Source organism: Aythya fuligula, chromosome Z (genome assembly GCF_009819795.1).
Source record: "Aythya fuligula isolate bAytFul2 chromosome Z, bAytFul2.pri, whole genome shotgun sequence".
Lineage (NCBI taxonomy): Eukaryota > Metazoa > Chordata > Aves > Anseriformes > Anatidae > Aythya > Aythya fuligula.
In genome coordinates this window covers 19,562,978-19,851,335 of record NC_045593.1, presented here as the reverse complement: position 1 = coordinate 19,851,335, position 288,358 = coordinate 19,562,978, and the positions used below count along the sequence as shown (strand labels likewise).

Below are 288,358 nucleotides of genomic sequence, written 5' to 3'. Positions count from 1 at the left end.
TTTCTATATGCATGATCTTTGACACCCACAAGAACTTTAGATTTCTCATTTACTTTTTCTTCCTGTCTGTGTACTAGAAATTTAGTATTGGACAAATATATCCAGAATAATAATTATAAAAACAGTGAAAAAAAAAAAATGCTGTGTTAGAAAGGAGGAACAGATGGTTCAGAATATACAGACCATTGCTTTTTCTTACTTGGCTATCATGCTTAATTTCCAAAAAGACAAAAACAGGAGTGGGATGAACAAAGTGAAGTTCAACCCTGAAGACACAGAAAAAAAAGTAAAATACAGACAATATTTTAAATCAAGGGATCAGTCTCTTCTTACTAGAGGTACAAATCCAAATATAAATATTGTATATAATTTAAGAGTAATTTTGTACTTCTTGCAACACCATGCATTTGCAAGTAATGCCTGTTTGCCTGATGAAGTGAGCCTGTTCCCTACTGGCAAATCACAGGCAAGCATTTGTACCTCTAAGCCCCTCTCAAAAACAGCAATGTCATATACCCAGTGCATGAAAACATTAGAGACAAAACACATTTTCTCACCCCAGTGTTCCCATAGCATCACTGGCCATCAGTAGCACATCAAGCCCATCCTCTGCTCTCTTCCATGACGTCAGAGAGCTGTGTATCAGATTCAAAAGTCTCAACTATCAAGATGCAAATAGTGTAGGCAAGGACATTGAAAAGCCTATAGCTGTCAGTTTTGCTTCTGATAATCTCTCATGGCAGGGGGGCTGGACTTGATGATCTTTAAGGGTCCCTTCCAACCCAAGCTATTCTGTGATTCTATTAGCCTGAGCTCCTGTCTACTGTATAAAACCATGTACATAATTGTGGGAAAGGAATTTGCAGGTGGCTTCATGTTGTTTCACACATCCCTGAATCAGAGATGATGAGGAAACAAGTGGTAGAAACAAAAAATTGAGCAAGGTTGAGATAAAGTAAATTGGCTACCGTGCTAAAGATGAGCTTTGGGCAGTGGCCAATTGCTGGCTGGCTCCAGGCGCGTGTCGGAGGGTCTCTAACCAGTTGTATGACAGATTCGGGTGTGTGGACAGCATGTGGGGCTACAGGGAAAGTCTATGTAATAGTGAAAAAGGGCAATAAACATCTCCTGTTAAAGAGCCATCAGGAATCTGTGTCTTGCATACCTTCACATAATAAATCCACTATACTTCACTTAAGAAATAAGGATAACCTATGTATTACTGTTAACAGACAAAGACCCTGATCAGACTAAGGCAATGCTTATTCCCCAGCTGGAGACACAACTGCAGCACTTACACTTAAGCTATCATCAGTGGAGTAAGAAGCACAGACACACTCCTACATACATTTCAATACTGTGTAATCTGTCAGGTTCCCTGGAGGATGTCTATAGCTCAGAGTACAATTTTGTAGCTATTAATATCCAGGTTAGTTAAATTAAAGCAAGCTCACGTACAACTGCACATGCTGCAATCACACTTTCAATTACAGGACAAAAAATATCACAAAGCTGAAAAGCAGATTTAGCTACAAACCCCAGGATTTTTCTGGGAACACCTGCCTACACAGGCAAGCAGGCTTCAGTGGTGATCTGGAGGACAGCCAAGACGTGGCCACACACCATGTGGGGACAAGGAAGCTGTACCCTAGCAAAGTTATCTCTCAGATCTCACCAATGGAGCCCTATAGGCAGAGAAGAAGCTTATGTCCACCAGCACAAACATAGACCCTGATTCCCTATTCTTCCAGCATATACTTTTTTTTTTTTTTTTTTTTTTTTTTCCCCCGGACAGGACAGCTTCCTCTGATTGCTTGAAGTACCCATGGTTTCCCAGGGCGTTACAGGGAAAAGGCATCCTGACATCCCACATTTCCCATGCATTGCTGAAGAAGGTCCTGGTACAGGAACAGAGCCCTTGCCCACAGGAGAAGTTGCTGCTTACTTGAGAAACCTTTGTTACAGCACTGGTTTGTTCAGGTGAATGTGAAATTTGTCTCAGTTTCCCCATCTGTAGAATTCACGTATTGACCTGACAGAAGGACAGTGTAAAACCTACACAGCACTTAGCAGAAAAAAGGCTCTAGACAGGTTTTATTAAATATGTAAGAACAGGTAGAAGTGCACAGAGCAATCCCATTCATCATCACAAGTCTCATCATCATCACAACTAAGCATTATTTCTGTGTGTATTCTGTGGATTCATCTTTTGTCTTTTTAAAACAGGCACATAGAATTATGCAATCATGCAATCATTTAGGTTGGAAAAGACCTCTAAGATCATCAGGTCCAATCATTAAAATATACCTTGGTTTCAGCAGTTGCATAGAGACACGTAACAGCTTTAAAGAGTAGGGATTTATCCGAATTAATCAGCAACTCTAGGGCTGGGTATGAACCTGTCTGCTAGTTTTGTAATTTACTTTTTTTTTCTTTTGTCATTGATGAGATCCTTATCTGTGTCTGTGCTGCCAAATAACTACTGGTTTCAGTCTTCTTGGCTTTTTCTCCTGCTAACACTGGGCAGGTGGGACACAGGCACCCATGCCACTGGCAGGCTCAGCTGCTCCTTAAAGTGCTGGTCCACAAGTGGCTGGAGCTGAAAGCAGCAGAAAATGACTGAAAAGGAGATTCATGTTTCTTTTCCCTATTCTGTCCAAGCAAAGGCCATCCAGCCTGGTTGCACATTAACCCCCACAGGCACCTTGAACCAGGCTACCCATTTGGGTAGCAAGTACATTGCCCCACATCTGCACCCAAACACAGGGCCATGGTCCTATGGGTACCATGGTCCCATGGTACCATGGTCCCAGCTGTGCTGTGAGCATGCTGTCAAGAGCAGGTGGCATTGTGCTGCCACTGTGATAGATGTAGAGAGATGCAAGTATGTTCGAATGGTATCAAGCACCAATATCTTCATGAAGGCCCCAGTATGGAAGAAGTGAGCAACTGAGCTCTGTATTGGGTTTGCAAGGCAAGGTTTTCTAGTGGGGGGGCTGCAGTCGTGGCCTCTGTGAGCAGAGCCCAGCAACTGCCCCGTGTCAGATCAGAGCCAGCTCCAGCTGCTCAAAAAGGGACCCACCACTGGCCAGAGATGAGCCAGGGAACGAGGCTGGTTGGGCCACTGGGAGAGCAGACTGAAGAAAAGGAAAAAAAAAAAAAAAAAAGCTGCTGTGCTCCAGCAGCTGGGAGAGAGTGGTGAGAAGCAGCACTGCAGCCCCCAGGTGAGCGCAGGAGGAGGGCAGGAGGTGCTGCAGGCAGGCAGCAGCAGTACCCCTGTGGCCTGTGCAGGGAGAGGCCCCTGGTGGAGCAGGCTGTCCCCCTGCAGCCCATGGGTCCCACATGGAGCAGATCTCCACGCTGCAGCCCCCCCATGGGTGGAGGAGCCCCCGGTGGAGTAGGTGGATGTGGCCTGGAGGAGGCTGCGGCCCATGGAGAGCCCCCGCAGGAGCAGGCCCCAGGCAGGAGCTGCAGCCCGTGGAGAGGAGCCCACGCAGGAGCATGTCATTAAAATGTATTTAATATGCAGGTCTTGTCAGTGAATAAAAGTTCACAAGCTATTGGACTGACATGCCTTATGAAGGCCATTGTTCAGTGCCAGGACAAGAGGCAATGGACACAAACTGGAACACAAAACCATTTGTCTGAAGAAAGCATTTCTCTACTGAGTGTGTGATGGAGCATCCTCAGAAGCTGTCTGGACATGGTTTAAGTGTCCCTGCTTGGGCAGGGGGTTGGAACAGGTGGCTGCCAGATGTCTCTGCCAACTTTAACCATTCCCATAAGTCTGTGATTCTGTTAACAGGACCAGAACAGCTCTTCCCCAGAAACACCTTTCAGATTGTGGTGTTACAGAAGTTTTCAAGAATAACACACCTTCTAGAAACAACATCCTGCTGCCCAAAGCTGCTTGTGGGACATGTCAAACAGCATCTTTGTCTTCTCTCCACACCTTGTGAAGTTAAAGGCCTCCAAATACAAGTTTAGCTACATGAAATGAGACTCCAAAACATCACAAGAGCTGGTTAAATCTGGTGTGAAGTTATATGAACAGTACAAGGGATTGCAGTGAACTATCACTGATTTGCTTTATATTACCATACCTATTTTGAAATCTATTCTCCTGATTTGCTGTTGGGTTTGACATAAATAAGATGTCTTTTCTGAAAGTAGTGTTAACATTTCAGCTAAAACAGACAAAATTCTCAAGAGAAGTCACATAAAGATAGCCAGACTCACTGTCAGATCTCAAACATTTTCATTTCAGCCACCCTCATGTTTGAAAAACTTGTATCAACTCATTGATCTTGTCAAAAATCAACAGTTTTAAAAGCAAACCTAATCTGTCATGTTACCAGGATGTTTCTGTTTTCTAGAAAGCCACCAAGACTTTGAATTCATACTTAAAACCAATGTAATTTATCTTTTGTTTGGATTATAGGGGATCTGTCTTTCCATTTTATTTGAACATGAATAGTAATTCCCAGTTATTTTATATGCTAGCTACATTATTTTGAATGCTAAGTTCACACGGTACTTTTCTATTTCACATGCATTTGCAAATACAACATTCACATTAAAATATCCATAACCTGAATAGCTGAGCTTCATGACAGGAGAGGCACAGATACACAGATGCAAGAACTGAAGTAGATAGCACTCCAAGTTGTCATCTGTTAATATTTACTGGTGAGGGAGGAATTATGTAAATCCTAGGTGACATCAAAGTCCTTCATTCCATTTTGTCTTATCAGGAGAAGGAAAACAAAAATCCCTTCAAACACAAGCTTTTTCCAGGTTCCTGTGCTAACAACAACAACAACAAATCCTCCAGCTAGCAGAAAGTAATATTTGAACAATTATCTGCTCTAGGATTTATGTTTTACAGAAACACACAGCAAACAACATTTCATGAATATTGCATCTGCTTAAGAAACCCATTCCCAGTATTTCAAACCTACTCACCAAACAGGACAACATGTCACAATAGCGTTCAGCAAGAAGTGGCATGGTCTCCTTTGCAAAGCACTGAGCCACAGCTATAAATTAATGAATCTCATTCCAGCTTGCCACTTAATTTCTTCATGGCCTTCAGCAAGTCATTTTACATCTTTTATTTCTGCTCACATACTTCTTTAAATTCATCTACTCTAGAGGTGGAAGGGTAGGCAGGTAAAGGGTTTGAAACATAATAGTAACTAATTTTTCTACTAGGAATAATGATTTACTTCTCCTTAGAAATAAAAACTGTCAAAGTGTAGCTATAGTACAAGTGTTGTAAAGTGCTTCAACATTAACACACACCAGCAGCATGCTTTGCAGCTTTATGGTGATGGTAAGGTGTTTATTCACAGTACTCTTCTTTCCCTCAAATTCAGTAAGAACCAGATCTAGGGTTTTTACTGTTGCCCATCTTGGATACACAATTTTAACATAAACTGAGGATAATAAGCTTGTTCTTGTTAAGATAAATTGTCCTGAAAACAGAAGCAGCACAAGAACTGTGTAAAATAAAAATAAATAAATAAATAAAAATAAAAATAAACTAACTCCTACCAGATTTCAAAGCTTCTTCTCTGAAACACGGAAACCTTAAAAATGCTTCAAAATAAAAATTGCCATACTGTCAAGGACAGCTTTTCATACTTTGAAATAGCTTATTTTCATTTCAAAACTGTCCATTTGACAATCCCTGGCAAAAAAATAATAAAAAAAAAAAAAAAGCAGACAGTGTGTTTCAGCACATAGAGTTAAATATCATGCAGTAATGAACATTGCTAGTAAAGTGGCCTGAAAGACCCTGAAAAATAGATGTGCTGTCATCCACACTATAACACAAGCATTGGTGTTCACGGGAAAAAAAAAAAAATCCCTAGCACAAAACAGATTTTAATATTTTTAGCGCCTAGATTAGAATTTATCTGAAAACTTTTTAAGGCACATTTTATTTGATAAGGAAGCAAAGAAACAGTCTATCTATTTATCTTGTATTTTATTCACAGTTGTATACCGAAGCCAACAGCAGAAAAACCAACTGTAAAACTGTTAATTAGTTGGGCATGTGTTTTTCACTTGATCTTGAATTTAGAGAAGAATGCATCATTTTCTTTTCTTATGTGAGGGTACATTTTGTCCATATTGTTGTGGTGCCAAACACATTCTTAAGTATCACTTAAGAGGGAAATTATGTGCCACTTTAATTTTCTTATATCTCTCAAAACCACAACTAAAGCAAAACAGAAAACACCACAGACACCTGGGAAATAAAAAACCCTACATGCAAATGCAGATTCAAGCTGAAATCACAGAACGTCCGTGTACAGAAATATCAACATAATTTTTCATCAGACAGTAGTAAATAAATGTCTAAAAAAATGTCTAAAAATGTCTAATCTTCCTGCAATCTTCTATTTTCTAGGTCAACACAGCCAAAACAGTCTCTGTATCTCAGCTTCACACTTTTTCAATTGGTCAGGCTTTCAAGGGAGAGAATAAAACATTTTAAGTGACAAAAGGTCAGGAACTGCAGGGCTACCTGCCTCCTGTCATTAGGTAATCACCACACACAGCTTGGGGCAATAAACTGTGTTCAGGAAAGGAGAGAAATTGGTTGTTGTAGGAGTTTGGTTGCCCTTGCTGGTTTCTATCAGAGATGCTCTAAATAGCCTGTTGAATTTAGTGGTCAAGGTCCACTTTGCCTCTAAGTATGTGATATTTGGATGTACTTACTCTCTCTAGAGCTGCAGAGTCGCTTGCTTACTTCCTCGTCTTTATTTATTTATTGCAGATAGGTACTTCTGTCTCTTTTCTGAGCCCTCTCCAAAGCTTCTGTATGTCCCACTGGAAGTATCTGTAATTCTGGGGAGCAGATTAAATCATCCTGCTGGGGCCAATACTTCTGTCATTACTGCATAGCTGACAGTGGAACAGCAGCATAGGCAAGGAGACTACTTATAGGACAAAAAAGCAAAGGTGTGGTTTCACAAGAAAGTCACTTGTGGAACAAGCACACATTGGAAGCTCATGTTATTTTTCAGTGTCTGAAGTTCATCAAGATGGTGTTCTTGTTTCTTTCAGCACCAGTATTCTGGGGATCTTGTAAATGCAGGACCCACCCCCTTGGTGCTTTTCCTCTGCTCTGGAGCACAACAGGCACCATTTTGTCAAAACAGATAAACTGAGACAAGATTTAAAAGTTGAAGTGTCCTGAGTCTGAAGTATCTCTTTGGACATAATAAGCACCTTGGAGTGTGATGGGCTCTGGTGATAGGGTCAGTTTCACAGTCCTTTAGGTTTCCCCATGTTTTTCTTTCATTATCTTGTGAAAATGCTGGTTGAAAATTGTTACAGTTCTGCCCCAGCACATGAGGTAGAGACTAGTATGTGATACCATAAACTGCTATGTTGTGCTAGATCCAATCAAGAAAAAGCCACTTCTGCCATTGCCAACATCCAGCAGTACAGGGTTCCTCACAGAAATGAACAGAGTCTGCAGCCCAGAGGCTTGCTCTCACCATTGAGCCCTGTAGCAGCCACGAGACCAACCATGATTTCACCATAATGTGCAGCACAAGCACCTGCAGGTACTCACCTGTGAGCAAAGCGCTGTCTGGGAGCAGTACCAATTCCACCAGGCCTGTAGACTTCACAGATTCTGCCTCTGACAACAATTGTCAAAAGAATCCAAGTAATTTTCCTGCCTTGGCACAAATATTTGATCTAGATTGGCATCTTCATTCTAGCATCTCTTCTGCTTTCCTCCAGACTGGATTAGCAAATTACAGTATGTATGATAAACCTGGCTCCTCTGTTGCCCATGAAAATAAACAAATAATAATAGTAGTAATAAAATCTGAAAGGACTTTCATTTTAATTACTCTATTATTAAAGTACCCAGCATATCAAACTACATTTAGCTTCTCAAGAACAATGTTTATCCTGATAGAAAAGTGATAATTACTTTGATAAGACTCACTTTCTTTGCTTTTCCTCCTCATGCAATGTCCTGACCAGTGGTATGCAAAATCTCTTCCTGCAAATCTAAGGCCTGTGACCTGTATATTTGGTTTACAAACAACTTCAAATTACTGCCTTCTCCAGGCAAACTTCAAAATATATCTGATGACAAGATATAACTTCTAAAATTCAGCAAACATCTTCTGAGAGACTGGTTCTGGGACTCTAGAATGTCTGCCAGATGCAAGTACAAACTGGAAGACAAGAGGCTGGGGAGCAGCTCGGCAGAAAGGGACCTGAGGATGCTGGTCAACAGCAGGCTCCATGTGAGCCAGCAGCATGCCCTGACAGACAAACTGCGTTTTGGGGTGCATTAACCACAGTATAACCAGCCAGTCAGAAGAGATGATTCTCCCAGTTTATTTGGTGCTGGTGCAGCCTCACCTTGAATATTCTGTGCAGCTCTGGGCTCCACAATACAAAAAGGATGTTAAGGTCCTTGAAAGCATCCAGAGGAAGGTAACAAAGGTGGTAGCAGGGCTGGAAGGCATGTCCTGTGAGGAGAGGCTGAGGACTCTGGGGAATATCTGGGAAAATCAAGGGAGAAATGCTAGTGTAAGTTCATCCCCATGAAACTCCACTCACTAGCAGCATGAATAGACCAGGTTTGACAAGTGTCAGTATCCCTTTTAGCTGCTTGTCTATTTTGGAAACTTCATCTGTTAATGTTGCAAGGGTATTTTGGTCCTGAAAAGTAGTAACTTATTGTAAATTAGCCATTTACAGTGAGTTTGGGTTCATGTTTTCAATAAAGTAAAAAAGACACAGTCAATTAAATCATTCTGTTCTAATGCTAGTATCCCTTATCGTGTAGTACTCATTAAACACTCACTGCATAAATGTGTAGCTGTAAGCTTAAGATGACAGATTAAAATAGCTTTCAAATTTATTTAAGAATACCAGGCAGCCCTCCTGTCATAAAGTTTTGATCTACTTAAGGACTAGCATGTTCTTTCTTATACAAGTAACATTCTTCTAAATCAGAGCTCCTTTTAAAGCAATCAAAGAGCTCAAATTTAATCAGAGTTCCTCTTCTGCAGGGTTGGTGGAAAACAGTCCATCAGAGCCCTGCTTTATTGGAACATAAAACAGCCTGGGCTAGCTTTGCGCTATATGAAACCCCATTTGGGCTGAAATGAAACTCTGCAAAAAAAGTAGAAAACATTCCACTACCATTAAATGTAGTTCCTATGCTATCCATACCAGACAGTACTCAAACTTTCTGTATTTCACATCCAGAAAGAGCACTTTTCTACATGCAGATTTGGTGCAGCACATCTGAAGCAAGCTTTCTTCTGCAGTATATAGGAATACACTTCAAGAAGCTCTTGAAAGTCTGAAAGGCAGGTGACTGTGATGACTTCAACTGCAATTAGCTATTTACATAATTAGCCTTACTGATCCTAATTCACTTATGCAAAGATGTAGTGTCCTAAACATCACAGTTGTTCCAGGGACAGTCTATGTGGTCACTAAATAGTTGAGCATACATTTCTGCTTCCAGGAAAAGACTAAACTGAGGACTAGTCTTCAGGGTGATGTTCACATCTTAACCTCAAAAATAACTTCAGGTCTGTTCACCCACCAGTCTGATGTGATTAGTGCTCTTCTATCTGCAGCATTGCATGGGGTTCTGGCATATCATTTGTGACACTGTTACTGTGCAAGGTGACTGCCTCCTCCAGCTTCATGGCCTGAAGACACCAGCCTAGATAAAGCACCAGCTGCCCGTCACAATAACTCATATTTTTTGTCTGCTTCCTAGCTACTCCACTAACTTTAGGTATCTGCATGGACCACATTGTTTATAGAAGGCCATGTTTCACTCAGGACAGCTGACACAGGCCTGATAAGCCAAATAAAAATGTCCTAATGAGATCAAACCCCACTGGGATCTAGTGGGATGAAAGTTCATGAGTCAATGACCAGCACCCTCCACAATGGGCCAGAGAGCATGACTTGGCTCCCATTATCTCTTTGCTAAGTAAGGCCCACGATCCATGTCCATCTTCCCAAATTTACCAGTCTCTCTCACACCAGTGGTGGTGAGGAAGGAAATGATGTCTCCGGCATGGAGTGAGGCCCCTCTCCCTTTCCCCCTGGCCAGGAGGAGCACAGAGGACAGCCCACCTCCAGCTGCCCTTCACCCTCATTTGGAGGCAGCACAGAAATCCACTCAGACACCAAATGCAGGAGTTTTGCTCAGTGCCATACCAACTGGAGATTTGGAGTGAGGTGATGTTTCCCCAGGCCACCTGGGAGGGAGCATAAAGAGGATGAGTAGCATGGTGTGGCTAAGATATTGCACCACGTTTTGCCCTAGAGGGAAGAGATACATAATACCTGTGGTATACTAGGCTGCCCTGGTTCTGCACCAGGCTCACCCTACAGTATCCCGAGGAATGAAATACCTTATTCCCACTGCAGTCTTCTGTTTTGGAACAGGGCACATGGACAAAAGTTCACAGGGTGCACAGGGCAAGGAGTTGCTCTTACAGTTCCTTACAGTGCTCACATTGATGGCAATCCCTTGACTCTTCAGATGCCATGAGTCATTTTAGCATTAAGTCACCAAAGACAACAAATAAGGGAGGTCAGAGTTTCTGGGGCTTGTTTGGGTTGGTATTCTCACAGCAAACAGTTGAAGAGAAGAGGAGTAGCTTGATTCAGGAATTAGTTACATTCTTAATAATCAGAAACAACCCTTTTACCGGGCTGTTTTTCCACTTTCTGTATGATTTTAACCCTGATATCCCTTGCATTAATGGCCAACATTGACTCATGAGCAAACCTATCAGCTCCAAGAGAAGAGAACAACACCACATTATCTATCTTAGGAAAGCACCAGTCTCTTATATTTGCTTGAATAGAGGCAAATACTTCTCTTTATTTAACATAGATCTCATCTTACAGCCCAATTGAGAATGCCTTCCTGTGGAACACTACATGCTATTTAGGAGAACAGAGCTGCTTAAAAGTTTAACAAAAAGCTTTTTCATGGATTTTTTCTTTGATTGAAAACTCCCTGCTGGGGGGCATAAGTGTCTGAGGGGTGGGTAAGACACTCGATGCAAAAAAAAATGTTAAACATGTAAGAGCAAGGGATAGATACATTTCCAATTTGTCTCACAAAATTTTCAAAATGTCACCCATTTAACCTCCAAAATGCTTGCATAGATTTGCCTTTTCACAGTCCCCATGCTTTTCTACAGCTCTTTTTGTGTTGGCACTGATTTAACTTGTGAATTTAAATACTGAGCTCCTCCCTGCATGCACAAACAGTTCACAAAGGAGTAAAGCAATACATTTCTTCTGGGGTGAAACAAAACACAGTGTGAAGAACTGACCTAACACAACTAACCAGACATACTGCTGCAATTTCCTCCAGTCTGAGGTCTTGTTGCACCTCTCAATAGCACAACTAAACTTAATACTTTCGCAGAAATCTAATCTACCCAAAACAGTCACAATTTTTTCACTCGGTGAATTGATGCCTGGGAGGACGTTCGGGGAGAGCTAGCTCTGTACGGTTTACGTCAAGGCTTGGAGGGACAAGGGAAGGAAGATTCTCCACCCTTTCTAGGGCAAAGCAGTTAGGCTGCCTGTCTGGTAGAACTGCACTGTCCCCGTGTGGATACAGATGTAAGCAGCTTTGTGTCATACACTGCAGTTACTTATCTCTTGTTGTTTTTCCCATATTATCTGTGTCCATAAGAACGTGTCTGCCAGCATCACATACCTCCATAACACTATAAGTGAATCTACATAAGATACTGGACAGAAAATCAGTATAACACATTATCCACGCTCTTATAATTATGATAATATAGTCTGTGTGAGTACAAGCCCTCACTTGCTGGGATTAGCAAATTGCAAAGAGAAAGTTATTGTTATAATTGCACAATCATTCCTATATGTGTCGCTGAAAATGAGATCCAACATTCCTTTGTGGAGTGCTTTGAGGCCTTCTGAAAGGCTTTGGACACTTATTACCTGGTACATTCAGCTCTGCAAAAGCTAAACTGCAAGAGTGTAAGAACAATAGTGAAACAGCTAAGGAAAATATGCACACATGTTGCTGTTAGGAGGAATGACTCACTGTGCACACCCTTGCCTGCCCTTCTGGTGAGGATGCTGCCCCCTCCCTCTTTCTAACTGTTTATTGTTTCCTCTCTTTTGCTCAAAAGCTAACATACTTTGGTTATATGCTCGGAGATACAAGTACTCACAATTGAATTTTAGCCAAATATGTTTGTCCAGTGAGCCCAAAGACAAGCATTTTGATCCTGAAAAGGTCAAAACCTATTACAGTTTTGTTTTTTTTGGTTTTTTATGTTGCATTTAGAAGAGTATCCATCTCTGCTCTGCACAACGCCCATAGAGTGGTTGTGCTCAGCAGAGGTGATGACAAGCCAAACAGCTCTGCTCTGATTCAACACAATCTGCCATGATGTGTTTTTTTTCATTTCCATATCTAGAATATTAAAGAGGAAGGAGAGGGAAATGTGTGTTTCTTGTGGCTTTGTTGCTTCAAATACCCCACACTATGTCATCTCAAATTATGCTTGTTTCTAACATGCTGACATTTCACAACCTACAGTGAACAGGAAATAACTAAGAATTATTTTGTTTACTTTTAGATGCAGAACATTCATTGCTCATAATTGAATGTGGGTATCATAAAAAACATGTGGTAGCTACAAAGTGAGACTGCACTGTATGAAAATCATCCCTGACTTTTTAAATCTGGGCTTATGCGCTACCACCTGCATGTAACTAGTCTGATTTTCTGCTCCCAGCATTTAGGCAGGATGAATTACTAAATGAATGGGGTCAGGAGGAGGAGAGTGGAGAGAATCATATCTCCTGACATGTCCAAGGTAGTATTGTTATCCACGTCTCCTGAGATAAAATACAGCTCAAAAGTGGTGGATTTTGAGGTGCAGAATGAAAGTGGAGAAATGAAGCACAAAAGTGAAAATTAACATAGAGTATGTATATGATTAAATGACTGGCTCTTGCATTGCAAAGTCTCTGTTACCTCTGTTACTAAATGGATGGCTGTTAGTCATAAAACTGTTATTAGTCAGTATTATAACGGTCTATTTCCTCTGCTCTTCTAACTGAAGCACAGCTGAAGAAGAAACAACACAAAACACTGTCTTTGTATTGGGGAGGATGTGGCTGCTTTGTATCTTTCCTCATTGTGCAGAAGAAATCCACATCTGAGAAGTAATTCTGGAGGTTTGTAATTGCATACAGATTATCACTAGCTGGAGCCTGATCTTTCCTGTCTCCATATTACACAGTACTTCAGTCATTCCCTATGATTAAAGTTCTGACGTTTGCAGTCAAAGCCTAAGCATCTACAAACTGTATTAAAACTGAACTCAGGAGTAGATCTGCAAAAGTATGAATTTCACATAGAGCAACAAGCACCAAAATCCCAAATTTGGTTCCTAACTATCTTTAATCTCTACTTAGATTTTTCAGCCATAAGCCTGGAGCTGTAACACATAACACTGCTCACCCTGGTTTTCTACCCAAGTTGGTGGGCCCTACTGAATAAAACACTAGGTCCAAGTTCCTACTTCAAATGAAGTGGAACAAGGATTTGATTGCAAGGTGTGTTCAGTTTGAGAGCATCGCCTGTTCAAAGACTAATATATCTTCACCTTTTTCCTTGGCTGCAATGATCTCAGATATACAGATGCTACCTGGGAGCAGATCCATGGTGTCACAGTAATGGGGATTGTCTCTAAAACCTAGTGCCACTGTTTTGCAATTCACTCTGTGCTTAGGCTTACCAAAGGTATACAAATTGGCCAGATCTATGCTCAAGAATATGGATAGGTATTAAAAAAACTGAACTTTGTGTCAGGATTTCAAACCAACCAACTTTATTTCTGAGCAAAATCGTCACTTTACTTTCCAAATTAAACAAGCAAAATGGAAATGCCACCACATCTATAATGAAATATTCTGTTCCTATGGCTGTATGGCTCTATAATTATGTTAAAAGTCATAACCTCAACTAAGATAAATGAACCTACAAGATTCATGGTCTCTCTGAGGAAGTTGTACTCTTTCCTTCTGAGTTTGGACAGGGTAATTGATATCTGGTACATGCTAACCATAAATGACGACACAGTTTGTAAATGAAAAAGTGGAACTATAAATACATAGAACAATTTTTAGTCAAATTTAAAACAAGATATTCCTGAATTGTAGTCCTACTAGATATTTAATCACACAACCTTTGCAGGGGACTTTGTGATTTCAGTCTGAGATCATTCAGGAAGCCAAGATCTTGGCTGTGTGCTGCCAGATACACAGAAGTTGAAGGTGAAGAGGGTGAAGAAAAGCCTGTGAGCTGGCACTGCCAAATCCAGCCCACAGTCTCAGTCTGCAGGGCATCCTGCTTCAGGTGCTGCACTGGCCTTGCTAAGTCAACATTGTGCTAAAGAGCCCCTCCACTTGTACAAAAGAAAGGTTGTATTCCTTTAAAAACTACTTAAAAGACATCTAATACACCATGGCTTGTTTTTCTTACTTGCAGTGCATTAACTTCAATTGAATGACAGCAAAATACTCACTAAGGGTAAGACTGGCTGCTGCTGATTCAGATAATAAATTAGGACCACTAGTGTGTTAATTTACCATATTTTACTAGTGGCTTTTGGTGTGATCACAGGTGACTTCCTTAAGCCTTCCTTTCCTGCATTTTGATAAACTCGTGTGATGACATTTACATGTATATACTATGAGTACTCGCTTTCCATCCTTCCCTAAGAACACATAAACTGGTAAATGAGCGCTCAAATACTACCATAGTGGTGGCTGTTGAAGAACTCACTTAAAAGTTAGATAAACTTGATGTAAACAAGAAGAAAGAGAAGGTTCCTTCTGTCCTTGACAAAATTCTTGTCAGACCCTACCTGGAGTCCTGCACTCAGCTCTGGGGACCCCAGCACAAGAAAGACATGGAAATACTAGAGCAAGTCCAGAAGAGAGTCACAAAGATGGTCAGAGGGCTGGAGCACCTCATCTACAAAGACAGGGTGAGGGAATTGGGTTTGTTCAGCCTGGTGAAGAGAAGGTTCTGGGGAGACCTTATAGAGGTCTTCCAGTACCTAAAAGGGGCCTATAGAACAGCAGGGGAGAGAGTCTTCATCAGGGAGTGTGGTGACAGAACAGGGGGAAAAAGCTTTAAACTAAAAGAGGGCAGATTTAGGTTAGATATAAAGAGGAAATTCTTCACTCAGAGGCTGGTGAGGCACTGGCACAGGTTACCCAGAGCAGCTATGGATGCCCCATCCCTGGAGGTGTTCAAGACCAGGCTGGATGGGGCTTTGGGCAACCTGGTCTGGTGGGAGGTGTCCCTGCCCATGGCAAGGGGTTGGAACTGGGTGGTCCTTAAGGTCCCTTCTAAACCAAACCATTCTGCGATACTATTATTCTATGATTCCATGATTCTATGATTCTATGATAATGGACATCCCTGCAGTATGGAAAGCACTGTCAGAAAAGGTATTATTATTTTGCCTTCAGTTGTATAATTAATTTAAATATGAGCAACCTGAAGATAATTTGCTGGTGAGGGAATTATTTTTCATTGGCACAATGGTTGCAATATTAGAGTATTAATCTAGGCTCTGGACTAATATTGTTTGTGTACATAATGGGAAGATGTACCTCACACAAATCTGAAATATTAGACTGCTGGCATGCACAGCTGTTTCACTATTGAGGTGTTTATGAAGTGCAAACTAATAACAAGTCACTAAAACAATGTGTTTAGTTCAAAAGGAAAAGAAAAACACACACACAATATTTTGCAGCACAGAAAAAAAATGCTTCTATATAGGACAGCTGGTTCATTGCATTCCCTGGGAACTTAAGCCTCATGGCTGAAGAGTTTCAAGAGAAACAGGTGTGGGAGTAATTAAAGAAAAATATTTTTTAAATACTTCCAAAGAAGTTTGATTCCAAAAATTGAACTGGAAAATGTCCAAAATCAATCACCTACAACTGCAGAGTAAAGTAAACAAGAGAGGGTAGCAGGGGATTAGGTTACATACCCAAATCTGAAGTGGCACAGTCTCTGCTATGCATTTAAATGTGCTGCCTCTCCCTGCCTTTTCATTGCATCCCTTTCTCTTTTTTGGTCATATGTAAAATGTTAAGAAGAAATATGTAACATCAATGGAGTGATGAGTCTGTCCCTCTACATTTCTCCTGTAAGGTCACAATGGAAATGTCTTCCTGGAGAGAAACTGAGTATGTGGTAGTTTTCTTCTCCTCTTCACAACTGACTATGACTGAAGATTTAAGTTAAAGGGAAAGGAAAAAAAAATGCTACACCCTGCTGATGTGAGCAGAGGAAATAAAAATAAGAACAAAAAAGGCAAGAGACCTTTTTGGTTATACAAGCATACATGCTGAAGCACAGCCAGGAAAATAAATGAGCAGACAGGACTCAGACTGAGAAGGCAAGGTCAAAGTGAAATAATGAAACTACATGAGACAGTCATTCAAGAATTCTGGAGCATGTTTAGAAAGGAAAGAGAAGGAGAAGGAGAAAGGAGAAGGAGAAGGAGAAGGAGAAGGAGAAGGAGAAGGAGAAGGAGAAGGAGAAGGAGAAGGAGAAGGAGAAGGAGAAGGAGAAGGAGAAGGAGAAGGAGAAGGAGAAGGAGAAGGAGAAGGAGAAGGAGAAGGAGAAGGAGAAGGAGAAGGAGAAGAAAGAAGAGGAAGAAAGCTCCTTTCAAGGAGCTATTAATTTCTTTCTAAGAGGCTTTGTGTTGAAATGTCACCCTCTTCTTTGCCATTAATTTCAGCCTTTACACTGTTTCTGCAGCATCCAATGAAAACTGAGAAAACATATGTGACAGAAGAACATGGGTGGAAAAAGGAGAGCAAATTTTGAATGCAACCTTTTTAACCCTGCTCAGAAGTTGTTCAGTAACCTTCAATATCATCTCAACCCAACCTGCTATTGTTGCATCAGTACAAGGGAGAAATCACTGTGTTTATTTCATCTCTAAGTCTGAATCACTGTAAAAGAATTTTAAATGGTTTTCCTTTTGAAGCATGTATTAACACTTTGGGAAATAGCAAATCCCCTACATTGTCTCAGTAAAACATCTAATTTGTCAAGTAGACAGTCTCAAAAATGCTGTTCAATTTTTTGGCATTATTTGGGGCTTAGGAGCCCCAATAACAAATGAGCATGAAACTGTGCTACTGCTACAGTAACACCAATACAAAGCCAAAAAAACAGCATCTTTTCATTAAAACTTAGCTACAGGGATTGCAGGCATTGGGCAATATGCCTGCAATATGGCTGTTTCTTTCTATTTTTCCAATAATCTGGAAGAAAATTTTAATTAAGCTCTCAGGCCCTGCCATTTTGCAATGCATACTCTCCAGAGCAGAGGGCTGTAGCTGTCCAGAGCATCCAGCATACCAGATCTTTGTCTCTCAGCCAAAAAGTATGGTGCTATTTTGAGCTCCTCTGTATTATTTTCATGTGGCACAGGACAATTCATCTAGTGTGCAGCAATATGCAATTCATGTGACAATTCATCTACCTGATCCTAAGCCATTGGACATGCCAGTCCACTGCGGGTCGAAGTTTACTTTTTGCATGGGGAGGCAGTGAGAACAGCTAGCTATTGTGGTCTGCAAGATGGCCTGTTCTCTCACAAATATCTTTCCCTGTTTCAACGTAGTTTATCTTCTCTGTTCCTCTCTTCTTCTGTAGAGCAACCATGGATCAGTATATTCTCCACATGTTGCTGAAGACATAGAGCATTCAGTTTTCTTGTCTCTGCACTTCTGTTTTAGTTGCTACCAGAAGTAGAAAGGCCAAAATGCCATGAGAAAAATTACTCTCAAAACATTTCAAGCATTGCTGAAACAAAAATGTATTCATGTTTTGGAAAATGCTTGTCCTCATAACAGCTCTAGTCCAATTTTGGGGCCAAAGTTGTGTGAATCAGGGATATTTTTGTCCATTCTCTTCTAATATTGGCATAGAACACAACTTTCTTTTGCTGTGTACCGAGTTTATCTTGTCAATATGAGTGTGAAATGGGGCAAAACTGAATGAGACTGACTACATTTTCTACAGCTTTCAAAAAGGTCTTAAAGCAAGACAGCCACCAAAAGACAGTGCAAAGTCAGATACATGGGAATCTGTTCCTACCTGCTCATTCCTACTGTTGCATGTCCTGGTTTACCTTGAAGGTCCAAATAAAATATAAAAGTTAGATACATAAGCTTACAATTGCTTTTGTAAAATACTTGTACAAACAGGCTTTAATACTTGCAAATACAATATAAAAGACAAAGGAAGTGAGGGAGACTGTCACAGGGAAAGAAAAAACAAGAGTTCTGGTCACAGTTCTGCTTCCAACTCACTACAAATCTGACCCCATCACTATATAATTTGCTTAAGGCACTATCAAAGAGCAATATGTTATTCATTATCAACCCCATGATCTCCTGTCATGTCCTCTAGAACCCCCTTTAACAAGAAAGCTTTCAGTAAATGAGCAATTTAATTTTCTAAAGCTGTTTATTTCTGTTACACTCCCTAAAATGAAGCATGTTGTTTTAGGCACATTGGTGAAAAGTCTGAATCTGCTTATTAGACTGAAATGAAACATTTCAAGTCTCCACAAATACAACTATTTCAAGATTTGGCAATGAATATAAGTGAATAGGAAGGGGTTTTCTAACCACAAAAAATGTCCAAGCAGTTACTTTAATCTTCAATAAAGTCAGAAGCAGTTGGTGTGTTGTAAGAAAAGCCACTGCTGGCAGATGAACAATTGTTTAGTTTCCTCATCTGTAGAGTAACCAGCATGATTCAAACATAATGTGACCATGTCTGAAAGCCCAAAATGTAATAACTGACAATCTTTCCAAAAGCTCACGTTTGTTCAGTTTTGAAGCCTGCAAGTTTCTGTGAGAGAATAATCCTTGAAAGCACATAGGTAGGGTAGGTGTCACCTGTGCCAAGAAGGTGACACCTGTGGGCTTCCCAGGGATGCAGCAACCTCAGCAACCATGAGCCATACCAGATGCCTCATCTGGGCAGGAAGGAGCAGCTGAGTGTGCGTGGAGACTTCTTGGGAGTAAACTGGAACCAGACGAGTGGCACAGAAGAGACTAGGAAGCCCTTTGAACCAATAAGATAATGGCAGAGATAATGGCCACATAGACAGGCCACCCACTCCTCCTTGGGTGCTAAAGAATGGAGGAGCTGGAGGAGGTTTTTCTCCATCCCCAGTGAATGGTGTCCAGGACTGCACTGAAGGCAGAAATGGGGACACTGCATTTGGGCAAGTCAGGACTCTGGCTGCAGGTGCTGGGATACCTCTAAGACATCTTTGTGGAGAGGATAAGAAAGCGGGCAGATATTTAATGTTAAGGCTTAGATAAAATTTTTAGTTCGCATTTTATTTTACCTGATTTCAGTCCTATACCTAAGTCTGACTTTGAATCTCACTGAAGAAAATTTTCCTTTTTTGACTTTCAGGAAATGTCTTGGTGCTGCAGGGAGATCCAGATAAAGCAGTCTGTGGGTTGCCTTCTCCTAAGGGAGCTACGTGCAGGAGATGTGTTGTGGGAGGCTTAGGACATTACCTACCAGCCTGCCACGGACCACTGTGCTGCATTCTACACACTGCAAGAGGCTGAATCTAGAAACAAGCAATGCCTGGCCAGCAGCAGGGACAGGTTTTTTTCTGTAAGGAGTAAAGAGAGAGATCCTAAGGCCCTCAGGGAGCCCCAGCACCAGAGGCACTCTCATTTTCTCTCGTTAAAGAGAAGTACAGCCCCATGGATTTAGCTCAGAATATGCATTACAGAAAGCTGTGGCTGTGCATTTATCCCCTTCATGTTTTTCCTGACCCATTGCCTACAGGACTGGGTTTTGATGAGGCTAAAGCTTTTAGCTGGTCATTGGGATGGAAAACATAGGAAGACCTACAGGAACTCGGGGTGGTTTTCATTTCCACCAAACCTACAGGATGCCGTAAAAGATGGGGATTAGGCTTGAATTTGGAGAGAGAAATCCCAGCACCATGAGCCCTTTCTGAATTGTACATGTATGTGAAGAGCTGCTTACTCCATGTAAATACAGCACCTCTCTCTGCGGGTCCCAAACGAAAGGAAAGAGAATTACTTCTGTTGCATGCCTGTTCCCCTCAGGTGTAAGCCCTAAACCTCTCCGAGCACTGCGCAAAGGCAAATAAATAAATAGGCACATAGATAGACAAATATTTTATTAAATAAATAAATAAATAAATCAGACTGTAAAGCCTGTTGAGGTTCTGTTTTACAGAAAAACTCTTTCTCTAAACGTGAGGCTTGGACAACATCAGAGTTGTACTTCCAGGCTAAGCAAAAAATACCAAGAATTCAGTGTGAAAAAGGCTTTCATTTAGGGTACATTCAAATACATACAGGTTCAAAAATGGTGATTTAATTGTTCTGGATTATCTTTCTTCTTTACACATTATTCTGTCCCCTTCTCAATCTTCCTGAATTGTAGTATGGATAAGCACAAGTATGGGTAAGCAAAATTTGTCCATTGCTGATTTGAGACCTATAAAGTCTATGTGCTTTTCCCCAAACATTTTGGAACAGCAAAGTCTTCCCACTTACTAACTATTAAACTGCATTTCTGTATTTTGCATTAACACCTTTGCTCAGCAAGAAACACTGAAAATAAATAAACAAATAAATAACTAAATTAAAAATCTTCCAACATAAAACAAAAAACTTCTGTTACTTCTCTGTTCTCCACTCCTCCCACCCCTTCTCAAACCCCCTCTCCTTCAGCAAAAATTTCTAGCCATGTTCCACTGACTTGATTTGCCTGCTGAGTAAAGTGGTTTTCACTAATCTCCTACTTAGTAGGTAATTGTAAAAACAATTTGTCCAAATTCATCAGTGGTGTAACATCATTGATTTCATTTGGAGTCGCACCAGGAATTAATGTGGGCTATTAATTTCACAGAAAGCCTTCCATATGCAAGTAGGTTTGTTGCATAATTGCCAGGAGTGTTGATGACTGATCCAGCTCCTGGGGGGCAGATATCAGTTGATGTAGGGAGCTCTGCACTGTCTTGTCATAAGAAGATTGAGTTCCCTCCAGGTGAAAGCTTTTGGAAAGCTGTTGGAAAGCCGTTTTTATAGAACAAAGATGCCAGTACATAGTGCAAAACACTCCTAAAAAATACACGCTACCACTGCTGACCCAATATTCAGGAAAAGGATGCATCAAGCTTGCATATATACTGAACCTAAGTTCTCTTTAATAACAGATCGTTAAACCCTTTTTAATAAGGGACTGCTATACCATGCATGAAGGCTGATCTAAGACTTGGAGCAACCAGCTTTCCTTGCAGCATCTTTTCTCACAAACTTTGGTGACCTCATATAAGAGAAAATTTGGTCATTTATTTTAAATAAATTATATGAATGACTCACTGAAGTTATGCTCATTAGTCTTCATTATTTTAAGGGGCTGGAAGATTTTTGATGGTAAATCATGAATACTGCTGCTGTAGAAATCATGAAGGACTGGGGAGGAGAGGAAGACTAGCAGACAGCAGATATTTCAAGTTTCTGTCATCTGGCAAGTGTAACAGCCATGGAGGGACTACAGAGTGTTCATACTAGGTGGATATTTTGGTGGAGAGAACTATTAGTTTTAATCAAATACATGGCACCTCTGTTAGTACTAGGTTTTAATTAAAATACATTATTTATATGCATGATCACACCTCCTGTAGCTGTTGTTTTAGAGCTGTATTGTGTATTGATAGAATCATAGAATCATAGAATCATAGAATATCCTGAGTTGGAAGGGACCCTTAAGGATCATCAAGTCCAACTCTCGACACCGCACAGGTCTACCCAAAAGTTCAGACCATGTGCCTAAGTTCACAGTCCAATCTCTTCTTAAATTCAGACAGGCTCGGTGCAGTGACCACTTCCCTGGGGAGCCTGTTCCATAGGTCATGTTGTTTTCACAACCCAAAAGGCCAGATGGTTTGAAAATCTGAACAACTCTGAGGCTAAGAAGTGACCATGAAACAGTAGAATAATTACATTATTGGAGGATGTGCAAATACCTGAAGATTTAACAAAAGCCTCTCAAATTCCCTGGACTCTGCATGCATCTATCACACCAGCCCAACCAGGAACAAGGAATTTAGGAATGAGTAACTGCAATTTGTAATTTTTCCTTTTGGAACACAAGCTTTTAAGGAAGGACTTTTGAATGACCATATGCATATGCAAAAAAGAAGTACATCTTTCATCCCAGCATGCCCTAGCTTTATACATTTAAGAGTATCCCTTTATTTAAGAGTCCGAGGGATAGAGATGTTAAGAAATCTAGTTCTATAAATAACCCAAGGGCAAGCTTTCTCAGCAAAGTGTGGTTGACCTGACTATGAAGACTATCCTTTGCTATATATAGATAAAGAATGAGTATTTTTTAAAGATTGGAGAAAGAATAAAAATATTCAAAGTATATACAAGCATATTTTTGTAGTGCAGGTTTGAAATGCAGCACTAAATGGATCTATGGACAATAATCCAGCTACTTGAGTCTCTAAAAATCCCCCTGAGTCTTTCCAAAAACCCTGGGCTTTGTGGAGACTATCCAAGGTTAGGAGCAAGTCTCCAGGGAGCCAGCCGCAGGCAACAGTGGACAAGGCGTCTGCTAAGGGCAGCAGATTGTATGGTCAGCAAGAAGCCATGACTGAGCATTCGCTTTGTTGTCAGCATCATCTGTGCCAGGTGAGATGAGGACAGTGTAACTTGAAAGGGCAACTGAGGTCCTCCAACTCCTTCGCAGGACCAGCAGCTGAGTACGGACATACTGCATCCCTGGAAGCAGGTCTACAAATGAAAGGGTAATCCAAGCCCATCAGCAAGACTGGGATTCTGTTTCTTACCCAGCGACTTGAGTGAGTCCCAGTGCAGTAGCTGTAGGTGAGGTCTTACCTTCATAAGTCTCTTGGAGGCAGGTCACAAAAGCTGCTCAGGGAAAGCCCATCGGTGTTCCCAGTAGAGGCACGGGAAGGGACTTGTGGCACCCTCAGGTGTTGGGACATGCTGGCATGACTGTCAACAGCACCACCTCATACTAACACCACACGCATAAAACATGCCTGAGTACACTGGGGGAGAAAACAGAGTAGAAAAGGAGGAGGGAAAAGGAAAAATATCAACAAATCCAATGCAGTTGATAACAAGAATGCAGAACAGTGGAACTAAAAAGGATATTTAGAAAGATTAAAAACAAAACAACAACAACAAAAAAAAACAATCATGGGAAAAAATAAATACTTTGTCAGATCTCTCTAGAATGAGGTGTATCTTAGACTTTTTGATTTATTAAAGACTGCTTTCTAAGCAACATCCAGAGGGCTCTGTAGTATGTGTCTGAAATAACAATCAGACACAAAACAGGAACACACAAATAAAACCTGGCCAGACCTCCAGGGAGATTAGCAAGTTCCCAAGAGTGCTTTCAAGTGAAGGATTGTCGTGCTTGCTTTGAATACACCAATTAACCTCGCACCAAGAAAGCGCTGAGGGAGCAAAGTCAATCTAATGTAAAACCAGTGTCAGAACAAAACTAGGGGAGATAAATGATTTTTTCATTTCTCTTGCAGGTTATACAAGTGAGAAGCCCAGCCCCTTGGACAAAGTAACCCCACATTCTGGAGCATTCTGGAGCTGTACCAGGGGACAGAAAAGCAAAACAGTTTTATTTCAGCAATAGGTGATGGCTGAGGCTTTGGGGTAGGGAGGAACAGTGCATAATTTCATGTCACCAATCGGGGGTCTTTACAGACTGTCAACTGGGAGCTCAGCAGTGGGAAATGGGTGGGAGAAGGGTACGGAGGAGAAGGAAGGAGAGCTGCCAACCAAAGGAAAGGGGCTGTGATGTTCACCTGCTGCTGTGTTATGTACACAGGCTGAGAAGTGTGAGCCAGACATCAAGCAGTCGATCAGACTAATCAGTTATTTCAGTTGGGCACCACCTGGCTCCTGTTTCAGCATGCTCTGTTTTTCACATTCTGCCTTTTATGCTTACCATGGCAGACCACAGGCTCTGTACTCAAAACCTCAAACCTGTTGTCTGTCACAGTGAGAGTTAGGGCTATATCATCACCTCTGGACTCTGAAAGCCCAGTTAGTCCCCTAAAAATCAACACAGTAGCATCAACCAACACTATTTTTTCCTAATAACAACAACATGAGAATCCAGCGGTGTCCCATGGGGATGACACTGCACAGGACAGGTGGACTGACCTGGCTGTGAGTTAGGTGGAGGGTCGCACAACCATGACTGCCAGGCTCAACAAGGCTGTGAGGAACAGGGATGGATGAGTAAAAGAGCTGGAGCCAGGCTAGAGTTAGGCAGAGCACAGAGATTTTAACCTGTGTAGCTGCAGCCATGGGGAGCTTGCTCAGCAGCATATGGTTGTGTTTTCCTCTTCAGCCACTTGATCAGCTGAAAATCCTTTCTGTTCCAAGGGAAGGTCTTGAAATCACGTACAGCTCAAAGCACAGAGCTCAGCAACAGGAGGGAGGGTGGGAACCAGCCACATTCAGAGCCCTGTGTCCCACAGAGGGACAGGGCACTGGGATGGAGGAGCTCAGCCATCATGTGTGGGATGGATAGCCTGAAGACATGGGAGCAGCAGAGAAGCTGGAGAAGAGGCAGCTGCAGGCAGAGCCATCAGCAGAGGCTAATTTTACAAATTGAAGCAACAATACTAATGGTATAGGCGTTGCAAGCCATGTCGCAGCTGTTTTGGGATTCAGCCGGCTTGATGTTGTTTTGATTAGCCTGACATTCAGCTGGCAGGATGCTTGCATGGGCACACGTGTGGGTGGGAGGGTAAACACAGCTGAGCAAATCTGGTCCCAGGTCTTGCTTCTCCACAAGCAAATGGGGAAGCTTATCCTTAGCTCAGATAAGAGCTGTCCTCCCTCCCACACCAAAAAGGTACAAATGTGTTTAATAACATGTATCACAGGAGTTTTTGCTGTAGTTTTGCTGATGTGTACTGCTTTAGACAACATGCAAATGCTTTTAATGCCAAGTGAAGCTGGTGAAAATCAGGCAGCTGTGAAGGAGAAAAATATGGTTGGGGAGAGAAAAAAGGAAAAGGAGCAACATCCTGAAGGATAACACATGACAATTTAAGTAGGATTCTTCCTTGTTAATACACTTCTCTAAAAAGCTCACTTTCAACCAGTTCTTTGCTGCAGAAGCTAAACAGAACTTGTTCAAAACCCTTATTTTCTTTCCTACGGTATGATAATGGCAACTGGTTGTAAACACACAAACTGCTTCTGAGCTGGCACTGAAGGACTGGGAAGGGGAGAAATTGAAAATATAAAGCCAATAGAAGGTGGAAAGCAATTGTATAAATGGAGTGAGAAACTAAAAACATCATCAGCCTACCATCTTTTGAGGTTCTCAGGGCTCTGCAGATAAACTCTGTATCTGGTATCCCCTACCCCTGTTTCAAATAGATGGCTTGGGTTTCTTCAGTTCCACAACCCTTAAAGAAGATGACATATCTTACCAATAACTAAAAGAATAACAGAAAATGATCTTAAACTGACACCAGTATAATCTATGTTTTCCACATTCCTCTATAACATCTGAAAATTGGTATTTTTTCATGAGTAATAGTAAAATAAATTCTAGCAGCCACAAGCCTCTCAGGGGTTAATAAACAAGCAATGCCCACACAGATGGCTGGAAAACAGAGCCAAGACTTTGTGCTTCACAGCAGATCTGAGGCTGTAAGCTCAGGCATACAGCTTGTCCGCCGACAGAACCTCAGTGCCCTGTGAAATCTTCATTATCCAGGAACATGAAGAAATTCCTCTTCATAGCACCTAACTATTTCAAAATAATGCACTTGGATAAAACAAACACTCAGAAGTCTAAATGTCAGGATTTAGGATAAAAAGCAAGCTCCAGATGCAGAAATGTGGACGCTAGAGAATATAGGTGTACAACCACCACCAGAAAAAAAGGACAAGGCTGGAGATTCCCATTGTTCAGTGAATGTGAGAAAGCAGCAGAGGCCCAGAGGCAGCAATTCCCATGGCCCCATCAGCCATAACCAGAAGACACAAACTGAGGCCCTGTTTAGTCCTAGAGGCTGTTCTAAAGGACATGGAGTGCTTGTGTGGGGGGATGCTTCCACATCAGCATTTTTCTTTGTTTCCTAGAGTATTCCTGCAGACAACCTCCAGACTGTCCCCACATAAGAGCCAAGGAGGGATGGTAACCACCAGATTAACACTACAGCACGTGCCAGATTTCCTTCTCTTTTCCTACTTCTGCCATTTAAAGTGTGTGTGTAAATACTCCCTAACTCATTTTGTATCAACCAAGGGACATCAAGGTGCATAAGCTACCTAAAATGATTGGATGGACAGGTAACAACTCCATGAGGAGAGAAATAGCAAGCCTTTCAACAGCACAACAGTTTGATAAATATTTATCTATTTACACCCATTAACAGTTTGATGCCTCTGCAAAAGACTACTGCTCCAGTTCAGCTATCTGTCCTACTGCCAGTGACATCCCCATTAATTAGAGTGCAATGAGGATAACACTCTCAAGCATTTGCAAAGCAGGAGGTGGAAAGCTGAGATTCTTTATGACCATCTGTAAGCAGAAAGGGAACCAAGGGATTTCAAAAAGTAAGCATAAAAGAAACCAAGGGATACAGATGTTCAAAAGGGTGAAGAAAATAGTTTGCCTCATACTGTTTGCCTCAAACTTGCCTGAATAAGAAAAATCCCCCATATTCATGTGAGTGGGAGGTGAGTCAAGACTATTGATATGAATTTACTTAAGCAAAGGGTGCAATATGTCCAGTATAATTTATCTTGGCTTTTTGACTCTCTTATGCTGTATAAGCAGTGTGTTACAGACTGCCACTCAGGTGATGGATTTTTTCATCTATTGGACATTTTGTAGAAGGAAATAATGAAAATATATATATATTCCTTGTGTATTGCTCAGACATTTTGAAATGAGCTTAATAATAATAATAATTATTATTATTATTATTTTAAAAAACACTTTAGTAAAATAAACCAAAACTCTTTGGAGAAGACAGCTTGTAATTCAACCAGCCCAAAATGCTTGATCCATCAGCAACATAGTTTGAAACTTGTATCTTTGCAGAGAAGTAACATTTAAAAATTTTTTGTATGGATACAAAGACTGTTAGAATTTTTACAATTCTAACATGCCTCAGTCTTAATCCTGGTATTCCAGCAATGGAGAGCCTTTTCCTTGTCATATGAGGAGCTTTTTCTGCATGGAGGGTGATATTCTCTGTCTAACATCAGTATATCACTCTAAGGCACAGGAAGTATCAAAATCTGAGTGTGGTTCTGTGTGGGTCAGGCCAGCACAATGTGCAACCCAGAATGTGTTTAAATCCTGTCCTTTATCATTTCAAAACCCACTTTTGCATTGCCATCAAGACAATTGCAAAATCAATGGCAATCTAAGGTTTGGCACTATTGTCTTCCACATGGGAGGATGGTCCAGAAGTGGCCACAACAGTGGGCTTCTCTGCCAAATCAACAGAGGCTGGCTAGCTGTCCTTGGGTTGAATTCAACCAAGTCTGTGTGCATTACTGATGAAATACATCTAATTTTACCATGACTTCAGGAAGTTTAAAACAGCAATTCTCTTTGTCTTTTCCCTTGTCCAGGAATTTCACACAAGGAAGGAATTTCAGTTTTTCACCATGTTATGATGTACAGCAGTAAGAGCAACCATGCTTCAATTAATGTTATACCTCAGCACCACTGACTGTGTAGTTCTGCTGACAAGCTACAGCTGTATACAAGCTGGTTGCCCAGTTCATCCAGAAACTATCTGATCAGAGATAAAAGAAATTGGTTATTTCCATATAAAACAGGTTCAGTTAATCTATCACCTTTAACCAAATACACTTCTTCCTTGAATATACACATATATACATACATCAAAAAGCAATTACCACATTTTCAGGATTTTCCAGGACACAAAGAACAAAACACAGAGGCACTACAGTAAAGGCAGAAACTTGCTGACATGGGAAAGGCAAACCAAAGGTTAAGTGAAGAAATTTAGTATAAAAAAGTGTAATATATATTCTACTCTTCTATCTGTTGATTTATTCTACTGTTTACAAATGCACTGATCTGTGCAAGACTTTGCCTCAAGAATTCAATATCTGTGGGACACAAGTAAAGTTTTATAAATATAAAGTTGGTGTAAGGAAAACTGAATTTGATCTCCTCTTCAATCCATTCCTGATTATAGGGTGGGCCCCTGTGCTTTCTTTTCACTGTATCTTGGAGCATTTATCTGAGGGTTTGCAAGCCAAACCCAATAGTTGGTGATCTAAAGTTAGGAAGCAGAGCAACTAAATGCTTATAAGAGCTAGTTTAGTATGTATCTATACCATAATAAAGAAATCATGCCAGATATGATCTTATAGCACTATTGGCAGTGGGTGAACAAAGCAGGCAATACCTAAGACAGAAAATTGCCAGGCTGAAGGAAGTGAGCATTTTTCCCATGCCAGAATGGTGGCCACCCCAGCCATGATCTCGAGGTCAAGTTAGGAGGAAACATGGTCCCATGTGAGGAGCAACATCTCTTGCATCCCCACCCCAGCACCCCAACCCCAGGAGCACAACATGGGTAAGCAGAGCTTCTCCTTTCCTTGCTGTATAGAGTTGGCCACTCTGCATACATTGGGACAGCAAAATCTAACTTTTCCTGATTTGCTCTGTGTTTAAGAAAGGGGAAATAGAAATGAATTGGAGATTTCAAGTGTCCCCAGAGAAACATAAGAGCAGTGACAGAGCACAACCACCACAAAATGGTGTGGTGATAGCTATGACAACAGGTAGAGCTTTATTCTTGCTCTCCATGCCAAAGACAAGTCAGACGTATTGAGCCAGACCATCTTTGATACAGCAATTTCATTTTTCCAATAACAATTATTGTTTGTATCCTGCCATTTTAAACAAAGTTTTAAAGGATCTCTGATTTTAATTTTCTTTGTAATATTTCATTTTCAGATGTATTGCCAAAACCACCAGCACAAAACCAAAATAATATAAATAATGAATGTATGTGTTCTATCTCTGAATTAAGAGTATACTTTTTCCATCTGTATTTGGAAACGAGTTGTTTTATATGTTATATTTATTTGAGAAAGTATGTAAAACCTCTTGTCGTTGCTAAACTAAAATAATCATAATAATCATAATAATCATAATTTATGTTTAATCATAATAATCATAATTTATGCTTAACATAAAAATCCTTGCTTCTGGACTGAACAGGCAAACCTTAATTCTATCAAGCTGCTATCTCAAGCTATTCCATAAGTGACTATCTTGACTGAATTATAGCTTTTCAGTTACTTTCCATTATTTATTTCAACAAAGATACCTCTAAAAAGAAAATCTTGTTTTAATCCCAATATCAGTCTGGCTGAAAACAACTCCATAGTTCCCTTCTACTTCACTAAAAAATAATAAAAAAAATATATATATATATATATAAAAAACAAAATGGAAGCAGCTGCCCAACACAATAACGACTAAACAAAGCACAATATTTTTTATCATTACGGTTTTTATTACCACCTCACCAAAGTCCTTCAGAGATTTGGATTCTGAGATCAGGACAGAGTGCAACACATACATGTACAATAGATGCAATACTTTGCAAAAGTATTCTTTTTTTATCTAGAAAAAGAACTTTCTGGGTGAAAGGTATTACAGAAAAATTAGTAATTATAGAAAATCTTCACAATCTATATTTTCATAAATGCTTGAAGAATTGGCTTGGCAGTCCTCAGTAGGTCTAAATCTAGAGGCCAAATTTGACTATCATTTGCATGAGAGAAGTCTGGATTTATTCTACCAGTCCCAACCAGCAGTCTTCAGGATGACATCTGTGCTGGGGACACAAGCCAAGCAAGTGCACCTTAGTGCTGCAGCAAGGGACCACCCATGGTGTGAAAGCCAATCACTGCGGAAGCTTCTTTGATTCATGGACTCACTGAACCATCAATACAGGTTCAGACACCAATCCTCAAATAAAGTCATTGCACATCACTGATTCTTTTATTTCCATCCTGTAAGCAGAACCAAAATCTGACCTTGTTTCTATTTTGTTTTAAAGTGCTTCACAGACCATGAAACATCACAAGTATGTGATTTCTGTCACAGGTAGTCCTTCTGAAACCTGGCAGGTAAGTAGGAGCCCTGTGCCTTCCAACAGAAATCAACATGGCAGGAATCAAGGCCTAAATATGAGGAAGCTGGCTCATATAAATCAGTTTGTCAAATTTTCAGCATGGGAAGAGATATAAAATTCCAACATAACAAAATAGTGAGGGTATCAGTATGAGAAAGCTGTTATGTAGCTTCACTGTCTCTTTATTGGTGAGCTACTGCCAGTTGTTGAAGGAGGAGATGGGTTGGCCAATCTCCACAACATAGTAGCACTACTCCCCTCTGCTCCCCAGGAAGAGACATGTTCTCCAGCATCCTAAACTACCTCTTGGGATGCAGAACACAGTCAGTCGCAGTCAGCAGTTATACAGTTTTATTATTGTAATAAATTACTATTTATTTTCATATGCCTTTGATTTGGGACTTTCAAGACAGTGCTTAGAGAAAACCACTTAACAGAGTCATTCAAACCTAACCAGAAATTATTGGAAACATTAATTTATTCTTGCAATATTATCTAAGCTAATTTTGTAGCCCTAAGAAGTTCAGAGTAGATTTGGACTAACCCAAAATGTTGACCGCTTCTCCAAAACAAATAAGAGAACAAAGTACTGCTTTTGCTAGGCACTAGTTACAACTACATGGGAAGAGATCATGCAATCCAAATGTTACATTGCTCATTCATCCCATATCAGAATGATCTTTTAGAATATCAAGAGGCCACAAAGCTTTTTGCAGTCTGGAAGAGTTGGGGGAGGATCTCAAATCTGAGCATGAAAATGTTAATCCACCCTTGGGAGATATATCAAGCTTGGCCAAAGGGATCAAAGCAATATTGGTGGTTTTTTAGGCTGGCAACTTCTATGCCAAGTTTCAATATGATATTGTTTCAAACAGCTGAGATGATAACATACAGATCTTTGCAAACCAACCGGTTTAGTAGAAAGTACAGTAAAAATTACAGTGTAAAAGTAGGTCCTACAGATCCAAAGCAGATGTATCACATATGAAATAGGTAGTGAGGTATGAATGAGACAGCTTTGCTTTGTTGCATGAAGATGTAAGATGTGGATGTGTCTTTTATGCTGCCTCCTCACTTGTGCTAAAGAAAAGCCAAATACTCAGCTAGCATAAGTGCAACCTCACTGCTTAAGTAAGAACTGTACGGGCTTCTGGCAGCTGCAGCTAAAAGCTGCAAGCAAAGGGGAGATAAAATAACCTCTACAAATGCATGTAAAAGAACAGCAAAGCACCACATTCTCAAATAGACAAAGACGGCAACAACAAAAAATGTTCATGGCAACTAAGTGCAATTTAAATGTTAGGACCTCTGCCTTCAGAAGATGAGGATTACAAGTTTCTGTAACACTGATAGAGCAGTAGCATCTACACTCTCCACACTGCTCCACAATGATAATTGTTTAGCACAGGCATCAGTATGGTACAACCATAATATTCACATCATACTCATCCTAATGAGATAAAGTTATTTTTTTGCTATGTAGCACTGCCTATGAAGTCAGACTGGGAAATCTGACACATGACTCAGGACTGGAGGACCTACTCCAGAAAGCTCACAGAAGCTTTTAAGCTTCACCACTTCTTTGACGTCCAGGGACAGCTGCTTGGCTGGTCAAACTGATCAACACAGAGTTGTGTTTACTGCTTTCCAGGGTGAGACAGTGACATTTTTAGCAATGACAGTGTTCCAGGTTCCTGTAGGGCAGAGGAGCTCCTTTCTGCAGCATCAGGCTGGCATCTGCAGACAAGGTAGCAGGCCACCATACAACATATACAAATTATGCTTGGTCATTGCAGCTCCATTTCTCATCACATTAATCTGAAGTGAACATCTACAAAGCTATGGGTGAAGGTTTGAGCCCAGGCCACCAGGAAAACTCACCCACCCAATCCACATCACCTCTTTCCAAAAAAACCCAAAGCCCTGCCCCCAGAACATCAGCTAACATATGCACTGTAATAAGGGTACATTTCCAACCCCATGACAGGCAGGAGAGCTCTGGGACTGGAAGCCACAGCCATAGCCCCTCATGTAGCCCACTGTGTGTCATCAACAGGGGCAACAAGACAGTCAAGAGAGGCAGCATAGAAATAGGGTTGGATCTTGCTGCTCTACACTTCACAGGGAATCACTGGATAAACAGTAAACAGAAAAATCAGTGTTTTACTCTTCTGCAAGTGTTTTCAGACTCAAAGCTTTTGCAAGACTGATTTGAATTAAACCGATTGACCCATGTCCCCCTCATCAAATCCAGATGTCATAACAACGTCTTGTATTTATTCCCAATGCTGCAGTATACCAAGTTCATGACCAGGATCTGCGAAGTCTAGCAAGAGGGCACAACTAACATAAGCACACAATTAGCTATCATAAATAAACTAATGCTAGCAGATCTCATCATCATGCATCTTCCACTGCATCTGAGAGGAAGCTATTGTGACATCTTTCAGTACTCAGCTAATAACCATAATCATGAACAGAAAGGGGGAAGAAACAATTGTTGAATGTCTCCATCTTTAGGTTTTCAGCCACACTCAGTAACAGCATGTATTGCATAAGTTCTGCTCTGAAAAGAAACTGAACTACTTTCATTCCCAAATCTTCACTTCAAGCCATTAAATTGCTTAGAGCTAGGAAGCAGAAGTACTATTCAAGTATGTTCATTGCATGGGCTTAGGCATCTTCCACCACCTAAAATCAGCAAAGAAAAACCTTTCTCATTACTGAAGCATAGCTAGTGCATCCCAATTTTGGTGGTAATAATGAATAGCAATTAGATGGTTACTGGTGTGTGGGGGAGTTACAACAAAAGCATTCCAAATGATGCTTAGCAAAGCCTCGTACTGCTCATTGCTACATCAACTTAAAATCTAATTAATGGCCCATATAATAATCAAATTAACTTGCTATGGATTGTCATTATGTCCTATCCTCAGGAAATGCCTTAAATAAACACTTGGAGCTGAAGGAAGTATTCATTGCTAACCCTGTTAGCTCATGAGTAATAATAACATGCCAAGTTATAAATCATGGTTGATTCAGAAACAGCAATATCCTTGAGATTTGCTGTATAGGGGGACCTAATAAAAAAGCATTTCCATGACTGATGGGAAAACAAGTAGATAGGAAATGTGAGCAGTGTAGCTATCTTTCAGCAACCAGCAAGCTCCTAAGGAAAAAGAGTTTTGATGTGAATTAGTGTGTTAGTGTCCTATGAATGAATGAAGCTCCCAGCAGCAGTTCATGGAGAGAGATGGCATACTCTAATGAAAGTCTGGGGCACTGCAGTGGTAGCAGCATTACCACAGGTGAATGAAAGCAAAGGAACCAGCAGCTCCACTGTGAAACAAAGAAAATGAATGTTCACATTTTAAGGGATATGGACTTGTTTCCAGAAAACTGCAAGTGCACATAAACAGACTTTGAGTAGTAAGTGAAGTTTAGCTTTGAGAAGCGATTAGATATTAATAAAACCTACCCATTCAACTGACTTTCTGCATGTACACACATTAAGTCCTGATTACATTATTGTCTAAAAATCATTGCTAACAATTTTTATTTGGAATAGCATTATGAAACCAAATGCCTGGCAGAAACTATTGAAAATGGTGAGGTCAGTAAAGACCTAATTCTGTGGTTCAAGTATACATTAAGTGTTTCTGAGTTCTTTCAATGACTTCCAAGTATTGATGAGAGAAGATAGAATAAACTTTGCTGTTCACATTTTTGTCTTACAGATGGCAAAACGAGGTCAAGGAGCTGAAATATGTTGCTGTCAGCTGCAAAGAAAACTTGGTAATAGAGCCTAGAAGACAACTCAAATTTCTCACCATCATCCCCTGCATTTATTCGTGCCACATTACTTCAATTTTCTTTCCCAACTGCTTAACAATTCCCATAGTATAGTAGTTTCAAAACTCCTCTCAGGTCTATGACTTGAGGCTCATGCAGCAAAACAAGGAAAAATTGTTTAACTACCACCAAACAGAGCCAACATGAACAAAACCCAGCACTGATGCAAAATTTGTCTTTGTGATCAGGAACCATTAAAGGCTGGTGAAACTCAATCTGGAAACCCATATGTAGGAATAAAAAAGCAGTCCAAATTGGTGCAACACATAAAGAGAGAGGGGAAGCCAACACATTCTTTTTTCAATAAATGATAAAAAATCTATGAGCATTCATTTCTCCTTGGACTGTGAAAGCGACAGCAGCCACAACACCAGAAGAGCAGGCAGACCTCAGACCTCAGTCACTGAAAAAAAATTTATAAACAAATCTGAATTTGCTTTTCAAAGGCTGCTAAGCTTTTGCCAAACCAGACAAATGTACATTGGTTTGTGAAAAACTATATATATATAACAATAATAACCTACTGTTATAGTGCAGCGGCTAAAATACAAACAAAAGAGGCCTGCTAGATGTGGCATGACATTAGGACAATGGCCACCACAAGCACCCTAGTGCAACTGCTACCAAGAGAAGTAAGAATGTGGTTTTCACTCAACTAAAAGCACTGAAAGGCTAGGAGGTGGAGATGGAGTTGATGGCTAGCAAGAAAAGAGGAGCTGTAATCTAATTTCATTCACTTGCAGTCTGAGGGTTTATAAAGTAAGGTTTCCTCCAAAAACAGAATTGAGAGTAGACAAGCTAACCCAAGCAAGGCATGGTTCCTGAGCTTATTGATGTCAGTTGAGTTGGAAAATGACCCTTTTCTCCCTGAGGCCACTCTCCAGAACAAAGACCCAGAAGCTCTCCTTTGTGCTGTTTTAATATAGAAGTATCTCATGAAGCTTAATATGTGGTGGAACTGTACAGAAATGTAGCGGATACTACCGGCTCCTCCTTTTACCTCAGCATATACATAGTGTACAAAGATGATGAATTACCTTTCCAGTACTTCATTTTGGCATGTGAAGGAGGAATTTAGTGCCTGTAAAGATGCTGGTTGTCCTCAAGAGCAACATGGATTCAGCCATGCTCAAGACCACCACTGTGTAAACATGACTATCTGTTCCCAAGGCCAGCTGAGTGCAGGAAGCAGACAAGGTCCCTTGGTGGAAATACAAGCCATGATCCTCACATCTTGTGGTACTCTGCAAGCCCAACTTTTACTCCATTTCCATCACCAGAGATGCAGAGGAGTGCAGTGGACACAGCAGCCTTTCAACATGGCTTATTAGTTATTAAGCAGGGCTGGTGCCTCCATGCTTCATCAGCTCCAGAACCACACTGTGCTCTCCTGGCATCCCCCATCCCATGGCACAAACAGTGCTGCATGAATGCTCAGCATCACTCAGGTCCAGCACCACAGAGCACTGCACAGAGACTGAGCATGGCTCACATTTGACCTGGTGAGTTTATCCATTCCAGATGAGCTTGTCCAGGACTGTCATGTTCTGGTGTTGGGGGGGCGGGGGAGACACGACAATGACAACAGTACTTAAACTACTTTTTCTTTTTTTATTTTCTTGTAAAATGTCTCAACTAGCTTATTACAAGATCATCTCATCATCTCATCGTGAGAAAGGTTAAGCTAAAGTCAGCTAGAAAGCAGCTAGTGTAAATGCAAGGTTGCGCCCAGTTTCTGAGGTTTTCAGTTTGAAGTCTCTGTGAAACACTGTGAAGCTCCTAAGGGGAAACATTCTGCATTCACAAGACATGAAATAAGGCTTTCTATGGGAGCTGTTTATAGAATTAGCTGTCACTTACTATAAAGCTCCCAGAACCTTTCCAGGGTTTGAAAATAGCCACAGAAGTAAAATACTGAGCTGTATGTGTGGTAGGTTTGTTTGTTTTCTGTTCAGGGTGACAGCAGTCCTGGGGAGGAACACCTTGTGGGGCATGTCTGCTTTTTTGCTCCATGTGCCCATAAGGAACCACTCACAGGTGTACAGGCAAAGCAGAGATGTGTGAAAAAAGCTGGGCCAGCCTCTTCTGCATCCACAGAGCTTACTGGTGTGTTCCCATGCAGAGGTCCAAGTGCCTGGGTAGGGGAAGGTCTTGGTACTGGCTGGGTAACTCCAACACCACTGGTACCCAAAACTGAGGCAAGGAGAGGCAGTGGAAACATTGTAATCCCTCTTAGAGCCAGAACAGTGACCAGAGTGCATTTGCTGTAACAGCATGCTCTTTTTCCCATGTTTTCCCTGAAGGCATCAATGGATATTGTTGTATTGTATTAACGATAACAGAGGAAAACATTGGCTTAACAGAGGTACCTGACATAGCTTTGCCCCTGTGATACCATTAACTTGGAAAAGCAGCTCCTGAACACCAGCAATGTTTTAAAACCCATGCTGACATACCAAACTTAGTTCCAATTTTTTACAAATTGCAGCCACACATCACAGTTTGAATCAGACAATCCCATGCTGCATGCCTGAGGACAGCAGTGAAGAATGGGACTTCTCCCTCCAGCAGTACCAGCATTTATCTAGCAAATGTACCTCTAATACACAGTAAAGACTGCTCTGTAACATTCATGTCTTGGAAGTATTTCAACACGTGTCATTAGAAGGCAGTGTATTGTTCCTGGGGCAATTTTAGCCCTACTAAAGTAAGGAAGAGTTGTCAGGGCATCGCACCAGTTTAAATCCTGAACCTGGAAAAAAAAAAAAAAAAAAAAAATGAGGAGCAATCACCAGAGCCAAGTCTCACTGCAGTGGGAATTTATTCCCCAAAATAATGATGCTCTTTTGAAGCCAGAGCAGAGAGCTTGTAAATCCCAGAACAGCAACCACCCTACTACTACAAAAGACTTCCAGATTGCTGGTGCTCTGCACATAGACACACCAAGGGGTGCATACCTGCCCCTGGGGCTGTCTGAGGTGCGTGTCCATGGTAGCATGGGGTAAGTAAAGGACTCAGCAAGATCCTACATCCTTTTTCTCTCTTTTTTTTTTTTTTATTTCATTATGTTTTTAAAACAATCATATATAGGCATATAGGAGAAGCATTTATATTCAAGACTAAATAAAAAACTGCTGTGTTTATTCTACGCTTTCAAAGAAATGCACATAATATTTTTCTAGACATGAAAGTTTAACAATGCTTTTATTGAAGCCAGCTGACTGCTGAACATGTGATTGTTTATACTGAATTAACAACACATGATAATTTGTTTCTCCAAAAGTTCATCACTTCGAACATGCAAATGAACTGGATGTTTTCTGTTCATTCAATGAATTAAATGCTTTAAAAATTTTAAAACCTGGGTGACTTAAATCAAAACAAATGGTACCCATTTTAAGTTAGCTGGGTTCAATCCTACCTTCCCACATAAAAACAGGCTCCCTTTCCCTTGATCTGAAACAGAATTGTGGCTGATGACAGCAAATCTGAATATGAAAAATATGGATGTGCTACTGACTCCAGGGGAAAGAGTCTCTAATAGTTTATTGGATTTCCTGTGGCAGCTCTTTGATCAGGAAAAAAAATAATTAAGTGATTTTAAAAAATCTGTCATCAAGTGAATGGTGCTGTTGTGATATATTGTATTAAAATACAAATTTAAAAGGGCTTGATAAAAGGAAGAAATGAAAACAGAAATACAGGAAACTACTCTGCAGCTTTTTATCATGTGGGAGTTAAGTAGTAAGCAAAAATGAATCTAAGCTGTGCTATCTGAACATAACTGCTATCTTTCTGAATGTCTGGGGGTGTTATATCTTTGGGGGTGGTCTGTATTCACCACCTTGTGCTAAAGCTGATTTCAGTGTTACATTTCCGTTCTCTTTTGTTTGACAGATGAACAGGCTGACTCCTCTCCAACAGAAGACAAAAGAAGGAAATGTACACGCACTTTTTGGGTAGTTCAGGGTATAAGAGGGGTTTATTCCCTTCTTAACAGGGAGAAATTTCTGTCCTTCAGCAACCACCTTTTGTATTGTTCACTACATATGTCTTGGTTACTCTGAGAAATATACTGAAAATGTAAATGCCCAGATGTTTGGTGTTTATTTGTTGGTGTGTTGGTTTTTTTCAATAGTAAGTAATAGTAAGCCAGTCTATTCCCACATATTTTATTTCCATGCTATACATTCTCCCAGCTGCACTTTAATGTACAGAATCGCCTTATGAAAAGTGGAGTTACAGGACCCACCCCAGAAGAAGGGTTGACCCATAACATACTCCATGTCACAGCCACCTCATTCTGCACTGAAAAACTGCAGTAGCCTAATACGGTCAGTGAAAGCATGAAGTTTTAGCCATACAACTAATAGGTAGACAAGCCCTGCTGTGGACACTGTAGTATCAGCAAAGGCCAGGAGCCCAAACTATTCCCTGCTGTCAAAGAGCTGTACCACCACAGCCGCTTTAGGGTTAGACAAGTTGTAACTTCCTTACAATTGACATGTGTTATGCAAGACCAGGTCTGCTCTACAGATTTATGCTGGCAGTTACACCTAGAGGGGAAAAGAAAAGTTGCATCTCGTATTGAAATGACTGTACTGCCATGCAGATGATACAAAGCCACAAAAGGTCTTCCCATACAGGAAATGTCTAACCACCTCCAGCAAAACACCACCATAGGCAATATAAACTATCTGCTCTCAGCAACATTAATGTCCTCTGAAATAAGGACCAAAGGCCGGATACCTTGAAGTTCCTCTTTCAGTCCGCTGTCTTGCATGGAAGCTGAAGCTTTTCAGCTCAAGCCTAGGCACGTGGCTGACCTCCAACAATGGGTGATGGGAATCCTACCTTTGGATAAATTGTATTTCAGGAGAAAAAAAAGATCTTTGCTCAAGAGGGTGCCCAACAACGCACATGTGTCAAGAAGAGAATTTTAACTACTGTTATGGCCATTAGGAAAAAAAAAAAAAAAAAGAGAGAGAGAGATGGTATGTGTAATATGTGCCCTCCTTATAAACAGCACATCAGCAGTATATGTGCATTTACACAGCTTCAGCATATATGCATACTCGTTATCAGTACAACATTTTCAGATCTCAGACATTAATTATAGGAAAGCCAGCCCTATTTGATGATAAAAGAAGCTGTTCTTATTCCCACTGTGACACAGTGACAAAATTCCTAATGAATTCAAAAGGAAGCAAGAATAAGTTAAGCAAGCAGGTGACCTTTCCCCGACCCCCTTACAGTTTTAGCTTCTTAGATCTAATATTTATGCATGAAGACCAGCATCATGAAATAATAATACCTTCAGCTTCTGACTAACCATGAGTTTGAAGAAGTGAACGGAAAATAAAACACAAAGAATCCTTATCATAAGTTTGGAGCAGTGAGAAGTGGCATAGCACAAAACTCCTGTGCTGGAGGTCAGATTGGAGGCAAGCCTCCTGCTCCAGTACTGGGCTGAAACCAAAGGGATGTGCCTGCAGATGCACACGTGGGAGCCTGGCATCTGAAGAAACCAAATAAAATTATTGCTTATGCAAGCCTGATTATCCAGTCTTAATAAAGAAACTGTGTTCCCCATGTATTTCAGGATGCTTTTGTTCCTTTAAGTTTGTCTTTTTTTTAATGTTTTAGGATGATAAGTTTGGCTTAGATTATGGGAAAAAGAAATGATGAAAAATATCGTAAGAATTTCTGTCAAGCTGTCCAGAGAAAATGCAATTTTTAATAGTTCTGTGCCTATTTTTTTTTTCACAGAGATGAGCCTAATGTTGGGGGAGGGGGCAGGGCAGAACAGGAAGGGAGCTCAGTAAAATTAAATCAAAGCCAAAGCAGTCAACACTGCATGCTTTCCTTTCAACACCACTGAAGACAGTGGCTCTGGTCTTGTGGGAAGCCTAAGATCCTTAAAATGCACTATAAATGCAACCTGAGAAGTGGTGCTAGCAGGTTTTTAGGATGTGTGATAAACACCACGAGCCCTGAGGCAGTTGCAGATGGCTTTGGAGCCAGGCAGTGGCAGCATTGCAAGCACTGCCTGGGGTGCGTGCACAAAGCGCAGCCTTGCAGCAGGAGGTGAGTGCATCCCCCACCCACCCTTCTGAAGGCACCATGCTGTCCCCACCGTGCTGTCCCCACCAGAGTCTCTGTGGGAGCAGCTCCTCACTCAGCACAGAGAGTTTCTTTACGACTGGTGGAAAGAACACACTCAGGAAAAGCACAGCTATTAGTTTATAGACACAGGAAGTCTTACCAGCAAAGGAAAGAGAACAAGACCCTGGGTGTCTGGGATTGGGTTGCAGAGACCTCCAGCTCTTTGCGTGCAAGAAAGCAAAGACAAGACATGACCATCCCCAAATCACAAAGAGTAGGTGTAGACTGAAGAACATGCACTTTGCAAGTACAGATTTCTAATGAGTTATATCCTGCAAAGGACCACAGAGAGACAAAGGGAAAATACAATGTGCAGTGTGGTATTTCCTCCTCTGAGATCTCAAAGGATCAACACCTCTTATATGTACTGTATGCACATATATGTAATCTGTTTCCTCTTTAGTTCACAAATATGTTGGTGGTACCTTCCACTACTCTGCAATTACGTCTAGAGACCAGCCCAACTCCCTGGCAGTTAAACTCACATTAAAGAAGTAAAGAATACTACCTTAGAAGTAGTCCAAATGCAGGCATCCATTTTCTTCTTATTATTATTTATTTTAGAAATCATAGTTTGAAAACTGCCTCAAGTATCACTTCTCTTGCATCTTTATGCCAGAGACAAGCTTAGTGAAACCCCACTGACATCAAACGAATTGCATCAGGAACAAACATAGCCCATTAAAATGCTACTATTCCCATTCTTCCTTTTTAAGAAGGAAAAACCTGCCCTTAGGCTAAAATTTTTATATAGCAGAAGTTAGTCCCAGACTTCAAATAGCTGAATGGGGATCTGCTGCAAGAAGGGATTATAATGGAAACAGCCTCAGAGCTCTTAATGTTGCAGGCTGGAGAGGAAAGGCTTCAAAGCCATATGCCGAACTTCTGTGCTCAAAACTACTATTAAACAAAACCCAGTTCTGAAAATATGATATTCTGTACAACCACACTTAAGAAAACAGTATTTTAACAAATGTTTCCCCTAACCACTGTGTGGCCTATTGGGACACGATTTCCCAAAGAGCCACATAAATGGCACAGACCAACCTTTACTCTTGGATTTGATATTCACAGCTGCTGGCATAAGTCAGTTCCTAACCCACTATTACTCCTCGCATCCTTCAGGACCTTTCCTCATATATTATTTGAGATATCACCCACACAAAGTTTGTAACCCCACTGAGTTTACTACTCTTGAGTAGGGGCAGGGAGAGAGATGCCATCAGACTGATCAGACTACCCCTGCCCCAGGTTACAACCATGCTTGAATTTTGCATCAGCTGCCGGCTGAAGCAGAGGAACATACACATCCCTGCAACAGCATCTTGTGGTGGGGCAGGGAAGACAGCTGAGGACAATATGCTTTTAAGCCACTTCAACAGCAGACGCCTACGTGCAGGCCACAGGGTGTTTTCTGAATGCTCTAAGGGGATTGCTTTTGATGGGCCACCAGTGGAAACAGGATGCATGACTTCCAAAACCATGCAAAAATTCTTTTCCGATCACATTTGATGCCTGGCTCTGACCCAGCACTTGTACCTTCTTGTACATCCATATGTTTGCCATAATCAACTCTCTCACGTCAGCTAGGAGCAGAATGTCACAGCATAAAAGTTAATGCTGATGGGACATTATCTCCTACTGCAGTTGCCTTGGGCGACAGGGGAAAAAAAAAAAAAATATATGAGCTAGCAATGTGCTTCTGCCTCTAATACCTATGAGTCCAACCAGAAAGGATAAACAGTCAGAATTTTCCACTAAAATAAACAGTACTGACATTTAAATATCATTGTTAAAGTTAGAGATGACTAACTAAAAGAGCAGAAAGATATTGGCTGTAAGTTTTTCAGTAGTACTCTAAACAAAATGTGCTCTAAGCCTCCTGGTCAGTAAGGAGAAATAACACCCAGATTGGGCAAAATGCTGCAAACTGTGAGCAAGAACAGCGGGTCTTTTACAAATGAAATAAAATTAAATGCTATTGATTGAATGCCATATTAAAAAGTTTATTTTTTTTCTTAATGTATTTACTGCCCAAACACCAAGTAGCTGATATATTTATTCAGGAAATCAGCTCTCTGTTCACCTCAGGATGAATACCTGGCAACAGAAAGTCAGGGGCGAGGTAGCAGAGCTTCACCCCTGGGCCCTAGAGATGCGACGCACAGTGCATCGGCTCTCAGCATAACACAATCCTTGCACAACTGTGCAGGCAAAACAGCCAAACCACTGCTAGAAAGAGAAGTTATTTTAAAAGAAGGTTACTTTCCTGATTCATGTTTCCAAGCAAAAGGTAGATCAAGCAGAACCACCTCAAAAACAGCAGCCCTTTTCATTATGATTTTGCTAAATCAACATCAAAGTGCTAAGCTCATTTCTGGTATGAGGGGCAAAGTCCTCCACTACAAAGACCAGCACCTAAGGAGGGCAGTGGTCCCTTTTCAGGCATATTTGGGAAAGCTTCCTGCTGACTTCAGGGGCAAAAGGATCAATAAAGCTTTTAACCACAAAAGCCAGATCATTCACCTGAAAATCTCAGGCATGTTGGCTTGTGGGCTGTCAGCTCTTATTCTCACTGTCAGCAATTTGGCTTACAGCCGCCTTCAAAATTCTAGTTTGAATATTTCATGTAGACTAACAACAAAATATCTGATAGTGTGGGAGCAGAATACAGGATTTTAATGAACCAAGTATGACATCTGAGACGGCACAGTGGAAATGATAGAAACTGAGTCACTGAGCATATGGTGCGTCATATTCCAAACAACGAACACCTCAGGATGAATCAATTTCTCTGTAAATAATAACACAACCTCCTGATTACGGGATCAGAGCTGTGGGCAACTCATCACCTCTGAATTTTGTCTGTTATCTCCAGGCTTATTACACTGCTGAGCAGAGATGGTGCAATAAGTTCCCAAGAAACTATATTATATTAGGAATAACCATATGGTAAGAGCTAACTGCAAGTGAGCAGGCTGCTTGCCAGCTTGAAGTCCAGTGCTTTCAGCCTACTGGCTCTTCCTTGTCTTAATGGAAAATAATTTCTAAATATTTATTTTCACATTCCTTGTTGGAGCACACATAAGCCTGTCCTAGACCTTTGTTCCAAAATCTCAACTGCCTTATGGTCATGGCCACACTGTGAGAGTTTTGTGCTTCTTCAGGCTGGTGCCTTCACTCTGCTTGTCCCACACAGCTCCTGGACAGACAGGTTGAGACAGACTCTGTACAAATGGCCACAGTGGCAAGAAAGGGAGACCTCACAAACCTTTCCAAAGTTTAACCATCACTGCCAGAAGCCTCTGTGGTGGACAGGCCATCCCACAGCCTGCAAGCTGTGCTGGGGAGCAAGTTACAGCTGGCTGGGTGTCTCAGAAAAGTGCCATTATTTCCTGACCCCATGGCACTGTGTTCCCACAGTCCGCTGCTCAGGATGGTTAAAACCCTACTCTGTCCCCAGCTATGTCTTTCCATTTCTGACTTTCCATCCTTCTCCTCACTCCTTGCTCAACTTCTCAACTCACTCTTGAAGTCCCCTCCAGCATCTTCCCATTTGCACTCCTGCCTTCCACTTGGCTTGCATGAGCATCCTGAAGCCCCTCTTTGCACCCTGCTTTCACACTGAACCAAATCCTTACGCTGCCACCATGATCCTCCTTCAGTCAAACCTTTCTGCCCATTGCCCCCTGGCTGGAAGAACCTCATCTGTGGTTCTTGAGCTTTCAGAGCTGACTCCAAAGCTTTATCCAAAGCATTACCATAACAACCCAGACCCAACTACCTGTCAATTAGTTTTGTGAAGACAAATTCTTTCATCAAAGATCTTTACAGACTGTCATCATTCTTGTTTCTTCATTACAGGGATGAGAGAAAGAAAATGAGAAATTCAAACTATGTTCAGCCCTATTTTTTGGTATCTCAGATAAAACTGAAACTTCACCATCTCTGTTTATATTACTATTATTTTTTATAAAACCCAGCTTTCTGGTTCAATCCTTAAAATTGTATGTATCTTTGCCTTTACCCTGACTTTTTTTTTTAATGATGGGTTATAGGCCAGATCAGATATTCATACCTTTATGACACATGGTAAATAAAAAACACAGTTTCTTTTCCCACCAGATTTTTGCCAGAAATAAAGCATCACACAGATACTTTGTGGGGAAAACATACACAAACACACACACACACACACACACACACACACACACACACACACACACAAAGCAAACAAAACAAAACAACAACAACAACAAACACCTGTTTAGCTGAAGCTCCACTAATGTATGATGTTAATGCACAACTAATCCTGGTTTTGACTTTTTAAACAGTAGAAATGAAAAATATTGTGTAGGCTCATTTTCAGGACTTATTTTGTAAATAATAACTTGACAGTTTTCAAATGTTTCCTATAACGTAGTTGACATGACCTCCTTATCATCAGCACCAAAACTGTTATAAAATGATACACAGCAGCCATCATTACACAATTGTTGCAAAGCAGTATACAACAGACTCATTACAAATTAAATCTTGGAAACAAGTGAATGGTTTCTAATGGCTCTTTATTCATCAGAGATTCCCTCATGTCTGAAAGAAGCATGTTTAATTCATGAATTCCCTATTTATCCGCAAAAAGGAGAAATACAAAGTCAGCCTTGACCGACTGGACAAAAATCTACCTTCTCAACCAAAAATCTCTAAATGGAAATATTTAATCTAGACAGAATTACAAAATCTCATGTACAGCCCAGTTTTCTGGTATCTCTAGAAGTCTGGGTCCTCCATCTCTACCCAACATTTAATTTGCAATGCACTTGCATTGCCCTAACAAGTATTGTTTGCATGGCAAAGAAAGATCATAGACTTGAACCATTTTGGAGGAAAATGCTGCTCCAACAGGAGAAGCTGCAGCCTATCAATAGCCAAAATTGCTCAATACTAGGAGGAAACACAAGGCCATTGGGAAAAACAAATGAATAAATAATTAAATAAATAAATAAAATAAAAACATAGAACATTCAGTAGATGTTTCACTCATTTAATTAAACCTTTACCAACACAAACTTGACCACGATCAAAAGCATTGCACTCCTCTACCTAGTAGATTACTTGTCCTCTGAATTCTCAAAGACAGGTAAGAAATATTAACCTGAAGAGAAAATCAAGACTTAGATACAAAATGCACATGCTCAGAACTTCTAAGACTTATAAAAAAATCATAAAAATATTTTTTTTTTTGCTTACAGTATTCTTTGCAACAGAAGAAATATTCCTTGGAAGAGAGAGAAGTGTTTATGAAGCATAAACAATTACTGTCTACTAGCATGGAGTTCAAGAAGAACTACATCAGCTAGAAAGAAGAGAAAAGAAAAAGTAAGTGTGGATTCTTATCTTAAGATTTTTCAGCCATCTTTTGAGGTCCTGCTCATCTAAACTGTGAGGTAAGCTCGCCTGCAGGGTACATGGAAAAGAAAGGATGATACCAGCTTTAGAGAATTGTGTCCAGAAGACTTAGGATCCATTTCTGATACCTCTCCTGACATTCTTTATAGCCTTGGGCAAGTTACATAATTTTTCAGTGTAATTTCTGATGAAGCATATAACGTGGATTAGCTACGTGTTTCACACACCTATTTCAATAACATCAGTATCCACGGAGAGATAATTTCCTCATTTGTTTGGATGGCAACATCGTTAATCTTTATTTATTGCCTATGAAACATAGTTTTCCATGGCCCTAAGCATTTGCAACTCCTCCTGATCCCAGCCCAGCACTTCTAAAACAAACCTTACACACAGTTAGAAAAGTCTGACATCACACAAAAAGTTCAAAAGCAATGCGAAAGGCTAATTAGTTCTTCAGAAGTCACTTCAAAGCTTGTGTGTCATAGAAAGCCAGGACAACAAAGGGCTGGGTTTCACCAAATTAAGCTAAGGATTAGAAGCAAAACAGAATTGGCATAGCCAGAAAGGAAGAACTCAAATCCTGCTTTCATGGCCCAATCCTGCTTTCATTGTGCTGTGTAGTACCGAGCTGCAGCAAAAGTTAGTGGGAACAGAGCAACACTAGGTCAAACTAAAAATCCATCTATTTTAGTAACTTACTTTGAGCAATGTTAGTGATATACGTCTAAAAAACAGGACAAATAGTGATCTCTCTTGCTCTGGTCTAGCCTGAGATCTCTAAGCATGAGGAGATCTCTCTCAGGGTTCCTAACTTCTTGAACCACTTTTGCAACCCTGAATTCGATTCATGAAAAACTGAACTGATTCTGAAAATCCTAGTGTCTTTTGGCAGTCTTTGCAGAATACATTTTCTAGATACTGTTAATGGGGGTACAAAAATGAGAAGCAAAGACATGTCAGTATTGTAAAAGCTGACACAGCTGGAGAACAGGCCTGAAGAGTAACTAAGGCTTCTGAAAAGGCATGAGGGTGAGTTCCTAAAAAAATCATTAGACATACTGACAATTTTTCTGAGCTTTTTATATAAAACACTAGTGGGTTCTATTTCTTCCAAAACAAAGTATTCTCTTTCTCTCTCGCTTCCTCCATTTCTCTTTTGTCTGATGCTTAAAAATCCTCTCATTTTCCAAAATAAGACTTTTTTCCTCACAGCAGTAAGTGATAGATGGGGAAAATTGCATGTAATTAAATCTTATTACAAAGATAAAAACCTTTTCTCTTTAAAGGAAAATACAAGGTATATCAACTGAATTCAGTAAGGAAGAAAAAAAAAAGAAAAAAAAACAGCATTACAAAAATTATCCTTTTTTCAAAAATCTCATGGAAAACTTGATATTTACAATACAATAGTAATTGTAAAATTTACAATACCAAAAAAAAGATAGCGAAGAGTGAAGAGATATGAAAATGGCTATCAGACAGTGTTCTCCAACACTGCCTGTGTTCTCATATGAAGGTACCTTTTAATAAGCACTTTGTATTTTTGATTTGCATGCAGAAAGCTCAAAAATATTTTATGATTGTATGGATCACTTTTGAATAGAGTACAAGAGTCATAAGTTTATTTCTAAAGACAGCATGTCTGGGTACACTGGGTTCCACCCTGAGCTCTTGTATGCTGATTAAATTACTACATAATAATGTACAATTTTCTTCTTATCTGCATTCAGCAGCCAAAATGTTGTCCTTGTTTATACTTGTGTTTATGTTAAGCTTACAGCTATGTCACTTCCAGCATCACTTTGTTATATGTATACTACTTGTCCTCTAAGTCCAGTATCTTCCATTCTCTAAATACACAGCCTTTCTGATTAGAAGAATAAGCATTTTTAAATTCCAAAACTGTATTTTTTAAAATATAAAAAATATAGGGAAAAACTATAAATACCTTTTTTTTTTTTTTCTTTCTCTGAGATTTATTCACAACAGTTTGATAACTACATGTTCGTGTTGTTATTTACACAAACTCAGCTGGCACCGAGGCACTGGAGGTTCTCCAGAGGCCAACACAGGGAAGGCTGCAACTTCTGTTATTCTGGAATAATCCATGTGTTCGAGGACAGACACACCACATGACACAATACTCATTAAGATAATCAAAATCTCTGGTTTTCTTCTAGTCCTTTGTGAGAAAGCCGGTCAGTTCCCTGAAGGGTGATTTAGGGGAAGAACATGAGAGGACAAAGCAGGCAATGTTACCTTCATCCCCTGGAAAATAGGTACATTCCAGTCTGGACACAGACCAGGATTTGGCTTCATCCAATTACTTCTGACAAAGAAAACTGCAGATTTGCTTCACATGGAGTCTGTACGTGGAGACTTTTATCAAAACTACCACTTAGACAGCCTGAGAGTGAGCAACTGTTGAAAATATCTGTGCCTATGAAATAAGATCTTTTGTTCAAAGCACACTATTTCCACTTCTTGCGGATTAAAGTATCTCAAAATCTGCCACAAACCTTCTTGACCCTTTGCTTCTCACAGATGACGAAATACTATACAATTTAAGTGAGCACGTACCGATAATCTGCTTTGGAAATATGTGCTCTTACCCTGGGAATTCTGAGAGACATCTAGTTCATTTAGTTCCTAAAATATTTAGGATAGATCACAAATTTTATTTCCTGGTAGTCAGATGAAATACATCAGCCATCATTCTGATTTCTTGAAATAGAAAACAGATGAAATCTCCCACGTTCAAAATTGTATATTAAATCAATTTATCTGAAAACTACATATCTTACTGTGCAAAAGCATAAAAGGGAAAATGTGGAACAGTCCTAATTATCATAAATCAAATGGGACTGTCTTTTTATCTTTGCTGTAGTCTAAATACCGAAGAGATAGATAATTATAGCTGTAGAGCACTCTACATTATCATATCTATAGATATTATGTAAATAGGAAAAAATGAATTTCAACTATTATTTTCCATATATTATAAGAGATATAATAGGAGGCAATGTAGAAATGTAAGATATAAAGATTACTGTACATGAAACGTACTCCTCTCCTCTACAGAAAGCACAAAATAATAGGTACAAGTTAGTGTGTGTTTTTCAGCGATATGCAAAGAGCAGAATCATTCGTCCTTCAAGTCACGCTCAGCTGAGCAACACACAGTGATCAGTCATTATCAGGGAGAGCTATGGACCAACGATGTTTTAGGTGGCATTCATTTCACCCAAATTTGGTCATCTAGAAAAGCAGGTGTTCTGTCAAACAGGGTTACCTAGGTTACCTCCATAGTTATTGAAGAGTGATATGGACCCCCAAAGGACAGTTCAGTCTGTGTATCTTAAGAGGAACAAATTAACATTTAGAATTGGTTTTATCTGTGCACTGGCAACAAAGGGAACCGAAGGTGATCTACATATGCTAAAATCCTAACTTTCAGTTGATCCCTGTTCGTTTTGCCTTCATCTTTGTGAATCCCTTGCCACTTGGCTTCCTCCACAATCATGGGACACACACATCCTTCTGGCACACCCTAAAGCCCACCAGGCATCAGTTTATGCTTTGTTACTATTTTCATGCATGCTGTGCAGACAAGAATGCTACATAAAGATCTCCCAGCTCTAATATACATGTAGAATGACCTTCAGATTCTTTGGACCCTATGCAACCCCCGCTCCTGCAACAATGGAGAGACTCCCATTGGCACCATCTGGTGCAGAATGAGCCCAGATAAGAAGGAAAGCCTGAAAGTTATCCTACCCCCTAACCAAGAGGAATATCTGGTTTACAAAATTAAACATTTCATTTTTAAACCTATTTTGTCAAGTTTGCTTAAAGGTATTAACATTATAAGAACACTTTAGAGAAAACAAAAATAAATAATCACCTGAAAAAAATTACAATCCTTCTGAGTATAATTACATCACATTCCAGGGACTGGAGACATATGTAGGAGTTGGGGATAGTTGAAAGGTTGAAAAACACCCTTAACAGCATCCTTTTCTTTTGCAGAAAAGCACTACAGAATGAAACAATAATGTGAGCCACCAGTGGTTTAAAAACTAAGTTCTGCTTTTGGAAGTTCAAAATGAGAAAGTGATTATTCAGACATCATCTTTAAATGAGAACTTAATGTATCCCAAAACAGATGGTTCACAGTTAATGTTTCTTGTATCTAAAATAATTTATTCAGTATCACAAAACAACAACTTTCAACAGCTGCTGAAAACAAACACTAATTATAGCAGGGGCATATAACCATTCATTGTGCCCCAAAATCATTAATAAATCAACATGCACATTCAGAGATGACAGCAACAGTCACAATAAATGGTACCCTGTTTTGTGTATGTGTGTTTTTAAACTAAACAGACTTCACCATCTGTGGTTAATTATTCTGGGATCATTGCCATTATTTTATTCAAGATTTGTTATCTGGTTTTAATAAATTAATAAGGTGTTAGAAGAATCCTTATTCAAATGGAAAGAATGCATCACTACTGTTTATACACCGATCCTGATATTCTATCAGCTTCCATTCTTCCTTTCAGAAGACATCAGACATGACTCTTAACATGCCATGTGCTTAATTACCTTACTAACATTTGTCTAGAAAAGCATTTATGCTACTGCAACTAAACCCTTACACTTCCTATTTCAGCTTCCTCTGACAGACTTCTCTGGTTGAAGTCCTATTCAAGAAAGAAGCCAAGAAGACAGAAGAAGACAGAAGTCACTTAAAATCTGGGAATCCTTCTTAGAACACATCTAGGATCAGAGACAAATATGAGACGGGCTAAAGGAAGGGAAGCTCACCTTTAGTCATCTAAAAAGCCTTTGCAATTCCTGTAAAAATCTGTCAAACTAGGGTAATTTGCCTATCAGGGGCTTGCTGCATAAGCTTAAGCTGCTCACAGCTCCAGCTGGTGCCCCAGTTGCACATGTTCCAGATGCAGCTGAGATCCTCTGCAGCCTTCAGCATCATGTCTTTGTCTGGGCTGGTCCATGAATTGGGCTCTTGGCTTTAGCAGGAACAGCAGGAGGCAGGCACTGAGAGCCACGTGGGAGTCACCAATGGTCTATGACCACCCTGTTGATCTTTGTGTGGCATGGAAGTAGGGTTTGTGCTGGCCAGTAGGAAGGGTAAGAGCCTCAACTGTAAACAGCAAAGAGACAGCAAAAAGAACTGACTGGGACAGGTACTCTGCTCTGCTTCACAAGAACTCTTCCCTGGCTTGCTTCCTATGCACCTCCAAATAGCACATAAATAAAGCTATTCTTATCAATAATAATAATAACAACAGATTAAGAGAAAAAAGAAAAGAAAAAAAAAAAAAAGCATCACCTGCTCTGCTCTTCAGCTTCAGAAGTCAAGCTGCTCAAAACATCTTTCTGGCATTCCTTAAGTTACATGTTCTTAACCTTGCAACCCTAATATTTCCTAGTACTTCATTTTTACATAGTTGTTTTTTTGTGGAGTGCACTATCATATATAAATAAATCAGAAAAATAGTCAATGCATTAATATTTAAGTAGTAATGGATCGGGTCAGGGGCACTCCCTGGAGAATTAATAATGGGGAAGGAGAGATGGGGCCCAAGAAGCTGAGGACTATTAGCAGAGCATTAATTACCTGAGAAATGTCATGGGATGAGGTTGTCATTTGTCTAGCAGGGATGACTGTGTACATTAACTCTGGGGGGTTAAAATCTGTAAAGCATGCATAGAGGAGAATGTGTTCTGCTCCTAAGCTTGGCAGTACAAGAGTACAGGCACCTTCACTGCTACACAAAAGCAGAAGGGATTAGACCTTCCTGTCTGAAAGTAAGCAGATTGCCCCCGAGCAAAACTGAGCATCCCCTGCACTGAACTGAAGCAGCAGTTTGAAAACATTGACTCTGGCTGATTTAATTTGGTATAATCCCCTGAATCTATTAAATTAATACCAGCTGTCAGACGTTTTTCTCTGTGTTCTGTTCTCTGCTTGCACTTTTTATGCCTGAGTCTGAACATTGTACCAGTTTGGCTATTGCTTACATCAGATAATTTTGTCTTGTATCTTAAATTAGCCTGGGGCAAGAGATCTCAAATCAGTATCTTCTCTGATGTCATGCACAGATTTATATAATCCAATGGGGGAAATAAAAATAATTACTTTATTTTATTTTATTTTATTTTATTTTATTTTATTTTATTTTATTTTATTTTATTTTATTTTATTTTTTAGTTTGTGACAGAGAAATTAACTCAAATTCTTGGACTTTCTTAATGATTCTATTTTAATACTAATAAATGCAACATATGTGTTGGATCTAGAAGGAAATACAGTATTGTATACAATGCTCAAAATGATCCCATCTGGAGCAATGTGCCACAACAACACTTCTGAGAATACGAGGAGTAGATATTTATTTATACTCACACATACACATACACACCATTTTTCATACATTGCTTGCCGAGTGAACAGATGTTATGCTAACATTTTTAGATTTCAAGAAGATCTATACGCAGTCATGATTTAGAATAACATTCAATTAAGCAAACATCAAGAAAATCTTAAAAGGAAAGGCTTGGGAGGGTAGGAGGAAAGGGTATGCAATCCCCAGTGACCTTTGCGATGTAATCTTTGGGGTGAAGCCTGGATGCTGCTGATGTCAACAGGAGCTTTACCTTTTGCATTTTGGTGGGCTCCAGGTACCACTGGAGAGAGGTGGAGGTGACACACATCACTGTAGGTACTTAGCCCTAACCTATGCTCTGGCATGAACATAAAGCCCAAATTACTGGGGAAAAAAATAACAATAAAAATAATAATAATAATAAGTAAAAATAATAAAAAATAATAAATAAGTAAAAAGCACCACACATAGTTAAGCAGATCTATTCTGTGTTTAAAACCAATAATAATATCTCTTAAGTCTTGAATAAGTGAAAGTACAGCAATCTTTTCTCAATCCGTGGCAGTACTTATCTCAGAGACTGCCATGCAATGTTATGACACCTGTGTAGCTCTGAGACCAAGGCTTTCTGCAGCAGACATCAACAGTGCTTTGCTTGTGTACAGCTGCAAGGAAGGGTTGCAACCTTGCCTGGCTCCTATCATCACAGAGAAGATAACACTGCTCAAAATTAAAACTTTACTTGAGCCCCCACACTCACAGCAGCCAGCATGCTGAGTCTCTGAGCTGCTTTTGTTTTATCCAAGCAGCAGAAAGAGCATTCCCATAGCAAACTGTTGCTCTCTCCGCGTGTTAATCAGCAGCAAAAACAGAAAGGAAGCTCAGTGAGGAGTTGTTTTCTGCTACTGAAGCACCAGGTAACACTGCCAGCCAAGTGTATACAGACATTCCTGTAAGCCTGCTCATATCAGATGAAAAGAACAAGGAGAAATTTTATCTTGGTTCCTTTAAGACCTATGCAAAATCTAAGTCATCGTAGAGGAAAGTGCAAAAACACATGTCTTCTGTGTAATTTCATCATCTTCCAGAACTACTTATAGAGTTACACTGAAGGTAAATATTTACGTACTCCAAAGTCTGAGTAAATTACTCAGATTACTCAAGGCTGAACATCTATAAATTAGCCAGATGCATGACCAAATACAAAATTATTACTGGACCAAATTAACGCATATTAGATTACTGAATGGGAGTCAGCATATGTCCAAACAGCCACTTGCCTGTACAAAATAATGAGATATGTATCCATAATTCCAGTCAAAGAAGCTGGCAAGAAAGAGAAATGAAGACTGAAGAGGAAGCAATAAGCACAGCAATGATGTGAAAACTTTGGAGATTAAGATGAGTGTGACTCTGTAACAAAAATTAAACAATTGGCAACGTGCAGCTACATAAATCAGAATGGTTCTAGTACCTCAAGGATAGATAGACAAGAACTAAAACTAATTGAAATCACAAGTATTCATTAAAGAAGATGTTAATACAGGAGACAATGAGAGGTTGGCAGCAAGGGTATAAAAAATAAAAACTATCTCAAATAAAGTGGAAGAAACACTGCAAAATTTCATGCATGTTTGATTAAAGCAGCCAGGCAAACTCCATCTCAAAATTTCTAAGGTTCTCCTCTAAGAAATCTCAGCTTTGGTAACAAACATTTTCCATAAACCTCTCTAATTAATGGAAGCACAATATGAGTGAATAATAAGAAATTAATATCCATATTCAAAGAACAGAGAGATAAAGTGAAATAGACAAGATGATATACGTTAGCCAAACCTCAGTGGCTTTTAAGGTTTTAGAGTGAATTAAAAAAGGCAGCCTAATGAAAGACAGAATGAAACAGAAACTGGAGGAGAACACAATACAAGCATATCAAAGGCAAAGCCAGGCCAAATCTATTATCATTCCTTAGGAGAAAAGCTAGCTTCCTAAAAAACAAGCAAAGGAAACAAACATTGATGAACAGACCCAGTACAACCAGTTAACATCTTGTGGAAGATTATTTGTTTAATCAGAGAAAGGACTGCTGTTAAGGCCTTCTTATTGCTGTTAAGAAGGCCTGCAAGAAGCTACAGGAGAGTTGACCACAAGCTGTGCTGTAAGGAGATGTGTCACTGCAGGGAGAGTTCCCTCACATTTGTCTTAGAGCATCCATGTTATTTAATATTCTCATTAATGATCTTGGGATATAGGAGTCCACTGAGTAAATCTATCAGTGCAGACCTGAGGAGCAGGAAGGGAAAAGCTGCAGAATGCTCTTCATGAAGCAGGAGGCCTCAGAATCTGATTAACGAAAGCACTGAGCCCTCCAGGTCAGTGTTTCCTTATCCCCACAGTGATAGGCACACCTTCCTCTTTTGTGAATCAGGAAAATATCACAAAGAAGGATCCCATGCCCCTTGGCAGAAAGCATTAGGACACCAGTATTGTTGCTGGCTTTACAGAAACACAGATGCATGGGAAGACTCCACATTCTGGGTTAGAGCGGGACTGTGCCTTATACCTTGACCCTGAGCAACTCAGATGACAGAAGCAGTCAGAACAGAGCATCAAGTTCAGTAGTTCAAAGTATAAGGCAGTGTGCTCTTGTGCTGGAAGCCAAAGAGCTGGAATCAAGAGGAATGTGGGTACACTAGCTGAACATGGGAAGAGAGGCCTCCTAGGAGAGTGTCAGCACAGTTTTGTGAAGGAAGGCAAGTCTTCCTCTGCAAACCTGCTTCGGTTCTCTGGATGGATCAGTAAGCGTGTGAATGAGGGTGTCTGGCTGATATATAGTCTGTCTGGATTTCTAGTGCTTTAAGCAAGGTTTTAAAACAAGCACTTCTAAGGAAACTTAGTGACCACAACATCAGAGGCAAATGCTCAGGTTATGCTGGAAAGAGGTGACAAGCAGTGTTCAGCACAGGTCTGCCCTGGGACTTGGGCTGTTCAACCAATTCAAAGTGACCTGGAAAAAGCAATGCAGTGACAAAGTTTGCTGATACTTATTTATTCAGAGTAGTTGAAAAGGCCAATCCTCAACAATCTCAGGAGGACCTCATGAAACTGAATGACTGGATAATAAAACACAGACTAAATCCAGGGCAAACAAACATAAAGTCAGCCCCACAGAAAATAATAATAATAATAAAAATAAAATCCTAATTTCAGATGTCAGTTGATGGTTTCCAGGCTGACCATTACCATTCAAGAGCAAATTTTTGAGGTTATGATAAATTGTTACATAAATATATCAGCTTAGTGCTTGATAGCAGGATAGCAGACAAAAGAGCAACATATTAAGATTTATTGGAAAAGGAACAGAGAATGAAACCAAGAGCATCATTATGCCTCTGTACGAATCCAGGGTTTATCCACAAATTGAATACTGTGTACAGTTACACTACTCTCATCTTCAAAAGAACATAATAAAATTTGGAAGGGTTCAAAGAACAGACAACAATGATGCTCAAAGTTATGGATTGTTTCCCACTAGGAAATAAAAAAGTCAAAATTCCTCAGTCTGAAAAAGAGACAGCCAGAGAAGGGTACGGTATTGGTCTAAAAATTCATGAGTGCCAAGAAAAAGCAAGCAGGCACATATTATTCACTGCTTCTTCCAACTCAAAAATTAGAGATGTCAAATGAAACATTAAGTTATGGCCAGAGCAAAGGGAGTTGTTTCATCCTGCACTGTGGTTGACTGTGAGAAAGCTTTGCCAGGTATGTTGCAGCTATCAGAAGTCCACTGTCTTCAAGGGGAAAACGGATACATTAATGGAAAATAAATTTGCTGATGACTATCAAGCACATAGAAAAGTCATTTAGAAGTCTCTGAGATGCAAACAGCTGAAAAGATAAAGCATTAAGCGTCAAGCATTAAGCATAAAGCATTAAGCATTAAAGCATCAGCTTGTCCTTATAGCCATTTCTGGACACATCTTTAACTATCAAGAAACACACTGTGGTCAAAAAGATATTTCTCCTGGCTAAATCTTATTGCCCAGGTATGCCAAACCACACATTTAGCCACAGCTGGAGACAAGGCATCATCCATTTCAAACTGTGAGCTACCTACACAACGTAGCTGTGAAAAGCCAAATGCAGGTTTAAGATGCATTAGAATTATTTCCAGCAGTTACTGAAATAATTGTCATCATATACAGAAGAGAGAATTCTAAGTTTTAAATATAGGTTTTTTCAAGGCTTCATGTAGTGGCATTTTATCTCCCAAGTGGTAGCGCAAAGCTTTTCAGTGTGTATAAAGCTCAAACACAGACTGGCTTCTAGGATGAAGAAGACAATGGAGAACGTATCCTACACTAAAGGAATTCTGTTTCATATGGGAAGCACAGATAGAGATGGTATGTTGATCCCTATGAGGATATGTTTTCTCTGAACACATTAGGAGAGCAGATACTGTGGAGGGAAAAGAGAAGTGTAGATAACAATCATCAGTTAATACAGACTGCAGAGAGAACAAAAATTCTAATCTGCTCATGAGTAGGATCATATGACGTAATTCCTGTGACATTAGAAAACACGTATAAATCTTAACATCCTACAAGTCTTGCACCCCTAGGGTGCAGCTTACTCATCTAGCAGATTGGGTTTTCCTGTTTTTCCCTTTATTTACGCAGTGTTTACTGCAGCAAAGCTCTTCTCAACACCAATGTTCTCTGAGGCTAGAGCAATGCAAGCACGCAGCAGTGAGTGTCACTGTGGTGGTTTTATCCAGCTGGGAGGCTGAATTCCACCACAACCGCCCTCTCACTTCCCTTCTTAAAGGGGGAGAAAATCATAGAATCGTAGAATCATTAAGGTTGGAAAAGATTTCCAAGATCATCTGGTCCAACCATCCCCCTACTACCAATGTTGCCACTAAACCATATCCCTCAGCACCAGAGCCAACCTTTCCTTGAACACCCCCCAGCGACGGTGACTCCACCACCTCCCTGGACAACCCGTCCCAGTGTCTGACTGCTCTTTCTGAGAAGAAATGTCTCCTAGTTTCCAACCTGAACCTACCCTGGCACAACTTGAGGCCATTCCCTCTTGTCCTATCATTAATTATCTGCTAGTAAAATAAGATGGAAAGGGATTAACGGTTGAAATAAGGACAGGGAGATCACTCAACAGTTATTGTCATGGGCAAAACAGACTCAGCATAGCGAGATTAATTTAATTTATTCCCTATGACTAGTGAGTAGAACAGTGAGAAACTAAAAGCAAACCAAAAACACCTATCCCCAACAACTCTTTCCTACCTCCTCACCTCTAAGCAGCACAGAGGAACAGGGAATGGGGGCCACAGTCAGTCCCTAATGCTTCGTCTCTGCCGCTCCTTCCCGGTCCCTCTCTGCCCCTGCTCCCCATGGGGTCCCTCCCATGGATGCCGTCCTTCCCCAACTGAGCCTGCGGGGGCTGCCCACAGGCAGCAGCTCTTCAAGACCTGCTTCCACACGGCTCCATCCCACGGGGTCCATCCCCCAGGAGCAAACTGCTCCAGCACGGGTCCCCCACGGGTGGGTGGCAGCTCCTCCCAGACCCCCTGCTCCTGCGTGGGCTCCTCTCCACGGGCTGCAGCTCCGGCCCGGGGCCTGCTCCTGCGGGGGCTCTCCATGGGCCGCAGCCTCCTCCAGGTCACATCCACCTGCTCCACCGGGGGCTCCTCCACCCATGGGGGGGCTGCAGCGTGGAGATCTGCTCCATGTGGGACCCATGGGCTGCAGGGGGACAGCCTGCTCCACCAGGGGCCTCTCCCTGCACAGGCCACAGGGGAACTGCTGCTGCCTGCCTGCAGCACCTCCTGCCCTCCTCCTGCACTCACCTGGGGGCTGCAGGGCTGCTTCTCACTCACCTCTCCCAAATGCTGTGTAGCAGCAGTTGTTTTTTTTCCCCTTTATTCAACATGCCCTCACAGAGGCCCAACTAATGCTGCTCCCTTGCTGGTCTCTGGCCATCAGTGGGTCCCTTTTGCAGCTGGCTGGAGCTGGCTCTGATCTGACATGGGGCAGCTGCTGGACTTTGCTCACAGAGGCCACACCAAGCATTTTGCTATCAAAAGAGAGAATTCAAAAGGAACACCCTTGTGGAACGTACCCTCAGCTTGAAATAGGAGTCAACAGCATGTACATATCTGCCCTGAACAGAGGCAATTTAACTAGCAAAATTAATCTTCCTACACACACTTTTGTAAAAACCTCAGGCAACTGCCACCATATACCTTTCTAGGATTTATCAGTCAGGAGTAGCTGGGAAGTGCTGAGCAGCCCTCCTAGGAGACCGGGCTAGGCAGCCTGCAAGGAGGGGAACAGACATGGCACCATTGAAGGCTGACTCACTGCCTCCCAGTACAAGGTCCCGTACAAGGCCCCTACACTGTTTTGTTGCCTTGGGTCTGATGGCAAGAAACATAATACCACCAACCTGTCCACAATCAGACAGTTGCCTTGGGTAGCCAGTGTAGTTCACAAAATGCTCATGATTTCCTTCAGAAATAATATGGTGTTTTCCATTCTGCATGTTGTCCTGCAGATAAGCCTTTGGTAGAAGCAGCATGGAGACCCCATGGGGCAGAAGCACACCACCTGGCAGACCACTCACAAAAGGCAGTGGCTGGGGGCTTATTGTCCAGGAAGGGCACTGCAGTATCAATCACAGGTAGTGTAATTTAGCCAACCAGGGTCTGCAGGGAGAGATAATGCCTCATTAAATCAAACAATGTAGCTGGGAAGAAGAGATGACAAAGTTCTGGACATGCCAGTACTGCTTCAGGTTATTTGGCACCTACCAGACTACATCTGGAGTGAAAATGTCTCTCTCAAGGCCTGTATTGAAATGTCATACTTTTCTAATTTCCTGATGACTTGCTTATGTTTTTGTACACAAAACACAACAGCCAGTTGTCGTACCATCCTCACAGTGTCCATAAACTGGCTGAAGCCCAGAGGATTCAGCGGAGGTAGGTAGGCTCCTAGTAACGGGAGCACCAAGAAATATGTCTCTGCCTGCATGGCATCAGTTCTTTCAGACATAATCCTATCCCATGAGCACAAGAATTTCTGGCTTTTTGGAGTGTTTAACATATGGAAGTGCAGAAAGAAAATCACTGCAGTCCCTAACAGACAAAACCGAAAATATAAATACACCTTTGTAGTGTGGTTTATTCATTTGTTTGCTCTCAAAAAAGCAAAAAAGCCCTCTACTAAAACACTTACATACCTCATGCGTACACAAAAGCTAACCGTTCCCACGAGTTCTGGGTTCTCATCCAAAAATACAGATGCAGATATATACAAGCTGCGAACACGTTTCTCCTTCTAATTGAGACTCACTTCACTTTTAGCTACGTATCATGACTTCTTCCTAAGACACAACATACATATACAGTGACTCCCCCTGCACACCCTCTCCAGGTAAGTGGACCTGGAGCCCATACCTCAACACTTTGTACTCCTGAGGCACCTACATTAACATGAACACTGGTCAGTGCAGAAAATCCTTAGTCACTTCCCATCGAGACTCAGTTTACCACTTAAAGATTAAATTTTAATAAAATAAAATAAAAATAAAAAACACTTTTGACTGAAACAGAAATCCTTGATAGTATAAAGATAACAGTATAGTTTTGTTGGTGGCAGTGGTGGTGTTTTTTGTTGTTGTTTTTTGTTTTTTTTTTTTGGTTCTGTTTTATGTGTGTATGTGTAAGCAAGACTTGTATATAAGTAATATTACTCACTGACTACAGCAGTGTCTGTGCATCTATTCATACCACTGTGTTACAGTCTGATAAGGAAGCAACGTAGCCTGCCTGATCTGTAAGTGCTGTAGCTCTCATCTGAACCATACACACTGATGGTATCTTCTCTGATTTACAGCCCGGCATATTCAGTTCTTATTACATACAGTCTAGAAGCACTCTGCGTTTTCCTTCCTCTGCAGTCATCCAGTGAAACAAGTGCATTTTGTCTTACCATGTCTCCCACTGTCTCTCCAGGAAAATAAATAAATGAATAAATACATCTTTAAAATAACACAATGACAGAGTATCTGTTAAATGGAAGGCTACTGGGTAAGAGTCATTTGTTCTCATGCCTGTTATTCTGTTACCAAAAATTAAATAAATTTGCCACCTGTTACCTCAAAGACCTACAGAACATGTCACTGTAGTGCTCTGTCCTTGTTGGCAGTACCAGTGATCACCGTGGAAGATTTTTTCAGACACAGCTTCAGAAAGACAAACAAATAATTAAAAAAAAAAAAAAGCTCTGATAGAATTATTGGAGTTGCCAGAATGTGCACTGGGGACACAGTCATTAAGATGTTACAGAATTAATTTCAGTCTGGAAATTATCTGTGACCTAAATGGCTTTTATAGATTACCAATTCTAATGACTTCTTTCCTAATGGCACATTAAAAGTAGTTTTCCATCATTTTTAATTAATTGTTGAAAGCAAATAAACACCCAAACATCTGATATCATAGCCTCAATTCTGTAAACCAAAGTATGTGTTTAATTTTACTCACATGAGCAACTCTTTTAACTTCATAGATACAAAAACCCCAGGAAACTAACTGCATTTGTATGTGCTTGCAAAAATCAGAGCCAAGACTCATCACCAACCTTCTCTTCTCACAAAGAAAAATATGTCCTTTCTTTTTGTTCCAGAGTGCTTGTGGTGGAGACTAGATTCATCTCTTTGTTGTTAGGTCAGGGTGGGGGAGACAGGGTTTGGAAGGAATGTGTGGAAAGAAGGCGAAAGAGTGAATTTAACATTTCACAACAATCTCCAACGAAAGCCACCACAAGACATGCCAGCACTGCCAGATGGATTGGGTAAATATGAATTTCAACAGATTTTCTCAAAGATGTGGTCCTGGTTTGAAAAGTGACTCCATAAATGTGATTGTTTATGGTTGTGGTTTATTGCTTCTCAGCAGCTTCAGCCTAGATGTGCTCTGTTTAATAGAAAAACCACAAAGCAAACAAAATCCCTTTCTTAACTAAAAATGACTTGCCAGGAGGCATTAGAATGACACAAGAAACAAATTTATCATATCCTGCCTGAGAAGTGTTTCTGAAGTTTTATTACTTTTCTTCCTTTCAGATACTTTAATTTTAGATTTAGTGTTACTTTAGGAGGTTAACTACCCGCTGTGCACAATTACAGGAATGACTACTTATCAGCAAGGTGCTGTAATTTTTATGCATATTATATACAAGTATCTGTATGGCACTACCACAAGACTTATGTGAAACCAAGCAGGTAGAGTACATCTTAGTCAAGCAGAAATCAATCGTTTTACATAACTAAGTCTGCTCAGGTTTTCCTGGGATTGGGCTTGTAGCCCAGCAGATGAAAGTATATAAACCAAAGTATTATCTGAGCCAGAATAAACCATAGCAAGTTTCTGAAAGCAAATATTTACTAGATACATCTAAAGATCTGACGTATCCTTACAACCTGCAAGCCTTTATTCTGGGTTCTTACCACTAATTAAATATGTCAAAACTAGGCCCTTTCAGGAGAACAAATATAAACACAGGCTTACAAAATAAGCCACAGACCTCTTTATTGCTTTAGACCTTATTAATGAAGGGTAACAATTTGGCAGCCAGAGAAGTTATTTCTCAAAAATACCCAGCACAAGATGAACATTGGGCTGCACACAGTTACTGGCCTCTACTCAGCTGAAACTGGTCTAGTTACCAATTACTGCAGTATAGCAATGATGGCAACATTAAAGACCTCAGATAACCCTGCCTGCAGCCTTCTGCCATCTGGCTCAGGCTGCAAGGGGTCTCACGTGTCCCTCTGACCTTTCCAGTTGTTGCTTTGCAGCCAAGCAGCTGTGTGAAGTCCTTTTTATCTACCACCTGCCCAAGCAGCATTTTCCCATGCAGCATTTTCCATCTCTACTCCATATTTCCATCCTCTTTATCTCTTCTACAGACAGAGAAGATACATAGACGTTCACTGTGGGATGCTCATGGCAGCCAAGGCATGGCAAAGCACTGAAAAAAAAAAACAGCAAAACAGAGGTCTCAGCAATTACAGCACATAAATAATTACAGCCCCCAGACCTCCACATGAACACTTTGGGCTCACACTCATGCACAAACAGCAGCAAAAGAGTATTATTAAGGCTGAAAAGCCAGTATGTGCGTGGTGAAGAACACCAGGATTAGAGCTGCATTTGCAATGTAGGTGGGAATTGAATGTTTTTTTTCTAACCAAAATAAGTCCAATGTTTTGGAACTGCTTCTCAGCTTGATTTCAGGTAACAGGCTGACATTCTGAAAATTACCACTGTGTTAATAATCATCTTTGATATTTTCAGAATGTTTTGTTCTGATTTTACCTTTTTCATTTCATGAATTCTTTCACACTGTAAAAATCTTTAGAGCAAAAAAATGTTATGCAGTAAACCCTAAATGTTATGCAGTTTCTCCAAAGGAAAGGAATCAAGAGTTGACAATTTTGGACAACTTTGAAGGTAGTCTTTGAAGACTACCTGATTGGGTAATGCTATTAAACCAACCCTTTTCCTACAAATGTTTTTGCTCAAATTATTTCTGATTGTTCCTGGCTGGGGACATGTTCTCATGCTTTATGTATTGCCCACTATTCAAACTGCACTCAACATTACTATTACTCTCCCACTGAGATTTCCTGGGGCACACTTCACTGTAACCTGAGTGCAGCTGTGCATGGATGGATGTATTTCCATGCTGCCCCTTCCCAAGCTCCCCAGCAGAGAGGGCACTGGTAACCCAGACCCTTCTGCCCAACCTAGCCCAGGTGTGACACCTTCTTCTCCACCACACTCAACATGACCTTGTCACAGCTGTGTCTTTCCCTTTTGCACCATTAAATAGCCACTACTCCACTTCTCTCCTCATCCCAAGGATAATTTTATTCTCCAGACTGGGCTAAGTGACACTCTCTGGGTTTGCTGTCCCCATCCACTCACAACTCTTCCAACCCAATAGCCCCTGCCTGAAACCCCCAGGAAGCTGTGGGCAAAACAAAAATAAATAAAAAATATTTAAAAATAAATAAATACACAAGTCAGCTCGAGGCAGACTCCCAGTACCCCTAATTACAAGCCCATGCAATTGAAGCCTGGCAATGTAATAACAAACTAAAAGGTCTTCTGATAAGTGCTTCTGATAAGAAGCACTAAGCAGCCTTAATAAATAATGTATTTTTTGCAGCCAAAGGAGATGGGTTTCCTACAACATGAACCTGGCTACACAACTTAGAGGTCGTTTTCCTGTGTTTTACCCTTTACTGCCTCTTTCCATTCCTTTAGTCTCTCCTGTCCACATTTAGGTAAATGCTGCAGCTTATTAAAGAAGAGGCAGAAAAGGGAGTCAGTGAGCCATTGCAAAAGTAAGGGTAGTTATTTGAGAAGCTGTGGCAGGTAAGTCAACAATTCTATTTGGTATTGGATTTTAAAGATGTAATTAACTTGTGCTTTACCCCAGCAATACAGAGATTTCCCTGTCACTCAAAACAAGGCCATAAAACAAATAAGAATTGTAGGGAGAGGTTAACGGTGATATTGACTGGATAGATGCACTGTTTGATGTAATGGCTGTGGCAGGTCAAAGGCTTCATGTTCCAAATCCTACCCGGAAAATTCCAGCTGCGGGAAATTGTATTGGGAACAGGACAAGCATCAGGTAGGACTGGACAGAGAGGCCATTTGCTCTCCACCAGCATCGGTATATGCTGAATTGGCTTTGAACAAGGAAAAAGAGATCAAAGGCAAAATAGATCAACCTCTTCTGGTGCATGATGCAGGCAAAAGAGTATTACTGTCTTCCCAGGGTGGCATAGTTTTTGTTTCAATGACAAGCAAAAAGGAAGGGGAAGAACATAAATAAGATTATAAATTTGCTACCAAGTCATCTAGTGCCCTGTCACTATGGTTAGGTGATTTTTAGTGTATGTTTCTAATAGAAGCATGTCAGAAGTAGCATGTGCTAGACCAAGGTGAATAAAAGCTGCTGCTCACATTGGAGGTTCCTGATTTCCCAGCTGATGCCACTGGAGCTACAGCAGTGCCAGAAGGGACTCTGAGGGTCCCCTCTGCTGAACACCAGAGGAGCAGAGACCGAGAGGGCTTCACTGACATTCTGCAGGCACAGAGTCTGGGCTGGAGAGGCAGAAAGCTGGTGAAGAGCTGTCAGACAGCAGCAGCCATGCAGCCTCACTATTACAAGCAGCTCATGGAAGCAAAAGGCAGTGCTGGCAGCACACGAGTATCAGGAGGAATCTCTGCAACCTGGCAAGGGCTAAACCACACTCATTTGTCCTCCTCTGGGAATACAGCAGCACACACCTTTCAGCACTCTGATCCAGCATTAGCTGTGAGGCAAGACTGCACCAGCAGCTTCAAAACTCACTGTTATGTTCATTAAAAGGTGTCCTTGGGGATGATAGACAAGAAAAATAACTATTCTGGGCTATTAGCTGTTATCTGATTTAATTAAAGAGCTGTGTGGTTGTATGCTGATAAATATGCAGACAATGCTGAGCACCCACAGAAGCTTCTCATTCCCACACCTCCTCCCCCTCCATCAGCAGGGTATTAGAAGTGTACTTGAACCAAACTGTTCACAGCTCCCAAGTGGAGAAAACCTACTTTGCTTCATGAACCGGGTCAATGATTGAGAAATAAAAGTGTGCCAAGGAAGAACGGGACACCAATAAATCCACCAAAATTAGAAAGAGTCTATTTTCTTTGAATTAGGCTTGAAAACAATTTTCAGTGTATAGTTGCGTAGTAAAGTTCATCTAGTAGTGGTGGAAGTTATTGTTGTGAAAGTAAGGGTTCAGATGCTGTATGTTAAGAAGAAAATGTAACTAAGACTGCAGGATTATACCATTACAAAAAAAAAAAAAAAAAAAAAAAAAAAGGGTAGAATTGCAGCTTCTTTACATGCATCAAAATAATTTTTAGTGCACACTGACGTAAAAACAATGCAGATTTTTTGATAGGTAGTTTGTACTCTAAATAATTAAAATGCCTAACACATGACACACTGCTTTCCTTCAAACCAAGAGATCTGGGAACTGATACCAGTGGGACAAACACTTAGTAGCATTGTCATACAGCACTATCATGTGTCTCCTAAAGGATAAAGGATGGAACAGGCAAGTAAGAGCTTCATACAGGGAAAAAGATGCCGTTTATTGTGTTGTTCTGTAAGTATGTCCCTATCTGTGTAAGTAACTATTTAAACACTATATAGTAGTGATATCTAGAAGCATTCAGAGAGTGGACAAAAAGAGAGAAGCATGACTTTTACATCTAAACACATTGGGAACAGGGGAGGGAAGGGGTGGTGACTTGTTAACAGGAATTATTTCTCAAAATGCCTAAATAAGTGGTAGCCCTGGGAACGGTTTGTTTTCAGGAACCTGAAGAAGATGTAACTTTGAAGTGATCGGTGTTACCTCCCAGCAAAATGTAAGTGGATGCCAACCCAAAACCAGCCCTGTGGCACTCAGGAGTTTGGGCTGCTCCCCATGGGATAAACTTTCCAGTGCCATGGTGGGCACTTTTAGGAAACATTGTTTTTAATGCTTCATTTTCATTACTAACCCTGAGGACCTGCAGGACAATTTTCTCCTTTATGGAAGACCAGTCTCCAGGGTATCAAGGCTCAGGTTCCCTACCCAGAGAAGAGCCTGTTGCCAGCACCAGCTCCTGAGAAGCTTCCACCATCCCACTCCCATCCCACCGAGCACAGCTCTGGGGTCAGTCCCAGGTGCTGGGAGGCTTAATCAGCAGCCAAAAGGGTTGAAACAAGCACTGGCACCCCTGAACAAGAGAATGAACTAGGCAACTGAGAAGGAAGAGAAATAAAATGAAAGGCTGAACAAAATTTAGCAAGCATGGAAGTTGTCCCAATCCATTCCCCTGGCCGAAGGCAAGCTCTTATATACATTTCCTCCCCCTTCTCAAACAACTGTTACAGTTAAGAAATTCCTCTTTGCTGTCTCCCACCTGTCCACCACATGCTTTTTTCAATCATCCTGTTTGCATGAGTTGCAAGGAACTCTAACTGTTATAGAGGAAAGGCAGAGCATATTAAAAGTTAAATTGTCTTTGTTCTGTTTAATATTTCTGCACTACTTCATTGCGTAATATTAAAAAGTCTGGGTTTGAACCCATTAGTTCAAAACATCAGAAAACAAACAGGCCACGAGCTTTGTCAGGATAAGATACACACTAAGGCCATTTCTTTTCCATCAGCCACGCAGTTTTCAAACAGCACGCAATTTGTATGCACTCAGCGTGCTTCCTTTTGGATCAGCTGGTTTCAGATCACGTTGGTGATTTATGAGATGCTGCACTTACGGGTCATGCTAATGAGAATGTGTATGGAAGAATCTCAGCTGCAGATCTACACAAATAATTTCTTTTCCTAAAAAGAAGGAAAAAAAAAAAAAAAAAAAAAAAGTGCAACAGGGATTGCATCCAAGCAGATTGGTTCTGCCTGAAAACGAGGGTGACATTTTACAAGGCTAGGCAAGCAAACAGCTCACAGTCACTAGAAAACAAATGTCGACTTTGTTTTCAGGAATATATATATATACATACACATATATATATTATAAATAAATAAATAAATAAAAACTTTATTTCCACACTTTTTAAAGAGCTGAGGCAGCCCCGCTGAGGGGTCAGGAAAATCTGAGCCAACTCAAGTGTGATTGCAGGATGGAAGACCACAGAACCAGCAGGCAACCAGCCAGAAGTAAAGCCATTCCTCAGTAACAATGACCTGGTAAATTGGCTCTGCCATTACTGTGAAACTTTGCTGCAGTTTGTTTCTTAAACCCAGGTTAGGAGATAAAGATGGGCAGTGGATGGATGAAAGAGAAGGAATTTTCTTCTTCCAGTCATCCTAGCTGGTCCAGGATGATGCTTGCTGACGCTTGAAGCACCAGAAGTTACCAGTCAGAAGAATCAGAGTAAAACTAAGACTCCCCAGCAAGATTTGACACAGGTAACTCCAAAGCTGATACAAAAAAGTAACAGCATACACCAACAAGTAATACACTTGCTGCCTCTCAGCAAAATATCACTTCTAAGAAAAAATTGTGAAGTAAGAAAACTAAATAGACAGTAAATTCTTGAAGGTGCTTGTGGTGTGTGTGCTTACTGGCATCAGATTGCAAATTCTTATGACCTTTGCTGTTTTCTGGTAAGAAAAAGCCTGAGGTAAAGCAACAGGTATCCCAATGGCACAAACTAGCATTGGATGTGCACCTCAGGACCTGATTGGGGAAACATTACATTATGAATACTCAAACTGATGCAACAGAAAAAAGATCACTTTGCAACTGCAATTGAATTGATATTTGTAGTTGCATAAAGTGAAACTCTCCTTCCCCAGTTCTAACAGCTGCAGAAATTTGGACTCACTGACCATGCTTTCAGAATGATGTAACATCAAACATTTCAAATCCAAAACTAGAAGATTATTCTTTTATTGCTATATGAGAGTTGACCTTAGCTTTTTGTGGTCCAGTTGTGCTTCCTAATTGAAAATTATAAGTCATTTCACGAGCCTTTTGGGGACGTTATTCTCTCACTCATGAATGACAAATGCATCACTTGCTAACAGGGTTCTACAGCATGTATATGTTCACATGAACATGTAAACTTTGAACATTGTAATGTGGAAAGAAAAAAAGCCCTAATTTGAGTGATTCAGTCTTCAGATTCTTGCTTGGCATACTGGAGATAGTAAACAAGGCTCAGAAAAAGCTCCCCACCACCATCCCAGGAAGAAAATGCCCACGTGCCTGCCCCTGCTCCCATGTTTTCTGTCTCCTGAGCAAGTGACCACTCTATGGCCAGGATTTCTTGCTGTTTACATCCATTCCAGGACAGCTTTAGAGTCCAGATAGCTTTAGTGTGTCTGCTGAAAGAACCAAACTGAGGTCCATAACTAAACAAATACACACACGATCAGGCATGAGGGAGAAGGACTCATCAGCACGTGTAATTGGCTCACATGAGCTGACCTAATGTTGTGGTCCAAACCAGAATCATTTCAGGCTCCTGTATGCAGTTCCTTCTATTCTGTTTAACTCTGTGTTTGTGTTGTAAATTATGGTCCTTTTCCACTGTAGATGTTTTTATTTCCAAGGAGGAAAGTCAAGAAACAAACTCGACCATCCAAAAGCACTATCCCCAGGATTATTCTGCTTTTATCCTGTTTTAGCTCTGGGTAGCATTGCTCCTTGGGCAGCAAAGGAGAATGGATGAAACCGTGGAGAGTGCTGCTCAGAAACTTCTTCTGGACAACTGAGAGCAGCTTTGCTGATGCTGCCTCAGATATCCCAACCCCTCCTTCACACCAGAGGAGAGAGTGAACTGGGAGCAAAAGGCACAGAGACTCACAGGAGTTACTACAGCTGAAACTGAGAATCCAGTTTTTGCAAACGTCAGTGTATCATTGCACTCTTTTACTCCTCATTCCCCAAAGCATCTCTATCCATGGACTTCTCTACCCACTCTCCTGTTTCTCTTCACCCTGTATGACAGTTTTGCTACGTATTGATGCTGGTTTTCATATCAAACAAACAATCTTAAGAACCTCAGACTTTGAAATAGTGGCAGGATGCCCAGACCATAAGACAGTGTCTTCTTTTAAAGTCCATTAATCTTAATCACAAGCACAATAAAGTTCACTGAGTACAGAAAAATGAAGTTATTGCTATGAATCCAAGCTTCACTAGATCTCCCTGTAAGAATAATTTCAAGTTGAGACTAGAGACAACACAGGAGAGACAAGACTCTCCCAAGCAGCCAGGCACAGAAGTGTGGGTACAAGAAGACTTGAAGCACAGTGATAATTCCTCAGGACATTGCTTCAGATTCCTAAATTTTGTACGTACAGAGGCAAAGGTTGTGTATTTGGTATATTTCCATTAGTTTGCCTAAGATCTTCCTGAACCATTTGGCTGAACTACAATACACTTTGCTTCAGTCCACCATCAGGTTTTCAGGTTGCTTTCCCATTGCTATCATGATTGTAGAAGACAGAGGACAAAGTTGGATTTCCATGGTTTCACCCACAACCAAGCAAGAAAAAACAGAAAGCACAGGGAAACATAGGGGAGACACAAACAACTTGCATGGCTGCGAACCAGACCAACATAGGTATATTGGCTCCCCGATTTCGTATTCTTTGAACCTTTAGGACTTACTTTGTCATCTTGCTGTCATTCTTTCATGTGGGTAAAAAATCTGGCAGGAGAAGAGAGAGACAACCACTCTCATTTTGCTGTGAGACTTGGTTGAGCTCTGTGGTTCCAGGTGAAACCTGAACAGAAGGAAGAGTCCCACATCACAGACTCTGTGCACTTCACACATTACTGCTAACTTTTATGCTAACCACTCTCAAAATAAAACTATTCAGACCTGGCAGAAGAGGTTGAAAACTCCTCCAGCTTCAGTGTGTGCTTGGAGAAAAGGGGTGGGGAAGGAGAGCAACACCCCCTCCCACAACTCTGGCCCTGGATCCCTGTGTTGCTACAAACTGCTGTTGTCACCTAATTTAATATCATTGCAGTTCAGCTGAGCACATGTTGGTAAACAAAGCTGCAATGGAAGGGCAGCATCCTGTTTACATTTCACTGCAGGATGATTCATTTATGGCTCTTCAGCAGGACAGAGGCTGTAATCATGCAAAAGGTCAGCAGTTTCTGCTAGGGCTTTTGCATTTAGCCAGATACTGTTTAGGTTAAAAAAAATCCAGTGTTGATATAATCCTGCAGAGTAGTCTTCGTCTTTCCTGGAAATCAAGAGTTTGACGTAGATGGAACGTTAATTTAAGGTATGGAAAACTTTCTTTTGAAACCTGTGATTGTCTTTGAGCACAACAAATGTTCTCCTTCTGCAAAACTCTGATGGATGCCAGGAATACATCATCTTCCACATGTCCTCAGAAGACACAGCATTGCCAGACTTGCAAGGTGAAGGAAAAATAAATCATCACAAAATTTAATGGCCTCTGTTAAATGAGCCTGGGGGAGGCTCTGCCATTGTTTGGGTAAATAAGTGCAGATGAGAAAAGTAATCTAAACCATTTTCCCTTCTACCATAAGGTGGAAGTCCTGCAGGATCAGCCATTTAACTTCAGCATTAAGATACCAACCACGACATCCAGCACAAGAGGAGCTAATCTCTTTCTGATGAGGTATGAATTCTTCACAATTACTGTTTGCCTGAAATCCCATCTTCCAAACTAAACACTGAGTTTTGCCTTTTACTTGCATTAATTACAGCTTCTTATGGTGTGGTTTCTCTGCAAGCAAAGCCCTGAGTGACACCACACATGCAGGAGGAGCTTGTTCCATGTCTCCACAGGAGCATGCTTTATGAAATTGGTGCACGTGCTTCTAGATAAGCTATCAGTTTAGGAGCTGATGCCAACACCTAAATATAGCAAACCTTCCCAAGGTGTATCCTCTTCAAACACTAAACATAGCTCACGTATACCAGGATACACATGAGGAATAGCTTTTCCCAGCTGTTGGAAGTGCTGATTTTACAGTGCTGCATGATTTATATTACAATCAAATAAACATGCCCTCTGAAAAGGTTAGAGCTACTTACTGCTTTCCAAATACTCCCTCATATACGTACTTCCAAGCCAAAGATGTCCTTAAATCAGTAACTACTTCACATGCCCTCAAGGAACTGTAGTTATTACAGCACCAGCTCCTGATTAAGGACTTGTTTTTTGTTTTTTAAAGGGTTCATTAATTTGCATGCACATCTCATTGACTGTGATGGAAGGGAGCTGGCAGAGAGTTACACAGGGCACCAGTTCCCCTACGCAGATCTCATGGCATTAGACACATTTCCACTAGAAGAACTGTAGCCCACTTGTTTTCCATCTCTTCTAGACCACAATCTTAACCCTTAAAAACCCAGATATCTCTTTTCTCACAGGCAAAATTAATACTAACAATTGCATGCAGTTCTACACAGATTGTAAAGATATTCCCCAAAAACTAAGTGATTCAGGAAATTCTGACCTTCAAAGAATGCATGACAGGAGAGGAAGGCCAGCCTAGATCAGGAAATACCTTGCTGCCTGTTATCCACTCCATTGAACAACCACATGAAATAGATCCGTTTTATAGCATCATTAAAAGTAGCATTGTACAACCATTAACATTATATTAAGGGCTGCTGAGTAAAATGTGAAAATAGCTCAATTCTGTGAGATGGTTTTTAACAAGTATAAAGAATTAATCACAATTTTACTTGCCCTCTGAAGAGGAAGTTTATAAGCTTTGCAAGCCAGGAGGATACAATGGAGTCATCACAGGGCATTTGGCCAGAGTGATGGTTAAAAACATGAGGAAGCCAGCTAAAACTGCAGCTCTACCTATGACAGAGGCTATCAGAACAGGGCCGATAGGAATAATCAACATGTTGCCGTACAGAGGCTGGCTTACCTGGCAACATTGCCCAGTACCACGAATGGAGTCACAAACCTGCAGCCAAGATGGAGCCCTGCCTGCAGAGAAGCCCAGGCACCAGCAGAAAAGCCTCTGTCTCCACCTCTGCCACCAGCTCCATCAGTTGTGGCTCAGGCTGCAGTTTCCAATGTTTGCCCACAAACCCATTTTGAAGGCCATATGGGACACCCTGAGGCTGATTAGTTTCAACAGAGCAATCTATGAAGAGAGGAAGAAATTGAAGTAGCTGTGTGGGGATGACAGGAAAATATATTTTTTCCATGCCTTGACACAGCAAAAGACCAGAGCTAGTGTCTTTGTCCTCCAGGTTACTTTCACACTTCCTCCAGTTGTTTGCAGTTCCCAATGTTTTCAGGTCACACACTTGTGCTTTGGAACAAGCAGCGCATCTTGCACACAAAATCCTTCATGTTCCTAAACACAGGGAGACAAGACCTGAACAAATGTTTGCAAGCTCTTTGAGGGCACTAGCTGTACCTTCTCCACTCTTAGAGGTATTTTATACCACCAGGTCTTTAGGTACCAGCACCACTCTAATGCAAAGATTAGGCCCGCAACATAAATGTTTCACTGTCTGCCAATTCCAGCTATTCACAAACTTTTTCCCAAACTGTGGTAATTTTGTTTTATTTGGGGGTTGGGCTTGGGGGAAAGAGGGTTGGTTTATTTTTGGATGTCCTTTTTCATCTTAGCAAAACCATCCCTGTGTCTACAGTCAAACTTTCAAGAACCTCAGAAGTAATCTAAGACATTCATCTTTTTTTCCATCATCTCAAGGTTATCACCTCCACAGCTGGTATCACCCTTTGGGATGGGGGTAAGAATTTCCTTCCAAAAATCATTTCTCAGTCCCCACCCCCCACAGGATGAGTTATCATACAGCTAACAACAGAGCGCTATTGGATATCTAAACCCTGGAGAGCAGCTTCATCTGGAAAAGGACCACCTCTGAGGGGGACAAATGCCAGGCATTCAGGCCTTTTAAACATTTTTCCTACAAACTTTTCAGAGACAAAGAAAAGCCTGTTCCTCTGCCTTTGTTTGCTTCCCCTGCTTTGTTCTGCAGCCCAGTGGTAAGCACGGAGGGGAGCTGGCAGCAGTGAACATGCAGCTCCCTGCTCTGGGTGTTTGTCCAGTACCTTGCAAGTACCAGGGGCTCAGCAGATACAAGCCAGTATTAGGGCCAAACTATTCTCTGGCTCCACTTGTGGCAGAGCAACAGCCAAAAACAGACACCCCATAACTGCCAGGGTGGCTTTTTAGGCTTTTGCATATGCAACAATAATTGGGGCACTTCAACTAAACTGCTGCAGTGAAGTCAACAGGAGTTTAAGCCTTTTGGAAAGATTTGGCTCCAGTCTTCTCTTCTGATCGCAGACGGGATGCTGTTCTTTGCCACACTCAATGTACAACAGCACAGCACAGTGATGCAGGGCCATGCATGGCTCCACCACAGCCAAGTAAATTGACTGCACCCACACCACAGTGGCACACGGCCCCAAATCCATCTCCAGCTTCAGGTGCCTGGTACCACTGCAGAAGGAAGCCATGGATCATGGACCAGAAGATGGCACTCCTGGGAATGTGGGAGCCCAGGAACACATTAACTCAGCAGGAAAAAGTCATTGTGAAAAGTTCTAATCCATTGCTCACCTTTGGAGATCTCCCTCTTTGAGGACATTCAAAAGCTGTGCGGACATGGTCCTGGGCATCCTGCTGTCCTGCTGGCCCTGCTACAGCAGGGGGCTTGGGCCAGATGGCCTCCAGTGGTCCCTGCCAACTTCATCCATTCTGGGAGTCTGTGAAATCTGAAGGTCTGGACCCAGTCAGTTCCTGTTGAAGACAATGGGATAACTTCAGTTCTGCTGTACTATAAAATTCAGAAAAATTAAAATGTGACCATCTCTATCTACCCAATACCGCTGGTGAGGGGTGTAAAACCAGAATACAGTCAGAGATTTAAAACTCATAAAAAGTAAATCATCATACTCAGATTAATACTGCCAGCTGGTGTCAGGTCCAAGAAAACCTTGTCTTTGTATGTAAATATGGTTTTAGTGAGAAAATATTTCCATTCATACTAGGTTCTTGAGAAGCAGGAAAGAAAAATGTTTTAGTCAAGCTGCCTGTGCATGGCTGAAGATCAAGTATTACTCTCGTGCATGGGAACTGTGCAGTTTATGTAACCTGCCTGAAGGAATACCAGAAAGACACAGGAAGACAAATGAAAATTGCTTAGGTCAATACGAACACGAAAATGCTCAAAATCAATAAGAAGCAAAGTGACTTATTTTCATTGCTCAATAAACAGGGAACAAAATGAGGCTTTAACACCTGCATGTAATGAGTTACAGCAAAACAAGCTAAAAAATGGTCTCATCTCCCCATCCTCCCACTCCCTTTTTTTTTTTTTTTTTTTTGTGTGTGTGTGTGTGTGTGATGGGTAGGAAAGAATACAATAATATCAACAAAAACCTAAATATGACACAAATGTTTTTGCATTCCATTTAGTAAAAATCTAATGCATGAAGGCCAAGAGCTGCTGATTGCTACTTCTGTTCATGAACATAAACCCGCGTCCACAGTAGCATCTATAAAGTCAACAAACAAACAGAATGAGTTCATTGAACTAAGCAGTCACTTTAACCCCAGAATATATTAATCTGTATGTACAAATACGGCAAGAGGAGCTCTCCGTTTCTAAATTACACAATGTGGCTTTTACACATATGGTAAATAACCTTTAGAAAGTCTGTTTCTGATTTCCCTGCATAGTAAGCCAGCTCACTACTCAAACACAAATAGAAATCACATGCTTCAGGAAAAAGGAACTGGCTTTCTTGGGAAAAATCCTGAAAAGTGGAACTGCTTGTCATGCACTCAGTGCACGCACTGGGCAGCAGTGACTTCCAGCAGCAGCCTCATGCCCTACAATGCTTCCCAAGCTGGGGCAGAACATGGTGGTGGGACAGACAGACCCGACCCTCCTCACTTTGCAAAGAATGGCTTGACATTTTCGGAAGTTTCTGTGTAACCTGATATCCTGGGAAGAAAAAAAAAAAAAAAAAAAAAAAAAAGATGATGGCCATCACTAGAAGCATCTCCTGAAGAGAAGTTTGTAGAAAGATCTGTAGGTGTCACTTGTGGGCTATTAAACAGGTCCCACAACTGCTCCTAATCTGCTCTTCCAGGTCCTCACTCAGACTTCTTCAGTCTTTTGTTTCACCAATACACAGTTTTAACCACTAACAAGCATGTTCATCTCTGACTAGTTGTTATGTCTCGTCTGAGGAAGCCCCAGCATGGAGGGAGGGTGGGTGTTTGTATCTGGATGTTCTGCCTACATAAGATAGCACGTGCCACAGCTGGGCACTGCTCATGTTTCTTCACATCAGGTGTCTTCAGCAGAGGCTGAGGCTCTGCCAGCTGCAGCAGCCTCCATAACTTCAGATACCTGTGTCTCGGTGACTGCAATGGTGGTTATAAAAATCTGAGCAATATGTTCTTTAACAGGGAACGCAGAAGCGAATGAAGCACCCCAAGGAAAATGAGATGGTTCAAGCAATTTAAGAACCGAAACAGAACCAGGTGTTGGAGTCTTCATAGAGCTTAAAAATATGTTCACATATACACATAAATGCACACAGTTGTGCATTGGCTTTAAAGAGTTTTCCGTAGGGTTAAAAGCCAGCAAAATCACAGTGTATATTTTAAGTATTTTTAAATAGATTTCCATCTCCAACAGAAGGTTACAAAAGGTTTAACAAGAAAAAAAACCTCAAGTCTTCAGTAGAAGAAAGGTACATTTCCTACTTCAAAACTCTCATCTGCAGAACATACTGCATCCTACACCACATCTCACAGTGACAGTTATAGCATGATTGTTAAATTCTCCTGTGTTACACCTTGCTCTATTGTCCATTTTCTCTGGAAAAGAGAGAATTGGAAGCACGCCCAGAAGAAATGCCTTCACACAACCACCCTGGCAGCCTGACCCCTCACATTTTGGTCTGCTCTTCGTATTCTGCTTTTACCTGTAAAGTGAATGAGGCTACAAAATGTTCCTTTTGGAGGAAGGGAAAAATTATTTGGGCCTGTCTTAAAGTGTCTGAAAACAATTTTGTGGGAGCGGTGCTCTAGGACTTCCTTCAGGCACTGCTGCACAGTGATTCTGCCTGGTTACAACAGTGGGATGCATGCATCATCCATCCAGTGTGGTACCCCTTGGGCAGCACCTCTGTAACAGCCAACGTGCAAAAGACGCAAGCTGCTCTGCCTCTGGCATAATCAGAAGAAATCCTTAGATTCAAAACAGTGCATGATATCATTGCTGAAGCAAGGTGAGAACAGAAAAACCCAGTCTCTTCTTACAGGGGAAAGAAACCATTGAATAAGTGATGGAGGATGAAGGCAGAGGGCTTGTTATAAGTGACTATTCACAGGTGAGTTGTTGTGGGTTTTTTGTTTGTTTGTTTAGTGTTTAAAGAAGTGAAAGTCAATGCTCTGATTTAAGTGGTGTATTTTAGATGAGCAACATGAAGGTTTTGCTTCAGACATCTGGCAAAAACTGTTGAGTATCATCTATAACTCAAGTTAGAAGTGGGCAGATAGGGGAGTAACTCTTTCACCACAGTGGTAACAAGAATGGTACCTGGAGATTTATTTCTCCCCTCTTCCCAAGGAGCTGCAGACAGCAGCATGAAGATTTATTGCACTTGGACCTATCCCAGAACAAAACCCAGCCTCTCCTCTTTCAGTTGCAGGCTCCGCGACTCCCCAGGTCTCACCATAAAATACCTTTGTACTGTGGAAGTGTACAACTTCCTTTACACTTGTAGCCTTCAATTTTTATTTATGGTTGTGCTTACACAGCTTTCCAGCTCCACACGTCCCCACTCCCAACAGCAGGAGTGGCTCACAGCTGCAGACAAACATGAGCTGGGAATGTGAGGGCATTTAACCCAGGACAGAAACACCTGCATCTCTTACCTAACTTGTGTGAAAACAGAAGTCCCATCCTCCTCCCCCCTCACCTCACATCCTGGCCACAGGCTGGCATTTTAATGTATCTTACTCCTTAGCTCCCTTATGCCTAGATAGTTAAAATAAACCACTTTGATTTAAAAGTCTAAAATGAAGTTGTGAAGTCTTGTTCTCAACAGTGCTAAGTATCTGTTACTCCTTGTGATTAGCGGGAACAGGGTAACTCTATCTTTGAAAACAGAGACAATTGTATGTCTAAATAAAGGTGCTTCATGCTAGCCACACAGATCTGAAAGTTTTGGCCAAAAGCCACAAAAGCTTGTTATAACTGTTGATGGCTCACTTCAACAAGCTTGCATTAGCATCAGAACTGCTGTGTGAGAGAGATTAAAAGAAATAAAAAGTAAAAAACAAACAAAAAAAACCCTTAAGTGAGCTGCAAATTGCAGTTGTTGACTGTAGAAAGCCATCTCATAATGACAAAATTTCTATCTGTAAATAGACAAATAGGAGCATGTTTCACGTACTTCTTTGCTGTCCTCTAGTGTCAGCTTTTTGTGCAGAGCAGTTAGAATAAAAATCAAAATGAAAAACAGGTTTCTTTTTTATTTTTTTTAAATGAAGAAATGCCTATTCTGTTGTGAACTCTGTTAGAGACAACAAAACCTCTCTGAAAAGAGGCCAAGTTTGGATCTAAAAACACCAGCCTTCCCCTAGACTCGAGTGTGAAGTTTGGAACACTGCTGCCACAACACATGAATGTTACTGGCAATTTTTAAACAGTGGATGTACTGCAGGGGGGAATCATGGCAGAATAAAGAATACACATGATTTTCTTTTCTTTTCAAAATCATGTATGTGGAGAGTTTGTGTAGCTAGCAATATAACAGAACGGTGTTTCCCTCCTTGATTTACTACCATAAAAATCTCCTATGCATCCAGAGTGTTCTGCTTACAGCCAAACTCCATAATTAAACAAAAATAAAGCAGCTCTACGAACAGTACAGTTGTCTCTACCTATTAAAGTGTTAAAAAAAAAAAAAAAAAAAAAAAAAAGTCTAGTTACACTAGTTTACAAAACAACATTAACCGAAATAGTAATAGCTGCACAAAACCCGAGAGTGGACCCGCCGCAAAGGTCGGAGCCAGCCGAAGATCTTCAGCACCCTCTTCTGGTGCCGGGAGGCCAGAGGCACGACGCCTGCCCCGTGCTCTGGGGACACCCGCAGGACCCGGCACCCAGACGCCAGAGCAGGCAGCGGCAGGGAAGTGTTGGGCACGGGACGTCCTGGTGTTGCTGCAGGTTTCCAAAAGAAATTTCAGCCATTGCAATATCGTTCTCATCAGTCTGAGCAATGCTACTGCACTAGTTTGAAGCTGTGCATCCAATCCAGGGAGATAATCTTAATATACCAGGCAATAAACACACGGACACAGGGAAGAACTGCTTTTACAGGAGAAGTAGGGATTGGAAAGCAGAGGGCATCAACGTGCAGCGGGGTCTGAGAGACAGCCAGAGATCAGAGCAGCCTGACTTGTCAAGGCTCCTCATTTTGCTTCATTTCCTTCTGGAAGGTTTGTGGAGAGGTTGTCAGATAACATCCCTAGGACAGAAGATGATGTAATTTTGTTGACCTCCAGAGAAACAGCACAGAGGAAAGCATGAGGATGCCCTTTTCAAAGCTGAGTGCACGGATGACACAATCTGACATCACTGGCCAAAGGCAGATGCTATCCTCTCAAAGCCAAGTGAAAAGTGACACAGTGGATGGGAGTGGTGACATTGCAGGGGGCTTTAAAGCATGTTTAAAATAACCAGGGGATAAATGGAAGGAGAAAGAGAGGATCAAAACCAGGACAAGAACCTGTGCAGTGTAAGAGACCCAAGGTAAGTTAACAATTAGGAATAGAGAGTGAGAAGTGAAATAGACAGAAGATGCTATTTAAAAGTAAGAAAATGGAAACCAGACCAATGGTTGGTAATGGTTGCTCTCTTGGCTAAGCAGTACCACCTCTGCAGCATGTGGAGTCATTCACTTGTCTTCCCATCACTCTGGTATTTCACATCCTTGGTGACATTTGCTATGAGGTCTGGCCTACAAAACATTGAGCAACACCTTCCTCTTGGGGACCAGATACCCCAGAAACAAGCAGCAGCAGCTCACCTCTGCTCTCTTTGACCAACCCAGGCCCTTTTCTCTCTAAAGGTCCTCCACAGCCATCACTCTGCAGAGCTAAGGTTCAGAAATGACACCATGCAGAGGTGCAGACTGAGCACCTGGTAGGAGAAGGTCACCAGCACAGCCTTCATTTGGCCAGGGACAGACTGACCCTAGGACTTTGCCAAAGTAAGCCAAAGATGAAATGAGTAGCCTATTCCTGAGTGGTCAGGCATTCTTGCACAGAATAAAATATCACCATGAGCACAACCATCAGCTCCACGCCAGTTGATACCTGATGTTGACAGCACTCAGCACATTGCTGCTGCTGGGCACTGCCAACCATGGCAGCGCTTGCTCAAGTACCCTTCTTCGGTCCACTCCTGCTCCCCACGCAGCACTCCCTGTGTGCCCAGCAAGCCAAGGGCTCCTGACTGCTGACCACCAGCTCACTGCTCAGCAAGAAATCAAAAACTATTTCACCACTTCCCCTACCTGCTTCTGCTTTGGCCCTTTGAGAGCTTTAGTGTTGTTCAAGCCCCATCAGACATAGACTCAGTTCCTGTCCTCCCCAGCTGGCAGGAGGCACACACAGCGTGGGTCTTCACTGCTCATGCCAAGTGGCTGTGCCACAAAAGCCTCCAGCTCCACCACCACTCCTCATCAGCTACTGACTCATTGCTTCTTTGCTTCTGCACCACAAAGTCTGCTGAAAATCCAAGTGTGAGACCATCCATGTACCTTTAGGAAGTTTAATAGCAGCAAAGCAGATGAAAAAATTCCAGAGAAAAAAAACGTAGATTTAACCTAAACTGCTGCTGCCCAGTTTTGCCCAAGTGAATTAGGCCAATCTGTGCATATTCAGAAACCCAGCTCTATTTTTTAATTTGTTTTCAGTCTCAGTTTTCCTCTTTACACAACAGGAAACTAATTTATCTTCAGGACCAGCCCTGTAAAGCAGAAAGAGAAAGGTATTCGGGGAAAATTAAGGTCAAACACTTGCACAGTAAGAAATACAGAACCTGACCGAAGGCCAGACTTGAACACAGGACTGTGCAGCCTCCAAGCTCTTGCAAGCATGTTACTGGCTGGACTTAATAGCAAGAGCACATACCACTCACCCTGGTAGGACATCTGCCTTACTCAGCTTTTTGCTTTTACCTACTTGACACTTCGCCCAAGCCATGCACAAAACACAAAACTACTCCCCTCCTTGGAAGCGTGTCTCTGGTACCCTTCACCGATATTAATTTATTTTCATGCCCTTGAGGTTAGGCCACAGTATTATGCATTGTTATCAAGATTAATTCTAAAATATTCAGAAACTATTCAGAAGCAATCATTTAAATCAACACCCTTCTTGCCTTTTTTTTTTTTTTTTTTTTTTTAAATACAGCATTTGTAGAACAATGTGTTCAAGGTAGTTTTCACAGTTCTGGATTACAGCTGTCAATACAGAGTTGCTCCAAAAATGTCTCACAGTCAACAGTTAAATTGATCTGATTTGAGCAGAGCAGCTGCACACGTCAATTCTCTTGCAAAGGCAAGGACAGAATCAATCCACATCTTCAGGAGAATTAAAGTGCACAGTACCTTTAATCCAAGAACTACCATCTTCACTCTCCTACAGGTTTATCTGTCTTGTTAGAATAAAAAAAAAAAAAAGTGTTAAAATGTACATAGGTAATTTTAAAACTGACGTGTCCTGATGGACAGCAACCAGATGTTCTCTTAACATAGAGCAAAAACATGAAGAAAAGAAAAGAAAAGAAAAGAAAAGAAAAGAAAAGAAAAGAAAAGAAAAGAAAAGAAAAGAAAAGAAAAGAAAAGAAAAGAAAAGAAAAGAAAAGAAAAGAAAAGAAAAGAAAAGAAAAGAAAAGAAAAGAAAAGAAAAGAAAAGAAAAGAAAAGAAAAGAAAAGAAAAGAAAAGAAAAGAAAAGAAAAAGAAAAAGAAAAAGAAAAAGAAAAAGAAAAAGAAAGAAATTAGAACCACACAAAGCCATTATTTGAGCCAACTGAGATTTTGGTTTTCTCACAACACAACTAGAGATTATCACATACAGCAAAAATTGGCTGTGATCTTCTAACACAATATTAGCCATTAAAAGCAGCGAGGAACACTTTACTGGCACCACCAGAAAATAAGATTCTTGCTTGCAGCTACAAAATCTGGATGGAAACTTATTGCAGACCTTTTATTTCCCTAAGTGATCAGCTTGTGCCTGCTCTTGGTTGTCCCCGTTTATTCTTGCCACAGACATTTCTTTTCCCTCTTTTGCCATTGAGCTCTTTCCAGCCCCAGCTGCCCTCACCCTGCCTGCTGGGCTCTGCCACCCTACAGCTGCGTCCCTGGTGACCTAGCCAGAGGGGAGCACTGATCCCACAAGGCTGAGTATTTCACATCTAAGTGAATGAAAACAGACCCCTGCAGTGGGAGCACCAGGTAACCATAAACACAGACGGTGTCACCAGTTCTGCCTGCAACAATGGGTTCATTTTTCATCAGTTTCCTTGAACAAAAGACTGGAAATTATACTCATTTACAGCTTAACAGGAACACAGGTATATTTCCAAGTTGTAGTTTCAGAATAACTAATTCGTTAACCTCATCTAAGCAAACGTTTTTCTTCTGTACAAAGATTACTTGTGCACATCCACCTTTTTTTCTTTTGATGGAGGGGACAAAAAAAATAAATTGAAGCAAAAAAAAACACTCATGAGAACTCAGTAAAACATCTGTGTGCTTTATATTCACACTCAAGCTTCTTTTTGGAATAGTTTCCAATGCAGACAGAAGTATTTCCCAGATATTTTGGTAATGAAGATTAGCATAAACAGCAGCTTGATTCAGTGGCTGCCTACAGTAAATGTCTATTCCTTGCAGTCCAGCTCATTTCAAACACTATCCATTCAAACAGTCTCTCTTGTTACCTAAAACAATGTTACAGGATAATAAGCAAACCTTGTAACTGATGCTCTTCAGTGGAGACATAAGTATTGTATATCCTGGGTGGGAAAGAAAACCAACGACACTAATACGTACAAACCATAATGATAGAAATTATTGTGAACAGTTCTAGTGTCCCTTTCTATTACACTCAAACTGCATGCGTACATGCATATTTGTGCATATTTATGCCAGAGCACTCAATGCTAGGTCATTTTTCATCTGTACATAGGGCAAGACTACAACCCAGACATCTCCAGCTGTCTCCCCAAACACAGGATCCTAAATGAATGGCTAGCTGCAGACACTGAAGAACAGGAGAAAAAAGGTGGGAGGTGAACATTCATGCAGACGACGCTTCTTAAAAAAAAAAAAAAAAAATACACTACTGTATAGCCACAGCTAGAGAAGCAATGCAGAACCCTTCACACAAATGGCAGTTGAAGGGTTTCTCGGTCATGTGTTTGACTCTAAAAATCGCTCCAGTAGCATAGCATTTGGTGAAGGTGTAAATTAAGCTGGAGACAGTGATAGTGCAGACACTCATGCTCAGACAGGACACTCCACAGCTTGTGAAAGACAGCTCCGTTTCACCAGCCTTGCAACAGGAAGCGACATGAGATGGAAGGTGCAAAGATTAGGGTAGCATAGAGCTCCCAGATACCAAGATGTGCATTAAACTTAAGAACCAAAAGAAAGCCACTGTACCAAAGCTGCCACACCAGGATAAGCAGGATCAAAGATGCACATCATTCCTTGTTATTGGCTATGCTGAGTAACAGGCCTGAGGAAAATCATACAAGTACATCACCTCCCTTGACCCCAGCTGAAGCACACCAAAGCAATAAAGGAGGATACTGGCTGGCTTCAGAGCTGGTGTTCAGGAGGTGCCTTTTGGTACTGAAGCAAAGGGGTCTCTGTAGACTTAGACTGTAACTCATGACAGCACACCAACAGCCCAGTAATCTAGTAAAATGCAATAGCTCAGGCAACCAGGATGATCCAAGTCCATCTTTTAAGCATTTGGAACTTGTTCCATCAGTTCTCAAGTTTGCCTGCTTCCTGGCAGAGTGGACAGAGTTCAGACTTCTTTACTTCCCGGGCTGAAGCTCTGCAGTCCTTGCTGACCACCAGCCAAACCATGTACCTCCCCACACCTCCTAGGGTGCACTCCAACTCTTCCACGGAGCCAGGTTCCATCAGCCTGACATGGAGATGCTTCTCCAGACATCAGTAGTCACACTAGTTACTGAAAAATATTCCCCTCCACTTCAAAGCTGTATCTTTGACCTGTGCAGGATAAAAGAGTTGATGCCCCGCAGGACGTGGAAGGAATGCCATTACTCCGTAACAGCCATGTCATTGCCAGGGCAGTAAGTCGCTATGCACAAAGAGGACGTCCAAGGAAGAAGCATACAGAAACAAGCAAGCATGCTCTCAGGTGTCTTTGAAGTGATTTTAGAAACACAACACTACAGGCCCTGTGAGATCTCAAATCTCCACCAAGCAATGGGAACAGACATTGGTAAGCACTGAATTAAGCAGCAGAAAAATACAATAGCAGAACAATACTGGCAAACTGTTTGAAGGTAGATGTTAAGTGTTTTTTTCCAGTCTTCGAAGGTGTTTCCTGGATGGCAACACGCTGAGAGACAGACCCCCAAAGTTGCTTTCAAATCTTTAAGAAGCACAAACTTCCTGATAGCAGAAAGCTGTCAATACCCACCAATGTTTCTCCCAGAACATCTCACAAATTGCTGCCAGCGCCTGCCTAGCAAATACATTGCTAGCTACCTCTGGGGAAGGCCGAACAAGATCCAGGGATCAAAAACATGACTCAAGCTGCAGTACAGCTCACCAGTGACTATGCGCAATAGCATGCGGAAACTGACCAGATAGTCAGCACAGTTACCATGCCAGTGAGCCAACATTTCTTGGTGCACAACAGCCATAATCCGTAATGAGACCAAAAGTTCTGTGCTGCTGAGTAAACCACCTCAATCACTGCCTAGCAGCAAACAGGCCAGGAAAAACAGACAGCCTACACTAAACCTCCTTCCAGTTTCTAGTAGCCAGCAGTTTAAAAGTAATTGCTGAAGAACAGAGGGCATTCTTTAAGGAATCACTAAAGTCCCCATCATAAATAAGAGGCTTTTTTCCCCCAGAGGTGATTGCACAGGAGCACAAAATTTGATTTCCTTCATACCTGCTAATAATATCCAAAGACTGGGAATATAAGCAGCAAAAATCTACCCAGATTCTTGAGTGGGTCCGATACCCATCTATGAACTACTTCATTGTAATCAATGCTCTGTTCAGGAGTGGCAGCTTCTTTTACCACCTGAGAAACAGAAAGGCCCTGCACAAATAGGTGAAGAAGGCCTCCAGTCATTGCAGATGAGGTAAAGGAGCCCCAGCACCCTCCTGTAAAAGGTACCCTTCAGAGCAGCAGACACAGCAAACATCCATCACTAACAGGTCAGCAGAAGTGATTCAGTCTTCTCTCCTTTTAAAGAGGGATGGAAAGGCAGTGTCAAAAGGAAATGGTTTTCTGTCAATAAAGACAGGATTAGGAAGAGAAACAGAAGCAATTACTGCAAATCCTACAGCACTGCCCTGACTGCATGAAGTACTCAGTGATTACATCCATTGATATCAAGCTCTCCAGGACCAATACTATCAAATTATCTCCAGCAGACAGTCTTTAATACTCAAAGCTTGAGAGAATATGCTAAAGGAATGGACAAACTTAGCCCCAACAACTTTTTAAGCTGTTAGCGCAGACATCCTTGCTGGTGTTGAGCTGCTCAGGCATAAGAAACAAGCATGTATCCTGGGAATGGAACATGGTTCGGGTGCAACAGAAGAGAAGGGCTAACTACTAAAATTGCCCTGGGAAAGGAACAAAGGTGAAGAGGGAGGTTACATTGTTACACATTAGAGAATTGTATTTCATTCTGCTTTACATCCTCATGCACAAAAGGGAGGGATGCAGTGTAAACAAGTGCCTTCATGCATGTCATGAAACTAATACATGAAAAACTTTCTTTAGTTGGGAAGTGTCACTCAAAACAAAGTGCTTTTTATTAAGGGGAAAAAAAAAAAAAAGAGGACTTACGTGTTACTCAGCATTGCTCTAAGTAAACATACCATAAAGCAATCCAATTCCTCAGCAGAAACATAAAACTTCCCCACTACCACCTCTTACAGCAGAGAGGGACAAACTAAGTGACAGAGCAGACTGATAACTATTTAAGATAAGAGCTATGCAGACCTTTGATACCAGCTTCTGAGCCAGCATGCAAGGTCAAAACAACTTCTTCCGCAAAGGGTTAATTATAGAGATGACACTTATCATTAAACTAAAGACAGAAACAAGTTAATGTACTGTTGAGATATCAAGGCTTACTTAGTAGTAAAATTAGTGTATTTATATGCAATTAAGTAGCTAGGATAGGCAGAAGATACTGTTGAACAGATGCAACAACCAAAAATGAAAAAATGGTACAAAGGTGTGAAATGTTAGTTTAAAAAAAAAAAAAAAAAAAGCAGAAAGGAAAGAAGGTGTTTAAGGCATACAAGTAGGAATGACTTCATTATTGATACAGCACTTTTCTCTTCAGAAAAAACATTTATCCTCTGAAATACAGAAAAGAAACCGCCATAGTTCTTTCTAAACATTGTGCCAAAATTACCTAAAACATTTGCATCTGTTCAAAGGAAAAAATCTTGAATAGAAACCTTTATTTAAGCTAAACCAAAAAAAAAAAAAAAAAAAAAGCTATGTCTTTGGCCCAAAATTTTTAGATGCCACATTATAAAAAGTCCTTTCCTAAAAAAAAAAGATTAAACATGGACAAAACCTCATCTTCACAACTACTTACGCTTTAGAGTTTAAAATTGTGAGCTACTTACTATAAAATAGTGCAATTCAAAAATATCTTGAAAGAGGAATGTCTACACATATGCTGTGTTATAAATGTCTGTGACACCATGGAGTGCAGTTGTGCTTATGGATTAATGCTATGTAGTTTGTACAACCTTGCAGAACACATTTAAAGCACTAAGATGATCCAAATAAAACTGGATATAATACACTCTTAGCTTTAAAATGTGTAAGGAGTTTGACACAAAGCAAGCAAAACAGGTGCTTATTGCATAGTTACACTTCTCCATTGCTGTGAAAGCAGGATCTGGTGATGGAAGTATTTTTACCTCACTCTGAAACGCAGTGACCGCTGCCAGAGTACATTTAACATGAATGCAAGCAAAATTTACTAGTTTTTAAAACAATACCCTTGATGCTATGCACTGAGACAATACTCTGCAAATCAGTTTATTTTCCATGTAGTGGACAAATCCAGTCAGTGTAATTATTTTTCCGCATGTGAATGGTAAATTCAAAGTGCTTATTTTCCCACAAGTGTGGGTTCATTGTGAGAATACTGGGCCTTGCAATACTCTATAAAGCTCTCAATTTAAAGGTTAGTTGTAAAAATTTGGAACTGTAACATCGAGGTTCTTTTTCTTTTCCATTAATAACAATGACTACACTACAATGGCTAAAGAGCAATTATGTGTGGAAGAAGTAGAACAGCACAACAGCTCAATTAAGGAAAAGAGTTTTAGTGCACTTTGCTCATTTTAGCCAACATGCTACATTGCCCTTTTTGCATACAAAGTGGACTCAAGGATTTCCATTGTAAGAAAGAAATGACCTGGCAAGCAAAACACAGTGTCAAGCTGCCCTTTTTTCCCCCTTTTATATGTGGACATTTTAAGACAGAAGCTTTGCAAGACATTACACAATTCTTTTTGTTTTTATTATTAAATGAGAAAGTCTGATTTGTTACATTGTCACATTGCTAGTCAGAAATGCTGCAGTGATGAAGAAAGTCAATGCTGGGGCAACCCAAGTCCTCATTCTACAACATTCGTTAACAAAGAAATATAGTAATGTTCGACACACCCAACACAACATTCCTTGCTTTCTTCAGAGAGAAGTCCCATCACTCTTCTTCTAATCGGGTATGTTACTACATAACTTAATTTTTTTTATTTTTTTTTTTGATAATACATCCCCATATTCTCATGAGATCAAAAGAAGCTTCTACAGATGGTACAGAAATCTTCACACATCGTCATCATCTGATGTATCAGTGCTGCTCGTCTCAGAATCATCATTCTCCAGAGCAGGTTTGAAAGTGCTGTTTTTCCAGGGGCTAAATTTAAAATCACAGATGAGGCCATTTTTCAAAATGCCATTTTTCCGGAGGCCGTTTTTCTGTAACTGAAACAAGAAAACATGATGCATTTAGAGAAAAAAAAGCTAAGCACAATAATCTGCTGCATTTCAGTGTTCTCTACATCTTTGTCTATGGACTACGTTAGATCCACAGCACTACCTGTTACATACACGCACAAAGGAAAATTCACCTGAGACCCTTCGGTTTTGGACCTGAACCCAAAAGCCTGCAATCAGACCAAGCTAAGCTTCTGTACTGTGCAAGAGTTTACCCTCTTCTCATCTACCTCCTCAGATATTTTGCCCCAGTGATCCCCCACACACAGTCTCTTCTGTGATGCAGTCCCTTTTTCCAGTCTGCTACAAAAAAAAAAAAAATCAAGTCTAGATTGCCCATTCAGACTACATTACTAGTAAATTTTGTGTTCCTCAATTTACAGCAAAGGTAGACAAGGAAGCCATAATGAAATATTGAAAGAAAATTCCCTTTCCTCAGGCTGAGCTGAGGAACTGGAAAGCTTGTACAATTCTGCAACCAGCAATGCTGAAACTACTCAGAAGCCCTCCCTTCCTCTTTCCTTGATATTTTCAGCATAGGCGCTCTCTAAAATAAGCACTGCTCCCCATATCTTTTTTAAGCCACTGTTCTTCTGAAAGGGCAACGGAGGAAAGAAGATAGAGGAAAGAAAAATGGCACTAAAATGGCACCAACCCTAATCATCAAAATTACTGGAGATCCTACTCAAAGGTAAGTATTTAGGGCATCCATCTATAAGTTCATCACAGAATATTAACTTAGCATTACCTGTTCACTGATGACTTGGAATTCCCTCATCTCATCCTCTGTTAGTGGAGCACACGTTTCATCATTTTCTGCATCTTCCTGCCAGCCCATCTCCTTTAACAGCCTTTAAAATAAAGAGGACAACATTAAAGAATTTCTGCACACACTCAGACATTTGAAGCTCTGCCTATACAGATATGTAAAGAAGTGTAATAAATACATTAGCTCATAAATCTTTTTTAAACAGCCTTTTAACCCACTTTCATATAAGAGTTTAAGAAGAGATATATAAAGCACAGAAGTTCAGAAGTCATAAGGTCCTTCACAGCTGACCCTGTTCTGACACACTTGATTTTAAAAGCTGCCAAAACTAAACAGTAATACTTAAATCTACAGAACACATAAGCAAACTTTCACTCCATGGCTTGTACATATTAAGTATTACATTTCCTGCCATCATGTTTCACATACAAAATAGACCCCGCCACCTCTGCCAATCCAGTGAACATACCAACACAAACACCAAACTTTCTATTATCTTACTCCAGCATCTTTGTTAATCTACTGACAGTGTTCCCAGATATGGAGGCTCTTAGGATAAGCTGCCCAATATCTGGAGTAAAGCCTTATGGAACGCAGCCTAGAAAAACCCTCACTTTCTCCTAGTCTGTCTCAATTGGATGGCTGCTGTCCAGAACTGCAGCAATAAAGCTAGCAGAAGAGAAAATAATTTGGACCATATGCAAGTTCAGCTTTTGATGCATGGAGATTCTCTTGAAAGCTTATCTGGTGTTGTCACACCACAGCCTTTCCAGCCCATTAAGCTGCATTGTCGGGTTATTTATCTAAGAAGTCATTCAAGGTAAATGAGTACAACAAAGAGACCTTGGCTACGCAGTGGCATCTGTCATATTCCTAAGGTTGAAGCTGCAAGAAAGCAGAATGCAAGTCAACTTTTTTTTTAAGGCAAGAAATCTACGTAAGATGGAAAAGTAAGAATATATTTCCTTTGCATAAGTATGCAAAAGGTTCGATGGAACCGTAGCATGCCTCCTCAAAAATGGTGTGGAGAGGCAAAGATGGATACTGAGGAAATGGGCAGGTTTTTTCCTGTATAACAGAGCAACCATGACAATGCTAGCACAGTCCCTCCACAGGAGCTAAAAGAAGAGATGTTTTTTCATCTCAAATCCACAGTATCTTCTGCATCAAGTCACAGAGACAGTGCACCTGGGAGAAGCTGCATTGCTGCTCAATAACAGGCATGATTCAGAATGCAATGGCCTCCTAGAGTTTCTACTTTTCTAACATACGCTAGTGTCAGAGATAGACAGGATACCCTGTCTCACCTGACAGATGTTGCTATTACAGCACAGACAGACCACAACAAAGAGTGAGTTTTAGGATACAGGGAGGGAAAGAAACAAACACATTCCTCTGGTGATTTAGCTTGAGATATCCAAAACTGCAATAATCAAAGTGTTTTGACTGGTGCCAGAAGTGTGACAGCAGTATCTGCACATGATGCCAGTGGTTTTAGATGTGAAGACACTGTGGTACCACGGTTATCTGATGAAGACATTGTGGTATTTAATGAAGATGGTATGTTTTCTTGCTGCAAAGTTTTTGCCAAAAGAATTAGCATCTTCCCCTGGCAAACCATTTGCTTGTTGACCTGAAATCTTAAGGAAGTAAAAGCTATTTCACAACAAAAATATAGAGGCTCCTAAAAGTATATGCTAGAACTGGTGCAGGAAACTGACAGAAATGAAGAACACTGAATATATTAAAAGTTAGTTAGCACAGAAGTAGTTAGATGAACTCAAGGTGATGAAGCCTACCTGATACTTCATTTGGCCAGATGTCAGCAAGAAATGCCATTCAATGGAACCCTCCCTTCCTAAAATTCTAGGTCCCAATACAAAAGGTTGTATTGCAACATCATCTGAAGTTAGCAGGACTGCTGTGTCTTTACAGCAGCATTAGTTTCTAGGACTGTTATGAGGGTGAACTATACTAAAAAAAAAAAATTACACTTCAAATTAGGAAACTCACCAACAGGACAAGTACATAATCACTGCACAGTGGAAACTCCCCTAGTGGAAGGAAACCCAAGAAGTATTCTGTGCAACGTGTGCCAATTCAGTTATTAGGCATCCACAAGCATCCTGTGAGTTAAGCTGGTCACTTCAAGTCCATTTTTCTACTAAACACCTACCAAAAGCACTGTATATACACTAGAGGTCAAAGCTAAAGGACTAGCATGGTAGAGACACACAATGTCTCCAGGATACCACAGAGAGAAGCTTGCCGAGAAACCCTATGAAGGCCTATCAAAGTCATTTGAGTTGACAAGTGACAGATCTGACTCCAACCTTACAGTCAAAAATCAGGGTCAGCAGCTACCAGCAGTCCAAGATTTCTGTCTCCACAGTCAATAGGGGGTGTGTAGGGGGCAGGGGAAATGGGAGAACAGGCCAGACTGCATTTCACTTCCGACACTCATATCAAAGAGATCAAGAAAGTCTCCTCTACAGGTACTACAAAAGAAGTTGTCTAGTCCAATGTATACATACTGTCTATCACTGGAAAAAGATGCTGGGTTTCTTCAGTTACCAGAAACAGTAATAATTTATCAGAACTCAAACAAGCTCACCTCCAGATGGAGTTATGATTTCTCAGCAGCACCATTCTCATCTCTACCAGCTGCTACTGCAATTACTTCTTATGAGATAACAGAATTATGTTTCGAACCTTTTTGAAGTTACTTTCTCCCTTTCCATTGAATTGTCTTGCAATATCACTATGTCACATGGTCAGTTATAAAAATAATCCATTTATTTAACAACAAGAAAAAACTCAGAGTTGTACATAAGATGCATCATTTAAAGTATTGTTAATACTCATAGCAATTACATGCATTGTTCCTCCTAGATACGCAGACCAGTTTGCTTTATTTGTTTATATGGAAATATATCAAATATTTAATAAAGCAAGTTAAAGATGCCAGTACATGACTCAAACAGAAATTCTACGTTAGTACACGTCAGTAAGTTAAACTTTCTATGGTACTAGTATTTTGTGTTCTCAGTTTTCAGATTCTGAATAAGCTGGTAAAAATATGACACATGCTCACTTACCATGAATTAGCATTTTGTATAAGAAGTACATACCTATGCTCTGCCTCAAGCGAGCTTGAAAGAACATCTGCCTGAGGTAAAGTTGAAGATCGAGTGATCTGTTGAGATGTAATTGAAGCATTGCCATTCTCTTGAGGAATTTCATTTTCAAAGTTTCGGTTTATATCTCTCTCATGATGAGGACTGTTGCTGTTACACAAGTTAAAGGAGTCATCATCCTGTCAAAATAATTACATATTACAGAGTTTACATGTAAATTCCACTCACAAGTAAAATGCTGCAATTCACTGATTGTTTAATTTAATTTTAAATGGAGATGTCCTATACTACAGAGGGTAATTCTGCTCCTTTTTTTCAAGGGTTTACAATACATTGATGTTACAGAAATCTGAAGTTATACCACTGATTGAGTAAAGTAGAAAGCAGCTCCCATGCTCTGCCTGAAAATTGTAGAAAAATTTCTAAATTATCTTAAAAATTCAAGCTTATATAAGCTGTCTTTTATAATTTGTTCTTTGTAAAAATATCTGTTGAACTTACAAACAAGGTTCCTTATTAAATAAATACCCTGTGTCAGGCAAAGTTTGAAAATGTGAGAACTCTTATGCTTATTTGGTTTAAGGGGCAGGTCACAGTCACCTATCTCAACCAGCAAATTCACCTGCCACAAGTTCAGAAAAACTCCTTAAATTCAGACAACAGCTTACCCTTCACACAGGCACACACCACAGAATTTCACAAGCTGTTGTTTCAGCTATTGTAACTTACTAGCAATGATATTAGAACTAGAGAGAGACAGCTTAATTAGAAAGCAGACTTTGCAGATTCACTCAAATATTAAAAGTTCTTTTATCCTATAAACCTGAGATGTTTATTTTTATTCTACTTTTTCAGCAGCTTGCAATTCTTACTCGGTAATTAGCCAAACAGACTCAGAAGTCTTAGCAACTATAGAAATAAAGAAGACCATGATCATTATCTAGCTAGAACATTTTTTTTAAAAAACAAAACCCCTAGGTTTGGCACACAATAGTATTATCCATAGTAGAAGTCAATCACTCAATCGGCCAGTTCTGCACTTACAAGAAATCATCCATCACCACCTTTCTGCTCCCATTCAGAGTTATCAGCTTCCAGAAATTTTAGAATGTTCACCAAAAATTTCTTTAAAAAAAAGTATCGCAGTAAATCTATGTTCATCTGTTAAATCATTAACCTGGAGAAGGTATCTCAGACTATCAGAGAAGAATCATAAAAATATCAAAGGATTTTACCGTATTAGGGTAAAACAGTTTCCTCAAAGCCTGTCTCAACTGCTGATCACAATTTGCCTCATTATTTCAGAGGTGAAATCTGTCACTGGAGGCCCTCTAATTCTATCATGTTACACAACACTGTTGTGCACTTATCTACCTAATAACTCAGTTGCACAGTACATTGCCTACTGATGATCATTTAAATGAATGTTGAAAGTAGACAACTATTACAGTTACACGCCTTGTTAAACTTTAACTTCTTTTCACACCTGTTAGTTAGTGAAACAAGGTGCATGCAATCACTAATAAATATTCCAAGCTACATGTTACATACACCTGTCCAAAGATATTATGGCTTCCACATCTAAACACCTTTTTTTCCTCCCAAAATACACTGGTTCAGAAAATGAGCTGTGTACAGCGGTACAATCATATGCATCTGACATAAGCACCATGAAGACAAAGAACGCAAGACAATTTCATGAACAGGAAGTCCCATCGTGTTCATATATTTTGAGAATTCTAAGCTCATGGCAAATGTTTCCCAAGACCTTTCAACCTTAACATTTCTTAAACAACATTGCACTCAACATCCATCTCAGGGTGCTTGGCAACAGAATGCCTAAGAAAAAGGTGAAGACCTTTCCTAACTGATACGTAGTTAAATTGTACAATCCCATTACAGCAAGTTTTATTTTGCCTGAAATAGAAACAGGGTCAGAAGAGTCAGTCTTACTTTTACAATCAATGCACAGTTGCACTTTTTTTTTTTTTTCATCTCTCTGAATCTGCGTAATACTTCAAGACTTTTTTTTCAATACTTTTACCACTCAGATGTGTAATCACCTCATCCTAAGGTAACACATCACTTAACTACATGAGGTAATTATGCTTATGGCTTACTGGTGGCAGGTAGCACAAACATTAACGTTCTCAGGTGCCAGCCAGGCACTACATACACAGACTGCGAATGAAAGAAACTTGACGCATTAACAATATATACAGTGCAGCAAGTTCTCAGTTCAGAAGCAGAAACAGGTTCTTTATATACACATAAATCAAACTATTGTTCCTACAGTAAGGCCAAGAATAGAGATGTTCTTGGCATCTAAGACTCCAATTTAAATTCTGAAAACAATTTGAGAAACAGAACCAAGTTTTTCCATTAATTGTTTTGCAATGTAACTAACAGCTGAGGTGCAAAATGCTGCCCTCCAGAAAGATTACACTGACGTACAGGGATTCTTTATTCTTTTTATTGTTGCTAAAGACAAGGTATGCACGAGTTATTGATATGCAGCAACATATCCTTTAGAAATAAAAACTACATGTACTGGAGAAACAGTAGTATTTGGAGCAACTTTTAAAATTAATCAAAAGGTAATTCCTTTCCTACATTCAAACATCCAAGAACGTGTCTTAAAAGCTGGCTACAGACAAATGTGATGTATTTTACGTTCAGTCTGAAACGTGTTACTGTGGGACCTACAACAGGTATGAAGAAAATTACCTTCTCTTGCCCAGCATGATTCCCATCTTCATGTTCTTCTTCTACTCGATCTCGTTTCAATGCTTTCAAAAATTCACTCTTCTTATCAGTTCGCATTCTTGTCAATTTTGTTAAACGAGGCTGACCAACTTTGTCAACAGGGGATGAAGAATTTGACCGATTACACTAACACAAGGGGTTAGAAAAAAAAGTAAGACTATCAGAAGCTCATTCATTTAGGAAAGTTTGAAAAAAAGACAAAGTTTCTCAGGAACTTGTAGTCTGGGGTTGTGCACATAACCCAGTCAAAAGCAGAGGGAAAAATATTTGTCTTTTAATATACACAATTCTTGCATCTAAACAAAGAGATACAGATTTATAGAGTACTGCTAACAAACAAACCTTCTGACATTTATTAGCAGTTTTAAAAGTTTAAATTTATCAAGGTTATGCACCCTAGTGCACCATTTTTACTACATATCAAACCTACAAAGCAAATTGTGCAGGACTTAATGGCTGGTGAGGTAGCTTCTGTTTCCCCCTCTCATATAAGCTTCCAAAATATAACTTTAGTTATAACTTATATAGTTATAACTTTAGATAACTTATCTAATCAAGCAAATTAAAAAATTGATCTATTAAATTAAGAATACAAACACTGCTTTACCTCTTTCACTGAATTTTGTGATACAGGAAATGCCTTGGCAGTTGATTTGAAAGGAATGAAATTGCCAGTACCATATGCAGATTCATGAGGAAACGCATTTCCAACTTTATTTTCTTTTGCTTGGCTTTTCCACTGTGAAGGCTAAATAAAAATGTAAAGAATCATTAACAACATTATTTCCATCAATCTTCAGAAAAACAACTAAGCAAAATGAAATCATAACTACAACCATTTAGAGCAAACACCTGTTTTCTTGTAGGATAGAGACTGTTTATGAGCAACTCATCCTCTCACAAATACTGTTTACGCTTTCTATATAATGAGTTAAATGCAAAAACAATTATCACTCTCTTATTTTGGTTCTTAATACATCAGATTAGAGTCTTCAGCAGCTGCATGTGATGTTTTTAATGCAGCGAATTCTAGAGTTAAGAACAGCTCTGTCAGATGCTCTCAGTAGCACAGAAAAAATCTCCCCAAAAAGATTAACATAGGAAGTTGCATATGGAAAGGGACCAGAACAGTTCTAGTGGGTTGCAACATTATCTGTATCAATAGCTGGGATAAATTCTGAAGGTATTTTTATGCCAGCTGTAGTTCTCTGCTTGGTACTTTTTTTTGTTGTTGTTAAAAAATAAACACAAAAAGCATTGCTATTTCCTAAGTTCAAAACATCCTTTTAATTTGGACATTTCTCACTTTTCTCAAAAACGGGAATGCAATAAATTGAGATTCAATTACAGCTGGTTTTTGTTGTCATAGTTGGTTTTTTTAAGTGAAAAAGTGTTTCCACTTCTGAAGTATGTGGCAATTGAAGTGTTCAAGATCTGAAAGCATACTCTGGAAACAGAATTCCCAAGGGTGAAATCAGGACATTTTGAATCAGAGCACGTTTCATTTTCCCAGCACGTCATTCATGCCATGAGTATCCAAAACTCACCTTTGTGGGTGGAGTGGCAGGTTTAGGGATTAATCCTTTATAAACACTTGTGCCAGTTCCATTTTTTACTGGCTGTGAATGAAGACTTCCTACTACAGGAAATCCAGATATCTGCAGTTCTTTTGTATTGCCCTTTTTAATGACCAGCATTCTGGGAGATCTAGATTTAGGGTTCAAAGGATATTCTGGAGAAAAAAAAAAAAAAGAAAAAGCATGCATGTGTATAAAGTCTTAAGTTTCTATTTCATAAGGTACTGTATAGCCATGTGGTCTAGAACAAACAGGCATAAGGCAGGAGATCAGTCTGGTGATATTTCCACAAATACCACGCTGTACAAATCTGGCTAAACAGAAGTTCTTTTCCATTTTCTACAACCATCATTTATAAAATAATTCCACTTGGCAATGCAGGAGTTTTATTTTCAGAAAAGATATTCTTCAAAGAAACTAGTTATACAGTTCTTGTTTGGAAATCTAAAACCAAATACTATCACTTGATACTAGAATAGTCAGTTTGAAGAGACCTCTAGTCCAATTGCTCAGGTACTTGGGGCTAACCAAATGATAAAACACTACTGAGGGCATTGTCCTAATATCTCTTGAACACAGACAAGTGTGGGGCATGACCACCTCCCTGTGAAGCCTGTTCCAGTGTTTGACCACCCTCACAAGAAATAATTTTTTCCTAATGTCCATTCTGAACCTCCTCTGCTGCAGCTTTGCACCATTTCTGCACATCCTGTCATCAGCTCCCACGGAGCGCAGACCAGCAGGTCCCTCTCTGCTTCCTCTCCTCAGAAAAATGTAGAAAGCAATGGGTTTACCTCTGAAACTTTTCTTTCCTAAACTGGACAACCCAGGTATCCTCAGCCTATCATCACAAGACACGCCTTCCAGCCCTGTTCCCAGCTTCGTTGTCCCCCTCTGGATGCTTTCAAGGATCTTAACATCCTCTACATTGTGGAGCCCAGAGCTGCACACCATATTTAAGGTGAGGCCACACCAACACTGAACATAACAGGAGAATCACCTCTTTTGACCAGCTGTCTGTACTGTATTCAGTGCACCCCAAAATGCAACTTACCATCTTGGCTGCATCTTCAAAAGATAATATGCCTTTCATATTTCCCTTCAATGTTACCAAAGAATTATTACTTGCATATTAACCACTCAATTTATAGCCAAATATAATTTACATTTATAGCCACACTGATGTCTTTATAACCATGAGAGAAGAGATGACTACTATTCCAGACCATCGCAATGACCATTTTATCTCCATGGCATGGTTTCTCTCCAAGCTCTCTAACAGCTGTAATCAGTCAGAAGCATTCTTTCACCAAGTCTTCAGCTAGCAATCACATCACTAGTTTAGGTGATCCACCTGCAGTATATTTCCTCTTGGGAGATAAATTCTTGACATCTTTCCAAAAAGATGCATGGTTTTTGAGGAACAAGAACCCTAGTTGTGGCTACATCTAAAGATCAACAGATTGACATCCAAACAGAAGTGTTACCTCTCTTACAAAAAAATACATCGTAATGACACTGAAATTTCCACAATTTTCCTCGATCTCTATCTGTATCCTTATATTCTAAAAGAGATACTTATGTTCCTAATAAAACAACTTAAGATCTGTGCTGTATTTTTTCTACTTAAGAAGATCAGAAATACTCACCCCACACACCTGCAGCTAATGATTTATTCTGGTTTGGTTCCCTCTCATATTCAGGATTCAAAGATGGCTGAAAGGAAATTTTATCATTAAAAACTTTAGAAGTCTTGAATTATAGAACTAATGAAATAAAGAATCATAGCAATATCAGAAGTATAACCTCTGCTGTCCAAGATTTTTAAATGAAGACAGACTAGAAACCTCCCCCTGCAACCCAAGTATATCAATGCTCACTTGTTTCTCTTCTCCCACAAAACATCTTAAGCACCAGTCAATACCACTGCATGAACTGTCCACAGAAAGGAAAAAAAAAAAAAAAAAACACACAGTAATGTATGGTTCTTGGAAGAGTAAGCTCACCCTTCCTCTTACATCCTAAAACTCTAGGTTTAAACCTGGGACCTCAGATGGCTGGTAGCAGAAAAACCACTTTGTTAGTACTTCAGATTTCCAGTAAGATAACTGTGTAGAATTTAATACATACATGTCACAGTAAACTGTGGTAAAATACTATAAACTTAACTGTAGCTGCACTTAATCATTTAAGTGACAGTAAATAAAAATACAATGATAAAAATGGAGATTAAAAGAGAAACAGGTGAGTGGAGAAATGACTAACACCCCCTTAAGGGAAGTGGAGAAATTTCTCTTAGTGGAGAAATGACTAACACCACCCTTTAGGTGAGGGTGATCCCTTATATGGTGATCTGTAACTGGTGAAATCTCATGAAGTAGCCTGTAATGGACAAAATGGCACTTGCAGAAACAATGAAACCCTGTTTATTAAAATTAACTTACAAAATCCTCAGCCTCAAACTGTTTAGGTACTGCTTTGTCTTCCTTCTTCCCAGTTTCATTAACATGTACATTGTTTTCATGCAGTCCTTGGCCTTTTCCACAGTGGAAAGCGCTGGTACGAGCGCGGGAACCTCCGCCATGGTATCCCCCACGATGGTTTATATTTTCTGTACCACTTCTGCCTTGTGAACGCCAACCATTCTTCTCTTTTCTCCCAAAATGCCCTTATATTTTTAAATATTAAATAAATTAAATTACAAGCAATATTGAAGGAACGTTCTAGTTTTGCAAAATTGTTAGAAGAGTTAAGCAAGCAGCTCTATTCTCTGGGATATAATAGCACAGTGAACATAAGTTTTCATTCACATAAGCAGCAGGGAAGAATCTCACAGAACTGTCAGAATCAGTTCCCTTTCCTGATTGCTCGTAAGTCACTGGCTAGAGAATTAACACAATATTCTTACCCTTCTTAAGAGAGAAATACACCCGGAATCACTACTCTAACCAGCCCTTACTCACCACATCCTCTCCCAGAAGATCTGACTTTCCATTACATATATTTTACAACAGAACACAACATTTAGCAAAGAACAGCTATTATGATAAGATTATTTTCCTAGTTAGAGGGCTACAGTGCAGTGATATAGATGTATTTAAAATATTTCATGAAAGGTAAGTTATACCTCCATTAGGCCGTCCAATGTTAGGATCAAATCCATCTGAAGAGTTGTGTCTTCTGCGATTTGCTTCATAACGATTCTCTGTCCATGAAAAATTTTCAGAATGTTTCTCAAAGTTCAGTGATGACTGTAAAAGAACACAAATAGTAGACCTGAGATACCTGATTAATAACAAAACTGATTTATCAGAACTGTAACACGTAGTATGGCAGACAATACAGCAATTGTCAAGTATGCATATGTTCAGAGTTATGTCAACCACCTTCATGCCAGTAGAACTGGAAGCTCTATATTCCACTCCAAGGACGCTGAAACAATGCTGAGGACCATGCTTGTGACACAGGACAAAAAAAGCCAAGTTTTTATTTTGTTCTGGCAGCAGGATGAAGACAAGTGGTATGTGTTGCAGCACAGGAAAAATAAAAAGTTAAGAAAGGACAATAAATCATAGTTTAGAAGACTGGAAGGCAAACAACACAACTTTTAACCTGGAGCCTAAGGACCTAAGAATAGATTGAGCACCTTAGAAGAGGTTTGAAAGGCTGGAGCTGAAGAGATAAAGGACACATGGAGGAGAGGAAAAATAAAAAGATAGGCTAAGCATAATCTGCAAGGCTACAAAAAAGGCAAGAGGTTCTCACCATGATAAGCAACTTCCCAAACTCCATAGATTTTATCTTTAAACAAAAATACCCTAAGTTTGTCATATGCTAAATGCCAAGTGAAACTTAGTTTTAGACACCTGATCATCTCAAAGGTAAGGCTCAGATGATAATCTACTGAAAGGTTTGAAATCTGCACAGCCCAGAACCAAGTACCATTAACATTGACACTGCAAAATTTAGATTAATAGCAACTACAGCTCTTCAATTTGGGGTTTGATTCTGGCCAGTTTATCAGTCAGAATGCTTTTTGGCATTGATATGTATTCAGGTAGATACTTCGCATATATTTATTTGTTGTGTTTGTTGCTATTAACCCACAAATTTTCCCAAGCTAATGCACCATATAGAGATGGTATGTAACTTTAACTATTAATTTTTCAAACCTTGAAAACATCATTCTAATGTAAGCATGAATGATGCATGCCTGAAAATGAAAGCCCCAAGTTTAATTACAATGGTTATTATCCATTAACATCTTAACAAGCTATATTAACTTTTGATTCCAATTAGAGTGAGTACAAAAAGAAAAGGTAAGTCATGGTAAGAGACTTAACTACTTTGGAAAATACATTGAAGAAAATCAGTCTTCCACCACCAACCCCATCAATAGGCAAGCACGCAAAAAACAATCCCTAGATTCTTATGACAATCTTAATAATCATCATAATAATGCCTTCAGCAGTGCTCAAGGTGCTGTTCAAAATCCACTGCTTTTGTGTAATTCGAGTAAGCAAGACATGCTTTTTATTTTAAACACATACTATCAAATTGTACAGAATCCAAACGACAAGGGATTTCCCTCTCAATCAGAGACCTGGGAAGAGAACTATTCCCTTGAGAACTTGGAGAGGACGGAAAAAACAGAAAGCTATAAGAAACTGTCAAAAGATTTGAGATTTAAAGATTTGAGATTTAAATATTTGAGATATCCATATAAGGAACCTCAATATCAATTCCTTACAAACAGGCTTTGATTAAGCCACCAAAAATTTAAGAACACTTCAGATTTGCTGATTATAGTTGTAATTTTAGAAGACAGCTTTGTGTGTTCATTTACATATGACAACTTTCTAATATTGCCTTTGGAGATTCATTTTTTGAGTAACTTTGAAGAACAATCATACTTTCACAAAATGGAAGTTGTACTTGATATATCTGAAGTTACTAAGTCATTTTCAAGGATCATGCAGTTTGTTCTTTCCCCACATGATGGAGGTATCAGTCTATCAAGCCTCTCACGGCAAAGATGACAGTAAGCTTTGTAATCAACAGGAAATCTATTGGCAATTTCTAGAAGTTGAAAAGTTATCTGACTTTATTCAGCCAGCCAAGAAACAAACCAAAACAGATTTCTGAAGTATAAGAATCCTTATTGCATAACATGAAGTGACAGTAACCTTGCAAAAACTATTGACTTTAGCATTGTCTGCAATTGCTCCATATACATTTTACAGAAATCCTTTTAGAAATCATATGTCCATATCCCAAGATGGCTTCACATCTGCCCAATTACAGTACTGCACTGATGCAAATATACTAATTCCAGACCTGAACTAAGGCTGCTCAACAGCGGCTACCCAGCTAAGTGGACTTTGCTATGTAAGTAACAGGGAGATGATATAAAAGCTTGTTCTTAAACGGAAATCAGCAGCAACAGATGAGCTGGATTTCAGTCAAGGTATCATCTAGTCAAGGTATCATTAGGTATCATTAAGAAAGCTCATTCCTGTTCCATCAGGTTTTTCTAATGCTATCCTTTACTTGTGTGAGGGAAAGCCTCAGCTATCCAGCATGGAGAGGAAATCAAACTCCTGAAGATACAGTTCCTCAAAGTGCCTCCTCAGTGAAACAAGTTCAGTTTCTCCTCAGTTCTAAATGCTGTTCATAGCACAGCCTTATCCCAGCTTCATCCTGAATGAAACATGAGACTCCTTCCCTCCTTCATCCTATCCTTCCTCTTCACCTCCATCCCTCTTATCTGTTCTTCCCTTCAACTGCCTCATTCAGGTAACATGAAGCAGAAACGAACACTTATTCTAAAAACTGCAGTGTGAGGAGGGAAGGCTAGGCAGGGGGCCACAATATTTGAGATCTTTCTTGCAGACGAATGACAGAACAAGCCTTATGATGTAAGTTAAGAATTATTACCCATCAGTAGGGCCAAAAAGACTGTTCAAATGTTTAATGGGTCGTGTATCACAAAGCGCTCATCACTGAAGGAAGAGGTAATGGAAGCAAATAAGCTGCAATACAGACAACAAAGCACACAGACTATAATAGCTACAACCTTCTTGGAAGAGATAGAAGAAAGCTTATCTAAACTCCTTCAGGCAAAAACTCATGGAAGAGAACAGAATCCACAACAGATGCTTCCAATGAAACTTCCTACTATTCAGGAAGGAGGTGACAAAAAACAACCCACACCTCAAATACATTTGAATATTGCTGGAACTTACTTTTATCCTGCTGTACTGACATTTTAAGTACGCAGGCAAATCTCTTCCAGCAGATTCTTGGAATATGTGGAGCAAAATTGTTTTGTAATTCTGACACTATATTAAACTAAGCTCCAATTATTATTCCTGTTGAAAACATTAAATTGGAAAGAGCAGGTCACAAAAAAAAATGAGTATTTCAGAAATCAAGCATAATAAAATCAAACAGATCTCAGGAGCTGCCTGGAATCAGATAAGGCTGTCTCTTAACAGCAACTGACAGTTGCTGATAGACTATCCTAAACAAAGAAGCTAGCTAGTTCAGCATAAAAGAAAGATAAAAAGGTCATAAGATTAATCAGGACATTAAATGAGCTCAATAAAAAATGCATGCATGCATCTGTGTGTAGATACATAAGTAAAACAATGTAGACTACTCATACTGACTGCTGACTGTGCACTGAACAATCGCACAAGCCTATTTCCAAATTTTATAAAGGCTAAGTATTTTCCATGGACATGAAAGACAGCAAGAAGCTTAAGTACATGAAAGCAACATCACTCTCATAGTTGTAGACAAGGACATTGCATTCAAAAATACTAGAACAAAGAAGGTAAACAGGTAAATTGGGAAATGATATGCATTTGAAATGTCCAGTGCTGCCTCTACATTTCTATATTCACGTAAAGAAAGAGTAGGAGAATATGACAGAAAAAGAAACATTTATAAGATAGTCAAGTTCAAGAATCCCTAGAATCCCTAGAAATCACAATGGGTTCAACTGTCACCAGTGGTATTCCCCAGGGGTCACTGTTGAGGTCCATCCTCTTTAATATCTATATTGAGAATATGGATGAGGGAACTGAGTGCACCTTCATTAAGTCTGCATACGGCACCAAGTAGGGAAGAAGTGTCAGTCTGCTGGAGGGTAGGAAGGCCCTGCAGAGGGACCAGGACAGGATGGGTAAATAGGCAGAGGCCAGTGGGATGAGGTTCAGCATGGCAAAGTGCCGGGTCCTGCACTTTAGTCACAACAACCCCATGTAGTGCTACAGGCTTGGGGCAGAGTGTCTGGAAAGCTGTGCAGAGGAAAGGACCTGGGGGTGCTGATTGATGCTCGCCTGAACATTAGCCAGCAGCGTGCCCAGGTGGCCAAGAAGGCCAGCGGCATCCTGGCTTGTGTCAGGAATAGTGCAGCCAGCAGGAGCAGGGAGGTGATCGTGCCCCTGTACTCTGCTCTGGTGAGGCCGCACCTCGAGCGCTGTGTCCAGCTTTGGGCCCCTCACTACCAGAAGCACATCGAGGCCCTGGAGTGTGTCCAGAGCAGGGCTACAAAGCTGGTGAGGGGCCTGGAGCACAGGTCCTATGGGGAGTGGCTGAGGGCACCACGGTTGTTTAGTCTGGAGAAGGGGAGGCTCGGGGAGACCTTATTGCTCTCTACAGCTACCTGAAAGGAAGGTGTGGGGAGCTGGGGGTCGGCCTCTTCTCGCAGGTAACTAGTGATAGGACCAGAGGGAAAGGCCTCAGGTTGTGCTAGGGGAAAAGTTCATGTTGGAAATGAGGAGATATTTCTTCTCAGAAAGAGCAGTCTGGCACTGGAATGGGTTGCTCAGGGATGCGGAAGAGTAACTGCCCCTGGGATGTTTAAGGAAAGTTTGGACTTGGTACTTAGGGACGTGGTTTAGTGGGTGATATTGGTGTTAGGGGGATGGTTGAACCAGATGGTCTTGAAGGTCTTTTCCAACCCTAATGATTCTATGATTCTGTGCTACTTCTTGTTCTTAAGAAAACTATTCCATTTCATAAACTGAGTATTTGCAGTCTCGATTGAACAGCCACAGAGAGGATGCACAACTATTTGAAAGCACCACATATTACCACCACCAACCAAGGAGACATTTCAGAAAGTCTATTTCACAAGCACGTTTTTTCTATCACTTGGATGATGCAGTAAGAAAAAGCATTCTCTAAAACGTATAGGACACAAAGCAAAATCAGAAGCAAGAACACCATCAAGCACACACCTCAGTCTCAGTTCCTTATTTTAAACTACCTATGAAGGAAGTTTTAATCCAACAACAGCTCTGACGATGTGTCCAGGTGCTTCCTTCCTTCAACCCAGCTTTTAAAGCAGAAATCCCTACTGAAGATATAAGCGTGAGATTCGAGGTTCAACTACTTACATTGTGACAGCAAGACTTGGTAGGTGTCTTCTTATCACCCTTCCCACATTCAAAAACATACGTGTATTTTTACTGTGATTGAGGTTATGACATTTAGACTTATCTAATAATGAAACTGACTGACCAGAAGAAAAGCAAAGAACATACCTTTGTTGACGATGGCGGAGTAGGAAAATTAAGCCAGGCTGGAGCAAAGTCATGCTGCGCCATTTAGGTCCAGTCTCTCCGAATCAATGAAACAAGGCTTCAGCACCTCATGGCAAGTCCCTGCAATTGGAAAAATGAGAAATGAGTACTTTTCAGATGTTTAACTTACAAAAGTATTACATTTGTGGTGTTGTCATCATTACTTCCCTTCTGTTTTCTGGTACTGTCTTCTCAAACAGATCTGGTTTGAAATCTAACCAGCCTTATCTCATTACAGCATCACATTTGTCCTTTTATTACCAGTGTCACACTAATCAAGTATTTCACAAGGATCATGAAAATAAAAATGTAACATTAATTCCTCCATTTCCTTTTACAGATGGAATGAAGCATCTTGTGTAAGGTCTGATCAGAAAGCTGAGAATTACGGAGTTGAAATATTTTCTGGTACTGTTCAGAATTGACTGCAGAAACCATTTAATTAGCTTCCTAAAAATTGATTTTTCAAATTAGCCCCTCAAAGTTAACCTCAGAGGCCGTATTAGGGTTCCTCATGAAAAGACTGGATGGTTAGAGCCAGCAAAACTCCCTAATTTTCTCCAGATTGAATGTAAACAGAGCCAAAGTATCCAGAATACTGCCAAAATCCAGTAAAATTTTCTAGTTTGAAAATGGGCAAGAGAAGGTAAAGGCTTAAGGCAAAGCCCAAGAGTACTTTTTCTGCCCCTTGTTCTCCTCACAAGCAGGCAAACATCTTTCAGTAAGCAAGAGAATGCAAGATAATACAAGCTATATTACCTAAAGTTGAACTATAGCTCTAAAAGGAAAGAAACGGATGAAACACTGCACGGCCTATAAGGTTATGTGAATCATGCTCTGCAGCTAGATACTGCAAAACTCTCAGTGATTCAAATATATTTTAAGCAGGATAATACACATTATTAGAAGTTCAGCTGGCAAAAATATAAACATCCAAGTGCATGTCATAGGGAAGCAAACACAAGTATCCCACATCTCCGAACAAGAGAATGCAGATTTGTTAGTCAGTGAGCACAGATGTGGGTCTCTAATCTACAGATGCTGTAATTTGAGTAAGTTTTAGTAAGAGCTGTGGAATCTGAACTTCATAACTAATAATTATTGTTGCATTCTGGCCCGAATTGAGGTATTGCAAACTTCCAGTGAAAGAAGAGAACATTCCAACAACTAAAATGAAGCTTAGCAGATTTCTAAGTGTTAATCTGCACTACTTAATTGAGTTGCTGCTTCTTTTTTATTCCAGGAGTTCACACAAAAGGTTTTGTAGCTACATATGATACCAGAGTTAAGTTATAAGGTAAGATGCACCTAATCAGATGGAATCCAATGAAGACAACTTTAGAAGTACGTGTCACCCAACTAATTTGTTGTAAGTTAGTGTGCCAACATCATCTAATGTGCTTTTCTGAATTAACCTCAACAGAAATTCCAGAAAAAAAAAAAATCTAAAGAATCCAATTATGACAGCCTAGAATATAACAAAGGAAGTTCTAGAATCATAGAACCACAACAAAAATAGATTCTCGTAAAAAAAAAAAAAAAAAAAAAAAGGAACCAAGTTCCTGTTAGGAACTTTTGCTGATTAATCATGCTCAGTATTGATAAACAGAAAATGGTGTTTTACCATATGAGCCACCAAGAGATGCTAAATTAAGTAACAGCAAGTTAAATGTGAACTGACTAAGAAAGAAATAATAAAAAAAAAAAAAGATTCCCCTCCTTCTCTCAGATACAGTTCCCCACTCCACAATGGAGAATCATGAAATCTTTAGAAAGGAGCGGAGAGGTATCAATACTGGAAAATCAACACAACAACAAAATCTTCAGACCAAAGCACTTACAGTCTAAAAACCAGACAAGATTCAGTACGAACCTGATAAGAACATATGAGAGGATCCACAAAGTATTACCATTGTGCTTTAATTCACTAGCATTCCCAGCTTTTAGCTTTTGCACATCAATCGCACAGGCTTGAGTTGAGACTTGGTGTTCACCAACTACCCCAGGACTAGAAAATATTTTTAAACCACAATGGTAGTATTGGAAAACTGTGGGCAAAGCTGTTTCTTCCCACAAAAAAAAATGTTCTGGAAGCAGATTCAAATCTTACCAATGTTCTCAGTTAAAGCTCTAAATAGACTTTTGTTAGTGCCACTAAGTCAGATGAGCCAGTCCCTTTCTCCCAGAGTACAGCAAAATGACAGAAAAACAAATTTACTCACAATTTTCCAATAGGCACAAATACCCTATCCATAACTAAACTGGCAAAACAAACAGCAGATCAGGAAAGGATAGATATTAATATATTTCCTTTAAACCACATTGGAGAGTGCACAGCCTGCCCATCTTTGAGTTGCCAATCCCCATGTTTAACCACACGTCATCAAATTCTTACAGTTGCTGCCTTTCTAATGTTGCCAACAAACTTGTCCTAGAATGTGTTTTAATACCAAAAAAAAAAAAAAAAAAAAACATAATTACAAGTGTGAGCTCTGTTTTGATGATCTGGCAGATACACAACAGTTCTACAATACTTGTCATTCTCAGGAATATACTTTCGTTAAACTGAAAAGATCACAAAGGGAGAATGGAAGACTACTCTGTTTGCAGGCAGGATTAGTACACTTTAACCATTTATGCTCCATTTGATTGCTGAACATGAGTTTGATTTTTGACTGCTTTCAAATCAAGTTACACCAACAACCAAGACTACTACTTTCTTCTGCAACTTGTCCCAGTTTTAAGCTGTTCTTGGATTATTTTTGAAAGGTCAGAGTTTCTACAAGATTTGTCCTAAGGTATTTTTTTCTTTCCCCTTCTATTCAAGCCCATTACTTCTTCAGCTATCCAGTGTTCAGAGCCATTTCTCCATTCTGTATCTTCCAAAGCAATTGGAGCCTCTATTCAGTTTGTACTACCTTCAAATTTAATAGCCATATGCTCTATTTCATTATTGCCAATATTAATAAAAATACTGAAGACATCTATTTAGGAAGTCACTTGATATATCCCTCCAGCTTAACATCCAACAAGATCTGTCTCTGCAGAGACTGAACAGCCTCTAAGGCAAATAGGTAGCACGTATAATCAACTCATTTTAGAATAATACTTCTGCCTTTCAGAAATATATGACTGTCCCAGTTTCAAGTGAGAATTCACATTAAGAATCTGAAGAGAATGAAAATAAACAGTAGGCACTCATACAAGCATTAACAAGAACCTGCTCTAATTGCACCAACAGACCTTGAAGAACTCATTTGTCTGCTAGCAAGCCTTCTCTTATTACATACACATGACAACAGATCAACCACTGTTCATTAACACAGATAAAACAGCTTTGTAGTCAACATTAAGACAGCTATCAGAAGTTAAGTGTATTGAAGTAAGCTCCATGGATCTGAACACAGCGATTCCACTGCCTTCAGAAGCTCTCTTGGTAACGGGATGATTAGGCCCAAAATTTATCACAATGATGAATTCATCGTTCTGTCATAGCACAAACTCAAAACACACCTGCCATTAATAGAAGTATCATAAATGCTAACTTTGCTTGTGTTGTCTGTCACTGATACAGAGCTGTGCAGTTCTAAAAAGGCTAGAGAAAGACAATGACATACTGCTATCCTCTTACTATTACTATTCAAATGCATTTAGGTTTTTTTAATCAGACTGCTCACAATACTCAGTCTCACATCAGCAACATTTTTGATGTCTCGTTCAAGTAGTGAATAGTGACTTCAGGAAAAAAAGCCTTCCTTTGTCAGCCCATAAATTTAGATACAAGTCTTCACAAGATTTGTTTTGCTGTGTATGTGGACAGCAGAACAGATAGCAGAAAGAATTCTATTTTGCTTCTTGTGGATCCATCTGGGAAAAGTCTGTTTTAGGTAACATGCAACAATTATTCCAGTATTCAATTGCATCAAATATAATTCTATTGTGTTGTGTTGTGTTTTTTTTCAGAAGCCTGATCACCAAAGATAAGGCAGCGAATTCCAAGCAATAATGAGCAGCTAGTCCAAAGAAGGTATAGTGAATACAGTGAAGAGATTTGTCATAAAGCTAACACAGTCACCCACTTTGAGCCACGTTAGCAGATGAAATAAGAAAACTGTATCAAGTACAATCAACAAATACTCAAAAGTTGTAGTGGACTTGATTTTGTTTGTTTGTGGTTTGTTTTTGTTTATTTACAGTTGAGTTGATAGGGTCCTTTGTGACAACCTATTTTACTCCAGTTTTAAAGGAGCTAGAAAAACTCATTTTTTATACAAACTGATTTGTCCTATCTCAGGAGTATTCAGGAAAGCTTCGTATATTACCTCTGTTTTAGAAAAGAAGTTGCAGATTGAGAAAAGGGAAGCTAAAAGCAGCTGCATGAACCAGAATTCAAGACTTCTGTGAAAAGGCTAAAAAAACCATCAACTCCCAAAATTCTGTATTAGAAAAAAATTAAAAGATGGAACTAAAAGAGATATCATTACATCAGTTTCTGCTTACTGCATTAAATGGAAGAATCAAATCTTAACCAGTATAGTCAGCCTTCTCTGTACTATCATTTTTTTCTTTTTTAAATCATCACAGGACAAGATGCAAGTAGGACTACATTTGGAATACCATCACAGGAATTCAAAACTTTACTGAGTACAAATCACTTCAGTATTCATGGACAAGTCTCTAAGAAAACTTCTTGACTTGCCTTGCCTCACAAAATGAGGACCTAAAACTGGTCATAACACTGGGTATATATATCTGAAGAGTTAATTCCACTGAGAAAAAAAAAGGCATTTTAATCCCAAACACCATGAGAATACAAGAAGATATCAATCACGATAGACTGAAGCTGGAAAAAAAAGTTCTGAAGGTCAGAAGAACGGGGTTCTGGAACATCTTTAAGACTTCAGACAAATATTTGAACCTGCCATTTCCCATTATGCTTACAAGTCAGAAACTGCTGTATGTTAAACTGTTTAATTACACAATGTGTGTACACAAATATAACACTGTAATAATTAAGCCATTTTTTTCCTCCTTAGGTGGTAACCACATGAGACTACAGATCACCCAGAAAGAATTTTCCTCTTTCCCCTCTGAAAATTCTACTTTGAATCAATGGTGTTTAAGAAAAAATAAACTTTCTACATGTGAAAACCACAGTGGGACCAATGTATGAAAAGAATCTGCATTTTTTTTTTCCTGCAATAAAACAGAAATCATCATGGTACAAAAGGAAAAGACAGCCTGTATTCATGAACTTTCAGATTAATATACAAAGTTCTTCAAGTTTCATTCTATATTACAATTTTCATATTATATACAACCTTTAATTTATTGTTACTGGGAAAAATTACGCAATAGCCAAAACGTCTAACTTTTAAGTTTTGTCTGCAATGCTTGTTAGTTAAAAACCTCCAGGCAATCAGCACATAAAACATGGACACAAAAGGTCTCCCTGGGAACAGCAACAGGACCCAAGGGAACGGCATGGAGCTGGGACAGGGGAGGGTCAGGCTGGGGGTTAGGGAAAGGGTCTGCACCCAGAGGGTGGTCGGGCACTGGGACAGGCTGCCCAGGGCAGCAGTCACAGCACTGGAGTTCAAGAAGTGCTTGGACAACACTCTCAGACATCTGGTCTGATTTTTGGGTGGTCCTATGTATGCCATGAGTTGGACTCAATTATCCTTGTGGGTCTTCTCCAACTCCGGATATTCTGTGATTATATGAAAACACACAGACCAAGGAGATCAGAATGAACAAACAACCCAAAACAGTGCTACGGAATATATCTCAGGTTTAATATTGACTCCTGTTCTAAGGAAGTTTGCATAGTTTCTTGCAATTCTTAAAAAAACAATACATATCTCCTCCCCGGGCTTACCAGGAAATGGAAAAAAAAATATATTGGATGCTCACTCATTCTCAAACCCTTTGTCCTAAATTAGAGACTCCTGCTAAGAGAGCTATGCAGGTTAGAGATTTTGCCCTCCTTTACTCCTGAAGGATTTCACTAAACAAGCAGGCAGACTGGCAATACATGGCAGTTGCTTCTAACTGTGAAGCATAAGAATATTATAGGCTAAGCATGGCGCTCAGCCCTGGCAAGTATCTGTTAGTCCAGCTCCCATCTCTGCACAGCACGTCAAAAAAGGGCATACAGTGCAGACACATAGCTGACTCATTACGAAGTAACTGTAGTCACTACAGGCATAATCAGGTGAATTTACAGATAACTTAGCTGCAGGGATAAACCAGGAAGCAGTTGTGCTAACAAAAGCCATGGAGCAAAAGGGTCAGGCATGCAATCAGACCTAGTAAAGGCTAAAAGCAATTAAAAGTAACAAAACTTTAAAGTAAAAATACAAGTCTCTGAAACAAATACTCTAGTATTTGATTCCACAATTTACGATCTAGTCTGACTTCCTCCATGTATTAGAAACCCATACAAAAACATATAGCACTTCACCTGCTAATACAGTTGAGAGAAAGTTATTTTCTTTACAATCACCTCCAATCTGGCATTAAAAATATTAGGAAAACAAAGGAAAACGGAGTCTGGAGTAAATTAATGGTTATAGTTAGATAAAAATTAAAGTGATCACTCCCACTCTACAGATGATCTTTTATCCAGGATTTCTTCTAGCTTCACTTCCATCATCAGCTCTTTGTAGCAACAGAAATGTTTCTTCCCTGTCTGTCTACTTATAACACACCCCAAACAGCATCTCTGAAGGCTTTGGAAAAGTGACTCCCGTGAAAACTCCTCTCAGGTGTTTTGTACTGGCTGCTTATGTGGACGTGAGAGCTTGCAAACAGTGAGGCATGAGGACTGAGGGAGAAATGATCCTCTGGGACACTGCAGGCGTGAAGAGCAGGGCAAGCAGTTGTAATCGAAGCATTCTTCAACTGCTTCAACTTACAAAGATACCATGCTTCTATCTTTTTTTCTACGAACAGGCCAAAACAGAAAAAATAAGCATGATTTTTAAACTACAAAATTCTGAAAAGCCAGTAGAAAATAACATAGTATCTACTCACTTCGCTGCTACTAGTTTTTGAAGCTATTTTCATTTTTTTAAATGGTTTAAGTAGCTCATAAGAGAGCAAGACAAACTACATAGTATCTCATTTTAAATGTATGAAGCCATAACAGTTTTGTGACTCACTGGAACAAAGCTTTAAAACATGTAATGCTACCTTTTGTTTTCCCAGGTCCACACCCCTTATGCACTAGAGGTGTTCTAGCAATGAAAAACAACTCTTCAGTTTATCAGACACAGGTACAAATTTCAAGCACCATCCTGTAATGAAACAGTGCTAAACAACCTTTTGAGTGTATGCTGTCTTAACACCTGTCTCAGCAGTCTCCAGTCTTTTCAGTAGCATTAACAAAGATAAAGTTTTCCTCCTTGTTTGCATCCTCACAAATTTTACATGGAAGAACAAGAGTTTGATGGCTTACTAGTTGTGAATCCGGGAAGTATCTTCTGAAAAAGATAAATCATCATTCAGAGTTCTGAAGGACTGATCAAGTTGTATTTCCTTAGAATATCAAAATATTTTATCCTGCAACTTCAGTTTACACACATCATCAAAAACAGAACCACGTCCAGTCAGGTTTTGAATATATCCACAGACTGGGTCTATGCTACCTCTTTGTACAACCTGTTCCAGTGTTTGACCACCCTCAAAGCTTTTTCTTCTGTTCAGACTGAATTCCAATAAGTGTTTTACTTCTTTTTGCCTCTTTTTCTGTCATAGTACAGCTGAGATGAACCTGGCTCCCCTTTCTTCATCTGCTCCCATCAGTTGTTACACACATGGATAAGATCCCCCCCAGAGCCTCTCTCCTCCAGGCCGAACTGTCCCAGCTCTGTCAGCATCTCCCCATATGGAAGACGCTGCAGTCCCTTCATCATCCTTGTGGCACTTTTCTAGATTCCCTCCAGTCAGTGCATGTCCTTCTTGTACCAGGGAGCCATAAAGTGGACACAGTGCTCCACATGTGGCCTCACCAGCTAGCACAGTGTCAAGGGAAACGATCACCTCCCTTGACTTGCTGGCAGTGCTCCTCCTAAAACAGCCCTGCACGCTGTTGGCCTTTGCTGTTGCAAGGACCCACTGATGGGTCAGCTTGCTGTGCACCACTGTCCACACATCCTTCTCTACAAAACTTACCAACTCCCCAGCACATACCAGCGTGCATGGTTACTCCTCCCCACATGCAGCACTTCGCATTTTCCATTTGCTGAACTTCACCAGGATCCTCTCTGTCTCTCTCCAGTTCTCCAGCTTGCCCGAACACCTAGTGTAACAGCCACTCCTCCCAGTTTTATATCATCTGGGAATTTGCTGAGGATAAACTCTACCTCATCACCCACATCATTAGTAATGTTAAGTATTACTGGCTCCCTGGATCCTCTTTCTGATGAGAGAAATTAACATTCGATCTCTTCCAGGATCTCTCATGATCACAATGACTTTTCAAAGATGATCGCTGAAGGGCCTTGTAATGACATCTGCCAGCTCTCTCAGCACTTGTGGGTGCACCTGGTCAGGCCCCAAGCATTTCGGTGAATCTTGTTAAAATGTTCCCTAAACCAATCCTCCTCTACTGAAGGCAGAGAAAAAAGCACAGCAGAACTTTAAAATGACAACGACATGAGATCAGAGGCTGTCCCCACCCATGCCCCATAAGAGCATGTTGTTTAACTTGTCTAACCAGTACTTAGCAGGCAGAGGAAAGACAGTCCCACTGGTGCTGCGGAGGTCCAGCTTGAGGGAGGTCTTTCCAGTCAATATGTGAAACATTTGCGCCCATAACAACACTGTCTCAACTACCAGAACCAATAAAACCAACTTTGCTTTTTCATCATGTCCTAGCAGGAATCACACACAGAATTTTCTAGGTTGGAAGAGACCTCAAGGTCATCGAGTCCAACCTCCAACCTAACGCTAACAGCCCTCCACTAAACCATATCCCTAAGCTCTACATCTAAACGTCTTTTGAAGACTTCCAGGGATGGTGACTCCACCACTTCCCTGGGCAGCCTGTTCCAATGCCTCACAACCCTTTCAGTGAAGAAGTTCTTCCTAACATCTAACCTAAAACTCCCCTGGCTCAAAAAAAGGAAGAGACAGATAAAACCAGTGGTGTCACTAAAGTAAGAAAAAAGCTGTTCAGAATGACAGCAAAATTGCTCAAACCCCAGAACCTAAAAATTTGACTTACTGAAAGATTTTAATACAATAAATCCTTGGTGGTTAACAGCATAAATACGGCCTACTAAAACAGAGCCATCTAAAACTTTATAGGAAAAGAATTTGTTACAATAATGCTAAAAACTAGGAAAAAAACTGACAGATGAAACCATCTCACCAGAAACTAGATGCAAGGAGAAAATAGTTAAGTATTCTAGCTTCTATACTTCTCATGCTACAAGGATAGCAAAAATTACTTTACCTAAAACAATTTCTATGACACAGCGTATTGCAGAGATTGCTAGAAGATTATAACAAAATGAAATTATAAACTCAAATAAGTAAAAATGGTTCAAGCTTGTGAGAGGAATAATAAAGCCAGTAACAACAACAAAAAAAATTCAGCCATGAATTCCCAAAGTTAGATTATAAAGAAAGAAACAAGTTCAAGTTTCTTGATGCTCCCTGAAGACCAGTTTAGAATTTCAGTCTGCTGATTTGCATAGAGAAATCCACAAATAGAATAAATGTTAAGTGTGTGTATATATACACATAGTTTTCAGAAAAATTTAAATTAACATGTACACATATCTAAGTAGCACGTGCCCTATGATCTTTTACCTACTGCCTCACAAATTATTATTACCTTAAGTAGAGCACACCACAAACCATGTGTGGGAACGTTAACTCCACCCCTCTGCTATAAATTTGTTTTATAATCCACTCTCATCTTGTCATAGTAATTTTAATATATTTATAAATGGGGTAAAAGAAGGTTGTAAGCCACCAGCACTAAAGTGTACTACAGTGTCATTATGACAGTGTAAAAAAAAAAAAAATTTTATTCACTGCCTCAGCTTTGTCGCTACTGCTGCCTTGCTTCCTTGGTAATGACCTACAGCATGTATATTAAATCTTTCTTACTAAGTGAAGAAGGCAAAATCAAGTGTATATGAGTTTCACAGGGGCTTAATAAGCAAGTCTGCATGACATCTTAGAAGAGACTGATCATCAACAGGAGGAGGGCAGAGGGAGGCACACTATTTTCGGTGATGGAATTAAAGTAACGTTTGTACTATCTGCTGTGGCTTAACCCAGCCAGCAGCACAACTATTTGAACAAAACATTATTTATTTTCCCCCATTTTCTCTCCATGCAGATGTATAGACACAGACAAAACAGGGTAAGCAAGGTTTGCTGCATTGGGAATAGGATGAAATCCTCTGTCAGACTTAAACACCTCCAGAAGTCTCAGGACACACCAGGGTATTAGAATTGTATGGCGTCAAACTGTATCCGACAATTTTTTTCATCATGTAAGCTAACACATTCTCTAGTAAAAATACAGCCCCCTAAGACCTAACATGACAGTGACTTAGCAAAAACAAATAAAACAAGAAAAACGTTTCTTCATGTTGACTTAGGGCTCAAGTTCCTTATGTGAGAATGACTCAAGTGAAGAGTGCTTACTGCTCTTGTTTGGCATAAGGACCTAGAATGTTAGTAGACAACAACTAGCAGATGTTCTGAAAATCCCAACTACTGCTCTGTATTGTCTTCCTTCTCTACATAGATATGGTTTATGAGTAACAGGGCTTAGGCCACTCCTGTGAATGAAGTATTAGCGTCCCAGGATTCAAAATATCTTTTAGGAGATATTTTAGAAAGAGACAAAGTTCAGAAGAAGGTTTAGAAGAAAAGGTTAGAAGAAAGGTTAGAATGTCTTGATCACTACTTCTAATTAAAAAAAAAAAAAAAAAAAAAAAAAAAAGGCTTTTCCTTCTCAGACTGAACCAAAACCTAAATCTAAAAACAAACAAAAAAATAATAAATTGTTTTGAAGCATAGAATAACTGCTTATTTGAAGGTAAACTACAAGGTTCTTTCTGCTCGAAATCCTACACCTGCAGTATCATTTAGTGGAACTCTAGATAGACATTGACCTTCTTGCCCTCTGCAAGGTTCAAAGTCCAAAAGCTGAAGTGTCACTGCAGTACCATTGCCCTTCAGTTCAGAATACACTATAACAAAGTCACTGGGAATGTTTTCACACTTCGGAGTCTTCATGAGCAATCTGAAGAAAAAGCTGTTATAAAAGATGGCAGTTTTGAAATATCCCTAGCATATAAAGCAGAAAAAAGAAATCTATGTATTTCAGCTCTTTCGCAGAGTATGCTTACCTCAAAAAAAAAAAAAAAAAAAAGTGATCAGGGAGGAGTTGGTAGCACAACACACAGCATTGTCTTCAGTCACTGTGTATCACTTCTGCTCAAAAACAGTTACAAAAACCAAAACAGAAAGTGTGCCAAGTCTCATTCAAGTTTGTCTTTAATCAGTTCTGCATGTAGCTCCCCTTGCAGAAGAAATTTTACTCCTAGTACTAAAAGAAATATGAGCAACTTCCCCAGAAGTCCTCGATGAAGTATCACTGTCAAACGGCATTATCCACACATTTTAAACAGAGGAAACGCACTAGAAGGGAGGCAAAAAGGAACCTAAAGTACACTACCTTGTGAAGTACTAAGAAAGCTAAGTATCTGCACAATTTCCCTATATTATTTTACATATTTAACTCCACTTCAGCGTTGCTGCAAGTTTCAACTCTGCTTACACTGAAAAGCTTCCACTAGTAGGTTTTTGGGTTATTTTTTGTTTTCCCACACAGAGCAACCTACTCCATCCACAACCATTTTTTAACACAAACTACCCATTTTAGGATTCCACCAGAAGAAATTTAACCATGGAAGAGCCATTCTGCTGACAGTTATTCCAGTACAAAAACTATGTTTACATCAAGGCTTAACGTATAAGCTCTCTGGGGCAAGGACCTTATCTTCATACTTGTCTGCAAACCACTTACCAGACTGTCAGCACTATAGAAATAAAAGCCCAAAGAAGGTATACATGTGGACCAACACACTACGCATTTTATTCTCAGTGTGCCTCACCCAGCTATCAATTCTGCTCAGGATACAAGGGCATAGCCATAAAGCGCACACACAAATCTACACCAAATACATATGCACACAAATCAGACAGGCAACTGCACTTACCAAGTGCAAACGTTTTGAAAAGGAAAAAAAAAATCCTAACAGCAGCAAGAAAAATGTAAGAAAGAGCTAATTTAATAAAGCTGGAAGGAAATTTTTTTTTAAAACATCCAGAAGAGGGAGTAGAGATAAAGATGTGATTCCAAGAGTAGGTGGGGGGATGCAGCTCCTCAATTTCAGTGAGAGCTCCCCAACAAGAGGTAAGTTTCTCACTGAAAGTAAACAGCTTGAAAAATAACATAAGCATCTCTTTTTCTATTACTTATGAAAAAGTACTTGTATTACTACATTTGTGGGCACGTAACAGACAAAATCTAATGAAATGGCCACTTATGCATGAATTCTTTCCATTCACCAAACGGTTTTCAAGCAAAATACAGACTACTTGACCTAAAAGAATGAAGATAACTCTTTTGTGTTGCTCTGGTTCCTTTAGATGTGGTTCAGTTCATTCACTCAATCCCCAGCCACACTAAGCAGAAAAGCCCCAAGCCACAGCCACAGGAGATTACAGAAAGACTCCTATTCATCAGCTACAGTTTCCATGTTTTCGTAACAGCAAAACTGAAATAGAAGTTAAAATAACAAAACAGCAAGGCCATTCACAGACAGCAAAATACTGGAGCTAGACCAACCTTTAGATAACTGACAACACACAGAGTAGAACTATTTCAGTGATCATGAGAAGTCCTGTAAAAAATACTTATTTAGATGACAGTCTTCCATTTGTAACTTTCAATAGAAAAGTTACAAATAGTTCAATAGAAAGTTACAGGGGAAAAAATGCACTGTAGCAATTCTGAGATAGTTTCCCAAAGCTCAAAATTACTTTTTACCAGGCTTTTTCCCAAATATCTTGGCAATGCTGTTATAGAGACCAGTTTTCCTTATCAGCTCCGTGTTACTAACATTTCAATATTGCAGAAGCTTTGAAAAAATTTTGAAAAGGTGGTGGCCATGGTAAATGTATCCTCCTTACCAGACACTCTGTTTATAATCTGCCCAATAATGTTTTAATTATTTAAAGCTTTATGAGTAACCCAAGGGAGGGGAGAGGATTGCATTTAGTAAAATTACCACTGACTTTTGAATTAAGTTGTTCTGTCCATCTTGATTTTCTTTGAGGCAGTAGCAATTCAGCTGAAAGTACACCTGCAAAGAAAATATTGTAAATGTATATTAATTACCAGATTTAAATTTTATCTGCATTGAGAAACATTTACCTACTACAAGGGAAGAAGGCAGCAATACATCCAAAAATGACATGTAAAATCGGTTAGCTGGCCAACATATTTTGGATTTGAACTTTTCCCTAGCACATTTCTTATTGCAATATGGTTTCAAACCAGTCTCATTCCCACTATAGAACATGTAATTACTCTGAACACAGCTTTAAAATATCGATGCATTAAAACACCAGTTTGTAAATTGACTTTTAGTAGTAAATAACTGACTTCCTTACATGACAAAGAAAGTGGAAAGAAACAAAAGAGCAAGGCTACACTCTCAGAACCCTCATGCTGCAAACACGCCTAACAAAAATGGAAAGACAAACCATCCAGCAGTCTTGTTCAAGAAGCATAACAGCTCATTGTTGAGTTTACAACATTAACACAAGGGGTAAGTTACTTATGGATTCAGTCTACAGATACGTTGGGTGTTTTTTTTTTTTTTTTTGGGGGGGGGGGGGGGAGGGGAGAAGAGGGTTGGTTTTTTTTTAAGTCTCCCAGAAAAACCACACTCCTGCTTAGAAATTGCTCTTTGTAGAACTGCATGCATTCTTCAAATCATTGCAGATATACTATTTATTATTTAAAGCAACAAATTAGTTGTTTTTAATTTAACAAAAAAGTTAGATTCTGCAAGCTCATTTCAACACTAAAAAAAAAAACAACTAATTTAAACATTCTAATGACAAAATGTTCAGGTGTAAATTGACTTACGAACACACTTCGATACTTACCTAATCCAAGAGGACTGCACAAGGCGTTAGCACTGCGTGATTTGTATTTTTCCAGTTTGTCTTCCTTGAGATAATATCCCAAGTTCTTGTTGATACTACATTCGTAGCTGTTTGACATAGATTTGACCTCACAGGAATCAGCTACCCATCCTTCTTGCTTACAGATTCTGCAAGGCTATTTCCAAAATTTTCCAAGTCTCTGACTTAAAAGTCTTGTTTTTTCTCTGAAAGATTCTTCTCTTGTCTATTCCATGTACATATCGCTATTGAAATCATCAGCTCCAGGTGAAATAAATACACTGTTTATGCCACCAACTGTAAAGCTGAAAATCCGAATTTCACATCTGAGCTGAGGAACATTTCCTAGCTTCAGGTAGCAGAGGCATTTGTAAACAACAGCTATCTGGATACCGCCATATTGCTTATTGGCAACAACATTTTCCAACAAAAATATTAAATAAAATATAAAAGAAAAAATGATAAACAAACTTCTGTTAGACTCTTCATTTAGAAAATATGTCTCAATGTAAAATGACAAAAGGCTACGTCAGAAAACCTAAAAAATAAAATAAGGGTAAAAATATATGCCATGAAACTTTTCAGTAACGTCTACGCAGTGACTCAGGCTACATTTAACCTGGAGCCAGTCCACAAAACCAGTTACACCTGTGACTCAGACAGAACGTTGCTCGGAAGAAAAAAGGTAACTAAAAACCTAAAAGCACTTTATTTGACAGCTGAAGCATTCCAAACTCGACGAATTCAGCTGTGTATCCATGCCATGAGGACAAAAGCGTCCGAGGGCGAGGTGCTGTGCACTTCTAGAAAGCTCACGACTTCGGATTTCCAATTCACTTTCCCGGCTGCCTACTGATGGCTTCAGAAGCCCGTGCAGGAGGAAGCACTTGGACAAATAATCCCCGAGCGGCGTCCGGTATTTCTCCGCTTTCACGGGAAGGTCGCCGTCCACCGTTCTTCCTCCCTACCAGCAGAAGGGCTGCGAAGATCCCGGGCTCTCGCTGCGATCCAGGTTGCCTAGGGGGGAAAAAAAAAAAAAAAAAAAAAAAAAGAGTCAGAGCCGGCGTGAGGCGGAGAGCTTGAAGCTGAGCGCTGTGAAGCGAGCACGCCTGCAGCCAGCCGGGGCAGCGCTGACAGCGAGGGCTGCCGAGCCCCGCGGGATGAGAGGCCGGACAGAGACCGCCTGCTCTCACCGGGGGGTGAAGGAGCCAAAACAAACCCGCTCCGCGGCGCCTTTGCAGGCCGTGAGGCGGCGTTGGCGGGCCCGGGGCCTGTCCCCCGCGGGGCGCCCCCCTCACAGCGGCGCCGCCCCGGCCCCGGCCCCCGCCCCGGCCCCGCCGCGCCGCCTCCTCCTCATCTTCCTCCTCCTCCTCCTCCTCCTCCTCCGGACCCCCCCTGCCCTCCGCCCCCGAGCCGCGGGGGCCCGGCCGCCACCGCGGGGGCGCGCACTCCCCCCCCCCCCCGTGCACACGCACACACTCACTCCCTCCCTCCCTCACTCCCTCGCTCAGGCGCGTGCACGTGCACGCGCACTCACACTCGGGCGCGCACACACGCGCACCGCCCGCCTCGCTCCCAAAATGGCGCCGCTCCCAGCCGCGACAGCGCCGCGCGCGCAAGGTCTCGCGAGAGCTCCGCCGCGCTCGGGAGGGGAGGGGAGGGGCGGGGCGGGGCGGGGCTTCCCGCCGGTGAGGGGGGGGGAAGGGGGGGAAGAGGGGGAGGGAAGGCCCCGCCCCGCCGCCCAGAGGGAGCCCCCCTGCCGTGACGTCACGGGAACGATCCCGAAGGTTCCGCGCGCGGGGCGGTGGGGGGAATCCCCGGCGCGCGGCGCGGCGCGACACGCCCCCTCCCTCAAACCACGCCCCCTCCCTTAAACCACGCCCCTCCCTTAAACCACGCCCCCTTAAGCCACGGGCCCCTCCCTTAAACCACGCCCCCATCTCTTAAACCGCGCCCCTCCCCCTTGAACGACGCCCCCTCTCTTAAACCACGCCCCTCTCTCTTAAACCACGCCCCCCTCTCCCTTAAACCACGCCCCATCTCCCTTAAACCACGCCCCCTCCCTTAAACCACGGCCCCCTCCCACCGATACGGACGGTCACTTACAGGAAAGGAAATACATAAAATAAAGCAAACGAAGCCATTTATATTTTGGCTTTCCCAGCTTTTTTTTTTTTTTTTTTCCTATTTTTTATGTGAAAGTATAAATCAGGATTCCAGATCCTATTTCATCACACTGGTAGCATTTTTGGCTACTTGGTTGCTCAGACTACACGTGAAGTCTGGATTTCTGAGGGCTAACCACTTATACGTGAAAAATGTTCACCGTAAAGTTAAAACTGTTCGATTTTAACTGCATTTACTGAGATAAAGATGACATAGGTCTTAGGGACTCGTATAAAACATAAGAATTTGCGAATGCTTGAACATACTGGGAGATAAAATAAATCTGATGCCATCAGTACACAAACGTAACAGTATGCCATGCTAACAAACAGCTTGCCTCAAGCAATAAAGTTTTAATATCAGACACTAAAAGTTAAAGCATTAAAGTGGCCTAATTTTAACACAAGCAGCTTCTGAAAGGAGGTAAGCTGAGCAGAACAATTTTGACATGGAGAACTGAATATATGGTACTTTCATATGAACATTTCTCTTTGGTTAGGCAAACTTGGAAAGGTAGGCCTAGATTTTTGCCACAGATTCTCACCCATGTTTTTAACAGGCCTTCCGCTGAGCCATGATAAAAGCAATGAGTAACTCGTGGAATTTGGACAACAACTAATATTTAAGAACTAAGCTAAGAATTACTGCTTTTGGAAGTACTGAGGTACTTCCTGTAATTTGATGAAGACGGGGAAAAAACAACTAGAACTTTAATCCAAACTTATTCTTCAGTATGTACTTTAAAGTTCAGTTTAGTGTAGATCAGACTACATACTCTCAGATAAGTGAAGAGAGATACAGTATAGGTGAAGCCATATTTAGGGATTGTCTATCAGTATATGAGAGCATTCAATAAATACAATGAAACAAAAATCTGCTGGAAATGCTGAGGTATAAGAAACAAAACCAGAAACATTTTAACTCCCACAAAATCTTAGATATCCCTACCTAAATTCAAACCTTAGAGCTCATTTTAACATGAAAAAAATATATATATGTAATTAATTTCAAATTAAATCTTCTGCTCATAAAATTTGATGGTGGGATGAAGTACTAAACCTAAAGTTTAAAATGTTTTTTGGCAGGCACTGGAAATATCTTTGACTTCAATTTGTTCTAGAATAGAATACAAGGTACATATATAAGTATATTATAAGTATATTATAACTCAAAAAGTTAATACTGTAAATATTAAGGAAAAAAAAAATATGAAGAAGAATTTTAACTTCTTCCTATTACACATTTATTGACACTCCAAAATGTACAGAATACTTAACCTTGTACTAAAAACCCAGTGTGCCAAATACAAAATCAATCTGAACCAAAGAAGAATCAAGCCAAAGGATAAAATCAAAATATTCACTTAGAAGCTTTAGAACCTTGTTAATACAGATTTGATCCAGAAAGCTTCTGATGCCTTAAGACCAAAATTTAAAAAGATAAAGAAAATGGCCACCTAATTTGAACAGTAAAAACCAAGTTCTAATGTATGTTTTTCTCAACAGAGGAGTATTTGTACAATTAGATTCCAAATAGAGCAAGAATTCATCATGATGAACACAGATCATGAACAGTCCTTGTTTCCAAGTTTTAAATATCTTTCAGCTGCACGGTCACAGTATAAAAAATTTTAAGGAATATAAACCAAGAAAAGTAAGTATTATACAAATGTACACAGCAACATCCAGATATTATCATTTGCAGTAACACAATGACCACTAGTATAAAGAATTTATGCTTCTCTGTTCATATTTATTATCCCTTCTAGGAAAGGAAAGATGACTTTTCTAATTGTTTCAGGATTTTGAGGGGCACACTTACACAAATAAGAGAATGGGATTTAACTATATTAAATGAACTTTATTACTCGCATCATAACATGTATAGCCTTTAATTATTTGATTTTTTTTTATTTGATTTGATATCTCAGTGTCCAGTGCACTTCAGTACACTTTGCAAATGCTAAACGTGTCTGAAAATTAGAACACAGGGTCTTGCCAAATCGTTCTTTTCTCAATTATTTTAATATAAAAAAAAAAAAAAAAAAAAAAAAAAGATTGATTTTGATAATAGATTGAATTTAGATTGAATTTTGATTGATTTTGATGAATAGATTGAATGTTGATAAGAACAACATTCAATCTGTGCAGACTTCAGTAAAGCTTCAGTAAAGACTGAATTCATATTTTGAGGTAATACTGAGGTATCACCAATGACACAAAAGTAAAAAATTTGTTCTATATTATTGAAATCAATTGATCATTTCGTCTTTCTAAAGGTAATGACTGTTTCGACTTGGAAGAATCAGTATTTTTATGACACTAGTAAAAAGCCAGGATAAGAAGTTTTTTTGTTTTGTTTTGTTTTGTTTTTAACTAATTGAAAGGTAAAATCTTTATTAAGAATCAAGCTTTTAGAAGAATAGTCTCTCCATCTGAGTTCTTCACCCATGTTGTAATCAAAAGCAGCCTAGCCATTAACTTTTTCCCTTTTACCAGTAAAAGCATTCATCTGTAACACCGTTTCAAAAACACTAGGAAATACTATACCAAGGGTTACATGAAACTGTTTTTTTTCTTGTTGTTGTTGTTTTCTACATTAAGCAGCAATGCTTCCTTGTACATTGTCCTGTAATGAATTGAAGTTAAAAGAGTACATCTAGTTCTTTAAATATGTTCTGAGTGAATACTACTACATGGTATTTGTTTCTGTCTAAGGATAAAGTCATGCTATAAACCTTCTCTAAGATAATAAGGAAGCAAATCATAAACATACTCAAATTATATGCTGCTTCTCCCAGGAAACTGAAATGACAGCAAATTAATACCCACTGTTCTAAATCTCACAAAGAACTCAAAATAGTAACTATTAATTGCCAGGGGCAATTTAGATGAAAAGAGAAGGAATTATAAACAACATACAATAGTAAATCACTAATTTTTCATAAGCTACTTATCTTTTCCCTACCCTTTTCTCTACAAAATTAAATTCCTATGTTTTCCCTAAAACACACCTAGCTAACTTATGAATTTACAGCATGTTGATTTTGAAATAAAAAGACCACATGGCAAGTATGGTGACAAGATCTGGCACATATTTGAATTAAATCAGATCTCATATTTTCATGCAGATTCATTTCACTGCAAAATCTATTTGCTTTATCCTTTTTTTTTTTTTTCCTAAAATCTGTTCTAAAATTGACAACTTAACATATTATTTCCTTCCTTTTTTAATGACTAAATTCATTTAGGAAATTTTCACTTATGAGTAAAGTGAACAAAACAGGTTTGGAAGGGTTTTTTTTTGCAAGTTTTGCCCACCATTAACAAACAAATTTTCAAAATTTTTAAAAGTATGTATAGTTACTACTGTTTCCTTTAGGAGACTGGCCCAACACACCTATTATTTCTATACACAGATAACCTGATGAAGAAATCACATGTACAAAAGTCTGTCACTGTCTTCTCAGCTATACTAACTGAGATTAATTTAATATTGATTTAATATTAGTTATAAAATTATCGTTATAAAACTATAACTAATATTAAATCTCCTACACTTTCCCCTCCCCCCCAAAAAATAAATAAATACATACAAAAGACACAGCTGTACTGCTTTTGGATCTGTTTGCTTGAAACCTAGATATTTTCTTATATAGCAAACACTGTGGGAGATAACTCACACTTCAAAGATCTTCAGTGTTTTTTAATGTGATCCCCAAGACAAATGACTGCCAAGGCCGGTACAGTAGGTTCTGCTTCTGCAATTCCTTAACTTTACTACCAAATAGCCTTAGAAAGAAAGAAAAATAAATAAATTAATGTATCACATATGACCCACCTAAGACTCACCTACAAGTATTTTCAAGAGAGACCAAAAACATTTCCCTGACTAGTGGAAAATTCCTTCCATGCTTAAACCAGGCTGCAATGCCACAGGGTGTTCCAATATTCTAATGCTAAATGCAAAAGGTTAAAAAGAGTGAAATCTACCTTTTGTCTCAGATGCTCTTCTTTTTCTGTTTTTCCTTTCATGGGCAAAAACAGGCAGCAGAAGTTTCTCCTATCTCTTGCATGGTTCTCTCACCTTAAATGATGAAAAAAAAATACAAGGAGTTGATGGAGTAAAATGCTGAGAACAGAGTCAACCACAACTGAAATATTTTCTAAGACTTCTCTTCCTGGAGATATCTAATGTTCTTTTCCACATTCCACTGGCCCTCTTTCATTCCTTCAGAACTGATAACTAAGAGATATGGTTCCTTCTCACTGGACACCCACCCACCCACCCAACATAAGCGATACTCATACTCTTATACAGTGGCATTTTTGCATGTTGCTAGTAGATACTCTTGCTATTTGTAAATAAGTGGAAAATTAGTCAAAATGTGAAATCACTGAAATGCTAGCTTCAGTCTGAAAAGATGATGCAACTGCTTGAAATCAGCATTGTCTTGTTTTGATTTTCACTTCTGCCAGAGATCCCGCATTAGGCTTTGGCTGAGTTTTTCAACTTTTCTGTGCTTTAATTTCCACATCTGCATAATATAATTGCTTATCTATCTTTGTGAACTTTTTTAAAGATAGTGATGATACTTTTTATAATCTTGCTAACTATTATTACTTGGCTTAGAGGAAATGGGCAAAACACCCTCAACACACAAATACTGGGCTTCCTGTTTAGGAAACATTCCTCCTCATTCCTTCCAAAACAACAATATCATATTGCATTATACTAACTTTGCCAGAATGGCTAGTAGCATTACTTTACTAATAAAAGCAAGTTTCCTGCAAATATTGTTTAAATTATGATGGCTATTATGTCAATGTTTAAAATATTCTGGGAGACACTGGAAAACACAATGTTTGTTTCCTTCCTGTAAATTGACACATCTGCTGATGCTATGGAAAATAAATTGGCAAGTTGCAATACTGTTCTTACCAGATGATTTTTGTCATGCTCTTAATTGTTTACAGTTTAATCACACACCTACCCTTTCATTAGAAAACTCCTACACTCCTCCTTGCCCAACAGCAAGGCATACAGAGGAAGCAGTCATGCTTTTCTACGTGCAGTTGGCTAACAGTTGTTTTCAGTTAGATTGCAAGAGAAGTTACATCCCAGCACATAGACATTTTGTGCTGACCAGAAAATCAGAAAGCTGCTTTCTCGAAGCAAGTTGCCTTTCCTGGGGAAAGCTGGGCCATCAAGGGTGCATGGGGCTCATCCCCTGCACTCATACCCTGCTACAGACTTGCCACCCAGGAAGTGAGGAGCCACATCACAGATGCCTGGAAAAAGATGGGGAACACTCTAGAGTCTAAAAAGAGGGAGAAATATAGGAGCTCTGTAGGCAACATGTGAAGGGCAAAATGAACAAGATATTGGCTAGCTACAAACCCCATGGCTGAAACTGAAAGACAATTAAAAATAAATAAAAAATAGCACAAACTTTTCCAACAGAGAATAAAATGCTCACTGAAAGCTGCTGCTTCTGGTAGAAGAGAGATGAGAGAGTGAACTGACCAGGAGAGCCAGGCTGCACAAGTTCCTGCTATTGCCACTGCCCTTTTGTTTCCAACCTTTCATGATTATATAAAAAATAAATCATTTCAATTCAGTAAAGAAACCATAAAATGTTCTCTAAATAAAAATATTAATTATGCACATATTACACCATCTCTTACATACACCATCTCTGTACGTACATGGGCTGTATCTGTCAGTCTGGGTAAAACATATCCTTGCTGTAAATCTGCTGCCTGGTGGTGAACCTTACCAAAACAAACAAACAAACAAACAAACAAACAAAAATCTGCTTTGCCTATAACTAAAATTAAACTAAAATATTATTACTACCATAAAAAACAAATATGTTAAAAGTGTTTCTCCATGTTCTTAAGGGAGGAATTAAACTTTCTTTTTTATAAAAATGGCAGAACACTTACTGGCTTGAGGAGGAGGTAAGGGAAACTATTTTCTTTGAAAATTTGGCATGGGAGTAAGTCAGCAATTCTTAATGAAAAAGTCTAACTTCCTTACATTATATGCAAGTCTATTTGGTACTGTAAAACATTGTATTACGTGGACTTAGGAAAATTAAAGCATAGGGAGATAGACACATCTAAGGGATTTAAAAATTCCTTTGTGTATCTATTCTTTATTGCAAATATTATCCTCAAAACCATGTGTTGTGGTTTAACCCAGAAAGCAGCTCAATACCACACAGCCATTTGCTCCCTTCACCCCCCTCCCCACGCCTCCTCAGTGGGATGGGAGAGAGAATCAGGAGGGGAAAAATGTAAAATGTGTGCCTTGAGATAAAGACAGTTTAATAGGACAGAAAAGGAAGGAGAAGTAATGATAATAGTTATGATAAAGGAATATACAAAGCAAGTGATGTACAACGCAGCTGCTCACCACTCACTGACAGATGTCCAACCAGTCCCTGAGCAGTGGCCTGCCAACTTCCTCCTTTCCCCCTGCAGCCAAATCCCCCAGTTTCTTGTTCAGCACAGCACCACACGGTGTGGGACACCCCTTTGGCCAGCTTGGGCCAGCTGTCCTGGCTGTGTCCCCTCCCAGCTCCTGGTGTACCCCAGCCTCTTGGAGGGCAGTGTGAGAAGCTAAAATGTCCTTTGCTTAGTGTAAGCAGTGCTCTGCAACAACTAAAACATCAGGATGCTATCAGAGTTATTCTCATCCTGAAACTAAAACACAGCCCCATATCAGCTACTAGGGGAAAAATTAACTGTATCCCAGCCAAATCCAGGACAATGTCCACCCTTTATTTCATACCATCTATGTCATGCTCAGGTGTCACACTCTCTCATACATCCCAATTAATAAACACCACCTTTGCTGTCTTTTACTATACATACACACACAGATATAATTCCCTTGGTCTGTGGGCCATTCCTCTAAAATTTAGTCCACAAAGTCCATTTAGTCCACACTTTCAGGCCTAATCTGTCATACCAGTCCTTCAGGGCTGGAGAGGTGGCGTGTGGTGTTGGATTCTTGCATGCTGAAGCCAGTGCTGGTTCCATCACCGCTGCACTTGTCTGTTTCTATCACTGCTGCACTTTGCTTGGTTCCATCAAAGTTCATTCATCATTAATCTGCGTGATCCTTACTGTAATACTGTGGATGTGATATAGAGCAAACACAATGATAACATACAGTATTGTACAGCAATTAGTGTCATACAATTTAAATCATGGGCTGTTCTCACCCAGCATCAAATCCCTTCGAGGTGCACATCTGACTTCATTATTCTTCTGCATTACTCACCAAGTGCACCCAAGTCCATGAGCAAAAGCAACCCCATAGATGGGTTTGCCTTTGCCTGAGGGAGGAATAATACAGACTGTCCTCCCAAACACGTTTTTATGTGCACTTCCAGGGAATTTATCCCCCTCTACCATACATACATTTTTTTATTGGGCAGGGACAGCTCAATTGGCAGATTCCCTAGTGATGACTAACACTAGGCCTTTGCTAGCTAGCTAGCTTTGGTAGCTAGCAAAGCATGGCCTTTGCTAGAAGTGTATCCCAATGTTGGAATGTCCCAGCACCTATTGCTCTCGGTGTAGTCCTCAACAGCTCATTGCACTGTTCGATTTTCCCAGAAGTTGGTGTATGATAGTGGATGTGATACACCCACTCGATGCCATGCCCTTTGGCCCAGGTGTCTATGAGGTTGTTTTGGAAGTGAGTCTCATTCTCTGAATTAATTCTTTCAGAGGTGCCATGTCAGCATAAGACTTGATTTTCATAGCTGAGAATAGCATTCTGGGCAGTGGCATGGGGCACAGGATGTGTTTCCAGCCACCCAGTGGTTGGTTCCACCATTGTAGCACACGGCACGTGCCCTGGTTGGGTTTGTGGGGGTGAGAAATAATCAATCCACCAGGCCTCCCCATATATGCATTTCAGCTGTCATCCTCAGTACCAGAGAGGCCTTAACTCTTTGGCTTGTTTAACTGCAGCAGCATGTTTCACATTTATGGATAACCTGTGCAATAGTGTTCACTGTCAGGTCCACCCCTCGATCACAAGCCCATCTAAATCTTGTGTCTCCACCTTGATGGCCTGAGGTGACATGGGGCCAATGCCCTTAATAAATAATTCAGCCTTATGTTTCCAGTCCAGATCCACCTGAGCCACTTCAGTCTTAGCAGCCTGATCCATCTGCTGGTTGTTTTGATGTTCTTCAGTGGATGGACTCTTGCATGCATGAGCATCTACATTTCACACTTTTACAAGCAGGTTGTCTATCTGAGCTGCAATATCTTGCCACAGTGCATCAGCCCAGATGAGTTTGCCTCTGTGTTGCCAGCTGCTCTACTTCCATTGCTTTATCCAACCCCACAGGGCATTTACCAGCATGGCTAATTCCCTCAGGTACTGGATAGCTCTCTCCCTTGTGGTCCTCTTGCCTGGGTGACATATAAAATCTTCCTTGAAGGCATATCCTTCCTTCACACCTGATAGGAGTCTCCTCCAGAGACTGAGGGCTTGTGCCTGTTTTCCAATCACTTTGTCAATGCCCCCTTCATAAAGAAGGATCCCAGCTGCTTGGCTTCCCTGTCCTCTCATTCCATGCCACTGGCCCTGCATCAGAGCAGCCAGGTGGCAATGTGCTCACCTGTATGACAGCTGAAAACTTTTCCTATATCTCACAGCTCTCTCAGGGACAGGGATTGGGTTGTGACTGCCACATTTATGAGATATGCCTCTTCCTTCATCTGTTCTTGTGATGGCCATGCTTCAGACTAGCCTGCCTTGTCCTCTTCTTCCTCCTTCCTCTTCATGGTAGGAGTTTCTTCGCTTACTAAATGACCTTTCACACCCATTGTTTCATCTTGTATGTAGCGGTGACTGATTCCATCGTGGGTTGATTCTCTGGCCCAGCTGCAGGGCCTGTCTCAGGGGCTGGAGTAGTCGCTTTACTTGTCAGAGGGCTTGGAGAAGCTACAGGGCCTGTCTCAGGGGTTGTAGTAGCCACATTGTTTGTCACAGGGGTTGGAGTGGCTGCAGGGCCTGTCTCAGGGGTTGTAGTAATGTTGATTGTGACTTGGTAGGCATGGGCCAGGCCCCAGCACATTGCAGTCATCTGTGTCTGTTTGGAATTGCCAGGGTGATGGCATGCCTTTTTCATTTTACCAGTTTTTCAGGATTCTGCATTCGTTCAGGGGTGAAGTTCCAAAATACCAGAGGTGTCCACTGTCCTAGGTGCCTGCCCATATCTACCCTCCCACACTCAATGGGTAGTGTTCTTGAATAGTTGTTTAACATTAAAGAAAGCCTGAAACACATTCAGGAGACATAACATTAGGAACACGCTGGTTTGAACATCTGAAGAATATTCAAAATTCTCAAGGGTCATTGTGGCTAGCTTGGAGGAGAAGGGGAAGAGGAAATGAGAAAGGGAAGGTGAAGGAGCAGGGGGAAAGCCACCCCCCTTGCCCGGTGCCCAGCCAGACCCTGATTAGCACCCCCAACTCCACCCTGACCAAATCCCCCAGTTTATTGTTCAGCACAACACCACATGGTGTGGGACACCCCTTCAGCCAGCCTGGGCCAGCTGTCCTGGCTGTGTCCCCCCACAGATGCTGGTGCACCCCCAGCCTCCTCACCAGCAGGGAAGCACAAGGAGCTGAAACATCCTTGGCTTTCTGTAAGCACTGCTCTGCAATGACCAAAACATCAGCACGTTATCAGAGTTATTCTCATCCTAAATCCAAAACACTGTCACATACCAGCTATTAGGGGGAAAATTAAGTCTATCCTAGCCAAAACCAGGACACCATGGTATCTGAACACTGAGCAATGTGTCTAGCAGTCATAAGTGATGTCAGTGATGCCTATATGGGGTTCCTTCCTTCTTTCTTTCTCTAAGCTGAAAAATGTAGAGTTGCAGAAGATGGTGACTTGTATTTTCACAACATCCTCTCTGCTATTTTTCCAGTAAATTAAACAACACTGGCACATAATCATCCATATCATCAACCTATTAGTGTAATCCCCGCATACTTTGTGCACTGCTGACACCAACCTGCATCTTCAGGAACTTTCAGGAGTAGCGTCCAATGGTCCATCTGCAACAAGTGGTCTGTGAAGGAAATGGAGGTTTTGCTAGCAGAGATGTGTGCAGTTCTGGTGGTTTTAAAGTTTAGGAAGCAGTCCTTAGCATATTTAACTTTCTAGCAGAGATAAAGCTTAAGAGTCTAAGATCAGCTACCTTTCCTGAACAAGTAGGCTTCATCTTTGTTGTTGTTGTTGTTATGAGGAGTCCTGTTTTGCCTACAGAAAATGGCTACTTGAGGCCATTAATCTAGGACTTTCAGCAATGGATTTGCTGGAGGAATGTGTACAGACGTGAAAAAGTATCACAACATTCACAGCACCCAAAAACAGTTCAAGATTTCAACCGTGGTTATGGCATTCTCTAAACACCATACATCTGACAAATGTATCCATGCTAGTGGATATATACACTCTTATACCTAAGAGTGCAGAGAGGAGAAAAGTTTCTGCAAAATAACAGGCATTTGTGGCATACTTAGTTTTTTCATTCTGTAAGAGTAAAGGATAAAAGATGCTGCAGATCCCAAGTGTTTTTCTTCTAGAGCTTATGTACTTTTTATCTTACCACTCCTCATCTATAACTGTTTGGTTTAATTGATTTTTTTTTTTATTTTTATTTATTTTTTTTTTGCTACTTCTTTATTTTTAAAGAATAGATTCCTTTGTGTTAATTCATGTCAGTTCTTTCAGTTTTTCTTAGGCATATTTCTTCTCCCATCCTCTTAATTCTACCTGAAGAGAAAAGATGCCTCACAATACAGAACTCCATGCATTCTTGTGTGCCCAACAGCTATGGAAAACTGCATTGATGTAACTATTTGACTCACTGTACATATGCATATTTTGTTCAGTGATCTTTAATTTGGAGTCCCTGTAAAATGCAAGGAACAATCTCACACTGCCCTACTGCTCCAGGAAGCCAGGTGACTCCTTCTTGTTCATCCCTTTTTCTGGACAAAAATGCTAACTGAGAAAGCGGTGGTACAATTGCATCCTTTTTCATTTCCACCTTCCTCAAACAAGCTCACACCAGAAATTTCACTCTCCTCACTCTTAACCTTGATTTGCTCCCAGTGAAAACCACTGAGAGACAAAACATGCTGTAACAACATAGAACATAATTACACTATAGGTGATGGTAGCAAAATTCAGCCCCCGCTTGGATACGGAATCATTTGTCCCTTTTCAAATGTTCAGAATTCAGATATTCATCAGATTTTAATTTTTTTTAGATGCTGGAATCTGCAAATATTTGTGAGTTTCTCCCTCTTTCTCTCTCTCTCTTTCTGTCTCTCTCTTTCTCTCTCTCTCTTTCTCTCTATCTTTTTTCTTTTTTTTCTTTTCTTTTTTTTTTTTTTTTTTTTTTTTTTAGTAGATGTAATTTCTGATTGCAAAACTTGATACAATCTCAGGAAAAGACCAGAATATACAAAGTTATTTTTTCTCTTAGATGCACTTTAGAAGAATGTAAGCATTGCATTTTTTTCCTGTTTTGTAGACTCCTATCCACTACAGTTCTGTGCATTTTCCAGAATCCTTTCTGCCTTCTATGACAGCTCTGGAAAACACCTAATAACTTGCTGTGGTAGAGCTATGAGTTCATAATAGTTTATCAAATTGTTCCAAATTATAATTTAAAAAATCTTCACTTTGATCTACATCTAATAAAATATTTTAACTGGCAAATTAGCAGAAGATTTGGTACAGGACTTTGCTTTTGACTGTGGTAACATTTTTAGGAAATTGTTGTCAATTTCTGTGTTTCTGCAAAGTGTTGGGATTTTTATTTTGTTAACATCATACCAGCAGGTACATCAAAGGTAGGTATTTCTACATCTTAAGATGCTGTGTAGTTTGGAGGTACAATAATAGTTTATATATTGGAATTAGAGTGAAATCAGCAGTGCAGAAAGCATTTGACAATTTACTCTGTTTATCAGAGCAACAGGTGCAGTGGAATAAAATAAACAGTACAGAGCTTGACTGCGTAAGTACCTAATCTAGCTGGGGATCACTACACCATCTGCAAACAGAACTCAGGCATATTTTACTGGGTTTACATGGCAAAGTTTTGGTAGCAGGGGGGCTGCAGGGGTGGCCTCTATGAGCAAAGCCCAGCAGCTGCCCCATGTCAGAGCAGAGCCAGCTCCAGACAGCTGCAAAAGGGACCCACTGATGGCCAGAGACCAGCCAGGGAGCAGCATTAGTTGGGCCTCTGGGAGGGAAGATTGAAGAAAGGGGGAAAAAAAAACCAACTGCTGCGCAACAGCAGCTGGGAGAGAGAAGAGTGATAAGCAGCCCTGCAGAGACCAAGGTCATTGCAGGAGGAGGGCAGGAGGTGCTGCAGGCAGGCAGCAGCAGTTCCCCTGCGGGCTGTGCAGGGAGAGGCCCCTGGTGGAGCAGGCTGTCCCCCTGCAGCCCATGGGTCCCACATGGAGCAGATCTCCACGCTGCAGCCCCCCCATGGGTGGAGGAGCCCCCGGTGGAGCAGGTGGATGTGGCCTGGAGGAGGCTGCGGCCCATGGAGAGCCCCCGCAGGAGCAGGCCCCGGGCCAGAGCTGCAGCCCGTGGAGAGGAGCCCACGCAGGAGCAGGGGGTCTGGGGGGAGCTGCCCCCACCCGTGGGGGACCCGTGCTGGAGCAGTTTGCTCCTGGGGGATGGATGGACCCCGTGGGACGGAGCCGTGTGGGAGCAGTGCTTGAAGAGCTGCTCAGCTGGGGAAGGACGGCATCCATGGGAGGGACCCCACGGGGAGCAGGGGCAGAGAGGGACCGGGAAGGAGCGGCGGAGACTGAGACGAAGCGTCAGGGACCGACCAGAGCCCCCTGTTCTCCTGCATGGCTCGGGGCAAGGAGGTAGGAGAGGGTGGATGAGCGTAAGGTGTTTTTGGTATGTTTCTCGTTTCTCACTATTCTATTCCAGTGGTCATAGGGAATAAATTACATTAACCTCCCTATGCTGAGTCTGTTTTGCCCACGACAATAACTGTTGAGTGATCTCCCTGTCTTCACCTCAGCCCTTGAGCCCTTTCCGTGGTATTTTCTCTCCCATTGTCCTTTGAGGAGGAGGGGGAGTGAGAGCGTTTGTGGGGTGAAACCACCACAAAACGGGATTATTACTTCGCGCATACAACGCACCCGCTTTTAAGCAGCAAAAACGCGCCGGGCAGTGAATCCCCCTTTCTCTGTTCAAGCCACGCCGCACAACCACGAGCAGCACGGCGCCTGGCGTTAGCTTTCCTGCCCCGGCACTGCGGGCAGCTGCAGAAGCGCTGCCGGCGACAGCACCGGGGACCGGGACCAAACTCGGGGCTAGGGCGCAGGTGAGCGACAAGCACCGCTCCGCGGCGGGCTGCCCTGGGGACGAGGGGGGCTCCAACTCTGGGGACGGGGCTGCGGGGAGCGCCCCTCCCTCAGTGCCGGCTGCTCGGCGGCGGCCCCGCGGGCTGTGTGCAGGCGGCGGAGGCGGGGTCCCGGTGCCGGCTCCTCCGCCCCATCCCGGTGCCGCCGTCCCCTCGGCGCCCTCCCCGGCCGGCTCCGGCTGGGGCTCGGCGGCTGCCATTGGCTCAGCGGCGCCATCCGGGCACTCGGCGCAGCGCCGCCGCTCGGCCCCGATCGTCCCCAATATGGCGGAGGTGAGCGGGGAAAGCGGGCCGGGGCGCCGGGGTTCGCCCGCCTCCCCGCCGCCCCCCGCCGCCGCCGCGCCCCCCGCGCCCGCCCGGCCGGCGCCGTGAGGAGCGCTGCGGGGCGGCCCGGCGGGGCGGCGGGGCCGGAGGGGCGGCGGGGAGGCCGGGCGAGCCGCCGGGGCAGCGGGAGCCTGCGCGAGTAGGCCGCGCGGCGGGGGCCGGTGCGCAGCCCGCGGGACGGGGCCCGGTGTGGCGGCAGGGCCGGGGGCGGCGGGAGGCGGCGGCCGGTGCCGGGGGGCTCCCGGGGGGCTCCCGGCTCCCCTGTCACGGCCCGCGCAGGCCGGGGTGGGAGGGAGGGAGCGGGAGCGGCGGGCCCGGTGCGGGGCCTGCGGCGGGGCGGGTGGGTGGAGGGGAGGTGGGGGAGGCCACCTGCGGCGGGACTCACCGCGCTGTCTGCTCTCCCCTCAGGCATCGTTTGGGAGTTCGAGCCCAGGTTCGTCCTCGCCAGCTTCTGCTGCCCAGCAGCCTGCCTGCCCGCCGTGCTCTCCCTCCGGGTCCTCCCCGCGGCTCTCCTCTCTTGCCTCGTAGCTTTCCTAGCGCAGCGCCTTCACGTAACTCATAGTCGCCTGCGTGAATTTCCAAAGGAAGGGATGCGCGCTTGAGGGCTCGTCCCCGACTCCCGGCGCAGTTAGTGATCGGCTGCTGGGAGCCCCTGACCAACACAAAGTTTTACGGTGCTTTTAAGTCAGCATCTCAGGAAAGTCATGTAGTCAGGGTAGAGAGAGAGAGACAGTTCCTCTTCTTGCTGATAACTACAGGCCCGTGTGAATTTCTGACTTCTTGATATTACCAGAAAGCACTTAAAAGCATAATTATATGCAGTCGTTAAGGCCTGAACCACTGTAAAGGTTCTTTGGAATACCTTCCCTTTACACCAGCAAGCGTATGTAACATCATCAGGGCTACTCGCGAATAAGTATGTTGGGGAGTGCCTTTGCTTCCGTCCTATTCTGCATTAGCTACTTTTCTTCATTTTAACTGCTCTTACTGAATTTAGCAAGCTTGTGTTACTTGAGTATGGGTTGGATATTGAGTGTTCAGAGACGCTGAGGGGGGCTTTTTTTTGCCTAAAATATACGAGTTGTGTACACCTTCCAATTCAGTTATTCAAATATAAGATTAGTTATAGCAGTGATTTGAAACAATAGTCTTGAGCATATGGGCATATATGCCTGTGTATATATGTAGACATCTGTATATATGCTAAATCAAGATGGTTCTCAGTTCTTGAAAAGCTATGGGATCGGGATGTAATAGCTAACAGTGGAAAAATTCAACACATAATGTAATTATCGTAATTGGGGTAGTAGTATCAGCTATGCTGGGAGATCCATGAGACCACAATATGAACAGCATGTGAATAAAAAGCATTTTTGGCTTGAATGATTCCTTCTGGTATGGCATTTTGAACTTGCACAGTATTGTCTTAAGCATGCTAAACGGACAAAGTTTACTTTAATTACCTGCATGTAAGGAACAAACACTTAGTGTAATTGCTGAAAATTAATTGGATGCTCTAAGACTCAGCAGTGTTAGTATATACAAGTGTCTCTTTGAAGGCTAGAAGCAGTGCAGTGAGGAATACTGCTTTATTTTATTATTTTTTTTTTGAAGAAGAGGATTGAAAATTTGTAGATATTTTCTTGATGTTCAAAAGAAGTTCTTCTGAGGACATAGTTCCTAATAAACCTTTTCTTTGCTTCTCATCAGCCAAGGATTGCATATAGCACTAGTATGTAAAAACTGGAAGGGGAAATCAGAAGCGAAAGAAATATCCCAATCTGCTTACTTTTCCCATCCTGAAAGCCATAAGCAAGTCCACATTAAAGTATAAAACAACCCTGTATTTCTGTAGTTTTCTTTGACTTTGCAGTGCAAAATTATTTACATCTGTATGACTTGTCAAATATAATGATAAGGTTTCTTAGAGTTGACAAAATGCACATAAAATAATAACAGTACTTTTGGGTGACTTACCTCCTCGAGTAATGAAAAACTCTCTGTCAGACCACCACAGAGCTGTCACAATGGCTGGGTAACTAAATGCTATCCATTAGAAGCATTTTGTAATTTCCCATATATTTTCCTCTATTTCTTGAGACTCTGCAGATTTTGTTATTTCTTTCTAGATCAAGTGCTAAGACCTCAGCTAAACTAAGCTGAAGTGAGTCTCACTGTGTATTTTGCTGTTAGTAGAAAGTTGGTTCTTAAGCTAAAGGTAGCCATTTACCAGTGAAAAGCTAGACTAGTTACCATATAAATCATTATAAACAGAATCAGAGACTATAAATCACAGCCTCTGGATTTGCAAGGTACAACTGGCTTGCCTGCAGCACCTGATTTCTTGTGATATACATGCTTTATACTTCAACGGTGTTTTCAAGGATGGTTTGAATAGTCTTTTATCCATCAGAATACTCATTTGGGATTGTACTTTCTGCAACTGTTTCAGTAGTTCAGAAAGTTCTTCCAAGTTCTGCAAGAGAGAAAAGTATACCTATTACTTAGAAGTATGAAAAGGGAAGGCCAGCTAAAACAGCTGAATTTGTCAGGTAGCTAGGTGTTTGTTCCAGTTATTCCATTTAAAGTTTTGACCCTATATGTGAAAGAATACATGCAACTTTTTTTGTGTGTGTGTGACTTCATGTGTTGATGTAGAAAAAATAACTCAGATTAGGGTTTTTTTGATAGTTGGCTCTTTATCATCTGAGGATCATGACTTTGACCCTTCTGCTGAAATGCTGGTGCATGATTATGACGATGAACGCACTCTTGAAGAAGAGGAAATGATGGAAGAAAGCAAAAATTTCAGCTCTGAAATTGAAGATTTAGAAAAGGTAAGAGTGACTAACCCTCTTCTAAATGTCCATATGTGTTGTGCCCTTTTTACTGTAAAGAATGCTCAACCTGTTCTTTAGTTTGCATTGTATAATGCAGTTTCCTAAAAAATGCTTTTGCAGCTTGTTTAAAAAGAGGAAAAGAAAATCAAGTTTAGTTAGGAGACAGCACTGTGTTCTCGCAAAAAGGCTGAATTTGGCTTTTCAAAGGAATTAGAGATAGGTTAAAGTCAGACTCTTCTTCATTTAAGAGTGCTTTCACTTTGGAGGAGAAACCACTGAAGCTGACTTTAAAAGTCCTCTTATCAAATATCACTTCTTATTACTCAGATCAGTTTTAGAAGTTGGAAATAGGTAGAAATTATACATTGTGCGTGCTTTTAAGTGACAACTAGCTGTATTTCATTCTGTTGGTCATTTCTCGCTTTTCCAATCTGGAAACAAACATTTATGTTTTAGACGTGATGGATCGCATTCATTCGCTATGTAAATGCTAGTTTTCTGTCTCGGTTTTATCAGTTTGGCAGTTGGTGGGTGTACAGAATGACCAACGTGCTCCTTGGCTTTTCGTATTGTGTATTTTACACTGTTTAATTACATGCTTTTCCTGTTTACGCCTCTTGTTCATCCATGTCAGTGCATCACCCATTTCAGATGTCTGTTGAATGCTGAACACCCACAAATTGACGCCACTTGAATTACCATTCAGTGACCCACTTACATTGCTCAACATAACTGCAGATTTTGGTTGAGTTTCAGGAAAGCGTAGTTTCTGGCATCAAATATGAAGCTGTATCTGTGTAGCCCATATAAAAAAGTTAAATGCTGAATTGACAGTGAATTCAATGAACTCCTGATTTTTTGTCCTTCTACATGTACAATTACATTTTTGCTGATTATGAACTTGTAGTTACAATAACAAAGGAGCTTGCCAAGTCTAGTGGTTAAAATGGAGTTATTACTCCACAAAATGATCTTATTGCCTCTATAATAGAAGGAAATAGAACTGAGAGCCACTCATCTTAAACACTTTATTACTTTAGGTCCCGATCCTGGAAAGACTTGGACATGTGTTTACGTTTACCCATTGTGAAAAGTCTTTGCAGGACTAACACCTTAGCTGACTAAAGAAAACAAGTAATTTAATCAGTGTATGAGTTCAACAAGAAATTTTTAAAGGTAATAAAACTTTTAAAGGTATAAATATTGGAAAATATTTCTTATTCTTTGATGGCTTGAATCAGGTAAATTAATCTCCATGGTTTGTTGTTTCATTAATTGTCTTAGGTTGCAAATACGGTATTTAGTAGAATCATTTGATCAAAAACTGTCGGAAAAAATTATAAATCCAGCCTCTCTCTCGATTATTTTTTTGCATTCTAAATCGTTAGCTGTCTTTCTCAGCTGCTCAGCAGTCACTACCAAATATGTTGTGCGGAAAATGGATATGAGGAATAAAGAGTTGCTATTTTGGTTTACTTTTGTGGGGTTTTGAATTTACACATGCAGCTGTAACTATGTAGGACTAAAATCAAGTTTTTCTGCAGTTCTCTCTTGTAGGGGGGTTGTATTCCTAGTGTATCTTCTCTTGAAGAAATACAGGCAAATCATCAGATAAGGATCAATGTTTAATAGTCAATTACTATTTAGTTTCATCTAATAAAGATTTTTCTTGAATTGTATGATTGGACTTCACTATATGACAATAGAGGTGGTGATGAATTATTTCAATCCTGTGCCTGAAAATATTTAAAATCTTGATTCAAGTTTTCTGCTTTCAATTAAGTATTTCTTTGTTTGTTCTTACTTTTGTTTTTCAAAATACGTCCTATCCTTTTAGGCCTGAACTGTTCACAAGTATTTGGCAATATGTTAAAGTGTTTGTAAATCCTCTTGTATTAGGAAGGAAACATGCCATTGGAAGATTTACTGGCATTCTATGGCTATGAACCCACAATTCCAGTTATAGCAGGTTCCAGTGCGGATAGCTCTCCAAGTGAACTTGCAGATGAACTTCCAGATATGACTCTAGATAAAGTAAGTTGGAGAGCCATCTTTACCGGTATTACAATTTAAAAGCAGAAATCCAAATGACCTCAAATTATGTTTGACTACCTCTTGATGTTACACAATGTGTATCTTTGTCAATTTCAATATGCAATTGATAATTACTGTATTATTTTGAATTTATTAATTTTCAAGGACAATGAAGATCTGGTTCTAGTTACACTTATTGCACTTACAAATGTATGGCAGCTTCAATGGCAATTTATAACAACAAATGAGAAACGAATAAGTTCAGTTATTCTAAAACACATCCAAAGAACTGTAGGATTTTGTTTGTTTTTAAAGAGAAGTGGGATTTTTCCCCAAAGTTCTATATTTTATTTTAATGTATGCAACATCCGGAAATAATAATTCTGGATTCCAGCGTATGTGTTATGTATCAAAATTTATGTGGATGACTTGAAAATGCTCTCCTGGATGTTTGGAATGTTCCTTTCAGATATGTATCATTTGGGAAGGTCTCAACTTCAGGGAGAGAGAGAGAGAGAGACTGTATTTACCTACAGTGACTATATGCGTTGCATTACTGATGTAAAAAACATGAGCTTACATGATTTGCAGGCTAACATTGAATTATGAGATTTTAAGCTCATTTTTGTTTGTAAGGAGTATTCAGACAGTAATTTGGATTATAAAATCTATAGGTAGTAAGTATATGCTTTTTAAAAATACTTTCTGAAAGTATGACGTAATGGTAAACGCCACAGAAAGTAGAGTATAATGATGGCTCTGCACATCTGATTCTCATTAGGATTCACGATTGTGTTGAGGCTACAAATATGTAGTCAGCTTGTTGTCTAATACCATTCTTTCCCTCCCTAACCTCCATTCAGAGGGGTTCAGACATGTCTGCTAGTGGAGGAAGTGAGCTTTTTCTTTCTTTTTTTCTTTCTTTCCATCTTCTTCCTTTTCTCTTGTTTAACCTATGAAAAATTCATTTTTTTGTGTGTATTTTGGTAAGATACCAGGTTGTTCCTGGCAATTTTTTTTTTCTTTCCCAGAGTTTAAAGGGTAGCAGGTTCTTAAAGTTTCAATGTGTCTGTGATGTAAAGAATGGAAGTTGCCTCAGAACTTTAGAATTTTGTCATTAGTGTTTTTCACTGGAAGCAGTTAGACAAATGTCTGAGATTGATGGTTGCAGAGTTTTTTCTTGTACCTTTACTTTATTAAAGGACAAAAGAGAAATGAACCCCTGTGTCAACTCTGAAATAAAGTTATATTTGTTCTTGGATTTAGGAAGAGCAAAGTAGCTTTTTAATGAATGGAGTACAATCTACTAAAATGATTTCTTTCTGAATATGGGAGGACACTTCTTTACTGTGAGGGTGACAGAGCACTGTAACAGGTTGCTCAGAGAGGCTGTGGAGTTCCCTCTGGAGATACGGAAAACCTGCCTGGACGTGATCCTGTGCAGTGTGTGCTAGGTGATCCTGCTTGAACAGGGGCTTGGACGAGATGATCCCCAGAGGTCCCTTCCAGCCTCAGCTGTCCTGTGATTCTGTGATACTTAGGGTAAAATAATTCATTTTAATTAAATTATCAAAATGTGATGAATCTGACTCCTTACTGGTCTATACTTAGTAGACATTTTGAGGGTTTTTTTTTAGTTGTTGTTACTGTTTTTTATTATTATTTTGTTATTATTTTAATGATACAGGAGGAAATAGCTAAAGACCTCTTGTCGGGTGATGATGAAGAAACACAGTCCTCTGCTGATGACTTGACACCATCGGTTACTTCACATGAGGCTACAGACTTCTTTCCTCGGCCATTAAGATGTAGGAAAACTAATTTTGTAACAGTATTCTAAAAAGTCCTGGCATTATATACAGCTTCCTAGCTTAAACTGTCACATTTGCAGACTGCTAACTTTACCGGGAGATAAGAAATAATGCTTTGGGGGGTGTTGGACATGAATGTTCTTTGGTCATTATTACTAATTACCTAGAAGACCTATACTTGGTGCCATGCTCAAAGAAATAAAATAAAATTGATTAATTTTGCTACAAATACAGTAACTTTTTGTAATCACTATTTAGTGTGGTGTCGAGGAACACTTTTATGGTTTTCAGTATTTTAGTGAATGACATGAATCTGTAGCATATTCTTTTAAGTTAGTGTTTTTCTACTAAAACTTTGCTGCCATTTTTAAGCTAGTGACTCCTCCATTCAGCCTGAGGATATGAACATGGCTGTGATTTCTTTGTGATTTTTTCTTTCATACATACAGCACTTTTCTATGGGACTTCATAGGGTGAGCCGAAGGATTTTATCATGGTTTCAATTTGGCAAGTGTCTTAAGCTATTTCTTGGGGGAGTTCAGCCTTCGAGAGGTGAAGGATGATAAAGGTGCTGCCTCAGTCACCTGCAGTTGTAGTTCTTCACATGTTGCTAAGGTGTAGTCTAAGAAATTCATATTGAAAGAGATACTCTAAACCTTAAATCCTTAAACCATATTCTTATATATTCTTATATCCTAAAACCCTATTCTAAAACCTTAAAAATTGCAGTGCACTTTTTAAATTAAGGAAACACCAAATTCGGTGGCACTTAAACGTTGCTCATGAACTGGTAACAAATACGACACTGAAAATGAGGCAGCTTTATGGAAAAAACCCTCATCTTACTTAGGATTAAGGAACAGTCATCTTTGCTTTCAGCTACCATGTTTTTCTGTTAGCATGTTACTCTTTCTCTATTAGAACTTCTGGTTGGTCATTTTAAATCAAATATTTACTAATTATTGACACCATTTTACTGTGTCTGTCCTGTTGGCAGTCTTATCTTTTTTTGTGTTCCCTTTTCATTTCTCTAATACTAAGGCAAAGTTAAGTTAAACATTGGATTAATTGGAAATAAATAATTGCATGTGATTATCCAGGCATAACGTTATTTCATAAATTCATGTTAGCTTCTTGTCTGCTTCTTCTAACAGCAAAAAGAGAGAGACTAGTGATTCTAATAATGACAGAAGAGGAGCCTCTGTCAATATATTTTTGGATTTTGTCTACGATGTTGAAAGTTCTAGTTAGGTGTGACGAAGTTAAAAATGCAACCCCATTTTTGAGCATACTGTAGTTTGAGAATAAAAAATAGCTTTAATCTTATTATAATGGTAGATTCCGTTCTACCAGGGATTATACATCTATAAAAATAGAATTACTTCAGAATACAGTAGCAGACTGTTCCAGATTCTAAAATATGTGTTATTCTGTGAAGTACTGTATTTGAATTACGTAGAGCGCTCTGCTGTCTGCCTTCCCAAGGAGAGAAAGAGAAAAAAAAACGTAGAAAAGAGTAATGAATGAGCTGTCTTTTGCTTATTCTGTTTTGCATATTGCTGCTGTATCTTTGCTTCATCTTGAAGCAGCCTTGTTTAAAATAATGTCTTGAATACCCATTAAAACTTCTGATTAAAGTCTTTGCTAGGTAAAAAAGACTTGCCTTCTACATTACTTTTTTTTTTTTTTTTTTTGATTAACTGGGGCTAAGTTTTAGCCCTAGATTTATTTATTTTTTTTAATTATTATTTTCTCGTACCTTTTCAGTAAGTTACAAGCTTTCATTGAAAAAAACAATGAAGAAAAATGATTGCATTTCCTTTATCTGTTAGTAAATTGGTTCAGTTGCAGTGAGGATGAATGTTTCAGTTCTGTAGCATACAATTGGCAGTGCTTTATGACTTAATGCTATAGTTTGACCCTTTGTCAGAAGGTTAGATCAACAGAATCATGATCGGTGTCTTCCTGAATAAAAGCAGGCGTTCCTCTCAAAAGCAAAAGATAACGAATGTCTTGCAGTTATGTTTAAACTGAAAATGCTTCCTAGCTAAAACAAAACTTTTTTGTGTCTGAAGCAAACACTACGTGTGATGGAGATAAAGAGTCAGATGGTGAAGATGTAGAGGCAGACAATGGTAATTCATCTGAAGATTTGAGAAAGGTAATTACTGTTTCTTAAGACAATCAAACAGAAAGCTAACATTTTTTAATAGTAGTTTCTATGTTATGATTTTTAGTACATATTTAAAATAATACCTTAGTTCTGAAATTCCTTGTGCTGAATGCCAAGTAAATGGCAGTTTTTAATGCTTCCATGTGAAAAATATTGATCATATTTTTCTCTCTTTTTTTTTTTTTTTTTTTTTTTTTTTTTAACATCTTCAGGAAATAATGGTTGGTTCACAGTATCAGGCTGAAATTCCACCTTACCTTGGCAGGTACAGTGATGAAGAAAAGGGTAAGTTCTTCTGCCTATTTTACTTTTTATCTTATGCTTCTGTGTAGCAGTTGATTAATTTTTTTATTGTAAAGTCAATGACATAGTTAAAATCTCAGAGACTTTAAAAATACTAAAAATGTGAAGTGATGCAACCATATAATTATTGCTCAGAAATGTGATTCTACGACTTCAAGAAGACATTCTCAAGAAGACATAGGAGTGTGGATTACAACATTAATTCAGAAGTAGCTAGTGATTTTAGGAGGAAGCAAACACTGGGTCAAGAAGGAAATACTTTCCTCAGAGAATCATAACTGGCCCATGAGTTTGTAACCTAGTTTACAATGAAGATCTTCAAAACTGTATTTTTCTTTAGTTGCTTTTTAAATTTTTTTTGTTGTTGTTTGGCAAGCAAAACTGTGTGGGCTGTGAAATGGATATAGAAAGCATAATAAACTGTTTTCAATTTCCATGGCATGAGAAGGAGATACAGGTCCTGATACATTTTGTCTTTTACAAAACACATTCTAAGTCTGATATTATTCCATTGTAAATTTGGATTAAAAACTGCAGTTGTGTTTGAATATAAAAAAATAATCTAAGAGTTTTATTTAGTATCTTTAAAGGTTTTCACTATGAGAAAAGTGCAACACAGATAGCAGTGGAATAAAAAAAAAAGAGAAATTTTCTCATGGATAGAACAACTGTGAAATTAAGGAACAGTTTGGGAGATACCTTAATAAATGAAAGGCATTCTGTGTTTTGTTTTGTTTTGTTTTTTCTGTAAGTTTTCAAAATTCTGTCAGGTACTTGCTTTCAAAACAACACATTTCATGGGAATATTATTCTAATGAAGCATATGAAGTCTTTTCACCATTGCCAGTGATGGTTTGTAATAGAGAAGGAGGCTGTTAACTACAGAGCTGGAAGCATTAGTGAGTGAACATCTCTTGTTCTGTAAGAAACCTAGGGCAGCTTCCTGTTTTTGAAGATTCAAGCATGATGCTTACCAGTTGCAAGAAATGGAGGAATAAAACCAAGATTTATCTGGATAGCCCTTTTACTGTTTATACTTGATTTTTTATCAGCCAAGAATTAGAGAATAACCAGAGGATGACCATGAGGGAGTTAACCTAACAACTTTCAGTGGAATGAGCTGATGCTAGAGAGCTGGTGAGAGTCATGTCTGCTGGCCTGGCCAGCAGTGTGGTAGCTCTCAGGATTGGAGAACCCATGGAGCTCCTCTTGAGAATGTCAGGCATGGACTCCAGCAAGAAATGCTGGATTGTCTTGATTAGTGAAAGGGGAAAAAAATAAAGGAGGTAGGACCTGAGGGTCAGTAGCACTCAGAGGTGTAAGGTGGAGGTACTCTGAAACACTGCATGTACTGGAATAAACAGGCTTCAGAGTTCTGGCATTACACTGCAGCAATTCCAGAATTGTCCCCCTCTACGTAAAGGTGATCCTGTGATAGCCTCTTCTGTACTAGCTGAAGAGGTGGTGATGGCAGACAGGCTTATATTTCTGCCATGTAGTCCCAGCTGCTGGAACTGTCATAGATGGCAGCTCAGTTTTTCTATAAACCTTATGCTTATAACATATCCATTTGAAATCTTTCTGTATCATGCCATAACAGCACTTTCTGAGAAGATGTAACTTTATTTCTCACCTTTACTTAGTACTGTTTCCTGCAGTTTTATGAGAGGTTAGAGAAGATTCTTTGCCTCTCTACTGTAACATCCATTATGCTTGTGTGTGAAAAATGCTGAATTTTGCATTACAAAGAGATTACATGAAACATTATATGCAACGTTAATCACATCTGTTGGTTAAATTCTAGATTAAACTATAGATCTTACAATGTGTGCACAGACTGGCAAAGGTTCAAGCCAAATTCTCTTTAGGACTGATATGTTGTCTGTCAAGCTACTTAAGAGGGTACATACATGATTTCAGTGTACTATGAAGGACTATCCACCCTTTATTGTTTGTAAAACATGCAGTGTACAAGATTACAAAACTTGGTTGTTAACGAACACAAAAAGAAATAACAACATGAAGACCTAAATTCTATTCAGATAAGTAAGTTTTGGCAAATTCTTGTTGAAAGTGATCAGTTAGCCGCCTCCTCTTCTATTTTTTTCTCTTCCCAGATGTATAATATTTAAAATATTAAAGTAATTTTCTACAATGTTACTGTAAACTGTAAGTTATTTGCTGAAAACGGTTTGCCGTGGTTTGGCACAGATGGCTAGCTAAATTCCATAACACTGCTTTCTCACTCCCCCTCGTCAAAGGATAAGGGGGAGAAAATAACATGGAAATGGCTCAAGGGTTGAGGTAAAGACAGGGAGATCACTCAGCAGTTATCATCATGGGCAAAACAGCCTCAGTAGAAGGAGATTGATGTAATTTGTTGTCTATCACTAGCAGTTTAAAACAGTGAGAAACTAAAGGCAAACCAAAAACACCTTCCCTCCATTCACCCTCTCCTACCCTCCCCTCGAGCAGTGCAGGGGAATGGGGAGTGGGGACTGTGGTCAGTTCCCATGGGGTCCCTCTCATGGATGCCATCCTTCCCCAGCTGAGCCTGCGGGGGCTGCCCACAGGCAGCAGCTCTTCAAGCACTGCTCCCACAAGGCTCCGTCCCACGGGGTCCATCCATCCCCCAGGAGCAAACTGCTCCAGCACAAGTACCCCACGGGTGGGGGCAGCTCCCCCCAGACCCCCTGCTCCTGCGTGGGCTCCTCTCCACGGGCTGCAGCTCCGGCCCGGGGCCTGCTCCTGCGGGGGCTCTCCATGGGCCGCAGCCTCCTCCAGGCCACATCCACCTGCTCCACCGGGGGCTCCTCCACCCATGGGGGGGCTGCAGCGTGGAGATCTGCTCCATGTGGGACCCATGGGCTGCAGGGGGACAGCCTGCTCCACCAGGGGCCTCTCCCTGCACAGCCCGCAGGGGAACTGCTGCTGCCTGCCTGCAGCACCTCCTGCCCTCCTCCTGCAATGACCTGGTGGCTGCAGGGCTGCTTATCACTCCTCTCTCTCTCCCAGTTGCTGTTCCCCAGCAGTATTTTTTTCCCCTTCCTTGACTCTGCTCTTCCAGTGGCCCAACCAGTGTCACTCCCTGCCTCGGCTCTGGCCAGTGATGAGTCCCTTTTGCAGCTGTCTGGAGCTGGCTCTGATCTGACATGGGGCAGCTGCTGGGCTTTGCTCACAGAGGCCACCCCTGCAGTCCCCCACTACCAAATCTTTGCCATGTAAACCTGATACACATCGGAATAAAACAGAGTGGTTTGCTAGTTTGTTCGTATGAAGATGATGTGTATACATGCATAATTTGATTGAATCATCTAGCAGTCTACAAACCATTCCTATGAAAAGACTCTGGAGAGTTCAGTCCCTTATCTCACCCTCATGGAACCTGGATCTCTTCACCACACCATACAGCAGTTTGTCTTTTAACTGAGGCATTTGTGCAAAAAGTGAGCTGCAATATATAAGTGGCGTGATGGTATTTGATTTGATTTCTTTTGCGTTCCTGTTCTCTGTCTTTGTAAAATAGCTTTTATGTTATAGTCCTTAAAATGTCACACCTGGTGTTAATGGATTTCTGTTTTAACAGCCTATGAAAACGAAGACCATTTACTTTGGAAGCCTGATGTGATCTCAGAAAATAAAGTTAAAGAATACCTTTTTGAAACCTCCTTAAGAACAGGAAATGAAAAAATGATTGGCAGAATTCCTGAAGGACTACATACACGGGACAATGAACAAGTATGTTTTATATCCTGTTCCATTTGTGACATATTGCTTTGTAATTATGGTGTTCTCTTTCTTTGCTTGTATTATAAAGACAGCAATACTCAATGTAATTGTTTCTTTTTTTTTTTTTTAGTTTAGAATATTATTAGGATCAGGATCTTATTTGTAATCTTAAGCATGTGCTTATTTAGGCAAATTACATGTATTTGAATGTTGGCAGTATTTTGATCTTCTAATTGTCACACTCAACAAATCAAGGTGTTTTTTAAATAACTGCATATTTTACATTTGCTTGTTTAAACCTTGCTTCAACTTTTTGAAAGTTTTGGTTTTGACTGATTTTTTAAAATATTTTTATCATGAATAAAGACAAATTCTTTTTTGGATATGAGGCATGCTCACTGAAAGGCTAGTTTCATAAATTTAGATTGTGTATTTACAAACTTTTAACTCTTTTTATAAAGAAGAGGGTTCTTCTTTACAAAGTTTGCAAATATACAATCTTTGCATACACTTGCAAATATACGATCTAAATCTTCTTTTATTTTGTAGGCTCTGTATGAACTTCTCAAGAGTAGCCATAACGTTAAAGAAGCAATTGAGAGATACTGTTCAAATGGAAAGGCGTCTCAGGGTAAGAAATAGTATATGATTTTTCAGAAATGCATTGGGAAAAAAATCTTAAAGTTGCCTGTCAATCTGATTCTTACTCAAGGTTTTTCTAGACATTTCCCTATCCATCATGTTTTTAGCACGGATTAAGTATAATCTGTTGGAAATTTCTGCTAGAGAAGTTTGCAAATTTATGCAAGTTTACAGGATCAGCTCTTACACCTTTTCTTCCCTTCTTTCCTCCACTGCAGCTGTAAGAATGGCACAGACTGAGGGATGGGAAAGAAGCTGTGATTTTGCTCCTGTAAGGCAGTTCTCACCCTTGTTACAGTTTGAGTTCATGGTCAACAATCATAGAACATCTTGGGTGGAATGAGACCTTAAAGATCACCCAGTTCCATCCCCCCTGCCAGGAATGCCACCAGGTTGCCCAGGTTGTCCAACCTGGTCCTGACACCTCCAGCAAAGGGGCACACACAACAATAATTTGATGGCATTTATACCGGAATGAGGAAAACATAGCTGGCTATGTAAATGAGCCCTACTCTTTTCTTCACTGCATCAGCGTTGTGTTATGTCAACCCTAATCTGAATCCACCATATTGTTCTGCAGGCCTTTGGTAGAATCTGGAAAACTTTGAGTTAAGTGGAAAATGGACTTCTGCCTTGCTTGCCCCTAGTTTTATTACTCCCTTACATGAAAATCAGATTTTATTGTGAGCCGGCAATGTATTCTTGCAGTTCTGTTCAGCTCTGGGTTCCACAGCACAAGAAGGGCATGGATGTATTAGAGAGAGTCCAGAGGAGGGCCACAAAGGTGACCAGAGGGCTGGAGCACTTCTCCTATGAAGACAGGCTGAGAGAGCTGGGGTTGTTCAGCCTGGAGAAGAGAAGGCTCTGGGGAGACATCATATCAGCCTTCCAGTACCTAAAGGGGGCTTACAGGAAAGCTGGGGAGGGACTCTTTGTCAGGGAGTGGAGTGATAGGACAAGAAGTAATGGCTTTAAACTAAAAGAGGGTAGGTTTGGGTGAGATAAAAGGAAAAAAAATATTTACTGTGAGCGTGATGAGGCCCTGGCACAGGTTGTCCAGAGAAGCTGTGGCTGCCCCATCCCTGGAGGTGCTCAAGGCCAGGCTGGATGGGGTTTTGGGCAACCTGGTCTGGTGGGAGGTGTCCCTGCCCATGGCAGGGGGATGGAACTGGGTGGTCTTTAAGGTCCATTCCAATCCAAACCTTTCTGTGATTTAGTAAAAACAGTTCTGGGGGCTTAACATACATACTGTATGTAACTTGATATTCAGTTGATATTGATCAGTGACCTATGCAAGAAGTATGTCAGAAAATTAATCGAATACCTTCATGATGTTTTAAGTCTTTTTTATGACAAATTTCATAGGAAATAATCAGTTTTTGAATATCCTTTGCCCTCAAGGATAAAAGATTTTAGAAATCAAACTCTTCCATGAGTCTTTATAAATAGGAGTGTTAGATTTGGGGTAGGATATCTGTACAGTAAAGAACTGGGTCTAAATAACCTATTGTTTTTAACAGTGTGTTTGAATATTCATGCATTAGCAACACAATTATTTTATTGTCTGTAAAAGTTTCTTGAGCACAAATAATATGCTGTTTTTGTTATTGGCTAGAAGAGATGACAGCATGGACAGAAGAAGAATGCAGAAGCTTTGAACACGCACTTCTGATTTATGGAAAAGACTTCCATCTCATACAGAAAAACAAGGTTAGTGTTTTACAATTAAATGGAAGAACTGGTAGATGATATGATGCTGGAAATCTCTAAAAGCAATACATTTGTCCAAAGTCATGCAGAAATGTGAAATAAGAACCAACGTACCGCAACCAGTTGGGCATTTTTGTGCTAAGGTTACCTCAGATGTCATTGAAAAAGCTAAATACTGTCTCTGAAATTGACTTGCGCTGACATCGCTTCTATTTATGCATTTATATTATGTTTTAGTTAAAATGCTTGTCTCTCCTAAAGTATAAAACCCGCATACTGTGGCTGTGGGAGGGGAAAACCCATCCTAACTTTCTTTTTATCACAAGAAAGGTGTAATTGTACAAACGCAGGCTTAGCTTTTTGTGTTTTCAGAAGGTACTGTACTCATCTATCAGGTTTGTGTTTTCTGGCTAATTGAAGGAATTCTAATCTTGATCTGGATTGCTTCTGATTAACTCCTTTGTGCTTGAAGAATAAGAATTGGATATTTTTTGATCAAAAATATATATATCAATATGGACGCTTCCAAACTTTGTGTACTTCCTTTATGTTTTGATACCATCTTGAGGTTTTTTTTTCTTTATGAGACTGATGTGTTTGTCAGATTTCAGGTTAATATACATCAAAATGAATCTTTGGAGTCCTTAATGTCTTCTCAACAAAACAACAATTTTGTTTTGTTTAAACATACTGTTGTGCATATCTGTTTTCAAACCTCAACAGTTCCTGATTTTCCCAAAAGAAATCAGTACCCATTGTCTTTTTTGGCCTACTACTCTTAGGTCATGATCTGATGAGTTTTTTCCTTCCAAGAGCCTGTCTCACAGTCTTACAATTTAAAAATTGTTACATGGTTTATGAACTGAAATGTTTCAGATATAGATACAGTTTCAATCTGTGAAAAAGAACATACAACAATGTAATACAGTAGAACCTGACATAACAGTTACATGAAACTTTGGATCTCTTCAGAGTCTGTAACTGAATTTGTTTATTCCAGATACTGGAGTAATAAATCTAACAATATTGCAGGGGTATGGGAACTGCAGAGATGACAAAATGTCCGTGCATTAATCTTGTCAGTCCTTCTTGCCTTTTTTTAGGTAAGAACCAGAACAGTTGCTGAGTGTGTGGCTTTCTATTACATGTGGAAGAAGTCAGAACGTTACGATTATTTTGCTCAGCAAACAAGATTTGGAAAGAAGAGATATAACCATCATCCAGGAGTTACGTAAGTATAATGCTGGAATATGTATTCTGTTGCAAATCCTAAATGTAGAAGATTTTTTTTTTCTCCCATCCTTGCAGTGTAATGCTGCTGTGCCTATGGCAACTAAAATTAAATTGTGTCATCATTCTAGGCTTTGATTTCATGTTAAATAACCCATTGTGGTTGTAATATTCTTTTAGGGACTACATGGATCGTTTGGTAGATGAAGCAGAAGCCCTTGGTGGAGCAGTGCACACTCCAGCCTTAACATCTAATAGTCGAGCAGAAACCATTCCTGATCAACAGCTAAGCATTCTGAACTCCATCACTGCCAATGAGTTGACAGGTAAATCAAGGAAAACAAAACTCCTAACTGTTGTGAATACATAAACTACTATTTCATTTACATTTGTGTTCATCTGTTTTTCCAGCATTGACAAATACCGTAGCTACAGTCTGCCATGCTTCAGATGTGAACTGCCTGGATGATGCCTTTCCTCCTATGGACAGCTTACCCCGAGCACCAGTTAATCATGTGCCTGTTGGAACAGAAGAGTTGCTTAACTTGCCAAGCAATGGTGAAAGTGATTGTTTTAATTTATTTGAGACTGGCTTTTATCATTCAGAGCTAAACCCAATGAACATGTGCAGTGAGGATACAGAAAGACCCGCAAAGAGATTGAAAATGGGAATTGCTGTCCCAGAATCCTTCATGAATGATGTCTCTGTAAATAACCTTGGTGTGGACTTTGAGAACCATACACACCATATTACCAGTGCCAAAATGGCTGTTTCAGTGGCTGACTTCAGTAGTCTATCTTCAAATGAGACAAACGGTTTTATCAACACCCACACTCTTCACCAACATACTGCTCTTCACTCAGAATGACTATGGAAAACGAAACAAACAGTGGGTACTTTATGCAGTAGTAGTAAACTTGATGGGAGCTATCAGGTTTGCTTAGTCTTTCACTGGAAGTTTGAACATTATGACATCAGTGATGTCTTTGTATGTATAGAACTATTATCTTGATTTATCAAGAGTAATTTCTTTTTTCAGTCCATAAATGTGGAAATGTCATAGGATGTCTGGCAGAGTTTGGGACTAAGAGAACTCTGTGGTGCAGCTTTAAGCTCTGCTTCAATTTTTTTTTTTTTAAAGCCTGTAGACAGAGGCCACCATTTCAAAACCAGCACAGAAGTTCTGAACTGATTGGAGTGGCTTTTTAGTCTAAGTTACTTTTGCTGTCACAAATGCAGTGGAATAACAATGTTTACAGGTACCAATCCTGATCCCTGCGCAATGTAGCATTTTCTTTCTTATAAAGGCAGGGATGGGCTTCTTTAATTTAAACTGCACAAACATACAAGGATGTTTTTTAAATGGAACCTTCTCTCATGTGATACTAAACTAGAGCACTTCAGTTTACAAAACAGCAAGTTCATCTTGGTGGAAGCTAGCACAAGGGACTTAACACGAGTAAAGTATGAAGACCTACACTTGGATGCTGTTGCAAAATTATAGGCCATGGCTACCTTACAAGAAGTAATTATACTGCCAGAGGTGTCTGTGTGCTTTAAACTGACTGGCTTAAACAGATGCATTTTTGGCTGTTGTATTCTGATGAGGTTTGTCCACAACTTGAAGAGTAACGTAATTGTGTAACTTAACTTTCCTAAGGCAGCTGTTGTTGCATAAACCTACAGTCTGCACAGTTTAGGATTTACCATTAAACAGTCTATGTTTTGGAAGACATCTTAAATTGTTTGGAGTACTGCAGTTCAAAGTGTTACAGTTTTGAGGGACTGTCTAGTTTATACAGAAGTAGTAGAACCTTGAAGTATGTATTTAAAAGCTTTTCTTTAGTGTGGATTGCATTTATTTGTTTTGTCAAAGTCATTGGCTGAAAAATGGCATTTTGCTAGCTTGGTCAAATAGGAAAGGACGAGTAAAAATGTTTCCCACAAAAGTAACTATTTTACTTCAGTGAATTTTTATTCTGAACACTGGGTCCAGTTCAGCCATCCAGAACATTTGTCTTGCAAACGCTTCTTCTAATTTTTGTGGGAGAGTCAAATCAAACATAGTACTGGTGTGTAACATGTTGTAGCATACAACTTGCAGGTTTTTTTAATAGGAATCCAAACCATATTTCAGTAAGATTACTGCTTTCCCTCCATACTTTTCTTTGCACTGTTCATATTTTAAACTTAATTGCCACTAACTTGTTTTCATTATTCAAGCGATTAGTTTTGCATTGTTGATATATGTAATAGTTGCTTCAAGGTCATTCTGAGTAATTAGAAAGTAGTGACTAATATTTGAAAGGGAAGAGGGTATTTATTATGCATACTGTGAACTGCATTGTCATCCTGACTTTCGGATGCAGAGTATGGAGTTTATGGCATTGTAATGAAGATTGCTTTGAATTGTTTACACAATAGCACACTTACCACATTAAATGCAGATCAGTTTAGCACAGTGGACAAAAGCAGAGATAATTTGTAATCAGTTCTTAATTTATACATCCAGAACGTGTAATTTTGGTAAGTACACAGTAATTAACAGGTAGCCTTGGCCCTGTGTTGTACTCTGACATTTTTTAGCCAAGTTGTCAGCTTCTTGTTGCTGTGTTTTGTGCTGAACTTTGTATCCTGTTTCTTTTGTTTATGAATCAACACATTTTATGTAATTTTGTAAAATACTGGCCATATTCCTTCATTGTTATACATTCAATTTTATCTATGGGTTTACAGTGAGTGGCTGGTGTGTATAAAAATCATTATACAAAGATGACTGAATGCTTATACCAGTTGCACTTAAATGAACATGCCCATTCTCATTAGCTGATGCAGTAATATATTCAGTTTATCTATGCATTGCTGAGATCTTAATGTAGACAGAGACTTGTCTAAGGTTTGGGTTGTCAGCAAGTTGAATGGACACTTTAGTTATTTAATAAAGACTTTTGACCAAAATTCAGAAAATGATATGAGAGAAAAATGAATTCCGGCTAGTCTAGTAGATTTTTAAATGCTGATCTTATTTAGCCTGTTGGCTAGCTAGCTGGTATCGTTTACTTTTAATTCCTTGTTAAAATGAGGCAATAATTTGCAAGATTTTGTAAATATGTAAATTCTTCATATCTTTTTAGATATCTATTTCAATATTTTCTGACTACTTCTGTGTATAGGAACATTTTTGTGCATGCTTGATGTGACATTCATAAATTTGTACCACTATGACTTTATCCATGTAAAATAGCTATTTATTGAATTCTTCTTTTAAAAGCTGGACTTACTTATTTTTCTCTCAGTTTAAACATTTAAATGGAGAACTTGTTACTGTTTATTAAAAGAATTGCGTTTTGAAAGTCAGCATGAAGATAACTGAATTGCAAGCATATGAAGAAATTACCTTGCCTTGGTTCTTAGATGGTGAAGCACAATTCTTATAACAAACTGTGATGAATTCTTTATTCTTTGCCACACTTTTTCTTCATACAAACAAACCAAAAATCCATAATGGGCAATTGCAGTGTTGGTAAATGTATCCTTTTTATGTACAGGGAATCTGAAGAGGATAGCTGATTCATTTAGAAGTGTAACTGGTGCTGTGATTATAGCAATACTTTTACTTTTGTTAGTCATACATCATCTTCTCATGCTAGATTTTTAAATGTTTAGTTTTCCTCTTGTCATGGTCAAACTGCTGAATTTACTTGAAGGATGTACAATACTGTTTGAAGAATACTAAATTGTGTACAATTAGGTCAATGAATTGTACAATTGTTTCCTGTTTTTAATTTTTAAATCTGAGGGTCAAAAATGAATGAAAAAATCAGATCCAGTAGAACATAGTGGTATTACATAACTTAACCAAAGTCTCTAGTGAGTATTTTAACTTTGAATGTAAACTAATGGATGGACTGACCAACAGGGACGTTATTTGCCCAGCATTACAAGCACATTGTCTACAGATAGGAAAACTAAATACAGTAATTTATAAAATAATGACCAGGTTACTATTTTTTCTTTTATTCCTATTTTTAATTGAAAAAAAAAAAAAAGGAAAATACTATCAACTGTAAAATAAGTACATATGGTTATAGTCGTCTTAATAAAACAGAGATTCCAGTTATTCTCAGTTCAAAGTACCCTGTGCATAACAATAAATTTAGTGACAATCGGAACATGATTTAGTATCAGATGTTCAAGAGGAAGTCGCTATTGCATTGGTTTTAATATTTGTACATAAACACTGATTTTTTTGAGCATTATTTTGTATTTGTTGTATTTTAATATCTGGTGTACAGTTCCAGAAATAAATGTCTGGAAACCCTTCTTTACTTGTAAAGCTCTTCATGCATCTGCACCATGTTTGTTACTTCATTTTCAGAATTATTTAGCACTAATTGGCCACGTTTTAACATTCTGGGTAACACTGAAGTACACACTAGCCCTCTACCTCATGTAATGTGAAGCATGACAAATGTAACACGCAGATATACATGTAAATAATAAGCAACGGTTTCCCTCAAAAATTGTGGCTTAAGTACAGCAAAATCTTGGAGAGGGCTTTAACACGGCTTCCTAGTAACAGCACAGCAGCATAACTCGGTGTTCAAACTACACAGTAAGCTGGGAGGGGGAGTATGTCTCTGTTCACTTCTAAAGGAAAACTTGCCCAAATCCATAAAGCCACAGCATAAATCCACACATCAGGCTCAGTCACGGGTGTGGGCAGGAAAAAAATCTCTACTCTGTTTAGTCTTAGTACTTAAATTGTACTATTTAAGATTTTTTTTTTTTTACAATTTTCCTTTTCCCTCACAAAAATGATTACTGATCTTGAACCCTGAAAAGCACTGCATTGCTTCTGAGACCTCACATCACATCATTCCATCAGAGACCAGAATTTGTGCTGTGGTTTCCTAGGTCCAGGGTGCTTGTTTCTGAAATGACTGACACAATAAAGGTTCAGGTAAAGAAAAGATGATGATGATTAAATTAGCTAGGAGCACACACTGATATAAATCTAACCAGCAAAAAGTAATTTGTCAAGTAATTTAATGAACTTATCTTCCCTTTCTCAAGGAGCTAAGATGAAGAGATACAAAAATACATCCTACAGTACTATAGTGGATAGGGGAAGAGCAATGGACACCATCTACCTGGACTTGTGCAAAGCATTTGACGCTGCCCGCTTTGACGTCCTTGTCTCTAGAGTGGAGAGATGTGAATTTGATGGATGGACTGTTCCTGGGCGGGTAAGGAATTGGCTGGATGGGAGCACTCAAAGAGTTGCAGTCAACAGCTCAATGTTCAGGTGGAGATCAGTAGCAAGCGGTGTTCATCAGGGGTCAGTTCTGGGACTGGAGCTGTTTAACATCTTTGTTGGTGACACAGACAGTGGGATCGAGTGCACCCTCAGCAAGTTTGCCAATGACACCAAGCTGTGTGGTGCAGCTGACCCCGGAGGGCAGGGATGCCATCCAGAGGGACCATCCAGAGGGGTGGGTGTATGCCTCCACCAATATTTAACTTTTGGTTAGCCCTGAAGTGGTCAGGCAGTTGGACTTGATGATCTTCAAAGATCCCTTCTAACTGGACTGTTCTGTTGTATTCTATTAATAAATTATTATTATTAACAAACAATAAATAGATTACATTGAGAACTATGGGGGTGTTATCAGAGTGCACATTACATCTGAATTAGTGTCATAATGCATCCTGCTCTTTGTGCGTCTGGTAGGAATGAAGGGACACACAGAGAACTGGAATGACTTTCACCTTCCTTTAACGATGAAACGGATCCTAAGAAGACAAGAAACCAGTCAATTTACCTGAAGCCATTCCACAGGCTGTACCATTTCACTGAACTGTTATTTTAACCCTTCCATTTTCTCCTCTCCTGCTCCATCCCCATGTTGTGTTGCTCCTTGCTATTGAGTACCACCTGACTGCACCTCTTTCCCCTGCTGGCTTTTGGTTTTCTAGACTGGACTCTCCTGTTTCAGAGGTGGAAACGTTTCCTGGTCTGTAACTTGGCGAGACTGATTGAGAAGGCTTTAAACTAGGGTCAGCGTGGGAGGAGGACACCATCAGGAACACTGAGATTCAGCCGAGGGATGGCACAGCACCATCCAAGGGTGGCGAAGCTGAGGGGAGTACCTACGTCGTTCCAGGGAGCGCTGCAGATTGAGGAGCACGCCTGAAACGCTTGTACACCAACACACGTTTTTTGCAACACGAGGAGCAAACGGGATGAACGGGAAGCCTCGGTCCTTCCCCCGAGCTGTGGCATCATTGGCAGTAGTGAGACAGGACTGGCACGCAGGCCCTTCGGTGGTTCAGGAGAGGCGGGCAGGGCAGGTGAGGCAGTGCTGCGCTGTGCCTGAGGGAGAGACGGGGCTGTACAGCCCTTCCTGTGAGGGATGACACAGGAGAGCCTCTGGGCGAGGATTAAGGGGATGGATAGCAGAGCAGATGTTGTCCCGAGCATTTACTGCAGCACCAGTTTTGTACAAAGCCTTGTTTAACGTTCTCTAGCTTTTGTTTAGCCCTGAAGTGGCGGGGCAGCTGGACTAGATGATCTTTAAAGATCCCTTCCAACTGAACTGCTGTATTCTGTTCTGTAGCCACCAGCAGACAGACACCAGTTGCTGCTGCCCATTGCAGGCCAGGCCCTGCTTTCCTTCGTGTACCACCAGTCACCAACGCAGGCTGTCAGGTTTCAGTGTCTGAGCAGGACGAAACCACTGCCACCTGTCTTGTTAGGTGACACGCAGCCTGCACCTCAGCACTGCACTGCTCCACTACCAGATACATTCAGACCCAGGAGACAGACACTGCAGTAAATAAATGCTTTCTTAACAAAATAGCTGCAAAATAAGTTCCACAGTTGTCAGACAGGAGTTTATTTTCAAACCTGGTCATTTAAAAATCACCAACAAATGTGTAATGGGACAGCTGAAGTAATCTGTGCCCTTGCACAAACAGCACCTCAGCCTGGAGAGACGTGAACAGCACCTGCCTTTTCTGGCAGGCTCAGACTAGCGTTCCCTCCCCAGCCATAAACCCTGACCTGTTCAGCCATGCAACACCGCGGGCACCCTGACAAACAGCCCCCTGCTCACAGAGCAGGAGATGCCCAGTAACCTCCTCCTGAGAGCTGGGGGAAAAGGCCCAGCCCAGGAGAGGAGGGATCTTCACAGGGATGGGGGATGAGTTGTTCTCTTCCACAGGATGGAGAGCAGCCCCTGCTCTAACCCGGTACCACACAGGGCGACACGGTGAGGTCTGTCCCTAGGAGCTGTTCCCAGCAGCTTCATCAGCCTCGCATGACCCGTGCTGAGCCACATGCCGCCGTCCTGCAGCTCTGCTCTTTGCGTCTTACCGAAATGCCCAGCCTTTTCTGACTGAGGGCTTCTAGATGAATATGGAAGGCAAGCTTCAGGCTTGGAAGGAGAACAAGTAAAACACACTGAAAAGCTATGAATTCTGAAAAAGAAAAATTCTGCAGCTAAGCAAGGCACCTTGGCTGCCCCAACCACTACCAGATTTGACAGACATCACTTCCCAGCTCCTTGTTTCTCATGAGCTTATGCCAACCACAGATTCACTGGGAGGCTTGCTTGGACCTTTGCAGGAAGTACCAGGATGATTTCTCTTTCCAAGAAAGCTGTTTAGCCAGATCCGAAGACTGACAAGCTGTCTCCTGTTTACTTTGTGAAAGCAGTTTGCAGACAGCACCAAGAATTAACGTGGGAATGACTGGTTCTACTTATGCCAGTAACTCATCAAAAAAACACACAGCACACGCAGTTGGCATCACTTCCTACAGCTACTCCACAACTTGAAGTTCTCTGTTTGAGAACAGGAGCTATGAAAGCTCCTGCCACGTGCCAGGAAACTCACAGTACCACAGAAACTGGAGTTGGACAGTACCTTGAGACATCAGGCCGGTTTTCCTCCCGCTTTAAAAGCCGGCAGCTGTGGTTTTTGTGACAGCGCACCCTGCAGGCACATCCTGAGTACATACTGACACTGCTCCTTCCGAAAGGCTTCATAAAAGGTAAGATGCAGTCAACTGCCGACACTTAAATACTTTCTGTAAGGAAAGAGATACCAACAGGAGTGGAACTGACTCCAGGAAAACCAGAATAAGAACTAGTAATCACCATAAACCTGAGAAACAGGTTTATTCATTCAACAGGTTATTTATTTACACAGTTTTACAAACTGTGTTCATTGTGAGCATGAGAAATGGTGGCAAAATACTGAGACCCACTTACAGAAACGTGTGCAAACTAGAAGATTAAATGACACGTACAGAACTTATTTTTTTTATTTTATGAGCTGTATGTACAGCTGAAAAGCAATAAGCAATAATATCCATGATAGGAGGTAGCTGAAAACCTAGTGATGTAAACAGTTAAACCTTCACCACTGCACCACGTCTGGAGTAATCTCAGGGAAATACAAGCCCACAGCTTTCTTTCTGAAGGCTGAAGTTACAGCTCTTCATTGTGTAAAAATGCTCATGGAGCTTGAAGCACACACACAAAAAGTATTGTAATGGCACAGATTTCTTCAGTCCTGAATCTATTAATTCAATTGATGACGGTGTAGTAATTAGAAAAAAGTTCTTCTCCTTGTTTGATGTCTCTGAGAGTGACAAGCACTACACACCTCAGGGGGCTGTAAAAAAATGAAAAGCAAAACGTGTAAGCAAACAACTAAGATGTCAGAAAGCCTATGAAAAGAACACTGAAATAAAGAGAAAGAGCAAACAGAATCAGAACTGGTATCATTACCAAAAAAAGTGCAACCCATGTGGTATTCAAATACTGTTTCCATTCACACAGTGACTCAGAAATTAAATGGACTAATCATGACAGAGGAAAAGACACTAAGACATGTTAAGAAGCTACAGCCCTTTCTGAAACAGCCCCATCTTTCCTCACTGTGCTTTCACACTTCAAGCACAGCATCCAGGTTTTCTTAAACTTCAGTCTTACCTCTTATTTAATTAGCATTTCTTTAGTTATCTGAAGTTTACAAGTGCATCTTTAACTTCGCCTCTATAAAGCCTAAGGTCAATCAGAAAAGCCACTTTTCCAACATGTACCGTAACTCTCCAACCAAGATTCAGTTTTAGAATAGCTCCAGAAATAGATTCAAAGTCTGTATGGTTTTCCTTAAAATCCTCTTGCATCCTCTAGATTAAGAGAATTATTTATTTCCTGGGGTAGCGACTGGACTAAAAGCTCAAATCCTTTGGTGTATTACATTCAGGACGTACTTCAGAACATACAACTTACTTCTTCACATTTCCAGACAGCTCCATAGAAATGCTGACACTTTCCACAAATCTCCAGTGGGAAAACTAAAGCTTTCCAAATGTTTTAAGTTCTAAAAGAGGTGGAAATTTAGGAAATTCAGCATGCTTTAATTGTGTAACCAGAAATCATAAACCTTTATGCTCCATGTTTTCAGAGCTATGCTTTTCTCATTTGCAAATATGTGGGAAAGGAACAAAATCACTCAGCCCTGAAAGCCATTTAAAATGGACCTATTCAAAGAGATAAATTGTCCTTACAGGTACACACTTCTATGTCACTCTTCTTCACGTGCAGTAATATTCTCTTCAACCACGTTTGCCCTTTCCACAAATGCAGCAAGCTTTGTGTCACACAAATCCATGAACTCTTTGACTCACTGCTAACCTCTGTATGTCATGGCTGTAGACGATGTTTGGCAGGTACTGTTTCAGCTCTACTGGAAAACAACTTGGCACATCAAATTCCTGGTAACACACGTTGGCTGCTTTTTCTAGAAATAAGTAAAAAAAATCTTATGCTGAGAAATTCTCAGATAGGAGTTACAGGTGTGTAAAAAAGTACTGCTCCAAAAGTAGCAGATGTTTCATCAAGCCTGAAAACAATGCCTCTGCTGAGAGCTACTACACTCCCCTAAGTCCTACTGTGAATTTATACAAGCAGCTATAAACAACATAACCAGCTGTTGGAGGTTAATTTATCCTTATTACATTAAAAATGATGACCTGATTTTTAGCATTGATATGAAGGGGCACACCTTGCAGAGTACCAGGGACAGCTTACAGCATTGCTAATATCTAGGACAACAGTTACTTGTACAGTTAAAAAAATAAAAATTAAAAAAAAATACATTTTGGTGTCAATTTCCATGCTGGCAAAATATGTCACAAAAACAGCCAGGGAGAAAACTGCCATCTGCCCAGCAGAAACACTGAAATTTTCTTTGCAGGGGTTCTGGACCTGGAATGAGTGGTATGATGGGACAGAACTTTGTCTACACGCCAGTCAATACGTGGTTCATTACACTTCCTTTCTGGATGCTACTTGGAAGCATGATAGTATCGGTGTAATGCAGGCTATGAAAGCCACTTACAGGCTAGTTATGGTAGTCATTAAACTTTCTGTATCTCACAACCATCTGCATTAGTCACTTTTTCCCCCAAACTTTAAGACCAACACATACTGTAGACAAAAGAAATAAATCATTCTCATTATGTCCCACAGTTACAATACTAGCCACTTCCTGTATTTTGTGCACTTTTATTTCTTAAGTCTAAAAAATTATTATAGTCCAAATGAACAGCGACAGAAACTTTTGGTACATGCCACTTTGCACATGGTTTTCTCAAGAAGTCTGCTGGAACTGTAGTGGGAATCTCAAATCTGTACTGCCTCAGTCCAGAACTCCTGTGCCAGGTATCTTTTCCCAGTGACTTGCACTCTGGGACGTGTGCCTTCTGTACCACATACCAGCAAGGAGACATCTGGGGGAGTCAGTGAGGAAAGCACAAGGATGTTCTCAGAGTTGCTGCGATGAAAGATTTTAACACTTGGTTTTTACAAAGAGCCTCAGAAACTCCTTGCTCCTTGTTTATCTTGCTTTAAACAGTTTTGCCCTTCATCCCTCATCCCCCATCAATATTTGATTCTCCTTGTCAGTTGCAAAATAATTTATATCCAAACAGACAAACTCAACCTTTGAAAATTTACCTGGCAACTTACCATACGAGCAGTTGTTAACATACTGTCCCACTGCCAGTGGGTTTTGTGGAGCAGCCGTGAGCCAGCTCACATCACTCATCTGGAATGGGCCGAGCTGATCCCTCCTGCTGCAAGACCTGAAATGACCCACAGTGCTAACATGTATCACTGCTCCTTCACTTACCAAGTGGTACGCACTTCCATCTGCAGAAATAGCCAGGACAACATTTGTAAAGGGCTGGAAGGAACAATACCTTGATGACTGCTTAAAAAGTACATTTAAAACTACTGTCAGGAAGTGGTTGTCTCTGACACCCCAAGAGAACCAGCATGAAAACACCATGTACAATTCCAGAAATCTGCATCAAACTTTACAATCACAGAAGAATTTTGTTCGCCTCTAAAGATGTGAAGCCTCCTTACAACATCATCATAAATCTCATTCCCAGAATTCAAGCCTTATATTAGTTGTCCCTTACTTTACACCCTTTCTGCTTGTTAGTCATTTTATTTTCAAACACAGAAACTGCTCCACCAAAGTTCCTACAAACTGTATTTTAAGCTAAGCTGGAACAGTCCACTTCATGTCAGCTCTGTACTTACTGCTAAGGGCTACAGCTCTCTTAAGTGCTGCCCATCTGCAGACCAGAGACAGAGCTGACAGATTCTCCCTTCTGCTATTTGCAATTCCATATGGAGGCATTTTTTTTCCCCATTCACAAAGCAGATTTGATTAAAGAATTCTGAAGCATGTTAAAAATATGCTGTCCTGTTCCTACTAGAACTATTTTCTTTATAAGAAACAGTCCCTGTCCACAACTTTCATCAAAATGCTTCTCACTGGTGTTACAGAGACACAAGGACATAGTAGATCATGTCCAGCAGCTCTTACCCTTGTGCTGTTTTACAGCATGACATACACAGAAGTGGATGATATTTCAAATAAAAATCAAATTAGGGCGAGACAAGAGAAACCTGACAATATTAGCACTAGATTCTAAGATACCAGCTGAGTGCCATTCCCCTATTTCTTATGATTGCTTACCTGTACACTGCTCTTGATAGTCCTTTATCATTCCCATCAATAAGGACACCATCTATGCACCTAAAAATAAAAGGATTGCCAAGGGACTGGAAAAAGATCGGCTCGTGCTTTCTGTACACTGTACCTGTTACAAAACAGATATGATTATTTCAGAAGAAAATATGTTATTTGAGGATAGGCTTACGACATCATCCAGCCTCCTCTACGCAGAACCTGAAGCAACAGAACGAATAGGCAAGATCTCTTCTCTCAGCTTACGACCCTGACTCTTGTAAATGTCTGCAAGCTTTTAGACACCTCTTTGAGAGATACAAAAAATCTACGTCAGCTGAGGTATTCCAAAGAGAAGCCATTGAAGGAAATTGTTAAAAAGAAGAACCCATGCGAGAAGTAGATGAAACATTGAAACATCATAGGCAACTGGTCTGAAAGAGAAAAAGTGACCAGAAAGGAAAAAGTGATGATTGAACTTTTAGAGAGGAAAAGGTGATGTCTGCTCAGGAAAGCACATCTGAAGATACCCAGTTGCTCTGTTACTACTGTACCAGAAGTCTGAAAAACACACATACAAGCAAAAACATGAATTCCCCCCACCCCCCCATCACCCTGATCAGAGGTTTTGCTTGGTACAAGACAGAAAAATGCCATGACACTATGCCAAGGACAAGTCATTTTAGCACAACATTCCCCAGATCTGTGCCCTGCACTTCAAGCATAGACAAGTGAGAGCGGACTGGCTTGTCATTTCTCCTGACATTGCAGTTGTGCATCCCTCACGGCCACTATATCTCCAGCAACGCCCTGCAGAAAACCCCCAGTGACACCTTGTGGGGTGATAGGCAAGGACCCCCTCTGGCAGGCTGCATTCACTGCCAAACAGCGGGCAGGATGGCACTGACTGACCTGGTCTCTACAGTGGTCCCTTCCCCAGCCAGCAGCCCTCTGGTTTCCCTGTCACCTATGGAAAAGACATTTCAACAGCTCATCCTCATTTTGCTGGACGAGCTGCTACACGAGACCCTCAATGAGTCTTCGTGTTTAACATGTGCCTGAAGTCCTAAGTGAGCTGAAACAAATCCCAGCTCTTCAACAGAGCTGCCCTGGCTTTCCCATACCTATATAATTATGAATATTTTATAAAACGTAAGCAAATACAGTTCCAAGAAACGAGGAACAGAGAAGGGCATGTCTCTGAACATGCTTTATGGAGAGCAGCTCTGTTAGATAAGGGGTATATAGATAAATATGCATTTTTGTGCTTTGGAAGTGTGTGGATCCACTCGTCCATGTGGATAGCTCAAATCCCCATTCCTTCAGACACACGTCCGAAACACAAACCCCACAGCACCACACTGTGCTTCACGCTGCTCCCACACCGCTGCGTTTACAGAGCCTGGCAGGCGAAAAGCGAGACCTTCACACTGAAAAATCGTTTGATCTGGGGGCAAAACTCCCTCCCCCGGTACCGCTGGGCCGATTTGGAGAGCGACTGGGGTTGGTTTACACACAGAAACACTCTCGGCCGGGGCAGCCTGTGAGGTGAGGACGAGACCCGGCATGAAGCAAACCCTGGGGGCAGTTACTGGGTACATGGCAGTTAGTGGCAGTTGGTGGCAGTTAGTGGCAGTTGGTGGCAGTTACGGGGGTACATGGCAGTTAGTGGCCGTTGGGTACATGGCAGTTAGTGGCAGTTGGTGGCAGTTACCGGGGTACATGGCCACCACCGCCCCTCGCCTCGCGCCGCCCCTGCTGAGGAAGACGCCGGTGCCGGCGGCGGGCAGGGAGCTGTGGCGGCGGGCGAGGCCGAAGCCCAGCGCCTGGAACAGGACGTCCTGCGGGCCGCGGGCAGCCCCCTCGCAGCGCCCCGGCTCCCCGTATTTTCGGCCGATCTCCGGACGCGCGGCCAGGACGGGCGCCTGCCTGCCCAGGTCGCTGGCGAACAACGCCGCGAACGCCCTCAGCAGCGTTTCTAAAACGGCTTCGTCGGGGATAATCTTGTCCTGGGAGCTCTCGGGGACGTACCGCAGGGTCCTGGACAGGAAGAGGGGCGTTTGAGCAGGACGGCGGCGTGTTAACCCCCTACCCCCCCCCCCCCCCCGCCCGCCCCGCCGCCGCCTCACCTGCGCTGGCGGCGGAGGTTGAGGGCGAGCCAGGGCACGAAGCGGTATCGGTAGGCGGCCCAGCGCCGCCGCAGCCCGCGCAGCATGGCGCCGCGCAGCCCCGCGACATGGCCGCCGCCGTGCGTCGCAGCCAATCGGCGCCCGGGCAGCGCGCCGCTATTTGCATACCGAGATGCTATTGGTGGTTACGGGGCCGGGGGAGGGGAGGGGAGGGGAGGAGGGAGGGATGGAGGAGGGAGGGGGCCGCGGCATGGCGGCGGGCTGCGTGTGAGGGGCGGTGTCGGCACCCGCCCAGGCAGCGTTCAGTGGGGCCGTGCTGGCGCTGCCCGTCGTGTTAAAGGCCAAAAGTCCGTGGGTGGTGTCTCCGAAGGCTTGGGATGTATAAATATAACCGCTTCTCCTTGCTCACGGCGTGGGGATGCAATAGGAGATGCAAAGACGTGTGAAAGCCAAGCTGCGTGTGTGGAAAGCACAGCCCCGTGAGCTGCCCCGGCAGCCTTGTGGTCCCCAAGCTCTTTGGTGCCTCACAAAGCACACAGGATGTCCCCCAAAGCACTATAAAGTTACTCCCCTGTACCTGGGGGTGCTCCCAGCTGCTCACATCTCTCGGATTCTCCCTCGCAGCAGCTACCTGTCCCGCTGGAGCGCTGCCTCAGCCTCCCCTCTCCTCTTCGGTACCTCCTTTCATAAAACTTGCCCCGTGGGATGCTGCTCCCGACCTCCCATTTCAGTCAAGGTCTGACAATGGAGTCAAAGGTTACTGGAAAGATGTGACAGAATATCATAGAATCGTAGAATATCTGGAGTTGGAAGGGACCCATAAGGAGCATCAAGTCCAACTCCCGGCACCGCACAGGTCTACCCAAAAGTTTAGACCATGTGACTAAGTGCACAGTCCAAATGCTTCTTAAATTCAGACAGGCTTGGCGCAGTGACTATGTCCCTGGGGAGCCTGTTCCAGTGTGCAACCACCCTCTCGGTGAAGAACCCCCTCCTGATGTCCAGCCTAAACCTCCCCTGCCTCAGCTTGACAACATTCCCGTGGGTCCTATCACTGGTGATTACAGAGAACAGGTCAGCTGCCTCTCCACTCTCCCTCGTGAGGAAGCTGTAGACTGCGATGAGGTCCCCCCTCAGCCTCCTCTTCTCCAGGCTGAACAGGCCCAGTGCCCTCAGCCACTCCTCATGGGTCTTTCCCTCTAGGCTCCAGTGTCTCGTCGCCCAGTCTGTACATGTAGTCAGGGTTGTCCCATCCCAGGTGCAGGACCCGGCACTTGCTTTTGTTAAACTTCATGTGGTTGGTGATTGCCCAGCTCTTTAATCTGTCCAGGTCTCTCTGCAAGGCCTTTCAGAGTCCACAGAGTCTGTTGAGCCTCTTGCAGAGCCTCAACAGAGTCCACAACTCCTCCAAGTTTGGTGTTGTCAGCAAATTTGCTCAAAACACCTTCTAGTCCTGCATCCAAATCACTTATAAAAACATTGAAGAGGACTGGCCCTAAAATGGAGCCTTGAGGGACCCCAATAGTGACCATCCACCAGCCTGATGTGGCCCCATTTACCACAACCCTTTGAGCTCTGCCCGTCAGCCAATTGCTCACCCATCGTATGATGTTTTTGTTTAGCTGTATGCTGGACATTTTGTCCAGTAGGATCCTATGGGAAACCGTGTCAAAAGCCTTGCTGAAGTCCAAAAAGATTACATCAGCTGGTTTCCCTTGATCGACTAGATGGGTGATCTTGTCATAAAAGGAAGTCAAATTTGTTAGGCAGGACCTACCCCTCATGAACCCATGTTGGCTACATCACTGATAGCACTGTCTCCCAGGTGTGCTTCAATAACTTCAAGAATCATCTTCTCCATTCTTTACCACGCACTGACATGAGACTGACAGACCTGTATTTGCTAGGGTCTTCTTTCTTACCCTTCTTGACAATTGGCACATTTGCCAGCTTCCAGTCTACTGAGACCTCTCCAGATTCCCAAGATCATTGAAAAAACAATGGAGAGAGGTCCCATGATGACATCAGCCAGCTCTCTAAGCACCCTGGGATGAATCCCATCCAGACCCATTGACTTGTGTGGATCCAGGTGGAGCAGCAAATCCCGCACACGTTCAGGGTTGGTTGGGAGTTTGTCATTCCCACCGTCATGGTCCTCCCGCTCAGGGCACCCAGGGTCCCGAAGGCCACCTTCAGCGTTGAAGACAGAGGCAAAGAAGGCATTAAACGTCTCTGCCTTGCCTATGTCATTGTTTGTGAGGAGACCTTCCCCATCAAGTAGTGGACCTATGTTTTCTTTGGTTCTCCTTTTTCGTCTCCCACAGACATGGCCAGCTTCAACTCTAGTTCGGCTTTGGCCACATTAATTTTCTCCCTACAAACACAAACAGCATCCCTGTATTCCTTCCTCGTAGCCTGACCCTACTTCCAGCAGCTGTACACTTTATTTTTTCTCCTAAGTTCCAGTAGAAGATCCCTGGTCAGCCAGGCTGGCCTTCTGCCCCACCTGCCTGCCTTCCACTATTCTGGAATTGCCTGATCCTGTGCTGTTAGGAGGCAGTGCTTAAAGATTGACCTTGCTGACTAGTTCCTGAGCAGCCTGAAGTCTGCTTTCCCCATACCCAGGGCTGAAGTTTTGGTGGCAGTTTTCCTCCTGTCGCCATAAATTCCAAACTCAAAACACTTCATGGTCACTGTGACCGAGATGGCCGCCAGTTGCCACATCTTCCTATTTTACTCCTAACTGTGCATCTGAGCTCTTGACAAGAGTTTGGGATTCTGCGTGCCATGCCCAGCAGTGCTATGACAAGAACAGAATTCCCTTCACACCTCAGAGCTTTGCAAATGCCTCTTAATTTGTTCCCTATTTGCTGTAATTCTATTATTGGCCCTGTACATTTCTTCAAAGTGCAGGAACTGAACGATGATAATACTGCAAACTGATATAAAATAGCCCAGGGAAATGATGGGAAGCAGCACAGCGTGTCAGCGTAAGCCTTAGGTTTTGGCTCCATCAAAGTGCTTTCCTGCCCTCTTCGGGACTTTCTGGGTAATGACACTGAAGAAACATTCACAACTGAATTCAAACAGCAGCGTGCCTTCATTAGAAAATAACATACACATTTGCCACAGTATATTGTGACTTTTAAAAGGACGACTGTCATGACTCAGCTCAGCAAGGAACACTAAGCCATGAGAAAAAATAATAAGGGGATGGATATAAAGGTAAACAAGGGGAGGTCCTGCAAGGTAGGCACAGTAAGGACAGAACGGCCACTCTGATGCACGATCCTCCTGACATTCCCATGTGCTCTGAAAGCAATTGTTAACTTTGTGAGATCTTGCAAAGCTGAAACACTGTCAAACCTCGACCTATGACCATCACGTAGAACTTTAGTTAGAAATAGAAATTTAGTATTGTTCTCACCAAAGGAAATAAAAATTAGGATAACTTACTATTTGCCTGTGGAAGAACCGAATGTGTCTTCATTTGAAAAGGTATTTCCTAAAACAGGTGTCTTGACTTTTACTGCCCAGTGCTGAGGACAGGTGCTCTCTGCCATCCCTTGTTCTTAAACAGGAATATTTATACCCTGTTTATCTAAGTTTTATCATGTATTTGCCTTCTCGACATTACAGTGTGTTTTCCATCTTTTAAAGATCATAATTTAACTGCAGATTGCTGCTGCCAAGTTTTGCTGTTATACCTTTGCATTAACCGCCATTTTCAGAAAACCACGTAAGTAATGAAGGAAATAAAGGGGTTGATCCTGCAAAATGTGGATTTTAGTAGTCACAAAACAACACTTTAAAATTAATAATTTTTTAAATAAAAATATTCCCCCTTCATTCCTCCCCACCACCCCTCCAAAAAAAAACAAAACAAAAAAAAAAGAGGCTATCACCTGAAATCACCTGTACTGCTTTGCAATACATATTCAGGCTGTCTGGTGGAAAAAAAGAATTTATGTTTGCTACTTAAATCAGAAGCAGCAGAACCACTTCACTGAAAATCATAAAAGAGAGAATTAACTTCCAGGGTATTTAGTAACTCTTCTAAACTATACATGGGGAGGGTTTAGATTAGATATAATGAAGAAATCCATCATGATGAGGGTTGTGAGGACCTGGAGCACACTGTTAAACTGAACGTATTGACAATAAGCAAAGGACAGTATTTGTTCAAAAACTTTTATTTACTATAAAGACAAAAACACCAAAATAGGTACAAATTATACTATATAAAATTGGTTCAATGGGGTAAAAACTTTTAATTAAAATATCTTGATATATTTAAAATAACAAAGGATATAATGAAGCCAAATTTCTTAACCCAGAGATTTCTGTAAAATTTGCTTGCACAGTAAGGTGCTAATAGAAGTTAGCCCTTAAGCCCTGGAAATCTTAGGAATCAGTCACATAGCAAATATAATTTCATTGTGAAAGTGAACTTTGGTAGAAGAAACTCTATAGGACACCTGAGGTAGTAGAAACTGGAATAAACAGCAGTAGACGTTATTTACAACTTAAGTACCAAATAACATTAAGAACACAAAAAATAATTACACAATACAATTTTCAGTCCAGCTTTGATCCAAAGAAAATAAGAATATTACATCACATCTGCATTTTAAAAACACCACAATTACCAGCAAGCTGAGGGAAACGCAAACAAACTCAAACAAAATGCATTTGGACATCTAGAGGCAGTTTGAGTTTGAAATGTGGTAGGCATGGTGATCTACAAAGTAATACTGATTAGCTGAGGTTCATCAGTTTATACAGTTTAAATTTCTGCCAGAAACAGTATTAATCTGACAACTGATCTTCCAGTACATGAATTGGCAAGAGTGCATCCTTTAAAGCTTGCACATAAGAAAGACATGGAAACAATCTTATTAGAATGAGAAATTCTAAAGTGGTCAAAAAAAAAGTCAAGTACAAAACAGTTAGAGCTACCAAACTTCACATTTCGGTATTATCTTTTTAACTCTTCAAAGTCCGCCAATCTGCCAAGACAAAGGAATGTAAAATTTCCAAAAGAAACACATTCACAACTAATGACACTGCTTTTTTTTTTTGTATTAGTATGAGCACTATCATTACTGTAAACTTATCTTTAAGATGTTTTACTTCCAATTTGTATTGTACATTTTTAAACGTACTATAGCTTATTAAGTTTGTCCTGAGTCTTTGAGAATAACCAATTCTATTTCAGTCCCACAACTCAACTGGCTTCTGAAGAGTTAAAACACAAACAGTATTTTTATCAAATGGATTAAACACAATCAGTATATGATTTAAAAATATCCCCATTAAAAAAAGCAAAAGAAAAGCTGCCATTTTCCTTCAGAATTACATGCATCAGAATCTAAAAACCTGCGTTTAGAATCATTTTAAAAACATGTTTTAAAAACACACCTGCTAAAAACAAAAGTTTTGCACTATAGGTGAAGCTTTACTTCACATTTTATCTTGCTTTTCAAGTCCAAGTTTGTTTCTTGTTAAAATAAATACCTTTCTTATGGTAATTTTTTTTTTAAACATTTAGAAATTAACTTATCACTAACAGCTACAGTAAATAGATGATGTATGGCAGAAGGAAAACAGCAGGTAAAACTTATTATCAGTAACGTATGTGGCCTCAGTTTTGCTACAGAAAGCATGAGATTTACTCATAGTTGGCACCTGCTCCCACAGAAGTACAGGACAAAGTCTCCCATAAACTTCAGTGTGAACTGGGTTTGAGCCCTTTGACTTGTAGTTTCTCTACTTAATTTGCCAGAATAGATTGTACGAAAAGCTATATGAAAAGAAGGCTCAACAACTTTTTGCGTGATTCAGGCTCTGAATTGTTTTACGCAGAACATTTTTTTTTTTATAGTAAACTATACTATGAGAGCCTGAAACACTGACTTGTTGAAGGTGGCATTTTATTTCATTTCGTATTTCCAGCAAATCTGTTTTTAAAACTTGTGTCAGCAAGATATTAATTGACACAGTTTGTTTGCATCTTTTTCTAAAGACTATTTTAAAAGATCACCTTTCCCTGAAAGTTAAAAATACAATGAAAGCACAAAACTTTAATTTCAAAAGAAATTACACAGCCAGCAGTAAATGCACAGTGAACCTCAACTGCCTGCTCTTACTTTAAGGAAGGCAATTTTTTCTTTTTTTTTTTTTTTTTTTTTTTTTTTTAAGTATCCATCAACATTTGGATTTCCTACACAGAGAACTTCGTATAATCAAAAGGGACAGATACATAACTTCCTTTTAACCAGTGCTGAAAACTGACTGTAATTGCAGAATCCTCTGCTTACATGTACATGATGTAAGATGGAGCAGTGATTGCTATATTAAAATAGATCCTGAGCCCCTCAGCCTCTAATATTGCTGAAAAAGTGCTCCAAATAAAATAAAAATCACTTATCTGCTAAATAATCATGCAGACTTAAAGCAAAATGCTTTTGTGTTGACACAGAGCCAGATGTTTGAAAAGGCACAGTTTAAAAATCTCTAAACAAGTTGTGAAATGATGCATACTAAGCTTAGGTAAAGATCTCGATTTGTCAATCACATACTTAGGTAGGGTCCTCCACTGGCCTTAAGTCCTTGATGTATCTGTCATTAAGGCCATCAGAATAACACAAGCTGCTGTGCTTAACTGCACTGAAAGACAGTTATTACATATTCAGTAGCATCTTCTTCAGTATATCAGCCTTACACATAACTAACTACCATGTAGTACGGAAGACTGGGTGTTTCAGCAGCTCTCTCGATGGGGGTCTGTCCTGAGGTTGAAGTTCTAAACACCGAAGAGTCACATCCCTCAAACCAGGAGATAGATGTGAAGGGATTGATGGAGCAGTAGTTGCACTAGCAATCTGAACAAAGAGAAAAAAAATTAGAAGTCAGTGACTCTTAAGCCCACTCTTCTACCCCAAAATCCTTCAACAAGCTGATAATTTTCAGCTGACAAATTATACTGCATATTTTTAATGCGTAGTTTTAATACGCTTAGCACATTTCCCACTACAGTTTGAGAATTACATTAATTTCTTCCATATTATAAAATGGGTCTTAAGTTCCCTTTATGCCTCTTTCCCCACTAATGTATGCTCACTTGCTTTTCACAGAGCTTCTCTATTTGCACTTTTCTCTAATTTTTCTTCTTGCAGCAAAATTCTTTACTGAACAACTGCAGGACAAGCCATAAGAAAAAGCTTCTATGTCAAAACTTGCGGGTATTCTTTAGTCTACTACTTGCCATTGGTGTTAACTGCCATGATGGAAGAAAGCACGGACGTAGCTTGGCATATCGCCATGCAACATTGCTCAGTTAAATCTAGATATGCTCTCTTGCTTTCTCTTTACTGTGTTTCTGCTAACACCCCACAAGACAATCCTTTTCAGATGGAAGATTACTCCCCAGATTCGTTTTCAACTTCACTAGGCAAGATGATTGAGAACACTAGGGTCACACCACCAGATTCACACAGACATCAAATCATAAGACAATTATGTTTTTTATTTGAATACTACTGTGCTAATTTTTTGTGGAAACACTTTCTTCAGTCATGCTAGTAAATACTATAATCACTTTCTTTACCCATAGCAGTATTTTCTTCATTCATGCCTACAGTTCAACTAGATTTTTAGAATTAAATATCTCTAATTAATTTTAGTAAGAAGCATGAATGCTGAAATTGATGACCTAGAAAAGGGAGGGACAATATTTATATACAGCATGGCATAATGATAGATAATCTTTCAGTGAAATCTGGTTGTGGAACATCAGGTTTTACCAAAGGAAATTCCCCACTATGAAATATGAATACACAGAAATGTTTTATGGTGGAAACACCTTTCTTTTGCTCCCATATTTTACAGAACTGTATGAAAGTTCAGAACCTTGACTAGAGGAAGATGATTTGATCAACTCTATTCCCAATTTCTTTTTTGGCCTGTTACATTCTGTATCTCAGAACAGAGCTTTTTCTGCATATTAAAAAGGGCCATTGCAACAACTCCTACTACCTGTATGCTTTTCTAAGATTCACACTGCTATATACATGAAACTGGTTGGTGTCTTTTGAAGCATAGTTGTAGCAACAAATACCTCACCTTAAATATTAGAGCAAGATGATTGGAGTGTTTCTCTGCATTCCAGGGAGGTTTAGCACAAGCCATTTCTATAACAACACATCCAACACTCCACACATCGCAGCTCCTACCATACTGCTGACCTCTCAGAACCTGAACAGATAGACAAAACAAAGCTCAGATTATCCACTTCAAAGTCTCTTAACTCTAAGTACGATAAATTCTGTCCAAAAAAAAAATCAAGTGCATTCTGATCAACATTTCTGGTTAACAGAGTGATCAGTGATATAAATGCCACTAGACAGCCATATAGGAGAGCTACTGAAGTGCCTGATCAAGGGACAAACCAAATAATCTTGCACTCTTTTGACCAAATAGTCACTTGGGCTTTCTTAACAATAGTCATGATGTATCTTGCAAAAAACTAAATATATCAACTTTGACAACAATAAAGAAATGTCATTATTTCTATGTTGGTATCACTCCTATTCTTTGGAACAACTAAATTTAATATACATTAGAAGCATTTATAGCAGTCTCCTGTTATTTAGCTGTATGAATTAGCTTACAGAGTTCAAACAATTTTTCAAGTAACTTCCAAAACTGCTTTCTTACCTCCGGTGCCATAAATGCAATAGTTCCCAACAACTGTCCCTGAAACTCCCCAGCACCAGTTCCTTTTGATGCCAACCTGGCTGCAGCTCCAAAATCAGCAATTCTTAATCTATGACCTGTGCTGTCAATTAGCAAATTGGCACCTGTCAACAGCATAATAAAAATACTGCTATTGGGTTTCTATTAAAGGCAAATGGATGAACAGACAATTTTCCTCCCTCCATTTCAAAACCGTATGTTCACATTCCCACCCCCACTATCAATGAAATCTAAAAAGTCAAGGACTAGTCCAATAACGTCACCTTTTTGTTATGCCCAAAGGATACCGCACATAGGTTTAAGCCATCTGAGAGATTTAGAGAAGCAATCAAACTTTCAAAATAGGGCAAACACAGGATTCTGGAACAATGCTTGGAGTTCTACCAATAAAAGAAATGGTGATCTAAAACCCTGGAGGTTTTCATTGCCTGCAGCTCCCTGTGAAATTTAAACTTATTTCATCCTTTAGTAGCTTTTAAGAATACTTTTTTTCTTTAAAAAGAATGTTTTAAAAAGAATTACATAGCAAATGAAAGTTTTCCAATTTTAAGGAGAAATATTAAAAGACAAGAGTTTGCCATTATTAGTTAGGTTGATACTTATCTGGATCTCTCTCTTGTTTGTGAACAGATATAGTGATATTAAAGGCAGAAGTTTAATAACGCTTGAACTTCCCAGTAAAGTCCAAATTTTGTTTTTGTCAAACAGCACAACTGCGTTTACGTTTGATCAGGATAAAGGAAGAAATCACAATATTGCTATACAGTAGAAAGCTGACCTCTTTGTTTTGTCTTGTTCAGATTTAGTTATCACTTCACAGTAAGTATTTACACAAATTTAATTAATTAACATTTAAAGCTGTACGGTGACTTTATATTTCAATTTAGCAATACAGAAAACAAATTCTTCTATACCACTGGCACAAGTAGGAAATATCCCCAAGCATGCTATGAATGTTTTGATTAATTTATGTAGAACAAAGGTTCTTAAACTGATCAGACATACTCAACAGATACCACTCTAGAGATGGTATCCAAGAGAAGCAACAACTCTCTAGCCACAATAGATGCTGCTTTCCAAATATTAATTTTTAGGAGACCTTCTAAATAATTCTTACCTTTAACATCTCTGTGGATTATCTGATTCTCGTGGAGATAAGAAAGGCCACGTAACAGTTGTTCTGTGTAATTAATAATAACTGATTCTTTGAAAGCTCCATATTTACTTAACAAATGAGCAACTGATCCCCCTAGAAGATCAAAACGGAATTTATCAACACTCGTATTTCGTATTAGTGGAAGGCAGCACCACCTCCTAAAATAGCAGTTCTCTAGGTAAACAGAAATATAGTTGATTACTAAATTACTTTCTGCCAGGAACCGTGCATATTATAATGACATAGATGTTTATGCTTCCTAAAAACATCAACCTTCCTTACAATACAACAAACAAACACTTTAACGTACTGGTATATAGATCCTCAAGGATCTGGATTTTACACTGTGCTTATCAAAGTACATTAATATATCTTGGGTTTGAGTGATGTAAAGACATCTCCTAACATTTTATTACCTAAGTAATATAATTTCAGAGAAATAAAGAAAAAAAGATTTTCTGCATTACTGATTGTAAAAACACATAACTTAGCTTTGCTTGTTAGCACCCAGGTGTTACCAAGTAGTTTCTGCTACAGACCATGAAGTGCAATGCTTTCGTGCATAGGAAACATGCAATAGAATGTATAAACCACTAAATCTAGTCTTGGTAACTAGATCACAACAACATAAAATCCCATTTAAAAATTTACTAAATTTAGTAAATTTAATTTGTTATTAAATTAGTATATTTACTAAATATTTAATTTACTGAATTACAACTGAATAGATTTTGAACTACTTTTTTCTTTTTCCTTGAAGCATCCTACTTACTGTATATTATTAGAAATTTACTTTAAGTTTTCAAATGCCTTTGTGTGTCTTCTGACACAGTTTTTATGAAAATGCTTGCGACACAAAAAAGTTACAGTTATTGCAAAATTTCTAGCAAAGTTATTTTAAATAATTGTTTAAACTTATTTAAATTATTAAATTATTTAAACAGAGCTACACAGAAAATTCTGGAAACATATAAAGCTGAAGGTGTCTGTCTCAGTTTGGCTCCTTCTTTAGATGCAAAATATGACTAAAGTACTAAAATTTCTGTTCAAGGCTTTCAACTGCACTAGCTGTACAACAAATCAGACATGGAAAATTTCAAGCCAAAAAAGAATCCCAGTAAGAAAACCGCTATGACTGCTCGAACTGTTCTGTAAGCAAGTAAATCTTTAATCAGCACAAATCCGTACATCAGCAATGAAGAGAAGTTTGCAAACTTCAGCAACACAGGGAGTGTTTTGCTGTATATTTTTGCAGAAACTACAGTTCCAAGACAACCGATACTTTAATTTTCTTCCACATGCAGTTGATTACCTGCCATCCATTCAATAAAGAGGTTATAGTTGCTCTTCTCACATGTAGCACCCAACATGCGAATAATATTAGGATGGTTCAGATGACTCATCATACGTATCTCCTCCCTCAGTGCTTCAACTACCTCTTCTTGCTCAGATGATGTATTCCTGACGTACGTCACCTGTTTTGAAATATGATATTCAGATTTACCTTACATAATTATCTGTTCTGTAACTGTGCCCCCTCCCCAAACCCTTTCAGTAGAGCAACAAGAATGGATGGCTTTCTATCTCTGTTCACCATCCAAAAACTTCAATTGTTCTTTTAATCTCAAGTCCCTTCAGCTGAGAATTCATCTCCATGCAAGACAGTCACAGAAAAATAAGACTGATCTTCAGGGGGAGACACTAACAGAATTTCTGGAGTAGAGAACTTTTCCTCTTCACTTTGCTCTGTTTAAACTAGGAAAATAGGGTATCACTTTGGAACCCAGCAATCTGAGCTCCAGTTCTAACTCTGTCACTGATGTGTAAACTTGATAAAAGCAAAAATGCGTTTGAAAAACTATGAAAAAAGACCATATAAAAATATATATTTCAAAATGTATATTAGAAAGTAGAGTATTTTTTACTTTAATAAAAAGTGAAAGAAATAGAAAATATTCTATTAATAACATGAGTATAAAGAGTTTGTATTATGTGTTATTTGAGTATATATGACAGGGAGCAAAAGAACTAGGGAACAGTCTATGAGAGCAGAAGGTTTTTATATAGAATATTCCCCCCCAAAATATTGAAGAACAAGAAGAATACATTGAAGGAACTGACATATTTACCTGTTTTACAGCCATTAATGTCCCCGTTCCTACATCTTGAGCTTGGTAGCAGGAAGAGAAAGCTCCAAGACCAATTTGCTGACCTTTCAGCCATTCTGCATCTTCTCTGTAATGGTGTTTTGCTTTGGTATGTCCAGGCAGGGTTTCTGGTGTCTAAAAGTTAAATTCCAAATCAATTACTTGTTTAGCACACATCTAAAATGTACATTTTCTGGACAGCTATGAAACTTCCAAATTTATATGCCTCTCTTTGCCCGTACAGTTATTTATATCGCATGTTAGACATGTTTCAGATGAGACCAGCACACATGTTTTCCATAGTCCACACATTCCTACAATATCTAGTAAGAGTGCTTCCTCTGTGTTAGTGACCAAAGGTGAAAGGCAAGATACAAAGCCGCAAATAGGAGCAGGGCTTTTTTGTATTTCTGAACTCATTTCTAGTCAGGTTTTTACTTATCATCTACTTTAAAGAACCAAAATCATGTTTTCTATTTAATTTACTCCTGGCAATTTGTGCTTCACATGTTGTTATCTCATGCAAATGACTGCCAAAAAAATGTAAGATTTCTTTCTTCTTTCCAGCAGCACTACCAATTCTGCCACCTTTCCTAGACATGTAGCCTCAAAAGCTTCCAGCACCTCTCTTATTCCATCAAGTCAATACACTCAATCATTTTGGTGAACTTTCATAAAACACTCCTTTCTCTATTCTTATTTCTTGTGCTTCTGTTCACTTGCAATCATTGTTTTTCTGGCTTCTAAATATTTTGCAGCTTCTGCCTCAACATGTGCTGACAGCATGATCTCTTCCTACTCCTCTTTTTCTTACAGAAACTGATTTAGTATTACATGATAATTGTCACAGTAAGTCAGCACTAAGACCTAGTTCAGTTCTACTCCTTCCTGAAAACTTTCTCATATTCTACTCCCTTGCTTTTACACTTCCTTATTTGCTTTTTTTTTTTTTTTTTTTAAATGTTGGCACATTAAATGTCTCTCTTCCAAACACCTTCTCTAAACTTGTTAATAACCACAGAAGGTTTCTATTTGCACACTCAACGTGCATACCGAGGGTGTATGTTTATATCCCGGCTTCTAGGAGAAGATACTGAGTTTGTGTTTCTGTAACTGAAAACACAGCAACACTGCTTTAAATTCAATGAATCTCAATTTAGACATTTATGCTAAATTTCTATGTGTATACTTACATCCTGCTGAATAATTATGATATCTTCACCATTTTCAACCTGTAGTTGGGGAATTATTGGCAGAGCATCTTGAGATGCTGACATTGCCATAGCAATAGCTAAAGCTTCCTCTTCTTCAGCTTCCATCTTTTCCTTGCATTTTTGATTATGATTTACATCATCTTTGTACGTATCATCATTTTCCGCCCGCTCAGGAGAAAGAACTGCAACTTCGGACTTGAACGTAACTGTGCCATCACTTGTTGGCATGGAAGCCTCGAGTAGGTCCTCAATACTGGAGTTAAGCTCTGCATTAACATCCAACCGACACTTCTCATCTACCGGTGTGAACACCGTCTCTTCACTTGGAATAACTGCACTGCTATTACTACTATTGCCGTCACACTGTGAAATATCATTCAGGTCAAGCGTCATACCATTTTTTGAAGTTTCCCCCTGCTTGTTCATATCACATGGAGTGGGTCGTGATGGCTTTGGCCTGTGTATGTGACTGGATGGCAATGGCCTGGCTTGGGTGAAAACTGGAGAAAGTTTCTCTGCTTCTTTATTTTCAGAACAGTTTCTCTGAAACTGGAGAGAGAGTTTCCGCTGTGTTTGAGGAGAAGGTGAGGGGATTTTGCAGGGAACGAATCCCTGAGGTCTGAGTTTAGAGACATCTGTTACAGTGCCAGCTGGTACAGATGGGTTTGAAGGAGAGAGAAGTGTTGGGAATAGTGACTGGGAATGATTGGCTGAGGAAGAAGAGTTCAAACACTGACTGTGGGGTTTTCCTTTTGTTTGAACAGCTGGCTTTGGTTGCTCAGTGGTTACTGATGAAACAGGAAGTCCCACAGCAAGGCCAGCCAGTGTCTCAGAAATGTCCTCTGGACTGGCACTCACTTTTTTGTCACTTAATCCTTTCCCACTTTTCCCTGATAACTGGACAGTATTGTTAGGCGTATTATTTTCTGTAGCTTCTGGAGAGTTATCTGGTACAGGTAGCTGCAAAAAATCTTCATGTCGACAATCCCCGGACTGCATTTCTTCCATGCCTAGCTGAATAGCTTCTGCAATTTCCATTTCATCTGCTATTGCCATCAAACGTCGACGCATCCTTGCATAATGAGTTGAGCTTGTCACACTCAACATTTCTAAAAGCTTTACAAAAACATGAGGCACTCTTGCCACCATTCTTGCGGCACTCAAAAATACTCTCCGTGACAGTTTACCAACCATTGAGTGGGAATTGTCAATTGACTGCAAGGCGAAATTTAAGAGGGAGAGAAGTTTCTTATACCTGACAAGAAAAAAAGATAGTGTTTTATACAATGATACGCTCTAGTTAACTTGTGCTAAGAGCCATTTCAAGACAAAGTATTTACCTATCAGTTCTGCTGTAGCAAAAAGACTTACTGCTGCACTAATGCTTCAGAATTACTTAACAGATGAGAAATTTACAAATGGCAACCATTTGCTCTGAAGTTGGTTCACTTTTTCCTGTAATATATATTATTTGTCTACAGGAATTAAACCTGCCATTTTTTTTTGAGAGATCACCAACAATATGCTCAACTACAAAGAGTAATAGTCAAATAGTGTAAGCACGTACCTGTCTACTACAGTATCGGCCTGTAAAACATCTCCACAGACAATGTGAGGATAAAATTCACCAGGAAATTCCAACAGAAGTCTGTCTATCAGACAAAGTCGTCCCAGTAGCGCTTGCCAGTTGCTAGATTCAGTTTGTGTTCCAAGAATACAATTTAAGACATAATCAACACCACCAATACCAATGGACCCTAAAAAAAAAGTAGTTAAAAATAAGGATTAGATATATACTTTCACTGTTTAAATTCCATAGGGATCAGAACCATGTCACACAGAAATACACCTGTGCCCATCTCTAACTCCATCTCTCTATGGGGTACTAACCCCATCTCTAAACTCCAAAGAGCAACGCTGTTGCTGTTTTTGGATAAATTTTGTACTTAATTTAAAACAAGTATATTTGCTTGTAATTATAATTCATTTATATATGAAGAGCTACTATTACCAGACTTAAGTATTTCTCTCCCAACTGCCAGCTCTCCTGCTTGGCCTTTACACATCTCCAATAGCGTTGAGACTGAAAGTTGACTCGTTCGACTACAAGAAATTAAAAACAAAATTATCTCTTTGAGCTGATGATTTCAAGGGAAAACATTAAAACATTTTACTGACCATTAGCTTGGAACTCTGCTTGGAAATCAACTTCTCATCATTTTATTCCAATCACCTTGTACAATGCTTTACCTTGTAAGCTACCACTAACTGTGAGATTTTTACAAGGGCATTTCCAGAAACTTAGTATCTATCACTAACAAATAAATAAAATAAATAGGAATCAGCTTCCCCATCTCTCAGTACATCCCCATTTCTCAAATTCTTGAGAGAGATACTTTTAGGCAATAATCTCCTTTATTACAGAAATAATTCAACAATGCGTTAGAACTGTCTCTTGTAAAAACAGAACAAGTTCAGGAATCCAACAACAGATTTATTTTACTTTAGGTACTCTATTGCTAGACTATTGTTAGTGGGGGTGGGGCACATCTCCAGCTTGTTTCAGAAGCAACGCGGCTTATTAGGAACTAAAGTGAAAGAGACAAAAATCATGCTGATGGTCTTCTGCATCTAGTACCAAACACAGCTAAAGAAATGCTTGGTCTGGCAGTGCAGACAGGGGGACAGGAGGACAAAGCCTGCTCAAGCCAGAACTGCCAGAAGACATTAGAGATTAGCCATCTTCTATCATTATGCTACGAAGTAAGAACTAACAGTATTATTATATTAACACTTAAGGAAGCAGATCTACAACAGACTTTGCTCAAGTAGGAAGCATGCAAATATATTAAACACATAAAACCTGGTAATTGGTACTTGCTATAGAGTTTCAAAGGGGAGTCAGGATAATTAAACTAAAGCAGTCCAACAGGCTGAAAAGGTTGTTGAAAGGCTGAAGACTGCACCTGACATTTTCTTTCATTTTATGGGAAAAAGTCTTTATGAAAGCAAAGCATCACATAAGATCTGTAAACACTGGAAAAATAGCATCAGATGTGTTCAAAACCCGTATCTTTCAAGACTGAAGTTGTCTGTAGCAACTACTCTTTAACAAAAACATACCATGGTATGTTTATACTTATGATCCATATATACTTTACCACCACCTGTAAATGGTCTTCTAGTTTCACATAAAATAGCAATAAATGAATCTTCGAGGCATTTCAATAACAATAAGCATGATGTTCATGGGACACCATACCTGTTGGCATCTGCACATTTAACTAATATTGTCTCTACAACTGGCTTGAGAAGTCGCTGTAGTTTAGTCCTTTCTGCCAAAGTATGACAAGGAGTATATACCAGCATGGCTCTTAAGGTTTTCTAAGAGAAAGGAGAAAAAACAATATATATGAAATTAGTTTAGTTATATACATATATATATTTATTTTTTTAAATTAAAGTTGCAAATATTTTCATATAAATTATATTAAAAATATCAGTGAAATTTTAAAAAGAAAAATAGCTTAATAGGTACTAGCTGTTAGAATTAGTCATGTATCCTTTGAGATTGCCAAGAAGTCAGCAATATAGTTACTGTTAATACTATGCACTGTAGCAAGCATTTCCTTATTTTTATCCAGCAGAGTCAGGCCAACTCATTCTTTCTGCGGATTTTATACATCCTTTTTGATACTTAATAGTCAAGTCATCAGTGATGCTTAACAATATTTACAATTCCCGACTTCATACACCAACACCTTTTCCCTCCCTTTTCAGAAGTGAAGCAACTTTGAAATTATCCAAATACAATGAGTAAACAACTACTTACTAAAGCAGCAACATACACTTTGTAGACAGGGTCAGCACAGACCATGGACAGCACACTGCAGCAGGATTCTACCACAACATCTCCTGAGATACTGGTCTGAGATGACCCACTAGCTGCTCCCAGAGCTCCAGCACTTGTGTTGTTTCCATTGCTACTTCCAGAATTTCCAGTGCTTTCACCATTAGCCAGTAGTAGAGCACCACTAACATCATGGGAAAGACGTCTAAGTGCCATCTCTCTTATATTCCAGTTTCGAGAAAACAAGCAGCCAACTAACTCCATCCCAAACACCTGCCAAAGAAGAAGCAACCTTGCATGAGTCAAATTGAATAACACTACAGCTTAAGAGCAGCAATCAGAAAAGAGAACGTTTCTGGTGAAATACCATCTAAATAAGCCTAATAGCAAGAATATGTCAGAGGGTATACAGTATTTCTTAAAAAATTGTATGATAGAAATGAATTCTCATAAATGATGTGTCATCAGTTTTCCAGAAACTCTGCTAGGACAAGTTGGGAGATGGTGTGGCCAGTTTCATTCACTATGTTTCAATCACTCAGTATTCAGTTTCTTTGTATACGTTGGTATAAACAACCCTAAAGCCAAGTTCTAGCTCTACTAGACAAAAGTTGCAACAGAAATAAAGGTGAAACAAGTTCCACCATTCTTCTTTAAAGAGTGTGATCCCTGCTCAGTTGAACCCACCTCCAGTAAAAAGTATTTATAGCCTATATGGCTCCAGCAACCCATAGTAGGTAACAGTAACTGACAACTTTGTATTTATGTGATACCTGCACAGTCAAGATGAGAATTAGGAATATTACATTTTATTACATGGACCTTTAATAATAGGCCTGAGATTAAGTCTGAAACTGAAAAAGAAAAAAAGTACAAACATGACCGGAAAACATTTTTTCTTTGTGCAAATTAAATATGATTATTCCCAATAATAACCAACCATAAAATTGATAGGATTCAGAGCAAGTTTTTGAATTGTTACAAGTGCTCTAGAATTAGACACTCATACAATAGAATCCTATTGTAGCTCTACCTCAAATTGTCCACTTTAAGCAAAGAGAAAAGATGCCATGCAAACAACACGTGATTTATGTTTGCAAATGCAAGGTCCTACAGCTGGCTTGGAGCAATCCCAAACATGAATACAGGCTGGGTGATAACTGGATTGCGCATCCCTGCGCAGAGTGACTTGGGGGTACCAGTGTATGATAAGCTCAACATGAGCTGGCAAAGACCACTTGCAGCCCAGAAAGGCAACTGTATCCTGAGCTGCATCTAAAGAAGAGTGACTAACAGGGTGAGGGAGGTGACTCTCGCCCCCTGTTCTGCTCTTGTGAGACCCCACCCGGAGTCCTGGCATTCAGCTGATGCTCCCAACATTAAGGTGGACATTGACCTGTTATAGAAGGGCCAGAGGAGGGCCACAAAGATGATCAGAGGGCTGGAGCACCTCTCCTGCAAAGACAGGCTGAGAGAGCTGGGGTTGTTTAGCCTGGAGAATACAAGGCTCTGGGTACAGCTTTATTGCAGCCTTTCGATACCTAAAATGGGCCTACGGGAAATATGGGGAGAGACTCTTTATCAGCAAGTGTAGTAACAGAACAAGGGGTAATGGTTTTAAACTAAAAAATTTAGAGTTAGATTGGATATTAGGAAGAAATTCCTTACTATGAGGCACAAGCTGCCCAGAGAAGCTGTGGATGCCCCATCCCTGGAGGTGCTCAAGGCCAGGCTGCATGGGGCTTTGGGCAACCTGGGCTGGTGGGAGGTGTCCCTGCCCATGGAGAGGGCAGGAGTGGAACTGAGCGATCTATAAGGTCTCTTCCAACTCAAACCAATGATTCCTATGAACTTCGTGTTAATGTTCTCTTATGCCAGGTCAATTCAATAGATACCACCACCACCACAACCTTTTTCAGAATCAACAGTATTTAGAAACTCACTCTTTCCTCTTTTCTGCACATTTGCATCCACAGATTGCATCAACAATGCAAAGTTTAAATGTGAAACAAAGTTGGAGGTATAAAACAAAACATTAGTCCTCTTATTCCAAGCTTTTTCAAAAAATCCTTTAGTAATTAAGAATAGAAGAGTAAATACACATAAGCATATTTCATAGTTTCCAGAAGACAATGATCTTAGCTTCTTCTGAAGGAAATGCAAGTAGTTTTCCGTAAGTGCTGTGCAAACATAATGTTCACTAAAAGCAGCAAATCTAGTGATACAGTTCAAAATGCTTTTGTAAAACAAGCCTGAGATTTAAAAAGTAAGATTACCTGAATCCATGGCTCAGCTAAATCTTTATAAGCAGAAGGAATCTGCTGGACCCCATAATGAGTAAGGTTAAAATTGCTCTCTTGGGTTCTTCTCTGTGATCCAAGCGTAGATTGCTGTTGAGTTTGTTGCTGAACCACACGGAGAACAGATGACTCCACAGGGCTAGGCAATTCATGACTACAGATTAACAACCAACAGCACAGATTAACAAATGAGACGTTAACCAAAGTAAACACTTTACTACATCTAAGAACAGAAATAGAGATCCAGAAACAGTTATATTCAGACTGACCACTTACCTATAGAAATCATGAGATCTCCATTTAGATCTACAAAGAGGACATATAAGTGGCTCTCTGTTCCTTCTACATTCTTCTGCCCCTGGAAAAAAGCAACAGGATATATATTCAAGTATTACTGTGTATGTAACTGGAAGATGGCATTAGTATGTTCAAGATTTACTGAAGAATGTCAGTTTCAGGACACACACTTCTGAACTGAGCCATCTGCAGCAGCCTAATAAATGTGTAGTTAAACGTTTCTCCTTGCAGAAGTGCTTCATTTGAGTACTGTAATATTACAAGTAATGAGCTGAAATATGGGTCTTTTTATACCTCAAACATAAACACATACTTTTTAAAAAAAGTATAAACATACATATGGCTGAATTCTATTTGTTAAAGCAAACTTTGTATACTTCATTTAACGTAGCATGCAAGAATACTCTGTAATTCCTTACATAATCGAAGCTGACAGTGGAGGATTTTCATGCATTCTAATGGCAAGTCATTGAGGAGTAAAAGTCTGTTCCTAACCTTACTCTGATTGGACATACTCTTAAAGTTAAAAGAGATTCAAATTTCTATCATTGCAGTTAACTTCTTCTCAAAACACAAAATTAAAAGCTTGATTGTGAATAACTGATAAAACCCAGCATATCAGTAGTACCTAGAATGGAACCAAAGTCTCACAGAGTTGCAATTAGCACATAAGGGCATTTTTTTTGTTTGTTAACTTTTATCTTTTAAAACAAACAAAATAATGAAACTCACTATATTATAATACTTTTGCATATTGAGAGTCACCACAATTTAATGAGACAGAGATGACAACGTACATATTGACATGCAGTGGTGATGTAATTTGTTCCTGCAGCCATCTTCACACACAGTCAGGCTTTCTTCATCCAGCATGCCTAACAAACAAATGGGGCACATCTGTTCTTCTTCATCCTTCATACTACAAAAAAATAGGTAATCGTGACTATTAAAACAGCATATCAGAATTCAGAACAGACTTTAACCATAAAAAAAATAAGCTCCAGTTTGGAACCATCACTTCTAAATGACTATGTGCTATTCAGGAATCACTTTCCCTAAAACTTGGTCTGCATAAATAAGCAACCAAATTTTCAGAAGCACTGAGGATAGACAACATTTTGTTGAAATGAAAGTCACAAAACGCATGACATCTTTTCAAACTAGGTCAGATACCAATTAGAGACTGAAAGGCCCAGCCTAGGGCACTTAGATTCACCCCCACCCCCCCACCCCCCAAGGCTTCTTTAACAAACCAAGCTTTGCTTTTTTACTTATTGTTTAGTTTTGAAAAGCTAGGAGCTTTTCAGATTTTGAAAACTACATACTTTTTTTTCCCCCATCATACTCCTTTCAGAGGACTGAGTCATGAGTGAGTGTTTAGAGCATTACAGAAAACTGTAAATACGATTTGATGAATGTAAGTAAAACTCAAGAATTAATAAAAAATAACAGACACTCACGTTTTCTGTTATTGACAGAAACAGATGTAATAGATTCACTAATAAAGTGAATATACCTACACATCTCAAGTAGATTTAAAAAAATACCATTTGCCTATTTTGCACGTTGCTTCCATTTCAACAATCCCACACCTTAAGTTTTAAATTCATATAACTCATGATTTCAACAGAAGAAATAAAAAGTTAAACAGCATTTAAAGAAAAACAGATATAATCTTCTGTACTATTCCTTAAATGTGCAAAATTCATTATTCATATTCAAATCTTAATTTATAGTTGGCATATGTCTAGAAGTTTTAAGGAATCTTGTATTTGTTCAGCAAAAGTAGTTTTTAAAATAAAACTATTTTGTATATATATTTGTTTCTCTACATATATATATTCATTACCACTTCCTTGCAAACTGTTGATGTGATTTTTCTACTGTAATTTTTTTCCACTGTAAGTTTTTGTGGATTTTTTAAGGAAAAAAAACCTCTACACTATATATAAGTACGCAAATATTAATTTAAAACTTATTTTTGAAGAATTAGTAATAAACCAAAAAATAACTGCAAATCACAGTAAGTATCAGAACCAACTAAACTTTTATCTCAAATGAATCTGATGCTCAGTGTTCTCCAATACTCATATAAGACAAATACAGACTTGCACAAAATGGTAACCTCTCCCATTGAACCAGTAATGCTTGAAACTAGCCATGAGGTGTACTGGCAAACAATGGAAACACTTTTTATCCTGCCAAAAATGATAAGCACTACAATGAAGTTCACAATCCAGTGAAGCCATCCTGATGAAAAAAATTATTCTAAACAAGATATCTAATTAAAAAAACTGGCCACCTAAGTGGTTTCAGGGTAGATTATGTATTTCTTTTTTTCTTTCTTTTCTTTTTTCTTTTTTTAAGTGTAGTTTACTATGTAGTGACAATTTGACAATTTGGAAAAAACAGACAATGGAAAGACAATGGGAAATCAAGGTCACAGTCTGTACATCAGAATTATAAATGTCTGATTATAGTCATCCAGCCATATGATTATAATTGAAAAATAATATACCAAGGTAGACCTTATATTAGAGTTTCACTTTACAGGAAAAGTCTCAGTTCTGATTGCGGTTTGGTTCTCTAGAGGATGCCCAGTTCATTCAACCCACTAATTCATGAACAATTCATTTGTTTAAGAAACAAGATCTTTGTAATATCAGGAAAAGAACATGTAAGAGCACTCGAGTAGTAGAGGTTAGTAGAAAAAAAAAAAAAAAAGAAAGCGATCAAAGAATCAAATCTCACTTAAAACAGAAGACATATTTTAGTATGGTATAAACTAGAAAAAGCACATTAATTTAGTAACTCCCTTCAAAATATTTTAATCATTCATTTTACATGAAAAAGTTTATTAAAAAATTTATCTAAACACATGCTCACATATTTTAGTATTGTTTATAAGCAGTGTGTTTACCCAGAAAATTTTCAGTGTACTCTCTTATGTACAAACATATCTCCGAAGTAGTACATATTTACCAGGACAAGAGAAAAAATGAAATCCTGTTTCTTCATTTGTCAACATTTGCACAACTGCTGTATTTGAACAAATGCACACAATTGTTTCTAAAGTTAATATATGCTTCAGTCTTGCATTTAATCACATTTCTAAAATTTGTTTCCCAAATTAATTAATACTAAAAATTCTTTTCCCAAGTCTAGTTAACATTTCTCAAATGGAAGACATAAAGCAAATATGCCCACTTCTTACCACAATGACTAACACACGTTTGAGTCTTGATTGTTTGCAAATATAGAGATTTAACATGGTTTGAAATGAAAGCAGCTTTAAGCAAAAATAATGTAGGTGATTCTAAATCTCCAAAATTGTATACAACTACATAACAAAGCTTTTAATTCCTTTAGAAAAATACTAACCTGTGTTCTGAACTAGATGTAGAAGTACTAGATGATGACAATGTATGAGAATTTGACATGCGTGAGACAAACTTCTGGATGGTGTTACGAGATGGAGCTTTGATCCTCGAGCTACGCCTACTGTGATATTTCTGGAACAAACTCTCAACCTAACATCAGAAAAAGATAGCAACAGTAGCATTTATGCTATGAATAGCTTGTATTTAAAGACAACATTACTGGAGCTTAACTATTACTAGAAGAGATCTAATGACCTTCTTAATAATATATTAGCAGCAGAAGTACCAGGAATTTCAGAAGTTTTACTAATAAACAGATCACAAGAAAACACTGTTTACATCAAAACCCTATTTATTAAGAATAATTAATAGCTTTAAGTATACACACATCCTTCTGCAGACCCATGTTTTATTTAACTTTCAACTAATCAGAGATGCAAATAAATAGGTTTGACTAGAAAATCCAAGATCTGAATCATTCACTACACTGCAACTCTCCAGTAATTCTTTTAGTTACACCTTTTATTTGCAGATTTTTTTTTCTACCTACATATCTCTTAAGATTAAATGAAAAACAATTAAAGACTAATTCTCGTGGCTTTGAAATACAGCAGTTTTCAGCATTTTTAAAATAGTGCGCTGAAGACTTTTACCTGGCAGATTTTAGATTGCCATTAGATCTTTATGAGATTGATTACCTCAAAGTTCTTCAGTGTCTTTCTCCATAGCATTGGGTCTGAGGGTTCAAGCTGGAACACTCGCAGCATAACAAACAACAGATGAATACAAAATGTTCCACGACCACAGCTACAAGTCTGCAAAGAAAAATATATGCTAGGGCTCTACTGACTAGATAATTACATGCATCAGTTTTCCACGCTGAGGGTATATACTAGGCCCTCTTATTTTTAAAAAAAAAAAAAAAAAAAAAAGGCAAAATAGCATCTTATATATGTGTATCAGTATCTTCTTACATTCATAAAGTGAATTCCCAAAACATTGTTCAGGAATACCCATAAAAAAATCAGACAATTATAATACCAGTTTTCTCCTTTCATTTCTAAAAAGTCAACTAAAAGCTATTCTCCATACTAAAATAAATTTATGCATTTAAACTTAAAAAATATCTCTATCATAACAGCAAACTTAAATGAGATACTTCTGTTTACACAAAACCCAATGTTCTCCAATACAGAATCAAGGTACTATTGAAGTCTCTGAAAATGATATAATTATGGGTATCAATGGTAATATCACTCCATTAGAATTATTGTGACATTGCTTGTCATTTATATATACTCCATTAAAAAAAATGAAAGGAAGTATTTCAGGGTGAGAAACTAGGAAAGCTGCCAAATTTTAGACAAAAATGCTTAATAAGACATGCTTGGGAGCCACTTGTAGGAATAATAAATTTACAAAGAAAAAGACTCTAGTTAAAGAAGGCATAAGAGAAGCTCTGGACAAAAATAGTACTTGCTATTGCTATCTGACATATCTGACAAAAATACAATCTAAGCACAGACTGCACCTTTTCAGCAATTACGTATCTTTGCAGATACATTAACATAAGTTGGTGACTGAATCTGTTTTGGTTTTGTACACAATTTTCCAAGAGTAAATATGAGTTATTAAAAGCTATAGACAACACAAACATGTTCATTACCTGAGGCCCAATAAAGACTCTGTATTTATTATCAGGGCTGTCTCCTCCGATTAAGAAAGAGTTGGGTCCTATCTGCTGCAGCAGGTATAGCCTGGCTCGCATAACTTTGTTGACACGACGATTTGTTTCCTCAGGGCTGTATGGAGAGAAGCCATCTGGAGATGGGGCTCTTCGAGGTGGTGTTATACGTCCACTCTGAAACTACAGAATTGGTTCCATCATTTCCAGTTCCATCAGTTCAGCTATGTATTTTGTTTAGAATGACATACAGTATGTGTACAGACCTGAAACTACAACCTGCTTAGACTTCATGAATTTAAAGGGATTCATTTTGTCTTCTATGATCAGAACAAGACGACAGAAGAAAAACTGCAACTTTGTAACTGAAATTGTCTGACATTACAAAGGAAAGTCTTTTAAGTTGCTTAAATTTTCAAATCTTCATCAATAAACTTTCTATATTACTACTGAATTAGAATGTGGAATTCAACCAGATCATCACTGGCTTATGGCTCAATAGATCAATATTAAATTAAATTTGTAACATTAATACAAGTGAAGAAATTCTATGCCTAGAGTTTACAAAAGGAAATAAGAATTTACTTTAAGAAATTCCAAAGAAAAAGAAAAAGGATACATCTCCCTGTCCTTTACACAATTAGAGCAACTATTGGCTCAGGTTGTTATTTTTGATGATGAGAAACAACAAGAAAATGGCCCTTTTTTATAAGAATTGTTTTCATTTAACATTAACATTTAACATTTCATTTCACATTTCTAATGTTATGAAATACTTTAATGACTATCCAATTTCAAATCTTCTGCTTTGACTTGCATCTATTTGGAATTTTAAGTTATGATGCACAGGGCTGTAATTGACTTACTGCCCATCAGTTAAGTAAAGGATATTCTGAACTTCAAGGTTTCTCATGTGAAAGGTTTATACAAAAGAAAAAAAAGAACAATTACGAACAATTTTTAAAAAGCTGAACAATTTTATTATTACTATTATTTATTTTATTTATATATTTTAACATTTTCATTTCTCTCATCAGGAGGAAAGGAGTTCTGCAATGCTGTGCTGTGTGGTATTCATCCCTAGTTCAGTGGAACGGCAGTATATATTTTAGTGATTCTGGAAACCTTGTTTAGAACAATGGGACAGTGAAGGCTATTAGATTTTATCCTTACTGTAACTGCACTGTGAAACTGTAGATGAGTCAAACGAGGATGAGTATATTTGCAATAACAAATCTGTTAGACACTATTGCTCAAAATGTTACATTCCCAAACTTGTCTGATGAACCTAATTCTTAATGCTCAAAATGTTCCATTCCATTCCTGATCTCAAATTTAATGGTATAGATCTGACCTTCTAAGAATGCACGTACTAAACTTTCTGAATCTGTAGATAAATATCAGTCCTGAAATGAAGGATCACAAATAGCCTACCAATAACTGTTCTGGTTACTGGTAATGTAACAAGAACCAGGTATGCAATTCCCTAATGTTGCTCTAATAATCAATCCTGTCCTCAAGGGAGTATACTGGCTTGGAGAACTAACATGCAAAACTACAGTAAAACCAAACTCCTGGCATCTCCTTGTGCAAATCAAGCTAAGAGAACATTCAGATCTGTACTTCCTCATTTATTTCCTAAAAAAAATAAATATAAAAATCGATACCGTGACTGAATTAAAAGGAAGAAACCCCTAAGAGCATAGAATAAAATTCTACATGAGAAAAATGTAACATGAGATATTATCTGCATATCTCACTCTTAAGTGATACTGTGTCATAACACCTCTACATCAGCATCTTGCCTTGCCCTACCTAGTGAGAATTACGTATTTATTGCCTCTCTATTTAAGCAAAAGATTGTAGAATATATCCAAATCAATAATTACATCACAGCTTGCAACTTACAGGTACTGGAGACACCCTTTTTCTTCTAACACCCGGTGACTCAGATTTAACAGTCCTAGAGGATGATGAAGAAGAGCTACTAGGAGAAGGACTACGCCTTCCTTTCTGTGTAGGTGAAGAAGCAGTGCTTTGTCCTTCAGCTTGAGGTTCTAGAGATAGCTTGTTCATTTCAGATCCATCTCCCTTCACAGGGATAGGTTTCACCACCTTGCAGGAATTAAACCATGAACGTTAGAATTACAAATTATTCATTTTATATTAAAGCAATACAAATCCATCAAAACTTTCTTTGCTAGCATCATATAACTAAGCCTTTATTCAGACACACAGATTTTGCACATTTCCTAAGCTTCATTATTAACATCTCATAGGCATTATATCTTGTTAGTCTATATACAAAACATAGAAAAGAAAGGATATTTTTACTGTCCTTTTGTGCCACTTATGTTAATTGTTGCAGCAACAGATTTATTCTTGATGTGCTTCTCTGTCATTCATGGTATATCAAAGGACAACAGTTTCCCCATTGGGACGGTAAGATCGGAAGGAATATTTTCCTCCAGACACTGACCACCTATATTAGTTATCTACCAACTACTTTAGGTATCAGTTGAGAAATATTAGGGTTACTGTATCTACAGAACAATATGACCACTCTTTGCAAAATAAGATTACTTTAAACCCGGAACCAAATACACCAAAATTAAGGTGTGCTGTGCCCCTTGAGAACCCTGCAATACAACTGGAACAGCTACATCACTTCTAATAAGCGAGCTAATCATCATGCCCAGTGCCACACTACCTGCACAGGTATGTGCTCAACCAGAGTGAGCATTTACACTCCTGATACAGATTGAGTTGACACCAAATTTCAGCACTGAGATATGGAATATTTCAACACAACTTTCAGATGTCTGGACCGAAGAGTGATATAAACTATGAGAAAATATAATTAAAGACATCAGTTCTCAGACATCTGATTTTATTTTTGGGTGGTGCTGTGTGGAGCCAGGAGTTGGACACAGTGATCCTTGTAGGTGCCTTCTGGCTCAGAATACTCTATGATTCTAAAATTATTTCTAAGCCACTTATACAAAAAGCATTACTGAAAAAGACTAACGAGGTTCTCTGGCATCCACAGTTTATCGGAGTTAAGACTTATGTGAAGAAGGTACTCAGATTTGCTTTTCTCTGTTTCTAGTATGCTTGCAAGTGTTTTGTTTGCTGTTTCATTTTTCCTATCTAACAAAAATTCCATATACTTACATTATAACATGCTGAAAACCTCAATTTAACTTTCTCAAATTATGGAAATAAAGCCATAAAACCTTTAAGAATGAAGTACAGAATACTACTAGATTGCAGTTTTGCACTCAGTTTTTTACCTAATAAAAAAGTTATTTTTGTTGTTGACATTAGAGGGCAGTATTGCCACAGCAGTACTCCATACTACAAAACCTGCAGAGCAGCTATATGTCTGTTTCAAAAAGCTTAATAAATGTGTACGTTTAAGAAAGTGAACCACAGTTTCCTGTTAAACAGACTAAAAAAAATGAACAAGAGGATCACAATTAAAAGCCAGCAAACTGTTAAGATAAATAGGTCTCTAAAAGAAAAACTTAAGAAAGTTTTATTTGCAATAGTTGTTACAGATAACGCCCTTCAATGCTACTTACCACAGGGCCTCTCCTGCTTCTTCTTTCCAGCCATTCATGTTTCCAAGCTGGCATACATGTTGCCTTGAGTTTCTCCCTGATCATGCGCTCTTCTGGGCGGTCATCCATCTTTTGCAGCCCCCTCAAGGTTTCTTTATTCTCCATGTCACGACTACAGCAAAGAAAAAAAAAAATCATACATTTATTTTTAGTTAAGTATAATACTACAGCATTCTTAATCTTTGTACCATCCTATTCTCCCTCTTCCTTACAATCAAGCTACTGAAACATTAATTCCAACTGATTGCAGCAACCCTCTTAAGAATTGCTGCAACTAATTTGCTATTCTTCACTCTGCAGCATACATTTTCTGAGGGGTATTTCTTTAAGATGTATTTATTGCTTGTATTGGACACCCACTAAAAATGGAAGTCTTGGCAAATATTAAACCAATAGAAAAATTACCCCTACATGTTAGGTCAATCTCCAAAAGTTTCAGAAGTGTTGTTCGTGTATGCATCAGCAATTCAAAGCTTGCCATCTCTATTTCAAAAACAATTTGCAAAATGAGTATAAATGAAAAGCTCACATCTTCATTGGACACAAAAGCATGCAACTATGTAGTGCCTCTTCCCATACGTGAACTCTTCAAAAAAAGGGCTTGTAAACTAATACACAGAGTATGTTTAAACCAGGCACAGAAATCACGAAAGTAATGCAAGTGTCCTTGGGAGTTGCTTTGAGTGACTGATGACTCAAAAGCACTCCTAGTCAGCTACAATTATAGCAAAATTCACAGCAAGTTCACATCTGTAAAATGAAAGTGTAATCCATCTGGCTTGTACTTTTTTGACCTACAGCAATGTAGCTGCCTGTGATTGCTGGCAACAACAGGAAAGAAAGAAAAAATCCCTCTCAGACACTGAAAAAGAAATATGAGCAGTCTGGAAGATTTCCTGATTCTGTTGAGCTGTCTGCTAAATCACCAAGAAAACCACATTCTTAAGCAGCAGCACATGATCCCCGCCCACCTTCTTGATGTTGGCTGTCTTTAAAAATAAGCAATCTTAATTAAGCCAACTCTCATGATGAAGTTTGATTTCAAAAAAATAAAGTCACAACTCTAAGTGGAAGGTGATAACCACTAGATAATAACTTAGTTTCAACAAGAAGTAACTACATATTTAGAGCTGCAGCTTTCACGCCTGCAGTCTTCAACATCTAAAATGTTTAGCTATGCAGTTACAACTGCATTTGCGTACTGTATGACTGCATGACAGCGTGACCTACAACTTTCCCTACAATATTCCCTGGAATAAAAAGACGTTCAAATTACAACATCTATCTTCACCAGCACTACATTACTGAGGTTCATTTATTACAAATCTGGACTTGGAATAATGAGAAGATTTCACTGATCAGAAAGAGATGCATGATGTTTTTTCTTCTCTTACTGTAGAGACAAAGGAAACAAAGTATTCTGAGACAGGAAATAACTCTTCCTGTTCAGTGCTGAAATGTAATAAGCAGATGGATACCATAAACAAAATGCATTTTCTTTCAAGCAAAATTTAAACCTACCATTAATAACCAATTTTAGATACTCGGAACCATGTTTAATGATTAAAGACTCAGAAAAAAAGAAAGTTTAAAAATAGAAAAACAATCCACCAAAGGTTTTTTTTTTTTTTTTTTTTTTTTTCTCCAGATGTTAAGCCTTAACTTAAAGCAAGTGACATAGAAATTATTTTTGTTCTGGCACTGAAATTATACTGTTATTTTCTAGAAAGAGACATAAGAACTAGTGATTCTTCATTCACAGAAAGACATGACAGCAACAGGAAGAGTTCAAATATGCCAGAAGCTTAAAATGGGGGGAAGGGGGAGAGACAGACCTGTTGTCTATTCTTACACAGGGTTGATTTTTTTTTTTTTTTGTCTAGGGAAAAATGTAAAGCCCAAAGACAAAAATCTTCATCTGCATAAGAAAAACAGAGCTCCAAAAAAAAAAAATAAAAATATATAGGTGCAAATTAAGAATATAGGTTAGTTTGTTTTTTTGTATCCCATGACACAAACTATTTCAGTGGCATGAATACAAGATACTCAGTTGTTTTGTATACAAGAGAGAAAACTATCCTAGCAGTGAAAGAATGACACGATATTTCTTATATAACCCTGATTAGAGTTCCCAACAGATATTAAAAAGTCTTATAGAGGTCCTTGGACTCAAATTCATGAACAATGTAATACAACAGGAAAGGCTTCACAATTTGTACTTGTTCTCTAAAAAGTAGAAGCAACTATCTTCCTCTCATGTGACAGTTAAACCAATCTGCTCTTGCCTGCACAAAGAACTCTTGTGCTTTTCTTACACGCAGGTGGAAAAAACAAGTCTGAAAGCTTCTGCTTAGCAAAACCATTTTTTTTCTCTCCAGATTTTAAGTAATGTGTGAGTTTTCCTAGAACAGTTTCCAATATGTTTCAGAAATCTTCAGATTTTAACTCAAACTTGGCTAAAATTATAATTTACTATGTATTCTTCTGCTGTTGAGTCTGTGCATTAAGAGGAAAAATATTGTTTCCATTAAGTCTCCTGTATACTCCCAGACACCCTCATTTTGTGGCTCGAACCTACAGAGGCTTTGTTTATTTTTTTTTTTAATCTAAAACAACAACAACAAAATTGTTCTAGTCAAATTTAGGTTTGCCCATGTGACTGGGCTGTCAGTCCCCGTACTGCTGTAACTTAGTACTAAATAAAAATAGTAGAAAACCCACAGGGCACACCACAGAGGACTTGACCCTGCAAGGTACCGTGCATCCTGATCTCGATACAGCAAAAACCATCGTTGAGTCAAGGTAATGATGTGACTGTCTGGTGGTACTTCATCTGAACAGTAATTCAAAGCTAAAGAGCAGGTCAAAACACAAATCTCGGTTAATGTGCTAGCTTGGACTAGGGAGCCTGACACTTCTTGATATACCACCCCCTGCTTCATCAGGAATCAAGGACTTTGCTCTTAAATGTTTCAGCTTTTCATGAATCAACCAAAAAGAATACAAGGCTTTTTCTAGGAAAAAGAAAACAACAACTTTTGAAGTCATTGCCCTGCCAAACTAAGAAGATGGCACTAAGCATCCTTTAAATTCTTGTAGCAGTTTTACAACTACATAGCTGATAAATACTGCTTTTTATGAATTTCATTGGTATGCATCTCAATAACTGCATTTTTCACTGTGAATGAATGCTTCATGAACTACAACGCTAAGATTAATGCACTGTACGGGAACACACAAGTAATGAAATCTTGTGAAATACAGAAGACAAAACCTCGTCCTTTGCTTCTGTCTGAATTTTGAAGGCTTGCAAACAGTTAGGCTATTAACAACTGGATCTCTATGGATCAATGATTTAATATTTTAATACCAGGTATGCAATATACATGTTAATTAGCAAACTATTGTGAAAAATACAAACAAATTTTACTTCTGAATGTCTCAGTGAATTTAATACTAATTCTTTGCAAGTATTTTTCTTACAAAGGTCATATAACAGTATAAAAAAAGCTGAATGGTAGCTTCAATACTTCAATTGAGAAGCCTGAGCTTCTCAATGCTTAGAAACTGTTAGTTAAATTTCTTGGCTTCTCTGCTATCTTATTTGGGTGAACAGCTTTATCCAAAAACCACAATGGACCAGATTTTCTTATTAGCAGTAGGAAAACAGGAAAGAGGTCTGAAAGTTCTGAAATACGAAAGAATCAATTCATCAGTAAAAGGGAAGCTCTGTCTGCCATATCCACAAATACCCAATTGTAGGGGGGAAAATTAACTGCTGGGTAACTTTTTTTTTTTTTTTTTTTTTAAATATTTGCCTGAAACACGTTAGGAAGGGTGACTTTTATACCAGCAGCAGTCAAACTATGATCATAGCTATGGTAAAATATTGATGAAGAAGTGGTCACACAGGAGGCTCTATCGGAGAACAACTGATGCATTTAACAGCAGGTTGTGAGGAGGAGAGCCTGGAGTTAGACAGGAAAAGCAGTGAATGAGAAGCAAAGAGTGTGGGAGGAATCCTATATTCTTCTCAGTGCAAATTCGCTCGACTAAGAAGGTCAGCTACTAGTGCTTTAGATAACTTCTGGCCACTAACATTTGCATTAGTCCTTAGAGTTTCTTTTGCAATTAAATATTTGTACTGTTATCAAGATCATTAAAACCAGACCAAGATAGACACACAAAACAGTCTGACCTCCTGACAGTCTTCCGCTTCTTTTCCTCCTGAACAACTACTGCAGGCATCCATCACCTAACCACCTGTGTCCATCCTAACAAAGCAAAAGATGAAGTATGACAGCTTCCTTTACAATGAAAAACTTCACAGGAAACTCTCTTGACCTAAAACTAAATGGCAACAACTGCCACAAAAAGACAGCACTAAACACACTACTTCGCAGAGACTAATGAATCTGGCTTCCTAAAATAGTTACAGGGATCGGCCAAAAGTTATGTAAGTGTGAAATTAAGTTCCATTCTTCTGTTAGAGTAGCTGACAAATACAAAAGGGGAAACAATAAATAGTATTCCCTTTTTCCTAACTCCCTTGGCTTCATCATCTTTCCTTGAGAAGAACACAGACTGTGATGTTTGACCAACACCCTGTCCCCTGAAGCTCACAAGGAGAATGTATTGAGCGGTGCTCTGCATTTATGGTTTGCCTTTCCCTCACATCAGCAAGATGTCACTTTGATGAACCACTGAAAAATGTTTTGCATTACAAACACCTTTCTATTTACCTCAAGCACATTAACATTCATCTTCTACAGACATTTTGAAACATACATGTACTTACTAATTATATATACATTTACATGCTAGGAGAAAAATAAACAAAACAGAAAAAGAATAAATGGGGCCTGTGAAGTAATGAAACAGGCAAAACTCAATACCAGGGAGGCTTCTGTGGAACCTCCACTGATGTCTGGAATCCAGACAACAGTGTGAGAAACATTGTGGAAAACACCACTATAGGTGACAGCCAGTGCATTTTCGTGGCAAATGAGTTTTAGAAGCTAGAGCCTACGCTATTTCTTCCACAATTTTTATGCAAAAGGGAAAAAAATCTACAGAATATGAAAACATGGCAGAAAAGAATTTTGTTACTTGATTGTAAACCCAAAGCTACTGATCCTCCGCTAGTTTAGTAATATTCATTACTTATTTTGGTTAAATTCGTCATCTTCTCTCCCTATAACATCGTTTGCCCTCAAAGGCCACTACAGCCAAGCATATCTGAATGGTACATATCAGAATGGGACATGTCAGAAGGTACATCTGTCAAAGAAAACATTTCACTAATAACAGGACATAAAAGAAACATACAAGCTGAGCCACCAGCTCCAGCAGAACCTCGTATGTTCTGGTGAAGAACCACTCAAAGACAAAGACTCAGACCTTCAGAAGACAGATGTCTAAAGTTATGAAGATACACCACCTGCCTGCATTTTCTAACTCCTAGGAAGTCAAATCCTAGGAAGTTAGCTGGATTGTTTGCTCTGAAGCCACCTAGCCATAGGGGCTATTTAGTACCACTGAAAATAAGCTCTCCTACAAAGCAGGACTAGAAATGCTGGCCTCTGTCTGCAACAGATGCTTACCAGAGAAGTAATGACATGCACTTCTGTTCTCCTGGCTTCCTAGGAAAGCAGTCAGACATCTGAAGCAAATACGACAGCAGCTCCTAGGTCTCTCTAATCCCTCCTACTGTTACTTAATCTTTCAATACTAACTCAAATGCATCAAGGTATCCATGTGCTATGCTATTTTCAAGACGTAAAAACAGCAGCTCCTTTACAGGATCCCTCAAACACTATGCTTTCATACCAGAAGATTTGCAGAGGGAAATTGGTATTTCATCTCTATATAGCTCAGATTATTCCATTATTGAGTAGAATTTCTGGACGCACAGTCTCATGGGAAATACTCAATTGTTTATATTGATGGAGACCAAAGGCTACTAACAGTTGTGCAGCTTAATTCTTTACTCAAAGCTATGTATTTGAACATATCTAAGTGTGATAACAGAGCTTACACAAAGATTCAATAAACTTATTACTATATGACAAACTCCAGATACCCAGAAAGAAGGATCCAGTTCATGCCCAGTTCACACTGGGGCAACGGAAGAGAATGCGCGTGTCCTGCGCCCATCCCTGTGTGACACACTACTGGGCACTACTCCAAGAACGGCAGTAATGTCATTAAAAACAAAGATTGCAATACGAATGCTCACTGACAGTCAACTATGCAATTAATTCATCTACACAAAGTCACGGGATTGCATGCATAGCGTATCAGAAAGGGACTTTTCCATAGGTTACTCCATCTGAGCCCTCTGCTCTCTTGCACCGAAGTACAAGACCAAGTATTTGCTTGGTCATGCATCACCTAACTCAACTCCTCTTTTAATAATCAAATTCTTCACTGGTTTAATCTCTTAAGCACCAAACTGAACTTCGGCTTCAGTTTCTTTAAGTCTGTCATACCCCAAAACAAGAGTATTAGGTGAAAAGTAATTGGCCTAGATTCAGAAGAGGTCAGGTCAAAATACATGTGATCCTTGCTGATGTAGAAATCTAAAATCATTAGCAGAAAAATGGAATAAAAAGGTATGATAAAACCCAAAACAGAAGTCATAAAGTTCCCAATGCAGATGATTTATTGCACACATATATTAAACGTGAACATTCATACCATTTTGAGTTCATGTCTGTCCTGCTTCAAAGCTGAAATTGGTTACTGCATGTTGAGTGATTGTCTCCACCCATAATGCATGGGATAAACTTTCTTAGACAACTTGGCTCCCCTAGCCTCAACAGATAAGAATATCAGACATTTAAAATAAAAGTTACACTCTGAATCAGCTAAAGATGACAGGGATGAGAAGATAGAACCATGCACAATACAACCCCACCTCAAAATGGATGGGGTAAATAAGAAAGTATACAAAGAGGTAACTTGGACTGGACTAGCTACATAGATTTTCTGAAGCTACAACCTATTAAATCATTTCTGAAGGACTTAAAAAAAAAAAAAAAAAAGGAATTTGGACCATTCTGGCATTGCTCAAAACTAGAATTATCAGCAGATATTAGCTGGTCCAAGGTTGCTGCTAGAATGAGAATTTTAAAGTACACTCAGCAAAAGATCATAAAAATAGCCACATAAGACAGCAAATAAAAAATATGAGGTTATAAACATATTATTTCTAGCAAACAACATAAGTCTAATTTTTTTTTTTTTTTTTTTTAAGTCTAAATAACTGGTTAGACTACAAATGGTATCCAAGGCAAATGGAGAACCAAACTTAATTCTTTTTGAAACAAATAATAAATCTGTAAGTGACCTAGAGCTAAGTTCATAAAAAGTTATAAAACCCACCAATCCACAGCCTTACAGAAGGAGGCCAGAGACACAGAAAGACTTTTAACAAGTTTGCTCTGGTTGCTTCTGAAGAATGATTTGAATTCCATGCATCCAGGGTAAAAATCAGATTTCTCCCCAGGGTTATGTTTCATGGCATTGTAACAAATTGTCATCTACGAGTTGGACAAAAGCAGCAATTAGCATGCTTGAAGCAGGACCCTATTATGCTAATCATCTTAATTTATTTTCTTACTTATGTATCTTGCCTGTGTCTGGTTTTGTTATTTGGTATTCATCTTTTGGAATCTTATGCTCTTATTTGTTAAGTGTATGTACAAGCTATATAAAGTGAGAGGAAAAAAACTGAGTTACACTGGAATTAATATCATTGATTGACTCTTTATGATAGAGATTCAATTAGGTGTACTAAAGAAGCACTAAGCCATGCTACAGAGAGGTCTGTCTCACTGACACTGGTCACCAGACACTATTCAAATGTCCCTGTCCTGCAAATACTCATGCATATGTTGAGTTTTGCTCCAATAGCCAAATAGGACTAGACAGCTCTGCATATATTTCTGACTCCAGCATAAAAATCTTTCCTAGGGTGCATAAATAAAGTAAAAAAAATCCTTGCCAATCTATTTTGAGTAACTGCTGGGTGAAGAAACACCAGCCTATACAGATATACTAAACCCCTTCGCACACCCATGGCAGATCCATCATGGATGGGTTATTTCTGATCAGCAGAAAGTCAGAGGTTCTCTCTGCTCTTGCCTTCCAGACAGACTGAGGATCTTCAGTTCCTAAGCTCTGGCACATATAGTGCTCTTGCATGCTATCCAAAATTCTGCGTGCTGTATGGGGAGAGCACTACCTCTCTGTGCAACTGGGAGCAACTACCTGGAGATGTCCATTAACTAGTCTAGACACAAGCCAAGCACACTGTAACTACACCCACTCTTAACAATGGCTGCTGCTATTAAATGTTTATTTTTGTAAGATAATAACAAGCTAGCATGACAAAACAAATGGCAGGAAAAGGCATTCAAAACTTCTGCAAGCATATGGCTAAAAATGGTTATGGTCTCAGCATCTCATATCCCAGTTTCCTTAAAATCCACAGAATATAAAGATTCGTCACTTATTTTATCTTACCTGATGAGGAGAATATTTAGTAAGGTAACTCAAGCAATTGCAAAAAAACCGAGTAATAAACAAATACACCTGTGACAACAAAGCAAGGAAGCTGACTGTGGGACAGCAAGTATATGGACTGCTCCTTAAAAAAAAAAAAACAAAAACCAAACCACCTTTGTTATCATTCTCAGTCTATTCCTGAGAGAGAGGAACTTCACTACATTTCTACGTAATTTTTAACAACGTTTTCAGGTTTTTAACTTATAGCATACACACTTCTTTAGAAATATAATTTATACTAAATTGGATATTGTCAGAGTAAAAAAAAATGCAGTGAATTCACACCCTTTTCTTGTGGGTCTAGATAAAGAAAAAAAGGATATCTTCAGCATTTGTTTAAAACATGACATAACTGCAAACACGTTCATATAGTAAGTAGTGCGAATGCATACCAGTAAAGAAACATAATTTTACAACAGCTCTATTTTGTCACCAGCGATTTGAGAAAGGATGCATAGGGAAATGTTTCCCTCATGTGTCCATGAGGAAACAGAATTAGATTATAAAGTCCTCACATCCAGGTTTCAGGAGAGCCACCCTCTCCCAGGATGCCAGACAACACATTACTCCTGCAAGCAAACACCTAGGAAATAAAAAGTTTCAAAAAATGATGGGCACCCTGCCATAAAAGATACAAATAGCATTACGTATACCTAGAAAGATGTATGAGCACAGGCATATTACTTACAAAAACACACTCATAGAAGAATAGTCAAATTCCCTTAAGAAATACTGTGCATCAGTAACTAGAAATAGTATTAAACATGTATACAATATTTGAAGGAAGATGCAACAAGTAAGAGCTAATCATTCAGCTGGATATCACTTTTTTTCCTCCCTGTGAAACAATGCTAATACATACAGCAAGCAAAACTTCTTTTTATCTAGAAAAACGTATGTGGTCCTGCTAAGTCCAGATTCATCACAAAGCATCACTACTTGATATAAAAGTGCTATGTCTTACTTTGAAGAAGGCATTGGTCTGATTTGTATAAATAGAGGTGCCCCCGTTACCTTCAGACTTGGGTTAAGACAGTGACTTCCAATGTACAGCTGCCAGCCTCCATCAGGGTTTGTGGGCCACCAAGAACTCTGTCAACCCTTTGCTTCCTGAACCCTCTGCTGAGTACGTGCAGCTCTTCATGCTGGATCCCACTTGGGCTACACCCACGACTCTCTAGATCAACAGCTTCAGTAACCAGTGCAGGGAAAGTTGCACAGGGGAAAAATAATAATAAAGCAAACCTGCATGTATTGCAGAAAGTCAGATAATGTTTTGGATTCAAATCAAGGAAATAATCAGAGTCTGGGGGTGGTGATTTCACTTCTGCCTTCCAGCAGTCTACCGGCTTCTCACTTCTTGAATCTCTTTTTGAAATTAACAGCAACTTCTGACTTAAGGATAGCACTTTACAGGACTGCCATGCTCCCCAGCTACAAGAAATCTTTTCCTTCCACCAAGGCTGTGTAAAGCAATCATTTTGCAAGATTTAGTAAAGTATCATGAGTCTACTGATTAAGCCACCATGCTATTTTGAACGCTGAAAGCAGTTTTGTATCTAAGGAAGTACAGAAAGAAATGACCAACATGACAACAAACCACAGCATGGAACAAAAAAATCTGCCCTGATTTTCAGCTGCTTCACAGTATTACATTACCCAAATATTCTGGTGTATATACCTACATGGTAGTTGAAATTAGAGACAGATTTGGTCCATCTGGGACTTTAAGGGCATAAAATACATTGAAAATAAGTACTGATGTTATTTTAATATAAGTAATACACTTGAGATCATGCTAACTGCAGCTATATTTGGCAGAACTATGAACTACCCCAAGAAAATCTCTTTTCTGCATTCCTCAAAGTTTTCTATGAAATCTCCTCCCCAAAGTAACAGTGTTGGTTTTGACCAGGATGAAGTTACAACAGTAACTCACACTTTCAGACATAATATCATTAAAAATCAAAGCAGCTGAATTTACCAATGTTATCTTTTTATTGATCTAAAAGAATCTGGGAATGAAAAAAATAAACTTGTGAAAAGCATGTAATCTGTAAAAAGGAATAAGCACAGATCAAAAACACAAGTTCTGTGGACACTAGTATTTTTTATGGGAACCTCAAAAACACTTATTTCAACTGCAGCCCTTAGGTAATTTTAATTTCATATTTAATTTGATACTTGGATACAGTGACTCATAAGAAAGCTTTTTAATTCATCCTAACCTACAAGCACAAAAAGAAACAACCTCTCTGTCTTGGAAAAGGAAGTAGACTCACACAGCTGAAACTACACTATTCAAAAAAAAAAAAGCATTGAGTTGCTTATTGAGGGAACTGCATTAAACAGCATTGGTTATAGGACAAGCTCCTAAGGTATTTTCAGTGAGATGTGTGCCAAACATATAAGAATTATCTAAGGCATTGGCATATATGTATTTACTTCAGGCAGAGGAGACATTTTCAATGGCAATTATCTCTCTATCATCATGTTCTCTTAAAAAATTAACTTATATAGAAATATTTTGATATACTTAAAAATTCAAGTTTGTGTTTCTCCGGAGCTTGTTTTAAAATACTTAATATCAGTATTTATTCCATCTTGGATGTTTGTCAGTATTAAATATTTGAAAGTGTGTGACTTCAGATTCTTCTCATCAATTATTTGCCCCTAAGTTTCTTGTATAGAATGCATTAAAATATTTTTGAACATTCTAAAAAAAAGCCAAATTTAAAAAGGTTTGCACAATGATAGAATGAGCTCCACCTTAGTATGAAACCTCATGCTTTAAGTAACAGGAGATCCTCATTCATTAGTGCTGGAAAAGGTGCTCAGGGCAATTGGTGACTGCATATACTAGCTCTAGCATTACTTGTTTTCCATTTTCCTACTATCCTAGTACTTATCTTTTGTTTCCATTAGAAACGCATCAAAACTTTCCTTGTAACTTTCAGCTTCTTATTACATCTACCTTCTTTCCTCTTAGCATTTGCTGTTTTTATATATATAGATATATCATAAATAAATCATATATATACACGATGCATTCGTATAACTTCAAAAAGAACAGCCACTTGGCTTTGGACAAATAACAATACCAAATCAATTTTACTTGGCAGGTATAGGTTACACTGGGGTATTACTTGGACTGGGGTAAACTGGGACCACCCAAACAAATGTGCTTCCCTTTCCACCCACACTGTATGGCTGTGCACACGGACAGTGGTGCCATTTTACGCTGCTGCAGTCAAACTCTACAAGCATTTGTCTACCAGAGCCCACAGTCAAACAACACAAACCCTCATGAAATGAGCAAACTCCAAACCTCTGATATGGCAACACCACCAAACCTCCCTGTTCAGTTTCACGTCAATTTCCAGAACCTAATTTATTTGCTCATTCTGAAACATTGAGATACCCAGTGGATTTATTATATCCCAGGCCTTATGCATACAGTCCAAGAGTAAATGTACTCTCCAGGCTTCACATTTAATTGAGAAAAATGTTCATGTTGGAAGAATATATTTCAAAATTATTAATACTTATGTTGTCAGAAGTTGACTGCCAGCATTCAAGCTAGTAGGTTCCGATTTCTTATACGTTGCCAATCAGTCATTAATTACCATTTAAGACCAGTGATATCACCAGGGAAAGCATGGTTTTAAGAATGGCCACGCAGTCAACCCATGCTGTAGGACCCAGAAAGGTACAGATAGGAAATGGTTATTAGCCATCTGCACAGTATCCTCAAACGTTGCTTCAGCTGAGACAGCAATATTCAGTGAAGTCCACAGCTTCAAAGAAAAAGCATGAATACATAAGCATGCTTTCAGACTTTTAAATTGCTCCCCCATATACCTCACCCCTGCCCCCCACCACCTTTAAAAAAAAAAAAAAAAGAAAAAAGTTGTCTTCCATCAATAAGTAGTTTTGGAGGCTAACAGCATGACTTTTTCTTCTGTGGCTGTATTTTATTCATTTGTATTCGACCCTTGAAACCTTTAGCACAGAAGTTCACTACCAACAAACACACTCAACTGGGAACACTTTCTTGGCTTAACTGATGTTTTCCTACATTTCTAAAAATGACTCCCTCAAAAACAACATCCTCAAGTGATATCCTCCTGAAGCCACCTGAACAGACGTAGAAGTACAGATATGTTGTTTATTTTCCTCAGCTTCTTAGATGCCAATGCCACTAGTGCGTGGTTAAAAGAATAATCATTACTAGGAATTAGTGAGAGTGATTCATGAAGCAGTGGAATTAACCATATTTTCGCATTTTATTTAGAATGGCTCTAAAGAAACTTAGATTCTGCTTTACAGAGATTTTATTCAAATTATCCCTGCATGATTTTATTTTTATGCAGTAAAGTATCAGCTTTGACTTTCAGTTTCACATGCTGTCATTACTCCAAGATTTTCAGTTTAGTTACAAATCTAAGTCCCAGCCATAATCTACAAAACTCTGAAGTGTTTAAGATGCTTTTAAACACGAAAAACTACACTTTTTTTTTTTTTTTTTTTTTTTAAGTCAAACAGCAAAAAGGACATAAAAGATTATATGCAAGTAGGATCTTGGATTTGCCACTAGAATAATCTTAGATCAAGTACTAACATTAGAACTGGAGTGATAGAGAGCACGGAAGCATATTAAGTAATTTAAATACCTAGGCCCTGAATAAACAGCTACATATACCAATAGAGAGGAAGAAAGGGTCAGAAGCTATCCCAATCTTGGTAGGTGACTTGCTGAAATAGTTCCGTTCTCCATCTTCTCAGCAGCAATGTCAGTTTAAGAAGTCCCTCCTCCCCACCTATGTTATTCATTTCTATTCCTTCCCACTGCTGTGGATCTGACTTCAAAAAACATTTTTGAAACTTGAGGATGGAGAGGAAGGAGGAAAAATGGAAAAGCATCAAGCTCGATTTGCTCTGCAATGCGATTCCTAGCACGGTCCCACAACAGTTTCCCTAGAAAACAGGCAGGATGGCATTTCTGAGCAACAAGCTTCAGTCATTCTCTGCAGACACAGTATTTAGGTCTTCCATATGCACACAGCATATATATATAAACTGTGATACACTTTCCAGTGGAGAAGATGTCCCAAACACAGCAAGGGAGTTTACCAAACTGATGAACACTGATTCATAGGATGGAGAAAGTTTTATTACTAAAATGAAGCTGAAGAAGTAGGAATTACAGCCCCCACCAAAATCTGAAGTTTGTTTTCTTTCAACCTGAATTTGTTCAGCAAGATATCAGGGCTAGGACCTGCAGCCACGAGGTTATTTGTATTGGAGGACTTAACGCTCTGAAAGCGATTAATGCTACTTTTTGATTTTTCTGTTCAAGAGGCTACTCCCCAAAATAACTACTTCCTTTGTTCACTACTTACAGTAGGAAGAAAAACATTTTCAGGACAGAAAGGAAGTGTGATAGGACTATTTGAACACAAACATAGGAATCAGCTTACAGGCAACTAACTACTGCACATTCATAAGGCTTCCAGCTGCAGTCTGCAACTCCACAGGCCCTGCCATGACAGCATCTTTATTAAGGTCATTTTTATAAAATCAAACGCGAAGTCCATCTAGCCCAGTATCCTACATCAAATGGCAACTATCTGTGGATAGCACGGTAAAACTACAACGACAACTTTGGAGCAACTCCTCTACTCAAATTCTTCCTCACAATCACCTACAATTTGTGGCCTCAGAGTGGAATTGGAGGAGGATGTCTCTGCATGTGTTTGCCTGATCAGTTTCTGACCTGCTGTAAACTTTCACCTTCTGGTTTATATGTAGCCTGCATGCTGAAAACCAAGGGATGTCACATGACGTGACCCAAGGTGTTTAAAAAAATTTAAGCTAACCTCCAGGGAAAAAAAGTTTACTTACCACACCACAATGCGAGAAAAGAGCAAAGGTTGCTGTTAGCCAAGATTAACTGTAGTTACAGAAAGGCATGCTAGGAACACAGAGGTAAATGCATACTGTCTATTCCAGTCAGCTTATATACCGATTTTGCGTACAAATGAAGGTTGGAGAACAACCCCACAGACAGAAACAAAAAAGGAAAGTTTGGGGATACAGTAACTTGAAGAATTCCTGTAAAGGCACAAGCACCTCGAGCTCCCCCTGAGTACTGAGTAAGACTAATTGGTCCATAAGAGCATGGGCTTTGCTTTCCTTATTTTTCCTATTAATAATTTAAGAAGGTAGTTAGCTGCCCTAGGTAAAAGAGATTACATGTTCTTGATTACACATGACACTATCAGCATGAACACGCAAGAATACTGATAAAAAATCCCACTGTTTCATTGTTGAGACAAACTTATGCCAGAAAAGCCATTATATACAAATGCATTTAAACTACAAAAGAAAAGAAAACAGAACACCACTGTTCTCTCAATGTGGAGAACTACAGAGTTACATATTAGCAGTATATTACCAGCAGTTTTACAGTCAGCATTTCCTAGCAATACATGTAATTTATCACCTTAGCTTTCCCTAAAACTTTTTCTCCTTTACGGGTAAAGGTGGATGGAGGATGGAGACAGAAATACTGCTTGAGATTAGGACATCTGATAATAAAACACTTTCAGAATTCGATGGATGCTTCACTCAACAGACCAAATTGGCAGATGGGGAATTTGGAACGACCTACTTCACCTTCTGGAGAGGGAAAATGAGACACTATGCAACTATGGTTTATGTTAAAACTCCAAAAGAAGCTGTGCATGCAAGAAGACATTTAGAAAACAAACAACAACAAAAACAGATCTGTCAGTGTATCACATGCATACAGCCCAAAACAGCAGATGCAGCAAGGCAAGCTTTATTTCATTAAGGCTTTTTCTATGGTAACTATACTATAGCAATAAATTCTTAGATACAAGGTCTGATTGATCCCCAGGTTGAGAAAAATATCAATTGAAAGTCGTACCTTAACTAACAGCTGTTAATCATCTTCTATCAAAATTAACTTTTCTGCACTTTTAAGGCACTTAAACCAATTTCCTTATAAGTGTTGAAGCTAAAACAGAAACACCATGTGTCTGCATCTTGGAACAGATTCTTAGGGATCTTCGCAGTTCTTCCTGCTCTAGGCATTGAAGTTAGTGACAAAGCGTAAGAAGTCTGTAATTTCCTGCTTTGCAAAAACTATCTAAACTATTAAGTCACCTTCTTAACATTTAATAGGCAGGCAGGAATAGATTAACATAGCTGGATGTTAATACTGTTTCATTATCACACTGAAAATGGTACCTCAGCTATGAAGGAAAGCTTACATCAGAATTAGAGATAAACAATAACATAAACCCAAACTCCTGAAGGCATGAATAACAAAAGGCAATCCCTTCCCAAGGCCTGAACAGAGGAGAGTTAGACATTCATCCAGAAAGATGCATTTTATTCTCTCTGAAACGAATAAAAAGAACAAATACTTAAGTTTTAATACACTTGGGAAAGTTGTGTCTGACAACACATAGTACGAAGACAGAAATAGCTATTAGGGGAAGCTAAAGAAGGCTTCAGAAGGAATCCTTCCCTTGCAAAAGTGGGAAATGAAAAACCATTCTGCAGAAGTTAGCTGCATGTATTCAGTTACTCCTGACTAAGAAAAGCCCCTTCTCCCTTCTGTGTAACACATCAAATCTTTTTTACTAAGTTAATGGAAGGCAGAAATCTGTGAAACAGAGGTTATTTTCAAGTGCTGTCCTAATGCCTGAGCACATTTTTTGCAGCAGTTCCTACTCTATGGATCCTTAGATTAAAAACAAACAAACAACAACAACAAAAAAAAACAACAACCAACCAAAACAAAGCAGTTGGTTTGGACAATGCAGAAATACAGCTGTTTGTTTTAACAATTATAAGAAGGGAAATGTGTGTGACAAACAGTGTTACGTGACTTTTACACTGAACTGTTATGAATAGCATGGTATACAGCTGGCTCAATTTGAAGTACATAATAGTAAAGTTAATACAGAGGATCGGCACAGAAATGAGTTTTGCTATACCATATGATCTGTAGTATTCACTAGAAGATTTGCTTAAATAATAAAAAGCTTACTATGACAGACACATTAAGAACACAACAGGAAACATTAACTCGGAGATCAGTACTTTGTTTTCTTGCACCACAGTTCATGGTGAACTTTTCTTGCAGCAAGCCTTTGGTCCCCTTGTATTAAATCTGTGGCAATCTCAGTATCAACTAAAGAAACAGATGCACAAGCTAAGCTAAAAGAACAAGGCAAGTGTTATCTACAGTTTGTCTCAAGAGACTTCTACAGCAGTTTTTTTTGTTTTTTTGTTTTTTTGTTTTTTTTTTTTTTTTTTTAAAGCTCATCTAGGAGAAAGAAATTCAGACCTATTTGGTCAGGGGGGAGAGGAGTTATTTTACTGTTCACAAAATGCAAATATTTATCTTATAAAGTTATCATCTTTACAAAAGAAACCTTGTGTCATTTGCATATAATGAATCTAGTTTGAAGAGGTAAATGAAAATATTACCTAATCCAGGAGTGTGAGTTATTAAGTAGCAAGTGGCAGCAGACTATTCCACTTGCTAACTACCACCATCAGGTACACAAGGCATTGCACACAGAGCAAATTACCTACAGTGATCCACAGAGCAGCGTACTGTTTTCTCTTCTATAAGCAAAACCCATAAGCAAAAAAAAAAAAAAGGTATTCACATCTATGTAACATCAACTTAAAAGCAACTTTCTCTGCGATGTAAAAGCTAGCCAATGTGTGAAAAAGTCGCTAACAAAAAATGACAATTACATGTTAAGCTAGTTAGCTTAATTCAGTAAACTAAAAGAAAACCTCCAGATAACCATCTGTAGTTTTTCTTCCTTATGAAGGACAGTAGGATTCGAATGTATGAGAGCAAAAATTTAAAAATTTTCTAGATCTAACTCACCACAATGCGCAAATGCCACTAGTGTTTGGGGTGGTAGGGAGCAGCTGTCTTGTCTGCATCTTTTTCTAGCTTTGTATATTCAGCAATAAACATAATTAAAAGCGAAGATGATGTTCCACTGTATATCCCTTCATTGATTCAAAAAATTGTTATCATGAAGCAAGGCTTCTAGTATAAAACATACTGACCACTTGCAATCAGACCAAAAGACATTAGAGCTATGCTGGTGTTAATGGTAGCCCCAGAAATCAATTAAGCAATTCTATCTAAACGAGCAAACAATTAAAACTGAATCTGGAAAGAAAACACAGCAAGTTGTCTTCACATTTCTTAAGTTCCTTATAACTGTCACTTGTTCCATAGGGACGCATACCCAAGCTTGCTGGTAAACTTGTTCAGTAACAAGCAATAAAATAGGTTGAGATAGGAGACTGAAGCCCTCTTTTTCCAGGGAGTTCTCTTATAAAAAGTCCAAAAGCCTGATAATTTGCAGATTTTGACATTTCAGTTTTGGACGTTGCAAGAACAGAGCTCCTTATCTACTTCAGAACATAAAATTTACTAAGTGAGATACTCTTCTTGTACTACGGTTTTAGCAGGAATTTCTGAAACTAACACACACATTCCTGCAGCAGATTTTTATTTCCATTTATTAACAGTTTCTCATGAAAAATTCTCTAGTAATTTTGAATACCATGATGTCCTAAAGCCAGAAAGAGTAAGTGCACCTGTGCTTCCAAGTGTCTTACTCTGGTTCCCAGAACGTCTCTAGTTAATTTTAACTTAACGGTCTAAGGGACATTAAACTAATAACAGCTGAATCTTTTATGTCTTTTAGAAGTCACGTTATCATTTCTTCCTGCAGTAACAAATTCTGGCACATTAATGTGCATTCAAAAAAGCCTTACCAGTTTTTGAATTGCTGAATGAAGCCACATAGTTTCTCTTCAAAAACAGGAGTTTAATGAAAAGCATCTCAAAAAAGTCATATATTCGGAGATGAGGAGAATTTTGGCATTATGCTTGGAAGATCATTAATCACTTCCAACTTCAACTTTTCAACAAAAAAATGAAAAGGAAATATGACAGTTACTTTGAAAAAAGCCTAGCTACTGGGAAAATGAGACTACAATGAATGAAAATCCAACTCTATATGAGAAAAATTAAACAAGGAGCACAAACTCACAGCAGTTCCATCTATTAAGGTGTGATATGAAAGCAAAACATTTTCATCAGTTGCTACTTGCTGTAAAAGAGAAAACTCTATACATCTCCTCCATTACTAAGGTGACAATTTACTGTTACATACATTATTTTCACTACATTTAACTCACTGTCCCCTTAAGTCAACAACTAATTTTTAACAATCAGTGGCAAACAGCCATAGCTGTTTTACTTTAGTGAAATGAAAATGAAGAACTGATTATCTGCAAGAAGACACACTCTTATTTGGAAAGATCAGGTTTTCATACCTGTCTTATAAGCCTTCCTCCAAAAATTTCATAGATATTTTATTCAGGAATAGCCGTAAGTAAAACACCTCACTAAATTGCTTGCTGTCCACCCTTTGACAATCTGTGAGGATTTAAAAATGGAACCCATATTGAGATCAGCATTACCCCAAAGAAGGATTTTATTTTAAGCAATGCATTAAAAGATAAGAAACAGGCAAGAAAGTCTCTCTTACACAACACCTCCAACACAGACATTTCAACAACACAGAAGACTACTGAAGTGGCTACTTATTAAATTGCCTTTAACAAATACCAACTAAAACCTGAAACTAATTTCTGTGCATCAGCACTGAAAGGAAACAAAACACAGATGAAAAAAGTGTTGTAGCTACCGATATCCAAACAGTACTGAACTAGACTATAACATAGCTTCGCCATATTAATGTAGGGAACTGGAACTTAGAAAAAGAACAAAGCTAATGATGATTATTCCTCTCATTCAAATCGTGTATTAAAATTAGATCTGCTAACTTTAACTGAAAGACAAATGCATATCCTAAGGATGGACCACCGCCATAAAAGAGCCCTAAGGTCACTTGTCTTAACAACTTTCTAACCTTTTGTACATGATTATATAACCAGAATGAACCAGCACCGATACGCACAATATTCCACCCTACCTTTAAATAAGGTATCCGTCCTGTTGAATTAAATTGAGAGCCTAATATATGGTGAAACTTTATGGAAGACCTGCAACCCATGCTTCCCACTACCCCTTCTTTCACAGGTAGAAGAAGCCGAGTACCCATTACCAGAACAAGTACTTAGCACACACCTTCAAGAAAGCTGGACAGTGTTTCATGACTACTGTAGTTTGTACATTCACAGAAGTGGCACTCGAGGCTTTTGTAGCTCATTTCATTCTCTGTAAAGTACAGCTAGAGTTGTTCTGACTTCCCCAAAATTTCCTTGTTCAACGCAATCTCACCTGAACAGACAGCCTTCTAATGCCTTCAGTTAACAATACACCTGATTTTTACCAAATTTACCATTACCAAAAATATTTTTAAAATACTTATATAGGGTATGAGAAAGGTCAGGAAAAAGTCTTCTGAAACTGAGAATATAATTTAATTATAGTAATATTATCAACACCTGAAATAATTTCTTAAATGAAATGTTAGTTTCCACCTTGTCATGTGAACATTCTAGATTCTTTCATGTTACCGAACTCCTACAAAACACGCTAGGCAAGGAGCTGCCAAACTCTGATGTGTACAACCAGTGGTGTTCATTATATTTCAAAAAGGCACAGGGTTTGAGAAAGAAGTACACTCCACTGGTAACAGTAACAATCATGGCAAAACCACTTATGAGCTCTTATAGCAACATAACACCCACAAAAATGTGGGAAAATAGAAGCACACCAGCTCTACAAAGGGGAAAATATCCCCCTCGTTTCTGAGGAAACCTCCTTCACTCAGAAGAAACCAATACCAACAACTGAATCTGAATGTTCTCCTAGAGGTGCCACTAAGACAGCTTTTACTCATCAGCTGTGCTGCAATGTATGAAAGGATAAAGAAGCAACAAATTAAACAGACGATTACCAAGCAGTCTGGCAAACTTGGCAGCTGTACTGGTTTATAGCCCCATTTCTGACCACCCTGCTGTGTTAGGACTCTTCTGATTGGACTTTCAACCTTAGAGTTAAAAACAGCTCATCTTGATATGACACAGTAATTTGTGCACGGCTCTTATTAAAAATTCATACCCTGATTTCACTTTTCCTACTTTGCTACAGAATGTAAGTTTTACCATGAAAGAAAAAGTGCAAAGAATCCATACCTTAGAACTCTGGAGGTTTACTGTATTAGGTTAATGGCATTCCCACGTATTAAGCAAGTACAAGAGGAATGTTGTCAAATCAATGCATAAATAGAAAGCATAGAAGTTTAACTACTGTCACTGAAACATTTGAAATATGTTGGTTTTAAAGTCACTGAAAAGCATGCTATTCTGGTGTAGATGTAAAAAAAGCATTTGCTTTAACACAGAGGTAAGTTCCTTATTAAGTTTTAGCAAAATATTCAAAGCTAAAACAAACATTTGTGATGACTTAAGATGGCTTAGACTCTTTTTACTTCTGACCATGAGGACTTATATCACAATAACAGTCTCTCAGAAATGGGACAATAACTTAACTGAGAAAGCAGCAGTCTCATTTCTTTGAATAGGTGCATTAAGCGCTTTTCAAACCACTACAAAAATACACCACATATATAAGAAAGCAAAAATAAAAGCTAGTTTCCAGGAAATACTGATGGAACCTTAGCTGGGGAAGTGAGTCTGTGCATGAAACAAATCATGCCCTTGTGCCATGCTAATGGACTGTTTATGGAAATACTTTTCGGAACAGCTTAATCTTAGACCAGGTACTAGAACTGGCCTGGCTGTGAACTAGTCACTGAAGACCAGCATCCCTCACTGGATTAATTGCTACACTAAACTTACAGGCAATGGGCTGCAGAATCCATGACTACGGTCACTGCACCCCTCAAGTCCACTTGGATGTCAGAAGATGCAGCCTTTGAAATACAATTGGGCTGATTTCAGTCCAGATCATGCAGGAAAAATGAAGGATGTAACGTCAAACAATTCTATCCTGGAAAACCAAAGACATTGGCACAGTTGGTTTAAGTTACACTTCTAACAACAAATACTATGTGAACATTCAAATAAAGGACTCAAGCTGCATCTCTTTGACCTTTCCTGTCCACAGTGGTGAACGTGTTCTAAAGAGAGCCTTTCCACTTACTTGCGTAGCATGTCTGGGTTAAGCGTTAGCCAGAGAGCCACTCATCTACACAAAACCAGAAAAACTGCTGCACGGTTACAGAATAGCACTGTTCTCACAACTTCTACCAACTGCTCATTCACAACTTCTGAAATACTAACGTAGTTAAACTGAAAGAGTTAAACATTTTTACTCATGTAATTATAGATTATTTTAACAACTGCACAGAAGTATACAGTAACCCAACAAATCCTTATCAAAAATTGCCATAGTAAGAACTAGCTATACTGACCATTTCCCTCACGAGAGCCAGCTTTTTCCACTCCCAGTTATAAAAACATGCCATTTATTTGAACATGGAAAGGGAGTTAACAGTGCTAGACCCAGATTGCATCATTTCCCACTTCCTTTTAGGTATCAAAATGCAAACCTCACCACAATAAGGCTCAGAAATCCAATGAAGCAGACGCTGGACCTTCAGGAGGGAAAGCATGATGTTGCTTCTTGCAAGCGAGCTTACAAGTAAAAAAGAACAAGTTCCATGTAATTGCTTTATTTTCTGAAACTGATTGTAAAGAAACATGAAGAAAGATTGGATAGACTGATTATTACTGACAAATGCTAAAAACCTTGGCTAATAATCCTAACTACAATGAGAAATTCAACTGTAATTATGCTTACCCACTTGATATTTGTGGTTTCAAGCAAGAAAAACTAGTTTTAAGCATTTCTTTAGGGCAAGATCCATAGGCCTGCTTTGTGCCTCCACCAAACCATAAATTTGTCATCACGTTGGCTGCACAAGAAAGCATTTTGAAATCTAGAGGCAATGGTATCTTCTCCCCACAAGATTTACTGGAATTATTTAGGTTAAAAAAAAAAAAAAAAAGCATGTCACGCTTAAGGTACCAGCTCCTATATCACAAGCTATATACTCCCCACAGAGGGGAGACAAAGCACAGCTGGTCCCACTAGTATAACCTGTACAGCTCTTTTGCATAGATGGTTTCACAGATCTTAAAACGCAGCAGTTGCATAAATCGGGTCTTCATCTATTCTTGGCTTTGTTCCAAGCCAATTTACCTACTTACCAGTTGTGCAAATCAGGGAGATGTGTAGACATTTCAGCTTTAAGATCAGAGAAACTTGATTTGAGCTTTGTACAAATGGTAATAGAAGAATTAATTTGTACAGTGGTCTTTCCCTTATAAACTTGTATTGGAACAGAGTAGAATAATTTCCCATTAAGCAAAAAAAAAAAAAAAAAAAAGTAAATGAGTATTTTTTCAAAAACTGTAGGGCCTCTAACGCACAGCTATTTATAGTTTCACTGTTGTATCTTTTGAATCAGGGTTTTAAGTGTGGCAGAAACATAATTTTAAAGTTCTCAAATCGGCATATATCAAAACACTATCAGCACGATCTAGCAGAAGCAGCCTTACAGTAATAAATGCACCTAAATTTAAACACATTTGGTTGTAGAGATTCTGTTAAAGCATGGGGTCCTGCACTTTTTAACACATGCTGCGCTATGTGTTAGATCTTACACCCTTCATTCCACCAAGCTCTGCATGTGCTTTCCTCCCAAGTTTTCTTATTTCAGTCACCCTTTGAAATCTCTCCCAGCTTCTTTGCCGTATATGCATGTGTCTCTGCGTGTACTCCCATCTCCCTCTCTGAAATTCAGTGGATTGGTGTTCTCTCTCTCTAAGCCTTCGCTTGATCTTCTCTAGCTCCCTTCCTCCACTTTCAGCTCCTCTCAGGACAACTGCTTCTCCTACTGCACCCTCTCCAACTAAATGCCTTCCAGTCCTCCAGCTTACTCATTTATCTACTTATTCTCTGTCTTTCAATTACCGGCTTCTCTTTTTCCAGACCCAGCCCCATGTTTTCTTCATGTTGGTATCCCGTCATCTAACGTGTTACCTCTTCTACTTCCTTTCATCTTCTTCCAGGTACACTTCTGTCCTCAAGCCTTTGGTTCCCTACTCTTGACAGCTGTTTTCTTGTCTGAATCACAAATTCAGTGCTTAAAGTTCTTCCATGAAAGCCCAGTCTATACGCAACAGTCACCTGAAGCATCACAGAAAGTCTGTCTTTTTCTGATAAGCACCCGTATCTTGTAAGGCCCATACCAAGCTTTTACACAGCTGAGGGCTACAAGATGCACAGCACTTACTGTGAGCACAGCAGTCTTTGTGCTAGCATAACCCCGCTGCCAGTAGCTTTGTGGGGCTGATGAGCGGAGAAGATTCATCCAGAACACTGCAAGAGTCACATGCCACTCCAAGGTGAACAGAGTGGTAATTTGGTTCTGATTTCCCTCTGAGTTGGGATCAGGCTTTGAATGAAACACAGATTAGCAAAGGCTCACTTACTTAGTGATACACATTGCTTTATCTCAGCCTGAGGCACCAACACCACAAATAGAAATACATGAAAATGGACACTTGCTTACAAAGAACAACAAGCTTATAAGGCACCACAATTGCATTGAGGCTTTACTAGAGATTCAATCACAAGATTAAAACCTGTGTTTTCCCCTAGGTCCCAGCTATTTATGGTTATTTAGCTCTCAATTGTTTCTACATTTGTGAGTAAAGGTAATGGAACTACTTATGAGTACAGACAAGTTGCAGCCTGGAAAGAAACTCGTTTTTTAAAATCGTTTGTTAAATCAAAAAAAGTCAAAGACAATTTGATGAAGTCCCTATGGAACTTAGTCTACATGGTAAAAGCTGACAGATTTCCTACTGGTTCCTCTTAGCAGTCCACATTGTGGGCTGAAAGGAAGCCAAAAACCTAAACTCTCTGGCTGCACTCTTCCTGGCAGACTAGATTCCCAGGGTCTTCAAGTGGCCTGCCCTGGCACTGAATAGCTATTCCCTTTTGCAGTACATTTTAAAATATAGGAATGCAATTCATACGTAGTTGATTTCAAAATACTGAAACCATTGTCCTTCTCCAACTGGCTTCATCGGGCACCCCCACTGCTGGTAGCAGAACTAAAATACTGCCACACACGCGTGATGCTGAGCAAGTCATAACAAGCAAACATTTCAGCATACTAATTTTCTGCAGAGGTATTGAGGGGAATTATACGCTTCAGCATATTTTCTGGGACAAGATGGCTTACCATTGTACCTGAACATGCAGGAACACATGCTCAAGAGACTGAAGAAACATTAGTGCTGTTTCTCTTACAGTACGTACACAACAACTTTCTAAAGAGCTCGTCTATAGTTCAAAATTTTCCAATGTAAGTTACCAATTATACTTGGCAACTTCAAGACCAAATATAATTATACTCTAAATGAGTTCAGGAAGATGAACATTAAACAATTTAATTAGTTTACCATCTAAAATGGGGAAGAGTTTTGGGAAAAGTCAGTACCTTTCTGAGAAATGCTAGAGTCTTCCTAAAGGCTTGCGATGTTATGAGTAAAATTGCATCATATACAGTATCTCAGGAACAGTCAGGGAAAGGTACCACCACCAACAGTTGATGGTACAGAAAGTACTCGAATGAGATGGCATCAAGACCTTTCTCATGGACATCTCATCGGGCAGCTTTCAGCTCAAAGCCTTCCAATATTTGTTTCCCCTTCAGAAGGCGACATCTAGCTTCAACTGTAGAGGTGAAACACGATTCATAGGATATGTTAGGAGTGCAGTCTGCAAGCGCTGATTTCATTTTTATCTCTAATAAAAAAAAAGCTTGATCTGAGAAATTCTTTTGGGCTGAAATAGCGTGTGAAGTAATGCGTATCTCAGGTACAAGGAAGCAGTTTCTGTTTGTTTATTCTACTGATCTGCTGCTTTTGAACCCTTCCTCCATGATTTCCATTTCCAGGAAAGTCACTTGACCCACCTGCCTTTGAAATACATGAGAAAGGAAAAAGCTTTATTTCTGTTATGAACTGAATCCTTCATTACCAACAATAAAGCTGAAATTACTGACAACACAGACACTTTTGAACGGACCTGAAGTCCTTTGGCTTCTGAAAAGGCAGCCAGATGATGGTGTTTCTAAGCAGGGGTAGAAGAGAGCGCTTCCTTAATGCCTGCTGATCCTCTCTTACTGGACCTGCTGTTCCCCCATCACTTTACAGAGCTCTGGTAGGGTCAGAGACAACAGAAAGGCAAGCTGACCTCCAACAGAAAGCAAAAGCAATGGCCAGGCACTACTCCAGTTCTAAATTGCCCTGTTTCGCCTGAACTAAACACTCTGCCAGTCCTTAATATTTCTTCTCCTTCAGCTTGCTGAAGATATCAGCGTATGTCAGTTTATAATACTTAATGCATCCCTACATGAAAGCACCTTCCAACTTTTAACAGATGGAAGGCTTCTTAGCTTAATCCGAAATGTTTCATTACTCAGTCCCTTCATGGGGATTGTCTGCCTGCCTTCCACAAAGGAGGCAGTTTCAGTGTCAGTCTGCGTAACAGTTTTCACAGGGAGAGAAACCATAAAACAGTCACCCAACCTTTTCCGAATCGGTTTGGCACGACGCATTCCCACAATGACAGCCCTGGAGATTATCTGCGCTGGTCTCTGCCTGAGATCCGCGTGGCCTACGGAGGGCCATACTGTGCTCTCCTACAGAAGGCGGGGAGGGAGATCCTTCCCCTCCCTCTTCCCGTAATGCTGATTTAAAACAAACAGCGAGCAACCTGCATTGCTCCACCACCTCTTCCCTTGCTATTCCTCCCTAGCACCTCTGGGAGGAATAAGAAACACACAGCTCTGACTCAGAACAAGTTTTTGCCAGGCCACCAAATGGGAACTGAGTTAACTTCAGGAAGACGTCTGAGGGCGCGAACGGGCCCACGTGGAGCAGGAGATACCGGTGCAGGAGATTCCTGCCCTGCCCGTGGAGGCTGGAAGGAAAAGACAGCTCTGCCTGCCCAGCAGCCTGGGGCCACAGTTGCAGGGTAGGCATGGAAGAGTGGCTGCACTTTCCTCTGCAGCATGGACGAACTACTTTCCATAGCTTGTGAAGGAAACCCTTGCAGAAAGCACACCGCCCCTGCCCTCCCGACCGGCTGGGGCATCTGATGTGCCTGCAGAGCACAGGAAGCCTACTGTGCTGAAACGGTGATTACAAATAAATGCAGAACTTACAGCTTAAAAACAAAACCAACAACACAGCAAACAAAACAAAAAACCCATACAACAAAGTAATGTCTGTTCTGTATTTACGGAAGTGCTCATTTGCTGGAAATACAAGATGTTATTGAAATAACTTTTTGAAAACAAACTTCTGCATATTGATATTTACATTGGAGTTTTAAGAGGAACTCCATCCAGCCCCTCTGTTTAAAACCCAGCTGTTCACATTTCCATTTCGGGTTTGAAATTCCTCAGAATGAACTTTACACAACTCCACGAACCATCACATATGTTTTACTTTATGAACAAATCAGCAAAATTAATAAGCACTATGGATCCTTAATGTGGCAGATACTTCCCTTTTTTTTTTTTTTTTTTTAAAGAACATACTAGCACTATTTCAGTGAGTTTCTGTACTAATCACAACTTCAATATTTTCGCAGATTAAGCAAACAAGTCTTTAGTCATAGGCTAGGCATCTGTACTGATATTTACTTTAGTGGAGAAAAAAAACAAACATTTCAGATGCATTTTAATGGAACATTTATCATTAGATAAGTAATCAGGATTGTAAAGTTAACCTACAACAAGAGGAAAAAATTGGAAGGAATATTAGTATGAGGAAAAAATTGGAAGGAATATTAGTATCATACCAAACAACTCAGCAGTCTACAAACATGACAAAATTAAAAAAAAAAAAAATAGTGCAAGACATTGATAGACTGAAAGAACCGTCCCTGACTACAAATGAGTTTTCAAAGAACACATTTAGCAACCAGAAATTAAAGGACTCTGTCATGATTCAAAACAATTAGAATATTGTCTTAACCATGACAATAAACAAACACTTGCCTGCTAGAGTGTATTAATCTGACAAGGTCAGTAAACTCTACATGAACTGCAAATGGGAGGTCATTGCAAGATTCATCATACAACTCAGATATTTGCATTTCATGTGCCTCTTCAAATACAGGTAAATGTTACCCGTAGGTAGTCGGGAGACCTGATTACCTACTAACCTTTGAAGCTGCCTATTTACAGAATTACTAAAAACAAGTCTGCAGACATTTACTGGTAGTAGCAGGGGAGGTAACACTGAATTTGTTTAGAAAATAAATTTGTTTCTCAAATTAGTATTTTCACACATTAGATTTTTTTTCTTCAACAGTATCCGAGAGGAACAATTCTGAAGATACAAGCATAGTGGTCACTAGGATATACAGAAAAGCCCTCAGGATGTAAGAGTGTTATTTGACAGAAATAACTAGTGAAATGCAATACGTGTTTGTGGGTTAAAACAAGGAGTATTAGTTGCACACCTCTGAGGGTTAACTAACAGCTCACAAAGTGACCTGATCATCACTGCTGACAACTGAGCAAAAGCTCATTTCTGTTTGCTCAAAAGCAAGATGACAGGATGCTCTGAAAAAGAAAAAGAGCACAGAAAACAAGACATCAGATGTGGTTAGATGTCAGTGTGGACTAGCAGACACAATCCATTTCTCCAGTGTTTCACTCCCATCTTCCACAGTGACCCTGGATAAAGTGGTTAATTATCAACAGCAATGTGTCAGCAATAAATGATATGCAATGTATCGATGAGAACCACTATGGAAGGACATAAGTCCCCTGGTGTAATAAGTACATTAGTGGCTATTCCATTACAACCCAGAATATTAGGACAAGGGAGATGAGAACATGCAGGACTATGTAAGATTTCCATCAATGACACAAATAATTTACACTTAAGGGATACAAAAGAAATATACTGAGAAAGTGTGAAACTGAGGTTGTGACTTCAATTCCCATCTCATCTCATAGCAGAGAAACAGGAATACTCAATGACATTCTAACATTACAGAAAAAGAAGCAGAACTCTTTTTGCAAACACCTTCAAGTCCATCGCCATTGGACACAAAGCACTATCAAAAAATTAGGAAGTATTTCTGAGCAAAATTAAGGGGGGGAGTGAGGGATCATTACTGTTGTATTAATACATTTCAAAAGCCATGTCAGTCTCCAGGCAGAAGGTAAACAATTCCCAATTTCAGATGATTTTTAAGCATCAAGTCAAGAGAGCTGTTCCCCCCCCCCCCCGACAATTTTCAGTCAAGATCTGACAAAAATCAATCTTCAAAAAAATCCCTGAACCACAAACAAAAAACTCCATGCAAACAATCCCTCCCACATCCCCTCAAAAAAAAACACAAAAAAACAACACCCCCCCCCCTCATTTATATTACAGGGTAAAAAGAAAAAATCAAGAAGATTCACCACTGAGCAGGATTCTCAAGTTCTGCATGGTGGTCAAGCAGGAACTAGTAAGCTTTTTGGAGGCAGCATGGTAAAGATAAAAAGGGAGGGAAGCAACAGAAAGCCACATACCATTTAACAAGATTCGCCTAGTCACCCAGAGACAAGTAACGAAGCCCTCCTCTTACAGGGTTTCTGTCCACTTTGTCTCAAGCAAAAGAATGAGCTGTAATTCTAGAGTTTTAAGTGAGAGCAGAGCAGATAGACAGTAAAACAAGACGACCCTGGGGTTTTCACTGAGCTCTCCGAGAACACCGAGACTAGCATTAGAAACTCCAGAGCTCACGACAGATCCGTTCTCTTATCACAGCCACTGCTAAGAACTACCTCTGAAAGCTTGTTTGAAGAACAATTACGTGGCAGCGCATAATTTCTATTTTAAGCAAACTGGAGCCAAGTTTCGCGAATACTGGAAGCCAGCAAAAGCCAACAGCGGCATTCCCACAGTCACCCCACCCCTAGCTGCTTGCTTCCACTCCCACCTCATCCTCTCACGCACCAGGATAAACTCTTGCACAGCTGCACCATTACCTTTACTCTGACTTCAAACAATAACAAACGCATCAGCGCTCCAGAAGATCTTCTGAGGTTCAAATCTATCTACAGAAGGACAAACTGATCATCAAAGATGTGTTGTAATTGACAGAACATCTCGCAGCTTTGGGAAAGGCCTGGTTCCGCATGTCTGCCCCCAGGTATCCATCTCAGTAACAGCACCTAGACTTCCCTCAGTGACAGTGAAGACTGGATCTTTAGTATCACTAAATCCAACCAGACAGAAAGCTCCAGATTAGTTAGTTACAATCTATTTACTTTGCATAGGAACAAAGAAACTGCCATAGCAGATCAAGCCATTTAAGCAGAACCCTACCACTTGCAATAACTAAGAGTGATAAAAATCAGACATGGGAGAGGGTGACCCTCTTCCAAAAATACTTTCGAGCCACAGAGCACTGAAGAGGTAGGAAGTGGAATTTCTCTCACAGGAGGATTCAGCTTAAATTGGAAGCAGAAAATGTGGTGGCTTATTTAAGCAGCCAGTGAAAAATATCAAGAGTTATGAAAAGCAATAAAACACGCGATTATATTTTACATTAGCTGAAAATAGCTACAGTAAATAGGCTATATATTTTACAATAAGTACGATCTGACAACGGGAGCCAAGACAAGTATCATTTCAGTGGAAAGAAAAAGAAAAATCAAACCTTCACTAGGCTGTGCTCTGACGGAACTTGCTCACCCTGTTCCCACCTCGCTGCCCAAACCAGTGCTCTGTTAATGCATTCGTGCACTCCTTTAAAGGTGCTACAATTTGTAACCAAACCCCAGACGAGCAAGCTTTTACCAGTACTCCTGTACTTGTTGTCGAAACTTTGCTTTCACTGTGTTTTTACTGTCTCTAGCAGGCGTCAAACAGGAATTGCAGATAATACAGCATAAATATCTACACAGGTTTTCTTGCAGCTGAACCCACAAGCTTGCTGTATCTAGCACATACATTCTGAAATTGGAACACTAAATTTTCATGCAAGTCACACAGTGCATGGTTACTGTATAAAGAGAAGACAAATCACAGCATTTCCTGCTTTTTGTTTCTATAAAAATGAGGTTATGGCAGCATAACCAACACTGCACCCAGGAATGCAGTAAGTTACCTACACCAATTTTAGACAAAAATAAACATCACTTGAACTGTCTGAACATTTTAAAAGAACATCGTTAAGATCACACAGGAGGAGGTGCATTTTGCCTTCATGGATTTCCCCCCAAATCAGAAGTTACAGCTTAAGTTACAAGAAATCTTAGTACAGTTACCACTGAACTCATTGTTAGGACCTATTTATATAAATCAAATCATTACACTGCCATGGAATAAAAGGTTCTAATGTTTTACGTGGAAGCTGCATTTCCTAGTAAAATAACTCCCTTCTCCTCCTACAGTGGTATAAAGAGATAGCTTACAATGTCACAGCTTTTAGTGAAAATGTGATCTGCTCTTGTGACAAACAGAGCGCTTGAGAGACTGAAGAAAAAGGGTAATATTTACATTTATGACTTAACAGCAGAGTCAGTTTCCCTTTTCAGCTTCATTCTAAGGCTCATGCAGGTCTTCCCGCACAAACAGAAAATCTATTTAGAAAGTAAGTGACTGTAATACCAAAAAGACTGACAAGGGGACTTTGGAGCAAGTACAGCATCTTTTAACGAGCAGTAGATCCTTATGGGAGAGGATAACTGCTCTATTTAAAACCAGAACAGAAAACCTCCACACATTATTTTGATCACGTCCTTCAGCTTGCCTCTTAATAAGTGTCTGGGTAACAACTGCATGTACTGACTTATTTAACGTGTAATATGCTAACTGCATACTCACATAACTCACAAACAAATAACCCCCTCCTTTGGCTAGAACAAGTTAATGAAATCACAACAAGGGCAGAGACGTTTTAAATTCTTGATATAGCCTGACAAAGTAGTACTTATCTAACATCTGTTTACTAGTAACAGGACATACAGAATTACTGAGATATTCCTTAAATCCTTGTGTAGAGTATTTCTGAAGGACACTTACAATTAACACTGCCATGTATTTTCAACCATACTCATGATAAATTCAAAATAGGCCATCTCTGAAGAGACATATAAATAAATAAGAGACAAGCAGTTGCCATTTACCATCTTCTGTGATTTGTGAACATTCCTAGTCAAACGTGAGAGAGCATTTGGGTGGGGGAGAAGGGTTATAACTTGCATGCACACTCAAAACACTAACTTGTCCAAATGTAGGTACTTTAAAGTAAGCAAAATTGTCCATGCGAAAGGAAAAATTCCACAGCTGCTCTGTCATTGCTGCCCTGGGACTGACTAGCAAGGATGGAGTCAATATTCCTGCACTGATGTGACATACATTGACCTTCCCGAATCTCTAATATTCAGCCTAACTCCCTCTTAATATTGCCATAAAACAACAATTTGTATTACAAGATACAGTTCATTATACCTTCATGACTTGACAGAGGAAAAGATGGTGCTAAAGAGTCAGAATTAAGTTACTTGCTAAAATCCATACGTGATTTTTTACCTTCCTGAAACACTTCAGATTTCCACTAATCTTTCTATAACTGCAGAGGGACTTCTTATCTGCTAGGACCCCACCACATCAAGTATTTTCTCACTGCCCTAGGCGCTGACCAAAATTCATCCGAATAGCTCAGAATTCATACAAACAAGACGTTGGTCTAGAAGACAGCTCTTACTACAGCTTTTCCCACGCAAGTTAACCTTTAAAATATATCCTTAAGGTTTAACCGGCATAAGACACAGCCATAAAGAACACACACCATCTGTTAAACCGGGGAGCGCACTTCTTACGAGGTTTGAATAACGAGCCAAGCAGTAAGGCCTCTCATTAGAACAGGTCTCTTGATGCTCACCCTGAGTCCTTAAGCCACCCAGCGCCTTAGGAGGCACCCGTAAGGAACCACCAGCCCCACACCATCGGCCTCACACCCTCACCGAGCTGGCGAGGGCACATGGCAGGCACCTCAGGGCTCGGGGCTGGTGGCGACCAGCAGGCGAAGGCAACAGCATGAAGGCAGTGCCCAGGCTGCGCTGCGAAGCCGCTTCGCTAATTACCGCTTCGCTAATTATCGCTTCGCTGTTACCACGTCGTTTCGCTCCGAAATAAGCGCGGACGGGGCAGTGCGGTGGGATTTCCCCTCTCTATGGCTAAGCCTCAAGGAAAAAAAAAAAAAAAAAAAAAAAAAAAACAAACAACAAAATGAGTCCGGCAGTATCGCGAGGCCGCGAACCGGCCTCAAGACCTTCCAGAAGTCCCTTTAAAAAAAAAAAAAAAGGAATAAAAAAGGAAAAAAAAAAAAAAAAAAGGGGGGGGGAAAGGAGCAGCAGCGCTGCGCAGCCAGCTGCCGGGCAAGCCGCGGGGCACCGGGCGCTGACAGCTGCGGGGGCACTGCCTCACAGCCTCCCTCCTCGCAGCCTTCCTCGCAGCCTCCTCTTCCTCGCAGCCTGCCTCCTCTCCCTCCCAACCCTCCCGCCCCGCACCTCCGCGTCCCACAGCCTCTCCCCCCCCCTCCCCACACACACACACACACACAGCCCCCCCTGTCCCCGCTGCCGTCCCCGTCCCGCCGCCGCTGTCACCTCACCTCGCGGCGAGGGGAGGCTCCATCGCCGCCCTCCTCCTCCTCCTCTCGGCGGCCGGCGGCTCGCTGGGCTCGCTGGGCTCGGCGCAGCGGCTGGGGGAGGCGGCCGGGCTGGCGGGGCCGGAGCGCGGCCCGGGCAGGTAGTGCAGCAGCAGCGCCTCGGGGGGCTCCGGCGAGGAGGAGGAGGGCGAGGAGGAGGAAGAGGAGGAGGAGGAGGGCGAGGAGGAGGAGGCGGCGGGGAAGAGGGGCGCCTCGGGCAGCCGGTCGAGCTCCACGCTCCGCACTTTGCGCAGCTGCTTCCGCCGCCAGTCGGAGCGCTGCTCCCGGCCGCCGCCCGCCTCACGCAGGGGCCCGCCGCTGGTGCTGGTGCTGCTGCTGCTGCTGGCGGCCGCGCTCCCCCCCGCTGCCCCGCCGCCCTTCGGGCTCCCGCAGGAGGAGGAGGAGGAGGAGGAGGAGGCGGCGGCGGCGGCCGCTTCGGCGGACAGTCCCGACGGCGAGGCGCGAGTGCCCGCCGCCGCCGCCATTTTCTCTGGCGGGTCACATCGGGCTCACGGGGAGCGGGACGGGGCGGGGGGGGGGAAGGGGGGGGGCAACGCTCCCCTCACGCTGCGCAAACGGCGCTGTCTGCGCAAACGGCGTAGCGGGGAGCGGGCGCCGATTGGCCCCCAGGGGGCGGGGCGGCCGGCGGTAGGTGTGGGGTGGGGTGGGGTGGGGGGCGGGGCCTCGCGTGGCTCCGCCCCGCCCGCCCCCGCGCAGGTGTGGGCCGTTGGCGGGGCGCGCCCCGTGAGGGGAGGTGGGGGGGAGGGGCGGGTACCTGCTGCCGGCCATGAGCCCTCATGGGCTGCTGCCTTTCCCCGCAGCCACAGACAGGGTGGTTGTGCCCTCAGCACCACTTGAACCACGCTTCTTTAGAGTATCTCACGCATACTGCGCAGAATTTGCTGTGTGTCCCCCCAGTACAGCTGGGACGAGACGTTGCTCCTAACAGAAGCACAATCTGCCTTAGCGTACACGGTCAGATGCTGACCCAAACATAGCGTCCTCTCTGGAGGTTGCCACAAGCATAGTACAAGAGTTATTTACCTCTAAACACGCAAGACAAAACACCCAAGGAGAGTGTTTCAAATGCTGCTCTGTGTAATTACAGATCAATATCAGCACGATCGTGGCCTCAAGGTCATGCTGAGTGGATCACTTGGATGGTCTGTCAAGATGCCACGCTGCAACTGTCCTTACCGAAGTTTTCCCAGTGAAAGATGCTGTGCAAAAGTCAGCTGCATTCATTGTCATCTTGTAAATAAGGCACCTCTGGGATAAACAGGTCGTCTAAATATCCTCCTGTAATGTGCAGCTCAGGGTTGTGCAGTTAAAGGAAGAGTCATTCTGAATTTCAGAAATATAGTATTTGATAGCTTCCTTGTTTAGAGCCTAAACTATGGGTAAATTAGGGACGGTTTTCTGCAGGATTCCTAAAGCAGGCCTTATTGTCACAGTCAGTATGTTAGTAAGTGTGGGAAGAGCAGAGAAAAGTATTTGTTTTGTAGAAGCAGGAGGCGATTAGTTGCATGCAAATTCTGAGGCAGATGGTTGAAATGAACTCAAATTATTACCAGTTGTTGGCAGTGTAACCTGCATGTGCAGTAGTTTTCAACAGGAATAAAACAACAGTGCACAATTATACCTTTTTTGTATATTCCTCTGTGCTGTAAAATCACATTCACAGAAAAATAAACATACTGCATTTTTGAAGTATTCTGAAAAGAAGTAAAACAACTTTACAAATGTACTAAATGCAGGTCACATGGAGAATAGCAGCTTTGAATAGCAATCACTTGGTTAGAAAGGGATAGAGAGAAGAACAAAAGAGCAAATCTCTTATAAAACTAGATCTGGGAGATCCTTTGGTCTAACAGAATCACAGGGCACAGCTCTCCCAGGTGCCAAGGCTCCAAGAAAGCCTGCAGGAGAAGGAAACACAGGAAATTTGAGGCAAAACGTCGGAGTGGACTTGGGTACTGAGGAATGTGCATGTGCACTGAGATGAAATGGTTTCTGGAAAGCAGCTTAGAAAAACAGGACAAAACATGAAATCCAGGGGTACTGTGAGGCACCTGCATGCCGACAGATGCAGTCACCATTCCTCCTAAGACATGGCTTTGCCATTTGAATAAGGCCTGCACTAGCAAGGTTTTGAGTTACTTTCTGGGGATAGCAAAAAGCAATCTAGCAGCTAGTTAAATAGCAAACCTTACTATTTATGTATTGATACAAGGCATGCCTTATAAGGTCTGTTTATCCCCTGATTTTTGACTAAAATCCAACTAATAAATTACGTTTGGCTCTGATACTTATATTCATCCCATTGTTTCAGATGGATGTCTCTCCACTCTGCCTTGATTAGGGGAACACAGTGGCAAATGAGAAGACATCTCCCATGCCTCACTCCAGAATGCTAGATAATGTTATGCCTGTATGCAACACGGATTTATGTACAATAGAGAGATACTGTGTGGCAGGTGCTCTGTTAGAAGTACTAAATTTTGAAATCATTAATTGAATATTCAGAGGTCTGTGTTTTCCTGTGATCTGCTCTAAATTATTATTATTATTATTATTTTGCATTTATTGAAGGAGTTGACCTGATTGTAGAAAATAAAACAAAACAACAAAAAAAAACAAACCACCATAAAACTTACTGAGGAACCCAGAAAGATATTGAGTTACCTCTTGCACATATTCTTTCTCAGTCTGTCACAGTGCTGAGTTCCAAGGTTCCAATTTAGAATACAGTTGTGGAGGGTAATATGAGACTTTTAGCAGTTTCCAGTGGGCCAATTTCCCCTAAGTCATAAGTAGCGGCACTCAGGGTTTGTTATGAAACAGAAGCCTTTGGCCTCAAATTAGCATCGTGCAACATTTGGAACATCAACCGTTGTACACAAAGAAAGTTCTGTTTGGGAACACACTAAGTTTTTGCAAGCCAAGGAGTTTCCTTGTTGCATAAAACCTGTAACAGTGTCATGAATAACCAACAATTTTCAACACGCTACAGATAGGAATCTGCCATGCCTCTGAATACATAAAGTAGGCATCATCATCCACAAACAGAATAAATATGAGAGATAACACAGTCCATAGCTTCTGGTCTTGACTAAACATGCAGAAAGTGCTAATACTGTATACAGACTAGATTCTCCCTGCCTTATTCTTCTGTGGAGAAATACTTATCCCCACCTTGATCTTCCATTCATTCTTTCCATTGTGAGAAAGGGAAAGCAGAACTGCTCCTGAGCCATAATCCTTTCCTGTTTATTCCTCTGTGTAATGGAGAAGTCAAGCAACTAAATGAGGACATAGAGCCTGAGGTCCTTTTCATTCGTGTTTCCACAGACCTGCTGAGAATATGCTGGCATCTCTCTTGCCTTTAGAAATGCTTTGCCATCTTGCTGATGCTCACTTCCTAATGTAACAGGTGTGCCTTTTAGAAGCTATTCCACTTAAGAAAATCAGGATGCTATATCACTTTTCAAGAGAGAGAAAGCCAGGGAGAAACAGGATCTGTTACAGGGATGTTTCTGGCTTCATTTTAGATGCTGGGAATGTCTAGTCTTACTGTTACTTATTTTTCTCTTCAGTTTACCTATCGATTTCAGCATTGATTTCTATGCAAAATGCATTTAAAGGTTTCTTCCCTCACATTTCCATTCACACACAACTGAACTGTTAAAAATAGTTTGGGTCCACAAGACATGAGATTACATCTTGACTTAGGCGTCGAACACATTATATATGAAAATAGCTGTATATACAACCTCCCTTTTCTGCCAAAGGACAGTTCTCTGTTTCTGAATGAGAATTAGTATTTCTTCTAACAGTCCTGTACTGTCTAGCCGTGTTCACTAGAGTTGTCAGTTCTCTGGCTGTAGCGTCTACTGCACCTTCTAGTAGGGGGTGTCCCTGCCCATGGCAGTGGGCAACTGGGTGATCTTTAAGGCCCCTTCTAACACAAACCTTTAAGTGATTCTGTGGTCTAGTCATGAACTGGCAAACGTTTTGGTCTATGCACCATGCTATCTAAAGTAACGAGGTGAAATGTTCCTAAAGAGTTTGCAATCTAAATATGACAGACAGGTGAGAAATGGAACAATTCCCAATCTAGACTACAGTCCTTGTACAGCAAAAGTCTATCTGCTGCTTTAAACTTTTTTTTTTTTTTTTCTTGCTATTTAGTATATTTTGCATAAACTACTAAAATCAGTTATATTTGTCATCTCAGTTATTTTTTTATAATATCAATAATTGACATCTGACTTGGATGTTCTTGCTGGCTGTGTTATAGAGGATTTTTCTGACCTCAAATAAGTCACTGTCCTTTAATTGCCCAAATTTTCCCAACTGTAACAGGCTAAGATATTTACTTGCCTCAGGCGTGACAAAAGGCTGATGGATTTGATATTATTGAGTTTCCAGGTGATCCCTTGCTCACAGGAAGTGTAACAATGAAGTAGGCAAGACCTGTTAAACCTCTTCTCATACAACGCTTGGGAACAGCTACCAAAATTATTACAGCCATCAACTCTTTTTCTTATATTCTTCCAGACTACTGAATTGACAACCTAGCTCTCACCTTGATCAGCACTTACCTCTTTTTTGAGTGGTTTTAAGCACCACGATCAGTTCCTTCTTCCATGGAAAACAACTGCATTATTTCAGATTATGGATTCTAGCAATAGCTTCATTTTCCTTTACCCTAAAGCTACTAGTGGTGGTCACAACCGTTTCAGTTTGGGCGCTTATTCCATTCTGTGAAGCAAAGGCACAGGGAATATGCATGGCTGTTAATACACCATAGAAGTTGTCCCATGTTGGAAGCTACAGATTTCCAAATTATTACAGAACAAATGCAAGAACTTTAATCATATTTTTGTCTCAAAGGTCAATATAGCTACCTACTGAAAGGGAGCAGTAAAGGTCAGGATGGAAGAAGGACCACTTCCTCATTCACACCAAAGAGGACCCTGAGGGTATTCTTTTCCTCTGCCGGCTGCTCTTTCATCCTTATTGTGCCAACAGCAAATCATACAGTACCAACAATAAACTGCAGTTACTGGAGGACAGCAGCATGACAACAGCATAAACATCCAACCAACAGCAAACACAGAAGTGAGGCCAAGTTCTCTCGGTGTGTCACAGCATGGCTGTGGGCTGTGAACCAACAGTCTTGCATGATGGATATATTCAGCACATGCCACACAAGCTGTATGAGGATCCTGTAGATGAAGGGAGACTAGAGGCACACAGCTTGACAGCTGCCTTTCTGGATAATTGCCTTCTTTAAGAATGACCAGACAGGGAAGGAACTGGCAAGAACACCCTCCATAGAGTACCCTGCTTGCTTTCTCCAGAGCCAGGGCATAACTGAATAATCATTTCTGGGTACAGGAATGGCATCCTGCCTGACACATTTTCTCCTGCCTTTTTATTTCTGTTCATTCCACCCGGCCCCTCTAGTAATGCTGTCTGTATGCTTTCATTCATGATGGCTAGTAGCGGTGGCAGTGCTGTTCCTCTTCATAAATCCAGCAAGCACACTTTGCCAAGGCCTTCACAGCTGTCAGAGGGAACAACAAAACTCAGCAGCGACATTAGTGTCTGGTTCATCATGTGATCCTTCCATGACAAGCCCGTCAATTTTCTGGCACAATGGCAGAAATAAATCAAATTTCTTTCTGCTGTAATGGTGGCAAGGAGTCTACAGACCTTAAAAGTAGTTTTATGTCTAAACAGCCAAATCTTTATTATAGCCACCTTTTAGAAAAGGCCACTTAATATTTTTCCTAAGCTCTTCAGTAATTTATTCCCTCCAGCAATTACAGTAAGACCAACACTACTTTCTTGTTTGTGTGCAAGTGGCAATCCCTGAGAGTAATGCTTCCAGAACCACTTGATCACGGAGTCACAAGCTACTATCTATATTAAACACCCTTTAAAGTTAAAGGTGATGTGGACATGAGATCTGGTTTATTGATAAAAAGATTTTACAAAAAATATGGTATGTATTCCACAGTATAAACTTACTTCTTGAATTTGTTTGCTGTTCCTGGGTTTCATTTATCATTCATAGAGCTCTTACTGCCCTATACCATAGCTTCCTTTGTTGCACCCAGTTCATTTACATATTTTATGATGTTTATAGAGACTAATGAATCTCACCTATCAATAAATCATAAGTAAATAAATCCACTGGTTTCTACATACTTACCTTCCTTCTGTTAGATACTGAAATCACAGAAAATAGATGTACTAGTTGATCATCTTTGACATCCACAAAGTTAATTTGCTTGTAATATAAATTTGCATATACTGTAGATATATGTATAATATATATGTGCTTCTTCCCTAATAGATTTTACATATTATATACACTTTGCAATTTTAATGTTCATGATTTCATTTCACCTAGCTGATTAAACCTAGAAATGTTGTGAGGGTATGAAACTGAGCTGACTTTACTTGCTTGGTGTTTTCTCTCTGAAAAGTCTTCAAAAGCTAGGAATGACCTAGAAGATGCTGTTTGTGTGGATTTGGGGGAGAGCATTAACATAGCTCTTGCTGAGGTAGGATATATCATTTATTTTGACAGATTGCCTATCTGCCTCTTTCTTTGTGGTTTAGGCCAAAACTTTTCAAATTTTGAACAAAAGCATACAAGTCTCAAGAACATAACTGACCACCTGCTGTTGAATGTATTAACCATGTAAAACACTTCCTGTGAGTTGTATAACAGCTTTTCAATAACATTGCCTTAATTGAGTTTATCATGCATGGTATTAACACTGCAAGTCAGATCATTTCAAATATGCATGTCACTATTTTCCCTTGAGTTTTGTTAGCAAATGAGCAAAACTGAGTTGCCACTCCTAGCTTCTCATCCATGACACAAGATTTGGAGGTGATTTTATTTACAGATGTTAACACCAAGTTCATTATATTAGCTTTATTATGTAGTCTCTAATGTCTTAATCATAAAGCTGTGTGAACTATCTGCTTTATGTTAAAAAGAACAATCTTCCTTTTAATTTCTATCCTAGACAAGAACTTGTATTGACATATACATATTAGGCACAGAAGTTGTGAGATTATTTTTGTTTGCTTTATTTAACCAGAACAAAGGATCCTTCTTAGGGTGGTAACGTACCTTTCAGTATACAGTAAGAACTACTGCAGGCCCTTTTCAAATAACTTCTTGCACCCTGTGGATCATACCATGTGCATTTTAAATACGGAAAGATAATAAATGTAAAAATAAAACATGGGATGAAGAAGCTAAAAAAAGAAAATAATGCCTCCTTTTATTTTCAGCTTCCTGAAACTAAAACTTCCTGATTTATTCCCAATTCCCTTTACATACTATAGCTCTCTATGTTTACTGTGAATTGTGGCAGTATATATTCCTTCTCTCTCCCCCAACACCCTTTTTTTTTCAGTGAACTCAGACTTATTTGGTTTTAATCCAGTGAAAGCACATATAATTGCAGCAATATTTTATTTTAAGTATCAGGAAAGCTCAGTTCTCCATGTCAGTTAAGCTGCAGGGAGATATTAAAGACCTTGAACCATAAAAAAGGTACTTAAATCCTAAGAAAAGATACTTTTATCTTTATAGATTAGAACAGCCTTATAGTTCTGTTTAATAGTTCCTTTATTCTTTTATCCTACAGATTAGATTTTAATAGATAGTCATCGACTGCATCATTGATCAGTGGACATTCCTCTCCCTGAGTAGTAGAGTCCCTGTTATTTTCCTAATTTCCAAAAATCTCTTGTGATTTTCAGCTTTGGTTTTGGGGTTTGAGGAATCTTCAGCTTCAAGACAACGGTCAGATATGTATTTCTGTGTCCACCAGGAGCTTCCCATTTAAAGTTTAAAAGATTTGAGTTGTGAGTAAAGTGCTATACTAGAACCTAAAAATTAAAGAACATCACAGCACATCTTTTCATCATCCTAATCTATCCAGTCTTTGAAGGAAATTGAAGAAAATTATCACTTCTGAAATATTATGAAGGAAGAATGTGGCCAATTTGTAGTATCCGTAGGAAGACAAAAATCTTACTTTTCAAATCCAGCATTTTCCCTAAAATGAGTGGTTAAAGCAACTCATTTATCTCTAACATAAAACAAAGTTATTTCTCTAACTTTTGTGAGCAGGTCTGTTAATTGGTCAATAAATGCTAAAATCTTTGCACATTTTTTTTCCTGAAAATTTTCTTTAGGTCTTATTTTTCATTTTAAAACTATTGCTAATGACAGCATATTAGAAAGGCATGTAACATAAACTCCTGTCTCCTTCCTCCTTCCCTCTTTTTTTAAAGTACTGAAAGAAGAGAAGCTAAATTCCAATGCATTTTGATGATGTCATGAAAGCCAAAGTTGCAGCTATGAAAAGCAAACATTTCTATTTCCCTTGCCCCCAACAAGGCATGAGATAAATATCTGCTATTTGGCATAATAAGGGTTCAAGTGTGAGACATAGACTACCTTTACAAGTTATTAATTTGTTTAAAACCATAGCCAAAAGTAGATTTGATGTCAGATGTGTGTTACAGAACTATGTTGAGGGTGTTTGTTGTCTGTGTTGGTACATGGAAAGACATTCCTACCACCTTATTTTAGTAATGGTACCACACCAAAGATAACAAAAGCTGTCCCGAGACTGATGTGTATGATGCTTTCAAAGCGGGTTTGTTGTGAATGTTCAGAAGGTCGTAGGTCTGAATTCCACTGATGTCTCACATTCTAGTCTAGCTGCTGAAGATGAGAAAATATGAATGAAAATTTTGGTAGTAAGCCCAAGCTTACTATATGATTTATTTTGGCATTCATTGGTCTAGAAGAGGAAAGAGGAAGTTTCTGAAATTGCAGAGAAGAGACAAAATCTGCCCACTTCTCCTTAGCACTGCAATCTTCAGCTAAGCTTTTGTAGGGCACCAGTTGTGGTCTGGTGCCTGGAGAAGGCTGTTACCTTCCCTGCTAATGTTCCTGAGCCCAGTGAAGGCAACATATGCCCAAAGCCCTCTCTTGACTGGATCCCAAAATTATGGGTTCTGGATCTCATCCCTGTAAGAAGTTCAAGTTTAGAAGAACCTCTTAAAAAAAAATAAAGGTATTTTTCCAAATCAGGCAAAGATAAAATAAAAATACTCTGTTTCATACTATGTGTCTAATGGACAGCATGTGGCATTTTGCATTAACATTGATGTGGATATCTATCTACTTAACCAAATTGTTCATTTTGAGGAAAACTGTTAAGGCTGACCTGCAAATTTTACACTGCCATTCTTTGAACATCCAAACTTTATGTGGATGACAGTACTTTCTAAAGCACAACCAAGCATAACAATTTATCATCATACAGAAAACTGGATATATAAGCTGGATATACGATGAGACCATCTGCTCTAGTCATCAGGAACAAGCACATCTCCTTTTGGAGAGATGACTGAATTATGGGGCTTCCATGTCATGGCTTGGGCTGCCTCTTTGCCTCAGCAGTAAGTGTTTTGAAAAGAAAGATCTGATGTTTTGTTCAGTGCTTCGTAGCTGAAATGTCATTGATTGCAGTTAAGATAGGTTGGCTAGACACCGTTTCTCTTGGATTCAAGCATTTGAATAATCTTACTGGAATCCTTACAGGCTCATCTAATGCAGAATATGTTTAACTCTCTTTGTTGCAAGCACGTGCACTTTCCCTTAAAATTTATAGAAAATCATCCAGGATTGAATTAATTCACCCAGGCCATTGTGTTCTACTTTACTTTCTTCCTGTTCTTATTACAGTCTGAAAAGAAAGACATTAATATTTTTTAGCCCTAATAATTTTTGATAACATGATTAGAGAAGGAGTTTTGTGACCATGTCACAGTGAATCGCATAGCTTTTTTGCACTTTGGGAACATCCACAGAAATTGCAACTCCAGTCACAATAGACATGGGACAATGGACATAGTTGAATTTTCACTGGGTCCAGGTAGTAGAAACCATGACAAAGGGGGCAGGAAGTCTGCAGAATAAAGAGGCTGCGGTGGTCACACCCTCCTCTTTGTTGGCACTGGGCTCAGCAAAAAGCAAACTGAGCTGGCCAAGAATGAGTTGATTCAGCATGCTCTGCTGAAAAGGCTCTTAAGCTGTTCCAGACAAAACTATGAGGAAGGATGACAGCGACAACACCATCTATCCTTCAGGCTGAGTTCCCCCCAGGCTTTGGACTGCTGCCAAAATGAATCATCCCTACTTTAAAATATACTAGGAAGTCCATGTCTGGCACAGGTTGTTCCTTAGTTCTTTTTATTTGTCCTCCTGCACAATCTATTGAAAGTTGCAAATATGGTTTATATTGCTACACAGGAAGACACACGGGTGAACTTCAGGTGAAAAAAATGGATCTCATTTGCCGTTACAGTCACTTATATGGAATGATCCCACATTAAACTGAGAGGTGGTCAAGGCCAGTGAGAACTGGTTATGACTGAAGTGCTTGCTTCAGATAATTTTGCTTTGCACTACCTGAACTATCTACAAATACGTTCCCTTTCCCCTGTACTTATTGCTTCAGGCTTGAGCTTTGGTCTTGTCTGTATCACAGAAGTTGCACTTATTTAAATGAATCAGCTTCTAAAAGATTTTTAAATCAGAGCAATCTCTTGCATGAACACTCAGAGCATCACTAAGTAATTCCCAAGGGAAAAAAAAAAAAAAAAAAAAAAAAACAAAAAAAAAAAAAAAAAAAAAACAAAAACAAAAAAAAAAAAAAAAAAAAAAAAAAAAAAAAAACAAAAAACAAAAAACTTTCATTTAGTATCATCCAAGTCTCTTGTTTATTTTTTTTTCATCAATAGATCTCAGCACTTTATAAAGTAGGTCACTGTCATTTACTCTATTTCACAGATGGAGAACAGATGAAATGGTTTGCCTACTGTGGGCAAATAGAAAGCTGGGAATAAAAATCTGTGTCTGCCCGATTCAGTGTTTCAGCCACAAAGCCGCATGGGTTTTCCAAGTTGTCCTGCTGTGGGTGTGCTTTGAGGATCACATTTCTTTTAACCTTGTAATGATGTACCAGTGATTTACACTGATTACAAGGTAATCAGAATCAACTTGGAGAAAAAAAATTGTATTTGATTCACTTTTAAATGTTTTTACACAATGATAGCTCCTAATAGAGTCTCCATCTCTAAGAACTTACTTTTTGCCAGCGAAATTGGTATTGGAAGCATCTGTAAAATTCCTGGAGGCTTTCTCCCCCGTCACATTAAGACCACAGAAAATTCAACCCAAAGTTTCATTCAAATGGTCAATATACCATCCAACAGCCAAAACATAGCACTGTAGCAGAATAGAAATAGGACAAAGCAAAAGCATACAACACGTTTAACAAAAAGCAATAAAAATGATTGATCGCATAGCAAGTATAGAAACATCACCCCACTTTCCATCCTGCCTTCAGGATGCAGAGATAAATTTAGCTTACATTTTCAGTGAGGCTGTACTAACACTGAGCTATCAGGCACTGGACTGCTAGCAGGTTTTTGTTGTTGTTGTTGTTGTTGTTTGTTTTTAATGCTAAACTATCTTCATCTTCCTCTGTCACTTGAACAGGATACAGGGGTGCAGTGAAATCTCCATCCTTGGAGGTTCCCAAGGCTTAGTGAGACAGCACCATAGCTGACCTGATTTAATGTTGGCAGTAGTCCTGCTCTGAGCAGGAGGTTGGACTAGATAACCTCAAGAGAGTCCTTCCAAACAACAGTTCAGCAGTCCTGCAATTTTATATTTGGTGTGAATGCAATGGGTCTTACATTTGGGTTGGCTTGTAACATCTGAAAGAGCCTGAGAATGGATGATTTTGCATAATTGCCAAGTCAGTAAAAGTCATGATCTCAGAAAAATAGACATGCTTGATTTGCTACAATATACTGTCTGTTATAGTGGGAGAAAAAATATTCAGTGTCTTTTTTTGTGTGTGTGTGTGGGGGGGGGATTAGCTAACACCAATATTATATAGAAGGACATGCTGAAGCAATTTATGGATAGGTCACAGTCATTAGCACAGTTTCACACATGAACAGGTTGAGTTCTTTTGAGTTCTTGTTATAAATAATACTTCATCCTTTTCTGGATTCTGGTATTCTTATTTCCCATATGGAAAAAAAAAAAAAAAAAAGAAAAAAAGTGGAGAAATTGCAGATCAGCACAGGCACTGTGATCTGTAACTTTTTCTTTGTCTTACCCCTTGTCCAGTACATTTAAAGGCATTTAAAGGCTACCAAGTTGCCAGAAGGAGCCTAAGATGGGAAAGAAACCACAGTCTCATTTCATCAATACCTTACTGGAACTGGAAGACAGTTTTTTGTTTGTTTGTTTGTTTTGTCAAAGGGAAAAAGCAAGAACAAAAGAAAACATAATTTCCACATTATATGCTATGTGGGGCATAACTAACATGTAGCTACCACACCATTTTTATATACCTACCATGCATTACTGCTAGTTAGAGCCAGCAGAAAGAGCTAAGGGAAAAGTTTTCTAACTAGAAGTCTAATCACATCCAAAATAGTGTTTGGCACGGTTGTTTGTCTGAATTTCATTTGAGTAAAGGAGACCTTAAAGGACTCTGATGAGGTGTAAATCTCCTGTTCTTCTGTCTTCTAACTTATTTTTTTCTGAATATATATAGTTTATATATATTATAATATGCAAATTAATCACATAGCAATTAAACCTGAAATGAAACATCTCATCCACACAAAATACTTGTGTTGATTTCAGATGAATTTTTCCTCAGATTTTTCACATGGAGTGTAAAAAAAAAATAATCAAATTCAAAAGTGAGCCCAATTTTGAAATGAGAAAATCCTTCTGCAGGCGGAATACCTTTGCTCAGGTCTGTTACTTGTCACATTCACAAGATTCTGGAGATCACTTACAGACAAGTGAAGTCATGGCTCCCTCTAATTCACAGGGATTTTTTACTCTGACCACAGAAGTAACCTTTGGGCAAAATCATTCTAAACCAGATGAGGAGCTCCTTTGGAAGCAACTAAAATATATTCAGTTTCAAACATTTCTATCTGTCTCCATACAACAGCGACCAATCTTTGTGCATTGCTCAGTTTTCCCAGAGCACTTAGTCAGCATGATGAACAGTTGTTGGAGCAAAAATAAATCCAAATTAGGACGGACATTTATCAAAGCTATCAAAATTATTTTGCTTAGAGTGAAAGCCAATGGTGTCTCCTGATAAGCTCATTCACAGAAAAATATCTTACTAGAAGAAATATGTGTGCATCAACAAAAAGTTAGGAGCAGACAACTTTAACACACATACTTCGGAATTCCTCTTAAACATGGATTCATTGTGGTTATATTACAGTTCTAGAAGTCATCACCTCAGATATAAAAAAGTAGCAAGATGCTAAGAAGAAGACATATTCAAAATTCTGGGATTTTTGTGCTGAAAAATAAAATGATATACATAGCAACAGATAGATATTATGCATTTTTTCAAGACTGTACGTCAAATAATTTTGTTGCTACAAAAATCGTATTTAATCTTTTAACATAACTGCACATAGTAACCTCAAATGAAGAACGCTTTGGAAACTGTCAGCTCATGAATTTGACATGGCTTGATACATCTGAAAGAGACTTTGAAATTATTTCAGAAGGGATAAGGAAGTGCAGGCTTTGTGACAATGTATATTTAAAGAAGAATGCAGTGCAGGAAATGCAGATATACATGAGGAAGAACATACCACAAATAAGTATTTGTAGGAATAGGCCATGGATTTATAGCTGTTCACATTTAATATTTCCTTAAGTGTTTGTCCATGAAGAAAGCTATATTTTTTTAATTTTAAACTTAAGAAACTTATGTTTCCTATTAGTCTCTTTTACTTACTTAGTTTGTGTTGTTTTGTTTTTGTGTTTGTTTCTTTTCCATGCACAGTGGTGGTTGTTTTTTTTGGTTTTGTTTTGTTTTTCCACAGCATAAAATCCAGAAAGTTTTGGAAGAATAAACCTCCAAACATTGGCACTGGAGTATACATATATTCTTCTCTTTTAGCTTTCTGAATCACAAGCTGTGTCATACTCACATCCTGCACTCTGATCTGGGTTATCTCTGTGTCCAAACTAGATTCCCATCGCACATGACTAATCTGTGAGGAGCAGATCTGTTCAAGACATTACCAAAAGTCTGAGCCCAGCAGTTTGGTCTCAGCATCCCAAAAGTTTCTGTCCCCACAGTTGTGCCTATTCTGTCTCCTCTATGGCTTGTCTAAATCGAAGTTATGCAATGACCCTGCTTAAAATCCCAGCAACCTCTGCCAAGAGTGCTTATTCCCAAGCAGACGTGTCATGGCAGAGGATGGCAACTCAGGCCACTGCTCTCCATACAAGATTGCTGATCTGCTCACAGGTCAGCTGCCCAAGAACTGCAGATTACAAACTGGCATGCACCTTCAAATCTTGCTGTATACTGCACTGGTTCAGCAGCTCATTCATGTGCATCTCAGCCATCCCTACAACTGGGAAGTGGGCTGATAAGATTGTCAATAAGTGTCTTGTCAGCTGTCCTGAGGTTTGTTGTTTTTTTTTTTTTTTTTCCCCTGGTGAATAAGAGCCTTTTTTAAAGGTCGCTCTTTTTGTTTGTTTCATATTTTTTTGAGTCAGACTGTAAGCATATTGAATTTAAGGAACAGCCACAGCTACAGCTACTGGCACAACACAGGAGACAGCCGCTTCTAGCCCAGGAGGCAGCAAGGGGCATTGGCTGATAACCTTTAAAGCTGCATTATCTCTTGACAAGGTCCTGATGTACAGCCACAGCCTGACTCCAATACAACAATGACATTTGGTCTATTTATTGCCTACATATGTACTCAGTCATTGCTATCTACAGGAAGATCTGCCCTGCTGTCCCAACCGTAATGTCACCTTCTGTCAGATGGGCTCTACAAGCATTCCCATCCTCCGCAGCAGATCTTCCCAATGAAATCCTCGTTGCTGCCCACAGCAAGTGTGTGCAAAGGATAGCAACTTCAGGAGACCCTGGCACAACGAAGCCCCAGCAGAATCCAGTAGAAAACCTTTGGGATGAGGCCTGGGGGACCTGGGATTTTTCTCGTCTTTCTGCATAGCCTTCCTCACCTCACACCAATACACTCTCCAGGGCAAACTGTCCAGGCTGTCCCTGGAAATGTTGACATCCAGCTCTGCCTGTCGTGGCTGCCTTGCTAGGAAAATTTGGATGGGCAGGGTTTGAAGGCAGCTGAGAGCAGGGTGTGCTGGCACAGAGCGTGTTAAGTAGCCAGGTCCCTTGCCTCTGTAGAGAAAAGAGCCAACACTGGCTGGCAGAAAGGCTGGACCCAGCCCAGCTTAACCTGCAAGAGAACAGTGGGACACAATGAGGCATCACTCTCATTTCTGTCCAAGTCTCTTCTAAGCCTCCTTCTACCCTACCACAAGGACCAGTAAAGAGGGGTAAAAAACAGAATCAGAATTTGCTTGCATTTTATGAACCATCTGAAAACAAACATATTGTATATGCAATAGCACTGTGGCAGAGCCCTCAAAACCAGAAGCATTTCTTCCCCATCATCTGAACCATGTAAATAAATTCTGTGACTACATGCATTTAAATATAGTTCAAAGTCTTAGTGACTTGAAGACATGATGCACAGAGGAAATTAAATTATCTGGGACTGCAACATCAAAGACCTTGAAGAAGGCAATACAGATGACTGTCACCACAATTCTGTTCATATTTGTGACTTTAAATGCTGCCGTCTGTAAACAAAAGGAATGAGAAAACTGTCATTTTAATGTCTGTAGACAAATCACCATACCTGCCTGCTTTGAGGAGACAGGAAATCCTCTGTCCTTAAGAGAAGCAGGACTGTAAGGGCCAGCACAGCACAGCACAGCAGGACACAGGCAAAGGATGGACAAGTCCTTTCTATAAATATACTGACATCAACAGGCATCCCAAGGCACCTCCCACTGCAAGCCTGTGACACCAGTACCACAGCACAGCACAGCAGCCATTCTTTTACTCCAGGAAGCCATGAGGAAAATGCAGCCACTTGGCAGGGCAGATACACCAGGCAGAGGATATGTGTTTTCCAGCAGTATCTGTCTTTCTTTGGGATTTCATGTTAATGATATGCCCACTATCAGCTAAGCTTTTCCTCATTACCTGAGCTATCCTGTCAGCCTCCCATGAAGTGGCTAAACCCAAGTTTTCTGTACTTGCTAAAAAATGGTGAGACATTTGAAGCAGGATCAAGATTTAACTGTGATGCTTCATACAAAATTCTTGCAATACAGTCAAAGGTTTAGTCTCATCTCTAACTAAACACTAATGATACTAACAAGTATTTTTGTAGCAACCCCCCTGTACCATAATTTTCCAGCAGTATTTGAAAGGAAATGTAAACTGGTAGCAATGACTGTCTCCAAGGCAGACAAGTTTGTCTATTGCCTCAGTGTTGTGAAACTGTAGTTGTGAAACAGCAATTGGAAGAAGCCTAGCCCAAGACACAAAAAGAGTGATCTGTGCTACCGACTTGAGAAAGAAAACTGTCCAGACACTTTAAAAATAAATAACACGCTGGGATCTTTTAACTTATTTCTGTAGTTATTGCCAACCACATACTGATTTCAAATCTTTTTATTATACAAAACTGCCAGCAGCGAAACTTGGCACGGACTTCTCAGAGAAGATGAATCATGACTGTACAGATACAGCACTGCACGTATTTAGCTCTGAAAGTTGTGTGTTTTGTAAATCCAGACTGGCCATGCCGAATTTCAATATTCTTTCAGTTACAATGCATTTGAATATTATCAGAACCTGTAAAGTAAAAGCGGTTCTACCAGAGACATTTTTGGAGATCAAAATTTAAAGTTCTGATGGGAAATACATATTACAGTTCCCTAGAACAATAAGTATCTTGAAAGTAATGTGTGAAGGAAACTTCTCATGTGTAGGCAAGCTGAAATGAAGAGAGGAGAGGAGAGGAGAGGAGAGGAGAGGAGAGGAGAGGAGAGGAGAGGAGAGGAGAGGAGAGGAGAGGAGAGGAGAGGAGAGGAGAGGAGAGGAGAGGAGAGGAGAGGAGAGGAGAGGAGAGGAGAGGAGAGGAGAGGAGAGGAGAGGAGAGGAGAGGAGAGGAGAGGAGAGGAGAGGAGAGGAGAGGAGAGGAGAGGAGAGGAGAGGAGAGGAGAGGAGAGGAGAAACTGTTCAATTGGAAAGGACCTTCAAAGATCTAGTACAACTGCCTGACCTTTTTAGGGTTTACGAAAAGATAAATCATGTTACTGGGAGCATTATCCAAATGCCCCTTTAATGCTGATAGGCATGGGGCATCAACCACCTCTCTAGGAAGCCTGTTCCAGTGTTTGGCCACCCTCACAGTAAAGAATTTTTTCACAATATCCAGTCCATACCTCCCCTGGTGCTGCTTTGTGCCATTCCTTTGTGTTCTGCCATCAGTTACCAGGGAGCAGAGGCCAGCATTCCCCCTCTGCTTTCCCTCCTCAGGAAATTACAGGGAGCAGTGAAGCCACCTCTGAGCCTTCTCTTCTCCAGACTGGACAACACAAGTGTCCTCAACCTCTCCTTATAACTGGTTTCTGCACAGATTAAATTGGTTTAAAGGTATACAGCCCAGAAGGCCAACTGCATCCTGGGATGCAACACAAGAGGAGTGGGCAGCAGGTGGAGGGAGGGGATTGTGCCCCTCTGCTCTGCCCTTGTGAGGCCCCACCTGGAGTGCTGCATCCTGGGCTGGGGCCTCCAGCACAAGAAGGGTGTGGGGTTGCTAACGTGAGTCTAGAAGAGGTCCACGAGGATGATCAAATTGCTGAAGCACCTCTCCTATAGAGACAGGCTGAGAGAGCTGGGGTTGTTCTGCCTGGAGAAGAGAAGGCTCTGGGGAGACCTCATTGCAGCCTTACAGTACCTAAAGGGGGCTTATAAAAAGGACGGAGAAGGACTCTTTTCTTGGGTAGATAATGATGGGAGGAGGGGGAATAGTCTTAAACTAGAAAAGGATAGATTTAGATTAGACTTTAGGAGGAAATTCTTCACTCATAGGGTGGTGAGGCCCTGGCACAGGTTGCTCAGAGAAGCTGTGGATGCCCCATCCCTGGAGGTGCTCAAGGCCAGGCTGGATGGGGCCTTGGCCAACCTGATCTAGTGGGTGACATTCATACCTGTGGCAAAGGGGTTGGAGTTAGATGGTCTTTAAGATCCCTTCCAACACGAGCCATTCTATGATTCTATGATTTTATAATTCTATGATTCTGTGATATGCACACTCTGAGTTTGCTCTTAAAATTAAACCAGTTTTGAAGTCTGCTAAAATCTATATGATCTGTACCAACATTTGTTAGCTGGATGCTGTGTCTCTCCTGGAAGTGTAAAATGAAGGCAAAACACATGTTTATAAGCATGTGAGAATGAAGACCCTGTCTACAAAAGATACTAACTTCACTGTGTGAAAGAAATGATCAAGGGGGTTGATAATATACCATTTACTCACACAAATCACTGAAAACTACCTAACTAGGAAATCGATTTCCCTATTGATTTTCCCTAATTTCCCTAATTTGGTTTCCTATCAAATCCTCTAAAAGTAAATGAAAGATTATTGACACAAGTGGTGAGGTTTCTTTGTTTTGTTTTGTTTTGCACTGTTTTCTGATTTCATTTATTTTCAGCATTCAGAGCTCTGTAATATTTTAAGGCTTATTCAGAAAGTACAAGGTGACATGCCTTCTGATCCTTGGTATAAGAAGATCAAGGAAAAATATTTTTAAAAACATTCCACAAATGATTTTTAATTACTTTTAATGTTCTTCTGTTATAGCTTCATACAGAGATAGTCAATAAAGTAAACCTTTAGACAAAAGCCAGTGATGATTGACCATGTCAGAGAATACAAAGTAAAAGGTATCAATTATTTTGCAGACAATTAGATCAGTTTAATAGTCAGAAGAATTTGTAGTTAGCTCTGGAGTAGATCATAGTAGTAATTACTTTATGGGATTTCTATATGTCCATCTTCTTCCATTTCTAAAGAGCTATATATCCACATCTCTATTGCTGTATTGCTCACAAACCAAGGCAAAGGAATGATCATGAGAATAAATCATCTTTCTAGATGAGAGGTCAGGAGACTCCCAAGGCAGGAAAGGGTTGCATCAGTAGCAGTGTATTCAGAAATTGGTGCTATTTGTATTTTAACCTGTGATAAGCCACTTAGACAAGGGAGCTTCGTAGTTTCTCCAGTTATAACAACAGAATACTTTTATTAAAGGCTGCAACAACTTTATCAAAAATATACTTGGAGCCTAAGTTAAGTGGTTTATTTTCTGCCAAACCATGTATGGTTTTCTGGCATATCAGGGAAAATTTCAAGCTTAATGCATGACTCTTCACAACTTGTTTCTCCTTGTACCAATTACCCCAACAGAAAATTGGGGGAATAATTATCTTCATGTCTAGAAAATTAAAATAATCAAAGAAAGCCCCCACCTCTCTCTCCAGAAAACCCTTGAAAACACTTTCTTTTTGAGGCAGTTTAATACACAAGAAAGAATTATGTTCAGGGAAAGGAATTTACAATTTATATAAGATCAGACTGTTCTTACAGCACAGTGCTGCTGCACAGCATGGGGTGCCTTGTCTGAACTCTATTGTTAGACCATATTGGCCTCAGCTCCACTCTTCTACAATATCCAGATAATGCTGAGGCCAGGCGGATGGAATTATGGAATATTCATCTTCATTACAATGTTTGGAATACGATATACATTGGAGCAAATGTGAAAGCATATAATTACGGCACTTAAATTAAAGGCAGAGGAAAGGTAATTTTCCTTTAAAAACATAAAGTAACACATGAACATAGACATGTGAGAAGGCAGAGGTATTTGATCTAAGTATTTTTTATAGTAATGTGATTGTTCAAGGTGAAACATACTTTTCCGGACTGAAAAAGAGAATAAAAAGTTCAAAATCTGCCTCTTGGTCAAGATGTATGTTGCAAAATACTGAAGATGGCTTACAAAAAGTTTTATCTCTGCCTTGTGTTGTTGGAACAAGTTAAACTAGCTGGCACTCGTGGTATCCTGATACCCTGATATCCGGTTGTTTGGGGAACATCGGATACACTGTCCATGAAAGTTCCTATCATACTTACTCAGGAAGTACTTATCATATAAGCATATTCAGAGTTTAATACTACCCTGAAAAATCTTTAGATTGTCTATGAATCAATGATGGGACCTCCATCTTCATGTCCTGAGGGGTTACAGAGCACATTATATCTGAATTTCTTCAACATGCTTTAAAGGATGTCTGATTAGCTGAAATTTCAATGCCATTATATCATTCAGGAAATTCACCACTCCCAGCAGGTTGAACCTACTTTTTTCAAAGCACTGCTTAGTACTTCAGATGTCTCTATGCATAAACTGCTCCTAGCAATTGTGAGCCAAGAGAGGCAGAGCGGCTCAGGGACTCCAACTTACTTGCTGTACATGCATGCTGAAATATCATTAATCCTTTAGTTGACTTGGAGTAAAACCCTATGCATTTGCATTTCAATATATGCAATAAAAAAGTTATGTGGATGCAAGTTTGTGTATATCTACTACAAAACTGTACTTCAGATTATATGCTTGTGGGCTTGTGCAAAATCTTATTTAAGATGTGCTTGATTATAAACCTGTGTGCTGCTGAAGATGCAAGGTTGCAGCAAGAGCTTATTACACAGCTACTAGGATGTTGTGCACTGATCATGGACAGGATAGCCCTACAAACCAGGGCTTATGCTGAGCTGCAGGGTTGCGTGACTGTGCTGTGCTCTGCAGTTCATCTTATGCTGTCCTTAGACAAGAAGTTACCTCTGAGCCTTCAATGCCCTAAGGCCATTCAAGTCCAAATCAAAACTGAGGGAAGAAAGAAAATGAGGAGAAAATACAGCACAGGTAATGGAGACTTTGAGGTGATAACATATCAGAGATAAACAAGAATACACAACTGGAGACAGAAAGCAGGCAGACCAAAATTCTGATTTTTATCTTTTATAGAGAACACATATTATTTCTGTATGCTTTGAACCTGTGGGCCATGATCACAAACATAATTTTACGAAATCTGCGATGTTGTTGGCCACATTTTGGAGCACAAATCTGAATACTAACAAAACAGAAAAGTGATGGTAGTGTAAAACCGTATCTTACTCACACACCCATTGTGCATTTACAGCTTTCCTTTGATTGATCATAGGATGTCACTAAGCCTGTTAAACATTTCCTCTCCTAGAATTTAGCAGGAAGATCGATCATCATACTTTATTTTAATCTGTAGACAAAACTCACAGAAAGCCTGTTAGAAAATGTAAGTGCTGTCAGAAACTTTTCTTATAAGAGTGCTTGCAGTGAAAGCCCTAAGAGCTACAAAGCATGACATGAACAACCTTTATAATTAATTATAAATATTTTATTATATGAGAAAACAACATAAACTACCAGGGATGTCAAAACATTAAAGGCTTTTATGTTTGTTCTTTTCATTTAAGTCACTTAAGTCAGCTTCTTTGACAAGAATGATCTGCTTACTGTGAGAAATTTTACAGTCCAAGTATTTCAGGCAGGAATCGTCTCGTGTTGCTGTGACAGGCAGTGGAAATTTTAGCTACACACCTGGGTTTCCTCTGGCCATTCCTTCTGCATCTAGTAGTAATTTTATAACAGTAGAAACTATAACCTGCAATCTTTTTTTTATTATTTATTTTTATTTTTATTTTTATTTTTTTTAAAGATCTGGAAGCTAAGCAGCCCCACAAAATGAAGACAGCCTTGCGTTTCACTTCTCTGAGAATATTTTTGTGCTATGAAAAAAGAAATGAGTTCACATTCATCCTGAGCTGTCAGTACTTAAATCAAGTGCCTCAAAAGTAAATGGAATAAAATAATGTTGCATGACCAGTAATAGAAAAGACATGTTGTTAAAATGGCACCATATGTTATTATTTTGTACACTTCAAAAAACAACATTCCAGCTTTCACAGGATAAAAAACAAAGATGTTTGTTTGTCTTTCAAAATGTCATCTTCAATTCTCCACCCAATAAAAAAATGAAAGTTTTATATTAGTTCGGAAAAGCATCACGTTTGCCTTTTAGTTAATGGCATTTCATCAGATAACAGATAGAAAATGTTCTGGCAACTGGAAATTGTCAGTGAGATGCGCCCAACAGCATGACATCTATTTCTACCCCTTAGATTTATGATTTGAGAAAAACTGACTTCGTACCTCTCTGTATTTAAGAGCACAAGCTGCTGAAGTGCTCATTTCCTGATCTGTCCTAAGGAATGAATTATGACATGAGCACATACCACACTAAAATTGCAAACCTGTAATTTCTTTAAGGAAACCCCAAATATCTCTTATTTTATCTGATACTAGACATGAAACTGGACCTCTTAGAGTCTGGTCCCTGGAACCGACAGGGGCCTGTGGCCTCACAGCAGCAATTGGGTCAACAACAAGCATGATCCAGGGCCATGCTTCAAAACAGAAATAACATGAGAAGTCTATCCAACATCAGTACAACAGGACTGTTAAAATGCTTGGACATGAAGAAGTTCTGATAACTATTTATTAGTCATTCTTGTAATCAGTCTGGTGAAAATAATAACTTGTAGTCCCCTTAAAAGTAATTTTGGGGAAGCCAGGTTTTGTACATAAGCACGATAATTGCAAGACAGAAAAAATAGGATTGAAAGACATTGTAAAGTATATAAATACAGGTAAATCCTTAGTGGAAGCCTGCTATTCACTATCTGGAGCTCACCAGAAAACTTTCAGACATGGCTTTCAGCCCTTATCAGAAACTTTTGACTATCAGACCAGTGGGTCCACAGATGGTCCCCAAGCACATCCAGGCACTGAACTAGTGGAAGGTTCACAGCTCAATCAAACCTGGGCAACAAGATTACAATACAAGGCATGAAAGCCTGCGCAGTACCTGTTTTCCCTCCCCATGTACTTATTGGACTATTTAAGCCCTTCTTCAGTGTCAAATGTACTGCTGAATATAATTGAGGCATGTGACTACATGACCATATTTTGATCGATATCTGAAAAGTGGCTTAGGATTTTCAAATACATGTTTACATTCATGCACCTAAATCTATACTTAGCAACTAAATAAGTAGCCTGATTTTAGAAATGAGTTCATTTGGCCTTTATAGTGCTCACAGTCAGTAGCCTGTAAACTGTGTATCTTACAGAAAAAGAGATTTTTTTTTAAAAAAATGACTCTGTTACAAAACTCTCTATAGATTATTTTCCAAATGTTTTGCTCATTATTAAAGAACTCGATGGGATTACGCATAGGATGAAAATCCACGACAACCTTTGGTTAGATTTAAGCCTATAATACTACTTTGATTCAAGTATCCTAACATGTCAATATAGGCTAGTCTGCTCAGTCCCAGTTCTCATTCAGGCATGTACAACTAGGCTGTCATTTGCATTTCACTGCCCTAGAGACAAATTCTGCAAGGTTACATTATTTAGACTTTTCCCTTCTGACCAAGTACATTTAAAACAGAGGTAAAGATAGAATTATTTAATTCACTCTTAGTAAAAGCTACACTTTTTGTATTTAGCTGCAGAAAATGTGGTTTATTTTTGTTAACTGAGAACATCAGCCAGAAAAATAAATAAATAAATAAAAAGAGAAAGAAAAAAAAAGAAAAAAAAAATTATGAGAGTTTAGTCTTGTTACCCAACCAGGAACTAATAATCCTGGTGCCTTCCTTGAAAGAGAGTCAGGGGTTCTGTAGCTTTATGGGTGGTGAGTGTCATTATATTTATTGTGGTACTTGAGAGCTCCAGCTGAGATGCAAGTCCCACTGTGTTATCCAAAACCAATGAGGCAATCCATGCCCCACTGCATTTGCTTACCCACAATCTCAAATTGCAAGGCTATGAGGGCTGTGACTGTCTGTATTCTGCTTGCTAAATCCTCAGTTCCTTGCATCTCAGGGTAGTTGAGCTGAGTTTTTCTGGATGTCCTCCTCTGTCCTGCAGGCTAACAGGACCTCATGGTCTGGATGCCTCACATCTCAGAGGCCATGCTAATGCTTCATCTCTGCACTCCAGGCTTTCTAGGAGCCTGATCAAGTATCTGCTTTGTTTCACTGCTTTATTTCTTCAGACAAACAACAGCTAACTCACATAACACACTAGATGGGTTAAGAAAATATGTAAATCAAAAAACAACTTCTTCCACTTTTTATTTTTTTAACAAATTTGGGTTCAGCACTCCGAGATCAGGATTGCTACTGGCTAAAGAGTTTGGGATTGTTTCTCTCTCACTGACTTTATGAACATGATTTTTTTTTTTTTCCTAAAACACACAATCTTTAATCTTTTCTTCCTCTAAGAAATTACCTTTTTTATCTCAAGTCTTCAGATGACTCATTAAGTTCATCATCTGCTTTGTTGGTTAGTTATTTCTCTGGAGATATTCAGATTTAGGTTCCCTGGAGACATTTCTTTAAATGTGATCTTTTCCACATGAAGAAAGATATCATAAGTACTCTCTTTGCATGTATCCACTCAATTCATATCCTAGATCATCAACATGGTTACACTAAAACCTCTGCATGGTGAATCAAAAGAAGCCTTTTAGCAGTTGTCAGGAAAAAAAAATCAACACAATCTGGGCTCAAAGGAGGACACTGTATTTTGTGATAAATAATCTAGCCCATTGCTCTTTTACCTTGAACCTCTCTATTGCATATCATCATGCTGGAAAACCAAACTCCACAGTGATTGCAAGTAAAAATGCATCTGTCTGTTACAAACTGAAATTTATCAAGATACATGCTTATGTGAATGTTGAAAAGCAGAAGAATCTTTGGTGATCCCTTCCTACAGCCTTGGTGAAGTCTCAAGGTGTAAGGAGAAACTGGGGCAGTTTCTGTGACAACCTGATTTCCAATCCAAAACTGGATAGCCTGTGTAAGCACATTGAAACCTGGTGTGAGAAAAATCTCAGTCATTTTCTTTGGACGTGATCTTTTGTGAAGCTATTTTATTTGCGATCACAATGGTGGGCATCCTGCAAATAGGAACGCATAGTAAAAAGCATATCATAATCTTATATTCCCTATTACCCGACACCTGATTTCTCTCCTGTTTTCTCTTTGGCTGAGTACTACAGGTTCACAACCTACTCGATGCCCTTCTACACCATATATATACGATTTATTTGACCAACCGTTAATTTCTCCGTTTCCTTTTATTTTGTTTTTCCTTTTTCTCTGGTGACTAGAGGGACTGTGATTTTTGTTTTTACTGATTTTGCATGGCTCATCCTGTTTATCTTAACTATCCTCCTTATTTTGGGACAGTGAGTCCTTCCCTTTATCTGCTTAACATACTCCCCATTGCTATACCGCACAATCACTTTTGAATATGCAAGGTTAGCGGAATTTTCCACTGCAAAAACACCTTCTATTGCAAAAACACAACTTTGTTTCTCACACTGGGGAAATGTAATTGAGCATAAAAATGTTTCTATGTTGTAACACCTTTTTTTAAAGTGTCAATTTGTGATGCCAAGTTGTGTCTTCTCTTTTCTTTGTTTGGGGCAATGTTTTAAATTTGGAGGCTGAAGAAGCTAAATAAGAAATATAAATTACTCTTTTTCTACTGAAAATGACAGTAAATAACCAAATTATACTTCCAAGCAAAAACCAATGGCTGTTTAATCGACGCAGGCTTTAGGCCATCAGAAAATACTCATATGTAGCTTATCCACACTAGATGTTTTAATTTCTTAGCCATCCACAGTATTATATGCAACAGTTTTATGTAACAAAGTGGCTACATACTAAAAGCCTTCCAGTTTGTTTCCTTGCAATTTCTCTAACCAACTTTGATACACTGCAAATAAAAACATGCTAAGAACATGAAGATACAGGGAAATGCAAAAAGTTACATTCAAGTATAACCTCAAAATTTCTCATCAACAGAAAAATAACCAATGCTTGATTACTAATGCTGAAGGCCAGAGGCTCTTCTGTTGAAATTCAGTCTAGCAAGAAACTGCTTATTGTGATTCACCCTGAGAAGGAATCACAATTTCTCAAGCTTACAGGAGCAAGGTGTATATATGTAAGAAATGAATCTTTCCTGCATATTTGCAGGAGAAAGAATGCCTACAGTGTGGATGCTACTTGTTCTTAAATAGTATTGGAGCCTAAAATCCTTCTAAAATGTGAGGTAAATATCCTAGAAGGAAATGTGAGGTAATTATCCTATGTATTTGTCCTCCAAATACATAGGAGAAGAGAAGCAAACTGATCAAGGCTATTTCTTGAGTAGGAAATGATTATAGGTGATATTTTGATTATCATCTGTGTCATAGATCCCAGAGAAGCCTTAGGTACTTCGTCTTCAGATGCACAGAAAGTCGAAATACAGAAAGGACCTTTACTAGGTAAGCTATGAGAAGAGAAAAGAAGGTAGAAATTAACAGTAACAGTATTTGTTCCCTATATTTTAAGGAACATTATATTATATTATATTATATTATATTATATTATATTATATTATATTATATTATATTATATTATATTATATTATATTATATTATATTTGAAAAAAATGTCTTATCAAACAAATAAATATTCTAAGATATAAAATGTTCATTAAGTACAGTCACATTATACTACATCATTCAGCAAGGTCATGGCTATGTAACCATTAGGCATTAGAACTAAAGATACCTAACACTGGGAATTAAGAATGCCTCTGTTTGAAGTATTTCATCTCAATCCATGATCACAGGAAATATCAAATCAAGTATTATTAAAGCATTACAGAAATTAGCCAAGGTAATCCAAATAAATTCAGAAGATACCAGTATTGCTTTTCTTTGCATCAGCTCAAATAAGGATGGTGCTTGAGCATGTTCTTGCTGAGAGAAATATCTTTTCAATGGTTAAAATCCTAGTAACTGAGGAGGTACTCACTACAATACTTCATAAAGAACCTTCAGCATTACCTGTAAGGGAGCCTCCATATCAATGTCATAGCTTAGCAGTTACTTCTCTTAAGGGTTAGCAGACAACTCAAACACAAGTACTTTAGAGAGAAGCTTTTTTTTTTTTTTTTTTGCTTTTTCTTTCTTTCTTTCTTTTTTTTTTTTTAAGCCTGGAATCACTTGGAAAGGTGATTTGCACCCACTGACAGATTTTTAGGGGGTTCCAAACAGAAAGGAATTCAGAAACATTGTTCCAGCTAATTTCTCACTACTTAATTAACATTGTTTTAATTATTAACCATCCTTAGTTTCTATAGTGTTTCCTGCTTCCAGTCACAATGAACTATGTTGTGTTGCATGAAAATAGTTATAAAGATAAGAGTTTCTTACATATCTTGCACAATAAATAAATAAATAAGTAAGTAAATCACAACTGAAACAATATTCTTCATGTCCTATTTCAAAGAAAATAACTGCTACACTTCTGCTACGCTTACCAGAGATATCTGAATGTACCACCTTAACCTTAAGTACTGATCTTTAGAATAGCTTGCAAGGCTATCTGTGTCCATCTAAAACACCCCAAGATGACTTATATTGAAAATCAGGTGGAAAGGGATTTTGAGAGTTAAAGTAATATCCATGAACTGTAAACTAAGGGTCTGGGTCAGTTAAAACACACACACACACACACACAAAATAAATAATAATAATAATAATAATAATAATAATAATAATAATAATAATAATTATTATTATTATTATTATTATTATTATTATTATTGTTATTGTTATTATTATTATTATTATTATTATTATTATTATTATTATTATATATGTATATATATAATTTTTATATTTTTTCCTAGAAAAAGGCTAAGGAGAATCTATTTTAGTCTTTCTGACTTGGCAACGTGACTTATTCCATTGAGTTACTGAAGGTATTTACAGAAACTAAACAATGCTTAGTACTCTGAGCAAGGTGAGACCACTCATAAGGTGAGTATCTCTTAAGACTTGGCCTTCAGACTTAAGCTTTCTACATGTATTACTGCTATTCTTCCTAGTCTTGATCTACAGCCATTGCCAATATTTTCAGGAAAGTGTATATTTACTATTTGATATATATAATGACCCTATTAATACTATGTTGATGCAAATGCTCCATAATTATAATCATTTTTCTTTCAACAACTAAATGAAGAAAGGAATAGCATGCTACACAGCCTTCTTTTTATGAATCATGGCAGTGGCTCCTGGACTCCAGGTGAGTTACATGACATTTCATATTGTCAGTAATTATATACCAGCTGAAGAAAATACCACATGCTGATGCTTTCCATGGGAATTTGGACTGCATTCACTTTTCAGGCAGTGGTCTGAGACTATTTTTGGAAGCTTTATTTAAAAGAATGCAGGAAATGTGTTTCATTTTAGCAGCAACTTCTATTAATGAAATACACGTGATTTCAGTTTGGTTAACTATCTTGTACATGAGCACTAAATGGGAAAGCTCTTCTGAAGCTGGACGGTTTACATCAAGCCTAACTAGCAGAGTTAGTTTTCCACAGGCAGACAAACAATCTGCTTCCATGTATTTAAGGCATTTCTCCTTCAAAACCTGCCAGGCCACGTTCACTTCTTCCATTTGCCCTGTGAACTTAAGAAAATCTTCTTGGGCCCAGAGGTCAGAATGCAGAAGTAGCTGTTTATGGAAAAAAATAATTGTTCTACAATGTCCGCTTTCTCTGCTAGGTGTGATGTTAGTCATGCTGCAGGTCCATCACATCCTTACTGTTAGGTCTGTTGTAGGTAAGCTTTTCCTCTTCCTCTGTTTTTCATATTCTCTAGTCTTGTCAGATCTTTTTATAAGGGAGCTTCCTGTTCCCTTTACTTGCATGTATGAGAGCAGTCTGCAAGGATGGGCATAGGCTAATGCATAAAACAGAGAAGTAATACCTAGGATGTACAAAACTGTCATTATAACATTATCTTGGGTACCTTTATTTTAGGATTAGACGAATGGCTACTCTTTCTGCCTCATGTTTTTCCTCATTTGTGGGCATGGAAAGAGACAATTTAGTCTACTTATATCCCTTCATAGTTGGGGAAGGACTGCCCTGTAATTTACAGTGAGCTGTGTTTAGCTTTGCCTGAGAGTTTGTTTGTCCTCATGGCATTAAAATAGTTTGCTAGCGGTTATGTTTCCTTGTAGGAGAGCTTCTATTAAACGTTTAATTGGAATTAAAGGGAGACTAAAACGTATGTTGCACCTTAGTGCATTTATTTCAGAGTATGCTTATATCTGCTAATACTGATGCATTTAAACTATTGCCAACTCTCCTAAAGGAAGACTGAAATGCTATACATGAAAGAAAAATGTTGATTACTTATAATCATAGGAGACAATACAACCAAGTGCCATTTATATATCTAGCCATAAATAAATAAATAAATAAGCTTAATATTAAACTCTAACCCTCCTGCAAAGATTCACAGATTCACCCCTTAGGAAGGAAAGTGTAGACTCTATATAAAAGGAAAAGAAAACACAACCATTTTTATTAAAAAAAAAGGTCAGAAAATGTTTTGGGGAATATACTGAGGTTTTTATATAACAATTTTTAGTATTTACTTTTTTAGTAGTCTACTTTAAAATGAAATATGTCTTGCTTACCATGCTGTGGGGCATAACATTGTTTTCCTTTCCCAAGTACCTAGGACTCAGCAAGAATGATTTTATATCTATAGCATTTTTAGAGCTGCTTGGTAGATTTAACTATAATACCTTATTCCTAGAAGAGGGTCTTCTGACTACTTGTGAATAGCCAGAAAGATGAAGAATTTTGGGAAAAAAAAATAAATATATTTTCTCTTTATCTCTTATGACTTCTTATCTTTCTGTTGAACACGTGCCTCAGGTGCACTGGGAAATCCACATAAACACTCTACAAGGTAATGGGAAAATCTGAGTTAACTGGAAGGACAAGTGTCTTTTAGGATGACCATCTTTTAGGATGACCAATGGACAAGGAAGCCCATGAAGGTCAGCATGCTGTATTTGTGAGTCCTTATTGGGGAAGCACTGAGGAACATTGTTTCTAGCACCAGTTATCTGCTGGGAAGTGCTGCCTTATCTGAAGCTTGTCTTCCTTCCTTCCTTCCTTCCTTCCTTCCTTCCTTCCTTCCTTCCTTCCTTCCTTCCTTCCTTCCTTCCTTCCTTCCTTCCTTCCTTCCTTCCTTCCTTCCTTCCTTCCTTCCTTCCTTCCTTCCTTCCTTCCTTCCTTCCTTCCTTCCTTCCCATCCTTCCCATCCTTCCCTCCTTCAGTATTTCCACCCTGTGGCTGAGACACAATAGGCAGCTGTAGGCTACTTATGTGAGAGACTTCAGTTCAAGTCCTTTTTCTGTCTGATTCAGATGGGTAACCTGACCTCATATTTTCCATGTTCTACTTTGGAAAACTAAATGTGTCTGGCGACTGCTTCTGAACTGCATATTTCTGTGTAGTTTTCTTTCAGATGGGACCCTAGCATTGATGTTTGTCATCTCAGCCTGCTCCTATAACCATTCAGGTACACAGCATCTACACTCACCAATAAATATGTGGTGAGTGAGTCAGACAAAAAAGAGCCACACCAAAGGACTGAGAGGCCTGTCATCTCTCCTAACCTTTCACCCATACAAGTTGTTCAGCCACTGGCCTTTTAGGATAGACAACTATATCTATTTCGCTCAGACGTGAACTGACTGTGCCCTTAGCTCACCTAAACAGGGAATATTTATTTTCACTCTTGCTTTGGTCCTTCAAGGCTTTGATCACAGTCTCTGCTGTGAGACAATATGGTTTTACAGCAGGACACTGGTGGGAATTCAGGTGCCTGGTAAGGCTGTGTGTGGATGTCATGGATGGTACACATAGACACTCCGCCAGCATTGTGAGCCTGAGAACTGTTCCCTAACAGTAGTAGGGAGAAAATGGTTTTCTGTACCTCAGAAATATCATATCCTGTGATATCACCACCTTCAGAGAAAGTACCTATCTTCTCCTTATTTGTGCAAAGCTCCCACTATGCTGCTACATGATTTTTCCTAAATCTTGGTAAAATACCTCTTCTCAACATCTGATCATCACACTCCACAAGGAAACATTGCTAATCTTATTGCAGAAATGGTGAAACTGAAACATAGGAGTGTATGGTGCTTTGCTTGGGGTGGCCCAGAAGGGTGCTAGCCACAGTAGATGTAAAAAAAGCTTATTTTTTTTGAGGTGCATCCAACAATAGACTCTGAAAAAAAGTGAATTAACATGGTAGGATTTAGCCTGCTACAAAGGACTTGGTCTCACAAGTTATTCTCTGATCTCAGACAGTTAGACTAATTCTTGTGCTGTTCTTGGAATGTTTCTGTTTTCAAACTGAGCACTGCACAGAAGGGAAGCTGCTGAAGATTTCTATTTGCTGCAAGTTTAATTTCCCTATTTCTTCAAAAGAGATATTTAGTTACATGGGAACAATTTGTGCAGCATTTTAAGATTTGTTGTGTATTATTCATAGCACACTGCTCATAGTTTGGCTATCTCCATTCTGTGCGTAAAACTTATGCCTGATTTTTCCCTGTTGGATTTGAGGAAAGTAGAGTCTTATACATGTATCATTAGAAGTAGTGTTCCGATGTAGCCTGAATGAGAGAATATCATGCAGTATAGAACTTGATTATAGTAACAGAAAAGGAAGCCAAAGTTATGGCAATATGGGTATTAATTCTTGCAGGTAAAAATGTTTCAGGCAAATTCCAGGAGAGATTTGTGGAGCAGAACTACCTACTCCAAAGCATGGTCTGAAACATGCTCTGCAGCATGGCATGAAACATCACTACTGGAGGGTGCACATTATGGGACAGTCACAGATGCTCATCATCACAGATGCTCATCGATGCTCAGCATTGAACAGCTACTAGAGGTCAGTGGGAGCTATTGCAAGTCAACACACAAAGATGGTATGCAATGCCATCCACTGAGACATATGTATGAAAATATGAAATAGAAAAATAAAGTGTGCACTTAGCACTACTGGCTTGTTTGTGAGGAAAACTGGTGTTACCAAATACAGGAAAATATCTTCTATGTAGCATTGACTCAGTGACCCAAAGGTTAGGCTTTCAGCCAAGACCCTAAACAAAAGCAATGTGTCAAGATGCACGTATTATTGATTGGAGCCAAAAGCTGCAGCCTCTTTTAAAGACTACATGCCTGCACAAGCTGTGTGGCATGAATACAGGTATCTGTCACGTCAGTACAATGTGACAAGTAAAACTGTCATCTCTAATATCCAAACACACTCAAAAAGATTAACCTTGAAAATTTGAATGTCCTCAAATCTGGCAACAGTTATTTGTTCTCTGTCAGTGAATACCTGTTGGACATGATTTGCCAAAGTCCAGGCAGATATAACACTTTCCTCAATATATTTCCACTATGAATCCATCCCAATATAATAACTTCCAGAATAGTAAATGTTTACAGTAGTCTGTGTAGAAATGTGTTGCTTGATAGCTAAATGAGCCCTTTGACAGTCACCATATTTTCTGTTCTCCCTGTTGCAGTAGGCCAGATTTTCAAAGTAGGTCATGTTTTCCAGCATGCAGCCCTCAAGCACTTAAAAAAGTGTTCACTCAACCATCTCTGCTTGGAACTGATGGCTGTGTTCCAAAAAACTCTCCTGACACACAACTTTTTGAGCTTTCTGGAAGATCTCGAAGTAAATGTTAATGGGTACATGAGAGCTAACCTCATGATTTGAAAATAGTTTTAATTGCAGTTTCCAAGCTCTAGTAAACATTTTTACCTGTATTAGTATGACTCAGTGGTCATTTTCTGAAATTCTTCACTGGTGAATAGGATTTAACACCACTGTATGGCTACACATAGTATTATTTCAGTATTACATTGGGAATAAATTTTATTTACCAATGCTAAAACAAAAGAAAAGAAAGCAGTTCATATGAGATGACCCACAGGCATAGAAGTACTGTAAGTAGGTTAGTAAAGCTAAGTGTTGTTTTGAAGTGAGTATTTTCTGGTTTCTTATTTCAGTGTGAAAGTTGCCTTAAGCTGCAATGTGAGTATTACTGCCCATCCATGTGACTCCATCTCTTTACTGGCAATTATTCTTAGCTGTTCTTGGGCTTCAGAGATTCCCTTTTTCCCTATATTTGGTAGCAGTATACAAATTTAGATCTGCATAATCTCTCTCCACTGCTAATCCATACTCAGAAAAAGTAACGCATTTTTAGACCTCTCTTAAGTGCTTCAAAATGACTTTTGAATTCTGAAAGGCAAATCTGTGGTGTGAAGGATTGGACTGCCAGTGAGCTTATTATGGTCCATACAATACCTTTGTTTGAAAACAGAACTGCAAAAGTGAGTAACATTAAAGTTAGAGGCAATGCACTCAATTTAAAGCTTCTTCAAATTAACCGGAACAAAATTAGACATGGGTCGATTCAGAGCATTAAGGGCCTAAATGTATGCTTCAAGTCTCTGAATTTATTCTTAGATTTCTTTGGCATAATAAATATAGAGTAAAGGAGTATATTTCAAAACTATGCGTTAAGGTCTAGGTCATATGCTTAACACAATATTATCTCAGTATTTTAAGTGATATCTGGGAAACCTGACAAATATTGTTTTCCTTGCATACCTTCCCCATACAATATACAAATCTATTTGATTTCAGAGGGGAGGAGCAAACCCATAAAAACAGTCTGCACCAATGGATTTCAAAGCATTTTAACAATGTTTCAGGGGAAACATTGTTATGTGCCTAAGCCTGGGACTGCAGGCAGAGCTGTGGTGGTAGAAATGCATCAAGCCAGGAGGCAGCTCCTGGCTCCTGACCTTTCCTCAGCAGCAGGACAAATGGCTGGGATGCAGCTTTTGGCTCCTCTGAGGTGCAAACATTCGAGGCTACGGCTGCCAGTTGAGTCAGCCTACTACATCCTCACTGTACTCAGCCTCATCTAGCCAAAACTCTGCCTTCACATTTTGCTCATAATTTGCACACTTCTCACCTCCTGGGCTAACCAAGCTCAGGGTATCTTATGCCTGTGTATCTCTTTTCTTCGACGCACTCCATTAGATAATCAAGGCATCTACCAGACCAGTGGGGATTATGGTTAAGTGACAGGAGCTGCCCTGTAAGGATATCTGTGCTGGATCAGGCCCTTGAGCAGCAGTGACGGTGAGGACTCTGTTTAGCTGCAGTGGTGTTCACTGCCCCTGTGCTTAGGTCCTGGCAAGTAGTAGTACACAGCTCCTTGGAAGTGTTTGGGAATGGTCATATGTTAGCAATGTCCCTATGGTCGGCTTCTTCTCTTTTACTAGGCTTAGCCAGATGCTTCTGAGAAATCAAATAAAGTCAGTCTCTCTTTCTCCCACCTCCAGGAATGTCTGGATAATGTCTTGAAATCTTATGGTTTCTCTGCTATCATCTGTGAATATCAAATACAACTAGAAGCTTGCAGGAGCAGCACAGACAACACCAAGTTAGGTGCGTGTGTCGATCTGCTCGAGGGTAGGAAGGCTCTGCAGGAGGATCTGGATAGGCTGCACCGATGGGCTGAGGCCAACTGCATGAAGTTCAACAAGGCCAAGTGCCGGGTCCTGCATCTGGGGCGCAATAACCCCAAGCAGAGCTACAGGCTGGGGGGTGAGTGGTTGGAGAGCTGCCAGGCAGAGAAGGACCTGGGAGTATTGGGGGATAGTCAGCTGAATATGAGCCAGCAGTGTGCTCAGGTGGCCAAGAAGGCCAACGGCATCCTGGCTTGTATAAGAAGCAGTGTGGCCAGCAGGGCTAGGGAGGTGATCGTCCCCCTGTACTCAGCTCTGGTGAGGCCACACCTCGAGTACTGTGTTCAGTTTTGGGCCCCTCGCTACAAGAAGGACATTGAGGTGCTCGAGTGAGTCCAGAGAAGGGCGACAAAGCTGGTGAGGGGTCTGGAGAACAAGTCCTATCAGGAGCGGCTGAGGGAGTTCGGATTGTTCAGCCTGGAGAAGAGGAGGCTCAGGGGTGACCTTATTGCACTCTACAGGAACCTTAAAGAAGGCTGTAGTGAGGTGGGAGTTAGTCTGTTCTCCCACATGCCTGGTGATAGGATGAAGGGGAATGGGCTAAAGTTGTGCCAGGGGAGGTTTGGGTTGGATATTAGGAAGCACTTCTTTACTGAGAGGGTTGTGAGGCATTGGAATGGGCTGCCCAGGGAAGTGGTGGAGTCACCATCCCTGGAGGTCTTTAAGAGATGTTTAGATGTAGAGCTTAGTGATATGGTTTAGTGGAGGACTGGTTAGTGTTAGGTCAGTAGTTGGGCTAGGTGATCTTGGAGGTCTCTTCCAACCTAGATGATTCTGTGATTCTGTGATTCTGTAATCTATTTGGACTATTATTGAGCACTTGACCTCGTTTTATCTTGGGGCAGTGAACCACTAACAAAGTGGTTCTAGGCTGTCACTCTTCAGCATTACTGGGTGCCATCTTTCCTGAAGAGAGACCACCAGGACCACCTTGTTCATGGTGTGCAGATCCTTCCTCTGTGAGTGTAGTCCAGCTGTGAGCACCACAGTGCTCATAGGTCAGGGTCACTGGTGAGTTGTACAATCAGCCTGACCTGGGTAAAAGGCTATTATTGTTGGAGAATTTTTATTCACTGGCATTTTGTGCTCACTTTGCACTGGAGCAAATGGTATGAACAGTCCAGAGAGAATCAGAAATCTATAACATTCAAGGACACATTTCATTCACCTTTGTATCAGTTCTGACTTGGCTACATGAAGAAAGCTCATGTCATACTCTGACAGCCTCGAGTTATTCCAGTTATGCCCCATAAAATGTAAGAAATGCAGAAGCAAATCATTAACCCCAGTGAAAAGCAGCCACCCCAAGAAAATCATTAATCTCTGAGCCCAGTAACCCTTTGCACATCTGAAGCCTCCCCAAAAGCTCAGACTAATAAATGGACTGATTATACTATGCCTGAAGGTCAAGAATTTGGAGCTATTTCTGTACAAAGGGAGGAGGAGTGAATTCCATGACTGAGGAACCTCTGCAGCCTCCCCAAATCCCTCCCTCGACTGAAGATGCACCAGCCCCAGCTCCCCCCTAGGCTGCTTACTAGTGCCTCTGGGACCTGTGCCTTTGCAGGCTGGCAGCTAGAGTTTCCCTTGGGGTTGCTTTGATTTTGTAGCCAGAGCTGGGTTATGCTCACCCCTACACAGAGAGCCTGTGTTTTGGGCTGTGCTTGGGCCAGTCAAGCAGCAAGGCTGACACATATCCTTTACATTTTCTGCTACTGTGTTTTTACAGGGCATTTTCTTCTTGCTTTTTGAACACCTCTAGGGTGAGGGAGGGTGGTTAAAGGAAGACGGGAACGAGTTTGAACAAAGCCAGGCATCTGATATTTTCCACCTGGGAATAATCCATGAATAATCATCTTATTCCAGTAATACCAAAATTGCAAATCAGTTAAAATAAACAGTACAAGATTCAATGGGTTTAAAAAAAAAAATATTCTGGATTCATCTTTAAGTGCTATGTAATGGTAAAAGTACCAGGCTTACAGACAATGGTATGATATGCTCAAGGCCCAGCAGATCTGCTGTTTTATTCAGAGAAGAAACACCCTCAGTCTTAATTCTGCAACTCTAATGGCTTGTTCAGGTCATTCACAACAGCCTAAACTTGCCCTCAGAAATCCTGGGAAGCTGTTTTAGAATAAATAAAAGGTTGAGCATAATTTGTTAAAGTGTGGAGTGGCTCACTTTGAGATGTACTCAAGCACTTGGCAGCTTGAGGTGTCCATAGCAGGTGCTGGATTTTCTATAAAGAGACAATTTATAAACAGAGCTGACAACTGGGAAAACAGAGCAGTGGGAGAGCGGCATTCCAGAGCTGGCAGTGCCTGGATGCGCCGGCGCACAGCTCAGGAGAGCAGCTCTGCTCAAGGGGTTGGCAGATGAGCAAAGGGGTGTAACTAGTAGTACTGCTAGGTGTTTTCAGCTGGACACTGCAAATCAGTTTTTAACTTTTGTCCTTCCTTAATCAACAGTAAATGTTGTTTCATTCCTGTATTGACTGGTCTTAACTACTTAACTATCTGAACTTTCTAAAGAGAGAAACCCTCTAACACTTTTACTCGAGCTTGCTTTTAAACATGATATAGAGTTTTGCTATTTTCTGCATTATCAGCTTGGCTCACCATGTGTTTGTATCTCACATATCTTTGGAGATGACTTATTTCACTGACCATTCCTCAAATTAGACTGAATTTTTTGAGTGATTTAGAGATACAGAACATCTCCCAAAGAGGCAGAGCTTGGGGGTGTTGTTACAACAGATGTGTTTGTAAGCACTGACGTTGCAAGGCAGCTGGCAGAGAGGCAGGGTCCAGCCCCTTGTACCATTAAACTTCATGCTTCATGGATTAGATGGTCCTTCCTTTCATTTTGCTTTTCAAGGCCAAGCAAGTTCAGCGGGAATGCAGACATTTCACCACTTCTTCTACTGGTTTTATTTATCTGAAACAAGCCAAGGAAGAGAAGACAAAACCAAAAATACTGCTAGGTCTTGCTTCACTTTCTCACTTTGAGCAAGACTGCAATTGATCTGAGGAAGAGGAGAGGTCTGGGGTTTTATTCCCTTCCCTCAAAACACAGGTAGTGTCGCACATGCTCTCATTTTTGTATTGTGGTTGCAAACTCATAGTTTCATTACTTCAGTCAGGGCTACATCTGCTTCTGCTTTTCAATCAGCTTCATTCTACTTCTTATCTTCACATTCTTCAAGAGTTCAGATACACATAGAGACAAAATCCTTTTTAATTTGCAGTCCTTCTTATAATTCTGCAACAGAGGGGCTGCAGCACATAACTTTTATAACTCTGACATGTTAGGTTCAAATCCCTGCTTCACCTGATTCATACTGGGATTTCGTTTAGGAGAAAACTTTTCCCACTACAGTTGATTCACACTGTGTAAGTAATTAAATATTCATTGGGCTAGAAAGAGGAGTTTTGCCCTGGGCACTAACAATATGCATGGTAGAAGGGTCTTCCCTCTCTAGGTGAAGCTCAGCATATCTGTGGTTCTGCAGCAGGGCTTGCATGTGTGCTCTTTTTTTCATTCCCTTTCTCCAGAATCTTCTTTCAGGAGCCAAGGATCATTTATTGCTGCAGCTGATGTTTTGATTTGCTGCTATTTTTGATTTCAGCAAGGGCACACTTTCAGTGCAGAACTGTGTTTCAGTACGAGACTGCTAAGCAGTTGTAGATGTTCTGGCCAGGACACTGTTGAGTTCTGACAGACGTTAACTCAGAAAGAATGATGGCAGGTTTTAATGATGGAAATTTGGAAGGTTAGAACTCATAGTACTACTCTGCTATTTATAGTCCCAAATTGGTAATTAAGGCCTTTAAACATAGCTGTAGCCCTGTGATTTAGTGGGACCATTTACTTGCTTTCATTGTTGAAGATCCCAATGTACATTGCTGGATCAAGTCTCTGGAGAGCAGGTCATGAACATTCGTCTACACACTCTCAGATGTGAGTCTGTAAGATGTATATATATTTGACCTCTTAATTACCCATGGGTGCTATACTGAAACATATAACAAGCTGTAGGCCAAACCAGTCATGTGTCACCTACTGCAGCATAGGAGTGATGTAAAGTATATGTCTAATTTTAAGCAATCGAATTATATCTACTAATACCAGCTGCTGATATTCTATTTTTCTGACTTTTTTTTTTTTTTTTTTTAACAGGTGGATGCTAGAGGTCCTAGGGAATAATTTGAAGATATGTTTAAATTCAGGTTCATCTGTAAAGTTCTTCAGTATGTGCTAAACTCCAACTACATACCTACTAGCTTTTCCAAGCATGATAATTTCTGGAATTGATCAAATTCCACTGAAGAAGGAAAATGACAACAATAAATTTTTCATTCGGCCTATGCCATAGAGATCAGTGAACTCTTGTTGACTTTTTGGTGGTCTCATGTTGACAGTGTTTCAGTATCCCTGGAATTTTAAGAATGCCTCAAAACAGGTTAGACCCAACCCAGGGGATTCTGTATTAGACCTCTCATATTATCAGATAAAGAAAAATTGCATATAAAATTTCAAGTTATTTATTTATTTATTTTTTAATAATAAAGTGATTAGGATACGTGATCTTGCCATTTTTTGTGTAACAAATATATGTGTATATGTTATGCACATACAAACAAATACTTAAATATATATATCACCTTTTCAAAGGACTATTTTGCAAACTTGAAAATAATGAGTGAGAAGAATATAAATAGGAAACTGTGGCTAACAGCTGAGACTTATTCACAAATACATGTAGCTTAAAAGCAGCAAACTCTAATCAGAAAATAAATTTACATTGATTTAAAAACGACTTTAAAAAGGGGAAGAGATGAAAATACAAAATTCAAAGAAACAAAGAAAAATGATTCCAACGAATATATAACTGGGAGGACAAATGCTGCAAATGACTAATAGTGAATGGGAAAAAAACAAACACAAGAAGGAATCTAAAATGGGTAGCAGGAGATATTCAGGGACAGAACTCACAAAATTGTGGATTGAAATAGAGGAACTTAATAATTATGATAGAGTATCACAACTGCCCAGTACATATTAAAAATACATATCCATACTTGCTAATAGCAGTGAAACACTATTAATTGCAAAGATATTAAAGGATAATACGGAAGTGAAGCTAATAAAAAAGTCTTAAGTAAGTCAGTAAATCAAGACTATTTATACCTGAAGATTATAAAAGGCTTGTAGATCAATACAGTTGACTTTTAATACCTTCTGGAGCCCTGGAGAAATTCCAAAGAACTGGGAGGCAGGTACTGCTGAGCTAATATTAAAAACAGAAAACAGATAAGTAACTCTAGGACTTATCCTGTTCTTGACCTTAGGAAAATTAATGTTGTTATAGGTTTCAATTAATAAAAACTGGGAGATGGTAATATAATTAAAGCCAAGATACACAGAGTTGTGGTAAATCCATCTTCCTAGGGTAGGCTGCTATTCTTTTTGAAATTGCTCATTGAGTGCTTATTATGTAGTTGACATTACAAAAATATGTTTATTTGGTCCCATATGATATTTTTATTTAAGTGTCAAGAGACCATCAGAGCATTAAGCAGATTAAATACTATACTTAATATGTCACAAATGTAATAGCATTAAAGGTACTTCCACTGAGTTCTATTCCATTTTATAATTTGATCAATAGCCTGAAAAAAATGAATTTTCAATTGACATAAAAATTGAGATGTGGAAGAGATATGGGATGGAGATACACTGTGATCTGGAGGATTCCACGGAAAAGCAATGTTCATTTCAGAAAAGCCAACCCTAAGACGATATGCCTGGGCACAAATGCAAACTACGCTTACAGGACGAGAAAGCAAACACTGGGAAGAGGTGCTGGAAAGCCTGGCAGACAATCAGCTACATGGGGCTTCTCTGATTAGAGCAAGAGGATTTATGAGTTTTGTAGTCATGGCCATAGACAGGGGGAGGACAGCAAATCAGCAACCTCTGTGCAGAGTGTGGCTTTTCTTTCCTCTTCCACACACCAGGAATACTGTGGTTCCTTGGCTGTGTGGAGGGGAAGAACACACAGGCAATTCATGATGCCTGGAGGAAGCCATGGCAGGGAGTGCCAAAATGTTACCTGCCATCACAAGACAGATTGTGCCTCTACCTGTGTTTGGTACTATTGCAGCTCTTCTTGTTGCTTCTCTGAATAGCCATACTCCTCTCAGAGTGATGCTGGAGCAATGAAGATGGCTCAGAGAAGAGCACTGCAAGTGACTAAGGAGTGTAGAATTTGCTGTGTGGGGAGAGACTCAAGGAGTTCCTTCTTTCCAATTCACTGAAGAGGAGATCACATTCCCTGTCTGTCCTTTCACATCTTCACTCAGATTCTCTGCTTTCCTTAAGTGCCATTTCAGAGCATTTTCTTGATTTTCTAGGGCTTTCTGCACTGCAGCCCTGCTTCCACGGGTTGCTGTCATGCTGGAGAGTAAGAGTCCCAAGAGTCCCCTTCACTCCTGTGAAGCTCAGGCCTTTATTAAACTTTTGCATTAACTGTGGCACTCCTGCAGTCTTTTGGAGCTACCCCCAGTACTTTCCGTGCAGATAAATGCTCTCTAAGCTTTCCATGTCCTGTTTTTAGTCTATATCTTTTTCATTTTTCAAGAGTTTTAAATTATGTAGGAAAAAAATCTCCATAAAATCTTCCAAGTGAATTCACTTAGGAAAGAAGAAGCTGCAAGAAGACAGTAATGGTAAGTGACTCTGCCTTGAAGGAAGTCTAGGAAGTCTAAAATGAGTGTAGCTAGGTCATAAATTAAATTTGGTCAAGAAAATCTCTTGACTTGTTTTACACTGGAGATAATCAAAGCAGTGATAGTTGTTATGCTTTTGTTGTTTTTGCTGTTTTGTTTTGTTTTTATATTGATAACCAGCTGGCTTCCTTCTTCAAGAACAAGTTGCCATATTGCTTCATGCTTGGAGTTTGGGTGAAATAATGCATCAGTCACTGCAGGTCAGAAAGTGTCCTGAATTGGAGCAACAAATCAGTGACTATTCCACACACAGATCTTAGCAAATCTCATACTAAGATACACTATTAATTTGCCTTGTCTTTGGTAAGACAAAATTATGTGTCATCTCATCCACATTTTTTTCCAGTTAGCTAACAAAAGGTGAAGAATATGAAGAGTACACAGATATAGAGTACATAGATGATTCAATCAATCCCTGAATGAGTTACTGGTAGTGGGTTTTAGCTAGTAGCTAGTACATTATATCTCTCAGCATTTTGATACGTATATGAGAAGAATTAGTCTGTTGGCATTCTGAACATTGGGAGTGACTCTGATCCTACCAGCTTGCCTGATCCGGTGTCTAAATTAACTTAGTATGTAAACTCAAGATTGAGAATGAAATAGCTCTTTATTTTCTTTTAACATGAGAGCTTTTCAGCTGTTCGAGTTCTTTGCAAACCCACTGATTAATATGGGTAAACAAAGAGAAGATATACCAGAAGCTGCAATTACCACACATGCTGCTGATCCCCAAACATCACTGAATACAAGTTCTGCTGGTCTCCCCAGTAGGCTGAGGGTGACCTTTAGAGCGTGGGTAGAAAAGGGATGTTCAGTCCCAATGGACTCCTCCATCTCTTCCATAGTGCATAAGAAATGAGATCAGAAGAGTGTGTTCTATATGAGACCTCAAAGCAAGAGCTGAGCAATGTCATACTCCTTCTGTCTCCAGTAGTTTTTCTGGCAACTTTTCTCCTTGACTTCGAAGCATCTTTTACCAGATTGCTCCAAGAAAATCTAGGTGACAAAGGCAAAACTGATTGAATAATGGTGCTGTAGTCTAGACAGTCAAGAAAGCATGGTGAATTTTTATAGCTGCCTAGCTAGTGAAGATTACGTAGAAGTGCTGCTGTTTGTGCAAGGCTCTTTGGAAATATTTATGTATTTGTGAGCAGGCATTTCCTATTACAGGTCTGCACAAGCCAGGAAAACACATTCACCTGACAGTTTGAAACCACCATGCATTGTGTCAGAAACAAAACTTGAATTTCAGAGGGTGGGCCCCATGCCTGTCTCTCCTTTGATACATCCCGTCCCCCTGCTTCTCAAAGCAAGGTGCATACCCTTTCTCTTTCTGGGTTTGAAGAAGTGCTGTTTTCACTTGCAAGGCTCTAACTGTGTGCATTGAGCTCTGATTAAAAGCTGACCCTGCACATGCAAATGAGACATGGCCCTCGGGCTCTTGGCGACATACCACGGAGGTCCTCCGGCTGTGCAGCTGATGCCTCAGTGTCCTAAACCGTGCTGCATCCTACTCGGACACCAGGATTTGAAGGACAGGCTTTGTTTGGGGGTTTTGCCTTGTGAATAGTAATTTGTTCTGTGGTGACTTCCCAGCTGTTTTCCAACAGGCTGGCGTGTGACAACATGATGTCTCCAGCCAGTCTGAAGCTTCCCAAACCTCCAGCCATGATGAGGGAATATTTATATCTCACACGTACAGCGGGCCAACATTTTCTAAGTTATCTTGGCTCTTTATTCCACCCAAAAGTGTTCTGTATCCACTGTCTCTTTCCAGGGGGAAGGGCAATAGGAGCTAACACAGAGTCAGTTGGATGTCCTTTTGTGTCTAGCATCTTGCCTCTAAGAGAGAATAGGTATAAGTGTTTCAAAAGAAGGAGCAAGAAAATTTATGTAGGAAAAATATATCTGCTAACTAACCACCCCTTGTATTCATATCTACTGATTTATAGCATGAATCTAGGTAGTTTTTCTCTCTTTAAGTGATTTTCTTGGATAAATGAGGAATACTAAATTCCTGTTAAATTCTTGACTACAGTAATATCTTCCAGCTGTGAATTTCACAAGGCAAAGATAAGGAAAAATACAATTTCCCATTCCTGCATTTAAAATCGGTTGCCCATCCATTTCTTAGGTATGAATTCCATTATAAGAAATGTTAACAGACTGCTGTAGTATGCCTTTCCAGCCTAGGCAGCTATTTACACATATTTCCAGTTTCTCACCTCGAAATTAACTGTCTGTAATCTTTCAGACATGTCTCACATGCCTCAAACTCCCACATCTCTTTGAAGATTTCCTTTGTTTTCAACATGCTGTCTCTGCCTCCTCTCTAATATTTGTGATGAGTTAGATATTCATTTAAATGCAGTTTTAGTATATCCATTTCTGCATCATGTGACACCCTTATGACTACATTATCTACAATATAATCACAGTTAAAGGTAATATGAGCCTATCTAAGATCAAGTACCCCCTCCCTCTATCTTTTATGAAATTAGTTTCTTGGTCCTAAATCTTCTCTATTTCAAAATAGAAGTTAATAAATAAAGCATACTTTAATAAGATTTTCATGTGCAGCTACAGAAATATCATCGCAGAAGGAATTTTCCAGCAAAATTTTCACAGCATGTTCAGCAGCATATTAATGTGCATTTTTCATTCCTAAAATGCACCGCTGAAACCAATCTTAACCAAAGTCTCAGTTCACTGGGGGAAGAATAGGACACTTCTATACAGATTCACAAGGCAGTTTCTGTGGAGGGAGGAAACACCCTTCCTTCAAGTGATACTATTAAACCTCATTAAACTTTGAGCAGTACAATGGTACTTATTATGAAGAATTTCAAGCAAAAGCTTGAACTCCTCCTCCTTGATCTTTCTAGCCAATATGTTATGGACTATTTTAAGAAAGGAGCTGTTATTATGCCCGAGCTACCTCCGTACCATAGTCAGAAAGAGGATAACAGGATAAATCCTCAGCTGTATTAGATGTGTTGTGTTCCTATACACTCCACCACCTTACAAAGCTTGTAAAGGGAAGAACAGGATTTTCAGTATGTGTTTTTAATGTGATATGAGAAATGATCTGTTGAAAGATTGTAAGCATTTTACGTGTTCTTAAGAGATGAAGCTGTATTTCAACTACAGCTTGTCAAGAAAATGAATGAGACAAACATTCTCCTAGGCATTAATATTACGGGAAGCTTTGTCATACCCCACTACGGGGGTCAAATCTTAGCAATTAGTTTTGGCTACTAAAATGCTGACCAAGTTGCATTCTGTCTGTTTTCAATAACATTATTGACACAACAGTGTGCACCAGGTCTGCCAAAGGTAATAAGGTATGCTAAAAGGCTTGGTACTTAGCATACTTCACACCAGTAACAGGGTTTCACACAACAGATCCATCTTTTATATAGGCTATTTATAAGAAGAAATTGGAACTCACTATTGTAACTCATTAGAGCTACGACTATAGTGTGTTCTTGCCTTGATGATCATACCGAAATTATGGAGAGGATTAGATGTAATGTAGATCAACCTGAAATGGAATTTTTCACTTTTCATGAAAAAAAAAAAAATTCTTTGTTTCTTTTCACTTGATTTGTTTCTTTTACTTTCAAGTTGCATATTTCTATTTTGATCTTATTTCTTAATGTTTGAGTCTATTTCAGAAGGACCTTTACCAAATAAAAAGTGGAAAAACATGCTTTCAAAATTTGAAAAACCAGGCCTTGATTTTTTATTTTTATTTTTTTTGAATGAAAGCTAACAATTCAAAGCCTTCATAACACTTAAACTTTTTTGAAAATAAAATAAAATAAAATAAAACAAACACAAACAAACAAACATACAAACAAAAACAACAACAAACTCCTGTTTTCTAAATGGTGGCTGATTCCAGTCAAAATTTGCAAATTGTTTCTTCCACATTCTACAGCTTTCAGTGGATTTGCTAACTGAAAGTATTTCACCACCTCTCATTCTCCTTCCTTTGAAGCAATTTTCGAAGTGTTTCATCTTTCACCCAATTACACTCTTTTGTACTCTGTCCCTCCTAGCCTTCTAAATTCCCAAATTCTTCCTTACGTAGCCTACAAAATATTCATTTCCTTTTGAGAACATGGAAGCCTTAATCACTGTGGATTGTGCAATAAAGACCTCCAGGAAAAGCGTTAGTTCACCAGAAGAACCTCTAATTCTTGAGCAATTCACCCAGATCACCCACCTCGGTGAGGATCCCAGCCCACAGGAGAGGCACAGCTTCCCTGAGACACAGAAACCCACAATGTGGAGAACTGCGTGGTGTGGAGCCTCCAGCACCTCGAGTGATGTGACCAAATTGGCTGTGGCCAACGTGAGCAGGAATGAGGTTCAGCAGCACATGGTAGGGAGGATATAACAGAGATAATCTGATAAGAGTGAAATGTCCCAAATGATGGCAGAAAAAAGGTTGTTCTGTTAACCATCTTAACTGCATTCCATTTTAGTATATACTGTGATACAGAAGTAAAGGTTAGAGCAAGCTGACAGACAGGAATAATTTTTAGAGTAGCTCAAACTATCTGTCTAGGGACTATGTGCTCCAAAGACCATCTCACAGCACAGGCTGTATTAATAGTTATGTATCTAGATGTATTTACTTAAGGGCATGCAAGGAGTATGTTACTCAGCATGTGAGGCAAGCTATTCTAGAAATGCTAGGCCACTTCATAGCTTAAGCCACTTAAGATTTTGGGGTCTTGCTTTGTGATTTAGGGTCCTGGATAACAAAACCGTGACCTGTGAATTCTTGTAATAATTCTTCATTTCTCACTCACCACATTAGTGTGAGAAACATCTCAAATAATTTTCTTCAGACAGTCTCTTCTGTGAAGCTATTTTATTCACGATTGCAATGGCGGGCATCCTGTCAATCAGGAGCGCATTTTAGTGAACAAATCATAACCTTTTAGTCCCTATTACCCAACACCTGATCACCTCCCCTGTTTCCTCATTGGCTGAGTAATACAGGTTCACAAGCTACTCGACGCTCCTCTATACCATATATGTACAATTTTTCTTTTTTTCAACCCTTTAATATCTCCTTTCTTGCGTTTTGAGAACTTGTGATCTTTGTTTTACTGTTCTCACACTGCTCATCCTGTTTTTCTCAAGCTTCTACCTTATTTTGGAACAGTGAGGTCTTCTACAGTCCACTTATCTATTTAGCATTTCTCCTCATTATGACTGCACAACTACCTTGGAATACAGAAAAGTAATTCTCTACTGCAAAAAACCACAACTTTGTTTCTCACATTAGCACACTGCTTTTAAGGCAGTGTCCTTTATTCCTCTGGAAGTGTGTGGCTCCGGTCCTGGTGAGGCCAGCCCAGGCAGTGGCCAGACCCTGCAGAGGACACAGTACCTGCTGGAGCTGCCAGCCACAAGATCAGAGTGTTTAGCACCCTTCAAGTCCAGGCCCATGTAGCACAAATCTCCCTAAATCTCTGAAAGCCAAATACATGAGCTACTGGCAGCAGCACACATGTGTACTCCCATCAGCACAGTCTAACCGGCACTCTGTTTATGAAAGATATTTGTTTAAGAACTGCTGACTTTTTTTCCCAAATAACTTATGCACTTGGTTTGGCAGCCTCCCCTAATTTTGGTTTTGGCCTCAGCCTCTTCAGTCTCCAGGCACTTTCCATGCATAACTGCTAAACCCGTGGAGAAGCAGCAGCCCCCATACCATGCCTACCACCCCTACTGCCAGCACAGCCACCCTCCCAGGCCCTAACACAGAGATCAGCCCATGCCAACTTTGCACAACCCCCTATCTTGAAAGAAGGAACACTGCTGGCACAGAGATGTGGCTGCCTGAGCTCGAGCTGTGCCTAATGCACAGGTGCAAACGTGCTATGTCTCTGCAGCCATTTCTGCAGCTTTCATCTGAGGAAACTGGCTTCTCTTCTGTCCCCAGGATCTCCATGCTCAGCCATTTTCTGTCCTTCCCCATTGCTGTTTTACCACCTGCATGCACAGTCCCACCCTCTCTTTGCTGATGGTTGTGCTCTGCCAAGCAGAAGTGCTGTGAGTTTCCCAGGTGCATCTCTCACATTTGTTTTTTCTTCTCTCTCCAGCCAGCCAGTTCTGCTCTGCTCTCTTCACTTCTGTTTTTTATCTTTAGCAGTGTTTTTTTCCACCTCAAGCATCCTCAGACACTTTGCCTTTCTATCACTCTTTTGACCTTATCTCTGGTCAGGATCTTAAAAAAAAAAATGCACACACTATTTGTCTAACCACTTCCCTTTCTCATCCTCTTCACAGGAGAACATATCATTTTTTTTGTCCTCTTTCCCTCTCTTTCTGCTAGGTCACCAAGGGCATCCTCTAAGAAGGGTTAAATTGACTCTCTCCTCTATTCCTGCAAGCCAGAAGTTGGAATTCATTGGTAAAACTGTGGCCTGCTATGGCCACAGAACATGCCATTAAATAATAAAATAATATTTGCATTAAACAACAACAACAGAGTTCTGTGTTTACCCTTCCAGCAACCTCTACCCTCCATTAATTTACCTTCTCTGAGCGTTGCTATTGTGGCTAGCCTGACTTTTAGCAGGTTTTCCACTTATAAGTTTTACCATATCTTTTATTTTGTCTTTACAAACAATTCTGTCTCACTGTTCCGAGTTGTCCTTCCTCTTCTTCTCCCTCCTTTCTGTCCGTCAGCCTCCTCAAAAATGCGTCTTTGGGCATATCACCCGTTCTACTCTCTGCAAACTGGGTTTCGGGGTTTAGCACTTGGGAGGAATGCCCTCCACTGAAGCAGATTTCAGAGAAGTAATCAGACACTTGTATTATTATTATTATTATTTTTCCTGAATAGCTGCAAAAAGGTTGAAGAGAGGGTAGGGAGGCCAGCAAAGGGCTTCCCCTCCAGACCTGCACAGCTGGCCATACACATGAACAAATTAAATCACCACAGAGCAGCAGTGGTAGCCTTGGCAGGAGGCACAGGACAGCGGGCAGGGTACCATGGGGACATCTGACTTATTGTAAGTGCTGTCTTCCTTGCACTGCAACTATGCTGCAATTATCAAAATGTGAATCTCCAGTTTTGTCTGTATAAAAGCCAGATACATGGTCTGAGACAAAACATTTCTCTACAGCCCTGTGGTGTGCTCCCAGGCACATGCCCTAACTGACTGCCTGGACCAAAGCCAGGAGCATCCCAGTGTATTGGCGAGAGCTGTTCAGGAATGGACATCTGTGTGAATAAACTGAATGGGGCCAGGAGTAGGCCTGAGACTATGCCTGTAACATTTTGACTCTTGACAATGCTGGTAGTGGCAGACAAGTTCCAGTAGCAGGGTTAGCCCATGCTGGTGACTGTCCCAGGGGCAGCTTGACTCTGGCCACCCTTTGGAGGTGAGATAAGCTGTGTGAGCACACTGTGCCCTGCTAGCCACCCTGGGGGTTAGAAAACCCATGTTCTTCCCCAAAACAGATGTAGCCTCTCAGTTTGTCTTAGGTGTGTCCTGGTATGCATAAAAAATCACCCTCTTCAGGAGATTTAGGCACAGGGGCACTTAATTTCCGAATCCTTCAGAGCCATAGGCAAGGAGATAGGTGCCTAGATAGTCAGAGCAGCCAAGAGAGTGCTGCTATTGGGCATGCAAGATAGCACAGCTACAGTTGCCTGAGGATGTTTTTGCCAGAAACTGTGTTTTTGGTATTTCAAGTGCCTCAGCAGGTTAGACAGGTTTTTGAAAATTTGGTTTCTTGTAGATAGTCGCCTGAAATCCACGTATTTATCACTGAAGCTCCTCAGTGCTATTTTGGTTCTCATCAAAATCTTACCAGCTGGTTTTAGGTATCTTTGCTTAAAGAACTGAGCAGTTCACATTTAGATCTAGCTTGAAATTCTGCATGCCATGTGTTGTTTCTGGCTTGGCATGTTGGCAGCTTGTATCCCTTGGTGGGCATTAAACTGGTGCTTGTTCTGTCCCTTGCAAGGCACAAGAGAATCAGTAGAGTGAGTCCATGTGCTGTGGGATTGGGGAGTAAGCAGGATTTTCCCCAAATGCCCATAACAATTTTTGCAGCAGCAGCACTGAGCCCATGGGCCTCATCCTCCCCAGCTCTGCACATCTGCACCATGTCTTTAGAAGGACAGAGTACACCAGGCATGCCCACTGGCAGATTCATAAAGCAATTGCTGCTGTAATGGTTTACATCTCTTCATCCATTTCCAGGCTGGGCCTGGATAGGGCTTTTTACTTTCCACAAGGGAGGAGCTAAATAAGTCCCAGAAATCTTGTGAACTGTGCTAGCACAATGTGCTAATTTACTTATATGCAGACTTTTTCATGACAGTTGTTTCTTGATCTACGCAATTTTCATGATTCCTGGAGCCCATATTAAAATGTCTTATTGGTTTGAGCATTGTTCATATCTTGCTTTAGCTTTGTGATATGTGGTTATTTTAAAGACTGTGCTATATACCACGAATGATTTTGTTCAGACAGCTTTCCCCTTCTCTGCTACCTTGGCGGAATTTTACACCAATATTCCTGCCTGAGGTAAGAGGGATGTTTAAACATTCAGTAAAACTCTGAAGACCCACCCATTATCTTAAGCAGAATTCAAGAGGAAAAATCCCACCACACAGACAGAAATCAGAGATGGAGACAAGCCCAGCTTTCTCCCCACTTAGGCTATCAGAAGCTTTTCCATTGCCTGGGGTGGGATCAAGATCAGCTCCTAGATGAGACAGTAATTTCTATGTTTAGATTTTCTAAGAGCACTTTTCAAAACCACCAAAATTGTGATTTTAAACAGTATTCTATATTCATGTTGAGCAACAATAATGAAAGCCAAACAGGAGAGCTTTCTTCATGGGTAGTGCCCTTGTGGGTAAGTACACAGAATATTGATCTTCTCTATATATTTATGTTTCAAACAGTAAGTCATGGAGAAGAAGAGGAGACACACTGGATTATCCTGTGAAATCTGAAAAACTTGAAAATGGTATTCATAAACAGCCCATAAATTAAAAATTAAAAAGAAAAATAAATATTTATCTACTTCAGTGGTGAGCCTTTTGTGGACACACACACAAAATTGGTTTATGGAACACACCCTGATACAATCTGACACCATGTCAGAACACATCAGTGGTTTAAAGAAATACTCTCTTTTCAAGGAAGAAAATTATCAGGTTCCTACTCCAGACATGTGTCTATCCTGCTCATGTCAGATGAGTGTCGTAAGGTGAGTTTCCAGTGTGTTTTGCATAGCAACATAGCAGTCTTGCATTCCCAAATACCCAAATTCAAATGAGATTGCACTGTGCAGCAATTGTTCTGTATGGAAATTATTTTCTGAACACATTTCGATATACATCTGCCTTCTCCAACTGCAATCAAAAACAGCCTGAGCAGGGTTAAAAAAAATGAAGAGAATTCAGCTTCTGAAATTTCCTGGTTTTTCTTTACATCATCTTTGTATGCTACCACCTTTTCAAGTGTGAGTGATTAAAAAGGGCAATAACTCTTGCTTACCTTATTTAGCAGTGCTAATTCCTTTATGGGAGAAAGGAAACAATGCTGTATGTTATTCTATACCAGCTTCCACTGTGCAGTTAAATAAGGCCATGTACAAGCATTCAGGATTTTGTTGAGTGACCTGCGGAGATGTGTTGATCAAGTTCAGCCCTTCATTTGGATATTGGACAATATATCGGGTGCAATATAAATGTTGTCCCCTTGGAAAAAATGACAATATAATAGTTGAGAGAAAAGAGATCGTCCTTGGTAAATGGAGGAGGCAAGGAGAGATAAGTAATCCCCTTTAAACAAACCACAATTATTCAGCAGGTGAAGGATGGTGAGCGAAGCTGGTTAAAAGAGATCTTCTTTAGTGGCATATTATAGAAATAATATATTATTTATTAAAAGCAGCAGAGTCCTGCACCCCACAGATCTCTGGAGAGTTGTTAGTAGTAACTACAATATTCTCTCTATAGTGATGTTCTGCTTTATTATTAATGCATAAACTCATGAATTAACCATATCTATAAGTGCAGGCAGAACAACTGGCTTTAGGAAGCTAGTTCGTTATTCACAGAATAGGGGAACAGTGTGGCTGGAAGCAGTGTGGGAGATGATCTGCTCTCCTTGTCTGCTAAAGCTGTCTGAACATTTTCACTGAGATTCTGACCCTTCTATATGGGTCAGAAACGGGGGGGGGGGGGGGGGGGGGGAAAGTCTTGAATGACATTTTTACTTTTTGACCAGCTGTGATTAATGGCAAAGTGTTTTTATTTCCCTCTGCCTTGGTTAAACACATGTAATGACTTTAAAGCAATCAGAAAATGAATGCAGGTTTGCAAGAAGCACAAGTTACAAAACCAACAGGTTGTTACCCTTGTCATAAACCATGTCCAGGGCAGAATGAGCTACCAGCTTTCATAGATGCCGCGTAATGAGTGAAATTAATTGCTCAATACGGGCTTAACAGTCATATGGAGATGGATGGAAAGCCAGAAAAACTCACAACATGCTTTTTGCAACTAGAGGAGGAAACATATTCAAGAGAGGTTTGGGAGTCGCAGAATGGTAGGTTTCACATGTGGCAGAAGGCTTGAAACTCCTGACTGGCATTTTGCAGGAGGATGTCTGGCTTGCCTGTGGGATTTGCTTGCACTCAAGGCAAATTTTGCACATCTACAGTTACCAAGCCACACAGAAACATGTTTTTGCCCTTCTCCAGGTCCCTGCAAGATCTTTGGTCAGCAGCAGCGTCCAGGGGATGTGCAGAGTGGATGGAATCTTCAAGAGCAGACTTTGCATTAATATATTAATTAATTAAGAGACCCCCACAGTGTGGGGAAGATCAGAATTCAATCCACAGGACTTCAGCAGTTCATGTGACAAATGTGAAAAGCAGCCATCCCTGTCAACTCCTCTCTCCCAGAGCTGTCTTTCCAAGAATAGTCTACACCATGCCTGCTGTAGGGTGCTCCCTTCTTACAGACACAGAGCTAGCTGCAGTTCACCTTGCAGCAAAAAGCACACAGCCCAAAGAGACCTGGTTCTATGGGCTGGAAGAGATTTCTCCAAATGTTGGCTTGGGTAGCAGCCTGCAATAGAATAAGTTTGTTTGGAGAGATGTTAATGACTCAGCTACAATGTTCAGAAGGTCTTCAGCAGAGTCATTTAGCCTTAATGTGGTATCCAAAAACAGCTTGCTTTGTTGTTTTTCTCTAGGTGTGTCCGTGTTACCAGGGAAGGACCGGGAGAGCTGTATTTCCATTTGTCCAGTGCTAGCAGCTCAGCATGGAAATGTTACGATTGCACTTTGCATCCTATAAACTTCTCCATGCCTACAAGATTAGAGATGTAATATCAGCACTGCTATTAGACTGCACATTTTTGAAAGAGACCCTGATTCATCTCCTCAAATGGTAAGTAGTTAAATCAGAGCAAAATTGGAGTCAGAATCTGCCATTTTAATGCTTTGCACACTTAATCTCCAAAGGGGAAAGGCAAGCAGATGGTTGTAGGTGGGTTTTAGGGAAGCTGCATGCAGGCACAGATCATGCCAGCACTAAAAGGGAGAAAGGACTATACTGGCCAATGGATTATCTCTGCATATGTCTCTGTCACCAGTGCAAGCTCTTCTGTTTATTTTCACATGACTGTCAAATGTGAAGCTTTCTCTGTCACTGCTGAAGATGTGAGGTTTATTGCAGTGTCTGTGCTGACCGCTACTGGCTACCAGGGACTGGTCCCACCAAAAGCAGACACCAGGCTGGTGGGAAGGAAGGGACCCTATGGCTCAGACCCTGGCACTGACTGGGATGTGCACCTTCCCATGCACTGGCACTTCGTGCGATGGAAAGCAAAGCTCAAACCTCCCCCAAGACACGGGAAAAAAAATGAGACTTTCCTTCCTCTGGGAGTATAGGCTGTGCTGTCATGAACCCTGTTTGCCATGGTAACCTCTGTAGAAATTAATTATACTTTATAAAAAGCCTGGTTTGGTATCAGTGCAGTCGCAGCTCCCAAAGGGACGTCCTGCAAGGCAGCTGTGTCAGGATGAGCCCTTGAGGCAAACACAGCCAGCAGGGGAGAGGCTGCTGACCCCTGAGTGAGCGGTGAGCAGGAAGGTTTTCTACAAAGGGGTGGAGGCAGGAGCTCAGTCACCTAAGTGCTCCAGGAGAGATGGAGAGACGTTGAAGTCAGCCAGCCCTGAACTGAGGCCACTCTGAATCTGGTGTCACACTGAATTTGAAATTCATCAAAACATGCTCACTTTCACAAGAATGACATCAAAAAATCCAGGGAATGTAGAAGTACTGGCTGCCACAGGATGAGAGTTTGGTGATCAAACACACAAACAGTAAACAATGACTTCAACTCTGTTAATTTCTGTCTTTCTTTAAGGTTAAAATATAAAATAATGAAAATAGAAGGAAAGTGGTCCTCATTTTCGACACTGCAAAAGTCTTTTTTTTAATTTTTCCTAAAGAATTGTTATTCTGTGTTCTCCATTTCATACCAATATATCATTTTTTCTCATCATGAGCAAATTAAGGATGTATCTTATGCATTAAGTTTGATGATTAATTAGCTAAAAATGTAGCATTCAGAAAGGTGTCATCAATAACTCGATGTTCTCAGATGCCTACAGGAGTCTGCATTGGAGCACTATGTTCAGTACCTTTGGTTATAATTTTGATGAGGGAATAAAGTGTTTTCCTACAAAATTGGCTTAAAAAGATTGCCATAACTTTGTAGGATAGGATAAGATGAAAAGAAGGCCTTTCTAGACAGGGAAAAAGAGTAAAAAATAGCAAATAACTATTAATTAAGACAGAGGTGACACACTGCAGTTAGGAAGCAGAGGTCAATGAAAAATGAGTAGGAAGTGTTCCTGCTAAAATACTTCAAGGTTTTAGTGGCATCAACAGTGTGAGGCTGTTGGAAAAAAAGGCAAATATTGTGCCATTAAATACTGGAGGAGTGGGGACATCGTGTGAAAGTCACAGGAGGTAACTGCTGCATTTGCTTGGGTGAGGCTCCTCAGTTGAAATGAGATTTCTATACTCAGATTTAGCAGTTGTAAACAAATAAGAGAAAGTCCAAAGAAGATCAGAGAGAACATCAAGAGAAAACACAACTTATGAGGACTTGGATATGCTCTGAATATAACAAAAGAGGGCTGAGAAGGGACATAGAAGCTACCCATGAAAAAAAAGATAGGAATCAATTGCTTGCCAAATTCAGTAAGGGTGAGATAAGATGCAATTAACTTAATTAAAGGTCAGCGATGTTAGACAGGAAGAAAACTTTTCCAACTACAGATGTAGTTTGCTTCTGAACAGATTACTTATGAACACGGTGGCAATGCTATTGTCCCTATCCCTGTATCCCTGCCACTTGACAAATACTGTCTGGGATGCTGTGGTTATGCTTGATGCTGCCTTATTGCATGGCAATGTAACTGAAGTCCTTTACCGCTGTACTTTTCCATGATTTTATGTCAAGTGAACTGTCACTGTGCAAAACCTCCTTTGACATGTTCCTCCAGAACACATCATCTGCTAAATCCCTTGTTTAGATAGTTTTCTTACCACACGTATTTCAACCATTGTTTTCAGTAATGATAATAATGATAATCTATAGGATGAAGATTATGCATTTCACCTATTCCTCTCCAAGCTCCTTACAAAGGTGAAGTTAGCACTGGACTTATTCAGAAAGTAGGTGGCAGATGCACAGAAAAGTTATGGGATTTCTGAATGTTTGTGAAGAGTGGTGGTATAAAAAATGGCACATACACCAGGAACTGTGTATCCCAGCCTCTGCCCGAGCTGCCAGACTTTAGTATTTATTCAACAAATTATGTTGATGAAGATGGAGCACCCAGTTTGTGTCTCTGATATGGATTATTTTTTCTTCCAATATAAAGGAACAGTAATTCTCTGAAAGCAGAGGAAGCTCTGTCCAGGGTAAAATCCAGAGATTCCATGAACCTCTTGCAGAGTGCAGGTTAATGCAACCTGAGAACTGAGGCCATCATGTTAAAACAGAATTACTTTTTTTTTTTTTTTTTTTTTTCCTATGGTGAAAAACATGTTTTTCTGGTTGCGAAACCGTCTATAATTTGATTTAGTAAAATAAGAATACTTGATGTCAACAGAAGCTAATATTGTCTAATTAATTAAACCTCTTTATGATGCAATCTGTAATATAATATGTTTTCACATGGTATTGAGTTTTCACAGCGCTGTCATCCACTGTAAAGGTTACTATCTTTCTGTTCCTTTCCTCACAAAAACTAACTGTAAAACTTGAAACCATTCTGGGAAACTGTTTGAATACACAAAGAATATACAACTCTTTTTTTTTTCTCTCTCTCTTTTTTTTTTTCTTTCTTTTTTTTTTTTTTTTTCCCAATTTTCAATGCTCTCTGAGCTTCTTATAAAGGGTATTTTTGTTGTCATTGTTTTTGTTCTGCAAGCTCCGTTTGGTTCATAAGAGAGTAGATGTGCAGAACCAGGTCCTCCAGGGTTGCGGTTTATTTTGCAGCTTTCTCACAACCTTTATAATTGCAGATGTACATTGAGATAAAGATGCAGTTCTTTTGCAAGAGTCTGTTACAATTTGTAGATGCCTGTGTTCCTCAGTTTGCTGTTTTGTAAAGAATGCTCTGTATTCAAAAGCAAACTAGGTTAATGCCATGAAAGTAATGCCTTTTCAAAGTGTTCTTGATATGTGTTTTTTGCAGAGAGCTGAGTAAATAGTTATGTGACCCTTTACAAATGAATAAGGAGGAAATAACTTGGCTACCTTTATTAATTGTTGTTTTGTTATGACTGAGAGTGTTTGTATTGAAAAAACATCTGAAAGTCATATGAAGAGATGACTGCTTCATTGTGCTGAATATTCACACATTCAACTTAGTTTGTGCTCCAGCCAACCTACCATGCCATTTTTCCTTCCTTCCATCTTCTTTTCCTTCTTCCCTTCTTCCTTTATCAACCACAAGCAGTCTGTGCTTGCCAAAATTAAGAAACACAACCATATATCACAATCTAAAGTAAGCACAGAAACTTCAGAAAAATAACTTTTTCAGTCTTCTAGTTGCAAAAGTCTGTAAGAGAAGGTGGTGGCTTAGTAGTGCACTAGTGAAGAACCTGGTAAAATCTCCACTGCCCCAGGCAGATTGCCTGGGGCAGAGAAAATGTCCTCCAAATGCCAAGAGGAGATGCCATTCCCAGGTCACTCCATGAAGTTTGGGGGGCCGTGTCCAGAGCCACAGGGGGCTTGCATGGGTTAGGTGCTGATGGGCAGCTGTGGCCTGCAAGCTGAGCCTCTACCCTGGGCTGCATGCTGCATAACAGTCAGCATGACCCTTGTTGGCCAGGAAGGGGTTTTCCACTTCCATAAAGATTTCTGAGACTCCAAAACTGTTATCATCCCCCTTTGGGGAACAATCCCATGGCCCTTCAGGCTCATGCATGTGCATAAGTATGTGACTGAGAATTTGGGACTGGAGAACATGGTCTGGTGTCAGAAGCAGCTGCAAGTCCCATGAGTTTTCGCAGTGCCAGTTCAGGTGTACAGCCTGTCTTATCAGCAGTGTAATGTGCTGTGGGCCTTTCATGCCCCCAGTTCCCCTTCTGAAACTAGCGACCAAGCATGCACACGACACCATATGCTTGCCGTGAATAAAATTTAGTGTGAAATACCGGTCAGGATGTTTTTTTTCTGTTACTTGTTGTAACGCATGCTTGTTCCAGATAAGCAGACTATAGAATGGCCACACACCTTTGGTGTCAACCAGATAATAACAAGATAAGCACAAGCACAGACTGATAAAATATGAGGAAAAAGAAGCGTAAGTATCAGAACAATTTAGACTGATTCAATAACTTCTTTGCATTTATGGCAGGAGGAGATTGTGTGCATACAAAGGTAGCAAGCACATAGACTGGGCTATGCAAGGCAAGCATGTTTGAACATGCAGATGTGAATATGCCCACAGCAGAAGAGTTTCGGTGCAGGGCATAAATATATCTAAGGGACAAATGACACACAACTCAGTGCAGTTTAACAGTGTTCAATTAATAGCCATCCTTTACCATTCAAATTGTTTCAGTAATAATTTTATCACATTATAAATCCAGTCCCATGAATTAGTCAAAGTGCATTTGCTTAAAAATTTAAATCCCTTGGTGCTTGGGGAAATTGATGGTTAAATTATTGATGGTTACTTCCACATCATTCACTTGGCCTTAATAAAGCACTTGAAATGTTAGTCTGACTGACTTTGCTTCCACTTGTACGGTAGCAGTGTAATAGACATACAATTTTGATGCTACTTTTTGAAGATAATTTGTTGATAACATACCTATTGATGGCCCTGTCACCAAGTGCACTTGCTTCTTAGGCTTCCACTTCCCTGGCTTCTAATTAGTGCTTTATGAGCTGTGTATCTGGTTTTTGTACTCATTTATACAAATCTTGTACTCATTTATATGTGATCAAAATATTATCCAGAACTAAATGTGATACAAGTCTGAAATCACCCAGTTTCCATGGATCACACTCAATGAGACAGTCTAACTGGAGTCCAGCTGAATGGGTAACACAGCTTAAAGACAAAGCTTAAATCAGGTTGAAAAGGAATGTCCTTGTGCTTTCAGCACTCTTCTGTCTCCACTGATGTAGACATCTTCCTCCTGCAGGGCATCTGCAGGCTCTGCAGACTGTGCCTTGGATAAAGATGAGTTTGCTCAGAGGATGCCAAGAGGTAAAGGAGGGCAGAGGCTGGGGCAGGGCAGCCCCATGGTGGGTGTGCAGCAAGGATCAAAGCAGAGGGGGACATCACAAGTAGAGCAGGAGCTGGCCACATGCACTGTATCCCAGAAGGGTATCCCAGAAGGTGCACTCCAGTTGGCTCTGCTGCTGGGTGCAGGAGGGCAAATCTGCTTGGAGAAAGGGAGCAAGGGACCAGCTCTGAGTGTAAAGAGGGATAAGAGGATGATTTTGTCAACATGATTTTTATTTACTGCCACACAGGAACTCTCCTTCCCTATTTCACCTGGGCCAGGCTCTCATACAGGCTCCCTTTTAGCAGAGGGACCATGGGGGTGGTGGTTGCACCATGTGTGCCTCTTCTCAGCAAATTAGCCCCCTGCATCTGTTTTTCTGCTGCCACACAGCTGCAGAAGGACACGGTCACAGTTTCCATCACAGTCTGATCTCTTGCAGTTTCTGTAAGCCACCGGGAAGGAACCAGAACAGGAAATATTTGTTTGCGCGCAAGGTGCATTTTAGCAGCAGAACTGAAACTGCCAATGTCAAGTCTGAAAAACAGATGGCTGATAAAAGTAAAATATAGTTCATTCAGGAAGTACATAAATTGATGCAGCATGTTAATATTTCAGTGGTTCGGGCAGCTGCACTGTATGTGGTGCAGTGAGACCACCTCTTTCCTCCACAGCACAAGCTGAGCTGCAGTTCTTGAGAAGCTTTAGGTAGTCAGAGAGCCACTTTCTAGATTTCTCCAACAAAAACCTGACCAGTTCTGGCAGAGTTGTTGTTAAAAAACATGGTTTGCTTTGCGGTTGAAGGAAATCATCTTTGAAGGGAACTATGACTTCTCAGTTTGTTCTGCTGAGCAGCAGAGATGTGCTTGGTCTGCAGAGCAGGAGCATGGTCAGCAGCTTCCTACAACTATGTCAGAGCACCAGGAGCTTAAATGGGGGAACTGGGCTGGGGAGAAAAAACTTACTCCCAAGCCCATGTGAAAAATCCTTGTAGTGCATAACAGAGCCCGTTAAAAACCAACTACAGGGAATCACAAATTTTGATGCAGCTTCTGTAATTAGGAATTGCATAGGTATAAAATGTCTCAGATTTAAAGGATGAGTAATAATCCAAATTCTTGCAAGTAAGTGCAAGTCCAAATTCCCCAGTAAATCTCTGAGCAGTTTCAGCCTGCTTTGAACTTGCCTTGTTTGGGATGATGAAACTAAGGAGGCTTACAGTAAATTTGACTTACCAAAAAAAAAAAAAAAAAAAAAAGAGAGAGAAAAAGTCATTTTTCTTTAGAAAAAAAATAAACAAACAACACTGTTTTTTGAACCTGTTTTTAGATATGAGGCTTTCCAAAGCCAGGGAAGAATACGGTCCCTTGTGGTCCGTTGCTGACAGTGTACTGAGGTCTGTGCAGAGATTTGGCTTATCTGCAGAGAGGCAGGGGCTGGTGCTGAGGGCTGCGCCTCTCAGCCGGGCAACTGCTCCAGCTCTCAGCCTGCTTCTCAGGGCTTGTTTGGTTTGGTTTTGCTAAGCACTGCTGCTTTCGGTTCCTCTATAATAGCAGAGCTTGTGTACAGAAAGGTCAACTTCAGGCCAAGCCAGGATCTTTTAACTTTTTTTTTTTTTCTTCAAACATGGTATGCAGACAAACTTTATTCTGAAGAGATAAAGAAAATTTATTCATTTTGAAAAAATGACACTGGAAAATATTAGAAATAATTACTGGACTATAGCTTTTGGATTCATTCTTTTTATGTGAGCATCATTAATGTACTATAGATGTCAACTAAATGCTCAGCATCCCTGAAAAGAACACAATAACATACAACATCTGGATCAGAGTGGGTTTATAAAAAGCATTATTAAAATGAACTGATGGGATTAACCACTGCAACTGAAGAAAATAAAATCCACATTTTCCCACTGAAAGTGATCTGAACTTTTACCATATAGGGAAGTACAAGTCTCTCTTTTCAGCTGTTAGCAAAAATGGATCCAAACATTGTATCGTGATTTTAACTTCAAGGCTAATCAGCGTAATCATCTTCTGTGATGACCCAGTGAGCTCTGTGGTGGTGATGGCTGCTGTTGTGATGCTGAACTCTTCCCCAAGAAATAGATTTTGGCCAGAGGCAATGTAATGCGTCATACCCCCTCCTGTGTCTCACTGCTATGTATCTAAAGTCTGTACCTGAGCAGACTTTAGAGCAATTTTTTTTCCTTCCTGGATATTTGGTATTTCTCTGTATCTTTCATTTTGGGCAAAAGATATTAAACAATTCTGACTTTGCTGATGATGGCAGACACAAAAAGACATGTAGCAATGACACAAAAGGATTCGTTTCAGCTGCCTGTGTACTCACCAGAGAGCTCTCTTGATCAGTCTGCCTAACCTCTGTAGGCTGCATCCCACCATGTGCAAGCACATAACCAGAAGGGAGCTTTACCTGAGAATCTTCCATTCTCCACTGGAAAGAGATGCTTGGCCACATAAAGCCACCACCAGGTGAGCTAAGATGCTGCCTACCTACAGCAGTGCTGCTAGCTAGGGGTCACCCAGTGTGATGTCCCTCTTACCATGCTGAAGTTCAGCAGATGAGAGGACTTCCTCCTCTGTGAGCAAGGGATGACATATGGTGAAGAAGCATTGTTGCCCAGACCCAGAAGCTCTGGCCCTCTTCAGGTTCTTGCTCCCTGTTCCCACTGGCCTGCTGGCCCTGGGAAAGAAGCTGCCAGAAATCTGAATGGAGTCTTGTTCTAGCAGCAGAAAAAATGTAAATGATTTCACTGTTGTAACACCATGCTTTTTCTTCTTTTCCCCCAACTATTGTTGGTTAAAGAAACACCCTGGCTTGTTGAGGTTAGACTTTTCTTGTAGATGTCTTTTTTTCCATGTGTGTATGTGTGAAAACAGGAATCTGCCATGGGCTTTCATGGGAGTGGAGCTGACCCCTACTGCCACAGCCTGTTGGTGCTTTTTGTCTTCACTTGCCCAAACCTGGGGATAGGGAGGCCAGTCCTGGAGCTGTCTGTTGAACACAAAGGCATTCTGAGGTCCATAAAGGACCCCAGGTCTGACAAGATAAGGCCTTACAGCTGCAATAGCAGATGACCAAGCATGCAGAATTTTATGTGAACTAAACAGCTGAGAGAGCAAACAGGTTACAACCAGCGGGGTGCCAGCAGATGTATAGCTTGAGCAAAGGCAGGGCAACGGATTGGCAGAAGGAAGGTGGCTCCCTGGCCATGATGACCATGTAAAGCCTGGCTCTCCACACCTAGACACATGGGGGACAAGGCACCCATAATTCATCCTTTTTGAAGATGGCAGTGGCCAGGATTGCAATCTGTGTGTCGGATCTGTCTTACCTG

General features: G+C 39.9%; 4 protein-coding genes and 2 long non-coding RNA genes across 13 annotated transcripts; 1 reads left to right on the top strand and 5 right to left on the bottom strand.

Annotated features, from left to right (window-relative positions):
- Nucleotides 1-86,904: 86,904 nt before the first annotated feature.
- Nucleotides 86,905-119,836, bottom strand: GPBP1 (GC-rich promoter binding protein 1). Of its 2 annotated transcripts, none has more exons than XM_032205920.1 (13): nt 119,783-119,836; nt 118,228-119,262; nt 117,349-117,416; nt 103,978-104,097; nt 98,550-98,673; nt 97,867-98,090; nt 97,072-97,138; nt 95,393-95,577; nt 94,453-94,593; nt 93,807-93,971; nt 91,074-91,258; nt 87,922-88,024; nt 86,905-87,161 (listed from the first exon to the last, which is right to left on the bottom strand). In XM_032205920.1, the coding sequence occupies exons 4-13, from the start codon at nt 104,038-104,040 to the stop codon at nt 87,003-87,005; spliced, it is 1,416 nt and encodes a 471-aa protein (XP_032061811.1). In that variant the 5' UTR covers nt 104,041-104,097; nt 117,349-117,416; nt 118,228-119,262; nt 119,783-119,836; the 3' UTR covers nt 86,905-87,002. The 2 variants fall into 2 exon arrangements, with proteins under 2 accessions (XP_032061811.1, XP_032061812.1); XM_032205921.1 differs by lacking the exon at nt 119,783-119,836 and adding an exon at nt 119,465-119,479.
- Nucleotides 119,837-124,000: 4,164 nt separating this feature from the next.
- Nucleotides 124,001-127,553, bottom strand: LOC116500926. Its single transcript, XR_004254357.1, has 3 exons — nt 127,390-127,553; nt 124,404-124,497; nt 124,001-124,202 (listed from the first exon to the last, which is right to left on the bottom strand). It is a non-coding gene; the product is annotated as an uncharacterized LOC116500926 (long non-coding RNA).
- Nucleotides 127,554-129,658: 2,105 nt separating this feature from the next.
- LOC116500927 lies at nt 129,659-134,698 on the bottom strand. The gene is made up of 3 exons (XR_004254358.1): nt 134,574-134,698; nt 130,472-130,528; nt 129,659-129,721 (listed from the first exon to the last, which is right to left on the bottom strand). It is a non-coding gene; the product is annotated as an uncharacterized LOC116500927 (long non-coding RNA).
- Nucleotides 134,120-154,941, top strand: MIER3 (MIER family member 3). The gene is made up of 13 exons (XM_032206282.1): nt 134,120-134,137; nt 134,597-134,621; nt 136,880-137,025; nt 138,928-139,062; nt 140,750-140,870; nt 142,949-143,034; nt 143,259-143,331; nt 146,936-147,087; nt 147,628-147,709; nt 149,339-149,430; nt 150,534-150,661; nt 150,841-150,986; nt 151,072-154,941. The coding sequence occupies exons 1-13, from the start codon at nt 134,129-134,131 to the stop codon at nt 151,527-151,529; spliced, it is 1,653 nt and encodes a 550-aa protein (XP_032062173.1). The 5' UTR covers nt 134,120-134,128; the 3' UTR covers nt 151,530-154,941.
- Nucleotides 154,942-158,992: 4,051 nt separating this feature from the next.
- Nucleotides 158,993-166,711, bottom strand: SETD9 (SET domain containing 9). The gene is made up of 7 exons (XM_032205599.1): nt 166,639-166,711; nt 164,851-165,025; nt 164,436-164,761; nt 162,731-162,854; nt 161,707-161,822; nt 160,372-160,477; nt 158,993-159,343 (listed from the first exon to the last, which is right to left on the bottom strand). Exons 1-7 carry the CDS (start codon nt 166,709-166,711, stop codon nt 159,256-159,258), a joined length of 1,008 nt encoding a protein of 335 aa, XP_032061490.1. The 3' UTR covers nt 158,993-159,255.
- A 4,309-nt stretch (nt 166,712-171,020) lies between these two features.
- On the bottom strand, nt 171,021-225,937 carry MAP3K1 (mitogen-activated protein kinase kinase kinase 1). Of its 7 annotated transcripts, none has more exons than XM_032206688.1 (20): nt 225,882-225,937; nt 193,220-193,370; nt 191,544-191,750; nt 189,618-189,818; nt 188,650-188,766; nt 187,953-188,101; nt 185,369-185,490; nt 184,551-184,632; nt 184,251-184,428; nt 181,957-182,247; nt 181,387-181,508; nt 180,136-180,227; nt 179,692-179,881; nt 178,104-179,379; nt 176,893-177,045; nt 176,076-176,238; nt 174,725-174,856; nt 173,569-173,711; nt 172,975-173,106; nt 171,021-171,734 (listed from the first exon to the last, which is right to left on the bottom strand). In XM_032206688.1, the coding sequence occupies exons 2-20, from the start codon at nt 193,361-193,363 to the stop codon at nt 171,585-171,587; spliced, it is 4,044 nt and encodes a 1,347-aa protein (XP_032062579.1). In that variant the 5' UTR covers nt 193,364-193,370; nt 225,882-225,937; the 3' UTR covers nt 171,021-171,584. The 7 variants fall into 7 exon arrangements, with proteins under 7 accessions (XP_032062579.1, XP_032062581.1, XP_032062574.1 ...); XM_032206690.1 differs by lacking the exon at nt 225,882-225,937 and adding an exon at nt 223,653-223,671; XM_032206683.1 differs by lacking the exon at nt 225,882-225,937 and adding an exon at nt 222,775-222,845.
- Between the last annotated feature and the right edge of the window lie 62,421 nt (nt 225,938-288,358).

Coding starts and splice junctions, on each gene's coding strand:
- GPBP1 (XM_032205920.1), bottom strand. CDS start 104,040: ATGGCGCAGCATGACTTTGCTCCAGCCTGGCTTAATTTTCCTACTCCG. Junction 95,578..97,071: donor ATTAGCTGCAGGTGTGTGGG/GTGAGTATTTCT, acceptor TTTTTTCTCCAG/AATATCCTTTGAACCCTAAA. Junction 93,972..94,452: donor CACAAAATTCAGTGAAAGAG/GTAAAGCAGTGT, acceptor CCCTTGTGTTAG/TGTAATCGGTCAAATTCTTC.
- MIER3 (XM_032206282.1), top strand. Junction 143,332..146,935: donor GTACAGTGATGAAGAAAAGG/GTAAGTTCTTCT, acceptor CTGTTTTAACAG/CCTATGAAAACGAAGACCAT. Junction 147,710..149,338: donor AAATGGAAAGGCGTCTCAGG/GTAAGAAATAGT, acceptor ATTGGCTAGAAG/AGATGACAGCATGGACAGAA.
- MAP3K1 (XM_032206683.1), bottom strand. CDS start 222,815: ATGCGCTGCCACGTAATTGTTCTTCAAACAAGCTTTCAGAG. Junction 176,239..176,892: donor CATTAATGGCTGTAAAACAG/GTAAATATGTCA, acceptor ATTTCAAAACAG/GTGACGTACGTCAGGAATAC. Junction 173,107..173,568: donor TTGCATTTATGGCACCGGAG/GTAAGAAAGCAG, acceptor CTATCTGTTCAG/GTTCTGAGAGGTCAGCAGTA.
- SETD9 (XM_032205599.1), bottom strand. CDS start 166,711: ATGGAGAAGATGATTCTTGAAGTTATTGAAGCACACCTGGGAGACAGT. Junction 162,855..164,435: donor GGTGGTGGCCATGTACCCCG/GTAACTGCCACC, acceptor GTTTTGTAACAG/GTACAGTGTACAGAAAGCAC. Junction 160,478..161,706: donor TGTTAACAACTGCTCGTATG/GTAAGTTGCCAG, acceptor ACTTATTTCTAG/AAAAAGCAGCCAACGTGTGT.